General features: G+C 43.1%; 5 protein-coding genes, 4 long non-coding RNA genes and 1 pseudogene across 28 annotated transcripts; 6 read left to right on the forward strand and 4 right to left on the reverse strand.

Annotated features, from left to right (window-relative positions):
• Nucleotides 1-221: 221 nt before the first annotated feature.
• Nucleotides 222-34,245, reverse strand: ttll12 (tubulin tyrosine ligase-like family, member 12). Of its 3 annotated transcripts, none has more exons than XM_049761371.2 (14): nucleotides 34,038-34,245; nucleotides 27,583-27,746; nucleotides 26,585-26,783; nucleotides 23,922-24,081; nucleotides 23,171-23,304; nucleotides 22,998-23,074; nucleotides 22,815-22,931; nucleotides 20,066-20,254; nucleotides 19,630-19,741; nucleotides 14,916-15,067; nucleotides 14,756-14,837; nucleotides 14,594-14,662; nucleotides 11,586-11,724; nucleotides 222-5,106 (listed from the first exon to the last, which is right to left on the reverse strand). In XM_049761371.2, the coding sequence occupies exons 1-14, from the start codon at nucleotides 34,179-34,181 to the stop codon at nucleotides 4,955-4,957; spliced, it is 1,890 nt and encodes a 629-aa protein (XP_049617328.1). In that variant the 5' UTR covers nucleotides 34,182-34,245; the 3' UTR covers nucleotides 222-4,954. The 3 variants fall into 3 exon arrangements, with proteins under 3 accessions (XP_049617328.1, XP_049617329.1, XP_068505756.1); XM_049761372.2 differs by having other exon boundaries at nucleotides 33,910-34,055; XM_068649655.1 differs by lacking the exon at nucleotides 34,038-34,245 and having other exon boundaries at nucleotides 27,561-27,709.
• A 3,749-nt stretch (nucleotides 34,246-37,994) lies between these two features.
• Nucleotides 37,995-56,653, forward strand: sult4a1 (sulfotransferase family 4A, member 1). 3 transcript variants are annotated; one of them, XR_011086231.1, is made up of 9 exons: nucleotides 37,996-38,427; nucleotides 40,339-40,469; nucleotides 41,816-41,896; nucleotides 42,664-42,790; nucleotides 42,900-42,994; nucleotides 43,667-43,805; nucleotides 45,553-45,670; nucleotides 55,886-56,088; nucleotides 56,274-56,653. XR_011086231.1 is itself a non-coding variant. In XM_049761427.2 (8 exons), exons 1-8 carry the CDS (start codon nucleotides 38,259-38,261, stop codon nucleotides 55,956-55,958), a joined length of 933 nt encoding a protein of 310 aa, XP_049617384.1. In that variant the 5' UTR covers nucleotides 37,995-38,258; the 3' UTR covers nucleotides 55,959-56,653. The 3 variants fall into 3 exon arrangements, 2 of the variants coding, with proteins under 2 accessions (XP_049617384.1, XP_049617395.1); XM_049761427.2 differs by having other exon boundaries at nucleotides 37,995-38,427; nucleotides 55,886-56,653; XM_049761438.2 differs by lacking the exons at nucleotides 45,553-45,670; nucleotides 55,886-56,088; nucleotides 56,274-56,653 and adding an exon at nucleotides 44,131-44,223 and having other exon boundaries at nucleotides 37,995-38,427.
• A 23,847-nt stretch (nucleotides 56,654-80,500) lies between these two features.
• Nucleotides 80,501-93,692, forward strand: caprin2 (caprin family member 2). 6 transcript variants are annotated; one of them, XM_049761365.1, is made up of 19 exons: nucleotides 80,501-80,662; nucleotides 81,900-82,151; nucleotides 82,248-82,310; nucleotides 82,371-82,457; nucleotides 84,439-84,677; nucleotides 85,294-85,376; nucleotides 85,516-85,593; nucleotides 85,825-85,862; nucleotides 86,909-87,064; nucleotides 87,861-87,902; nucleotides 87,987-88,112; nucleotides 88,226-88,310; nucleotides 88,886-88,926; nucleotides 89,361-89,456; nucleotides 89,789-89,929; nucleotides 90,421-90,520; nucleotides 90,857-90,918; nucleotides 92,357-92,408; nucleotides 92,847-93,692. In XM_049761365.1, the coding sequence occupies exons 2-19, from the start codon at nucleotides 81,915-81,917 to the stop codon at nucleotides 93,416-93,418; spliced, it is 2,298 nt and encodes a 765-aa protein (XP_049617322.1). In that variant the 5' UTR covers nucleotides 80,501-80,662; nucleotides 81,900-81,914; the 3' UTR covers nucleotides 93,419-93,692. The 6 variants fall into 6 exon arrangements, with proteins under 6 accessions (XP_049617322.1, XP_049617323.1, XP_049617324.1 ...); XM_049761366.1 differs by lacking the exon at nucleotides 85,516-85,593; XM_049761367.2 differs by lacking the exon at nucleotides 80,501-80,662 and having other exon boundaries at nucleotides 81,959-82,150; nucleotides 82,246-82,310.
• A 606-nt stretch (nucleotides 93,693-94,298) lies between these two features.
• ipo8 (importin 8) lies at nucleotides 94,299-144,383 on the forward strand. 4 transcript variants are annotated; one of them, XM_049761349.2, is made up of 25 exons: nucleotides 94,299-94,677; nucleotides 95,950-96,031; nucleotides 96,276-96,432; nucleotides 96,847-97,005; nucleotides 97,228-97,384; nucleotides 101,679-101,804; nucleotides 123,727-123,821; nucleotides 123,938-124,022; nucleotides 124,099-124,233; nucleotides 126,275-126,374; nucleotides 126,508-126,584; nucleotides 126,748-126,864; nucleotides 127,464-127,553; nucleotides 128,001-128,166; nucleotides 128,345-128,505; nucleotides 128,601-128,726; nucleotides 129,382-129,457; nucleotides 129,727-129,852; nucleotides 130,820-130,917; nucleotides 132,247-132,342; nucleotides 132,412-132,632; nucleotides 134,555-134,760; nucleotides 141,915-142,133; nucleotides 142,235-142,364; nucleotides 142,916-144,383. In XM_049761349.2, coding segments are annotated over exons 1-25 (3,090 nt in total). In that variant the 5' UTR covers nucleotides 94,299-94,593; the 3' UTR covers nucleotides 142,917-144,383. The 4 variants fall into 4 exon arrangements, with proteins under 4 accessions (XP_049617306.1, XP_049617307.1, XP_049617308.1 ...); XM_049761350.2 differs by having other exon boundaries at nucleotides 129,382-129,448; XM_049761351.2 differs by having other exon boundaries at nucleotides 101,679-101,768.
• Nucleotides 144,384-147,684: 3,301 nt separating this feature from the next.
• Nucleotides 147,685-184,082, reverse strand: LOC125992406 (uncharacterized). 7 transcript variants are annotated; one of them, XR_011086234.1, is made up of 6 exons: nucleotides 182,918-183,066; nucleotides 164,914-170,095; nucleotides 163,907-163,948; nucleotides 163,697-163,841; nucleotides 155,473-155,644; nucleotides 147,685-148,094 (listed from the first exon to the last, which is right to left on the reverse strand). It is a non-coding gene; the product is annotated as an uncharacterized lncRNA (long non-coding RNA). The 7 variants fall into 7 exon arrangements; XR_011086233.1 differs by having other exon boundaries at nucleotides 148,255-155,644; XR_007489611.1 differs by having other exon boundaries at nucleotides 147,685-155,644.
• On the forward strand, nucleotides 181,506-190,630 carry LOC137839849 (uncharacterized). Its single transcript, XR_011086237.1, has 3 exons — nucleotides 181,506-182,089; nucleotides 187,068-190,421; nucleotides 190,482-190,630. It is a non-coding gene; the product is annotated as an uncharacterized lncRNA (long non-coding RNA).
• LOC137839530 (uncharacterized) lies at nucleotides 184,233-186,702 on the forward strand. Its single transcript, XR_007489601.2, has 3 exons — nucleotides 184,233-185,973; nucleotides 186,039-186,113; nucleotides 186,629-186,702. It is a non-coding gene; the product is annotated as an uncharacterized lncRNA (long non-coding RNA).
• An 11,087-nt stretch (nucleotides 190,631-201,717) lies between the features above and the next one.
• Nucleotides 201,718-204,241, reverse strand: LOC125992403 (uncharacterized; annotated as a pseudogene).
• A 117-nt stretch (nucleotides 204,242-204,358) lies between these two features.
• On the forward strand, nucleotides 204,359-207,969 carry LOC125992398 (uncharacterized). 2 transcript variants are annotated; one of them, XM_068649657.1, is made up of 6 exons: nucleotides 204,359-204,665; nucleotides 204,804-204,905; nucleotides 205,492-205,572; nucleotides 207,319-207,519; nucleotides 207,597-207,638; nucleotides 207,704-207,969. In XM_068649657.1, exons 3-6 carry the CDS (start codon nucleotides 205,521-205,523, stop codon nucleotides 207,817-207,819), a joined length of 411 nt encoding a protein of 136 aa, XP_068505758.1. In that variant the 5' UTR covers nucleotides 204,359-204,665; nucleotides 204,804-204,905; nucleotides 205,492-205,520; the 3' UTR covers nucleotides 207,820-207,969. The 2 variants fall into 2 exon arrangements, with proteins under 2 accessions (XP_068505758.1, XP_049617357.2); XM_049761400.2 differs by lacking the exons at nucleotides 204,359-204,665; nucleotides 204,804-204,905 and adding an exon at nucleotides 204,912-205,206.
• Nucleotides 207,970-208,899: 930 nt separating this feature from the next.
• LOC125992412 (uncharacterized) lies at nucleotides 208,900-209,616 on the reverse strand. The gene is made up of 2 exons (XR_007489617.1): nucleotides 209,412-209,616; nucleotides 208,900-209,334 (listed from the first exon to the last, which is right to left on the reverse strand). It is a non-coding gene; the product is annotated as an uncharacterized lncRNA (long non-coding RNA).
• Between the last annotated feature and the right edge of the window lie 78,742 nt (nucleotides 209,617-288,358).

Consider the following 288,358-nt stretch of genomic DNA (forward strand, 5'->3'; position numbering starts at 1 on the left):
CAGGAAACTTCACACTGAAGGAAAACATTTTTCCTGCTCAGACTGTTGCAAAAGATTCCACGAAAAGTCAAATTTAATACATCACATCCGAACACACAGTAGAAAAAAAAAACTTTTTCTGCAGTTTGTGGTAAAAGCTTCTCTGCCAAGTTACAATTAATAGAAACACAAGAATGCACAGTAGAGAGAAACCTTTTTCCTGCAGTGTTTATGGGAGAAACTTCACTCAAAAGACACATTTATTGAATCGACCACATCACAATATACAGAGGAGTAAAACCCTTTTCCCGCACACGCTGTGGCAAAAGATTCTGTTGAAAGTCAAATACAAGACAACACATCAGAACACGCAAAAGTCCAGATTAATAGAACACATCAGAAGACACAGTGCCGAGTTTGTGGTAAAAGGTGCTCTGTCAAGTCACATTTAACAAGGCACACAAGAACACAGAGTGGAGACAAGCCATTCAGTTGTAGTGTTTGCGCTAAAAGATTCTCCACTCGCATTCCGAGACAAAAGTGTGCTGGTGAGTATCGCAGCAATCTCGCAGACTTCGTCCGAGATGATGCAAAGAAATTTGATTTCATATACTTTTTCCAATTGTGTGTTATCCATTATCAGGTCTTCTATGTCATCCAAAGATCATAATCTTTGTTTTACATAGTTTTAAAGATACTTTTTTTTCTGTCAAACCATTTTAATATTTTTATTTCTGTTGTAATCATCTTTAAAATATGTTGACCCACCCCCGTGAACAGAAAATATTTTTCAGCAATTCAATATATCATTGATACATAATAGAAATAATTTTGGGCTTATTATTGAGCCCCGTGGTACGCCAATGTCCCTGTACTAAGATTTCTGGTCACCTATTTGCACAAGCTGTTGCCCGTTTTTTATTTAGCTGTGCAGTCAGCTCATCCCAACTCACCTAAACCATACCATTCCAATTTAGTGAATAATATTTTGTAGTCAATGGTGTCAATGGCTTTTTTTCAGATCCACAAATACTCCATTCGCTTACCAGTAATTGTTGTTTTTGTTATCTATACAATTTGTTATTTCTTCTATTAGTTCTATAAGTGTGTTGATCTATCTGTTCTAATCCATATTGATCGTTTGAAAGCAGTTTTCAACAAATTTTTGCTGTATAAAAAAGATTCTCATATCCCTTTTTATTTATAATCTTCCAAACTTGTATCAGTAAATCAAGCTTTAGTCATCGAGCCAAATGTATAGCATACATAAAATTGGAGCTTTTGTTTACAATAAATTGATAACCCAATTATTTTAATTCAAATACACCTTGTAAAATTGCTTTAATATTGAAATAAAAACCCCTTTTTAAAATTGTGTTAGCTGTATTTACTAAGAAGATAAAAAACAATGTTTGCTCATAAAAAAAAATTATTTGTAAAACAATTTTACGTTTGTGTTTATTTGATAATTGTCGGTGCTCTACACATTTAATAGTTCTCCAGAAAAAAGAAGCAGCTCCTATGGACGAAGCCAAACGCGTAGGCAACCTCAAGTTCAACGTGGGTAACGAATGAAGCAGATGGTCTCAAAGTCAGAGATGATGTTGGAGAAATTTTGCTCCCACGTTTGCAATCGGATCAGCTGTTTTGCATGAATTATTTTTTCCTTTCAAAGGGATATTTGACATAAATTGGTTTGTTCTGTTACAACAACTATTTTGAATAAAGATTGTTGAATGAAAATGTGTAAAAAAAATCTAAGTGAATGAAATTATGGAGGAGATTGAAAGTGCTAAAATTGGATAAGTGCATCATGAAATGTTTATTTAGAAATGCCATTAAACATTTCATGTATTAAATATAAAAAATAGAAGTATTATGAAATGGGTCAATTAAATTTGCAATGACTATAGGGAAATATACCGTAATTTTCGGACTACAAGTCGCGGGTTTTTTCATAGTTTGGGTGGGGGGGGCGACTTATACTCAGGAGCAACTCATATGTGAATTTTTTTCACAAATTTTCAAAATTCAAAAATCCGCAATGTAATGAAACCACAATAAACGAACCGCGATGTAGCAAGGGATTACTGTCATTTGAACTGCAAGTGACGTCAGCAGCACGGCGGTTGTTTACATAAAGGACAAAAGATTCGATCACGAGATGACGAAGATGACGAAGGTTGAACTCTTGTTTTGTTAAATAAAGAGCCGTTTACCAAACCCACGTCTTTCCGGGTACTTTGTTAACGCTACAATATAGTTATATACTAGATCTGTGCGGCGCGCACGCGGCGTTGTTGACATAGAGGACGATGACATAGAGGACGAGGAATTTGATCGATGGATTTAATGATTAGGAGTGACACAGATGGTTTGATAATATTGTTGTTATATGATAGTTATTTGATATATACTTGCGAAATGTAACTTACGACGTGTCCGACGTCAGCGGCGCAGCGCATATGCGGCATTGTTTACATAATGAGCTACTACTAAAGCTCAGTGGCCTAGTAGTAGAGTGTCCGCCCTGAGACTGGAAGGTTGTGGGTTCAAACCCCAGCCGGGTCATACCAAAGACTATAAAAATGGGACCCATTGCCTCCCTGCTTGGCACTCAGCATTAAGGGTTGGAATTGGGGGGTTAGATCACCAAATGATTCCCGAGGGCGGCACTGCTGCTGCTCACTGCTCCCCTCTCCCCCAGGGGATGGATCAAAATCACATGGGGATGGGTTAAATGCAGAGGACAAATTTCACCACCCCCAGATGTGTGTGTGACGATGATCATTGGGACTTTAAAGGACGATTGATGGATTTAATGAATTGGAGTTCTTCTTCTTATCGTGGCTACAAGGCAGTTAGTTACGGCTTAGCCTGATGTGGTTCAGCCACAGCTGAACACATTTCTGTCCCTTCTCAATAAACTCTGCTAAGTCCGGTGCTGTGCAGGGCGGCTAAGATTGTTCGTTTTGCAGAGGAGAACACTTCGATGTTCACAGATAGAATTGTCAATGCTGGTCGTAAGAAGGTTCCTCATTTCCAAGATCAACCTTTGTGTCTCTCTCCAGGCATGATGTTGTTTTTTGTTCTGTAGCTTTGTGGCTTGTAACTTGCAGCTTTCGGCGTAGCTTGTAGCGTAGCTTGCAGCGTAGCTTTGTAGTGTAGCTTATAGCTGTGTTGTAGCTTATAGCTGTGTTGTAGCTTGTAACTTTGGTTAGCTTCATGAATTGGAGTGACACCGATGGTTTGATAAACGTGTTACTTATGTAATAGTTATTTGAATAACAATGTTACGTCAGGCCCGTTCTCAGCTCCTCGTTTGTGTATATGTCACGTTAGCATACCGTATCCTTTAGCCTGTTGCTGGTTCATGTCTGTTTTTGGTGTTGGATTTTGACAAATAGATTTGCCCATCAAATGTGCGACTTATACTCCGGTGTGACTTATATATGTTTTTTTTTCCCTTTATTGTGCATTTTATGGCTGGTGCGACTTATACTCCGGAGCGACTTATAGTCCGAAAAATACGGTAAATACAATATCTGTATTTGATTTAAATTTTCATGGTCTGAGTTCCATTTCATTTTAAATTCTCTACTGTGCTCATTCATAGGTTTTCACTAGATGGGAGCCTTGTATAATTTACTTCTTGCCGCTATAATGGTATCAGAGGTGGTGAATAGATCTCAAATGATGATTGCTTTGATTCTATTCCCTGATCATAAAGTCTTTTTGAAGCAATTTGAAAAATATTTTGAGGGTGCATATGGAACAGCAAGCCAAAGTATTCCAGACAGGATTTGGCAATTTCCTATTTGAAAGACATTCAGAGCATTCCAGACCGATACTTTAGATTCTAAAGCAAACCCGGGGAAAATACGGCCCGCGGGCCATATCCGGCCCTTTGTGCGTCTCTGTCTGGCCCGCAATCATAAATTACATTTGATTACAATTTAATAAATTAAAAAAAATCTGTGTCGTACATGCAATACAACTGTGCTGCTTTTACTTTGAAAGGCGTCGCACTTCCGTGTAGCGTGCGTGCATGTGAGCTGTGCGAAGTAATGCTCCCCTCAAAATGTGTGCTGACGCGAAGAAAAGAAAAGTTGACAAGGAGTGCCGTGTTTTCAACAAGACATGGACTGCCAAGTATTTCTTTACAGAGCTGAAAGGTAAAGCCGTGTGCCTGGTTTGTGGCACACAGGTCGCTGTGTTTAAAGAATATAATTTGAGTCGCCACTACACGACCAAGCATGAGGAAAAATACAGAAATCTGTCTAATAAAGAGCGCGCAACAGAGGGTGATGCATTGCTAGCAAAACTGCAAGCCCAACAAGGACTTTTTATCAAACTTCACACCCACAGAGATGCAGCGGTCAGGACAAGTTTTGTCATTTCCCGCAAAATTGCCAGAAAAAGTAAGCCGTTTACTGACGGAGAGTTTATTAAGGAGTGCTTATTGGACTCTGTTGCACTGATATGCCCGGAGAAAAAGAGTGCATTTGAGAATGTGTCACTCTCCCGACGTACCGTAACAAGGCGGGTTGAGGACACATTGATATGTTTCTATAAATGTGTTGTAATTCACAGTTTGAGGAAAAGTTAAAGTTAAGAATAAATTGTACTGATTAATGATTTTTTTTATTTGACCTATACACCACAATTTCACATAGCCTAATATAAATATAAACAGAATAATTGTAGTCTTCTAATTACCAGTACCAGCTATTTAAAATAAATAATTTAGTGCATATTACAATGGAATAAAGTTGAGCAGGTTTAAATTATCGTTGGTGTGGCCCTCTGACATAACTCAGGTTTTTCATGTGGCCCCTTGTAAAAATTAATTGCCCACCCCTGTTCTAAAGTATTCTAAAGTTTACAAGCATCAACAACATACTTGTTCCTTGACAACCTTGTTGATATGTTTATTTCCGTAAACCATAAACAAACTTTTACCAGCTCCACATGATTACAAAATCTGTGTAACAGGGCAGGCCTCAGGATGGTCCAAGAACAGCGTCTGGAACATGTGGTTGTAGAAGTCTGGGTGGTAGAGGCAGGCCCGGGTGCAGTCTGGGCTGAAGTTGAACTCAAGAATCTGAGGAACCATGGTACGCTCACCTGCCGTGAATTAAACATAAGACAGCTATTTATTTTGCTAAATGACAGATTTTTTTCTCTCATTGGATTGAATACATAAATGCAACAATTAGTAAGAATTCAAAAATTAAGTCATCTGATGACACTTTAGTTACAACTCTGAAAATGAAATCATTAACATTGTAAAACAATGCAAAAATAAAACATCTACCGACTGCAATGGGATTGATATGATGTTAGTTAAGCAAATTATTGAGGGAATTTCAAAGCCACTTGTGTACATCTGTAACTTGTCATTTTTAACTGGTACATTCCCAAAGAAGATGAAAATTGCTAAGGTCATTCCTCTTTATAAAACTGGGAGCAAACACAACTTTACAAACTACAGACCTATCTCAATATTGCCACAACTCTCAAAAATATTGGAAAAGCTTTTTAACAGTAGATTGGATGGATTTTTGGAAAAACATAAATTATTTGCAGAGAACCAATATGGTTTTAGAGTAAACAGATCAACAGCACAGGCATTAATGGAATCAATCGAGGAAATCACAGATGAAATAGATAACAAACGACATGCAGTGGGAGTTTTCATTGACCTCAAAAAAGCTTTTGACACAATTAATCATAATATACTATTCAATAAATTAGAAAAATATGGGATAAGGGGAATTGTATTAGACTGGGTAAAGGATTATCTGCGAGAACGGCAACAGTATGTAAAGTTGGGTAATCACTGCTCTGGATATTTGGACATAGCTTGTGGTGTTTCACAAGGGTCAGTTTTAGGCCCTAAATTATTTATTTTGTATATAAATGACATGTGCAAAGTCTCTAAAGAACTAAAACTCATCAATTTTGCAGATGACACATATCTTTTGTTCAGGTGATAACATCCAACAAGTGGAATCAGTGTTGAATGAGGAAATGAAAAAAATAAAAATGTGGTTCGACTGGAACAAATTATCATTAAATGTAAGTAAGACCAAGTTTATGGTATTTGGCAAAGCGAACATAAAGATACGAATAGAAATAGATGGGGCTGAAATTGAAAGAGTGCAGGAAAACAAATTTCTTGGGGTTATAATAGATGACAGGCTGAGTTGGAAGCCACACATCAAAAACGTAAAGTCTAAAATTTCAAGAAGCATGGCAGTCATATACAAAGCAAAAGAATTACTGGATTATCATTCACTTCGTACACTTTATTGTTCTCTTGTCTTGCCCTATTTGCATTACTGTGCTGAGGTTTGGGGGAATACTTATAAAACTTCACTACAGCCACTTATCATTCTGCAGAAAAGAGCAATAAGGACTATTCATAAAGTCAACTACTTGGAACACACAAATCCACTTTTCATACAATCCAAACTATTGAAATTCACTGACATAGTATCTTATCAAACAGCAATCATCATGTATAGGGCAAAAGCAAAACAACTACCAGAAAATATCCAAAACTTATTTAGGAATCGGGAGGGAGGTTATAAGTAATGGGGGAATCACAACTTCAAAATCTTAAACATAAGAACAACCTTAAAAAGTTTCTGTATCACTATAACTGGGGTTAAACTATGGAACAATCTAAGTGAGGAACTCAAGCAAAGTCCAAATATCCACCAGTTTAAAAGAATGTACAAAAATATGTTGTTTAGCGGGTACAAAGGCTAAAAGTGCCAAAGGGCTACACACAAGTTAAAATGAAACAGAAAAATAAGTGTGAAAGTGTATCTCCTTGTGTTCTGTTGTAGAATTACAGTATATGTTGAATCATTGGTTTAATGGATAAAGTGAGAAAGGGGTAGGAATCTAAAAAGCTATGCTTCTTCCTACTCCTTTTCGAGCATTCTTTATTGATTTATTTACTTATGTATTATTATTATTATTTATTTATGTATTTTTTCTGTTTGTTGGTTTATATTTTGTTTGTTTGTTGTATGGACTTATATGTGGCACTTTAGAGTGTGATTTGTTTTGTTTTTTCTTTTTTCTTTTGAATGTTCGAAATAAAGATATCAATCAATCAATCAAAAATTAAGTCATCTGATGACACTTTAGTTACAACTCTGTTTGATCAAAATAATTGATTTAACTTTCCGATAATAAAATACCGTATTTGCCGGTGTATTGGTCGACCTTTTTCGATCCAAAATCGACCGAAAAAAATCGACCTCGACTTATACACCGAGTCATAAAATTTAACTTCGTATTCATCGCTTCAAATGTGATGGTAACCAAGGCCGTTTCTCATGCATCTCATTGTGCGTTGCACTTAGAAAATTTGAACCGTGCGGCGTGCGCGAGTGCGCGGCACGCTGGAAGTCCAATGAGGCGCCGCGATCTCCTGCGCGGTGCTTATAAAGTGCCGATCCGCTCGGCTTGGAGCTATTTCCGACCTCCCGTTGGTGCCGGGCGGCGTGCGCGAGCTCGCCGGCCGCGATCTCCTGCGCGGTGCTTATAAAGTGCCGATCCGCTCGGCTTGGAGCTATTTCCGACCTCCCGTTGGTGCCGGGCGGCGTGCGCGAGCTCGCCGGCCGCGATCTCCTGCGCGGTGCTTATAAAGTGCCGATCCGCTCGGCTTGGAGCTATTTCCGACCTCCCGTTGGTGCCGGGCGGCGTGCGCGAGCTCGCCGGCCGCGATCTCCTGCGCGGTGCTTATAAAGTGCCGATCCGCTCGGCTTGGAGCTATTTCCGACCTCCCATTGGTGCCGGGCGGCGTGCGCGAGCTCGCCGGCTGCGATCTCCTGCGCGGTGCTTATAAAGTGCCGATCCGCTCGGCTTGGAGCTATTTCCGACCTCCCGTTGGTGCCGGGCGGCGTGCGCGAGCTCGCCGGCCGCGATCTCCTGCGCGGTGCTTATAAAGTGCCGATCCGCTCGGCTTGGAGCTATTTCCGACCTCCCGCTGGTGCCGGGCGGCGTGCGCGAGCTCGCCGGCCGCGATCTCCTGCGCGGTGCTTATAAAGTGCCGATCCGCTCGGCTTGGAGCTATTTCCGACCTCCCGTTGGTGCCGGGCGGCGTGCGCGAGCTCGCCGGCCGCGATCTCCTGCGCGGTGCTTATAAACAGCCGCATGCGCACGGCCTCCCGGAATTTGAACACATTTCGTCAATAAATTTCGCATATTGAATTTTGAAGTTTAATATAATGCAACAATTGAGCTCGACTTATACAAAGGATATATCATAAAATCGTAAATTTCCGTCGAATTTTAGGGGGTCGACTTATACACCGAGTCGACCTGTACACCGGCAAATACGGTAAAAGCAATTTGTGCTTCAATATGATCAAGCATAGATTTGAGTGTAGTCTGACTGGCCAAAGAGTCTCACAGGATTTTACTGCAACCTGGCATGAAAAAAGAGGGACTAGCTAATGATGTCAATTATTGGGGATAATTGAAACCTTCTACAAAGGTTCAATGCACAAATTGTGGAGTGAACTCATTCGATGATGAAGCCAAATGACCAACTCATGGATTCATCCAAAGAGCAACAATGAAATCAGACACTAGAACAGGTATGGGCAAACTACGGCCCGCGGGCCACATCCGGCCCACGGGACCGTTTAATCCGGCCCGCCAACCCTAAATAAATTGTATTATTAAACGTTTTTTTTTTTTTTTTTTTTTTCGGTCATTTTGCCTGCAACGACTGTGTTTCCCCAGTAGATGGGGAACCACTCGCCTGCGCATTTACTACCGGAAGCCGTGTCAAAAAGCTCGGTGCACACTCACAAGTGCGTGTACGTACTCAGTAGTACGGAAATGGCGCACTCGCGCTCTATTTGTATCAGTGCCGAAATTAAAGCGTGGGCTGTGACGACAGCATTCTTGTAATTTGCGCGCCGAGCTTTCGGATACAGTTTTACGCTAAAGCCACCCACAAACCTTCCCCTGGAATCCTTCCATTAAAATGAGTCGCCCATGGAAAAGCAAGGTGGACACTGAGTGCCGAGTGTTTAAAAAGAGTGGCCAATTTGGCTCGACGTACGCGACGTGACGTTCAGTCACATGAACATCAACATCAACCCGTCACAGATCTAGGTAAACGGACCAACACCTCGGATCTCTCCTAAGAATTGCCACAACAAATTTTACTCCAGACTATGACACACTATCAAAAAATGGGAGATCAACAACACTGTTCCCATTGAAAATGAAGGGGAGGCTTTCAAGTTTGTTGTAAAAAAATGCATTTTGAATATGATCTGTACAAATAGCAGGGATTGAAACTAGCGACCATTCTCATTTTCAAACAATGCAGGATGCTCAAGGACATTGATGCGCCACCTGTTTGTGACTAATCTTAACCTGTAAAGTTCTTAAGGCTTACTTTAAGGAAGTGTTTCCCGTTTCCTCACCTCTGTTACCAGGTGTTTGTGAGTTAAAACTCTGCTCTCATTTTCAGATACCCCTCACCGTGTTGCCATTTTGATTACTTTATTTGGATGTATGCTTTCACCGATTCTTCAAGATGATATATTTGGTCAGAATGTTTGCCGTTTGATGTGATCTCATAAGATAAACATCTTTCATTAATCTGACCTGCAGGCACTGAAGTGATGGAGACTGTTATTCATAACAACAGTGTCGTATTTTATGACAATCACTGATAGCAGTTTTTTAGGGATTTTTTTTTTTTTTAATGCTGTTAATAAATGCATTTGTTTTCAAAAAACCTTTTTGGAATATCCATGCTTTACTACCTACTAAAAGCCAAAACCTTTTATGCAATGACCTTTACAGGTCGTTTATATTACTTCACACTAACACTACATCCATCTGCTCCTGGTTCGGCCCCCCGGTCAAAATTTAGAACCCAATTCGGCCCGCAAGTCAAAAAGTTTGCCCACCCCTGCACTAGAAGCATATACCGTATTTTCCGGACTATTAGTCGCAGTTTTTTTTTTCATAGTTTGGTGCGACATATACTCAGGAGCGACTTGTATGTGAAAGTATTAACAAATTATTACTTGATCATTAACACATTACTTACTAGTATATCACGTCACATGTTATTTTCACATTAAACAGCATGAGGGCGCTCTAGGCCTGTGGAATAATTGATACTGCAACTGAGTATGAGCAACTAAAGGCAGTGCCGCATCTACTTCCGGAGTCAGCAGCGGCGTTATTTATAAGTGACACAGATGGTGAACATTTCGGTGGATTTAATGATTTGGCGTGACACAGATGGTTCGATAAACTTGTTATTTATGTTGTAGTTATTTTATATACAGTTTATATAGTCTGACATCAGTGCCACATGTACTTCTAGAGTCAGCAGTGGCGTTGTTTATAAGTGACACAGAGGACGAAGATTTCGATGGATTTAATTATTTGGAGTGACACGGATGTTCGATAAAGTTATTCGTGTCATAGTTAGGTAACTGTTGATATGTTACATTAGAGGCGGCTCAGTGACGCACTGGTTAGCACGTTCGCCTCACGGTTAGGAGGGTGCGGGTTCGATTCCACCTCCGGCCCTCCCTGTGTGGAGTCTGCATGTTCTCCCCATGCCTGCGTGGGTTTTCTCTAGGCACTCCCGTTTCCTCCCACATCCCAAAAACATGCTTGATAGGCCGATTGAGCACCCCAAATTGTCCCTAAGTGTGATTGCGAATGGTTGTTCGTCTCTATGTGCCCTGCGATTGGCTGACAACCAGTTCAGGGTGTCCCCCGCCCTCTAAACAATCGCGTTTCTCAAACTTTCTCCTATAAAATGATCGGAACTGTTCGATCTAACACATTGGTACTGCTTACCTATGTTTCCCTTCCATATCGATCCGTAAATTCACTCGAAACATGAACAGAGTAGCCTATTTTGACATGAAATAGCCTCGTGTGTAAAGCAGCTATCACTATAGCATTAGCCACCTGCAAGCCCCAGCTCGCAGACTCCCATGAGCCTCAGCAAAGTGTAAACAATTGCGTTTCTCAAACGATCTCCTATAAAATGATCAGAACTGACTAAAGTTTGATCTAACACATTGGTACTGCTTACCACTGTTTCCCTTCCATATCGATCAGTAAATTTACTCGAAACATTAATGGAGCAGCCTATTTTGAAATGCAATAGCCTCACGGGTACAACAGCTATTCAGTGACGCCCCCTGACCACGGTTGCTGAACTGCTGGGAAGCGATGCGACCTTGTAATTTACTAGTCGTACTAAAACGTACTGAAACATTTTGGCAGAGCACTGTGTACAACCAGTGTGGATCAACAAATTCATCAATTGATCCATATATAAGGCGCACCAGACTATAAGGCGCACTGTCAGCTTTTGAGAAAATTTTTAGGTTTTTAGGTGCGCCTTATAGTCCGGAAAATACGGTACTCTGGTGCAACTTATATATGTTTTTTTCTTCTTTATTATGTATTTTATGGCTGGTGCGACTTGTACTCCGGAGCGACTTGTAGTCCGGACAATATGGTACTCTTTGCTTTTAACCGATGTTTCTATGACTGTCTATTTAACAAAGAATGGGTCAAATACTTGCCATTGTCATCTGTTCTCCACTTCAGCATGAGGTCTACAGCATAGATGGCACGAGAAGATGGGTATGGACAAATACCATATGGGGCAGGTCGAGATGAAGCGGCCTGGAAGAGCCTCTTCAATGCTTCAAACAATTGTGCCTGAGAGAGGAAAAGACATATAATGCTTTAAAAAATGGACTTGGCAACTACCATTGTTGGCCATTGCTGTATCAAAAATAATCAACAGGTCTTGATTGACAGGATATGTACCACAGTCATTTGAAGTGTTGGTAAAAGATTCATTCTAAGTCTTGGTAAACAGTTGGTAACCAAGTAAATAATGACTATAGTAAATAATAATAATGATCATGATAATAATAATAATGTATATAATATTTAGCAATGACATGCCACAGGGGTCTGACTGTAGACCACTATTATCTTTGAAGGTTTAATGTTGATGAATTTGAATTTTTTTGCATAAATCTTATTATTGGGTGTATGAGGATTAAAGTACTCATTGACCATTTATCCAATCTTTATAAACCTTGGAGGGTGTCTTCAAAATACCGTAATTTCCGGACTATAAGCCGCAACTTTTTTTCCATAATTTTGGACCCTGCGGCTTATAGTCAGGTGCGGCTTATATAAGATTTTTTTTCATGATTTTTGTGATGACTTGATCACTTTTACTCTTAACACTATTATATACAGTAAAAGCTACAAAACAAACTGACAAATAACTCGTTTTCAAATGAGACGAGTAAAAACTGGTCAAATATTTAAAAAACAGATATTAAAAGTGAAGACAATTTGCAATTCTAGTAATGACACACGAATTTGATGCACAATTTGTCTTCGCGGGCCACATCGAATGATGTGGCGGGCCGTATCTGGCCCCCCGGGCCTTGAGTTTGACACCTGTGCTCTAAACCCTTTCTCTTACTCTGCCATATCACTCAGAGATTACACAAAGCAGTGGCGCTGTTTGGACCATCTGCATTGTATTAAAACCCAATCATCACTCAGACATTACACAAAGCAGTGGCGCTGTTGGGACCATCTGCATTGTATTAAAACCCAATCAATCAGCATTTAAATTCAATTCTTCTGACATTTTGCTCACCAAAAACAAGTTGTAATGAATGTGAACATTTAATGCATTTTATTCAGAAGGTTACTTTGAACCTTAAACGGCGGCGCGGCGTACTTATGGATTTTTACGGCCTTCCGCCTACAGGGGGCGCTCTCGCAGGAAGCAAGAGCGAGACAGGCGAAGAAGAGATAATGCGCCGAAGAAGACGTGCTAGTTTGTGTTTACATTTCGCGCATCACGCGGAACGCGATCAAGTCGGACATTACTGAAAGGAAAGGAAGCCTTTATACACAAACTGTCATCATGGGGGACAAAAGAAATGTATATGATGCCGCTTTTAAGCCAAAGGCAGTCGATGTTGATGACATTATCTTGTGTCTACTCTGGAGCGTACTTATGGATTTTTACGGCCTCCGGTCTTCAGGGGGCGCTCTAGCAGGAAGCAAGAGCGAGACAGACGAAGAAGAGATAATGCGCCGAAGAAGACGTGATCGTCTCGCGCATCACGCACACCCCCGCATTCACACAAAGACAGGAAGCTTTTATGCACAAACCGTCATTATGGGGGACAAAAGAAATGCATACGATGCCGCTGTTAAGCTATACGTGTCGCTCGCTAGTTTAATGTAATTTAGCGCTTCGTGCATGAATAAGATTAGCATGAACAGAACCTCTTCACACTCGAAGAAATGCATAAAACCGACGACGAAAGAGAGACTGAGAAAGTGTGAGGCGAAGGATATCTAAAGCGATTCCAATCGGACACTAGGGAGGAAGACTTCGATAGTTTCAGTGCACAGGAGGAAGATGAAGACGGCTCTTTTTTTACTTTTACTGGTATGTTTTTTTTAACCAGCCCTGTTAGTGCTGTGCTTCCGTGTTGCTGCTGTGTTACCGCCGCGTCTCAGTGACTTTGCTGTGTTACTTCCGTGTTGCCGCGGTCTTACTGCCACGTCACAGGCAGTGTTTGGAAAGAAATGTTAAGGTATGTTATTAAAGCTTTAAAAAAACTTTCTGTGTCCAGTCTTTCTTTGCTAATAACTCGCGTGCACACTTCCGCGTTGCTGCGGTACTACTGCTGCGTCACAGGCAATGTTTAGAAAGACATGTTCAAGTATGTTATTAAAACGTTAAAAAGACTTTCTATGTACTGTCTTTCTTTGTAAAAAACTCGTGTGCACGTGCGGCTTATAGTCCGGTGCGGCTTATGTAAGAAAAAAACTGAAATATCCCTGAATTTTTGCTGGTGCGGCTTATAATCCGGTGCGGTTTATAGTCCGGCAATTACGGTATGTGTTTTAACATGTTCTCCAAATCCGACATGAATGCCAAAATTTCAGCTTTGAAAAGAGTTGCTTTAAGTTGGTATATGACCCAGAAATGCCAATGTAAATGACAGGAGAAAACCACTGGCAGAGGTAGGATTTTGTCCTTGGGGTGTGAGGGGTTACTGATATTTCAGTAGGTTCACAAAACAAAACAAAAATTTACAAACTCCCAAAAATCTTAAAAATATGCTTATATATGTTTCCTATGAGGGACAAGTAGAAGTGTGGTTAAAAAGAAAAATATCCCAGAAAAATCTGAAAATAGCCAATAGTCAATTATCTGGATAGTCATAGTACAGAGATCAGCTGAGCCAAAGATCACATCTAGTGTCTATTGTCCGATGTGAAGATCTGATCACAAATGATCTGGGGTCCAAGCACATTTTGGGAGGGGGGTGGGCCCTGTGCTACTAAAAACTGTGTTTTTAGTAGAGGCTTATTGTGATACAAACACTGTTTTAGTACAAACTAAAACTGATTCTCAAACAGTCAATTGACTCTTGTCTCCCGCTTGCCAAACTCTAAGAGTCAAATGGAAAATTACAATGATTTCTATGTACATCCCATCATGACATCATCGGTCCAATATATTTGAATCACTTACTTCCACTTCCTTCCATGTGCATTGTGGGTACTGTTTTTCAAACATCAAGATGAACTCATCATAGTGAATCTGGTGACAGAGATCATCGGTTTCAGATATCAATTAATCGTATATCAGACCATGACGAAAATTCAACTCATAAGGAAATGCATTTAATTGTACCTGTTTCAGCTTCACGCCCTCTGTATAGTTCATGACTGTAAAATGTTTCTGGTAGTCATCAAAATGGTCCAGGGAGAAAGGTCTGAAGAAATTCAGAAAAAATTGTCCACATTAAATTTACGTATTCCAAATTGATAATCATGGTGTAATGATGCAATACCTATTAGCAAAGCGCAACCAGAAAACATTGTAGGCATAGAGACGTAAAGGCTTCACAGAGCGTAGCATCATCATGTAGCGGATGTCAAACTTGACCAGTCCGACATCCTCCCTCTCAAAGAGTACTGGGTCCTCGATGTACTTACACACAACCTGAGGCAAAAAAATATCTTTATTACCTTTATGTGGTTATAAAAACAGACATTAGGTACGCACAATAATTACCCGCCAGTTGAAGAATGATTGAATGAATGAATTATTTAAAGAACAGCATGTAATACCATAAAACCATCCAGGTTTTTTTTCCTAAAATAAAACTTTTAAGAGCCCAAAGAAAATTATGGGGAGTATAGTTTTTTTCAAGGATAAAACTTTTAGAAGTCTAATTAAAATCATGTTGCACGTCTGATCGTGCATTGTTGTTAGGTTGAAAGCCTGATTGAAGTAGCGAAGCACTTCCGATTGCTGGTGCTTTTTGTTACGTTAAAAACCTAAATATAGACACTGCGTAATTATCGGTGGGTGCGTGTCTGTTTTAATAGTAGGTATACTGTAGTTTATTGTTTGAACTCTTTGATGTTTGTGCAAGACTATGTGTTGAGGGAATTCATTCCATCCTTTATTGCTATGTATGAGAAGGGGTTTTGTGCAAATGCACTTTTTCGTTTTGGGATGATGCAGTTTCACTGGGTGGCTGTTCTGGTTGGTCTTTTTGTATCTCCCGAGGCAGGCTGGATAAACTGAGTGGAGGTGGTCGGCTCCATGTAGTATTTTGAATATGAGGGTCAGGTTTGATAGCTTTATTCGATGGTTGATGTCTAGCAGCTCATACTCATTTAGGAGGGGACAGATGTGATATGATTTGGGCTTTTTTGCTAGTATTTTTATTTCTCGTTTGTATACTGATTTTAGGGGTTTGGTTGTTACATTTGCCTGTGACCAGCTCGTTATACAGTATATGAAGCGGGATAGGATCATAGCATGGTAGAACGTTATTGCTGCCTCCCAGGAGATGGAGTTCCTAATATTTTTGAAGGTGTACAGGCTGCATTGATACTGTTTGCCATTTTCTTAATGTGTTTATGGAAATTTAGGTTGCCATCTAGGTTAATACTGAGGTATTTAGTTTCTCCTGTTGCTCCCCTCTTACTGTGAATGCTGGCCAGTGGTGTAGTCTTGTTTCTGAGAAGAAAACAGCATCGCTTGGGGCTAGCCGAGAAGAGTCTAACCAATTGCCGATTTTGTCCATCCTTTTGGTTAGGGTCTCTGCCACAGTGAGAGCATCTTTGCCGCGTGGGTATACGACAGTGTCGTTGGCATACATCTGTATACTAGTATTGTTCTGAGCTGAGGTTAAGTCATTAATGCAGACTGAAAAGGTCTGAGTATCGACCCCTGCAGGACGCCAATACGGATTTCTGTTAGTGCGGACTTTGTTTCATTTTCATCAATTTGTACACATTGCTTGATCTGAACCAGTCTATGACACTGGGAGCCAGATTGAATTGTGTTAGTTTGGCTAAGAGAACGTCATGGTTGACCATGTCAAATGCCTTTATTAGGTTCAGAAAGACCGCGCCTACGACGCCTTCCTGGTCAAGTCTCATTTTGAGGTATTCTATCAAATGGCAGCAGGCTGTTTTGGTCGAGTGCGCAGGGCGGAAACCAAATTGTGCGGTGTGCAGAAGATTTTGTGATTCTAAGTGATGGATAAGTTGCTGTGCTATCGCTTTTTGAATTTTTTGGAACGTGCCGGGAGGATCGTAATGGGTCGGTAGGAGGATGGTGTCTTGTCCATAAATGTCTTTTGCTTCTGATTTTGACAGTGATGAAAGGATTTTCAGAGTAGTGGCATGATTGATCAGGGTTAAGAATGAGAGGGGGTGATTCATGCAGCTTAGTGGCTTGTCTTAGCTCAGGTGGGTTGTTGGTTATTGGCATTATTGTCATATTAATGAAGTAGTGATTAAAAGCTTCCACAACTTTTACATTGTCCGTGGCCACCATTGCATCAATATTGACATGGATTGGTGTTGTAAATCAGTGGTCTCCAACCCCCAGATGCATTTGATTTTGAGTTTCTACAATTGTTTTTAGAAGTTTTCTTTACAAAATCGTGACATCATCAAACACAAAATATTGGCTGACAGTAATTGGCTGAAAAGACAAATTGTGCATTAAATCCATGTCATTACTAAAATTTCACATTGTCTTCACTTTTAATAATCATCTTTTTAAAAATATTTGAACAGTTTTTAGTCTGATCTGAAAAAGAGTTATTTGTCAGTTTGTTTTGTAGCTTATACTATATGTATATGATATGGGGCTTTCATACATTTATTTGGGTTGACAGTCAAAGGCGCAGACTCAATTCTTGGGGCTTTTCTGTATTTAATCCACACACAGCGCACCGCATTATAGGGCGCATGCATGCCATGATTAACGGTAAACGAAAAACATCACGGGAGCAAGATAGTGAGTTCGGTTGTACGTTGCTGTACTATTTAACCATGTACTCTACTGTGCTCAAATTATTGTTAATTGATATTCATATGCAAATCCATCCAAGTCCTCATCTTCTGTATCCAAATAAAAAGTTGGGCAAGTTCACCATTAAACATGCCAAGTTCCTTCTTGTCGTTGTCTAGTTGTTGTCACGTTGCTCTTCTGCAATAATCCGAGCTTTCCAGGAAGCTCTAATTGTGCTTCGTAAGCATGTGTCTTTGTCTGACATTTTAGAGGGTCCCAATGCTGTTTTCTTTGCACAAACGATAGTATTTATTTATCAATGGCGGCGGAGGTACGTCCCCCTCCTGTATGTCCCCACATTTTTTACCTGTAAGCGTCTTTGGGTCCTTGAAAAGCGCTACATATATAAATCGAATGAATTATTATTATTATTACTCTGCGCGTTACATTTAGTCCTCTGATTGTTTTATTGCCCCAATCTACGTAAAACGTAATGTCCTCTGACTGGTTAATCGGGTCTACATATTACGTCTGTATATTACGGAAGCCACACAAAACAACTTTACATATTTTGGAATTCGAACCGCACAAAAGGCGCATCTCGTTAAAAGGCACACCTTCATTTTTTGGAGAAAACTAAAGGCTTTTAGGTGCGCCTTATGGTACAGAAAATATGGTGAATAAAAATGACAATTACCACTCTGAAACACGTCTTTGCCTTAGCCAACCATATTTGCTTTTCTTGTTGTTAACCCACCCAGTCTCCACTTTGTGTGTGGAGCAGCCAAGGTTGCGTCAGGATTACGCAGTTTATTCAATCAATTCATAGTTGTTGGAATAATTTTAAGTGAAGCTTTGGCCTGCCAGACCTGGCCTTTACGAGTTTATCTTTCCTTTTATCTAGGTTCTTCCTTTTTAGTGATAGGGATGTCTTTTGATCCCTGTCAGCCATTTGTATGTATCCTTCCTGTCCTTATGTTGTCTGTGTGTTTTCGTTCCCGTAAGAGGCCTTCACTAACAATGAGCAGGGCTTATTTGCATAGGTGACATGTTCTTTGTTTGATTCACAGGAACTTCATTCCTTTTCATTTGGATGTAGGTTTGGTTCATAGATTGTAGTTTATCAGACCTGTTTTTCTTTGTTAAAGGTTACATACAGTTAGAAGTAGTTGCATAAAAGTTATCCCATATTTACTCAATGTTTGTTTAAGGAACTGCATACCGGTTACCTCAAGTTCGTTTAATGTGTGTTGAAATGTTTAGGACAAGTTACTTATTATTATTATGTGTTAATTACCAAGTAGATAAAGTTAGCAAAGGTCTAGTTGCATTTGTTCCACAGCAAAGCGGCAATCAACATGCTTCAGTCGAGAACGAGTCAGCCAACTGTGAGGGAAGACGGCTGGGGACGGCATCTGCGGGGGGTCAAGAGCCAACAACGAAGTGCTAATTCACACCGCACTACATTCTTTTGCTAATCAGCGTTGCTACAGACACAATCCCCCCTCCCTTAGTGTAGCAACGCCTCTGTAACCAGGGCAACCATAACATTAAAAAGAGGGGCACGTGGAGTAAGGACTCAGAACTGATGGAGGTTGTAACTGAGATTGCTTTCTCTATCGTTCTCCTCGCGAGTAAACCTGTTCTGGTTGTCTTCTCCTCTTCATTCCAGCGAGTGATTTAATGTCTAATCGTATTTAGACCTAACAATAGTAACGCACCACATTTAACGTTCAGTAACGATAACGGCGTTGTAACGGCAGAAACAGTAATTAGTTAGATTACCACGTTACTGGAATAATAATGGCATTACCTGATGCCATTATTCTAAACGCCTTTATTCCAAACACTGGTTAAAAGAGATTCAATCTGGTCCTTGCTGTAGACCAGACTTCTGATGTTGAGGTGTCCACCAAATAGACCTTTGCGTTTATTCCTTTTGTTCTAGATAATTTGGGCATGATTAACTGTTTGAAATATTTTGCCTTTGTTTTAGTGTCGCTAACGAAGCGCCCGTGTGACATTTCAATTTGTGAGACTGGGAGGGCTGGTTTCTCACTCCAATGGATGAAGAGTGGAGAGTCTCCAAGTGTGTTGTAGCATTCAATTTTGGAGCAACACTTTTTCGTTCTAGCAATTACCAACTTGGAAGGTTGCCCAAACCTTACTGTGCTAGTAGCGCCAGGGCAACATTGCTTTGTTTCTAGTCATTATTCTAAATATCAAAGCATCAACATATACATCACCTTTGGTGTACTCTCTCGCTGTCGGATAACGTAGTTCAGATTGTTGGTGATGTGTATGTCCATTCCACGGGCCAAATTCCATGGCTTGCATATCCAGTGGTTATCTTGGCCCCTAAAAAACAAAAATCTCAGGTGAGATTTGAAAAATAACAATGAATAATAAAATCAAATAAGCAAACAAACAAAAAAAAAAAAACAGCTTAAAATATTGGCGGGAAAATTAAGCTTCCAATTTGATTCATGAACCAGTTGTATTGTTTGCCTCCTCGATATGGCACTCTGTTCAACATTGAGCTGAAAGCCAACTGATTTGCCATTTCTTAGAACACTTTATTGAACCCAACAGTGCCATCTAGAGGAATTAAAAATGTAAAAAATGCATCAACTGGTTCATGAAGCAAATATGAAGTTTAATTACTACAAAAAAGATTATAACCTTTGTTGTCTGTCTTGATAGTGCTTTATGAATTGTGGAAGCTCTGTTTGGAGATTGAAAGTCTTCGGTATCACATCTGAAGCGTCCTTCACTCTGCGGGCAACGGCAGCAAGGCAATCCTTCACAGTGATGAGGTTCTCGCAGGGAAACTGGTTGAGCATGACATTCGGTCGCTCTGTGCTGAACTTTCTGTCGGAAAGTTCACACAATTACATTCACACAGAGCTAAGTATGTACTTCCAAAAGCAATTGCTGATTTACTGTTAGAATCATTAAAATAAATGGCAGACTAAAGCTATTTTCCAAGCGCCAAAAGTAGGCAGAAGTAGTAGTCATGGCAAAGGGTATGTTAGCATGTGGTTTCCTTCTCACACAACCTGGATTAACAGCAATAAAAAGCGCAACATCCGACAGGATTTGACCTTTGGCCACAACGTGACAGGATTGAAGCTAAAGTTTGATTCAATAACTGAGTTTGTGGATGGGAGGAGTGAAGCGGCGCGCACCCGGAGTACATTTCCAAACGCACAAACGATTAGGGATTGTTCGAGGTCTCGTTTTTTGGTAAAATCAATTACCCCTAAAAATTTAACTAACACTCCAGTGAAATGTGTTTTTTTTGGATGATCAATGTGTTTTTTCAGGATGATCGAAGGCTTTCAACTGTGGCTACATTTTCATTTTATTTATTTACATGTTTATTTAAACAAACCGGTGTGTAAAATCGTGGTACATAAGTCAGTTCCACTGTACAAAGTGCAATGCTCACCCAAGAGTGCTTCAAAAATACTGAATGAAGGCACCATCATTTCTTTTCCAGGTCTGTTTAATGATTTGTTTTAAATTATATTCTTAAAATCCATCCATCCATCCATCCATCCATCCATCCATCCATCCATCCATCCATCCATCCATCCATCCATCCATCCATCCATCCATCCATCCATCTTCTCTACCGCTTGTCCCCACAGAGGTCACAGGCGTGCTGGAGCCTATCGCAGCAGTCATCGGGTAGTAGGCAGGAGACACCCTGAACTGATTGCCAGCCGATCGCAGGGCACACAGAGACGAACAACCATCCACACTCGCACTCACACCTAGGGGCAATTTGGAGTGCTCAAATGGCCTACCAAGCATATTTTTGGGATGTGGGAGGAAACCAGAGTGCCCGGAGAAAACCCACGCGGGGACGGGGAGAACATGCAAACTTCACACAGGGAGGGCCAGAGGTGGAATCAAACCCACACCCTCCTAACTGTGAGGCGACGTTGCTAACCAGTGCGACACCGAGCCGTCCATAATTCAAATAATAATTTATTATTTTTGTTATTTGTTCATCATTGTATATATATATATATGTATATATATATTTTATATACCGTATTTGCCGGTGTATTGGTCGACCTTTTTCGATCCAAAATCGACCGAAAAAAATCGACCTCGACTTATACACCGAGTCATAAAATTTAACTTCGTATTCATCGCTTCAAATGTGATGGTAACCAAGGCCGTTTCTCATGCATCTCATTGTGCGTTGCACTTAGAAAATTTGAACCGGGCGGCGTGCGCGAGTGCGCGGCCCGCTGGAAGTCCAATGAGGCGCCGCGATCTCCTCCGCGGTGCTTATAAACAGCCGATCCGCTCGGCGGGGGCTATTTTCGGCCACTTGGCGCGTGCGCACGGCCTCCCGGATGTGCCGGGCGGGTGCGCGAGCTCGCCGGCCGCTGGAAGTCCAATGAGGCGCCGCGATCTCCTCCGCGGTGCTTATAAACAGCCGATCCGCTCGGCGGGGGCTATTTTCGGCCAGTTGGCGCGTGCGCACGGCCTCCCGGATGTGCCGGGCGGGTGCGTGAGCTCGCCGGCCGCTGGAAGTCCAATGAGGCGCCGCGATCTCCTCCGCGGTGCTTATAAAGTGCCGATCCGCTCGGCTTGGAGCTATTTCCGGCCTCCCGTTGGTGCCGGGCGGCGTGCGCGAGCTCGCCGGCCGCGATCTCCTCCGCGGTGCTTATAAAGTGCCGATCCGCTCGGCTTGGAGCTATTTCCGGCCTCCCGTTGGTGCCGGGCGGCGTGCGCGAGCTCGCCGGCCGCGATCTCCTCCGCGGTGCTTATAAAGTGCCGATCCGCTCGGCTTGGAGCTATTTCCGGCCTCCTGTTGGTGCCGGGCGGCGTGCGCGAGCTCACCGGCCGCGATCTCCTCCGCGGTGCTTATAAAGTGCCGATCCGCTCGGCTTGGAGCTATTTCCGGCCTCCCGTTGGTGCCGGGCGGCGTGCGCGAACTCGCCGGCCGCGATCTCCTCCGCGGTGCTTATAAACAGCCGCATGCGCACGGCCTCCCGGAATTTGAACACATTTCGTCAATAAATTTCGCATATTGAATTTTGAAGTTTAATATAATGCAACAATTGAGCTCGACTTATACAAAGGATATATCATAAAATCGTAAATTTCCGTCGAATTTTAGGGGGTCGACTCATACACCGAGTCGACCTGTACACCGGCAAATACGGTATATATATATATATATTTGTTATTATTATTATTTATTATCATAAATAATTTAGTTGATTTTTTAAAAATTCTGAAATCATTACTTTTGTCAAATTTACATTATTTTTGTGACTACTGTGAGCATTCAATAATTGCATTTCTAGCTTGTCAAAGACCAAAGCTTTCGCTGTAAAGTGCAAAAAAAACATCAATATCTGTCAATTTTATTATGAGAAATTATGAAATTAACAATTCTCCTCGCCTGTAGTCTTTGATGTGGTTGTAGCTCCAAATGATATCCGCCTCCTGCTTGTTCTCTGTCACCTCAAAACGTCCATGCGTCAAGTTGTTGATCACTTGCGACATTTCAGAGTATACCCTGGAAACAAAGTTGAAAAGAAGTTGGGCGAGATGTATCAACAAGTCTTAATGTAAAAATACATACTTGAGTGTTCTGTCCCTGGGTAGTATGGCGGGATGAACGTCCACAGGAAGTTGCTCCTTGTTCTCGTGTAATACCGCCTCGACAGACGCCATGCGAATGAGATGCATTGATCAATTCAACAGAAAGGAAATTTGAGGAGAAAAGATTTCTATGAACACATTAATGGTCCTCACCTCATAGTATGAATCTGCAGGCTCTGTGTTTTGGGGAGAAATGCCTTCAAGATCGGCAGGTAACCATGGTAACAAACGGCACCGTCTAACCAGAGGGTCTGTCTCACCGTATGCAAAGTCACGCGTTATTTCATCTGTAAAATTAAATGATTAAAAATGAGTGAAGTATTTTTTGAAAATACTATTTGACATTTTTTAGCTGTCTTCGTCATTTTTGGACAGGCATAGCTTAAAATGTGCAGTGGGGTCTTTAAAAAAATGCTAAATGCATTATGTGATTTGAAAATAAATAAAATGGTTTGAATTGATGGAGAGGTAAGATACATTCAAAATTATTATATATATATTTTTTTACTTTCACAGGGTCGCTATCTGAATTGTAAATAATTTCTTTTTTTAATCAAATCCTTTGTAATCATTTTATTAGTCAGGATAATGCCATAGACGGTTTTAAAATAAACTTTTTAAGATCACAGTGTGTGCTATATCTACAGATTGAATTATGAATTTAAGCAGTTGTAAAGATTTCATCATCGTTGTTTTCACTATTTGCAACAGGGCTCAGACATCTTAAAAGCCAGGTGTGTTGTGAGGAAAACAAGGAAACTCTCCCAATTGTGCCAAAAATAGAAGTCAAATACACATCTGGAAATATGATAAATGCTTGTTGATGGTCTGGGGCCAGCCTCGGGGTTTATTCATATTTTCCATCTCTGATCTGTGATGTACATGAATGCGTGTTTTCCATCACCTCCCTCTTGCAGGTCTCCGAGAGGCCAGAGTACAGTGAAGGCCGCTTGCGCCTTGGCAAAGAAGAAAGGAGCCATGGCACAGCTGGGTTGGTCAGAGTGATGCACTTGAGAACCAAACTCATCCATTATGTACCACACTGGAATCTTCTCTTCTGCACACTGAACATAATAGTAAAATCAGTGAAAAAAACCAAACACTTGCCTATTTGTATTTTTATGCTCTTTCTCGTATATGAGAACATTTCACAACAGCTTTATAAATGTGAGTTGGTATTAAGTTGACATGATACAGCTTGACAGAGACAAGTTTCAGAAGCTAAATTTAGCATTTAATTCAAGTTAGGGAGTTTTGCCATATGTGCATACATATGTTTGCCTGCACTTCCAGTGAATATTTTTTAGATAAAACGATTTGATATTTTCTTAATAATAATAATAATAATAATAATAATAATAATAACAGGGCGGCTCGTTGGCGCACTGGTTAGCACGTCCGCCTCACAGTTAGTAGCTTCCATTCCACCTCCAGCCCTCCCTGTGTGGAGTGTGCATGTTCTCCCCGTGCCCGCGTGGGTTTTCTCCGGGCACTCCGGTTTCCTCCCACATCCGAAAAACATGTTTGGTAGGCCGAGTGAGCACTTCAAATTGCCCCTAGGTGTGAGTGTGAGTGCGGATGGTTGTTCGCCTCTGTGTGCCTTGCGATCGGCTGGGAACCGGTTCAGGGTTTTCCCCCGCCTACTGCCCGGTGACTGCTGGGATAGGCTCCAGCACGCCCTCGACCCCCATGGGGACAAGCGGTATAGAAGATGGATGGATGGATGAATAAATAATATGATATAATAATAATAAATTATATTAAACAGTTTGAGGATCATACATTGAGTAATAAGTAAGTAATAATATAGGCCATATGGGGCGGCATCAGTTTGTTTATTTATTTATTTGCTTGTTTGTTACTATTTGAGGACGTGTGTGATAATGTACTTCAATGTTGAAAGGATTCCCACAAAACCTATAAAACATCAAATAGCGACAGTAGTTTTTTTGAAAAGACAAACATTTACATGGATTATGTTTTGCTTTAAAAATTTCACTAAAGAGGGGGTCCTCAGTTTACAACGGAGTTGCGTTGTCTGGTGTTCACAACCCATGTCTCTCGTATTTGTATATTATTTATGTTATTTTTTCATATTTCATCTGATATATTTAAATACTTTTTTCAACCTAAGTGGTTTTGCGTTGTAAGCGTCGTAAAGGCGTCTTGAAATTCGTAATGTGCGGTAAGTACTTGGTGTGCGTGGCAGAAGAATATACCGGGGAACCGAGGAAGACGGTGTTACCCGTTCACACCCTAACCCTCTCTTGCAATGCCCCTTCCAGTGTGCAAGCCAACCACAGGAATAAAGGTAAGGAATTGTTTTCTCTTGTTTTATTACTGTACTGTTTCATTTTATTACTGTTCCGACCTACACCGAAATTCAGTTTACGTTGCTGCATAGGCTTCCAGTGGAACCCCAGAAGTCGAACGCCTCAGTACTTGACTTTGACGGAAACGGTCAGGAACTCCAACATTAGTTGGCCTTGTTGTTTAGCGGATTTTAAACCATTGTGACACCTGACTGCAGATGAACACGGCACACTTCCAGAAAGCTGCACCTGGGAGACCACAAGATCACAGGGGTTCAGGTGAAGAGTTGAGTTCATGCAATAACAAACGAGAGGTAAGAAAGTGACTGTATTTGCCAACAACTGCCATCAAATTGTTCACATTGGTTCACTTTTGGGACATTATTTTTAGGACGTTGACACTTGTAGCATGGGTAAGTACGTTTTGTGTTCGAATAGTGCTATTTTGTCATGTCTGATCTATTTTTAGCTCATTATTTATCTTTTAAATGTCCAACATGTCAAGCATTACATACGGATTACGTAAGGCAGTGCTTCAAGCTTTTCCTATAATGCAGTGGTTCTTAACCTGGGTTCGATCGAACCTCAGGGGTTCGGTGAGTCGGCTTCAGGGGCTCGGCAGAGCTGGTATGTCATTGCCCCGCCCCCGCCCCACCCCGCCGTCCGCGGATGACCGAACACACCGGTAGGTCTTGTTCACGAGTGAGGGCAGGATGGAGCGCGAGATTGACAGGCGGATCGGTGCAGCGTCAACAGTAATGCGGACTCTGTACCGGTCTATCGTGGTGAAGAGAGAGCTGAGCCAAAAGGCAAAGCTCTCAATTTACCGGTCGATCTATGCTCCTACTCTTACCTATGGTCACGAGCTATGGGTCGTGACCGAAAGAACGAGATCCAGGATACAAGCGGCCGAAATGAGTTTCCTCCGCAGCGCTTTACAAATAAAATTTATTATTATTATTATTATGTACTGTTTTAAACAAAATTTGAGTAATTCCTTCGGAACACAACTGCTTCGCTTCTCAACGCTCCTTCTAGAACAAATTAGCGTTGAGATCCAGGATTTGACTGTATTTTAAATTTGGGAGCTTTCTGACCTCAAACAAATTTTAAAATACTTTAATATTTTATCCACAGTCTTCAGCTAGAGTAACTTTTATCTTTAGCGTAGCCTGAAAATGAAGTAATGGAAAAGAAAGAATAACCATCACAAATGAGATCAGGTACACTGCAGTGCGTGTCATTTTCAATGTACCCCTTGCGAAAGTTGGTAAGTCTGGCTGTAAAGCCACATGTGCTCCATCACCAACTCTACTCCATCAGCGTCGCTATTCTGCTCACTCAAGTCCAACCCCATGAGGGAGGCCATTCTGGGCAATAGGCCAGGAACCTGCTCCAGCTGCTCACGAGCATGATCGACACGATATGTCCAAGCATGGTCCACCAGAAAAATGCTGCAGACACCAATTAAAATAAATTAAAAGCCAATCAAAAACTCCAGAGTTGCCTGAATACTTCCTGTACATGCAATCCAGATAAATCAATTTAAACATACATTAATATAAAGGGTCAAATTCTGGATTTCAGCAAATAGCAGCCAGCGCAAAATTAAAAAGTCGCAAAGGTGACTGAATTTACTTCAAAATGTCATAGGCGTTAATAAAATTATGATAATAATCCATCCATCCATCCATCCATTTTCTGAACCGCTTAGTCCCCACGGGGGTCGCGGGCGTGCTGGAGCCTATCCCAGCCGTCATCGGGCAGTAGGCGGGGGACACCCTGAACCGGTTGCCAGCCAATCACAGGGCACACAGAGACAAACAACCATTCGCACTCGCACTCACACCTAGGGACAATTTGGAGTGATCAATTGGCCTACCAAGCATGTTTTTGGCATGTGGGAGGAAACCGGAGTGCCCGGAGAAAACCCACGCGGGCTCGGGGAGAACATGCAAACTCCACACAGGGAGGGCCGGAGGTGGAATCGAACCCGCACCCTCCTAACTGTGAGGCGGACGTGCTACCCAGTGCGCCACCGAGCCGCTTTAATGATAATAATCATTAAAAAAAATCTGACACGGCTTTTGAATCGGGAGATAATGATCATTGAAAACCAAATGAAATAGGCCTGGACAAAAATGCTGATATGCTCTAAAAAAGACATTGTTTAATTTTCTAACCTTGAAACATAAATTATAATATGAAAAAAAATACAGAATAATACAGACCTTATCGACATGCCAGCCCTACCTTGTTGGCTCTGAAGCTTGCAGTCCACTTTTGCAAGAAACAACCACTTTGCTGCACATTACTGTTCCACGCTTGTCCTCCTCTATGTGCCCACCATTCTTGCTAACATCATCAGTATTGTCTTCAATTTGGATGATTCCAAACACCTCCCCAGCATCATAAATCTGTCAGGAACGCAATGGATGGTTTGACTGCAATCAATCACAGGATAATCACAATATAGTATGTAACGGGAGTGCAGGTCACATTTGGCCACGTTTAGTGACAAAAAAAAATAATTCATGCACAATTATTTTGACCCCTCCGCGAGTCGTCACCTTATCGTGGTGGAGGGGTTTGCGTGCCCCTATGATCCTAGGAGCCATGTTGTCGGGGGCTTCATGCCCCTGGTAGGGTCACCCATGGCAAACGGGTCCTAGGTGAGGGGCCAGACAAAGCACGGCTCACAAGCCCCTTATGATGAGTAATATAAATGGACTTAGTTTTCCCTCGCCCGGACGCGGGTCACCGGGGCCTCCCTCTGGAGCCAGGCCTGGAGGCGGGGCTCGAAGGCGAGCGTCTGGTGGCCGGGCCTTCGCCCATGGGGCCCGGCCGGGCATAGCCCGAAATGGAAACGTGGGTCCCCCTTCCCATGGGCTCACCACCTGTGGGAGGGGCCGAAGGGGTCGGGTGCAATGTGAGCTGGGTGGCAGCCAAAGGCGGGGACCTTGGCGGTCTGATCCCCGGCTGCAGAAGCTGGCTCTTGGGACATGGAATGTCACCTCTCTGGCTGGAAAGGAGCCCGAGCTGGTGTGCGAGGCAGAAAGATTCCGACTAGATATAGTCGGACTAGCCTCCACACACAGTTTGGGTTCCGGTACAAGCCCTCTCGAGAGGGGCTGGACTCTCTTCCACTCTGGAGTTGCCCACGGTGAGAGGCGTCGAGCAGGTGTGGGTATACTTATTGCCCCCCGGCTGGGCGCCTGCACATTGGGGTTCACCCCGGTGAACGAGAGGGTAGCCTCCCTCCGCCTTCGGGTGGGGGGACGGGTCCTGACTGTTGTTTGTGTCTATGCACCAAACAGCAGCTCAGAGTACCCACCCTTCTTGGGGTCCCTGGAGGAAGTGCTGGAGAGCGCTCCTTCTGGGGACTCTATCGTTCTACTGGGTGACTTCAATGCTCACGTGGGCAATGACAGTGAGACCTGGAAGGGCGTGATTGGGAGGAACGGCCCCCCTGATCTGAACCCGAGCGGTGTTCTATTGTTGGACTTCTGTGCTCGACACGGATTTTCAATAATGAACACCATGTTCAAACATAAGGGTGTCCATGTGTGCACTTGGCACCAGGACACCCTAGGCCGCAGTTCGATGATCGACTTTGTAGTCGTGTCATCGGATTTGCGGCCGCATGTTTTGGACACTCGGGTGAAGAGAGGGGCGGAGCTGTCAACTGATCACCACCTGGTGGTGGGTTGGCTCCGATGGTGGGGGAAGATGCCGGTCCGACCTGGCAGACCCAAACGCTCTGTGAGGGTCTGCTGGGAATGTCTGGCAGAATCTCCTGTCAGGAAGAGCTTCAACTCCCACCTCCGGCAGAGCTTTTCCCACGTCCCGGGGGAGGCGGGGGACATTGAGTCCGAGTGGACCATGTTCCGCGCCTCCATTGTTGAGGCGGCCGACCGGAGCTGTGGCCGTAAGGTCGTTGGTGCCTGTCGTGGCGGCAACCCCCGAACCCGCTGGTGGACACCGGCGGTAAGGGATGCCGTCAAGCTGAAGAAGGAGTCCTATCGGGCCGTTTTGGCCTGCGGGACTCCGGAGGCAGCTGACAGGTACCGGATGGCCAAGCGGAACGCGGCTTCGGCGGTTGCTGAGGCAAAAACCCGGGCGTGGGAGGAGTTCGGTGAGGCCATGGAGAATGACTTTCGGACGGCTTCGAGGAAATTCTGGTCCACCATCCGGCGTCTCAGGAGGGGGAAGCAGTGCAACGTCAACACTGTTTACAGTGGGGATGGCGTGCTGCTGACCTCGACTCGGGACGTCGTGAGTCGGTGGGGAGAATACTTCGAAGACCTCCTCAATTCCACCTACACGCCTTCCATTGAGGAAGCAGGGCCTAGAGACTCTGAGGCGGATTCTCCAATCTCTGGGGTCGAAGTCACTGAGGTAGTTAAAAAACTCCTCGGTGGCAAGGCCCCGGGGGTGGATGAGATCCGCCCAGAGTTCTTAAAGGCTCTGGATGTTGTGGGGCTGTCATGGCTGACACGCCTCTACAACGTTGGGTGGACATCGGGGACAGTGCCTCTGGATTGGCAGACTGGGGTGGTGGTTCCCCTCTTTAAGAAGGGGGACCGGAGGGTGTGTTCCAATTACAGGGGAATCACACTCCTCAGCCTCCCTGGTAAGGTCTATTCAGGGGTGCTGGAGAGGAGGGTCCGTCGGGAGGTCGAACCTCGGATTCAGGAGGAGCAGTGTGGCTTTCGTCCTGGATCCGATCGGCAGGATCCTCGAGGGTGCATGGGAGTTTGCCCAACCAGTCCACATGTGTTTTGTGGACTTGGAGAAGGCGTTCGACCGTGTCCCTCGGGAGGTTCTGTGGAGGGTGCTTCGGGAGTACGGGGTGCCGAGCCAACTGATAAGGGCGGTTCGGTCCCTGTATCACCGATGCCAGAGTCTGGTCCGCATTTCCGGCAGTAAGTCGGATTCGTTCCCAGTGAGGGTTGGACTCCGCCAAGGCTGCCCTTTGTCACCGATTCTGTTCATAATTTTTATGGACAGAATTTCTAGGCGCAGCCGAGGCGTTGAGGGGGTCCGGTTTGGGGACCTCAGCATCGCGTCTCTGCTTTTTGCAGATGACGTGGTGCTGTTGGCTTCTTCAGGCCGTGATCTCCAGCTCTCGCTGGAACGGTTCGCAGCCGAGTGTGAAGCGGTCGGGATGAGGGTCAGCACCTCCAAATCCGAGTCCATGGTCCTCGATCGGAAAAGGGTGGAATGCCCTCTCCGGATCGGGGATGAGATCCTGCCCCAAGTGGAGGAGTTCAAGTATCTTGGAGTCTTGTTCACGAGTGAGGGGAGGATGGAGCGTGAGATCGACAGGCGGATCGGTGCAGCGTCGGCAGTAATGCGGACCCTGTACCGGTCCGTTGTGGTGAAGAGAGAGCTGAGCCAAAAGGCAAAGCTCTCAATTTACCGGTCGATTTACGCTCCTACCCTCACCTATGGTCACGAGCTATGGGTCGTGACCGAAAGAACAGATCTCGGATACAAGCGGCCGAAATGAGTTTTCTCCGCAGGATGTCCGGGCTCTCCCTTAGAGATAGGGTGAGAAGCTCGGTCATCCGGGAGAGACTCGGAGTAGAGTCGCTACTCCTCCACGTTGAGAGGAGCCAGATGAGGTGGCTCGGGCATCTTATCAGGATGCCTCCTGGACGCCTCCCTGGGGAGGTGTTCCGGGCATGTCCCACCGGTAGGAGACCCCAGGGACGACCCAGGACGCGCTGGAGAGACTATGTCTCTCAGCTGGCCTGGGAACGCCTTGGGATCCCCCGGGATGAGCTGGATGAAGTGGCTGGGGAGAGGGAAGTCTGGGAGTCCCTCCTGAAGCTGTTGCCCCCGCGACCCGACCCCGGATAAGCGGAAGAAGATGGATGGATGGATGGACAATTATTTTGAAGTATTTTGGATGACAGACAAGAGACTGAACCAGAGTGAGGTGTTGCTCAGCACAGGGTGTCCACCGCCTACTGCCTGATGACGGCTGGGATAGGCTCCAGCACGCCCGCGACCCCCGTGGGGACTAAGCGGTTCAGAAAATGGATGGATATATATGGAATTTATATATATATATATACGTATATATACACATATATACACTACCGTTCAAAAGTTTGGGGTCACCCATACAATTTTGTGTTTTCCATGAAAAGTCACACTTATTCACCACCAAACGTTGTGAAATGAATAAAAAATAGAGTCAAGACATTGACAAGGTTAGGAATAATGATTTGTATTTGAAATACGATTTTTTTTACATCAAACTTTGCTTTCGTCAAAGAATCCTCCATTTGCAGCAATTACGGCATTGCAGACCTTTGGCATTCTAGCTGTTAATTTGTTGAGGTAATCTGGAGAAATTGCACCCCACACTTCCAGAAGCAGCTCCCACAAGTTGGATTGGTTGGATGGGCACTTCTTGCGTACCATACGGTCAAGCTGCTCCCACAACAGCTCAATGGGGTTCAGATCTGGTGACTGCGCTGGCCACTCCATTACCGATAGAATACCAGCTGCCTGCTTCTGCTCTAAATAGTTCTCGCACAATTTGGAGGTGTGTTTGGGGTCATTGTCCTGTTGTAGGATGAAATTGGCTCCAATCAAGCGCTGTCCACTGGGTATGGCATGGCGTTGCAAAATGGAGAGATAGCCTTCCTTATTCAGAATCCCTTTTACCCTGTACAAATCTCCCACCTTACCAGCACCAAAGCAATCCCAGACCATCACATTACCTCCTCCATGCTTAACAGATGGCGTCAGAGGCATTCTTCCAGCATCTTTTCATTTGTTCTGCGTCTCACAAAAGTTCTTCTTTGTGATCCAAACACCTCAAACTTGGATTCATCCGTCCACAACACTTTTTTCCAGTCTTCCTCTGTCCAATGTCTGTGTTCTTTTGCCCATCTTAATCTTTTTCTTTTGTTGGACAGTCACAGATATGGCTTTTTCTTTGCCACTCTGCCCTGAAGCCCAGAATCCCGCAGCCGCCTCTTCACTGTAGATGTTGACACTGGTGTTTTGCGGGTACTATTTAATGAAGATGCCAGTTGGGGACCTGTGAGGCATCTGTTTCTCAAACTAGAGACTCGAATGTACTTATCTTCTTGCTCAGTTGTGAAACGCGGCCACCCACTTCTTTTTCGACTCTGGTTAGAGCCTGTTTGTGCTGTCCTCTGAAGAGAGCAGTACACACCGTTGTAGGAAATCTTCAATTTCTTAGCAATTTCTCGAATGGAATAGCCTTCATTTCTAAGAACAAGAATAGACTGTCGAGTTTCAGATGAAAGTTCTCTTTTCCTGGCCATTTTGAGGGTTTAATTGACCCCACAAATGTGATGCTCCAGAAACTCAATCTGCTCACAGGAAGGTCAGTTTTGTAGCTTCTGTAATGAGCTAAACTGTTTTCAGATGTGTGAACATGATTGCACAAGGGTTTTCTAATCATCAATTACCCTTCTGAGCCAATGAGCAAACACATTGTACCATTAGAACACTGGAGTGATAGTTGCTGGAAATGGGCCTCTATACACCTATGTAGATATTGCACCAAAAACCAGACATTTGCAGCTAGAATAGTCATTTACCACATTAGCAATGTATAGAGTGTATTTCTTTAAAGTTAAGACTAGTTTAAAATTATCTTCATTGAAAAGTACAGTGCTTTTCCTTCAAAAATAAGGAAATTTCAATGTGACCCCAAACTTTTGAACGTTAGTGTGTGTGTGTGTGTGTGTGTGCGTGCGTGTGTGCGTGTGTGTGTGTGTGTGTATATATATATATATATATATGATTCCTGCAGGGTATCTGATTACTGCAGGGTGTAAGGTGCTGGCAGGTAAAGCATACATGGAGCGCCATAACCAAGTAGCTGGAATGGTGTACAGGAACAGAGTATGGACTGGAAGTCCCAAGATCCAAGTGGGAAACACCTCCAAAGGTGGTAGAGAATGACCAAGCCAAGATCCTCTGGGACTTCCAGACCCAGACAGACAGAATGGTAATGGCGAACCAACCGGACATTGTGGTGGTGGACAAAGAGCAGAGGAAAGCCGTTGTGGTTGACATAGCCATCCCAAATGATGGTAACATTAGGAAAAAGGAACATGAGAAACTTGAGAAATATCAAGGGCTCAGAGAAGAGCTGGAGAAGGCCTGGAGAGTGAAGACTTCAGTGGTACCAGTGGTCATTGGAGCACTAGGGGCAGTAACCCCCAAACTGGAGTGGCTGAAACAGATCCCAGGAAAAACATCTGACATCTCAGTCCAGAAAAGTGCAGTACTAGGAACAGCAAAGATACTGCGTAGAACCCTCAAGCTCCCAGGCCTCTGGTAGAGGACCCGAGCTTGAAGGAAAAAAGAGACCACCCACGGGGGGGTGAGGAAAAGTTTTTTTTTGTTTTTATATATATATATATATATATATATATATATATATATATATATATATATATATATATATATATATATATACACACACACACACACACACACACACACATATACACACAAACACACACACAACATACACAACAACTAACACAAATATTTCACAATTTGTTGATAGTGATGACCTACCTGTTCCTTTTATAAACTTTAAGCTGAAAGAGCCCCGAGTTTTGGTGCCGTGCGTGATTGATTGGTGACGTTTCTACATGCGGTGCGATCACGGTGCTTCACGATGGCGACAAAAACTTAACACTCACCTCGTTGGTGAGTTTATGGTGGAGGCTCTTCCAGTAGATTTCAGGTATTCCTGACCCTTGCAATGCTTGGTGGTACAAAATTACAAATGCCTTAAAAGCCTCATCTTCGTCCCTTTTTAAAGGTTCTTGGGTAAACGTTGACATTTTTACTTCTGTGTATTTTTTGCTCGCTTTACGAGAATCCGGAAGTAGATACTTTCACACATACATGTAGGTACACCACACCCCTTTTGAAAGGCGTGCATACGGCGACACTTAGCAAGAAGGGGCAATCTCAGTGAACAAATAATATGCGCATAATCCGTTACAGCCACTGGGATCGAAATAACGCCTCACTAGGGGAAAAACTATGTTTTATTTCCTCTTTGACATTGACACATCATTAAACCTCATGAAAATCGTTTGACAAATGAGCAAGTTAGAATCTATGTTTTATGTCTATGTTTGTGTGGGAAAGCCGCCCCTTCGAACATGGATGCCACGGAGGCAGGATGGTTATCCTGGTAGCTACATCGTACTGGCATATCTAGGATGCGTTAGGAAATACGAGGAAGCTGTTTTGCGTCAACCCATGTCGACATGCCTCGCTATTGTGCGGTCGGGTGAACGAAACGTAGTGGAAATGAGTTAACATTTTCTCAATTCTAAGACGAAACAGGTCGTTTCAAAAATACCAAAGGACCTTGTGGCTGCAAGCTATTCAACGAACGGAATGAACCGACGACATACTCACGAATGCTTGTGTTTGCGGTGCTCATTTAATATCAAGTCGTCAACAATTGTGGAATACAGTAATTCATTGTCTGCGATGATGGGATGGTTGGTAATGTTTGATTTTAGGCTAAATGTAAAAAACAAATATTTATTTTTTTGAATGCGCAAGTAGATACCCCATAGCATAATGGGAAACATGCTATGTTTGTAGCATTTGCGGGTACTTTAAAACCTATTTGCGAGTAGATTCGCTGTGCACGAATGTCTTCATTGCCTGAAATGACGAATCTACTCGGAAGTCATTAGCTGACGTTGCTACGGGTGACAAATGGGGATTGTAGGAGCGAGTCCAGGCCAGGCTAGTGTTTATAGACGTTCTCACAAGTATACGAAATTGCAAGCACAAAAATATTTGACTCACATTGGCAGTTCCACACTTCCGTAACTCCATGCTTCTATAGTATACATTTTATTTAGTCGCTGACGTAAGTTACAGTTGTTTCTTGTTTCGTTTTTTCCGTGACATTACTAAAATCAATAACAAAAAACCAAAACCAAATGCCAATGTGCTTTTTCTTTATATTAGGTCTGAATTTTCAGTCGTCCAGATAATTTTAATCTACGAAATCAAAATTGACTCTCACTGTCTTCTATTATTTTTTCTTTTTTTCCCCTAATAATATTATTTTTGCTTTTTTTTTGGGGGGGGGGATATGTACTGTAATTATGCCTTGAGTTTAATGTTTTGGATTGGAGTCCCTGTGGCTGAAAATGTATCAGTGTAAAAGAAAGCGATCCAGACTCACCTTTGCATTTTCAGCCGCTTAGTTATCGTCTTTGTTATTTTAAGTGGCAATTGTTTAATGAAGATGTAAAAAAATAAACGGATTGCGCTCTCTGTGGAGCTTTATGTAGATAACTGCTCCCGCTTAGCGGCGGAACTGGCAAATGGAAATTTTAACATTTTATTTTATATTTCAAATAATGTTTCCACTTGACTATTGGGAGGCGGGGATCATGTTCCTATGATGACATGCAAATTCGTTAAGCCTTCCTCAATTTATACTAATTTTCATAACCATAACCCACCCACAAATGACCCAAAACCTACAAAAAATCGCTCTGAGAACAAACAAACGTTTTTCCACGGGGTACGTGTTGAGGATTATTTACTCCCATTCGCGGTGTATTTTATTTTATTTTAAAGACTCAAAACCAGAAAAAAATCACAAAATCCCTCAAAATCTCAACATATTCTGAGACTAAGCAATTATACTATCCTCTAGTGGATAAAATAGGTATTTCGACTAATATTTTAAATTATAGGCGCGCCCACGGTCGTAACAATGTTTATTTATTTGATCTGTTAATTATTAATGTATTTATTGTATCTATTTAATTATTTATTAATAGTAAGCTACCCTTCATCTATTTTGTCTATATAAATGTATATTACTATATTGTCTATCTGTTTATTTATCTGTATATCTGTATTTATTGGCTAGCTCCTAAATTTCTATCTATCTGTCTGTCCGTCCATCCGCCCGCACGCCCGTCCTGCCGTCTGTCCCGCCGTCCCTCCAGCCGTCCGTCCCGCCCGTCCGTCCTGCCCGTCCGTCCGGTTTGATTTAAGTAATTTCTGGTTTATTTGGGGCCCTTCCAGTTAAATTGTGAAATGTGAACGGTTGGTGCGGGTCTTCGCTGTTTGTATTCACACCTGAAGCGAACCGAGACCACTTGGAAAAAGTGTTTCTCGGTCCGTTTCTTTAGTCCGCACCAAGATTCGTTTGCGTGTATTCACACCTATACATAAGGTCTGGACCAGCGTTCCAATCGAACCCTGGTCCGTTTAAAGCGGACCAAGCAGTCAGGTCTGAATATACCTTTATACTACTCTTGGCCACTCTCCTGCAAGGGGGCAACTCTGCCTAGCTTATGTTATAATGTGTGATTTTGCAGTCTTAAATGAGATCAACAATGTGTGTGTCATTGAGAAGGGAAAGCCCGCAAGATAACGGCATAGCTCAAGCTACCTAGCTAATCACATGTGCCAATGAGGCCTATTCTAACAAGTGCATATGGCTCTTTTAATTTCACTTGTGGTAACTCCTTATGTTTAATAAAGGTATTTTCCAAATGGATCAAGTCTGCTCTGGGAGTCTGTCATCTGCCATTGCCGTGTCCACACCTAAGCCACCAAAACCACTTGATGCCCTAAATGGGCAAACACAAATGGGCCTTCATGGGTTGCATATAATTTTTCCAGTGGGAACCCACACAAGGACCATTCAGATCCTCAGTTCAATCCCATATAGTCAAATACACATTGGGGCATTGTGTGGGTCATACATAAAATTGCCTGTTTGGAACCCACCTAAGATGCAGAAACCTATGCAAGACCATGTGGGTGAACACAGGTGTGCCCCTGGTGAAACCCAGGAGCAAAACCAGATAAAACCCTTGCCCATATACCCATGTTAAAACCCACATAGGACCCAGATGGAAATGTTGGAGTGGAATGATGGAAAGTGATTATGAATGGATGAGTGGAGGTTGGTTCTTGCTCAAAGACAGCTGGGAAGGTTCTATTTCATAAGTGACCCAGCACAGGATAAAGAGGGGAAAAAAACCCTATTGGATGGATTGTATGGCTCCTTTGTCTTTATCAGCAGTGACAAACAAAAAATGTATTAAATGTATTTCGTGTTTCTTTTAGTTTTTTAATTTAAATGCAAATAGAAAGAGCTCAGGTGTGGCAAGTTGTTTCTTGTTTTCAAAATATATTTTTCAGTGTGGACAGGTTATTATTATTATTTTTTTAAAGTTATTTTTTTTAAAAAAAGGACGTACTGCTTTCGTGCTCTCAGATGTGGTGATTAAAAACTATTTTGGTCCAGGCCACAGCAGGACCTATCCTTTGTTATTTGCTTGAATGTTAATGATTTTGTGGAATATTTTTTTTTATTATACTGAACATTAATGATCCTCAGATAAAGGGAAATATAGTTTGATGACAGCGTTTTATTTATTTATTTATTTATTTATTTATTTATTTATTTATTTACGTATTTATTCATTTTAATCGGTCCAAACGGAAATAAACCAGCTCTTACGTGAGGCACAGATTATTCTTAAAACACGGTAATGTGACTGTAGCGCTCATTAATGGTGGACTGATAATGGTTTCTGAGTAGGATATGCGCAGGTCTACGCATCTTTGAGCCTTTACTTTTTAAATCTCACACACGCACGCACACACACACCGTCACATGCGAGTATCGCATTTACGGTGTAGCCTACAAACAGGCAAGTGTGCCACCCACCATCAGCCATCCCCACGCATCTTTGAGCCTGGCAAAAAGGACTGACGAAAACATTACGTCACTTTTCTTGAATATGATTCGCCCTGGAAGCAGTGAAGAAGCTGCGCATTCTGATCGAACGGAGCATCCTATGCGTCACTCGTTTTCATTTGAAACGGGGATCTCGAGCTAATTTTACCTTACGATGGCGGAGAGTGAAGTAAACACTCCAAGTACACCGATTGAGTACGACAGCAAATATTTCGAGTTTGATGGCATCCGGTTGCCACCCTTCTGCAGAGGAAAGATGGAGGAAATCGCTAACTTCTCCCTCAGAGGAAGCGACATATGGATTATCACCTATCCCAAATCAGGTAAACACGTTTTATTCACCACTGTGGATGCCACATTGATTATAATAATTGTAAGCTTTAAAGCACAGGTGTCAAAGTCAAGGCACAGGGGCCAGATCCGCCCCACCAGATCATTTCATGTGACCCAAGAAACCAAATCAACTTCAATGACTCTGTCCATGTTTAATTATTTTTTCATACATATGCTTAGGAAGTGTGTGGTCCTTATGCAGCTCCCCAGTAGCACTTATGAAAAATTGTAGCCCTCTCCATCATTTAAATTGCCCATCCCTGTAATACGGGGGAAAGAATTACCGTATTTGCCGGTGTATAAGTCGACTCGGTGTATAAGTCGACCCCCTAAAATTCGACGGAAATTTACGATTTTATGATATATCCTTTGTATAAGTCGAGCTCAATTGTTGCATTATATTAAACTTCAAAATTCAATATGCGAAATTTATTGACGAAATGTGTTCAAATTCCGGGAGGCCGTGCGCATGCGGCTGTTTATAAGCACCGCGGAGGAGATCGCGGAGCCTCATTCGACTTCCAGCGGCCGGCGAGCTCGCGCACGCCGCCCGGCACCACCGGAAGGCCGGAAATAGCGCCAAGCCGAGCGGATCGGCACTTTATAAGCACCGCGGAGGAGATCGCGGAGCCTCATTCGACTTCCAGCGGCCAGCGCACTCGCGCACGCCGCCCGGCACCACCGGGAGGCCGTGCACACGCGCCAAGTGGCCGGAAATAGCTCCCGCCGAGCGGACCGGCTCTTTATAAGCACCGCGGAGGAGATCGCAGAGCCTCATTCGACTTCCAGCAGCCGGCAAGCTCGTGCACGCCGCCCGGCACATCCGGGAGGCCATGCGCACGCGCCAAGTTGCCGGGAATACCTCCCGCGGAGCGGATCGGCTGTTTATAAGCACCGCGGAGGAGATCGCGGAGCCTCATTCGACTTCCAGCAGCCGGCGAGCTCGCGCACGCCGCCCGGCACAGCCGGGAGGCCGTGCACACGCGCCGGGTGGCCGAAAATAGCTCCGGCCGAGCGGATCGGCACTTTATAAGCACCGCGGATGAAATCGCGGAGCCTCATTCGACTTCCAGCGGGCCGCGCACTCGCGCACGCCGCCCGGTTCTAAAGTGTTCGCCTCGGCTGGTTCCCCATGTCGGCCACCACAAGTGAAAATTCGGCCTCTTCCCCTGGAAGTCCGGCCAAGTTTGGCGAATATTTTCTAAGTGCCAACGACTCAACCGCCGTAAAGTGTCCGCCTCGGCTGGTTCCTCCGGTCGTCCAGAACAAGTGAAAATTCGGCCTCTTCCCCTGGAAGTCTGGCCAAGTTTGGCGAATATTTTCTAAGTGCCAACGACATTCATTTAGACATGGCGATTGAATGTTTACGTACCGGTAGTTATTGTCGTTGCTTGACGCGCGATGACTCGCACATTCGCTCAATACCCAGTACTTCCCCCTAGCAGTCATCGTTGCTGCCTGGCTTTCGATGTCCGTTATTGAGGTGAGAATATTTGAAATTGTTGCTGAGGATGCGTGTTAATGCGACGAACGCTTTATAATGATTCAGTTTCTCGCTGTTTGATGAGCCTGACGGACGCACACCCACGCACAATGAGATGCATGAGAAACAGCCTTGGTTACCATCACATTTGAAGCGATGAATACGAAGTTAAATTTTATGACTCGGCAAATACGGTATGCATACAGCTCAATTGCACGACATATTTGTTACTATATTATCATATTTGTTAATAAAATATGGCTTTGTTGACGCTTGGACTGATATTAATAATAATTATTATTATTTTATTCAACCATACTACTACCACAACTAATAATAATGATAATAATAATTCCTAATTTTGATATGGTTTTGTTTGGTTTATTGTTTAGTTTATTGTTATTGTTTTTAATTGTAGGCACCAGTCTACTTCAAGAGGTTGTGTACCTTGTGAGTCAAGGAGCAGACCCAGATGAAATTGGCCTTATGAACATTGATGAACAGTTACCTGTCTTAGAGTACCCTCAACCAGGCTTGGATATCATTAAGGTATTGTATTTCAAATTATGTCAGCATTTATACAACACTGAAAAACTGGTCAACAAGGGATCAATGGTCACGGGCATTCAATGTTGGTTTTCAGGCTGTAGAAACATGCGGAAATTTCGCTTGTATTTCTCCTAAGTTGAGAATGTACTTGTGTGCAGGATGGTGCAGGGTTGCCACAAGCTGTTTGATAGGTGTATTCAAAAGTCAAAGAATTTTATTGCGCAATTGCACTTCACACAAGAGCAAAAATTTCCATTTAAAAATTTCCAGAGCCTAAATGAAAACAAAACACATTAAGTTGCAAATTCATTTCAACCTACAATTGAGTACACAACAAAGAGAAGATTTTTAAATTCAAACTCATTTTTTTTTTGTGTGTGTGTGCAATTCTTTAATGAGAATCACACTGGGTTAACCAACTAAACCAAGTTAAATGACAATAAATGCTTGACGCAGTGGCGGCACGGTGGGGCACTAGTTAGCTCGTCCGCCTCATAGTTTGGAGGGTGCGGATTCGATTCCATCTCCGGCCCTCCCTGTGTGGAGTTTGGATGTTCTCCTCGTGCCTGCGTGGGTTTTCTCCGGGCACTCCAATTTCCTCCCACATCCCCAAAACATGCTTGGTAGGCCGATTGAGCGCTCCAAATTCCCCATAGGTGTGAGTGCAAGTGTGGATGGTTGTTTGTCTCTGTGTGTCCTGCGATTGGCTGGCAACTGGTTCAGGGTGTCTCCCGCCGACTGCCCGATAACAGCTGGGATAGGCTCCAGTACGCCCGCGACCCCCGTGGGGACAAGCGGTACAGATAAAGGATGGATGGTTGATGCAGTTATCTTTGCTGAGGGACTGCTGTCACAGGTGTGCAGATAACAGCAAATAACACTTCCAAGAAACACCCCCTCTCCAACAAGATTGAAGACCTCTGACCTTTTCAAAGTCTATTATCGCCCTCTTTTGATCGAAAATTGACACTGTAGTCAGTCAGATTTTCCTTGTTCGGGATACGTTTCGGCCTCGCGGTCGACTTAGGAGCGGTTTGTATTCTACCAGTCGATTCTTATCACATTTTTAGCGAGGCGCAGCCATCAGTATACATTGACGATAACAATAGCTAAGTAGTGCTAATGCTAACCATCGTTCAGCTAACACCTATCGTCTACTGTGCTCTTTTTGCACAATTTCATTGCTTATTCATACACTTTGGGTTCTGAAAACATGACCTACCAAACCATCTCTTCTCATTTCATACCTTACCAGTGTGAACTAGTGTAAAATATTTTGCTTAGCAGATTTACCCGTGCTTGGTTACTGTAAAAAGTTTGAAAAAGAGTGTTTTCCATTCCTGCAGGAGCTCACATCCCCACGCCTCATCAAAAGTCATCTTCCCTACCGATTCCTTCCCACAGGAATGCACAATGGAGAGGCTAAGGTAATGCAACACTCACTCAAAAAAGCAACAAAGCTAATTAGCAAAAATTTAATTGAAATAAAGGAATAATGATAATCATTAATTTTAAATTAATTAATACATTAATTAATTAATTAATATTTAAATTAATTACAATTATAAAATGATACAATAAAATATAATGAAATCATGCTAAACATGAAACAATCAACAAATTTAAATGTGGGACCTTCAGTATTGTTTCCAGGAATCTTTTGGTTTCATTAAATTGTCCTCTGATGCGATACAAAGATAGATTTGTGTTTGCAGCTGGACATTAAAACATTTCATTGTCAAAACATTATCATGTAGAAGGAAATTTAATTCTTACAGAGAAATCCCAAAATTTTGGATTCAATCTGTGTCACTAAAGCCTCACACGTCACAATTCTACCACTCCTGGCCCCAACTTTTGCCTCTACTCATACTGTACCTCTGATCAGAGGTACTCACAAGGGCAATGCCTAAAAAAAAATATATGAGATGTAATAACTATAGACTCTGAAGATGTTTGAAATAATTATATCATATTATTATATATATTGCTATTAAATATTACATGTACATAATTCTGTTCTCTCTTTTGGCTACAATTTTACAGATTTTTAGAAAGAATTTAAAAAACTGAACAAAAACCAAAACAAATACATGTATCTGGGTCTCGAATTTAGCAAATTCACAGGAGTTAACTATGTATTTATATTATCTGAGACCAATTAACATGTTCCTCTTCTGTGGTTTTCCACCAGATAATATACATGGCTCGTAACCCCAAAGACCTGGTAGTATCCTACTTTGAGTTCCATCGATCTCTCAGGACCATGAGCTACCGAGGATCCTTCCAGGAGTTCTGCCAGCGCTTCATGACTGACAAGCGTAAATGAATATTGATGCTCTTCATTTACCACTCTGGTTATTGTTCAGTCCTCCGACTCATCAAAGTCACATATGATTTCTTTTTTTTTTTTATTCTCTCTCTTTGCAGTTGGATATGGCTCCTGGTTTGAACATGTTTTAGAATTCTGGGAACATCGTATGGATTCGAATATTCTCTTCTTGAAATATGAGGACATGTATAAGGTAAATATATTAGGGAAGGAGGAGGAAACATTGAAGCTTGAGGTCAATTTTTTTTTACAAGCGGCAGTCATCTGCAAATTTAACTGCAGGGAATGCTAACTTTTCCATGTTTCCCCGCTTCCTCATCGCAGTGTTGCTGACCCTGCGTTCTTGCAAATCCTGAGCCAAGTTTGAAGCAAAACGGTACTTAAATGTCGCTATAGCTGTAGTGATAAATAGTCCGTTAATAGTTGACCTCCATCACTAATCGGGGTGTCACTATTGAATATTTTTAAAATTGATTATTTGATCCAATACACCATCGATTAATCAAATAATCAGATTAAATACAATTTTGCATGAAAGTGTCTTACATTTTTCTGCAATTATTGTTGTTTATTTGGTCTTACTTCGTGATAAAACCAAGCAAATAAGTGAACAATATCACACAATTGACAATCAGTTATTTGTCGATTAATCGATTCATTTTGAAAGCTCTAATCATTATGTTGCATTTTGTCATCCTGTCTTTCTCACAAACCTCCACCATTCTTCTCATTTCTCTTAACCGAATAAAAACAGATGGTCCACCCTGCAGAAGAGAGTTTTTCCCTTAATTGCAAAATTGCATTATGAAGTCAAGCTTCATTAGTTCCATACATTTTCCATAGCCATTTTTCTTACTTTTTGTAGGACCTTGGGGCACTGGTGGAGCAGCTAGCCTGGTTCCTGGGTGTATCTTGTGACAAGAATCAGCATGAGGCTATGGTGGAAAGTTGCAACCAACTCATTGAACAGTGCTGTAGCTCAGAGGCGCTGTCCATTTGCAGGGGTGAGTAAAGCCAACAATTGTAGCGATGACCTCACATACTTTTAACCCCCGAGTAAGAATGAGATTGATAAAATTCTAAGTAAATATCTTGAAAGTAGAAAGGTGCTTTTCAAACTTCTTGCCATTAAACAACCTACATTTTCTTATTCTAAACTGTTGTCAAATATCATAAATGTATAGTTTATACTTCAGACGAGAGGTGTCAAAATTAATCAATTAATCAACAGCAAATTGATTGTCAAATAAATCGCCTTGTGTTTTGCTGATCGAGTAATCATTTGGCACCATTGTTTAACTGAAGATTGTCCAATTCTTCTGATTTCAGGCTCTCAAAAGTAATAATTCTCTGATTTTTGTTATCCTTCATGGAAGCAGATTGATTTTGCTTTTTTACATTAATAAATAAGACTTTTGCAAAGATCTTATTCTACTTTACTTTTACTCAATGACCATTAATTCTTCTTGTGTGATATTGCTTAGCTGTTAAGTTGTGTTTTAACCCGTCCATCCCGTTTGTCCCCACGGGCGTGCTGGTGCGTATCTCAGCTGTCAGCGGGCAGTAGGCGGGGGACACCCTGAACTCGTTGCCAGCCAATCGCAGGGCATACAGAGACACACACGCAGTCACACTGACGGGCAATTTGGAGTCCTCAATCAGCCGACCAAGCATGTTTTTGGGATGTGGGAGGAAACCGGAGGACCCGGCGAGGACCTGGAGAAAACCCACGCAAGCGTGGGGAGAGCATGCAAACTCCACACAGGGCAGGCCGGAGGTGGAATCGAACCCACACCCTCCAAACCGTGAGACGAGCGTGCTAACCCGTGCGTCACCATGCCGCCTGTTTTAATCACTAAATAATACTAAATAAACAAAAATAATTGGTTAATAAACAGTAAGCAGGGTAACTAATGTTTGTAATACATTTTTACACAAACAAATTGCGTCGAATTAATCGATAGCGACAACCCTACTTCAGACTTAGGTTAAAATAAAGCAGACTTCTGCAAACTATGGTTCAGTGACCATATGCAGACCATCTGCAGTCTTTTGACCAACCCTCGCTATCTTAAAGAAGTCACACGTAAAATGTGTTTAAAAACTGCGCTTTCATTTTATGCTTGTCAGTAGGCAGTACAAGCAAATACACAGTATTGTATGTAATATACTAAAACTATTTCTGTTCACTGTTCAATTGCACGTTACTCCATAACATAGGTGTCAAACCCAAGGCCCGGGGGCCATATACGGTCTGCCACATCATTTTATGTGGCCCGCAAAGACAAATGGTGCGTTGAATTCATGTGTCAATACTAAAATTGCAAATTGTCTTCACTTTTTAAAAATAGATATATTGCTAGCAATTTTACCAACTTTTTAAAATAGTTTAAATGTTTTCACGAGTCTGATTTGTTATTCATCAGTTTGTTGTGTAGCCTATACTGTATATAATAAGAGGCATTCCTGTTACATTTATTTGGGTTGTATATTTGGGTCATATTGGCCCTCCGAAGGAAACTATGACTATGATGACTACAACCCACGACAAAAATAAGTTTGACACCCCTGCTCCAATGTAATTGTTAATAAATTTTGTAATGAGCCATACGTTTTCAGATCACTCCTCTTTGCTGACCTATGCGGTATTAAATGACAATTATTGTCCAAATGTTTGGCAAGCCACCGTGTAGATTTAAATTTTCATTTAAAATGCTAACTTTATTCCCTCTCATTTTGTGTTCCATGCAGGTCGTGTTGGTCTGTGGAAGGACGTCTTTACGGTGTCATTGAATGAAAAGTTTGATGCTGTGTATAGACAGAAGATGGGAAATTCCAACCTGACATTTGATTTCTGCCTTGCGGAAAGGCCTGTTCCTACCCTTTAGTCCACTTGAGTACAGTCAACAACTAGTCACTTCATGCTACCAACGCTGTGGTCTTGTACAGCTGTGCATTCACTGAATACTTTGGTCTGCTTAACATGTAATGACGTATAGATGTCATAGAATGACTTGAACTACAGTTCTTGATTATCAGGTCAGAAAAATGACAAACATTACCGTATTTTTTTGCACTATAGAGCGCACTTAAAACCTTATAATTTACTCAAAACCCACAGTACGCCTTATAATGCAGAGCACCTTATATATAAAATTTATTACAGGCTCTCGGGCCATAGGGTAGAAAACAAACATCACATATATTAAAATAGATTTTAAAAAAAAAGTACATTTCAAATGTTATGAGAGGCACTCATGCCAGCGTCCTCTAATGGTGGATGTGTACCTTATAGAACTACATCCAGGGTCTGTCATCTGTCGAATCAGACCATTCGGTGAGCAGTCCAGCCTGCTCATAAATTTGAATGTCAAGTTCCTCAGCAGAGCCATAAATGTAGTGCGACCCAGATCACAAAAGAGCCCACTGGCTCTTATGCTCCTCGGCTTGCCCAACAGTATCCTAAGGCAACTTTCAACTTACGCAAACTTTCCTTCTTGAACCTCACCAATAGTGGGGCTGTGTAGAGAGCGGTGCAGTAAGCTCTAAACAGGTTTACTTTAACATCAGTAGTACAGTGGTGAAATTTACGAACCAGCATATTTGCTTGAACATGGAGCATTCTCCTCTGTCTAGACATATCATCATCATCATCTAAGGTATCTGTAATAATGTGCCCAAGATATTTTGTACTTTTAGACACACACAGTAGTTTGACCAGACAGGTAAAAAGCAGGAAACTTGAGTTCCAGATCATACTTGGTTCTACATATCAAGACCATACTCTTCTTGGGATTATACTTGATGTCAAAGTCAATACCGTAATTTGAGCAGATATTGAGCTGCTGTTGGAACCCACTACTACAAGGTGAAAGTATGGTAAGGTCATCAGCATACATGTAATGGTTTATTAACATGTCTCCAATCGTGCAGCCTGTTTTGCAACCTCCTAGCTGCTTAGACAAGCCATCCATGTATAAGTTAAAGAGGGCAGGGGATAGAATCCCCCCCGTCTGACGCCATTAGCCACCCGAAAATGGGTAGATAATGTGCTCCCCCATTTAACTTGCATTTTCTGGTTTGTATACCAGTAGACTATGATGCGTATTAAGCATTTAGGCACACCCCTAAGCTTTAGCTTATTAAAAAGCTTATAATGATGGATACAATCAAACGCTCACGACGCATCAATGAACCCAACAAGCATGGAAGAGCCCTGCCTTTTATATGTTTCAACTGCTTCTTTCAGAGCATAGATACATTGGTCTGTACTGTGCTTAGGCTTAAAGCCAAACTGATTGTCGGTGGTAGTTATATATATATATATATATATATATATATATATATATATATATATATATATATATATATATATATATATATATATATATATATATATATATATAAAAACTTTTCCTCACCCCCCGTGGGTGGTCTCTTTTTCCCTTCAAGCTCGGGTCCTCTACCAGAGGCCTGGGAGCTTGAGGGTTCTACGCAGTATCTTTGCTGTTCCTAGTACTGCACTTTTCTGGACTGAGATGTCAGATGTTTTTCCTGGGATCTGTTTCAGCCACTCCTCCAGTTTGGGGGTTACTGCCCCTAGTGCTCCAATGACCACAGGTACCACTGAAGTCTTAACTCTCCAGGTCTTCTCCAGCTCTTCTCTGAGCCCTTGATATTTCTCAAGTTTCTCATGTTCCTTTTTCCTAATGTTACCATCATTTGGGATGGCTATGTCAACCACAACGGCTTTCCTCTGCTCTTTGTCCACCACCACAATGTCCGGTTGGTTCGCCATTACCATTCTGTCTGTCTGGATCTGGAAGTCCCAGAGGATCTTGGCTTGGTCATTCTCTACCACCTTTGGAGGTGTTTCCCACTTGGATCTTGGGACTTCCAGTCCATACTCTGCACAGATGTTCCTGTACACTATTCCAGCTACTTGGTTATGGCGCTCCATGTATGCTTTACCTGCCAGAATCTTACACCCTGCAGTTATGTGCTGGATTGTCTCAGGACCTTCTTTGCACAATCTACACCTGGGGTCTTGTCTGGTGTGGTAGATTTGGGCCTCTATTGCTCTGGTGCTCAAGGCCTGTTCTTGTGCAGCCAGGATCAGTGCCTCTGTGCTGTCCTTCAGACCAGCTCTTTCTAGCCATTGGTAGGATTTCTGGATATCAGCTACTTCAGCTATGTTTCGGTGGTACATCCCATGTAGGGGCTTGTCCTCCCATGATGGTCCCTCCAGCACCTCATCTTCCTTTGATGCCCATTGTCTGAGACATTCACTGAGCACGTCATCCGTTGGGGCCTTATCCCTGATGTACTTATGGATCTTGGATGTTTCATCTTGGATCGTGGCTCTCACGCTCGCTAGTCCTCGGCCTCCTTCTTTACGGCTAGTGTACAGTCTCAGGGTGCTGGACTTGGGATGGAACCCTCCATGCATGGTTAGGAGCTTCCGTGTCTTGATATCTGTGGTCTGTATATCTTCCTTTGGCCACCGTATGATTCCTGCAGGGTACCTGATTACTGGTAGGGCGTAGCTGTTAATGGCTAGGGACTTGTTCTTGCCATTGAGCTGACTTCTTAGGACTTGCCTTACTCGATGGAGGTATTTGGCTGTGGCTGCTTTCCTTGTTTCCTCGTCAAGGTTGCCATTTGCCTGTGGAATTCCAAGGTATTTGTAGCTGTCCTCAATGTTCCTTCTGGGAGTGAGACCCCCTCTGTGTGGATTACCTTTCCTCTTTTAGTCACCATGCGGCCACATTTCTCAAGTCCGAATGACATTCCGATGTCAGAGCTGTAGATCCTGGTAGTGTGGATCAGGGAGTCAATGTCCCGCTCGTTCTTAGCGTACAGCTTTATGTCATCCATGTAGAGGAGGTGGCTGATGGTGGCCCCATTCCTGAGTTGGTATCCATAGCCCGTCTTGTTGATTATTTGGCTGAGGGGGTTCAGTCCTATACAGAACAGCATTGGGGACAGAGCGTCTCCTTGGTATATACCACATTTGATGGTCACGTGTGCAAGTGGCTTGCCATTGACTTCAAGTGTGGTTTTCCACTGTTTCATCGAGTTGGCGATGAAGGTTCTCAGAGTCCCATTGATGTTGTACAGCCTCAAGCATTCAGTGATCCAAGTATGTGGCATTGAGTCATATGCTTTCTTGTAATCAATCCAGGCAGTGCTCAGGTTGGTACGTCTAGTTCTGCAGTCTTGGGTGACTGTTCTATCCACCAGGAGTTGATGTTTTGCTCCTCTGGTATTTTTACCAATCCCTTTCTGAGCAGTGCTCATGTATTGATCCATGTGCCTGCTGATCTTATCTGATAGTATGCCCGACATCAGCTTCCATGTTGTGGAGAGGCAGGTGATTGGCCGGTAGTTGGATGGGACTGTACCCTTTGATGGATCCTTCTGGATCAGGATCGTACGCCCTTGGGTTAACCATTCAGGGTGAGTCCCATCCCTTAGCAGCTGGTTCATTTGTGCTGCCAGGCGCTCATGGAGAGTTGTAAGTTTCTTGAGCCAGTAGCTGTGGATCATGTCAGGGCCTGGTGCTGTCCAGTTTTTCATTCCTGAGACTCTTCTCTGGATGTCTGCCACTGTGATGGTTACTGGGTTCTGTTCAGGGAGCTTGCTGTGGTCCTTTCTCAGAGCCACCAGCCACTGTGCATCCTTCTTATGTGATGCCTCCCGCTCCCATATATCCTTCCAGTACTGTTCAGTTTCCAGCCTTGGTGGGTCTGCTCTGCTATTATTCCCCTGCCACTGAGCGTACACTTTCGCTGGTTGTGTTGTGAACAACCTGTTTATTCGTCTGGCTTCATTCTCTCTTGTGTACCTCTTTAGGCGGCTGGCCAAGGCTTGGAGTCTTTGTTTGGCAGTTTCGAGTGCTTCAGGTATGGGCATATGGCTGTATTTCTTGGGAACTTGCTTTTTCATTGCACCTTTCTGGGCCTCTGTCATTTGGCTCACTTCTCTCCGTGCTATCTTGATTTTGGCCTCCAGCCTTCTCTTCCATGGTGGGCACTGTTGTGGTCGCATATGGTCATTCTTCTTGTAGCCAAGCATTTCTAGGATCACTGCTGCTGAGGTGTATATCAGCTCATTGGTTTCAGTGATGGTAGCCGTAGGAATTGTTGTCAATGCTGCATTCACATCTTCTAGGAGACTTTCTGAGGGTACTTCACTTAGCCTCTGCAGTGTGTATCTAGGTTCCCGAGCATTCATTCTCACCGTGATCTTGTTCTTCAGGTCAGTTGCTGCCTCGTTCAGCTTGATTGTGCTTATTGGGGTTTCGTACCCAACCTCTGGGCTTTTACATGGATTTAACTCGTCTCTGACCTGGTGCTCTGATTGGCCTTCGCTATGGCATTTGTGTTGTATCTCATCAATCTCGAGGTGTGATAGCAGGTGCCGTTTATGGATATTGGAACATTGAGCTACTAGTTGCTTGGCCGATAGTGGTGACTGTGGGTATTGAAGTTGCCATTGTTCCCGCATTCTCCGCATGTAACCCCTCTCGCTCGGGTTGCTGAAGTAGTAGCATTCCAACAGATCCTTATTCTCGCATCTCGCCCATTTGTGTCTTGTTCCAGTAGCCCATTTTTCATCAGGGTGCTCTGGTTCCCCAGCACCTGACGCAGACCTTGTTTGTCCGGGCGACGTCTGAGCCGGCATGTCTTTCGTTTCTTGTACTCTCATTATCTCTGAGGTAGGCGGTATCGTTAAGGGTCTTGCCTAAGGACCCACACTGACTGCTGGTAAGGTAATCGCTCATTGCTCATATTGTGCCCCTGCCGGGAATCGAATCCGGGTCTTCCGTTTGTAAGTCATGTCACTTACTGATTGAGCTAGTCAGCTCAATCTATATATATATATATATATATATATATATATATATATATATATATATATATATATATATATATATATATATATATATATATATATATATATATATATGTATATATATATATATGTATATATATATATATATATATATGTATATATATATATATACACTTAATCTGTCAAGAAGTAAAGAGTATACTAGCTAGAGCTATTGGTCTATAGTTAGCAACACTTCCTATTTTACCAGCCTTGTCTTTTATAACAGGGACCAGAACTACAGACATCATTGGAGTCAGGTAGCTGTGAGTGAGCAAGCCTGAGAAACAGAGAGACAGCAGCACTGTCAATCAGGGCCAACTAACTTTAAATGCTCTGCTGTGATGTTATCCAGACCACTGGCTTTTCTGTCAGAAAGTTGTCCTATGGCAATAGACACCTCATGACAATTAAAAATAAATACTTTCCTCTTCAATTATGCCTCCTTGATAGAGCTCACTTTTCACACTATTAAATAGTGCTGAATAATGCTGCCTCCAGAGGTCAGCGATGCTCACAGGATCTGTTACCCCCTCTATGTTACATGGGAGAGCTGCTTAAACCCTGTTCAGGGATTTTACCTCTTTCCAGAAATTAATTATGTCATTATTAAGCAGATTATCAGCCATAGAGTGAGCACTTAAGGTCTGCTCTTGTATGTACCGTAATATATGGACCAATTGATGAATTTGTTGATCCATACTGGTTGTTCACAGCGCTCTGCCAAAATGTTTCAGTACATTTCAGTACGACTAGTAAATTACAAGGTCGCATCACTTTCAGCATTACGGCAACTGTGGTCAGGGGCGTCACTGAAGTAAGCTACTACTGGTCAATCGCATGACATTTTAAAAAATATTTAATTTTTCTATAGGCTAGAATCAATCCCATCACTTGATTGACATACAGGTAAGCCTGTCGGTAGGCAATCACAGTGAAACGCACGTGCGCAATAGACAGTGACCACACCCCCTCACAGCAGCAGGTTTAGCTGCGCATACACAAACCCGGCACAAAAGCTAACAATCTAATCAACGCATTACGCATCAACGCACACACTTGGTTTTTTCTTATAAACTAAAGAAAGTTTATGACCACCAAGAATGAGTGGGGTTGCTGGACCAAGTAAGAAGCCAAACCGTATCATTTTCATACAGAATGGGAGTTGGAGTTTTTTTTTTACCTCATTGACTGGGTTGACAGTCAATGAGGTAGCAATTAGCACAGCTTCATCTAGCGGATGCATAACACAACCCTAGTCAACCCCAGTTTGATGCAGTAGCTTTAATCCGGTGCGCCCTATATGAAAAACACTTCTAAAATAAAAAATATCAATGAAGGTGCGCCTATAATCCAGTACGCCTTATAGTGCAGAAAATACTGTAACTTTCTTTTTTTTTTTTTTTTACATTGCACATGAATGTATGTATGATTTGCTGTTTATGCACAGTCCATCAATCTACAATATTCCACAGTGTAGTATTATGATAAATTCACAACAAATCGACTGTCAAGTTAATCACCTCGTATTTTGATAATCAAGTAATCGTTTATGGCCTGTTTTCAGTATTAACTGATTGCTTTGAGTACAACCTCCTGATTTTCCTGAACTCTTTATTTTTTTTAAAGGTCTGAATGTTACCGTTATATTTACAGTGGAATTTCCACATTGATTTTATTCACTTAACATGGAAATTCATAACATTCATAACACAATATGATTTGATAATCCATACAGATAATTTCCTTCGTAACAAACGTTCCATTCCATTTAATGTAACATAATTTCACGTATATATTTTTTTATTATAGACACTCAAAAAATCAACCGTCAAAAACTGGTTATTCTTCATATTCATTATTACAAGCGCCCGTGAGTTGCCGCTATTCTTGATCAATAATCACGTATTACCTGCGTCATAATTTGGTAGACTGGAATTCCAATTCCACAGAAGTTTTAGACAGATTTGTTGTGATTTAAAGTCAACTGAAATTGGCATATTTGACTGTCGTTACCTCTGCTTTTGGAAAAATACAAATATTTCTTTTTGAACTATTTTTCTTTTTGAACTTGTACAAGTTTAGATTCTGTTATTTGCAGAAACACCACGACCACTCATTACCATTACCGTAATTGGGATAATAAGCATGGAGATGGTACAGCACAATTAAAGAGGTAAAGTGTCCGGAAAGATTGGAGCCAGGGCGACCTAATGCAGCTTGAACCGGGGTTTATTGAAAGGAAAAGGGAGTTGGAAGGGAGTCAGGTGTGGAAACGAAGACATAGACGGGACAGAGACTAACGGCCAGCAAAGAGACAGACATAAATCCATTCGAACACGGAACAGGATCTGACCGTGAGCCTCCAGACAAGACTGGGGGAGAAACTGGACGACCAGAACCAGAACACAAGGCGCGGACACAGTCGGAAGACAACAGTAGACACCGACAGGGAAAAACACACGGGCAGGGCTTAAATACACACGGTAACAAGAGAAAGCAGGTGACAGACATTACGGTAACGAAGGGGTGTGGCTGAGGGAAGTCGCCGGCCGAGCGTCTCTGGCACGGCACGTGACAAAGTAATGTAAAGGTACAGCAAAATGTTTTCCCCAAATGCTTCATTTTTGTTTTAGTTTACATTTTACGTCGGACATATTAATGATATGAGTCTTTGATATTTCTCATGTAAAGACAGTGCTAATTAATTTAAGGAAATGGCAGAAATCACACTGTACAGTATATACTATTTAAAATTTAAACTTAATTATTGTTATCTCTCCAGGTGCTGCAGAGATACTTATATGATCGTTTTGGGTGGCTATTTTTTACTCCGTTCAGATTTCTCTGTTTTCTATCACGTTTATTTTTTATTTTTAATCTATTACATCACATCCGTTGGGGCGGGACAAACCAAACAAGGTAATGGGTATTGGCAAACGGAAATCCGAGTCATATTCAGTGAAGCCTCGGTTTTCGAACGTCCCGGTTCTCGAACAAATCGGTATTCGAACAAAAAATTCGAGATTTGTTTGCTTCGGATGTCGGACGAAATTCGGTTGTTGAACTTCGCGAGATGAGCCGAGAGGACCCGCATGCCAACTGACTCCGTTTGTTACTACATTCTCGTTACTCTGAGGATTGCATCAGCTCTAATCATGCCTCCAAATTAAGCAAGTGGGAGCAGTAAAGCCATCCTAAAACACAAAGACGCTCCTAAAGCAATGTGACAGTGAGCTCCCGGCGCGCTGCGGTTGGGCGATCGGACCAAATTAAGCTCCCTGCGCACTGAGGTCCACTTAAATTTTGGAAAGTACATCAGGACTTTAAAAATATTTTCGAAATTTTAGCGACCGCTCTGTCACAATAATGCGACCAGTGCGGTGCAGTTGTGCGGTCGGCGGCGCGCTACGGTTGAGCGTTCGGCGGTGCCCTGCAGTTGCGCAATCCGACAAAATTAAGCTCCCTGCGCACTGAGGTCCACTTAAATTTTGGAAAGTAAATCAGGACTCTAAAAATATTTTCTAAATTTCAGCGACCGCTCTGTCACTATAATGCGACCAGCGCGGTGCAGTTGCGCGGTCGGCGACGCGCTACGGTTGCGCGTTCGGCGGTGCGCTGCAGTTGTGCGATCTGACAAAAATGCGCAAATGCAAAAATGCTTAAAAAAGGCGTTTTTTTTTTTTTCTTGGAACGGATTACATTTCTTTCCATTATTTGTAATGGGAAAACATGATTTGGAATTCGAACGATTCACTTCTCGAACAGCCTTCTGGAACAGATTGTGGTCGAAAACCGAGGCTCCACTGTACATGGGAGATTCACAAATCCGCTATGTTTATTACAAATCCGCCATGTTTATTACTCGGAGAAACTTTTGTAGCCCAACCAACTCAAGGATGCCGAAGTGGAAAGATAAAAATGTTCCGTTGTTGGATGCACTACATCAGAAAATCAAAGAAGTGCCTGGTAAAATTTAATTTTTCAAGCAGTGTTCCGACGTCTGTGGGCAAAGTCCTGCTTGTTAAGGATTGTTTCAGAAATGTTTTGTCAGTATGGAGAAGGATTTGCTGAAAGACTTCATTTCATTGATGGTTCAGTTTGTTGCGCGTTGTTAATGATGTCCGTTGTTGAGCGAGGAAAACAAAGATGTGGAGTAACAGTTGGTTCTTTACTGGCAAGATCTTGGGTTGTTTAATGGCGGCCAGTACACGAGGCACGGCAGCAGATGAAACACCAACCCCCATCTCCAGTTCAGAAGAGTCACCTGACCATTTGGTATCTACGTATGTGTATTGGAAAGTCATTGCCCTGTGTGTGTATGTGTGTGTTTAATTAATGAGGACATTGTACGACTGAGTACTCAGTGAAGAAATTATTGAATGCATTGTGCAGTACTAACTTAATAATAACGGAGAAGAATAAAAATTATTTGTGCAGTGATAACTTTACAATATTTGATAGTAAATAATTGATTTAATAGATAAATAAATAATTTCATTGTCCTTATTTTGGTCAAACAAGTTTGTCTTAAATTCAAACTTGTCACCGAAGCACCCATTTTACCCCACCATGTAAATTAATGTCATTTCGCAATTTCATTCCTGATAACGATACGCTGCCACACAATGGACCCAACTATTTACGAAAAAATCATTGTCTACAAAACTAAATGGGAATACCCAAATGGTCTTACGAAGAAGGAGAAGTACGTTTTGAGAAGAAAAGTTTCACTTTATGACGTTGAGGGTAAGATACGCAACGTAAATTAGGCTAATTTGATCCAGAGGCGCACAAAAAATCCACATTGCAGAACCTTTTAATTGCTACACTAACGTCAGAAACGTACTCTATAAGACAAATAATTGACTCATAAAATGTTGAATGTAATATATCTAACACACATATGAAGGAAATTGTTGAATTTGTTGAGTGCAACTCAAGCTAATGTTTCTTTCCAAGTAACTATTTGTAGATCTATTGAGTAGATATTTGATAAATTATGAAACAAATATTTTTCCAAGTAACATATTTGGTTGTAGACCTATTGAGTGAAAATTTGATACATTATGAAACTAATGTTTTTTTTTCCAAGTAGCAAATTTGCTTTTAGATGTATTGAGTGAGCACTTAATAAATTGTCACAAGTATGGTGCAAATTCAACGTTTTATTTTTACTTCTGCTCAGGAGGGGAGCTGTATTATTGCCACCAAAACGGCACAGACAAGGCAGTGCAAGTGAAGGCTGTCTGTGGTGCTGAAGAGGCAAATGCCATTTTCAGGAGTTTTCATGCCAGCCTGGCAGGGGCACACGCCGGGCAAACTAAAACAAGACATAGCATCTCTCTGAGATATTACTGGCCAGGGATGTCTGCTGACATTAATGAGTGGGTATGTAAACAATTAAAAAAAAGAGTATACAGTTTGTTCATTTTTTAAGCCTGGTAACATAATGAATGAAACTATTCCTTTGTATCTTCTGCAAACAATTCAAAATGATTACCTAAGATCTTGCCCTTCTTTTTGCATGCATTTATTAACCATTACTAATTTCCCACAAAAATTGTCATTGTCAGGTGTCCCAGTGCACCGAATGTCAGGCAGCCGGCATATCAATAAAAAGGCCATCATAGGTCACACCTATACAGGTCGGTTAATCCAAATAATGTTCTCTATTTTGACCTAAGGTGTTAGGGTTTTCCAGGTTATCTTTATCATAGGATTATGTTGGAATGTAGACTATAATGATTAACCAATCTTGTCTTGCTCTCACAACGCAGTAAAATAAAGTGGTTGCTTCCTCTGCTTGAGTGACCAGCTGCAGAGGAAGCAATCAAAGTTGTTCTGTTTCCCACAACATCGTAAAACACCCCCTGCTCTGATCTTACCAGAGGCCGGGGGTTGACCAAACCTGTCCACTCTCACCCCCACTCTGTTCCTCCTAATAAATATGCCCTTGCAGGAAGGAGACTTTCAGACTTCATTCTGGAGCGAGTGAACTCTCCACCTGCAGGTGTCTAAAAGAACTTGCCTGTCTCCCGTGTGGTTCTTGCAAAATAAGTTGGAGTGAGCAAATCTCTAACATAAGGTCTATATCGTTATTTGTATGTGGCATACTGCATATGACTATTTTTCGCAGCAACATCAGTTTAGCACAATTCTTTATAAATATTTATTCATTAGGTGTTTCAGCCATTCAAACTATTGGGCATGGACCTCATTGGCAAACTGGCACAAACAAAAGATGGATACCAATATATTTGCGCGATGGTTGATTATTTTACGGAATAGCCTCAAGTCAATTGAGGTCGAAGTCTGCTGCTAAAGTTACCGTCTGTATCTTGAAATTCGTTCACCAATTTGAGTCACCAAAAAGGATTTTGACGGATCAGGGCAAAGAATTTGTCAATGCAGTAAGTACTACGGTGAAATTATCTTCATCATAGCTGTCAAATACAAGTCCCTGAGGGCATATCTGGCCTGCTACTTTATTTTGTGTAGCCAATGAAAGCTACGAAAGTATGTCGAACTTCATAAAAATTCTGGAGTAAAATAAAAAAACATTTCTTACTGTTCATTGTATTTTGTCCGTGTTTTGTGACTGTTGCAGTTGCGGGTGCTGTATTTTTCTTCTGTGTATTTGTGATGCAAAACCAGTGTAGTGATGATGTTAAGCTCACATTGTCAAACACTATTTCACTGCAAAGTTGTCCTACTCAATTACTTATTCTTTCCCCTGGTAATTGCAGATCAACAAGAGATTATGTGAAATGCTTGACATAAAAAGAAGCCTTTGCTTGCCATACCACCCCCAAACTAATGGGTTGGTGGAAAAATTAAATGGGACAATTCAAAGGTGAGTACTTTGTTTACCCAGATTAATCTTTGACAATTTCTTGTTATGATTTTGCTTATGAGTTTTTTGTTTGTTTACCCAGATTAATCTTTGACAATTTCTTGTTATGATGTTGCTTATGAGTTTTTTGTTTGTTTTCGAGGCACTTTCAAAGTAAATAACATGCACTATAAAAACTGTTAGGTCAGAAAAAACACATTTTAGATTGAAAATTGCTATTGGGGTCATTTTTATACAATTGTCAAAAATTAATTACAAAAAAAAAAAAACACTGTCACAAGTGCGATTTTAAAACTGATTTTGTTTTTTAGAGCTCTGAGCAAAGTGGTTTGTCAGCATCCAGAAAGATGGGATGAATATTTGGATGCAGTTATGTTTGGTCTTCGGACCAAAAAACAAATGACGACAAAGTAACCGCCTTACTTTCTAATGTTTGGCAGAGAGGCACGCTACCCTATTCAAGTGCCAGAACACTACGACGTAAGATTTTGGCACATCACGATCCACGATCCATTACAAGGATTTAAAGTATCATGGAGAAGTTTCTAAAAATGACCAAATACAATTTGCTTGTTAAATATTGGAAGTTGTTTTGTTACATCTTAATTGTAAAACACAAATATAAAACTAAAACTTGTCGACACTTTAATCATTATAGCAAATATTTGCTTTTTCTGAAGGTTGATGGCCGTTGCGGCGACCTGTGAGGTGCGCACCTGTCTGTGGGTGCATGTGGCCACAAGGAGTCACTGCAGGTGTACGACGTGAATGCGCAGCACGCAGTGGAGCTCCTCAGAGCGCCTCAACAGCTGAGCGCAATCTATCCTGATTGGGAGCACGCACACACCGGGGTTCATAAGCAGCAAACGGCAAAATCCTCTTGTCCAGTGAGCAGCAGCAGCAGCAGCAAACAACACAATCCTTTCGATCAGCGAGCAACACAGCAGTAGCAGCGAAATGCACTGAGCTCCACGGAGAAAGCAAAAAAACTCATGGGAAGAGGAGACCAAAGGGACTACCGGTGAGCACACAGTTCTCAACTGGACTCATTTAATTAATCATTTAGAGCACTAACTGCATTACAGTTGGTCTGGAGAATGTGTTGTCTTTATGACAAGGATTAAGTTGTATATTGACTTTTGTTTGAAAGGATAACTTTATGTTCAAGAACTTTTCTTTCTTTCAGTAAAAAGAACTGAACTTTATCTACATTGTTTATTGGTTTATGTGTTAAAGAACATTGCATTGCTTTATTTGGAAGAAAATTGTACCTTTTGTTTAAACTCATCCATTTTTTGTATGTGTTTTAAAGGTTTTTCACCTTGATTGTTTCGCTCAACAAAAACCTGAACAAAGAGTGAAATCCCAGTCTGGTCAAGTCCTTCCTTTTCAAGTGTGGAAACCCATGACGTTAAAATACACTTGCCAATGGCACTGTGGAGGATGTGGCGAGAATGGAAGTTATGGCACAAGACCATAACAAACAAGAACAAGTATTTGAGCAAGTTAGAGAGCACATTCGAAAGGCGCAGGAAAAAACAAGGCAACCAAAAACAATCTCAGGGACCACAGAGTCTGTACACATCGGAGATCTTGTTCCAAGACGAAGTATCAGGTCTCAACAAAAAAAGGGAGGGAAATTGGACCCCAACATTTTGGGACCATACAAAATTGTGGCGATTGAGGGCAAGACAGCTGACCTCCAGAATGAGAATGGAACCTTGGTTCCCAAAATTAACATTGACCACATAAAACCATACAAAGAAAATAAACAGAGTGCCTCACAGGTATAAAAACAAAAAAGGAGCATCCTCCTGGGTGACAGTCACCATCCCCACCAGCCACTGCTCCTTCAGCCACTGCTCCTTCAGCCACTGCTCCTTCAGCCACTGCTCCTTCAGCCACTGCTCCTTCAGCCACTGCTCCTTCAGCCACTGCTCCTTCAGCCACTGCTCCTCCAGCCACTGCTCCTCCAGCCACCGGTCCCTCTGCCAATGCCCCTCCAGCCTCAGCTCCTCCAGCCACCGCTCCCTCTGCCACTGCTCCAGCCTCAGCTCCAGCCTCAGCTCCTCCAGCCATTGCTCCCTCTGCCACAGCTCCAGCCTCAGTTCCCCCAGCCACTGCTCCCTCTGCCACTGCTCCTCCAGCTATTGCTCCCTCTGCCACAGCTTCAGCCTCAGCTCCTCCAGCCACCGCTCCCTCTGCCACTGCTCCTCCAGCCTTTGCTCCTCCAGGCACCACTCCCTCTTCCCCTGCTCTTAATACATCAACAACACCACGACTGTCTTTGACTTTTAGACAAACGAGGGAAAATGTGGACAAATGTAAGATGTATTCATGATGTAACTGTAAACATGTTAAAACATACATACATTATGGATATGTGGCACATAGGTCTTGTATTCATAAAGTGTTTTATAAATGCCACTTGCTGCTATGGAATGAACCACATTTCCAACTGCATTTTGAGTTATTGTACTGACTGATTTTTGGCAGACATTCAAGATACTTGGAAGGTAAAGCATGTCCATGTTCTTTCAAAAATCGGGGCGTACAAATTGTTCTTTTTGGACATAATAAAACTTGGACCCAATTCTGAGTTGGAATCTGAGATAAAATAATGTTTTCATATCTGAAATTTAGGTTTCTCAGTTTGACTATTTTGTTTGAAGTCTTAATTGGTAGCACTGTATTATTTGGGGAGCAAACATATTTTCTGTTTCAATTTGTTTGCCGTTTCAATTACAGGTTAAACGCGTACCTCCTGTTGATGGTGAACAAACGCAACCAAATCAGTGTGGAAAAGGTTTCCTATATTGACTCATTTGCAATGACCAATTTATGGAATGGAAGAGCCAGAGACTCAAGGTCTGTCTGTATTACTACTGTTTATTGAATTATCTTACAAAATTATCAATGTCAATTCATAGCAAAATAAAAAAGAATAGTTTTAATAATGTTGGGCCAATTGGTGGCCCAACAACATTAAGACATAACAATTTTATTAAAAAACTCAATTGGCATTAATTTTCTTCTTTACACATTTTATTGTAATTATTGACAGACTTATTTTTTTCTTCTGTTAATTTTTAGATCAACCCGGTGGAATACAGGCTTATTGTTGACATCGTCAATGAGCATAAACATTGGAAGCTGGCGGTAAAGAAATTTTTTAAATGCCACAAGAGGGAGTAACATTACATCAACAAATATATGCCGTAATTTTCGGACTATAAGTCGCGTTTTTTTCCATAGTTTGGGTGGGGGGGCCACTTATACTGAGGAGCGTCTTATATGTGAATTTTTTCACAAATTTTCATAATTCAAAAAGAAAAAAAAAAAAAGTTAAACTGCAATAAACGAACCGCGATGTAGCAAGGGATTACTGTAATTTGAATTTCAAGTGACGTCAGTGGCGCGGCGTGGCGGTTGTTTACATAAAGGACAAAGATTCGATCACAGGATGACGAAGAGCCCCACGTACTACCGGCATCATTAGCGGCTTTGTAAGTGACACGGAGGAGGAAGAGTTTGAAGGATTTAATGATTTGGAAAGACACAGAAGGTTTGAAAAACTATTATGGCTTTTACGCATGCCCGGTCCTACTCTACGGAGCTTTCTTTCACCTCCATGGATTGAAGTCGAGGGCTGGCGCTCGGCCGGGTGGCTGTCCAGGGACGGTGGATTGGGCTCGGACATGGCTTTTACACACGCCCGGTCCTGCTCTACGGAGCTCTCTTTCACCTCTGTGGATGGAAGTCGTGGGCCAGCGCTCGGCCGGGTGGCTGTCCGGGGACGGTGGATAGGGCTCGGACATGGCTTTTACGCACGCCCGGCCCTATTGTATGGAGCTCTCTTCCACCTCCGTGGCTGGAAGTGCCACCTCCGGGGATGGAAGTACACGCCGCCACATACCTGGAAGTCGACGCCGGTGCTTGGGGCCGTGTGGTGGTAAACTATTTATGTTATAGTTATTTGATATATTTTATTTCGTACAGCAACTTGTATATGTTTTTATCGTTACAGTTCAGTACTTGTTGGCTCGTTGAACTCTCGTTTACCAAACCCACGTCTGTCCTCTTACTTTGTTAACGCTATAATATAGTTATATACTAGATCTGTGGAATAACGACGAGGCTGACGTCAGGGCGCACGCGCGGCGTTGTTGACAAAGGACGAGGAATTTGATCGATGGATTTAATGATTTGGAGTGACACAGATGGTTTGATGTTGTTTATGTGATAGTTATTTGATATATACTTTATATATCGTTATATGGGTCTGTGCAATATTTTGAATATTTAGACGTCAGCGGCGCGGCGCATACGCGGCATCGTTTCCATAAAGGACGATCGATGGATTTAATGAATTGGAGTGACACAGATAGTTTTGTAAATGTGTTATTTATGTAATAGTTATTTGAATAACTCTGAATGTTACGTTAGGCCCGTTCTCAGCTCTTCGTTTGTGTTTGTCACATGAGCATACCTATCGTTTAGCCTGTTGTTGCTCGTTCATGTCTGTTCTTGGTGTTGGATTTTGTTGAATAAATTTCCCCCAAAATGCAACTTGTACTCCAGAGCGACTTATATATGTTTTTTTTTACGTTATTGTGCATTTTATGGCTAATGCAACCTATATATTCGGGGTGACTTTTAGTCCGAAAATTACGGTAATTATGTGCAAAATGTTTAATAATTCATGCATGAGTAATAAAACCTCATTTTGTGTATAAAATATAGGCAATCATGCCAGGAGAAAAAAGGTCCTTAGTCCTCTTGGTGAGTCTCAAATGGACATTAAAAAATGCCTGGAATCAACAACAGCTTGTAAAAGTCAGAGTACTAATGCGATATCAACATTTAACTGAAGATGTGCGCTTTCTTTTGAAAGTTGACTAGGTTTTTGTTGTCAATAAAAATTATGAAATTGACGGATACAACTTGAAATTTACGTTGATATTAAAAGGAAAGTCAAGGTCAAAGTCAGCTTTATTGTCAATTTCTCCACATGCCAAAGACACACAAAGAAACCGAAATTTTGTTCCCCCCTATCCCACGGTGACAAGACATGGCTCACAACAGACAAACAAGTAAACAAGTATAACAAAAGCGTGCTAAATAAATATTGAATAAATAACACAACAATAAATAAATAAATAAGAGGAGTAGAAAAAAAAAGGAGCAAGTGCGCGTACAGCAGACATTCCCGAAAATAGCGCAACAATGCCGCACGCTACGCAGAAGGGGGTAGCGAGTTCAGGGCCCTAACAGCCTGGAGAAAGAAGCTGTTGGCGAGTCTGGTGGTGCGGGAGCGCAGGCTCCTGTACCTCTTCCCAGAGGGCAGAAGGTCAAACAAAGAGTGAGCCGGGTGACTCACATCTCTGGCAATCGAGGTTGCCTTGCGGGCGAGATGGGAGGTGTAAATGTCCTTGAGGGAGGGGAGCGAAGCACCAATAATCTTACCAGCCGTATTCACTATGCGCTGCAGGGCCTTCAAGTTCTGTTCAGTGCAGTTACCACCCCAGACAGCGATGCAACTGGTGAGGACGCTCTCAATGGTGCCACGGTAGAATGTAGACAGGACTGCCTGAGGAGCACATGCACGCCTGAGCTTCCGCAGGAAGTACAGGCGGCGCTGAACTTTCTTTGCCAGTGATGAGGTGTTTGCGGACCAGGAGAGGTCCTCACTGATGTGCACCCCCAGGAACTTGGTGCAGCTCACCCTCTCCACCACAGCACCGTCGATGATCAGCGGCAGGTGTGTTGTGTGACCCTTCCGGAAGTCAACAATGATTTCCTTGGTCTTATTGACGTTCAGCAGGAGGTTGTTGTCCCTGCACCACGTGGTCAGAAGGTCAACTTCCGACCTGTACCGAGTCTCGTCGCCCTTCGTGATGAGACCCACCAGAGTCGTGTCGTCAGCAAACTTCACGATGCGGTTGTCGCTGTAGGTCGCAGTGCAGTCATGCGTCAGCAGGGTGAAGAGCAGTGGACTGAGCACGCAGCCCTGGGGGGCCCCCGTACTCAGCGTGATGCTGGCGGAGATTTTGTCGCCAACACGCACCACCTGAGGCCTCTGACAGAGGAAGTCCAGCATCCAGTTGCAGAGGGAGGTACTGAGGCCCAGCTCGTCGAGTTTGCAGATGAGTCGCTGCGGCACAATGGTGTTGAAGGCAGAGCTGAAGTCCACAAACAGCAACCTCACATATGAGTCCTTTCTCTCCAGGTGGGTGAGGGCTGAGTGGAGGGCAGAGCAGATGGCACCCTCAGAGGACCGCTTGGCACGGTACGCAAACTGGAAAGGGTCAATGGTGGGGGGGAGAGCGGACTTGATGTGCTCCATGACCAGCCGCTCAAAGCACTTCATGATGATGGGCGTCAGTGCCACAGGGCGGTAGTCATTGAAGCAGGATGGTGCAGGTTTCTTCGGCACAGGAACGATGGTGGCAGCCTTGAAATACGAGGGGACGATGGCCTGCTGCAGGGAAACGTTAAAGATGTCCGTGAAGACACCCGACAGCTCCCCAGCGCAGTCCTTCAGCGCTCGACCCGGGATGTTGTCAGGGCCCGCCGCCTTACGGGCGTCAATAGCGGCAAGCGCCCTCCTCACACCGTCGGCAGAGAGGCGCAGGGGCTGCTCGTGTGGGGGGGGGGGAGTGGTCTTCAGCGGGCAAGTGCTGTTCTGGGCGTCGAAGCGAGCAAAGAAGCGGTTCAGATCGTTTAGCAGACGGACGTCGCCCTCACAGCTCCTCGGCGCGGGCTTGTAGTCCGTGATGGTCTGAATGCCCCGCCAAAGGCTACGTGGGTCCTTGCTGTCCTTGAAGTGGGTGGAGACCTTGCACGAGAACGAGAAGGAAATGTGCTTTCGGGAGTTTGCAAACATATTTTAAGGTTGTGTTAAACTTATAATCATATTAATATCTAGTATTGGAGTGCTCGTGTGGATTGGTGGGTGGCGAAGAATGTGCAGGCAAACTGCATGAACTTGTTTTCGTTGAAGTGTTGTGTATAGGCCCAGACAGGGAGTACCGGACGAGAACACCTCAAGGTCGTTGAGGAACGAGAACAACAGCACGTCTATGTGGCCCGGGTTTCGCGGGAAAATCCAACCACCTGACCTCAGCGATAGCACCGACACGGGGAGGAGATGGCCATCGACCAATCATCTCACAATATTTTGCATGCTTTAATATTCATATTGTGTTTTTTTAAAACTGGGCAACCCGGAAGAATGTGTCGTCTTTTGGTGGTCACAAAAACGCACGAGTTTTAGTGTGAGGGACCCGGGACCCAGGCCTGTATTAGTGCGCTTTGTCAGGAATAAACAATTGGTAAATTTGGTCTGATTGATCTACTGGTCTTCTCTTTGACAGAACGAACTCCCAAAATTGTTAGGTGCGCCAGTGTGTGGATTAGGACATAGCAATTTATGTGTTAAGTGTTGATCGCAATTTGGAGTCAGATCAATAACTAAAAGCCGTATCCTAACAACTTGTACCTGTCCAGGACCAGGAAACGTGCAAGTAACATCTCAACAGACCCTTCGCACCCAGGTTGCAGCCTGTTTGAACTTAAAGGGAAATGTGCTTTCGGGAGTTTGCAAACATATTTTAAGGTTGTGTTAAACTTATAATCTTATTAATATTTAGTATTGGAGTGCTCGTGTGGATTGGTGGGTGGCGAAGAATGTGCAGGCAAACTGCATGAACTTGTTTTCGTTGAAGTGTTGTGGATAGGCCCAGACAGGGAGTACCGGACGAGAACACATCAAGGTCGTTGAGAAACGAGAACAACAGCACGTCTATGTGGCCGGGCTTCGCGCGGAAAATCCAACCACCTGACCTCAGCGATAACACAGACACGGGGAGGAGATGGCCATCGACCGATCATCTCACAATATTTTGCATGCTTTAATATTCATATTGTGTTTCTTTAAAACTGGGCAACCCGGAAGAATGTGTCGTCTTTTGGTGGTCACAAAAACGCAGGAGTTTTAGTGTGAGGGACCCGGGACCCAGGCCTGTATTAGTGCGCTTTGTCATGAATAAACAATTGGTAAATTTGGTCTGATTGATCTACTGGTCTTCTCTTTGACAGAACGAACTCGCAAAATTGTTAGGTGCGCCAGTGTGTGGATTAGGACATAGCAATTTATGTGTTAAGTGTTGATCGCAATTTGGAGTCAGATCAATAACTAAAATCCGTAACCTAACAATATATACTGGCTCTTATATTTTAGGGCATCCATGCACAAGACAGGGTGCAATGTTTCCAGGTGGACTTGTGGCACTGTCCCCCATCCCAGGCAGCAAGATTCAACCTCTTGTGGTGTCTTTGCTTTGAAAGTATGTGTTAGATAAATTGTATATATATGTTATCATGCGTTCCCTAATGAGTACATATTAATAAAGTTATTGCGCAGAATGCTTGCTGTTTCTTCTTGCAGACATCACCCAGTCCACAACAAGTCAAACGATGCTGTCTGGAGCTTCCTGACCCTCTACAATCCAAGAAAGTTGTTGATGTCTGCACATGTCATTTTGTCTATGCACTCTTTTCACATGACTACTTTGTTTCCCATAACATTTTATCCTTGCACACTTTTCGTTTCTCATGGGATCCTGTCTGCGACTTCTAGTTTCACATAGAATCTCGTTTCTTCTCTCATGAGACAAAGCCCACGCTTTCCCCCCCACCTATCAGGGGCTTGTCTCACATTGTAGGTAGGGCATTCCTGAATAAAAAGAGAGGAGTGTAAACAAGACCTTTAGTGTATTTTGGATTGCTGTAAGTCTGGATGCACTCCTCGCGAGAAAAGATCAACATTCTGTCTCACTGGTTTTGTCTGCTGATCCTTTTGCTGAATCTGAACCTAACAGATTTTTGGGGGCTCGTTCCGGGATCTCAATAGGACTATTTCTGGTTCCGGCCGACTTTTCGACGCAGGACAAGTCCTTGGCCAAGGCATATAGATAGAGAAACCCTTTTCACGGGGCTGTCTCGATCAGTCGGTTGGACGCCGGAGTGGTTGACGAGATCATCCGAGGAGAAGGCCCAGCAGACTGTGAGTACGAATCTTGATTCTGTTGAAGTAATGAAAGTGCAGTGACAAGAGGTCACTTAAAACCTTGACAATTCTAGACCCTATCAAGTGCAATTAGAAACAGTAAATTCTGCTGGGATGTTGGAGTCCCCTGACTGATGAGTCAGTTAAATTCCATGGGAAAGCGGACCCATCTGTTTTCTAGAGAAGTACAGGTAATTTGGAGCAGTTAAATTCCGCTGAGGTGTCGTGGGCCTCCTAATTAACCTTCCTAATGTGTTAGTGTTAGCTTTCTGCTGCCATCTGTGGTGTTTTCTTAACTCTGGTTTAGCTGGTTTGGCTTCTTTATCCGTGAAAAGATAGGTTTTATATCGGCTTTGGGGAAAAAGCAAAAATAGGGTTTTTCTTACACAATAGGAAGGTTAAAGAGTTTAGATTTTGTTAAGTTCCACGGGAGGGCGGACTCCCCTGCTTGCCTGTGAGACGATAAGGATGCGCATTGTGTGTGTGTGTGTGTGTGTGTGTATGGTTTGACTGAGAGTGATCTCATTTGAGCTCTCCTTTATGTAAACAGTGGTTTTGTGTAAAAGCAGAGGAAAGGAGACTTACCACTCATTGAATATTTTACCACTGTCCGGTGAATAAAGTTGGCTTTAGGACACTGTAGGTGCCATTTGAATTGCCAACTCCGAAATTTAGAGAAATAAACCATGGGAAAATCAAATAGCAAACAAAAGCTGGGAAGATTGTCATGTCTATGTTGTGGGCCCGTGTGTTTGTTTCTGTGTATGTTTGTCTTTGTGTATCAGTTCGTTATAAAGGTTGGAATTGCGTTAAATTGGTGCACGAAAGCGGTGTGCTAGACAATGGTTTATCAGATTTGCATTGTTAAATGTAAAAATTAGAAATGATAGAATAATCTGAGGGTTGTGGTCAGAAACTCGTCCAACGAGGAGAGTGCCCAGCCCTCATAAAAATGTGAGAGTAGGAGAGAACATACATTGTAGTATTGGATAAAATTAAATTATTGATTCGTTATGACATAAGACTATACAAGGACACATGTAAGGACAAGTCAAAGATTTGAATCACTTAGAGTTAAAAACAACATTGCAAGGGGGGCACTTTTTATCAAAAGGACACCAAGTAAAGTATTAAGTAGTGGGCATTCGTGATTGGGATTGAATTAAGGATAAACTTCGGTCAATGATTAGAAATCAATGGTGCTCTACACAATAAGGCTTACATTTTAATGGGGAAATATTTGGAGTACTGTGTTGGTCTACATAGGTCATGGGCCTAGTTTATTTGGTTTTGAGTGTGGTTTGGGTTTATTTTGTTTATTGTTATTCTCTTATCCCCTGCATTGCAAATGTCTTCTTGATGCAGATAGGTTAACAGGCTGGGACTTTAGTGAGGAGATAATTTGTCGATTGATGGGGGTTAGTAATTGTCCAAATTCTAGTCACATGTTTTGAGGGACCACAGCAACAACATTATATTTAATTTCCAGGCCATTATTTAGTATGATATGACGGTGTCTAGCTAAGTAGACTGTTCTATCGAAAAATGTGAGAGTGAAGGAGGGGGTTTGATTTGTAATCTGACATTTGGGTCCCATTTTGAAGAGCATAGATTGTTTTTGTTTGTTTATTTTTTAAGATATGTTTAACGGTGCAGTAAGGATATAGAAATTTTGCAAGACTTAAAATTAAAAAATTAAAAAGCAAAATTGCATTCTCATTTTCCCAGATGTGAGGGAAATTGAAAGATAAGGACGACGAAGAAAAGATAAAAAAGAACTTGCTGTTGCACAGACAGGAAGATGATGACACAGTGTCAGCGCGAGCTCGCTTAAGACCCGCAGCTGAGAATGTGATGAGTGAAGATGAGAAAAATGATCAAATTACAAAGACAGATGTTGTGGCACGGCAAAGCGAACCATCCTTTCCGTCTTTGTACCCCAAATTAAACAACTCATTGCTTCCTATAATTTGAGAGGTGATGAAGTACAACAGGTTTTCATGGCATCCTTAACCAAACATTGGGCAAGCGTTAAAGGCACCTGGAGTTCTTTTGATCACCAGGACCGTCCATTGGAATATAACGGGGTGCCATTACAAATACAAATTGACCAACTATTACAGGATAAAAATAAAATTTCAACGTAGAGCAAGTTACACAGACATTGGCCGGACTAAACAAAAACAAGATAAGTTGTTTGAAGACTTTAGACACAGACCAGAAAGAGTGTTCAACTGATGTCTATGATCAACAACTCAAAAATGCTCTACATGCAAATTTGCGACCAGTATTGTGTCGACAACGAATAAATTCGACAATTTTTTCCCTATAAAATGGTGCCGTTTGGGTTTGAAGTACATAGTCGCTTCAAAGGAGGAAAAGCATGATTTAAGATACGCGATTGATCAATGAGAAAGGCCCTTGTGCCCGGGGTGTCAAACTCATTTGTTCGCGGGCCGAGGTTTAGTCATGGCTTCTTTTGGAGGGCCGGTATGACTGTCATACCCGAGTAGATGTGTGAGCGCCTCATATTGTGGGAGCTGCGGAATGAGCTGACGAGTACCTCGCTTTCAAATCAGACAAGTAAAAACTGGTCTAATATTTGAAATTTAACATATTACTAAAAGTGAAGATAATTTGCAATTCAAGTGATGGCACATGTATATGAAGCACAATTTGACACCTGTGCCTTATACAAAGGTAAAGTTGGATTGGAATTTGATGAAACGGATATGGACATCCACATATTCCATTAGAGTTTAAATTGCTTGCAATGTAATTGCGATTTAATTAACACCTGTGAGATTGATTGATTGGTTGAGTGGTTGAGTGGTTGAGTGGTTGAGTGAGTGAGTGAGTGAGTGAGTGAGTGAGTGAGTGAGTGAGTGAGTGAGTGAGTGAGTGAGTGAGTGAGTGAGTGAGTGAGTGAGTGACTTTTCTGTCGCCTGCGCGTCATCTTTCTTGCATGGCTACGTTGCTGTCTCAGCCACATCTGACCGTTGAAAGATGCACGACACTCAATCCTGCCACTCTCATTCCCCTTCCTGGCGATGGCGAATTCCATGATTGTGTCGATGCTGCCCAACAAATTGCAAAGGCTCGGCCTGATTTGGAAGATACGCCTCTGCCAGATGGTCATGTATTTTTTGTTGATGGGTCTTCTAAGAAAAATGAATCTGGTGTGACCCTTACTGGGTATGCCATTGTTACTGCCGACATGGTTTTGGAGGCTGCTAAACTGCCATCCAATATGTCTGCACAGGCCGCTGAGCTCATTGCTTTGACTGGGGCCTGCAAATTCGTAAACAAATCCGTCACTATCTGGACTGATAGTCAGTATACTTTTGCTACAGTACACGTGTTTGCTCAGCAGTGGAGCAACCGTGGCATGATAACTTCTGCAGGGAAGCCCGTCGCCCATTCCACATTACTGGCTCAATTTTTGGACGCTGTCCAGCTACCTTTAAAGGTAGCGGTTTGCAAGTGTGCTGCTCACACTGCATGCTCTGATCCTGTTTCTCTCGGTAATGCTTTTGCTGACAAATCCGCGAAGGCCGCTGCAGAAGGCCTGCTCCATGTCCTCTCGTCTCTCACGGCTCATGATTCGATGTCACACATCCCCCCTGATGTGTTGCTTGACATGCAGTTTCAGAGCCCCTCCCAGGAACGGCTCTCTTGGGAAAAACGGGGTGCAACTAAAAACGCTGTTGGTCATTTTGTGTGACCTTTGGGCAAGCCTGTCTTGCCTCGTAACTTGTTCAAATGGGCTGCTATTTCGAGTCATGGGGTCACCCATGTCTCGACGGGGGGTATGGTGAAACAAGTTGAGGCTTTTTATACAACATACGGCTTTGCAGCTTTTTCAAAACAATTTTGCAGAGCGTGTTTGATCTGTGCTAAACATAACCCACAAGGCAATTTAAGACCTCAGAGAGGGAAATTCCCGACTCCATTGTATCCATTTCAGACAATACATATGGATTATATCTAATTACATAAATGTGAAGGGAAAGAATATTGTTTAGTCATAATAGACGCATTTTCTAAATGGGTAGAAACATTTCCTACCAAACATGCTGATGCACTCACAGTGGCAAAAGCCTTATGCAAAGACATCATTCCAAGATACGGTATTCCAGAAATATTTACAGCGACAATGGTCCACATTTTGTAAATCAGATCACATTGGGAGAATGTTCCACATAAATCTAAAGAACCATTGTTCCTATCGTCCACAATCAGTTGTTGAGAGATCTAATGCGACTATAAAAAACAGATTAAAGAAGAAACCAAACGACCATGGACTCAGTGCTTAGACCTGGTCAAAATGTACATAAATATTACAAGTACAACAGGGCTAACTCCCTATGAAACTATGTTTGGAAGACCTTACAGGCTTCCTCAGTTCAAGACCACATGGGAGATCCCCGTGGAAGCCACGTTAGCTGATTACATGAGAAAAATGTTGGAAGGTCAAAAGAATCTAACCAATAACACTGATGATGAACCCATTTCTCCGCAGGAAGACCCCAAAGTGGTACCGGGAGACTGGGTTTTGATCAAGAGTATCAAGAGGAAGAATTGGCATTCACCCAAGTGGGAAGGTCCTTTTTTGGTACTACTCACGACACCTAATGCTTTGAAAATAGCCGAACGCAACACGTGGATTCATTTATCTCATTGTAAAAAGGTGATCTCTGCAGACCCAACCTAAAGTACGGAAGGTGAGCAAAGTCTGGTAATAGTGCCTGATCCTGGTGCCAAGATCCAGGGTTGACACGAAAGCTAGCAGAAGCCAAATTCCAAGACACCAACCCGAAGCTCAGGGTGTTGACTCTGAGGAGATCCAAAAACATGAGCATTAGAGAGTCATTTGGTGAGTGCTTTAATCAGGCTGTGGCCTGCGCTAAGTCTGCCATGTGTTTTTGGTTGCTTTTGCTGGTTTGTGTTACCATTGTGTTTTTTTCGGGGGTTATTTTATTTGGAGGGATAGAGTACCATGAGCCTCGAACATTCTTCTCTCAGGCGACTGCTAACGCTAATTCTAATCGATATGGCTCATGGGGAGAAATTGCTAGACATAAGCGCGACACTAAATCCCCTTTTGATCAGGTTGTTTGTATTCCAGGAACCGTCTGCGTTCCAACTTGCGTACCATGGCTTTTGTCTTGGACTTACAATAAGTCGTTAATGTTTACTGTGGCTCCTAATACATCTTCTTCTATTATTTTACCTATGAAAAGTTTGAAAGGTTTCTAAATGGTCACCCCGCTCTCTGGTTCCAGTGAAGTGGCTGTGTTCTTTGCTAAACGAGTGACTTTGAAAAATCAGGGCACAAGCCTCCTTTTGACTCTTACACTCCCTGATGGTCAAATTCGTCCTCCAAATGCCACCTTGTTTAACACTTCTTGTTGGGGTTTTCAACTGTGGGCTTGGTCCTCTGGAATCGATCCTCGCTTTCCTATTGCTATTGGCCTTAATAGAACAATGTCGGTCGCAGACCGTCCCGTTACAAATAAATACACCCTGTCAGCAGGAGCAAAAATCACAAGTACGCTCCTCACTGATGTAGACAGCTATTTTGTGGCCTCCACAGGGATAAGCGGTCATACCAACAACTGGCTTCTTATGGCTGAGCAGGCCGCAAAGATGGCTGGCGCCAGTTGCATTGCATGCATGGGTCCAAGACCTCTTTTGAAAATCATACCTGTGAATATAGGTCCTAAGTGTGCTGTTACTTTAATGTTAAGCCTATCCATTTCACCCACTCATGATTGTTTTAAATGGGATAAGGTTTACCCTGTTGCCTCTATGACAAAATATAAACCCCTTTTTTTCGTCCGATGTAGCTAAGGGTAATTTTACATGTATTAGATTACCTGGTACCGGTGAGAAGCTCGGCGCCCTACCTCCTCTATGGTGTGGGTCCATGACCAATGTCACTGCCCCTTTTTTGCCCATTGCTCGTAGTGATGTTTGGTTTTGGTGTAATAGTAACAAACTTTATGATAGGTTGCCTTTCGACAGCTCCGGAATTTGCGCTTTGGTAACCCTATTGCTACCTGTTCATTTGATACCGATGTCGTTTTATGATCTAACATCTTTTGCTAAGTCCGTGGTTCCCGTATTCTGGCCGAGAACGAAACGCCGAATGGCGGGGCGCGGCTAATCCAACTTACATTGACGCCATTGGTGTTCCTAGAGGAGTACCGGATGAGTATAAGCTGGTGAATCAGATAGCAGCTGGTTTTGAATCCGCCCTGTGTTGGTGGTGTACTATTAACAAAAATGTTGACAGGATTAACTACGTCCATTACAACGTGCAGAGGCTTGGAAACTGGTCCGAGGCGGGTTTCAAGGCGGTCCACTCCCAACTGGCCGCTACTTCCCTCATGGCTTTCCAGAATCGAATGGCCCTTGACATGCTACTCTCAAAAGAGGGCGGTGTCTGCGCCATGTTCGGTGAGCAATGTTGCACGTTTATTCCGAATAATACTGCAGCCGGCGGAAGCCTGTCCCAGGCCCTTGAGGGCCTGCGGACCTTGAACGGGAAGATGAAGGAGCACAGTGGGGTGAACACAGAGGTTTGGACCGACTGGTTGAACGTGTTCGGAAAGTACCGCACCCTGGTTTCCTCTGCCCTGGTCTCCATAGCCGTTTTCTCTGCCATTTTGACCTTGTGTGGATGTTGTTGCATCCCTTGTCTCCGATCCCTAATTAACAGACTAATTACAACTGCTATCTCTCCACCAGCTGAGACTTTCCCGTTGCTCCAAAGGGATGACCTTTCGATCGACGCGGGTTCCTTCTCTAGTGACGACCCGGTCGGCGACTCTATTGTGGTAAACCTGTCCGGTTTGTTTCTTGACCCTAGCTTTGCCGATTATGACTCAGTTTCCTCCTGAGTGTAAGTTAGTTCTTGCGAAATGTGATCCCTTGGCTGAAAATCTTTTTGAAGTGGCCATATGGGTGATGGGTTGTTCTCCGGGAACTTATGATAAGACAGGGGGGAATTGTTAGATAAATTGTATATATATGTTATCATGCGTTCCCTAATGAGTACATATTAATAAAGTTATTGCGCAGAATGCTTGCTGTTTCTTCTTGCAGACATCACCCAGTCCACAACAAGTCAAACGATGCTGTCTGGAGCTTCCTGACCCTCTACAATCCAAGAAAGTTGTTGATGTCTGCACATGTCATTTTGTCTATGCACTCTTTTCACATGACTACTTTGTTTCCCATAACATTTTATCCTTGCACACTTTTCGTTTCTCATGGGATCCTGTCTGCGACTTCTAGTTTCACATAGAATCTCGTTTCTTCTCTCATGAGACAAAGCCCACGCTTTCCCCCCCACCTATCAGGGGCTTGTCTCACATTGTAGGTAGGGCATTCCTGAATAAAAAGAGAGGAGTGTAAACAAGACCTTTAGTGTATTTTGGATTGCTGTAAGTCTGGATGCACTCCTCGCGAGAAAAGATCAACATTCTGTCTCACTGGTTTTGTCTGCTGATCCTTTTGCTGAATCTGAACCTAACAGTATGCATTTGATTTACAGACTAGATTCACCAAACTCATACCACTCAATTATGCAAAAACTGAATCAAACATAGCTGATGAATCAAAGCTAAAAAAAACAAATTTAGAGTTCATACAACAAAGGGCTAAAACAAATTATTGTCTGACAGCGGAATTTTCTGTCTGAAATATAGGCTAAAAACGGCAAACATTTAAAGCATCTTTATGCACTGTAAACATCTGACATTGTCTTTTTAAGTTTGCAGAACATTTTTTTTCAAATAAATCGATTTCCCACCAAAGACACGTGATATAAACAAGTACAGGCTGCAAATTGCCACAACGCTTTTATTAGACACTGGTAAGTAATATGCAACCAAGATATGTTAATGCCACCCAAAGAATGGTCCTGACTGTGCTATCAATGCTGCAAGGTTCAGTAAAGTTTTACACAGGGAAGTACTATAGCACTGCTTCTATCTTTGTTTTCACAGATGATTTATCTAACTTGTGCTTTTTTTGTGGGGAAGCTACACATGACACAGACAACAGATGGGTAATTATATCAGTTCTGGCTAACTAATGCATGTGATGATTAAGAAATGTATTGAGTTACACATTCATTGTAAATTATTGTCTGTTGTTCTATGTTATCAACAGTACACGTTTGGATGTTTTTAACTTCCTAACGTGTAATATTTTAAAATGTATGAAACAGTGCTGCATTGTAAAATCTTGCTTTTTTCTTTGTTTACCAGATTCAGTGTGACGAGTGTTGCTGGTGGTTCCATCTTGTGTGTGTAGGGGAGCCTCCAACCAAAGGCTTTTTTTTGTGTACAGCATGTACAGAGATTAAATACTGAATTTTTTAAGCTTGCTTGAAGAACATTTTGCTTTACTTTTATTTATTTCTTAACAAAGTTTAAAGTTATTATTTTTATGTATGTTATATGATAAAGAAATGTTAGAATTCAAGTTTGAATTCAAGACAAACTTGTTTGACCAAAATAAGGACAACGAAATTAGCTATTTATTTAGTCAATTATTTACTATCCAATATTGTAAAGTTATCACCGCACAAATCATTTATTTATTTTTTCTTCTCCGTTATTATTAAGATAGTACTGCACTATGCATTCAATAATTTCTTCACTATGAGTACTCAGTCATACAACAGTTAAAAGGAACATTTGTTCCTTGTCCTCATTAATTAAACACACACACATATACACCATTCTCAAAGTGGGAGGGGGGCACAAATTCTCACAGGGCCGCAGTGAGGATTTGTTCCCCCCTGTAACTTGGGGTGGGAAGGAGGCAAACCTGTTTAAATTTGCTACACTACCTGAACAGACAGAAGACAGAAGAGAAGTCAGTCAATGTCCAGGACTCACCGTTCTCAAAGTGGGAGGGGGGCACAAATTCTCACGGGTTGATATTTTTATAGAGTTCCTGTAACAATTTTTATCCCCTCTCCCCACCACCTGTCACTTTTGCTCAGGACAAAAGGAGAACTGAAATTCTGTCTCAATCATTCATTCAAATCAATTCACTCGAATCATTCTCATTATGAATGATTTCATCACAAAACGTGCGTGGCTTTTTCTTAAATTAACACTTTTTACATTGCTGTAGTGTCAGCATTAAATTATAATGCAGTCATTTTAATGCAAATTAATAAATGCAACAGTATTAAGCTGCTTTGACAATACCTGAATAATAAAAACGGATGAATGATGATCACAATTAAGTATAAGGTCTCCTTTGTAATACTCCTTGTAGCATGTAATGCTCCCCAAAAAGTGGAGTTCCTTTGCATCGAGGTTTATGGAAAGAGCTCACGTAATTACAGCTTTGCTTTTTGGTGAAGTGACTGAGTGTTCCGTCTGTACGATTGGTCTTTGAACGCACCTCGTGTCAACGGCAGAACGCGAATGAACTTAAAGAAATAAAATGAAATACTAAACCCTTTCTAAAAATAAAAATTGACTGACGCAAACGTGTGTTCTTCATGTTGTTATTGAAAACAACCTAGTACTGTCGCCGTACGGCATCGGTTTTTCGCTTTCCAAACAAGGCGTGCGCGGTCCCGCGGAGGGGGAAACAAATCTTCACGGGGAACCTACTTTTGCACAACACCTGTTTTGAGGAAGTGATCGCACGGGCTTCTACAACCCTTCAGCAGCTCATTACTCCATCCATCCATCCATCCATCCATCCATCCATCCATCCATCCATCCATCCATCCATCCATCCATCCATCCATCCATCCATCCATCCATCCATCCATCCATCCATCCATCCATCCATCCATCCATCCATCCATCCATTTTCTGAACCGCTTAGTCCCCACGGGGGTCGCGGGCGTGCTGGAGCCTATCCCAGCCGTCATCGGGCAGTAGGCGGGGGACACCCTGAACTGGTTGCCAGCCAATCGCAGGGTACACAGAGACAGACAACCAATCGCACTCACACCTAGGGACAATTTGGAGTCTTCAATCGGCCTACCAAGCATGTTTTTGGAATGTGGGAGGAAACCGGAGTGCCCGGAGAAAACCCACGCGGGCCCGGGGAGAGCATGCAAACTCCACACAGGGAGGGCCGGAGGTGGAATCGAACCCGCACCCTCCTAACTGTGAGGCGGACGTGCTCACGTCCCAGTGCCCAGTGTGCCACCGAGCCGCTAGCTCATTACTCAATCCGCAGTATTCTACCGTCTTGATTTACTTACTGACGAAAGTAATTTGAATGTAAACGTCCATTTGCGCTCTTATAATTTGTGCCGTGACGTTCACAAAAGAGTCCTTCTTTCGAACGGCTCCCCCATCTGGGGCTTTCTGACCATCTCACCGTTTTGCTTTTGCCCGCATACAGACAATTGGTAAAGGCATCCAGGCCGGTTTGGAGGCAGGTTCGAGTGTGGCCTGAGGGTGCCTCCGATGCACTTCGTGACTGCTTCGACACCACTGACTGGGACTTGTTTAAGCAGGCAGCCACCTACAACGATTGGACATAGAGGAGTATACTGACTCTGTTACCTCTTACATCACGGAGTGCATCGATGATGTGACTTGCTCGAAATCCGTCGTCACTCGCGCGAACTGGAAGCCGTGGCTGACGGGGGCTGTCCTCAGACTGTTGAGGGCCAGAGACAAGGCTTTCAGAGCGGGGGATGAGGCTGGCTTGAGGACAGCGAGGGCCGACCTGTCCCGAGGCATCAAAGAAGCGAAGAAGGCGTTCTCATGCAAGGTCTCCACCCACTTCAAGGACAGCAAGGACGCACGTAGCCTTTGGCGGGGCATTCAGACCATCACGGACTACAAGCCCGCGCCGAGGAGCTGTGAGGGCGACGTCCGTCTGCTGAACGATCTGAACCGCTTCTTTGCTCGCTTCGACGCCCAGAACAGCACTTGCCCGCTGAAGACCACTCCCCCCCCACACGAGCAGCCCCTGCGCCTCTCTGCCGACGGTGTGAGGAGGGCGCTTGCCGCTATTGACACCCGTAAGGCGGCGGGCCCTGACAACATCCCGGGTCGAGCGCTGAAGGACTGCGCTGGGGAGCTGTCGGGTGTCTTCACGGACATCTTTAACGTTTCCCTGCAGCAGGCCATCGTCCCCTCGTGTTTCAAGGCTGCCACCATCGTTCCTGTGCCGAAGAAACCTGCACCGTCCTGCTTCAATGACTACCGCCCTGTGGCACTGACGCCCATCATCATGAAGTGCTTTGAGCGGCTGGTCATGGAGCACATCAAGTCCGTTCTCCCCCCCACCATTGACCCTTTCCAGTTTGCGTACCGTGCCAAGCGGTCCTCTGAGGATGCCATCTGCTCTGCCCTCCACTCGGCCCTCACCCATCTGGAGAGAAAGGACTCATATGTGAGGTTGCTGTTTGTGGACTTCAGCTCTGCCTTCAACACCATTGTGCCGCAGCGACTCATCTGCAAATTCGACGAGCTGGGCCTCAGTACCTCCCTCTGCAACTGGATACTGGACTTCCTCTGTCAGAGGCCTCAGGTGGTGCGTGTTGGCGACAAAATCTCCGCCAGCGTCACGCTGAGCACGGGGGCCCCCCAGGGCTGCGTGCTCAGTCCATTACTCTTCACCCTGCTGACGCATGACTGCACTGCGACCTACAGCGACAACCGCATAGTGAAGTTTGCTGACGACACGACTCTGGTGGGTCTCATCACAAAGGGCGACGAGACTCGGTACAGGTCGGAGGTTGACCTTCTGACCACGTGGTGCAGGGACAACAACCTCCTGCTGAACGTTAATAAGACCAAGGAAATCATTGTTGACTTCCGGAAGGGTCACACAACACACCTGCCGCTGATCATCGATAGTGCTGTGGTGGAGAGGGTGAGCTGCACCAAGTTCCTGGGGGTGCACATCAGTGAGGACCTCTCCTGGTCCGCAAACACCTCGTCACTGGCAAAGAAAGCTCAGCGCCGCCTGTACTTCCTGCGGAAGCTCAGGCGTGCATGTGCTCCTCAGGCAGTCCTGTCTACATTCTACCGTGGCACTATTGAGAGCGTCATCACCAGTTGCATCGCTGTCTGGGGTGGTAACTGCACTGAACAGAACTTGAAGGCCCTGTAGCGCATAGTGAATACGGCTGGTAAGATTATTGGTGCTTCGCTCCCCTCCCTGAAGGACATTTACACCTCCCATCTCGCCCGCAAGGCAACCTCGATTGCCAGAGATGTGAGTCACCCGGCTCACTCTTTGTTTGACCTTCTGCCCTCTGGGAAGAGGTACAGGAGCCTGCGCTCCCGCACCACCAGACTTGCCAACAGCTTCTTTCCCCAGGCTGTTAGGGCCCTGAACTCGCTACCCCCTTCTGCGTAGCGTGTGGCGCTGTTGCGCTATTTTCGGGAATGTCTGCTGTACGCGCACTTGCTCCTTTTTTTTCTGCTCCTCTTATTTATTTATTTATTGTTGTGTTATTTATTCATTATTTATTCAGCACGCTTTTGTTATACTTGTTACTTGTTTGTCTGTTGTGAGCCATGTCTTGTCACCGTGGGATAGGGGGGAACGAAATTTCGGTTTCTTTGTGTGTCTTTGGCATGTGGAGAAATTGACAATAAAGCTGACTTTGACTTTGGGATTTTACAAAATATAAGGAACAATAGAAAATAACACTTTTCCAAAGTATTAGTGTATGTTGTGATAAATTGACGCTACTGCATGTGGTATCGTAGCAGCTGTCCAAAATATTTTCAAGTAAAGCGTAAGAACACTTGTTAGGTTCAAAATCAGCAAAAGGATCAGCAGACAAAACCAGTGAGGCAGAATGTTGAGTCTTTTCTCGCGAGGAGTGCATTCAGACTTACAGCAATCCGACTACACTAAAGGTCTGTTTACACTCCTCTCTTTTTATTTAGGAATGCCCTACCTACAATGTGAGACTAGCCCCTGATAGGTTGGGGGGGGGGGGGGAAGCGTGGGCTTTGTCTCATGAGAGAAGAAGGGAGATTCTATGTGAAACTAGAAGTCGCAGACAGGACGCCATGAGAAATGGAAAGAGTGCTGTGAAACAAAAAGGAGTCATGTGAAAAGAGTGCAAAGACAAAATGACATGTGCAGACATCAACAAAATAGACTGAGCTATCAACAACTTTCTTGGATTCCCAGAGGTGTAGAAGGTCAGGAAGCTCCAGACAGCATCGTTTGACTTGTTGTGGACTGGGTGATGTCTGCAAGGCGAAACAGCAAGCATTCTGTGCAATAACTTAATTAATAAGTACTCATTAGGGAACGCATGATAACATATATATACAATTTATCTAACAACACTGATTAAATAAAATTTACTACCTTGTGTGTATTATGCAGAGCGCTATACTCACCTGTTGCACATTTTTTTGTACTTGGCTGTACCTATATTTTGTACTATAAATGTTTGTTTTTTCCTTCTGTAATTTACCTGTAATCCATTTTATATTTTTATCATATTTTGATTTGGTCAAAAAATTGTCTAACGTGAAATACTTAGATTGTGGCAATTTGTGTGTGTGTGTGTGTGTGTGTGTGCGCGCGCGCGCGTGTGTGTGTGCGTGCGTGTGTGTGTACGTGTGACCAATAGATTTGCTGGGGGGGGGTTGTACATACGAATATGTCCCTAAAAGTGTGGAACCCCGGCACAGTTCATTTTTGAACATGCCACCAACAATTTAAAACAATAGTCATACCTGCACTGGGAACACTATTTGCAAGTATTTCCGTTTCTTCAAACATCAAGTAATCGGTCGTTTTTCTATTTTCAAATATCTGCTTCCAAACGTGATGAACAAAAAAGACAAGGGCCACTTATCCATACTCTTAAAAAAGGTAAAAAAAAATAAATAAAAAAATGTAGTACCGGAAGTATTCCAAAGGGAGTGCACTATAAATCAAAAGCAAACCAAACGGCGCCCTCTGCAAACTGACCACCTTGCAAACTCTCAACTATTCGGAGTACTGGTGACTTCATTTGGTCTCAATTTTGAAATCAACGCCCAAACTAGAGCCATAAGGTTGGTGTTTTTTTGTTTTGTTAGTTTTTTTTTGTTTGTTTTGCGACATGCTCGTCGTCATTCCTCTAGTGAGAATTTTTGTGTCTTTCAAATAATTACAAGTATGGTTTGGGTTAGGAACGATGGCAAAGTTTGATTGAAGTTTGCTCTTCAGTATTTAAATCGCATCAAGTTGAAGACACTTGCAGTCTTGCACATTAATTTAGTTTGTTTCATCGTCGTAGCTTGTGAGCAATTAACTGTCAAACGGTTTTCGTTTTCATTTAATAAGTAGGAATTGTTTCAGCATTGTCATAGAACGTCATTAAAGGTTAAAAAAAGTATAGTTGAGTGTTAGACTTCAAGTAGTCATGCGGATATTTTGGGAATAGACTTATCAGCCGTGTTAGTGGGTTTAAAAATTTGGTAGTATGACTTCTCAGCAAACTCTATATAAAGTGTGTGTGTGTGTGTGTGTGTGTGTGTGTGTGTGTGTGTGTGTGTGTGTGTGCGCGCGTGCGTGCGTGTGTGCGCGCCCGCGCGTGCGTGTGTGCGCGCCCGCGCGTGCGCCTGTGCAAGTGATTGCAAACCTCAGCTAATTATTTAGCGAATTCAAATTCTCTGTTAATTTTCTAAGTGATACGTTGTGAATTTTAAAAGAAATAATTTGAAAACAAATGTTTATTGTATTGTCTAAGAGAAAAGGATGTAAATCTTTAAGACGTTGAAAATCTGTTTAATCATCATGCTTAACTCATTCAGTGCAATCTAGAACTGGGTATCTTTATGAACCTGACATATGATACCTCGATACACAAGTCACGATACGCTATGATTCAATACAGTTTTACACAATGCGATATGATACAATAATATACCTTACTGCTTTTTGGTTTATGTTGAACACACCCATAAACCCAAAGGAAAAATGTGCACACATTTTGAATTTATTGGGGCGGAATTATGAGCTGTACGGACAGATGATTGAATGAATAACTTTACTCATTCAGGCACCCCTGTGTCCCCTACTGTATTGATACGAAGACCTGAAATATCGATACGATATTGGTTTAACATCTGTATATATCTAGCTATCAATATTTTAAGGAAACCCACACAAGTGCCACTCACTTTCAGATCCTCTTTTACCCAACCATGTGAAAAAAAACGCATGAAAATATAAATGGGTACATATATAAATATTTACCTGGGTTTGAATGTCTGTATACTGATGTACAAATATTTTTCCCTATTGTAGTTGTGGAGCCTAGCAATGGTGCAGCTCCCTCCTTCCCCAACGGTGGGTGTCACACTTGTTGATGAACAATCAGAAGAGAAGGAAAAATTAGAAGGCAATGTGATTGTTGTGAGTCCAAAAGGAGATTCACCTGAAAGCCTCGGTGCCCTGCCGAGCTTTGATTTCCCCAATGCCTATTATGGGTATGAAAACTATATAGAAGATGGACTTATCTGCCTCAAACACAAGGTCCGCAACTTGGAGAAAAAAAAGGTAGGAACATGAAAATGTGGCTAAAGAGTTTAAAAAGCATGCTGGGATGTGTGTTAGGCGAAATGCATAGGATTTTTTTTGTCTTGCTTGCCGTAGTTGAAACTGGAACACTATAAAAGATGCCTGGCCTGTGGTGAGACTTTAAATAAAGATCAAATGGTGAGTCCGTCTTTTCTAAATGACACCAAGTTATTGTGACTAAGTTGTTTTTGTTTTTAGGCTGCTACTGAGAAATATGAGCAGGTGGTGCATAACCTGGAGTTTGCCAAGGAGCTCCATAAAACACTCGGCAGCTTGACTCAAAACGTAAGAGTTTAATAGCCAGTTGCTACTACACTGACTTGAATATTGTCTCTATCCAATAAAAATCAATTCACTTGAATTTTTAACTGGAACTTTACCTGAAAAAAATTACTTGTATCCAAGGTGAGCTAATTTGTTGCACTTGTGCTACTTTGGTCTAGTTCAATAACTGAGCATCCTCAAATGCAATTTTATTCAAGTTAAAGTTTTGAATGACAATTTAAATGTAAAAGAAGAAATTTGTATACTGCGATTTGATATTTGAGTTACTTGATAGTAGTGTCCCGTCATTTACTCAACTGCTTCTTAAGCTAGTTTTGCCATATTAGCTAAGCAATGAGTGGTACTGTATACATTTGCCTTTGGAATTCTGAGCAGAAAAGTACAATTGCTGTTCCCCATACTGCTTTTCCAAGTTATCTCAATTATCCAACAGCTCAAGTTGGCCTATTAACAGTAACTAAATACTAGAAAATGCAATTTCATAGAAATTGCGTGTGAAGGCGAAGAAGTTGAACAAATACTTTCGGAATGCTACAGAATAATGTCAAATGACAAAAAAGTTGAAACGGGTTTAATCGGACAAAAAATGTAGAAAATAGAGCAGTTGGTGAATACCCCGAAGAGAATAAATGAGGGGAAAAGTCCAAATTTGGAAAACATTTGGAACGAAACAGACTACAGGTTAGTAACTTGGGGATTCTAAAGTTGAAACCGGTTGACTTGGACGAAAGGTTTAAAGTAAAATCTAGTGCCAAAACTATTGGAATTATGAACGAAATGAAAACTACATGTTAGTAACCCATACTTTGGAATCCTAAAGTTGAAACCGGCTCAATGCAGGCCACTTCTGGTTTGTTTGTGGCATTTCTGGTTCAATTTAGAGCACTTTTGGTTTGTATGAAGCATTTCCGGTTTGATTTGTGGAACATCCGGTTCAGTTAAGGGCACTTCCGGTTCACTATAGGTCAATTCCGGTTTATCTGGGGAACTTTTGGTTTGTTCGGGGTTACGTCCGGATAAATTTAGTTCACTTCCGGTTTGTTGGCACTTCCGATTCAATTTGGGGCACTTCTGGTTCACTTCCTGTTAAATTTGGGACACTTTCGGTTCACTTCCTGTTTATCTTGGGGCACTTCCTGTTCATTTCATCTTCCCCAATGTGATTTGAATGTGCTGAATGATGTGAATTTTAAACTGGAACAATGTAAATATGAAATGTTGAATGTGCCATTAAGAATGAATGGGGAAAATTTTGACGGAAATTTGTGAATTTTGCAAAAACGGAAATTTATTGGAATGAAAAAAATGGAAGCGCCCATCACATGATTACCGTGTTTATTCTAATTATCGCCCAGGGTGATAATGTTTTCCTTGTTTAGTATGCAATATCTGCATCTCACTGATGTTCTTAACATTAGAACAGCGGCTGTTTTGATCTACCTCTAACAACGGGGTGCGTCAATTGATGCGACACGTTACCGTCGCACATCACATGTTGCGCACGTCATGTTATCGCGATGGTCTTGTTTGAGCGCACGCTCCGAAAACGTAACTGTGTGAGGAAATTGTAGCGGAGTGACGAGTGTAATTGTATCATAGTTTTTGGAGAAAAACAATTTAAAAGGGACATTCGACATGCTGTCAAATCAGTCATATTTACACTTGCGCAATGACGTCGGCATGCGGTCGCGGAGGAAAACGTAAGTTTTGGGGGGAATTTTTAGCAGCATGGGCGATAATTAGAGGTATCACTGTTTTTTATTTGTCATCGCAAACGCACACTGGGCGATTATTAGAATATGGGCGATAATTAGAATAAATACGGTATTTAGAATATGTTGAAATTGGAATGCGGTGAATCGGATGACGGAGGTAGTAGCAGTACAAAAAAAAAAGTGCGAGAAATGAAAAAGTAGAATAACGTGTGCAGGCCTTCACACAAATGAGCATTTATCCAAATGTTACTGTCTTGGGTTTGCAGCTACTGAGGTCACAGAAGAAGGCAGTAAAGAGGGAGAAACTGGCAAGAATGGAGGAGGAGAAGAAACGGCTCAGCATGGTGCTCCAAGTCCAACACCTTCTTAACAGCGTACAACAGGCCCATGTCAAGAAAGACCTGCTAACCGGACACAACCAGGCGCCGTGCCTACCAGCAAAGCATCTCAACAGCTTGAGCCAGCTGGCCACCTTGCTCGGAGTAAGGCAGGATGACAGACTGAGGTGATTATTTTCTTGCCTATTAATTTTTTTTCTTCGTTTTTTTGGTTTTCAGTCTATCTTCCTTGGTTTGAGGAGCAGTTTAAATTTTATACTTTCCTGTTACAAAGCACTGACCTCACAGTAAAAAGGAAAAAAAAAACGTTTTACTGAATTATTTAGGCTTTCCTGTCCCTTATGAAATGAAATTAGTTTTACGGCCACAAGGGATCGTCGTAGTCCTATTCTTAAAATCGTTTGGAAGCCATTTATTTTGAACGGTGTTTTGGAATCACAGTATGTGGTGTACTTGCTGTTGAAATTAGGGATAGACTGATTATCGTCGCAGATATTTGACGAATATTTGCATCAGCCCTTAAAAAGTAAGTATATGAGGCCGATAAGAGATTAATTTGAAAAGTTTAAGGTTTAATTGTATGATCGCCGAAACTCACAGAACTTTTTGTTCGGATTTTAAAACAAGGATTTATATTGTTAGACATTTCATCAAAGTAACATGGAGTTAGTATGTTTTTAAAGTTTTAACACCAATATTTTGCCTTCACCAAAATAAATTTCGTAATCAAAACAGGAACACGTAATAAACTCATTTGTTTGAATTTTCTTTACTGCGTTTAAGTTTAGAGGAGTGGATGGAGGAAGCGTCTGTAATGTATATTGACCTTCTGGAAGGAGAAGAAAAAACAGTGGCTGGATCAACATGTACGTATCGGAGAATTTATTAATGTATTTGTACGTGTGTGTGCGTGTACAGTAGATTATATTGATTAGCTTGGGTAAAATTCTGGTACAATAAACATGCATAAAACTGTCTTGGTTTTTTTTTGTTTTGTTTTTTCAGTTAAATTGCTTAAAGAGGAGGTTACCAGGTTATTAAAGTGCAAGTATTTCGCTTGTCTTCCTTCCAAAGCTACTCTAGGTATGTTAATGTAGTTATTGTGATGATACCTATGCTGTGCCGGTGGTAGCACTATTAAAGCTAATTGGTACCTTGAATCAAAGATGTATTGGTGGCCCTTATGAAGACAAAAATGACAAAAATTAATTAAAAAATAAATTTGTGGTGTTTAATAAATAACAAATACATTTAAGATGTTTAAAAGTTAACTTGACATCTGTACATGTCTAATCATTTTGTGTCTTTTGATAGCAAAACCAAAATTGACACAGCCTGAAGTTTCGAAAGAGGTGAGGCTGCATTTCATTTTTCTTTTTTTTCTTTTATATCAAGCATTTTTTTAAGTGTGACTGAAGTTCTACAGTTTTTGGTTGCGCAGTTGTAGTTAGCAGTGGGTTACATTTCTATTTAACTTATCTTTTTTTCTTTTTTAGCCTTACTCCACCCAAAGATTACGTTTCAACCCAAACTAACACTTAGCAGCTGTAGCTTGTCCTGGGTTACTTCTCTATTTAACTTTTTCTTTTCTTTTACTTTTTTTCCTAAGCCTTACTACATCCAAAAGTTCAGTTTCGACCCAAACTAACACCTTTATACGTCCTCAATCATCATAGACATAATATTGATTAACATAAACAGTTGATTAACATATGTAATACCAAACCTACTAAACTGTGATTATTTTAACACATGAATCATAAACACTTTATGAACATGGGCACCCCTACGTTAACATATATTGTCTTAACACATAAAAATAACACTTTATGATCATGGGCACCCCTACGTTAACATATGTGACTATTCTGCGAAGCTGTTATAGGTTATATATTTTAGCGGAAAACAAAAATAACTAAAAGTACCTTGGCTCCATGATTGTGTGCAAATATGGATAGGTCTCGTGTAAAGATTGGGCACCCTTTGCTGTCTAAATTTAGAATTACACTCTTTGGATCACACTCTAGTGCTGAAATATGGCATCCTCAGCTGTCTGAATTTGGAATTACAACAAGGCCAATTTGATCACACTCTAGTGCCGAAATTTGGGATTACAACAATGCCAATCTGCCTGGAACAACCCAGCACACATACACTTTATGGTTTGTGCCATCGCTTCAACACACATGGCTAAATGGATCTCATTGCATTACCTCATGTTACATCATCAATGATGGCATACATTCATCACAACACTTGACAAATTGAACCTCTGAGGTCAAATTTGATCTGTTTGGGTACTATGAATTTTTTTTTTTTTCATACCCTGTTTTTCCTATTTCACTTTAATGTAGAATGTAACTTGAGGCTTTTCAGACATGTGAATTTTCTTGCTCAGAATTATAAGGAAGAGAATGACTCTCCTGACAACTGGGATTTTGAGCTCCCCAATGAAGGCGTTTCACCTCAGGCTGCAGCCAAGACATCATGGAAAGCAGCAGCCAATCTAATCCCTAAAATTACCGGCAAATGCAAATCAGCTGGTAGTAGACAGGTAACATTTCCAAAAATTGAAAAAAAACAATTACTATTTTATTTTATTTGTTAAACTTGAAAACACAAAAATCAACATTAGACAACAACAAAAATTGAAAAATATTATTGACACGAAACAAAAAAATACATGTAGAACAACACTATTAAGGATTATAGCACATTGAAAACAACATGACATGTTTTCAGTGTGCTAAAATATTCTTTAATTTTGTTAGATTTTTTTCATTTCCTGTAATTAATAATAATTTTCTAATTTAAATATAAAGAGTTCTCTGTAGGGAAGGCTCTTGATTTTCATGTTCCATTATACAAGCCAGGGATGTGCAGTGCAACTTAAATTATTGGGGGGGGGGTCATTAGCACTACTTCACACAGGACCACACAACTTCGTAACCCGATGTCTGAGAAAAATACAATTTTATATATGGGAAAAATGGTCCGCAAATGGCAACCACACCCCCAACCTCCAAATTCTTCAAATAAGGCTGATAAAATATGTATTTTTCACAAAAAAAACAAGGGATTGACTCCACACACACTCAAAAAAAGAAATACATACACAAATTTTGAATTTGCGGGTACCAAAACACAAATTCGTTTGGTTGGTTCATTGTAGTAGAGGAAAATATTGTATTCATAAATACGCACCCGCTCCCCCTCAGAATTTTTGTAGAAAATATAAAAGGCTAGAAAAGTACAAATAAAGGATATTAGCCGAGCAAAATTATGAAAAATGCATTCCTTTTAAAAAAAACAAAACAGGATGATGATGTGAATGACTTTATTTTCTTCAGGAAAAAGAGAAGAAAGTTAAAACAGAGCGAAATTCCTTGATTGTGAGTACAAAAATATTTATTTAAAGAAAAAAGTCAGAAGTCAAAGTCAAAGACCCATTACGTACGCCTTGTATTTCTTGGCAGGACCTTCACAAGCCTTTACCTGCAATGATATTCAGCTCTCCGGCCTTTCCTAAAGACCCTATCTTGAGGAACAAATACTTGGAGGACCTGATGACCAAGATCCACGGCTCTTTCAGTTTCATGCAGGTGGAATGTAGCAAATGAAGACCTAGAGCAGTGTACTAAGAAATCAATACAAACCATAGCATTCTTATGATGGATATTAACAGTTTTGTTAAAGATTTTACCTTGCTGTCTAGGATTCTCTTATAGATTGCGAGTCCACTTCAGAAAATGGAATCTCCAGATTTAAAAAGGAGCAACCAGAATTGTCATCTCCTCTGGGTAATGTTGAACCATTACAAATTGCAATTCTGGCAGATTTAGAATGAAAGCTAAATTAGGCTATAGTGTACTTTTACTAATTAGTCATACATCAAAATGCCACTAGGAGGCAATATTACGCTTCACCTTAGTATATCGTGTAAATAGCGGATTGCACATGTGAAAAAAAATTGTGGCTACCGCTCTTAATAAATAACCCACAGTGGTCACAGAAATAACTTCTGTCATAATGTTTTAAAAAAGCCTAATAAAAACAAACAAAATATTGGTACCCATTAGAATAAAAACGGACTGCCTAAAAAATATTTGTCCAGGCCTATTTCATGAAATTGTTTGTCAAAGTGATTCAAAAGAAATGTCTGATTTTCATTTTTATTTTTTTTGAATGACTACAGTTATTTCTAATCATTTCTGGGTTTTTTTTGTTTGTTTTTTCCCATTAACTCATCCGTTGTCAACATACTGTGTGGATGTCAGTTTTGCTCTGATGAAATGCTCAACAGTGTTACAAACAGGATAAAATATATGAATGTAAATTACTTAATACTCAATGTTTTTGTTGTCCCAACCAACAGCTTTGAAAAACTCAAGTGATCCCCTGCCCAAAGAAATGCATGTAAGCAGTCCTTTAGTTGTTGCTATTACAAAAAGTGTGACTGGTACACACCCCTTGATAAAATAAAAAAAAAAAGCACACTAACAAATGTTTTTGAAACATTTTCCATGTGACCTAAACCCTGTACTTCTCAACTAGAAAGCAGCAGAAAAGGCTATATTTTAGGAATGCTCAGAAAATGTATTTGGAAAATTCCTCAAGTGAACAGGTTAATTAAAACAGGTGACTTTTATGGTCTGGTACAAAATGAGCAACCCTGAAAGGCTGGTTTTCAGTGAAGCAGTAAAACTGGTATAGGTTTCTCTCTAGCTCTTTATCTTGACATCTAAACAGGGGTGTGTAGATCTTTTTTTTTTTTTAACTAATTATCCACTCTGTCATGGTCAAGTGTTAGCTAAAAAATGTTATTTAACTCCTTCATTTTCCATTCACAGTCCACCCCACTGCCTATCAGGCTTCTGGACCACAACACCAGACTGACAAATGGGGATCAGAGCCTAAAAAGCTATGAGCTGGAGATTTCCTCAAATGTAAGGTTGCCCTCCAAAATATGTTTTTATGGTATCCGTTTAAACTGCAATACCCCCCACCCCCCCGACAGGAACCACGTCATGTGTCTGAAGAGAATAAATTTTCTTCACCCTTGTTTTGCATGCCAGAGTCTACAATCTGTCAGTTTGAAGTTCATAAGTATATGAGGGTGTGAAATCTGACGTAACTTAAAATATGTTGCACTTGCAAAATGCTTTAGGTGTCAATGCAATAGCACATTGCTATTTTGCCCTGCCTCTAATATTTTGTTTCAGAATTTTCAAATAGCTGAGCCTTTTTTTTTGACATATTCAAACTCTGTATTCCTCAGACACTGGTGGCTGAATCAGGAAAGATTTCTCCCTGTAACAGGATGGCACCAAGCATCTCTATTCCGGCTCCCAAGCATGCATTTTCCACACCGCCTGCAAAGCAAACTGTCACTACCGTACAATTTCATGATATCCCATCAGTGAGTCTTTCAATTTTTTTTCTTGCCTTTTATGACTATCAAGAATGCGTGTGCTCATGTGGTATACATGTAGCTTAGTGTTCTACTTTTCCAATGTGCCATTCTGTTCTTAACAAGAACTTGGCTATCGATTTACGTATCGTCAGTAAAATGAAGATGGAATCATGTTAAAATTTAAATCATGAAAAATGTTGATCATAGTTTTCCAAATTAGAAGCTATTGGTTAATTTTGATTCAACACTAAGCTAATCCGTCTCATTTCATGAGGAATTACAGAAATCTGAGTTACATGTAGAGAAGCTCAAATTCTGAATATATTGACAACTTTAAATGAAAAAAGAAAAGCAATTTATCAAATTGATAATTTGATAATTTTTAGTTGTCGATTAATCGATTTGTTGCATTACTGTATGTACATTAGCAAACTTTTTGCAACACTTAGTCTCTGTAGTATTACTTAATTTCTAACACAATTTTCTTTTTATTGTAGGTCTTCAATGGGGATGCAAATGTAGAACCAATGTACATCAATTCCTACACCCAAACACCACCTGAGTTTGCACCCACAGAAGATGACTCGCACACACTGGGTATGCCTCTGGTGGCTTTTAAAGGATAATTGAACCTAAAATCTTAAAGCTTATATAATATAAGTATTGTTTTTTTTTTTCTTTTTAAACTCCATATATTGTTCTTTTTACTTTTGTGTGAGAAGATGTTAGCATGCAACTATCTGTCAATTGTGTGTTTACTGAGCAAATATTCAGCTATGACAAGCTACATATTCAATTGTATTCCATGTCCAAAAGAAACTAAATAAAACATGAACATAAATGTCATCATAAATTACAATGCTGGTTTAATCAGATTCTGTCAAATATTTTAAGCGTAACACACATTTTGATACTGAACTTTCTGTTTGTCAGGGGGGACATGCATTTTCCAATCTCATCTTAAGAACTACGGCCCTCTCTTTGGTGCCCCAAGAGTAAGTAAATAAATCTCTTAAGGTAAAGTGCTGCTATGTCGTGGTTTTCATCAGAGGGCTGTTGTAATTGTGAACATCATTTAAATGTACTATAATAGCCGTATCATATTATATTTACACAACCGGCCCTGAATTTCATTGTTTTTAGGTCGAATTGTTTATATGTTGTCTTTGTTTGAAAAATAAATCTTAATAAATTTAAAAAATACTGTATTATATAGCGTGATCTGAAATAAATTACAGCATTCATAAATGAAAGCATGCATAAATGAAAGTATCCGTACCCCCTCCTTTACAATCTCCATGAATTCTACAGAAAATGCTGATTTTAAAAATTTGGTAAATGGCAGATGGAAACATTTTGAAAAAATAAATTCAGGACAAATTGGTAATACCCAACAATCAATGATCTGGCATTTTTCAGGGGCAGTGCCCCGGTGGGCCCAACTCTAGCTCCGTTAGTGCTTTACTGTATTTATTCTAATTATCGCCCATAATCTAATAATCGCCCAGTGTGTGTTAGCGACGACATAAATAAAAAACATTGTTACCTCTAATTGCTGCTAAAAATTCCCCCCAATACTTATGTTTTCCTCCGCGACCGCGTGCCGACGTCATTGCGCAAGTTTGAATATGACTGATTTGACAGCACGTCGAATGTCCCTTTTAAATTTGTTTTTCTCCATAAACTATGATACAATTACACTCGTCACTCCGCTACAATATCCTCACACAATTACATTATCGGGGCGTGCGCTCGAACAAGACGATCGCGATAACATGACGTGCGCAACATGTGATGTGCGACGGTAACGTGTCGCATCGATGGAGCGTCAATTGACGCACCCCGCTGTTAGAGGTAGCTCAAAACAGCCACTGTTCTAGTGTTAAGAACACCAGTGAGATGCAGGTATTGCATACTACACAAGGAAAATATACAAAATATCGGCCATTTCAGTGCCCCTTGGCGATTGGACAAAAAGTGTTCTCTGTTAATCGCCCACCCCCCTGTTGGACGTAAACCTTCTCTTATTATCGCCCTGGGCGATAATTAGAATGAATACGGTAATCATGTGATGGTATACGGTATTAGTAGCTACGGACATTTGTTTGTATAGTTGCTGTAAAATCTGTGCACACCCACCCTTATTCAAATGCTGTTTTTTTTTTTTGCGAAAATAGAAATAACCAAGATGTAATTGTACAAGTGCGCACACCCTCTGATAACTTGGTGTGCTGCTAAAACACACGGGAAGGGACTTTCAATTAAATGCTGATGGGCTCCAGTTGTAAGAGAATTCTTAAATATCCTTATCTTCCTTTGTTCAGCATAAACTTTTGAGTTTACATGTAGCCTCTTTGCAATTACATAACATGCCAAGTTACACAAAACACAGGTATTCAAGAAACATTTTAATAACCTTTGACATCCTTACAGGATTCTGGATCCCAACATGTCTGTGGATGTGGAGTACAGCATCATTCCAGTGGTAAGACACTACTATATTGTCAGACATTTTTACCATGAATAAAGGACCACACACCAATATCAGTTAGAGTCGTGGACAAGGGAAAATTAAATAAATAATAGAAAAAATTAAGCAAAGTTGATCAATAACTAGCATCACAGATGTTAAAGATGTTAAAGGGTCAATGTGCTGTTTGCTAACATTGTGTACTACACTAGACATGAACCTAAGACATTGAACCACTAGATGACATTGAACCACTAGATGACATTGAACCACTGGAGACATTGATCCACTGGAGACATTGAACCACTAGACATGAACCTGAGACATGAACATGAGTTGTCTCGCGTATTAAATAACAAAATACATATAGGCAGGCATGTTAAAGAATTTTGAGAACTGAAACTATTTGGCGAAGCATGTCGGTTCTATGTTCACAAAACAATTTCATCGCAGCAGCCTGGTGTGAGTCGTCAAAGATGAACAGCCCAGACCGTGCAGAATTGACAACGGTGGATTCAGGACATAGCGATTCCCTTCCGGTCTCCATCATTGAGGTCTCGCATAGTCCTCAAGGCCACCATCGCACTTCCCTTCTTCCTATGCAATTTTACCCTCTCTCCCAGCCACTGAGAGTTGCATTCACAGCCTCTCGCACTGTCAACTTTGCACCGGGCAACCTAGACCAGCCCATTGTTTTTGATCAGCTGCACAGCAACATGGGAGAGATGTTTGACACCCACATTGGACGCTTTACCTGTCCTGTTAATGGAATGTATGTTTTCATGTTCCACATCCTTAAACTAGCAATTAATGTGCCACTTTATGTCAACCTCATGTGTAATGAAGAAGTAATGGTGTCAGCCTATGCTAATGATGGCGCACCGGATCATGAGACAGCTAGCAACCATGCCATTTTACCTCTCTTCCAAGGAGATCAGGTTTGGCTTAGATTACATCGTGGTGCTATTTATGGAAGCACTTGGAAGTATAGTACATTTTCTGGCTTTTTGCTTTACCAGGACTGAGTTCTGTGTGAACTCTTGGCTTAGTAGCAAACATTGTCATCCAGCGTGCAGTAACTTTTTCACCCAAACTCCTACTGTTTTGTTGCGACAGTTCTTTAAAATGTGAAATAGGGATACTGATCAATAATCAAACTTGCCATGAACTCAAACAACTGAAAACTGTTTTGGTGGTGGGGATGGTGTTGAACACAAATGGCCAATATGTTGACATAAAATCCAAACTGAAGTGGTCAATTTGGTGTCTTGGTGTGGCTAAATAAAATGTGAGCAGTTATATTGTGTGCTTGCATTTTCATTAAAAACAAACAGGAAATATGTGCGTAACGACCACGAAGGTATGATGTAAATTTTGAGTGTTCCTCCTTCCTAATTTCCAGATACTGGAGTTTTCATTGGAAAATATCTCTCACTTAAATTGTGAAATTAACTTGCGTAGGAACTTTGAAAGTTGTGATAATCACCAGTGCACTTCTGCATTTGGAGCAAGGCTATAATATTTGGGAAATTTTCATTTCACCGATTCAAAAGTCTAAATTCGGCCATTGGCGTAAGGTAGTTTTAGTTTTTGAGGTAAATTAATTTCCAATGTGCAAGACTTTTTCTTTTAACACTGCAGTTCTGTGGTGCAAAAGGCCAATCTTTCAGGCTTTCTCTTTCACTCTCGTTGTTGTTCTCTGTTGTTGACTACTTATGAATTATCTAAAATTCAATAAATATGAATAAAAACACACAAAAACATTTTGTCACGAGGTGAAAACAAGGGGAGGGCAATTCCATTCCTAACCAAACAATGAGTTCTGGCAGTAACCACTTTAAGACTCAAGGTGGTAGCAATCATCCAGAACTACTCATGAAAGATGCCGTAAAGTGTCGTAAAGTGTTCTCATTTAGTTTACGTTTACGCCCTCCAGCCGCTGCTCACCGGCAGAGTCTTTACGTTTTCAAAGATTGATGGAATTTGAAAACTAACCGATAATTCTTCCGCTTGAGAGCCACTTTCACTGTCTGATATTCAGCAGTGGTCCTCACCAAAATATTTAATTTTTGATTTAGTGTCAAATTCAGTCACCGCCCGAGCGTCATTCATGTACGTCCACAACGGCCTTAAAAAATAAGTGAGCAGTGTTAATGGTATTTGCATGTAGTGCATATAGAGGGACACGTGAATTGGAGTAATGGATCCCAACAGGATAATTCAAGCTCTGAGAGGGACTATCGATCCTAATCTGAGAAGAGCGGCTGAAGATGAACTCAATCAGGTGGGTGCCAAAGACGTCGGTTCTCTACTTGTAATTGTGAGAGGGTGCTTTTTGACCATCATGGTTAGGGGCAGGGGCGTGCAGCGATCTTTCACGAAGAAGCTACTCAAAGGTCATAAATTTCAAAGAGTTTCACAACCCCACAGGTGACAGATTATCGACACCCGCTGATCCAAACCCCCACAAGTAAGCAGAGAAAAGGGACCACAGATGGAGGAAGCACCCCCTTCCTACGATGGTGGATTTATTCTCTGGAATCATTATTGTTTTCAATTAAGCAGACAATTTGGGCAAGCTTGACGTTAAAAGACTACATATTATTTTCTGATGAGAGGCCGAAATCCCGTTAGCATTGCCGTTTTGTATTTGACAAGGCCTCAAAGAAAGTAATCGATAAACTTTGAAAATCTAATAGTTTTCAATTAACCATTGCAAAGCCAAATCTTCAGTCAAATTTCAGATTATTTTTTTATTTCCTTGGTACTCTGTGAAAGCAAACAAATTGCCTTTCTGTTTTAAGGACATTGATTTATAGAAAAAGTTCCTATTTTCTGATGTGTTTTTAATCAAACATTTCCAACAAGTGCTAGAGCCCTTTTGAAAATCCCACTATAACATTTAATTAAAACTCTGTGCAACATGAGACTAGAATCACATATTTTTCATAAAAGAAATTACATAACTATGTGCAAAGCACTGAGTGGCTTTGTTTATTTCATTCAAGTAGCTAGCAATAAAGTTAATATACTGTAGTTGGCAATTTTGATTTAGAAGGGCTGAACTGGGGGCAGCTCAGTGGTGCACTGGTTAGCGCGTCCGCCTCACAGTTAGGAAGGTGCCAGTTCAATTCCACCTCTTCTCCGAGCACTCTGGTTTCTTCCCACATCCCAAAAACATGCTTGGTAGGCCAATTGAGCACAAATTGCCCCTAGGTGTGAGTGCGGGTGGTTGTTCGTCTCTTTATGCCCTGCGATCGGCTGGCAACCGGTTCAGGGTGTACCCTGCCTACTGCCTGATGACTGCTGGGATAGGCTCCAGCACGCCCGCGACCACTGTGGGGACAAGCGGTATAGAAAATGGATGGATGGGGGGGCTGAACTGTAGTTATTAAACATTGGACTTTTGTCAATAAATAATGACACACAATTATATAATTTTACATTTCTTAGGTTGAAGTTATTTTGGTGGCCGTTATGTTTTTCTTTCATAAATGAACGTGTGTTCATTTCATTTTTGGTTGTTTAACTCTAACCCTGCTCTGGTGTGTTTCAGTCCTACAAGATCATCAACTTTGCACCAACTCTGCTTCAGATCATTGCATCAGAGGAGGTGGAGTTTCCAGTTCGGCAGGCAGGTATGGTGTTGAGATCATTGGGTATCTTGCAGATTTTGTTATTGTTTTTTTACCTTGGCTAATTAAAATGTTGATTCACAGTAAAAGGCCATTCAAAAAGGTATTGTTTTCCTCTACTGTATTGAAATAAAATTAAGAGAATTTGACTGCCAATGTCCTTGTTTCTTGTCTGATTCAAACTATTCCAACTTTAAAATGTTGAGCTCATACAGGATATTTTGTTGTTGTTTATTTTTGTGTTCAGCGGCTATCTATCTGAAGAACATGATTGGCCGGTATTGGCAGGACAGGGAGCCATCTCTGGGAAAAGTTGCCTTCCCTTTCAATATTCATGAAAACGACCGCCAACAGATACGAAACCACATTGTGGAGGGCGTCATCCGATGTCCTGACACCATACGGTACATCTATTCGCATCCCCCTACTTAAAAGCAATTAGCAAAGTTTCCTGTCAACTCAGTTTTAAATTTGACATGTTCGTGTATGGAATTTTCCCTATCAACTTTTTGTGCTTTGCAAATTACTTTTTATAATTACAACATTTAAAAGCATTTAAGAATTTTTTAATAATTTGAGAAGAAGGCAAATATGTTTTATTTCCATCACGGGGTTAATAATGTATCTACGTATTTATTGTGTATATGTTTTTTGAGTAGATGAAACACCGGCCACTTATTGGGGAACGATGTCTATTATAGATATAACCACTGTTTGTTTGTGATATAAAAATCAGCATTTTATTAATCAGAATCTGTATTACATCTATCTGACCTTATGCCAGTAATAACTTCACTCACTCATTTCATTGTATGCAGCGCCCAGCTGACGATGTGTCTTAGAATGATCATCAAACACGACTTCCCAGGACGTTGGACTGCAATAGTGGACAAGATAAATTTGTACTTACAGTCTAACAACAGTGGCAGCTGGTACGGCAGCCTGCTGGCTCTCTACCAACTCGTCAAAACCTACGAGTGAGTAAGCGTACCAGGTGTCCTGCCCATTCCAACCAACTAGTTTGGAATTAATGTGGTTGTTTCTTTAAATGTCAAGAAACAAAACTGAGAGCTGCTGTCACATCTGTAATTGGGAAAATAGACATGTCTTTGCTGCCAACATTTTCTTTAGTGGTGTGAAGACCAAAGATGATTCTGTTTTTTCCTAATAATATTTATCATAATGCATTTGCACTCCAGGTACAGGAAGGCAGATGAGAGGGAGCCATTGCTTGCAGCCATGCAAATATTTCTGCCGAGGATTCAGCAGCTCATCATCCAGTTACTGAATAATGCCACAGTTTTCTCAGTCCTCATTCAAAAACAGATCCTTAAAATCTTCCATTCCCTCATACAGGTATGTTTTGCTCCTTTCATGCTACAGCATATGTTTCTGTTCTTTTTTTTTTTTTTAACTTTGGTGTAGTTTAGCGATAAAAACTTTAACCCACAAATCCACTTTATATATTGGAGACTTTAAAGATGAGTACCGTATTTTTCGGACTAAAAGTCGCTCCGGAATATAGGTCGCATTAGCCATAAAATGCACAATAGCGTGAAAAAAAACATATAAGTCGCTCCGGAGTATAAGTCGCATTTTGGGGGAAATTTAATCGACAAAATCCAACACCAAGAACAAACATGAACGAGCAACAACAGGCTAAACGATAGGTATGCTAACGTGACATAAACACAAACGAAGAGCTGAGAACGGGCCTGACGTAACATTCAGAGTTATTCAAATAACTATTACATAAATAACACGTTTATAAAACCATCTGTGTCACTCCTATTCATTAAATCCATCGATCGTCCTCTCTGTCAACAATGCGCGCTGCTGACGGCGGTTGCACTTCAAAATATTCCACAGGCCCATATAACGATATATAAATTATATATCAAATAACTATTATGCAAACAATAATATTACCAAACCATCTGTGTCACTCCAAATCATAAAATCCATCGATCATCCTTTATGTCAACAATGACGACCGGGTGCGCGCTGCTGACGGCGCTTGCACTTCTAAATATTCCACCGGCCCATATAATAAGATATAAATTATATATCAAATAACTATAATATAAGCAATAATATTATCAAAGCATCTGTGTCACTCCAAATCAATAAATCCATCGATCAAATTCCTCGTCCCCTGTCAACAATGCCGCGCGTGCGCCCTGACATCAGCCTCGTCGTCATTCCACAAATCTAGTATATAACTATATTGTAGCGTTAACAAAGTACAAGGAAAGACATGGGTTTGGTAAACGGCTCTTTATTTAACAAAACAAGAGTTCAACGAGCCAACAACTACTGAACTGTAATGATAAAAACATATACAAGTTGCTATCCATCCATCCATCCATTTTCTGAACCGCTTAGTCCCCACGGGGGTCGCGGGCGTGCTGGAGCCTATCCCAGCCGTCATCGGGCAGTAGGCGGGGGACACCCTGAACTGGTTGCCAACCAATCTCACTCACACTCACACCTAGGGACAATTTGGAGTCTTCAATCGGCCTACCAAGCATGTTTTTGGAATGTGGGAGGAAACCGGAGTGCCCGGAGAAAACCCACGCGGGCCCGGGGAGAACATGCAAACTCCACACAGGGAGGGCCGGAGGTGGAATCGAACCCGCACCCTCCTAACTGTGAGGCGGACGTGCTACCCAGTGCGCCACCGAGCCGCCTACAAGTTGCTACACAAAATAAAATATATCAAATAACTATAACATAAATAGTTCACCGCCACACGGCCCCAAGCACCGGCGTGGACTTCCAGGCGTGTGGCGGCGTGGACTTCCATCCCCGGAGGTGGGACTTCCAGCCACGGAGGTGGAAGAGAGCTCCATAGAATAGGACCGGGTGCGCATAAAAGCCATGTCCGAGCCCCATCCACCGTCCCCGGACAGCCACCCGGCCGAGCGCCGGCCCCCGACTTCCATCCATGGAGGTGAAAGAGAGCTCCGTAGAGTAGGACCGGGCGTGCGTAAAAGCCATAATAGTTTTTCAAACCTTCTGTGTCACTCCACATCAGTGGTTCTTAACCTTTTTGGAGGTACTGAACCCCATCAGGTTCATATGTGCATTCACCGAACCCCTCTTTCGGGGTGGGGTGGTACCGATGTGTTCGGCCATCCGCTGACGGGGAGGGGGTGCTACCGGTGTGTTCAGCCATCCGCGGACGGGGGTGGGGTGCTACCGGTGTGTTCGGATATCCGCGGGCGGGGGAGGGGCAATGACATACCAGCTCTGACGAACCCCTGAAGCCGACTCACCGAACCCCTAGGGTTCGATCGAACCCAGGTTAAGAACTACTGCTCAAAATCATTAAATCCTTCAAACTCTTCGTCCTCCGTGTCACTTACAAACAAAGCCGCTAATGATGTCGGTAGTACGTGGGGCCCTTCGTCATCTTCGTCATCCCTTGTTCAAATCTTTGTCCTTTATGCAAACAACCGCCGCGCCGCGCCACTGACGTCACTTGAAATTCAAATTACAGTAATCCCTAGCTACATTGCGGTTCGTTTATCCCAGTTTCACTTTTTTATTTATTTATTTATTTATTTAATTTTGAAAATTTGTGAAAAAATTCACATAAGTCGCTCCTCAGTATAAATCGCCCCCCCCACCCAAACTATGACTAAAACGCGACTTATAGTCGGAAAAATACGGTAAATTATTCTATGAACGAGTGAATGCTGATGATACTCTGATAGATAACATATTCACCAATATAATAGAAAACAGGACAACAAGCGGGTTATTAATTACTGATATTACTGACCACCTTCCAGTGTTCACAGTGTATGACAATAACTTCAAATCTGAAATTGGGGTGTATAAACAACAAAGAAGAAGTAGGACAGATGAGACAATTGCTACTCTAAAACATGAATTAATGGAACAGAACTGGGATGCAATATATAAAGAAAAAGATGTAAATAATGCATACCATAAATTGATGACTATATTCACTTCATTATATAATAAGCATTGTCCAATCAAGGAATATAATAAAAAAACTAAATATAAGAACAGTCCATGGTTGACGAAAGGCTTAAGAAATGCCTGTAAAAAGAAAAATTTACTCTATAGGAATTTCATAAAACAAAGAACAGAAGGCGCTGAAGACAAATATAAGAGATATAAGAATAAATTAACCAATATTATAAGATTAAGTAAGAAAGAATATTATAAGCATAAATTAGAGGATAACAAAAATAATATTAAGGGGATATGGACTCTCCTAAACCACATTATTAGAGAAGGTACCGAACAACACAAATTACCAAAATATTTTGTTATAAATGATACTGAAAATTATAATATGGAAGAAGTAGCAACCAGTTTTAATCAGTTCTTTGTAAATGTTGGGCCTCAAATAGCAAAAAACATACCGATTCCAGCGCCAGATGTAGGCAACAGAGATAAATTAATAGAAAGGAATCCTCACTCAATGTTTTTAAAGGCAGTTGATGAAAATGAAATCATTAACATTGTAAAGCAATGCAAAAATAAAACATCTACCGACTGCAATGGGATTGATATGATGTTAGTTAAACAAATCATTAAGGGGATTTCAAAGCCACTTGTGTACATCTGTAACTTGTTATTTTTAACTGGTACATTCCCAAAGAAGATGAAAATTGCTAAGGTCATTCCTCTTTATAAAACTGGGAGCAAACACATTTTTACAAACTACAGACCTATCTCAATATTGCCACAACTCTCAAAAATATTGGAAAAGCTTTTTAACAGTAGAATGGATGGATTTTTGGAAAAACATAAATTATTTGCAGAGAACCAATATGGTTTTAGAGTAAACAGATCAACAGCACAGGCATTAATGGAATCAATCGAGGAAATCACAGATGCAATAGATAACAAATGACATGCAGTGGGAGTTTTCATTGACCTCAAAAAAGCTTTTGACACAATTAATCATAATATACTATTCAATAAATTAGAAAAATATGGGATAAGGGGAATTGTATTAGACTGGATAAAGGATTATCTGCGAGAACGGCAACAGTATGTAAAGTTGGGTAATCACTGCTCTGGATATTTGGACATAGATTGTGGTGTTCCACAAGGGTCAGTTTTAGGCCCTAAATTATTTATTTTGTATATAAATGACATGTGCAAAGTCTCTAAAGAACTAAAACTCATCAATTTTGTAGATGATACAAATATCTTTTGTTCAGGTGATAACATCCAACAAGTGGAATCAGTGTTGAATGAGGAAATGAAAAAAATAAAAATGTGGTTCGACTGGAACAAATTATCATTAAATGTAATGTGTGAAAGTGTATCTACTTGTGTTTTGTTGTAGAATTACAATATATGTTGAATCATTGGTTTAATGGATAAAGTGAGAAAGGGGTAGGAATCTAAAAAGCTATGCTTCTTCCTACTCCTTTTTGAGCATTCTTTATTGATTTATTTACTTATGTATTATTATTATTATTTATTTATGTTTTTTTTTTTTTTTGTTGGTTTATATTTTGTTTGTTTGTTGTATGGACTTATATGTGGCACTTTAGAGTGTGATTTGTTTTGTTTTTTCTTTTTTGTTTTGGATGTTCGAAATAAAGATATCAATCAATCAATCAATCAATCGATATTGATGCTGATCTTTTATCTGCAGAACTCGCTTCCTCTTCAGCTGATCAACAATACGGTGATGACTCAATGGATGGAAGTCCTTCGAGCCATAATGGACCGTGATGTTCCCGCTGTAAGACACATTACCCGCTCATTGCACACTGTTGAGGTAGCCTGATCATAATGTAAAGGCATTATTGCGATGTGAATCTCACATTAGGATTATTATCATGATATTGTGGGCTGGTTGGGGATATTAAAAAAATCTTGTACCGTAATTTTCGGACTATAAGTCGCGTTTTTTTTCATAGTTTGGGTGGGGGGCGACTTATACAGAGGAGCGACATATATGTGAATTTTTTCACAAATTTAAAAAAAAAAAAAAAAAGTGAAACCGCGATAAATGAACTGCAATGTAGCAAGAGATTACTGTAATTTGAATTTCAAGTGACGTCAGCAGCACGGCGTGGCGGTTGTTTACATAAAGGACAAAGATTTGATCACGGGATGACGAAGATGACGAAGGGCACCACGTACTACCGGCATCATTAGCGGCTTTGTTTGTAAGTGACACGGAGGATGAATAGTTTGAAGGATTTAATGATTTGGAGTGATACAGAAGGTTTGAAAAACTATTATGGCTACTCTACGGAGCTCTCGTTCGCTTCCGTGGATGGAAGTCGGGGGCCGGCGCTCGGCCGGGTGGCTGTCCGGGGACGGTGAATGGGGCTCGGACATGGCTTTTACGCGCGCCCGGTCCTACTCTACGGAGCGCTCTTTCACCTCCGTGGGTGAAGTCGGCGGCCGGCGCTCGGCCAGGTAGCTGTCCGGGGACAGTGGATGGGGCACGGACATGGCTTTTATGCACACCCGGTCCTATTCTATGGAGCTCTCTTCCACCTCCGTGACTGGAAGTGCCACCTCCGCGGATGGAAGTCCACGCCGCCACACGCCTGGAAGTCAACGCCGGTGCTTGGGGCCGTGTGACGGTGACCTGTTTATGTTATAGTTATTTGATATATTTTATTTCGTGTAGCAACTTGTATATGTTTTTATTGTTATAGTTCAGTAGTTGTTGGCTCGTTGAACTCTTATTTTGTTAAATAAAGAGCCGTTTACCAAACCCACGTCTTTCCTTGTACTTTGTTAACGCTACAATATAGTTATATACTAGATCTGTGGAATAACGACGAGGCTGACGTCAGGGCGCACGCGCGGCGTTGTTGACAAAGAACGAGGAATTTGATCGATGGATTTAATGATTTGGAGTGACACAGATGGTTTGATAATATTATTGCTTATATAATAGTTATTTGATATATAATTTCGTTATATAGGTCTGTGGAATATTTTGAAGTGCAAGCGGCGCGCGGCCGGCCGGCATTGTTAACATAAAGGACGATCGATGGATTCAATGAATTGGAGTGACACAGATGGTTTTATAAATGTGTTATTTATGTAATAGTTATTTGAATAACTCTGATACGTTAGGCCCGTTCTCAACTCTTCGTTTGTGTTTGACACGTTAGCATACAAACAGACAAAGCACGGCTCACAGAAGCCCCTTATGATGAGTGATATAAATGGACTTAGTTTTCGCTCGCCCCGACGCGGGTCACCGGGGCCTCCCTCTGGAGCCAGGCCTGGAGGCGGGGCTCGAAGGCGAGCGTCTGGTGGCCGGGCCTTCGCCCATGGGGCCCGGCCGGGCATAGCCCGAAAAGGAAACGTGGGTCCCCCTTCCCATGGGCTCACCACCTGTGGGAGGGGCCGAAGGGGTCGGGTGCAATGTGAGCTGGGCGGCAGCCAAAGGCAGGGACCTTGGCGGTCTGATCCCCGGCTGCAGAAGATGGCTCTTGGGACATGGAATGTCACCTCTCTGGCTGGAAAGGAGCCCGAGCTGGTGTGCGAGGCAGAAAAATTCCGACTAGATATAGTCGGACTAGCCTCCACGCACAGTTTGGGCTCCGGTACAAGCCCTCTCGAGAGGGGCTGGACTCTCTTCCACTCTGGAGTTGTCCACGGTGAGAGGCGTCGAGCAAGTGTGGGTATACTTATTGCCCCCCGGCACATTGGGGTTCACCCCGGTGAACGAGAGGGTAGCCTCCCTCCGCCTTCGGGTGGGGGGACGGGTCCTGACTGTTGTTTGTGTCTATGCCCCAAACGGCAGCTCAGAGTACCCACCCTTCTTGGGGTCCCTGGAGGAAGTGCTGGAGAGCGCTCCTTCTGGGGACTCCATCGTTCTACTGGGCGACTTCAATGCTCACGTGGGCAATGACAGTGAGACCTGGAAGGGCGTGATTGGGAGGAACGGCCCCCCCGATCTGAACCCGAGCGGTGTTCTATTGTTGGACTTCTGTGCTCGACACGGATTTTCAATAATGAACACCATGTTCAAGCATAAGTGTGTCCATGTGTGCACTTGGCACCAGGACACCCTAGGCCGCAGTTCGATGATCGACTTTGTAGTCGTGTCGTCGGATTTGCGGCCGCATGTTTTGGACACTCGGGTGAAGAGAGGGGCAGAGCTGTCAACTGATCACCACCTGGTGGTGGGTTGGCTCCGATGGTGGGGGAAGATGCCGGTCCGACCCGGCAGACCCAAACGCTCTGTGAGGGTCTGCTGGGAACGTCTGGCAGAATCTCCTGTCAGGAAGAGCTTCAACTCCGACCTCCGGCAGAGCTTTTCCCACGTCCCGGGGAGGCGGCGGACATTGAGTCTGAGTGGACCATGTTCCGCGCCTCCATTGTTGAGGCGGCCGACCGGAGCTGTGGCCGTAAGGTCGTTGGTGCCTGTCGTGGCGGCAATCCCCGAACCCGCTGGTGGACACCGGCGGTAAGGGATGCCGTCAAGCTGAAGACGGAGTCCTATCGGGCCGTTTTGGCCTGCGGGACTCCGGAGGCAGCTGACAGGTACCGGATGGCCAAGCGGAACGCGGCTTCGGCGGTTGCTGAGGCAAAAACCCGGGCGTGGGAGGAGTTTGGTGAGGCCATGGAGAATGACTTTCGGACGGCTTCGAGGAAATTCTGGTCCACCATCCGGCGTCTCAGGAGGGGGAAGCAGTGCAACGTCAACACTGTTTACAGTGGGGATGGCGTGCTGCTGACCTCGACTCGGGACGTCGTGAGTCGGTGGGGAGAATACTTCGAAGACTTCCTCAATTCCACCTACACGCCTTCCATTGAGGAAGCAGGGCCTGGAGACTCTGAGGCGGATTCTCCAATCTCTGGGGTCGAAGTCACTGAGGTAGTTAAAAAACTCCTCGGTGGCAAGGCCCCGGGGGTGGATGAGATCCGCCCCGAGTTCTTAAAGCCTCTGGATGTTGTGGGGCTGTCATGGCTGACACGCCTCTATAATGTTGCGTGGACATCGGGGACAGTGCCTCTGGATTGGCAGACTGGGGTGGTGGTTCCCCTCTTTAAGAAGGGGGACCGGAGGGGGAATCACACTCCTCCGCCTCCCTGGTAAGGTCTATTCAGGGGTGCTGGAGAGGAGGGTCCGTCGGGAGGTCGAACCTCGGATTCAGGAGGAGCAGTGTGGCTTTCGTCCTGGCCGTGGAACAGTGGACCAGCTCTACACCCTCGCCAGGATCCTCGATGGTGCATGGGAGTTCGCCCAACTAGTCCACATGTGTTTTGTCTATTTGGAGAGCAACTGAAGTGCGGAGAGCCTCGCCACCGCCACGTCGCATAATGCAACCCCCTCTGTCCAAAATATGCATTTGTCAAGATATTTTATATTTTCGGTGCCGACCCCTTGCATTTCAATTCATGTCGGGGTAGCGGCTTTTGTTTGCTATTTGATTTTCCCATGGTTTATTTCTCTAAATTTCGGAGTTAGCAATTCGAATGGCACCTACAGTGTCCGAAGGCCAATTTAATTCACAGGACAGTGGTAAAATATTCAGTGGTAAGTCTCCTGTCCTCTGCTTCCACACAAAGCCTCTGTTTACATAAAGGAGAGCTCAAATGAGATCACTCTCAGTCAAACCATACACACACATACACACACACACACACACACACAATGCGCATTCTTATCGTCTCACAGGCAAGCAGGGGAGCCCGCCCTCCCGTGGATTTTAACAAACTCTAAACTCTTTAACCTTCCTATTGTGTAAGAAAAACTTATTTTTGCCTTTTTCTTAAAGTAGATATAAAACCTATCTTTTCATGGATAAAGAAGCCAAACCAGCTAAACAAGAGTTAAGAAAAAACACCACAGATGGCAGCAGAAAGCTAACACATTAGGAAGGTTAACTAGGAGGCTCCACGACACCTCAGCGGAATTTAACTGCTCCAAATTACCTGTACTTCTTTCGAAAACAGAGGAGTCCGCCCTCCCATGGAATTTAACTGACTAAGTCAGGGGACTCCATCATCCCAGCGGAATTTAACTGTTTCTAATTGCACTTGATAGGGTCTAGAATTGTCATGGTTTTAAGTGACCTCTTGTCACTGCACTTTCATTACTTTTAACAGAATCAAGATTCGTACTCACAGTCTGCTGGGCCTTCTCCTCGGATGATCTCGTCAACCACTCCGGTGTCCAACTCACTGATCGAGACAGCCCCGTGAAAAGGGTTTCTCTATCTATATGCCTTGGCCAAGGACTTGTCCTGCGTCGAAAAGTCGGCCGGAACCCCGAAATAGGTCTATTGAGATCCTGGACGAGCCCCCAAAAATCTGTTAGGTTCAAAATCAGCAAAAGGATCAGCAGACAAAACCAGTGAGGCAGAATGTTGAGTCTTTTCCCGCGAGGAGTGCATTCAGACTTACAGCAGTCCCGAAATACATTAAAGGTCTGTTTACACTCCTCTCTTTTTATTCAGGAATGCCCTACCTACAATGTGAGACTAGCCCCTGATAGGTGGGGGGGAAAGCGTGGGCTTTGTCTCATGAGAGAAGAAACGAGATTCTATGTGAAACTAGAAGTCGCAGACAGGATGCCATGAGAAACATGAAGAGTGCATAGACGAAATGCCATGTGCAGACATCAACAAAATAGTTTGAGCTATCAACAGCTTTCTTGGATTCCCAGAGATGTAGAAGGTCAGGAAGCTCCAGACAGCATCGTATGACTTGTTGTGGACTGGTGGACGTCTGCAAGGCGAAACAGCAAGCATTCTGTGCAATAACTTTATTAATAAGTACTCATTAGGGAACGCATGATAACATATATGTACAATTTATCTAACAGCGTTCGACCGTGTCCCTCGGGAGGTTCTGTGGAGGGTGCTTCGGGAGTACGGGGTGCCGAGCCAACTGATTAGGGCGGTTCGGTCCCTGTATTACCGATGCCAGAGTCTGGTCCGCATTTCCGGCAGTAAGTCGGATTCGTTCCCAGTGAGGGTTGGACTCCGCCAAGGCTGCCCTTTGTCACCGATTCTGTTCATAATTTTTATGGACAGAATTTCTAGGCGCAGCCAAGGCGTTGAGGGGGTCCGGTTTGGGGACCTCAGCATCGCGTCTCTGCTTTTTGCAGATGACGTGGTGCTGTTGGCTTCTTCAGGCCGTGATCTCCAGCTCTCTCTGGAACGGTTCGCAGCCGAGTGTGAAGCGGTCGGGATGAGGGTCAGCACCTCCAAATCCGAGTCCATGGTCCTCGATCGGAATAGGGTGGAATGCCCACTCCGGATCGGGGATGAGATCCTTCCCCAAGTGGAGGAGTTCAAGTATCTTGGAGTCTTGTTCACGAGTGAGGGGAGGATGGAGCGCAAGATCGACAGGCGGATCGGTGCAGCGTCGGCAGTAACGCGGACCCTGTACCGGTCCGTTGTGGTGAAGAGAGAGCTGAGCCAAAAGGCAAAGCTCTCAATTTACCGGTCGATTTACGCTCCTACCCTCACCTATGGTCACGAGCTATGGGTCGTGACCGAAAGAACGAGATCCCGGATACAAGCGGCCGAAATGAGTTTTCTCCGCAGGATGTCCGGGCTCTCCCTTAGAGATAGGGTGAGAAGCTCGGTCATCCGGGAGAGACTTGGAGTAGAGTCGCTACTCCTCCACGTTGAGAGGAGCCAGATGAGGTGGCTCGGGCATCTTATCAGGATGCCTCCTGGACGCCTCCCTGGGGAGGTGTTCCGGGCATGTCCCACCGGTAGGAGACCCCGGGGACGACCCAGGATGCGCTGGAGAGACTATGTCTCTCAGCTGGCCTGGGAACGCCTTGGGATCCCCCGGGATGAGCTGGATGAAGTGGCTGGGGAGAGGGAAGTCTGGGAGTCCCTCCTAAAGCTGCTGCCCCCGCGACCCTACCCCGGATAAGCGGAAGAAGATGGATGGATGGATGGATGGATGGATGGATGGATGGATGGATGGACGGATGGATGGATGGATGGATGGACGTTAGCATACCTATCGCTTAGCCTGTTGTTGCTCGTTCATGTCTGTTCTTGGTGTTGGATTTTGTCGAATAAATTTTCCCCAAAATGCGACTTACACTTCGGAGTGACTTATATATGTTTTTTTTCACGTTATTGTGCATTTTATGGCTAATGCGACCTATATTCCGGAGCGACTTATAGTCCGAAAAATACGGTATATTGGCGAGGGGGAAGCACAATATCATTGTCGGGCCTAAATACCATCAGACATTAATTCACACACTGAAAAATAGGGGAGAAGACAACCAGTATTCGTTTTACTCGCGATGAGAATTACGGCGAAGGCTCAGTTACAGTCCTCCACTAATTCTGAGTTATTACTCTGCGTTCTCCTCTTTTTTATGTTTTAGGTTGCCCTAAGTTTCACACAATACTAATTCAAATACTAGTAAATATGGGATAACTTATATGCAACTACTTCAACCGATATGTCTTTTCTGTAACACTTCAAGACAGTCTCGATCAACAACAATCCATAGATAAAAGCTACAGAGTTGATTAAAAGAGAAAGAAGTTCCTTTGAACTAAACAGAACTTTTTCAGGTGTGAGGGAGCTCTGCTCATAGCTAGTGAGATAAGAAAGGAAGGGAGTTAAAGGAATTCTCTGGAGCTAGCTTCGTTGAACCAAGGGACTCCAACTCGTAAATTACGAGGCCCTTGGTCAGGCCGACCATCCAATTATTCCAACAATTGTATTTTGTACATAACAGATATGACAAAGAAAAAGGATTGGCTAGTCATTTTTATTGTCATGTGCTCCTATTGGCTCAGCGGCACAACATATCCTGGTCTATGTTGTTCACAATGCTGTGTTGTGGTTTGTTTGTTTTTTGAGACGGAGATGTTGAAAAATATTTGCTAGTATGACAGATTTTTGGGAGTGATCACCAATGCATTATGTCTGGTTAAAACATGGCTTGTTTGTTCTATGTGAGCAATATTTAGACCAGGTTTTCTTTTTGGCCAGTTACAGTTTTGGACATATTTGTGTCTTTTTGGACTCCACACATTCAATCCCAGGTACTTTTATTTTTCAAGCGTTAGGTAAAAAGGGTCTGAATTTGCTGGCACTGTAAGGTTTCTGTGGAACACAAAATACAATTAAATTCTCAATCTCGTCTATACAATTCGAATTAGCTGAGGTCATAAATGTATTCATCGTTCAAATAACAGGTAACCTTAACCTCAATGTAGATAAAGATAGATAGGCTTAATATTGAGGTATTTGCTTGCTAAAGCATGCTGTCAATCGTGCACTTATCTGATGTAAGTGACCGGCTCTCCGTTTAAAGGGTAAAATTCTGTACTTTAGCCCCTCTGCAGTAACGTGGTATGTAGGGGAAACGAGAATTGATTTAAGTCGATACGGAAAGAAGATTCGTTCAGAGTCTAACTGCTGTTCAGTTAACTAATCTATTGTTAGATTAATTCCGTCATTTCCGCACGCCAGTCGCTTTTAAAGTAGAGATCCCGGTATTGAGTAATTTCTTTTCAAGACCCGGGATCAAATTTTCGTTTCAGCGGCTCTTCTTTCCTGTAACGATTGGGGCTTTTGTTAACCACTCGGAATAGATTTAAGTGTCAAACCAGATTCTGACACTCCCTGATGTCAAGGATTAAAGCTGTCTTCATTTAAAAAAAGAACTGAACGGTTTACAGTATAACTATGATAGAGAAACAAAAGAGATTTAAAGCATAAAAGATCAAAATAATCATTAATCGAAATCAAATGAAAGTAGAAATTTAATGAATAAGCAAGAAAAAGAATTACAAGTTTAAATTGTTCGAACAACTAACAATAATTTCCACTCACCACTCAATAGAGCAAAGATTATTCAGTCTCGAAGTCTTCTCGATTGAAAACTCAAAACTATCGTAAAAAAAGGGTAAGAGGCTCGAGGTCTAAAATCCTGTTTGGTGGAAAAGTCGAGTGATCAGTTTTCCTTGTTCCAAAAATCCAAATTCTGTTTAAAAGAACAGGCGGGCCTAAAGAAGGGAGATGCCGACGCCCTAAAAATGGCTCCTCTCTCCTGTACCGAGGTCTGCATCTCCCAGCCTGTCTTTAAGCTTAAAATTTGACTAAGTCGAATTTGAAGATAGTATAAATTCATCCTAAGAGACCTTGGGTTAATCTCAGAAAGGATGAAAACTGTCTTTTTTTAATCGGTGTTCTCGACCCACGGGCAGTAGCCCGCAAGAGAGAGATAGCCGCTCTTTGTCCAAACGAACCTTTTATACCAGTTCAGTTCGTGGGAACTATGCCAGCTTGGTCACGTACCAGTTTTTTTCCATGACGTCATACATTGGCCTCAGATGACCCAAATGCTTCCAGAATAGACTGCACCTGCATCTTGGCCGGTCTCAACTGGATACAACCAGATGAGGTGACCATGTTCTCAGGGATGTAAAAATGTTCTCAGGGATGCTTCATCCTGTTTCCCACTTCCAAATTTTGTCAACTGTCCGTCAACGTGACATTTGCAAATATTCTTTCTCTGACTTGTGTTCCGTCAAACAGCATTTTGTTTAGATCTTAACTGGATGAATGTGACCTCAGGTCACGCTCATGTGTGGGATCTCAGTCTTCCACCACTTAGTATCACTATTAACCCTTTTCGCCTCCTTGTCTTTGCTCAGATTTACAATTCACGTGTACAATGGAATTTCAATATTACATGCCATAATTTCCGGACTATAAGCCGCACCGGACTATAAATCGCACCAGCTAAAATTCGGGGATATTTTAGTTTTTTCCTTACATAAGACGCACCGGACTATAAGCCGCACGCGCACACGTGTTTTTTACAAAGAAAGACAGTACACAGAAAGCCTTTTTAAAGTTTTAATAACATACTTTAACATGTCTTTCTAAACATTGCCTGTGACGCAGCAGTAGTACCGCAGCAACACGGAAGTGTGCACGCAAGTTATTAACAAAGAAAGACTGGACACAGAAACTTTTTTAAAGTTTTAATAACATACCTTAACATTTCTTTCCAAACACTGCCTGTGACGCGGAAGTAATAACTTAGCAACACGGAAGTAACAGCACTAATAGGGTTTGATTAAATAAAACATACCGGTAAAAGTCACTGAGACGTGGCGGTAACACAGCAGCAACACGGTAGCACAGCACTAACAGGGCTGATTAAAAAAACATACTAGTAAAAGTAAAATAAAGAGCTTCATCGTCTTCATCTTCCTCCTGTGCACTGAAACCATCGAAGTAATTTTTAATTACCGTAAATACATGCATTTTTCCAAAAAGTGCACGGCAGTAACACAGCAGCAACAAGGCAGTACAACGACAGTACAACGGCAGTAACACCGCTGGTTAAAAAAATAACCAGCCTACCAGAAAAGTCATTGATCGCGATCTTCGTCTTCCTCCTGAGCACTAAAACCACTGAAGTCGTCTTCTTCAGTGTCGGACTTGAACAGGCTCAGGATGACTTCGTCAGACACTTTTACACCGTCTCTCTCTTTTTCGTTGTTACTCTCACTGTCACTTTCGTCTCGAGGTGAAGTTGTGCTCGTGCCGTTCTCTTCATCACGCAGCAGTCCAGCCTTTCGAAACCTGCTGGTGGTCGTGGATTTTTTCACACTGCTCCACGCGGTCAGGATCCACTGGCAGACTTGAGCAAAAGTTGCTCTTCGCATGCGGCCAGTTTTGGTGAATGATTTCTCGCTGCTGGTCATCCACGCCTCCCACTCAACTCGAAGTGCCACTTTAAATGCACGATTCACACTGATGTCGAGTGGCTGCAAATACTTTGTTGCGCCCCCAGGAATCACAGCTGGAATTGAGTTTGTCCTCTTGATGGCAGCTTTCACAGAATCTGTGATATGGGCCCTCATGCTGTCCAAAACGAGCAGTGCTTTTTTTCTATGAAAAAATCCTCCCGGTCGCTTGCCGTAGCACTCCGCCAGCCATTCCTTGATTAGGCTTGCCATCATCCACCCTTTCATGTTTATTTTCACGACGATGCCTTTCGGGAGGTTTTCTTTTGGCATAGTCATCCGCTTAAAAGTCACCATTGATGAAGCTTTTGTCCGGATGCTGTGCAGCTCAGAACACAAGTGAAATGCGTTCTCTCATGGCCAGTTGTTTTCAGCGTGACAGAGGATTCACCTTTCCTGTTTACAGTCCTAGTGAGAGGCAAGTCAAACGTGAAAGGCACTTCATCCATATTTATGATCTCGTCTGGTCCGATGGAATTCTCAGCTATCTTTGTTTCTGTGAATTTGTGGAAGTTTGTAACTTTTTCCTCGTAGTCGGGAGGGAGTTGCTGACACACAGTCGTCCGTGCCCTGATTGACAGGCCCTTTCGTCTCATAAATCTGAGACACCACGATGATTCATCTGTAAAATCTTCAATCTTCTTTTAGGTGGCGATTGTTTTGTCTTTCAGTCGGATCTGCACGGTGGAAACACCTCGGCCGTCTGCTCTCTGTGTGTTCACCCAGTCTTCAAGACTGTTTTCAACTTCGGGCCATCTGCTTTTATTACCTCTGAAAGCTTTTGTCGTCTTTTTGCATTGTGTCAGTTCTTCACGCTGCCGTCTCCAACGTCTCACCATCGATTCATTGATGACAAGCTTACGTGCCGCAGCTCTATTTCCCTCTTTAACAGCCAAATCGATTGCTTTTAACTTAAAAGCTGCATCAAATGCATTTCTTCGTGTGTTTTCCATGATGAGGGTGTGTGCGTGATGCGCGAAATGTTCAAAACACGAACTAGCACGTCTTCTTCGGCGCATTATCGCTTCTTCGTCTGTCTCGCTCCTGGAGGCCGTAAAAATCCATAAATACGCCACGCCGCCATTTAAGCCTCAGGGTTCAAAGTAACCTTCTGAATAAAATGCATTAAAAGTTCACATTCATTACAACTTGTTTTTGGTGAGCAAAATGTCAGAAGAATTGAATTTAAATGCTGATTGATTGGGTTTTAATACAATGCAGATGGTCCAAATAGCGCCACTGCTTTGTGTAATCTCTGATGTTGAAAGGTTCAAGGGGGACAAATACTTTCGCAAGGCACTGTAATAGTCACAAGCAACACAGCCAGAATAAGCAGCAGCCATAGTAGTGTTTCAAAATAGTATTTTTGTTGTTTTTTTCTTCAAGATACCGCACAACAGTGGTCCACAGCCTTTTTACGAGTATATAAAAGTGATCAAGTCATCACAAAAATAACGAAAAAAATCTTGTATAAGCCGCACCTGCCTATAAGCCCCAGGGTTCAAAATTTTGGAAAAAAGTCGCGGCTTATAGTCCGGAAATTACGGTACATGATTGATATTGATTAAACATCGTGACAATAATAACACATACTTTGACAATAGTCAATTTAACACAATCATAACTATGATCGTGGATTCGCCTAGTTAAGTCAAGTTAAGTCAAGTTTATTTGTATAGCCCTAAATCACAAGCAGTCTCAAACGGCTTCACATAGACAAAAATTGACAATTATTCTCAAAGCATCCCCTGATCTTAAGCTCCCAAAAGGGCAAGGAAAAACTAAAAAAAAACCCTACCAGGGGAAAATGAGAAACCTTGAGAAAGGACCACAGATGGAAGGATCCTTTCAGGATCACCAGGTTGCAATGGATGCAGAGAGGGCACAAATAATACATAATATGAAAATCAATGAAAAAGTTCCCTCATCCTGAATTGGTCCACGAGAATCCAAATAGCCACTGTCAGCTTGGGTGCCACCTAACCACCTCCCCAGCTGGGGAGGGGAGGGGGGTGGGGAGAGGGACCAAAAACAAACTCAAACTGAATCGACCACTACAGGTTAATTAAAGGCCATATCATAGAAATGTGTCTTTAAACGTGTCTTGAATGTTTCTACTGAGGTAGCAGTTCTAATTTCCATTGGTAGGGCATTCCAAAGCTCTGTAGCCCGGATAGAAAATGCTCTAGATCAGGGGTGCCCAATACGTCGATCGCGATCGACCGGTCGATCGCCTAGCCCAGGTATGGGCAAACTACGGCCCGCGGGCCATATCCGGCCCGCGGGACCGTTTAATCCGGCCCGCCAACCCTAAATAAATTGTATTATTAAACTTTTTTTTTTTGGTCATTTTGCCTGTAATGACTGCGTTTCCCCAGTAGATGGGGAACCACTCGCCTGCGCATTTACTACCGGAAGCCGTGTCAGAAAGCTCGGTGCACACTCACAAGTGCGTGTACGTACTCAGTAGTACGGAAATGGCGCACTCGCGCTCTATTTGTAGCAGTGCCGAATTTAGAGCGTGGGCTGTGACGACAGCATTCTTGTAATTTGCGCGCCCGAGTTTTCGGATACAGTTTTACGCTAAAGCCACCCACAAACCTTCCCCTGGAATCCTTCCATTAAAAAGAGTCGCCCAAGGAAAAGCAAGGTGGACACTGAGTGCCGAGTGTTTAAAAAGAGTGGCCAATTTGGCTCGACGTACGCGACGTGACGTTCAGCCACATGAACATCAACATCAAATGAACACTGAAAATGAAGGGGAGGCTTTCAAGTTTGTTGTAAAAAAATGCATTTTGAATATGATCTGTACAAATAGCAGGGATTGAAACTAGCGACCATTCTCATTTTCAAACAATGCAGGATGCTCAAGGACATTGATGCACCACCTGTTTGTGACTAATCTTAACCTTTAAAGTTCTTAAGGCTTACTTTAAGGAAGTGTTTTCCGTTTCCTCACTTCTGTTACCAGGTGCTTGTGAGTTAAAACTCTGCTCTGATTTTCAGATACCCCTCACCGTGTTGCCGTTTTGATTACCGTATTTGCCGGTGTATTGGTCGACCTTTTTCGATCCAAAATCGACCGAAAAAAATCGACCTCGACTTATACACCGAGTCATAAAATTTAACTTCGTATTCATCGCTTTAAATGTGATAGTAACCAAGGCCGTTTCTCATGCATCTCATTGTGCGTTGCACTTAGAAAATTTGAACCGGGCGGCGTGCGCGAGTGCGCGGCCCGCTGGAAGTCGAATGAGGCTCAGCGATCTCCTCCGCGGTGCTTATAAACAGCCGATCCGCTCGGCGGGGGCTATTTTCGGCCACTTGGCGCGTGCGCACGGCCTCCCGGATGTGCCGGGCGGGTGCGCGAGCTCGCCGGCCGCTGGAAGTTGAATGAGGCTCCGCGATCTCCTCCGCGGTGCTTATAAACAGCCGATCCGCTCGGCGGGGGCTATTTTCGGCCACTCGGCGCGTGCGCACGGGCTCCCGGATGTGCCGGGCGGCGTGCGCGAGTGCGCGGCCCGCTGGAAGTCGAATGAGGCTCAGCGATCTCCTCCGCGGTGCTTATAAACAGCCGATCCGCTCGGCGGGGGCTATTTTCGGCCACTTGGCGCGTGCGCACGGCCTCCCGGATGTGCCGGGCGGGTGCGCGAGCTCGCCGGCCGCTGGAAGTTGAATGAGGCTCCGCGATCTCCTCCGCGGTGCTTATAAACAGCCGATCCGCTCGGCGGGGGCTATTTTCGGCCACTTGGCGCGTGCGCACGGCCTCCCGGATGTGCCGGGCGGGTGCGCGAGCTCGCCGGCCGCTGGAAGTCGAATGAGGCGCCGCAATCTCCTCCGCGGTGCTTATAAAGTGCCGATCCGCTCGGCTTGGAGCTATTTCCGGCCTCCCGTTGGTGCCGGGCGGCGTGCGCGAGCTCGCCGGCCGCGATCTCCTCCGCGGTGCTTATAAACAGCCGCATGCGCACGGCCTCCCGGAATTTGAACACATTTCCTCAATAAATTTCGCATATTGAATTTTGAAGTTTAATATAATGCAACAATTGAGCTCGACTTATACAAAGGATATATCATAAAATCGTAAATTTCCGTCGAATTTTAGGGGGTCGACTTATACACCGAGTCGACCTGTACACCGGCAAATACGGTACTTTATTTGGATGTATGCTTTCACCGATTCTTCAAGATGATATATTTGGTCAAAATGTTTGCCGTTTGATGTGATCTCATAAGATAAACATACATCTTTCATTAATCTGACCTGCAGGCACTGAAGTGATGGAGACTGTTATTCATAATAACAGTGTCATATTTTATGAGAATCACTGATAGCAGTTTTTTAGGGATGTTTTTTTTTTTTAATGCTGTTAATAAAAGCATTTGTTTTCAAAAAACCTTTTTTGAATATCCATGCTTTACTACCTACTAAAGGCCAAAACATTTTATGCAATGACCTTTACAGGTCGTTTATATTCACACAAACACTACATCCATCTGCTCCTGGTTCGGCCCCCCGGTCAAAATTTAGAACCCAATTCGGCCCGCAAGTCAAAAAGTTTGCCCACCCCTGGCCTAGCCGCTACTGGTCGATCGCGTGGCATTAAAATGTTTTTGGGTTTTTTTCGCACTTGACGCGTGCGCAAACAACGGCGTTAACAACACAACACTAACGCTCGCGAGTTCCCTCCAATTGTCAGATCCCTGTTTTTTCTCTTAAACTTAAGAAAGGGTATAAAAAGGGCAGCTGGACATAGTAAAGACTTTTAAAAAAAGTATCACTTTCATAGGGAATGGGAGGACTTTTTTTTAAGTTGAGATATATATATATATATATATATATATATATATATATATATATATATATATATATATATATATAGTTCCATGTGTGATCATTTGGACATCTGATTACGTCAGCCATATATATATACACTACCGTTCAAAAGTTTGGGGGTCACCCAAACAATTTTGTGTTTTCCATGAAAAGTCACACTTATTCACCACCAAACGTTGTGAAATGAATAGAAAATAGAGTCAAGACATTGACAAGGTTAGAAATAATGATTTGTATTTGAAATAAGATTTTTTTTACATCAAACTTTGCTTTCGTCAAAGAATCCTCCATTTGCAGCAATTACGGCATTGCAGACCTTTGGCATTCTAGCTGTTAATTTGTTGAGGTAATCTGGAGAAATTACACCCCACGCTTCCAGAAGCAGCTCCCACAAGTTGGATTGGTTGGATGGGCACTTCTTGCGTACCATACGGTCAAGCTGCTCCCACAACAGCTCAATGGGGTTCAGATCTGGAGCGTCACGTTTGTGGGGTCAATTAAACGCTCAAAATGGCCAGAAAAAGAGAACTTTCATCTGAAACTCGACAGTCTATTCTTGTTCTTACAAATGAAGGCCATTCCATGCGAGAAATTGCTAAGAAATTGAAGATTTCCTACAACAGTGTGTACTACTCCCTTCAGAGGACAGCACAAACAGGCTCTAACCAAAGTCGAAAAAGAAGTGGGAGGCCGCGTTGCACAACTGAGCAAGAAGATAAGTACATTAGAGTCTCTAGTTTGAGAAACAGACGCCTCATAGGTCCCCAACTGGCATCTTCATTAACTAGTACCCGCAAAACACCAGTGTCAACATCTACAGTGAAGAGGCGGCTGCGGGATTCTGGGCTTCAGGGCAGAGTGGCAAAGAAAAAGCCATATCTGAGACTGGCCAACAAAAGAAAAAGATTAAGATGGGCAAAAGAACACAGACATTGGACAGAGGAAGACTGGAAAAAAGTGTTGTGGACGGATGAATCCAAGTTTGAGGTGTTTGGATCACAAAGAAGAACGTTTGTGAAACGCAGAACAAATGAAAAGATGCTGGAAAAATGCCTGACGCCATCTGTTAAGCATGGAGGAGGTAATGTGATGGTCTGGGGTTGCTTTGGTGCTGGTAAGGTGGGAGATTTGTACAGGGTAAAAGGGATTCTGAATCAGGAAGGCTATCACTCCATTTTGCAACGCCATGCCATAGCCAGTGGACAGCGTTTGATTGGAGCCAATTTCATCCTACAACAGGACAATGACCCCAAACACACTTCCAAATTGTGCGAGAACTATTTAGAGCAGAAGCAGGCAGCTGGTATTCTATCGGTAATGGAGTGGCCAGCGCAGTCACCAGATGTGAACCCCATTGAGCTGTTGTGGGAGCAGCTTGACCGTATGGTACGCAAGAAGTGCCCATCCAACCAATCCAACTTGTGGGAGCTGCTTCTGGAAGCGTGGGATGCAATTTCTCCAGATTACCTCAACAAATTAACAGCTAGAATGCCAAAGGTCTGCAATGCCGTAATTGCTGCAAATGGAGGATTCTTTGACGAAAGCAAAATTTGATGTAAAAAAATATCTTATTTCAAATACAAATCATTATTTCTAACCTTGTCAATGTCTTGACTCTATTTTCTATTCATTTCACGTTTGGTGGTGAATAAGTGTGACTTTTCATGGAAAACACAAAATTGTTTGGGTGACCCCAAACTTTTGAACGGTAGTGTGTATATATATATATATATATATATATATATATATATATATATATATATATATATATATATATATATAAAATAGTTTTTTTTTTGTGGGAGATCTTTGTGACTTGGTCATTTCAAAAGTAGCTCGCGAGCTGAAAATGTTTGGGCACCCCTGCTCTAGACCCTGCAGACATTTTCTTGGCCCTCGGTGTCACTAAAAGGCTAGCGTTTTGCAAACGAAGGTTACGAGACGGAACATAAGGAACAACTAGGTCGACGAGGTATGAAGGCGCTAAGCTATGCAGTGATTTATAGGTTAATAGAAGAACCTTGAAGTCACATCTTAAATGGACCGGGAGCCAATGTAAATTGGCTAATATTGGCGTAATGTGATCAAATTTTCTTGTCCGTGAGAACAGCCTCGCAGCAGCATTTTGTACTAACTGTAGACTTTTGATGCGGGACTTAGGAAGACCAGAGAATAATACATTACAGTAGTCCAGGCGCGACATGACGAACGCATGTATAATAGTTTCCGGATCACCGGTCGAGAGGATCGGACGAATCTTGGCAATATTACGAAGGTGAAAAAACGCAATTCTAGTTACATTCTTAATGTGCTTTTGAAAGGAGAGCATTTGGTCAAATATTATCCCAAGATTAGTTACAGTGTCGCTCTGAGTGATAGTACGGTTATCTATAGTTATAGTGGTTTCCTTAAATAAGTGTTGATAATGGGTTGGACCAATTATCAACATCTCAGTTTTATCTGGGTTAAGACGAAGGAAGTTGAGAGACATCCATTGCTTGATCTCCGCAAGGCACGCCTCAAGATTACAACAATCCCACGGATCTGTCATCGATAACGGCATATATAATTGGGTATCATCCGCGTAGCATTGAAAACTAATATTATATTTACGTATTATGTCCCCAAGCGGAATCATATAAATATTAAATAAAATTGGTCCGATCCCTGTGGGACACCACACGTAATATTATAGAGCTCAGAGGACGTATTGCCATGGACCACTCGGTGCGTCCTGTCTGATAGATAGGAATAGAACCAGCCTGACCCTGAAATACCAACACAACTTTTAAGACGCCCTAATAAAATGTTGAAGTCTACAGTGTCGAAGGCAGCACTAAGATCGAGTAGTAACAATACAGATGAAGTGTTTGAATCCATAGCTACGAGGAGATCATTAGTCACTTTAGCTCGTGCTGTCTCTGTGGAATGATTAGCTCTAAAACCAGACTGAAAAGAGCCATATCAATTATTGGCGACCAAGTAATCAATAAGCTGCTTTTTCAAGAAATTTTGCTATGAATGGGAGGTTTGAAACTGGCCTATAATTACTGAGACAGGCCGGGTCAAGATTTGGTCGCTTAAGTAACGGTTTAATGATAGCGGTTTTAAAGGCCATTGGCACTATCCCAGAGGAAACAGACAGATTGATTATATTTAAGATGGACGGTCCTAAAATTGGAAATAATTCTTTAAGTAGTTTGGCTGGAAGTGGGTCGAGTAAACATGTTGTTTGTTTAGCCGTACTAACCAATTTTGTAAGCATTTCAAGGGACACGCTTTTAAAATTTGAGAGGGTTATTGCATGATCCCCAGCGCTAGTAACCGGCGGAGCGATTGGCATGGTATTCTTGATCTCGTCCCTAATGGACTCAATCTTTTGAGCAAAAAATTTCATAAACTCGTCAGCTGAGTGGAAGGAGCTATCGGGGGTCGGCTGGCGCAGAGTTAGCTTTGCCACTGTATCAAATAAGTATTTAGGATTATTTTTATTAAGATTAATGACTTGCGAAAAATAACGAGTTTTTGCTAAAATAAGCGCATCTTTATATTTCAGGAGGCTGTCCTTCCATGCCTGATGGAAAACCTCAAGTTTGGTTAAACGCCATCTGCGCTCATGCTTTCTACATAATTGTTTAAACGTACGTGTTTCATCTGTGAACCACGGGGTAGGCAATCTACGGCGAGTTTTCAGACGTAGCGGCGCCACAGAGTCGATAGCATTTAACAATGTCGCATTGAATTCATTTGTAAGATTATCGATAGAGCCACTGTACGCGGGAAACATGGCGGTTGCCGGCGACAGTAACTCAGATAGCGCAGTTGCAGTCATGGAGTTAAAATTATGGCTGCTATAATTCTGATTGCTCTCTTGTCTTTGACAAGGAACTAAAATTTCAAATTTTATTAAAAAATGATCAGACAGAACAGTAGAGTATGGCAGTACTGTTATATTTGAGGTTGCTAGTCCTCGGGATAATACCAGATCTAAGGTATTTCCATTCTTATGCGTTGCTGCCTGTACAGCTTGCGTAAAACCAAACGTATCGATTAAAGTTTGAAATGCCGAAGTCAGTGGCTCCGACGGTGAATTCATGTGGATGTTGAAATCACCCATGATAACTATATTATCTGCATTTGTCACTAGATCAGCCACAACTTCTGAAAATTCATCCAGGAAGCCAGAGTAAGCCCCGGGTGGGCGGTAAATAACAACAAGATAGAATGACGGTAACGCAGTGGATCGCACAATGAGAGCTTCAAATGTTTTAAATACGTGAATTGAGCGAGGCCTAAATCTAAGCTCAGAATTTGAGATGAGGGCGACACCCCCACCCTTTTTTCGAGGACGAGCCACATGCGAGCTCACAAAATTTGGAGGCGAGGCCTCGTTAAGTGGCAGCAGTTCATTAGGTTTTAACCAGGTCTCGGAAAGACCAAAAACATTTAGATTATGTTCCGTGATAAGGTCATTAACGAGAACTGCTTTCGTATGAAGTGATCTAATATTCATAAAACCGAATTTAAGTGTAATTGGTTGATCAGGGTGCGTATCTATCGAAGGATTTTTAAACGGGATGCGAGTAAAATTGTGTTCTCTAGGCCTAATATCACCTCTCAAAAGTTTATTAGGGCGGTGGGATGAAACGACCGTGGGAATTTGATGATGAGTATTTGTTACACATGTGAAGTTATCTAAAACAGGCACCGTTTCAACAGCAAGACCGGTCGGGACGGAGTGATTGGATTTGTCTACTACCCCAGTGTGTTTATGTGTACTGCAGCACTATTTAAACTGTCGCGCTCTAGTCTACACGAGGAGCTATGTGTATGCTGAAAGTCTAGCCCAGCGCTAGTTAACTTTAACTTAACAGACTCCAAACCCATCCTCACAGGTGGTCTAATCACCTGTGCCCTGGCCTGCTCTAAAGTGACCTGTCATGAGTGGCTCAAACAGTAATCTATATTCCTAGAAAGAGTGAAGGCGCCTTCACGGTTAGGGTGAAGGCCGTCCTTCCTCAGCAGGTCGGGGCGGCCCCAGAAGGAGGACCAGTTATCTATAAAATACAGTCCCTGCTTTTTACAGAACCCAGCCATCCATCGATTAAGGGAGACTAATCTACTAAACCTCTCATCAGTGCCTCTCCCAGGCAGGGGGCCAGAGACAAATACTCGATGCCGACTCATCTTTCTGGCAAGATCACAAGTCCTCGCTATGTTTTTCTTTGTGATCTCTGACTGTCTCATCCTAACATCATTGGAGCCGACGTGTATCACTATGTCCGAGTAGCTAGTGTTGTTGGAACGACGCTGTTGACTAGGCCTATTGCGAGTCAGCTCCCTAAGATTAGCTTTTATGTCGGGTGCTCTGGCCCCAAGAATACACATTACCGTGGCTGGATTTTTAAGTGTAATATTTTGGGTAATGGAGTCACCTATGACCAAAGTGCGAGGGCCAGTAGACCGAGGTGACTTTGGACGGCTATGCGTCTTACCTGGCTCATCGCGATTAGCAAGCCGCTTGTGACTAATGCTAACTGGGCTAGCGGACTGACTACAGTCCGCGTCTGTGTCCGCCACATCTACTTTTTTTAACCAGCTCAGTGGCCTAGTAGTAGAGTGTCCGCCCTGAGACTGGAAGGTTGTGGGTTCAAACCCCAGCCGGGTCATACCAAAGACTATAAAAATGGGACCCATTGCCTCCCTGCTTGGCACTCAGCATTAAGGGTTGGAATTGGGGGGTTAGATCACCAAATGATTCCCGAGCGCGGCCCCGCTGCTGCTCACTGCTCCCCTCTCCCCCAGGGGGTGGATCAAAATCACATGGGGATGGGTTAAATGCAGAGGACAAATTTCACCACACCCAGATGTGTGTGTGACGATGATCATTGGGACTTTACTGTTATCGCACTATTCTGCTCTAACTGGCGGACACGTCCCTCTAGCAGGGACAACCTCTCTAAGAGAAGGGTGCAGTTGGTGCACGAAGCCGTACAAACCTCTTGATCCGCAGCTATACTTTGTGTGCGATGATCGACGGTAGACAAATGGCCACGAAGCCTCCGCTCTCTCGGGCACTTCCGGAAGCCCACTCAGTTAGTTAGTTAGCAGACTAAAACACTCAAGCATCTTCAAAACGTATTTTGACAAGCTGGTGACCTCTAGGTCAAGCTCAAGCGTGGGATTGCAGTCTTCCTCCCACCGTATCACTGTCAACCCCTTGTCCTTACTCAACTCTTAATACATTCATGTTTAAATGAAACATCAGTGCTATGGTGCTGCTCAAGTTGCTACTAACTATACAATATTGAATAAAATAAAGTATAATGCAGCTTACTCTGTGATTAACATGTCTCATTCTCATCGCCTCAGATGAGCTTGGGCTTCCTAGTTAGCAAATGAAAATATTAAACCAGTTTCAAAGTATATTATATCAAAACAAAATAATATAACATAATCCAAAATTGTGTGTTGCTGTGCTTCAGAACAAGTCTTCATCTAATCGATGACTTTTTAAACTATTAATTTACTATGTTAGGTCAATCTGACTTTGGCACCATCTTCTGGTGAAATTTGGAACGGGAATGGAGGTTGACTGGTTCAACCAACAAATTCCCCTTTACCAATTTAACAATAGTTAATTTTGAAGAACTAACTTTTAAGTAACCCTTACTCAGGCCCCCTTCTTCAGGTCTTCCATGTCAAGCTTTGAAATTTTATCTTAGCCAATTCGTCTGGGCCAAATCCAATACACATTCACGCACCATCTTTTACCTTCCTATCCGCCATGTAACTCGACAATGCATATATTGTGAATTGAATGAATTAGTTGCCTTTGCATGGGTCATAACGAAGGTGGCCAAAACATACCCAATTCAAATTAAACTGCATAATGAAGTAACCACCAGAGGCTGCTAGAACCACACAAATGAAAAAAAAAAGGCCTTTTTAACAGTTACTTTTAATATCGTCACAGAGGACGACACAATATCACGGCAGTTTCAATATCGCAATTTCACTATATTGCCTTTATCGTTATCTCCCATTATAAAAAATTGTGTATATATCACTGCTATCGTGTGTGAGTTAACTGCTTTAAAATTAAAAGAGTCACATTTCACTCAATTTGTTAGGAAACTTTGGAGCTGGATGAAGATGACCGTCCTGAGTTATCATGGTGGAAGTGCAAGAAATGGGCACTGCGTGCCATTACAAAGCTGTTCAAGCGGTGAGCAAGGACCTCTTTTCGAAACACGTAGTCACATGTATTATATTTATATTTAAATATGCGTGTATTGAATATATTTATACTCTGTGTGTATGGTTGTGTTTTTTTTTTTCCAGATATGGAAGCCCAGGCAACGTGGCAAAAGAGTACTTTGAATTTGCTGATTTTTTCTTGAAGACTTATGCAGTGGGTTTACAGCAAGTAAGTGTTTGTGAATTGAGTACAAAATTAATAGTAGTTTTGACTTACCTGTCTGTATTGTCACTGTCTGCTCCAGGTCTTGTTGAAGGTTGTGGATCAATACAGACAGAAGCAGTATGTTACTCCTTGTGTTCTCCAGCAGTGTCTCAACTACCTCAACCAGGGACTTTCCCATTCTCTGACGTGGAAACAGATGAAGCCTCACATGCAGGTGACAATTTTTTATTTTATGCTCTATGTTTCAAGGGAATAGATAATTTAAAGGGCTAGAGACATCCCTTTTTTTTTTCAATTAGAACGGAATTTGATAGAATGTATAAAGTGAACACATTTGCCACATTGGAAATTAAAAATGGACACCGATTACTAAGAATAAAGCTGAAATGAAATGCCAGTTTATCGATCGCGTCCCGCACGAAGCCAAACTGGCGGCGCCATTACTGTGACGTCACAAGTTGTACATCTGGATGTCAACAAACCCAAACAACATGGCAGATGATAGCGACAGCTCCGTTTCTAGCGGCAATATTAGCACCGTTTTATCCGATTCAGAAACCTCTTTTGACGCAGAATATGATGAATCTAGCAGTTCACTTGGGCTGAGCTGAGCACATTTTCTGAATTGTGCCCCTCCCGTCACTTTGGTTAGGTTGGCATAGTAAAAAGTGCTCTTGGGGGCTTTAGAGTGCCGAGTTGATCTCGGCACATGAAGACATGACCACCTGCAACGTTTGGTTTAGGTTTTATAAGCATTTTTGATTTTATTTCTTAAATCGCATTTTTTCGACGAGCTGAGCATGTTTTCTGAATTGTGCCCCTCCCGTCACGCTTCGACATACTTTTCAAAGTCAAAGTCTCAAAGTCTCCTTTATTGTCGATTCCTCCGCATGTCAAGACACACAAAGAGATCGAAATTACGTTTCTCACTATCCCAGGGTGACAAGACAGAGTTCACAACGCACATACAAGTAAACAACACGGGAAAATTAAAACAAGAAGATGAACAATAAGAGCGATAGCACGCTAGCCGCTCCCGATGCACAGCAGAGTCCGGAAAGATAAGACAGAGTTCACAACGCACATACAAGTAAACAACACAGGAAAAATAAAACAAGAAGATGAACAATAAGAGTGATAGCACGCTAGCCGCTCCCGATGCACAGCAGAGTCCGGAAAGATGACAGTCAACCAGGCCACTGTGAACACGAGCACACAGCAGGCACGCACTGTCCGGTTCGTGGATCCTATCAGGCGAACTCAACCCATCTTGTCGTCCCGCGAACGAACGTACGCCAGGATAATGGAAGGCACGGCTAGGCGAGCTGGGTTGGCCGCAAACCTGGCCCGACGTCTCCGCGCTGGCCCCTCTTCTCTTTTTGTTTACATTCATTGAAGCTAAACGCGTACAACTTGAGACGTCATGAGACGTCACTTCCGGCTGGCGGCTCGGTGCGGTCAAACTCGTCTGTGCGGCAAATTTAAATTAAATTTTTCAGAGCAACAGCTTCCTTTTCGTTGTTTCGAGCGTCAATTTATATTTATAAGCCCGTAAGCTAACTAAAACCGATTTATACATATACCGGTGTCTCTAGCCCTTTAAGATTTAATCAACATTCAGATGCAAAGATTTATTGCAGGAAATTATAAGCATTACTAAAACAAAGAAATGCATTTTAAATTTTCGTTTTGAGTGATGTATGACTCTGATATACCGTATTAGCGCGAATATAAGACGGTGTTTTTTGCATTGAAATAAGACTAAAAAAGTGGGGGTCGTCTCACATTCAAGGTCTAGACATTATACCCATTCACAACGCTAGGTGGCGCCAGATATCTTTAAACCGAATGCTGAACTTGACTCCCCAGGCAAAAGCGAACCCCTGTCACGAAGAATTTATTAAAAATAGTGGTAGCTATGTGATTGCCCTTTAGTTTACATATTTAAATGTTCAGATATTAAGATGTGATAGACAGTTTTTGCATAAATTGAATGAGGCAGAATAACATGCTTTCTCTCTAAAAATATATTGTTATAATCATTTTCAGTTTCAGATGTACTGTAATTATTTTCTGTATAAAAATTAAATTTGGTGTTCTAAACTTGAGTCTTGAAAAAGAGGGGGTCGTCTAATAATCAGGGTCGTCTTATATTCGGGCCAATACAGTATATTTGATATTATAAGCATTACTAAAACAAAGAAATGCATTTGAAATTTCTGTTTTGAGTGGTGTATGACTTTGATCTCTTCCAGACTATTTGTCAGGAGGTGATCTTTCCTCTCATGTGTTACAAAGATGAGGACGAGCGGCTGTGGCAAGAAGACCCGTTTGAATACATCCGCATGAAGTTTTGTACGTACTTTGGACCTAGATGTTTAAATTTATTCTTGAGATTCATAATGTTATGCTTGAACTGCGTAGTTTTATAAATGATATGAATTACACTTTTTCTGACTGATTTCTTTTTTTTAATTCTTTTTTACAGACCTTTATGACGATAGTGCCCTTCCCACCACTGCTGCTCAGAGCCTTTTGTGCAATGCTGCACGGAAGAGAAAGGAGGTGAGGAATACTACAATTTGCTGCAGTAATGAACAACACATTTGTTACCTGTGTTTGCAACTGTTCCGCTTTGCAAACTAAGTCAAAGAACTGATTAATTGTGTTAACTCTCTACTTTGTTAACTCTACTATTTTACTTAACGCTCTACTTTTGTCTTAAAAGGTCCTGCCTCAAATGATGGCATTCTGCCACCAGATTTTGATGGATCCCACATCTGACCCCCGAAGGACAGATGGAGCACTACACTGTATTGGAGCACTAGCTGAGCTACTATTTAAGGTATATATGCTATTTTGTTTTTTTATGCCAACGCTAGTGAGACTACAAGAAAGGTGTAAGAAAATGCCTTCTGGTACACTTTGGTTTATTGTGTTTATATTTAATGTTACGAAAGAGATCATGTACACAGACTAATAACAGTACAGTTGTTTTAAGTTCCACGACAATTTATAATTGTGTAATGATTAAATAAGTCATTAAGGGTAAGTGCAAATGTGTTATAAACAGAACGACTGGTTTAACATTGACACTTGGTACGAAAAGCATAACTGACTCAGATAGAACCTATTTGGCAAGAGGCTGTGGGGTGACTGGTAAATTTTCAAGGGTAGCCATGGCCACCCCCTAGCGGCACCCCTGGTTGTTTTTATACTTTGCTGCTGTTTTTATATTATCGATTTATTGTTATGCGTCTTACAAGCTGGAATATTGAATGAAATTTTGTTGTGCAATGTACAATGGAAATAAAGTCTTCTAATCTAAGTGGTCCTGGAATTCAGTGAGAGGAAATTATTTTAAAAATTCAGCTTTATTTAACACAAGCTAACAGCTCTTCCAACGTTCTTCTCTTTCTTTGGGCTTTGCTGCGTGTTCTGCAGAAGCAGCTTTACGTGGATCAGATGGAGTTGATGCTGCAAAACTACGTTTTCCCTTTGCTAGACTCTCGATTGTGTTACTTGCGAGCTAGGGTAAGTGAAGCATACATAAAACAAGTTACACACTCTGGGACACTCTGAACTGGTTGCCAGCCAATCACAAGGCACATAGAGACAAACAACCAATCACCCTCACACCTATGATCAATTCAGAATGCTCAATCGGTCTACCAGGCATGTTTTTGGTATGCGGCAAGAAATCCACGCAGCCACAGGGAGAACATGCAAACTCCACACAGGAACCCACACCTTCTGAACTGTGAGATGGACATGCTAACCAGTGCGGCACCGTGCCGCTAAGACAAGTTATATAATAAAAAAAATAGCATATATTTAAACAAATATGCCTGGTTATTTTAAACAAGTGGTACTCGTGTAGAATGGGGAATAAACAAATGATAATAAATTAAGCTCAAGTCTGCAACCTATGTCATAAAAGATTCTACTTTTATTCATTTGTGGTTTTGCCGTTTTTGTCAGTCATGCTGGGTTCTCCACTGCTTCAGTCAGCTGCATTTCCACAATGTGATGGCTTTGAGGAATGCCGTGGAGTTGGTCAAGAAGGACCTGGTTGATGACAATGAGATGCCAGTCAAGGTGGAGGCTGCCATTGCTTTACAAATGTTGGTCAGCAATCAGGAAGAGGGTACGTTGAGGAATGTGAGCTATGGAACTGGATATGTGATGATATGAGGGAGCAAATCAAGTGAAGTCTTGTAGCATTATGATTTACATTCTGTATGTGTGTGTTTGTGTGTGTAGCAAAACTGATCTTGTAGCATTATGATTTACTTTCTGTATGTGTGTTTTTGTTGTGTGTGTAGCAAAACTGTACATCCGGCCACACATTCGACCTGTTATGCAACAGCTGCTCCATGTGGTGAAAGAGACGGAGAATGATGATTTGACCAATGTCATTCAGAAGATGATCTGCGAGTACAATGAAGAAGTTGCAGTAATTGCTGTTGACATGACACGGAATCTGGTAAGACATGTTACTGTGTTGTCTGTCATATGTTCTGTAAAGCGCTTTGTGACTGGTTCCGACACTTGAGTGTACTCTATATGCGTATTTCCCAGGCAGAGATCTTTACCAGGGTTCTTCAGAGCGAGGAATACGAGGAGAATGAGGACAAGACCGTCATCGCCCTTGGAATTCTCAGCACCATCGACACCATTTTGACAGTCATGGAGGACCACAAGGAGGTTACTCTTGTGCCGTACTCACGGATATGCGCACACTCTGTGTATATAGTGCAATATATACGTGTGTGTGTGTGTGTGTGTGTGTGTGTGTGTGTGTGTGTGTGTGTGTGTGTGTGTGTGTGTGTGTGTGTGTGTGTGTGTGTGTGTGTGTGTGTGTGTGTGTGTGTGTGTGTGTGTGTGTGTGTGTGTGTGTTTGTGCGTGCGTGCGTGCGTGCGTGCGTGCGTGCGTGCGTGCGTGCGTGCGTGCGTGCGTGCGTGCGTGCGTGCGTGCGCATGGCCCACACACGAGGCCCTGGGATGGTGCCATGGGGAACATTCGTGCTAAGTGTGAAAGGATTTATTTGAGCTGGACAAACTGTGAGAGGTCAGAGTGATAAAGACAAAGAGCTCATGGAGAATGTAGATTGAGGTGTTATGTAGTTGAGCAGAAAATCCTTTTTCATCTTTAATATGGGCTGAAAGTCACTATTGGGATCTGAAACCTTGCTGAGTGGAAATGGCTCTGATGTAGAGAGGGGCAGTAAATATGAACATAATTTCCATGCCAAGTGTAACACACTTTGGAAATCCTAAAATGAAGTAATTAAGAATATTGTACTGTAAGTATACAAATGATTGTTTTTTTGTTTGTTTGTTTTTTTATGCTGTACCTCAGATCACTCAACAGCTGGAGGACATCTGTTTGCAAGTGATTGGCCTGGTCTTGCAGAAACCTATCATAGGTATGGCAGGTGTGTCTGTGCAGGGGCTGAATAGTGTTTTGTTTTTGTAAACTCACACATTTTATTTATTATGACCCATAGAATATGTTGACAATTAAAGAAGTCAGACTGATTACTGAATAGGAAAGTATAAATTGAATAATAAACCTAATTATCAGTTACAATGTCAATTGTCAACAATTGTTAATGTCTCTATTTGTGGAAAAAAAGTCCTGGATTATCATGTACGTATGTGGTTTTGGAAGTATTAATGTGCATGAGCTTTATATCATTCACAGAGTTCTATGAGGAGATTCTGTCTCTGGCATTCGGACTCACATGCCAGACCATCTCCCCACAGATGTGGCAGCTGCTAAGCGTCTTGTATGAGGTCTTTCAGCATGACTGGTTTGACTACTTCACTGGTTGGTCTCACCTGACTCGACTGTTGTGGTCAGAAGTTTACATAGACTTAACATGGGGCACGAATGTCGTATCGGTAATATTATTTGAACCGGGTGAAATGATTATCCAACAAAATCTTCAGTGGTTTTAAAACAAACCAAATTGTGTTTGAAATCAATTGGCCCCCTTGCTGCCACTTGCTGTCAATTGAAAATGTCACTAAAGTGCCTAAGCACTCCAGTAATATCATGTGACGTTCTCAAATTGGTCGTTACCTGAGCAACTGTGATGTCATTTACAGTTTACATCAAGTGGCAAAATGGCTTCACACTAAGATGGGTAAAACAAGTGAATTTTGCTGCCTAATTACATTTGACAAATGGCAATTTTAGTCAGAAAACTGCATTTAGACTAGTGGGGGTGAGTTGAACATGTTATTATTAAGACATTCATGCTAATAGGTTTATCGTTTCTTAACTTCTATCCTCAAATTTATATTCTACTTAATGGTATATTGTTTTCATTCCACTTTAAACACTCAGAAATCACTGGTCATGTGATGCTCACAAGCTGAGCTATGATTGAGCCTTCAACATAGGTGATGTCATTCAACAACAACTAGCAAAAATGTGTTTTTAAAAGTATTGAATGTACATGAAAAATCACAAAGTTATGTAATTTGGTATAGACAAAATCTTTACTTTTTTTGCTGCTGAAATTGGCTAAATAAGTTGACCATCTCTTTAAAAGGACCAATAAATCTGGGTCACACTTCCTTTTTGGCAAAAGAGAAATAAAATCCAGACGTGACTCCACAATGACCTTATGTAAAGACATCTTTACATGAGTCAAAAGAATAATTTTGAAAGAAAAACATGATAACTCACTATTGACATAACTGAAGAATCAAAACAACTTAACAAGATTCAATTAGTGTATACACATTTTTCTTAAACCACACTACAACTTGATATATTTATGGTACAGATATGATGCCACTTTTGCATAACTACGTCACCGTGGATACAGACGTCTTCCTATCCAACCCCAAGAACTTGGAAATCATCTACAGCATGTGCAAGAAGGTATATTTCTTACACTATGCAAAATGAACTGAACTGAGTTTCAGAGGTTTGTAGTAGGGCCCGACCCAGATGAATTATTTCAGGCCAATGCCCATATTTGAAAGAAAATAAACATTACCGAATAATCAGACGATTAATTCTAAGAGTATATACAGAATATATTAGATTTTCTTTCGTCACTTCAACAATTATATACCGTAATTTCTGGACTATAAGCCGCACCCGACTATAAGCCGCACCAGCTAAAATTCAGGGATATTTTAGTTTTTTTCTTACATAAGCCGCACCGGACTATAAGCCGCACGTGCACATGAGTTTTTTTACAAAGAAAGACAGTACACAGAAAGCCGTAAAAATCCATAAATATACCGCGCCGCCATTTAAGCCTCAGGGTTCAAAGTAACCTTCTGAATAAAATGCATTAAAAGTTCACATTCATTACAACTTGTTTTTGGTGAGGACAATGTCAGAAGAATGAAAAAGGGTTTAGAGCCTTTTGACGCAGGTCACCTAGCGTGTATTCCTACTAAAGCTCATAATAGTCACAAGCAACACAGCCAGAATAAGCAGCGGCCATAGTAGTGTTTCAAAATAGTATTTTTGTTGTTGTTTTGTTCTTCAAGATACCGCACAACAGTGGTCCACAGCCTTTTTGCGAGTGTATAAAAGTGATCAAGTCATCACAAAAATCATGAAAAAAATCGTATATAAGCCGCACCTGACTATAAGCCGCAGGGTTCAAAATTTTGGAAAAAAGTCGCGGCTTATAGTCCGGAAATTACGTTAAATTAAAGTTATAACGTTTGACTCTTTTATAATACTTTGCCCTTCAGTATTAGTTTAATTTTTAAACCAAGAGACATTTAGGGACAAAACCATGCATAGAAGGTAAAGAAAGCATTTGGAAATAAATATAAAGCAATTTACAGCAATTAGAAATTTACAGCAAAACATGAGTTTAGAAAAACCTCCGCTGCTAAATGGTTATTGTACAGGTGGAATAACTTTAAAACCTTAGCAATCAAACGTAAACAAAAGCTGGACAAACAAAGCAGGCGTTGTCAGGCTCACATGATGCATGGCTAAAGTTGTCTCTGGTAGTTGACTGAGGAGACTTGAGGGTTTAATGAAGTCACAACCTCGCTCAGTGGACAACAATGTAAGAACACCATTCTGCACCACTCATATGCCATTTAGCATCAGAGACTAAGTCTTGATTATTTTGAAAAGCGCAATAGTCGATCAATTTCATCAGCTGAACAATTAATCCGTTAGGGCCCTCGTTTGCAGTTTAATTTGACTGGTTGGTGAGTTTTGAATCTCTCGTAGGTGCTGACCACAGATTCAGGTGAAGAAGCAGAGTGTCACGCTGCCAAACTGCTGGAGGTGATCATATTACAATGTAAAGGCAGAGGGATTGACCAGGTCAGAAACAAATCTTTGCATCATGTGATTACCCAACATAAAAAAATGCTCACTTTAATATATGTGCAGTGTATCCCTCTGTTCGTGGAGGCTGCGCTGGAGCGTTTGACGCGTGGCGTTAAGTCCAACAAGCTTCGGATCATGTGCCTGGAAGTGGCCATAGCTGGTCTTTACTATAGCCCGGCCATTCTTATGCACACTTTGGAAAACGCACACTTCTCCCAGAACCCACAGACGATTACTGCCCACTTCATCAACCAGTGGATGAACGACACTGAATACTTCCTTGGGTGAGAAACACCGCATACCAAACTGAGACTAGAACGATTCGATACAGGTACACATTACATGTACGAATGATTGTACATTTAATTAAGTTATTTATTTAAAGCTGATAGCTAGCTATTTTGCCTTGAAGACACAATTTTCTTAAACTAATCTCTCTTCTTCTCCACTATTCTGGGATTGGGGTGCATCGAGGAATGTCTGCCATCTTGTGGTGAACACTGTTATTCCAACTAATGATATCGGTAGCTTGGTCAGGGTTAGGATCGTATTGATGAACACATCTCGTAAACAAGCACTGCAGTCAAGTTAAGCAGTAAGCTAATGCTAGTGTTAGCGAGAAGCTAACAAATGCATTGAACACATTATGTTCCCCAAGAATAATACAGCACCTTCGATGCTAGCCATCTGACACAACTACTCAAAATACACCTACAAGAAGTCAAAACAGAACGCACAGTGCTAAAATCCGCAGAAAGACTGACGCTAATGCTCTGAAAATAAGGCCATCATAGACATGCAATAATATGAAAGTTAAATACAGTTACCGTAATTTCCGGACTATAAGTCGCGCTTTTTTTCATAGTTTGGGTGGGGGGGCGACTTATACTCAGGAGCGACTTATATATGTTTTTTTTCACAAATTTTTACTTGATCATTAAGACATCACTTACTTACAAGTCTAGTTGACCACTTCCCATGTTATTTTTAGTATAGTTGATCACTTCACATGCTTTTATATCTTTATCTTGAACATATTCAAAACATAAAAAAGAGAAAACATCAAATAAAGCAATTAACACTTTAAAGCACCATATCCAAGTCCACTGTCTGCTGCATGTACACTTGCTCTATTTTTGCTCCTCTTATATTTATTATTATTATTTATTATTATTTGGCCCGTTCTCAGCTCTTTGTTTGTGTTTGTCACGTTAGCATACCTATTGTTTAGCCTGTTGTTGCTATTTAATGAATTGGAGTGACACCGATGGTTTTATAAACATGTTATTCATATAATAGTTGTGCTTAATCACTCTATATGTTACGTCAGGCCCGTTCTCAGCTCTTTGTTTGTATTTGTCACATTAGCATACCTATCGTTTAGCCTGTTGTTGCTATTGTTTAGCCTGTTGTTGCTATTTCATGACTGTTTTTGGTGTGGGATTTTGTCCTATAAATTGCCCCCCAAAATGCGACTTATACTCCGGAGCGACTTATATATGGCTTTTTCACTTTTTGGGGCATTTTATGGCTGGTGCGACTTATACTCCGGAGCGACTTATAGTCCGGAAAATACGGTACTTATTTTTGTGTCATTGTCTCCATCGTTTCCATAGATTGAAGGAACTGAACCCTCAATGAAATGAGGTCTTTCGGAGAATCCTTCTCTATATTGACAAGAGATTTCTGAAACTCTTATCCTTGAAGCGCTTTGCAAATACAAGCAGGACTTTACCCACAGATGTTGGAAATTCATCCTGAAATTTTAAATTTAACCAGGCATTTCTTTGAGGTTCTGAGGCTGGGGGACAGTGTAATTAGTTGTGTGAGCGATCTCTCCATTTTGGCATCCTTGAGTTGTTTGGATTACAAAAGTCTCTCCGAGTAATAGGGATGGCGGATTTGCAAAACCATTTGGCCACACCCATCACCTTGTTTGGTATTGCTGCCCTAAAGACATTGACGTAATAGATAAAGATGCGTGATAGGAAATGGATAAAACTGAAAGGAGTAAAACAATATCCCCCAAACACCTTATAAAAGTATCTCTGCAATATCCGGAGGGATACATTACACTTTTCTACAATTCTGAAGACTCCAAGTGCACAATAAAATGTATTTAATAAAAGGTGAATTACCATGATATGATATTTTTCGATATATAGAGATAGTAGGTTCACCGTTAGCGTTTCTGCTTCACTCGTAGGATCCATGACCGTAAGATGTGCATCATTGGCCTGACAGTGCTGATGGAGCTTCCGAGCCGTCCAGCGGCTCTGGAGGCCGTTGCCACTCAAATCCTTCCTTCTGTACTGCTCCTCTTCTTGGGCCTCAAGCACCTTTCTGCTTCCCATCACGTCAACAAACCTGACCTGCTGGCAAACACGAGGACTTTGGATGAAGATAAAAATGGTGAGTGGTCCACCGGCATTTATTGACCAACAACTGCATCCAATGCAATTTTCAACACCACTTATCCTGTTTTTTTTTTTGTTGCTATGTCTACGTCAAAATGTGACGAAATGTGAACCTGGTCCATGACGCAATGTAGGTTGGAGATCATAACTATGAAGCAAACGTGGGCAAAATACACCCAACAGGCCACAACTGGCTTATCCACTGCCTCTATTCAAAATAGAATATGGGGGGGGGAAATTGCAAATATGCAGAGATGGTGACAAAGTCTCTCGTCAAATTTTGAGCAGGTCCCAAGTTATTTTTGGGGGAAAAAAAATCAAGCAAGTCAGGTCAAGTCACTACCAAATTGTAAGCAAGTTGAATTAATTCTTTGCACGTCTTAAGTCAAGTCATATAATCTTGCTGAGTCGTAACATAGTGGAGCAATTATAAAATCTGTTTGCATGAGTGTTTACAGCTATCAACATCACGAGCATTGGGCAGGCCACACGTGTGAACTGACAAATAGGCGATTTGTGAAAATATTAAATTTACCAAATTGTGACAGGAGGTTTCAGCCCAACGGAAGCAATATGTAACACACTTACTACTAATAATAACAATACATTTAATTTGTAAGCACCTTTTGAGACCCAAACCCTAATCGACAAAATAATTGACAGATTAATCGATAATTAAAATAATCTTGATTTGCAGCCAGAACGATTTGAAACAGTTTCTCACTTTGAACAAGGTTTGCTCAAGAGCAATAAATTGGACTTTGACTCTGCTATTCGGCTCTTGAACTTGGATTTGCCTGGCACACTTTATCACAATGCTTGATGATTCCATCTGGTCCTTAACCTGTCAGGTTGGTTAGTAGTACGTTTTTAGTTGAAAATTATTATCATTAAGACTGTTTAGATTTTTAATTTTGAGCCACAGCAAATTAACAAAGTCCACAAACAGTTATTTTAATTCAATTATTTTAATTATTGTTATTATTATATTGATTATTTGATTTTAATAATTGTTCATTTTAATTTCACCTTCTTGAGGATACAATATACAATGTAACCTGGAATGTTTCACTTTATACATAAATTAGCTCAAGATAGAGCTATCAAACTTAATTGATTAATCGACAAGCAATCGATAATCGAATTAATTACTATTTCAATGATAGGGTAACTATTTAGAATATTTTTCAACTTATAATATCAGCCTCTAACCTTTGTCTTCATTCATAAAAAACAAACTGATTATCTTTTGTGTTTAATCAAAGCAAGAACATTTGCAACTGTCTGCTTTTACTACAGAAAACAATAACCGCACCAATAACTGAATTTCAAAAAGCTTGGCGAATACAACGTTAATCCCTCGTGCGTGATAATTGTTTGCTTGTATTCATCACTAAACAATACCAAATAAACAACAATAAATGGAGGTACCGTATTTTCCGCACAATTAGGCGCATTTAAAAACTTAAAATTTACTCAAAAAACCACAGTGCGCCTATGCAGAGCGCCTTATATATGGATCAATTGATGAATTTGTTGATCCATACTGGTTGTACACAGTGCTCTGCGAAAATGTTTCACTACGTTTTACAAACTGGATTGGGTTGAAGTTGGGAAATTGTGTAAAATGTAAATAAAAACAAAATACAATGATTTGAAAATCCTTTTCAACCTATATTCAATTGAATACACTACAAAGACTACATATTTAATGCTCAAACTCATCAACTTTATTTTATTTTTCAAAAAATAATTAACTTAGAATTTCATGGCTGTAACATGTACAGTAGAAGTTGGGAAAGGGCACGTTTACCACTTCGTTACATCACCTTTCCTTTTAATAACATTCAATAAACGTTTTGGAAGAGAGGAGACTAATTCTCTTAGCTTCTCATGTGGAATTCTTTCCCATTCTTGCTTGATGAACCGCTTCAGTTGTTCAACAGACCGGGGTCTTCCTTGTCGTATTTTACGCTTCACAATGCGCCACACATTTTCAACGGGAAACAGGTCTGGACTGCAAGTGGGCCAGGGGAGAACCTGGACTCTTTTATTTCGAAGCCATGCTGTTGTAACACGTGCAGAATGTGGCTTGGCATTATGTTGCTGAAATAAGCAGCGGCGTCCATGAAAAAGACGTCGCTTGGATGGCAGCATATGTTGCTCAAAAGTCTGTATGTACTTTTCAGCATTTATGTTGCCTTCACAGAAATGTAAGTCACCCATGCCATGAGAACAAATGCCCCCCCATACCATCACAGATGCTGGCTTTTGAAGTTTGCGTTGATAACAGTCTGGATGGTCCACTTACTCTTTGGTCCGGAGGACACAATGTCTAGTGTTTCCAAAAACAATTAGAAAAGTGGACTCATCAGACCACAAAACACTTTTCCATTGTGCATCGGTCCATTTTACATGAGCTCGGGCCCAGAGAACCAGGCGGCGTTTCTGGATGTTCATAAACGGCTTTTGCTTTTCATGGTAGAGTTTTAACCCGCACTTACTGATGTAGTGATGAACTGTATTTACTGACAGTGGTTTTCTGAAGTTTTCCTGAGCCCATTTGGTGATACCCTTTACAGACTCATGTCGGTTTTTAAGGCAGTGCCGTCTGAGGGATCGAAGGTCACGGTCATTCAGTCTTGATTTCCGGCCGTGACGCTTACGTGTAATGATTTCACCAGATTCTCTGAACCTTTTGATGATATTATGGACCGTAGATGTTGAAAACCCTAAATTCCTTGCAATTTTGCTTTGAGAAATGTTGTTCTTAAACTGTTCAACTATTTTGTCACGCAGTTTTGGACTAAGTGGTGAACCCCGCCCCATCTTTGCTTGTGAATGACTGAGCATGTTTGGGGAGGCTCCTTTTATACGCAATCATGGTACCCAATTAGCCTGGTCACATGTGGGATTTAGTAGCGACTCTACTCCAAGTCTCTCCCGGATGACCGAGCTTCTCACCCTATCTCTAAGGGAGAGCCCGGACATCCTGCGGAGAAAACTCATTTCGGCCGCTTGTATCCGGGATCTCGTTCTTTCGGTCACGACCCATAGCTCGTGACCATAGGTGAGGGTAGGAGCGTAAATCGACCGATAAATTGAGAGCTTTGCCTTTTGGCTCAGCTCCCTCTTCACCACAACGGACCAGTACAGGGTCCGCATTACTGCCGACACTGCACCGATCCGCCTGTCGATCTCGCGCTCTATCCTCCCCTCACTCGTGAACAAGACTCCAAGATACTTGAACTCCTCCACTTGGGGCAGGATCTCATCCCTGATCCGGAGAGGGCATTCCACCCTTTTCCGATCGAGGACCATGGACTCGGATTTGGAGGTGCTGACCCTCATCCTGACCACTTCACACTCGGCTGCGAACCGTTCCAGCGAGAGCTGGAGATCATGGCCTGAAGAAGCCAACAGCACCACGTCATCTGCAAAAAGCAGAGACGCGATGCTGAGGTCCCCAAACCGGACCGCCTCAACACCTCGGCTGCGCCTAGAAATTCCATTTAAATTATGAACAGAATCGGTGACAAAGGGCAGCCTTGGCGGAGTCCAACCCTCACTGGGAATGAATCCGACTTACTGACGGAAATGTGGACCAGACTCTGGCATCGGTGATACAGGGACCGAACCGCCCTTATCAGTTGGCTCGGGACCCTGTACTCCCGAAGCACCCTCCACAGAACCTCCCGAGGGACACGGTCGAACGCCTTCTCCAAGTCCACAAAACACATGTGGACTGGTTGGGCGAACTCCCATGCACCCTCGAGGATCCTGCCGAGGGTGTAGAGCTGGTCCACTGTTCCACGGCCAGGACGAAAGCCACACTGCTCCTCCTGAATCCAAGGCTCAACCTCCCGACGGACCCTCCTGCACCCCTGAATAGCCCTTACCGGGGAGGCTGAGGACTGTGATTCCCCTGTAATTGGAACACACCCTCTTCTTAAAGAGGGGAACCACCACCCCAGTCTGCCAATCCAGAGGCACTGTCCCTGATGTCCACGCAATGTTGTAGAGGCGTGTCAGCCATCACAGCCCCACAACATCCAGAGCCTTTAAGAACTCCGGGCGGATCTCATCCACCCCCGGGGCCTTGCCACCGAGGAATTTTTTAACTACCTCAGTGACTTCGACCCCGGAGATTGGAGAATCCGCCTCAGAGTCTCCAGGCCCTGCTTCCTCAATGGAAGGCATGTAGGTGGAATTTAGGAGGTCTTCGAAGTATTCTCCCCACCGACTCACGACGTCCCGAGTCGAGGTCAGCAGCACGCCATCCCCACTGTAAACAGTGTTGACGTTGCACTGCTTCCCCGTCCTGAGACGCCGGATGGTGGACCAGAATTTCCTCGAAGCCGTCCAGAACTCATTCTCCATGGCCTCACCAAACTCCTCCCACACCTGGGTTTTTGCCTCAGCAACCGCCGAAGCCGCGTTCCGCTTGGCCATCCGGTACCTGTCAGCTGCCTCCGGAGTCCCGCAGGCCAAAACGGCCCGATAGGACTCCTCCTTCAGCATGACGGCATCCCTTACCGCCGGTGTCCACCAGCGGGTTCGGGGATTGCCGCCACGACAGGCACCAACGACCTTACGGCCACAGCTGCGGTTGGCTGCCTCAACAATGGAGGCGCGGAACATGGTCCACTCAGACTCAGTGTCCCCCGCCTCACCCGGGACGTGGGAAAACCTCTGCTGGAGGTGGGAGCATGACACGATGACACGACTACAAAGTCGATCATTGAACTGCGGCCTAGGGTGTCCTGGTGCCAAGTACACACATGGACACCCTTATGTTTGAACATGGTGTTCATTTTTGAAAATCACGCCTTTCCAGGTCTCACTGTCATTTCCCACATGAGCATTGAAGTCACCCAGTAGAACGATGGAGTCCCCAGAAGGAGCGCTCTCCAGCACTTCCTCCAGGGACTCCAAGAAGCGTGGGTACTCTGAGCTGCCGTTTAGTCCATAGACACAAACAACAGTCAGGACCCGTCCCCCCACCCGAAGGCGGAGGGAGGCTACCCTCTCGTTCACCGGGGTGAACCCCAATGTGCAGGCGCCCAGCCGGGGGGCAATAAGTATACCCACACCTGCTCGACGCCTTTCACCGTGGGCAACTCCAGAGTGGAAGAGAGTCCAGCCCCTCTCGAGAGGGCTTGTACCGGAGCCCAAACTGTGCGTGGAGGCTAGTCCGACTATATCTAGTCGGAATTTTTCTGCCTCGCACAGCACCTCGGGCTTCTTTCCAGCCAGAGAGGTGACATTCCATGTCCCAAGAGCCAGCTTCTGCAGCCGGGGATCAGACCGCCAAGGTCCCTGCCTTTGGCCACCGCCCAGCTCACACTCCACCCGGCCCCTTTGGCCCCTCCCACAGGGGGTGAGCCCATGGGAAGGGGGACCCACGTTTCCTTTTCGGGCTGTGCCCGGCCGGGCCCCATGGGCAAAGGCCCGGCCACCAGACGCTCGCCTTCGAGCCCCACCTCCAGGTGAATTACAGTTTCTGGCGGATCAAGAGCGCATCTCTGCAGCAGCCATTAAGAAGACCACGCTGGACAAAGTATGAGTTAAGAAGGATTTTCAAATCGTTGTATTTTGGTTTTATTTACATTTTACACAAATTCCCAACTTCAACCGAATCCGGTTTGTAGTACGACTAGTAAATTTCAAGGTCGGATCGCTTTCCAGCATTACGGCAACCGTGGTCAGGGGACGTCACTGAATAGCTGTTGTACCCGCGAGGCTATTTCATTTCAAACTAGGCTGTTCCGTTAATGTTTTCGAGGACGTTTACGGATCACTATCCAACGGAATCATTAATAAGCAGCACCAATGTGTTAAATCAGCTTTTAGTCAGTTCCAATCACTTTTATGAGAGAGAGTTTGAGAAACGTGATTGTTTACAGGGGGCTGCCGCGACACTTTGCTGAGGCTCATGGGAATCTGCGAGCTGAGGCTCATGGGAATCTGCGAGCTGAGGCTCATGGGAGTTTGTGGGTGGCTAATGCTATAATGATAGCTGCTACACGCACGAGGCTATTTCATTTCAAAATAGGCTGCTCCGTTAATGTTTCGAGTAAATTGACGGATCGATATGGAAGGGAAACATAAGTAAGCAGTACCAATGTGTTAGATCGAACTTTAATCAGTTCCGATCATTTCATTGGAGATAGTTTGAGAAACGCGATTGTTTACAGGGTGCTGCCACGACACTTTGTTGAGGCTCATGGGAGTTTGCAGGTGGCTAATGCTATAACGATAGCTGCTATATGCACAAGGCTATTTCATTTCAAAATAGGCTGCTCCGTTAATGTTTCGAGTAAATTTACGGATCGATATGGAAGGGAAACATAGGTAAGCAGTACCAATGTGTTAGATCGAACTTTAGTCAGTTCCGATCATTTTATAGGAGATAGTTTGAGAAACGCGATTGTTTACAGGTGGCTGCCGACACTTTGCTGAGGCTTATGGAAGTCTGGAAGCTGAGGCTCATGGGAGTTTGCGTGTGGCTCATGCTATAATGATAGCTGCTATATGCACGAGGCTATTTCATTTCAAAATAGACTGCTCCATTAATGTTTCGAGTGAATCTACGGCTCGATATGGAAGGGAAACATATGTAAGCAGTAACAATGTGTTAGATCGAACTTTAGTCAGTTCCGATCCTTTTATAGGAGATAGTTTGAGAAACGCGATTGTTTACAGAGGGCTCATTGGTTATTGACGAGTGGATGCATACGGCAACCCTAGTCAACCTCAGTTTGTTGCAGTATAGCTTCTATTTTATCCGCCTTATAATCCAGTGCGCCTTATGGTGCGAAAAATACGGTAAATAGTTTTGTAATACATTTCCATGCAAAATACAATTGTTTCTGACTATTCGATTAATCAATTGAATAATTGATAGAATAATCGACTCTAAAAACAGCCCTATCCCAAGAGTGCGGCGATTGGATGAACCAGAAGGTCACACTGGAACTCAGGACACCATCAAAAGAACCGCAAGTTCTTAACTTAACAATAAGGACTCAATTGGACAAAAACGGCATCAATGTCAACGTTCCAATAAAGATGAACCGCTCGCTGACCAAAAAGAACATAAAGGATCTTCAGTTTCATATCACATGTCTTTATGTTCTTTATGTGCAGAGGAGATTCCCAGTGATGAGGATGAGGTGAATGAAAAATGCAGTATGATGCCGCAGGAGTCTAGTGTGCCAATGGGCCTAGGAAACGAGAGTAATGATGAAGATGACTACTGGGATGATGATGATTGCTTTGAAGGAACGCCTCTCGAAGAATACAGCACACCGCTTGATTATGACAATGGAGAAGATGAATATCTGTTCTTTGCATCTGCCCTGCTAAGTAAGTCAACTGTTGAGAAAGCTGCTTTTTAGCTGAATATTGTTTTTAACTTGCAGTTAATATTTCAAAATGTGACCTATACTGTGTCTGCATTCTGATAGGAATCCAGAATACAGATATGGCTTGGTACCAGTGTTTGACTGCACCCCTCAGTGATGACCAGAAAACACAGCTCCAGGAGATTTACAGCATCTCACAGCAAAGGAGGAGTACCGCATCCAAAGGCCAGTGGTAAGGAACAACATGTTGAGCCAAGCTTCGCTAAATTATTTCACCTTTAATGCACGCAGGAGCGAATACATTCAACGAGGGCTGCAACCACTATTTTAATAATTGATCAATGAATCCGATTTTTATTTCAATGTTTTCATTTACAAATTATCCAAAACAAAACCTTTTTTTAAATCGACGGTGCAAAAAAAATGCACCAACATGATTTTTTTTCATAAGATTCACAATTCATTTACTGATTTGGTCAGTAACACAACGCAAAAGTAGCTAAATCATGGATCCTTGCTTTCCAAAGTTTAACGAGACGTTTGTAAATGTCTAGTTTTAATCCAACACGATATTGATTGCTGAATATTGGAGGATTTGGACAGTAGTAGTTTTCAAAACGATTGATTAATTATCACAAATAATTATCAATTCATTTCGATTATGTATTAGTTCTCAATTAATCGGTGCGCCACAACACTCAAGTATAGAATGGCACTTGAGAAGTAACTGATGTCATTTTTGTTTGTTCTCTGCAGCTAAATGTCTTTTTTTTTCCTTTTTAGAGTGTCAATGAGGATTCTAAAGAAGATATATGAACTGACTAAATGAATTGGAACTTTGACTCAAGATCCTGTCAGGCTGTCTTTTTTTTTTCCCATTTGAGACATTGTGCAATTCTTATAGTCCCTACTAGGACTGACTGTTTTTAAATTTCTTGACATAAAAAGTAATAGTAAAAATTCTTACTGTTAGTAAACTACAACGTGTGCCTGTTAGTGGTTCTTTAAGAAAAAACAGATACCGTATTGGCCCGAATATAAGACGACCCCGATTATAAGACGACCCCCTCTTTTTCAAGACTCAAGTTTGAAAAAAGACATTTTGAACACCAAATTTAATTTTTATACAGAAAATAATTACATCTGAAACAAATGATTATAACAATATATTCGCGAGAAAAAGCATGTTATTTTGCCTCATTCAAATCATGCAGAAACTGTATCACATCTTAATATCCGAACATTTAAATATGTAAACTAAAGTGCAATCACATTTGTAAATGTATGGCTTCTGGTTTTTGAAATGTAAATAAACCAATCTACTGTGATAAAACAATAAAATTGCAATAACTGCATTAACCATCAAAGTGAAGTCTTGAAACAAATTTGAATAAGGAAAAACCTTGCAATAAAATAATGCAAACCGCTACCGCTATTGTTGGGGAGCCTGACGACTCGGATGGTTATGCTCTTTTCGCCCCCAGGTGTCGGTCAGAACATAGGAGGGAAGAAGTGGTTCAGTTTTGATTGCTTTACTGAATTATTGGCAAAAAAATAATAATGAATAACCATAAATTAAATACTCTCGGCAACACACCAAACATAAGTCATCGATCAAGACAACAAATTACATTTGCTAGCGACAGTTAGTCGCCGTCCCGCTGTGGAACAGCTACTTGTACGATGCGAGGCAAACTTAAAGGAGCGCGCCGGAGCTGTCAATCAAACGGTGCACACGAAGCAAACCGCGATCGGACAAACGGCACAACAGTGGATAGTAGTAACAATAAAATGTATATACTCATTTTGTGACAAAGACGCACACAATCACAGCAACATACTCCGTCGATATCAGCAACCTTTAACTTACCGCTGCACACAAGTGAAAATAGGTATAATGTCTTGACCCCGAATATAAGACGACCCCCACTTTTTCAGCCTTATTTCAATGCAAAAAACATCATCTTATATTCGGGCCAAAACGGTATGTGTTTTGTGTAATATGTGTAATATAATCTCTAATTCACTGTCGTAGCAAAGAATTTCATCAGATAGAATTTGAGCTATACATTTTTTTGTCCAGGTGCTGGGTTTAGAAAAAGCTCAATTGTCATTTACTTTTGATATACTGTCTACAATCCAACAATTGTGTCACGAAAAAGAAAAAAAAGCTTGGCTTGGATTTCCTTGTTTTATGTACTGAAAAGTTTTACTGAAACAATTTTAGAATCATAAAACTCATAACATCTCACAGCTTGGTTTTGGTTTTGTTTCCATTTTGAATTGTTTAAATGGTTGGCAGTCTATAATGTCAACGTGAATAAAAACGAGGGGGTTTGATTTTCCCCTAAAGACCCACTCGACATCCCTCTAGGACAGATGTGTCGAACTTTTTTTTCTCGGGTTGCATTGTAGGCATAGTTTCCTTCAGAAGGCCATTATGATTGTCAACCCAAATAAATGTATGAACGCCACATTTTATATACAGTACAAGCTACTAAACAAACTGACAAATCACTCGTTTTCAAATCAAACTAGTAAAAAATATTCAAATATTTTAAAAAGATGATAAAAGATAAAAGGAAGACAATTTACAATTCTAGTAATGATATATGAAATTGATGCACGATTTGTCTTCACGGGCCACAGAAAATGATGTGGCCGTATCTGGCCCCCAGGCCTTGAGTTTGATACCTGTGCACTTGGAGGATTGTCTTGGGGTGTTGCCTTCTCTGGAGAGGGATCATGTGCGCAGGAGAGAACATGATGGCTGAACATGACAGGAGCCCGGGCGAAATGACGGCGAGAGAAAGTAAAGCGCCCTAGAGACAAGACTCTACCAGCCTGACAGGGATTTAGGTGCTTGACAGATTCTGTGATTATTTTGTTCTGTTACTACTAGAAAGAGGATCTCAGCTCCCTCAAGTAGTGATGAAAAATGAAGCTTCAAATTTGCATCATGAACCAGTAGTTGCTATTACCTGTAGATAGCAGTCTCTGTTCTACATTGGGCTGAAATTACACTGACTTGCCATTTCTTAAACCCCTTTATTTAAACCGACAGTTTTATCTAGAGTAGTATAAAAATACAAGTGTTTCACGAAGCAAATTTGATGTTTTATTTTTCCACACTTCCCTTCAACCAATGTTTCCACTCTTCTTCTTCGTATGGAGGAGATGGTTCTTTGAAGGTGCAGATGTTATATTTGGTGGCAAGTGTCAGTCAGCCAGCTGACCAGAGCATCATCTATGGAGGTCAGACCATTTGCCCCGCCAGGATGGCGGTAGATGGGGCAAGATGGTCTGTAGTCTGTTCCTCTGTGCCACACTCGCATGTCGCAGTAGGCGCAAAACCCCATTTGTGCATGGTTGAGCGGAAATGTATTCCTGTTGGTGTTGTGCTTATTGGCCTGGCTATTAAACAGGTGTGAGAACTACAACACCAAGCAGGTATGCAGTACTCGGCGGCAGAATGGACCAAGGCTAGAGTGGAGTGTCTTACCGTCAGCTCCCCAGCTTTAACCAGCCAATCTTCGCAGGAGCCTGACGCATGTGGTGAGCTTTTTGCACAGTGATTCTAGGTGACGGCGGTACTCGAGTGCTCTGTCGAGTTTAATGCCGAGGCATGTAGGCTCGTCAGGTAGAGAACATCCATTAACGTGTACATTAAGCTCATGTTTTGCCTCCTTGTTGTAAAGATTGAAGGCAGCCGTCACTGTTTTGGTGGTACTGAGCTTCAGCTTCCACTCCTGAAGGGCGGCCATCACAGCCAATTGTTCATGGTTGCCTGCTTCAGAATGATTTACAAACCTTAAAGGGCTAGAGACACCGGTATATGTATAAATCGGTTTTAGTTAGCTTATGGGCTTATGAATATAAATTGACGCTCGAAACAACGAAAAGGAAGCTGTTGCTCTGAAAAATATCATTTAAATTTGCCGCACAGACGAGTTTGACTGCACCGAGCCGCCAGCCGGAAGTGACGTCTCATGACGTCTCAAGTTGTACGCGTTTAGCTTCAGTGAATGTAAACAAAAAGAGAAGAGGGGCCAGCGCGGAGACGTCGGGCCAGGTTTGCGGCCAACCCAGCTCGCCTAGCCGTGCCTTCCATTATCCTGGCGTACATTCGTTCGCGGGACGACAAGATGGGTTGAGTTCGCCTGATAGGATCCACGAACCGGACAGTGCGTGCCTGCTGTGTGCTCGTGTTCACAGTGGCCTGGTTGACTGTCATCTTTCCGGACTCTGCTGTGCATCGGGAGCGGCGAGCGTGCTATCACTCTTATTGTTCATTTTCTTGTTTTATTTTTCCTGTGTTGTTGACTTGTATGTGCGTTGTGAACTTTGTCTTATCTTTCCCGACTCTGCTGTGCATCGGGAGCGGCTAGCGTGCTATCACTCTTATTGTTCATCTTCTTGTTTTATTTTTCCTGTGTTGTTTACTTGTATGTACGTTGTGAACGCTGTCTTGTCACCCTGGGATAGTGAGAAACGTAATTTCGATCTCTTCGTGTGTCTTGACATGCAGAGGAATCGACAATAAAGGAGACTTTGAGACTTTGACTTTGAAAAGTATGTCGAAGCGTGACGGGAGGGGCACAATTCAGAAAACGTGCTCAGCTCGTCGAAAAAATGCGATTTAAGAAAAAAAATTAAAAATGCTCCTAAAACCTAAACCAAACGCTGCAGATGTTCATTTCTTCATTCGCAGTGGTCAACTCGGCACTCTACTCTTTTTACTATGCCAACCTAACCACAGTGACGGGAGAGGCACAATTCAGAAAACGTGCTCAGCTCGTCGAGAAAATGCGATTTAAGCAATAAAATTAAAAATGCTTATGAAACCTAAACCAAACGTTGCAGGTGGTCATGTCTTCATGTGCCGAGATCAACTCGGCACTCTAAAGCCCCCAAGAGCACTTGTTACTATGCCAACCTAACCAGAGTGACGGGAGGGGCACAATTCAGAAAATGTGCTCAGCTCAGCCCAAGTGAACTGCTAGATTCATCATATTCTGCGTCAAAAGAGGTTTCTGAATCGGATAAAATGATGCTAATATTGCCGCTAGAAACGGAGCTGTCGCTATCATCTGCCATGTTGTTTGGGTTTGTTGACATCCAGATGTACAACTTGTGACGTCACAGTAATGGCGCCGCCAGTTTGGCTTTGTGCGGGACCCGATCGATAAACTGGCATTTCATTTCAGCTTTATTCTTAGTAATCGGTGTCCATTTTTAATTTGCAATGCGGCAAATGTGTTCACTTTATACATTCTATCAAATTCCGTTCTAATTGGAAAAAAAAAGGGATGTCTCTAGCCCTTTAATAACGTGGCTACGATTCAGAATGAAATCGCAGATTTAAAAAAAAAGCGGCATAGATGTTTTGTTGGATTTGGTCCACAATTTGGGAAGCGCGCAATCCACGCCTCACGGCAAAAGCCATAGCCAATCACATGTTATCCAATTTACTCACTGCGTGCTCATTTTATTTCTTCAGTTTTAGGAAAAGGCTAAGACACCGAAACAAAATTTAGACTTACACAGGTTGGTTGAGTTCAATCACAATTCTTGTTAAGAAAGCTGTTTTCAGGAAAGTACAATACAGCGCTGGGCCTTTCGTGTGACCATGTTCAAGAGCAGAAAGTCTCCATTCAGAAAAGGCAACGTTCAAGGTTCTTTGCTCAGCTTATATTCAATTGCACATGCCGGTGTGGGCCGAGTTTGATGGGTGTTGAGTCTTTGGGGTGGGGCAAGTTCGCAGGAGAGTTTGATTCCATGGGAGTGGGTGCTTGTTCGGTGAGAGCTGGTTCCGTGGGGTTGGGTGCTGATTATGGGGGATTCGATGTGTGTGGGGGCTGTTGTTTTCCTTTCCGTCTTTCAGCCTTGACGATCATCTTTGGCCAGGTTCTTGGCTGTCACCTTCTGGTATCTCTACCGGTTTTATCTCCAAGTGTCCTTCCTGTAAACCATTTTTGCACATACATCCACTTCGCCCACTGTCGCACGCCGCCCATTCATCATTCTTTCAATTTTGTCCTTTTTTACGGAATTATGTGAGCTTTTGGCTGTGACATCATCAATTTATTAATGTTCCCTGACTATGCAAAGTTTGTACTTACCATGTTTTTGTCTGTTTGTTCTTTTGATACTCCATGTACTTTCTTACGTCATCATATTCTTAGTTTAATCATGCTTCCAACCATATCTTTTCTTTGTTAGGCAAAATATTTCCCTCTGTTCAGAACGTTCAGTAGTAATCGAAAACTGGCGTCTAGCATCAGTCAAAACATAAGATACAATCAAGTACTGACGACTTTGGCAGTGTCCGTTATTTAGAAAATCATCAGGCATGCATTAAACAGTTCCTTAAGGGTCATTAAGCTATTCAGGCAATACATCAAAAACATTTATTTCAAAGTGCTCAGAAATACACATCAGATCATAAAGTTATAAAATCCTTTGTCATTACCCCCTAGCAAAAATGTCTAGTTATGTCTTCTTTATTGATTTGGTGTGTAGGTATAATTATATGCTTAAAATGTTTCTTTTATTGGTTTAATATGTGAATATACTTGTCTGCTTATGTACTTTATTCAATGCGGTTTGAGCATATCTGTTTTTGTAGTTAGGCAGGACTTTTTGTATTTCAACCCCATTCCTTCACTTGTCATTTACAATATCTTTCAGAGAGTAATAGTTTGTGTCACGTCTACAGGTTCATAACATCAACAGTATTAACATGGCCACATCGTAGCTTGCTTTTGTAATATTTACTTTTGACTCACAGCCCCGCATGAAGAATCGCTGTTGTGATGCCAGTTCAGCTTGGAGCTGCTTCACTTTGTCAGCGCAGTCACTCCCTATTAGCTTGTCGTATGTATTAGCATGTTTAGTGTCTCTTTAGTTTGAAATCCTTAAACAAGACAACCGTCTCTTTACTAATTAGACAAACACAATTGCCTTGATCTTCAGTGAAGAAGTATCGTAATTCACATTTCTCTTGAAAGCGACGGCCCTCAACATCAACTTGCCTCGTTTTCTTTGCAGTCGCCATGGCAGAAATGAACAGAGAGGGGTGGTGCTATCACCTTTTGGTGATAGGAGGAATTACAGTATCAAGTTTCGTGAATTTTTTTATTCAGTTTGACAGTGCAGGCCAGCCATAAATAATATGGCCTGCCTGCATAGTATAAGACCAAAGCTGCGGGCCGTATGGAATCTGACCGGGGGCCGGATTTGGCCCGCGGGCTGGACTTCGGACATGGCTGTCATATACCGAGGACCCCCTGTACTTCATGAGTCTGGATTTACAGGCTAACCCAGGGGTGGGCAAACTTTTTAACTTACGGGAATTGGGTTCTAAATTTTGACTGGGGGGCCGAACCAGGAGCAGATGGATGTAGTATTTGTGTGAAGTAATAGAAATGACATGTAAAGGTTGTTACTTTTAGTAGGTAGTAAAGCATGGATATTCAAAAAAGGTTTTTTTGAAAACAAATGCATTTATTAACAGCATTAAAAGAATATTTCACCAAAAAACTACTATCAGTGATTCTCATTAAATACAACACACTGTTATTATGAATAATAGTTTCCATCACTTCAGCACCTGCAGGTCAGATTTATCTAACCACTACTACTACTCCCCTCCGGACGGCGTTATAGAGCTCTGTACGCCAAAACCAGCAGACACAGAGACAGCTTCTTCCCCCGGGCTGTCGCTCTGATGAACTCACACCACTCTTAGAGTCTCAGAGTCATTGCTGTGCAATAACATCCTGCTCTCCACACCTTTTTTGAATTGTCTACACTGTTTGTACTATGTATCCTCTCTGCATCCATTGCAGCCTGGTCATCCTGGAAGAGGGACCCTCCCATCTGTGGTCTCTTCTCAAGGTTTCTCATTTCCCCTAGCTGGAGTTTTGAGTTTTTCCTTGCCCTCCTGGGAGTTTAAGATCAGGGGATGTTTGAGAACATGTGTAATTTTTCACATGTCCTGAGTGTTGTTAGTCACCTAAATGTTGAACAGAAGCTGTGATGTACCGAAGTCAAATTTATTGTTTGGCACGCTCAAACATGGCGAATAAAAACTCTTGAATCTTGAATCTAATGAGGCGAAATCACATCAAACGGCAAACATTCTGACCAAATACAACATCTTGAAGGATCAGTGAAATAATACATCTAAATAAAGTAAAAAAGAAATCAATAGTATTGTTGGTCTCCCTTTTTTGCTAGTGCATCATGGTCTGGAGTAAAATTTGTTGTGGTAATTATTAGGATAGAGCTGAGGTGTCTGTCAGTTAACCTAGATCTGTGACGGGCTTTGTTGACGTTCATGTGGCTGAGCGTCTGCTCACACACATAGGTCAAGCCAAATGGTCCACTCTTTTTTTAAACACTCGGCACTCAGTCGTCCTTTACCGCCCCTGGTGGCAAGGTGAGGCACTGCCTCACCTGCCTCCTATGAGTGCACGTCCCTGGTGTGCACCGAGCTTTCTGAGACGGCTTCCGGGAGTAAATTCGCGGGCGGGCGCTTCCCCATCTATTGGGGAAACATAGTAATTGCAGCGAAAATTACCCAAAAATGTTTGTAATAATAGAATTTATTCAGGTTTGGCGGGTCGGATGAAATGGCCCTGTGGGCCGGATGTGGCCCGCGGGTCGTAGTTTACGCACGCTGGGCTAAACACAGGTAGCAACTTACCTGCGCTTCATAAATTGCTTTTGTTTCATCACTATATGTCACTCTTGTACTATTTTTTTAATTTCCTGACCTTTAACCTTGCATATATGTCCTAAAATTAGGTCTGAGACAGTTAATAGATGCAGATTTGTGCTTACCCAATTCTTTTGACTCTTGGGACTGTTTCTTAACAAGTGGCAATATTGGAATAGCATACCAGCTCTGCCGAACCCCTGAAGCCGACTCACCGAACCCCTGGGGTTCAATCGAACCCAGCTTAAGAACCACTGCCCTAGAACATTTGTTCTCAAATGGGGGTACGCGTCGAGGTACTCCAGGGTGTACGTGAGATTAAAATATATATATATATATATATATATATATATATATATATATATATATATATATATATATATATATCAGTATTAGGAAAAAAAAAAACAGCAAGCCTGATTGTCTTGAGAATTAGTTATAAAAAGTTTGATGAAATACAAATGTATGTTTTATATTCAGTATTCAATTTTAATCCTTAAAAAAACGGACTCTCCACAAACCAATAGCAGTCACCTGCGGTTGACTTGACGACGCACTGTAACAAGGAAATGTGGCTAAAGCGTAGCAGCGATGCTGCTGTTGAAAACACAGAGAAACAAGTAAAAAATAAGGCAAAACCAGAGCCGACAAAGTACCGACAGTACATGGAAGACTATTGTTTGATGGGATTTACGTCCACAAGTTGTAACCCACCCAAAGCGCTGTGCTTTTTTTGCGGGGAGAAATTAGCCAACGCTAGCATGAAGCTGGCACATCTCCAGCGGCATCTCACCACAAAACAAGGACGCCATGTTGGTAAGCCACTGGAGTTCTTCAGGTGCAAACTTTCTGACTTCAAGTCATCCCAAGACACAATGCCAAAAGCCTCCACTACATCAGCCAAAGCCCTGGAGGCTTCTTATGCGGTTCCTTTGCTCGTAGCTAAAGCCCAAAAACTGTTTACCATAGCTGAAGAGCTGCTGCTCCCCGCCACTGTTGTATTGACCGAAACTATGCTGGACAAAAAAATTTGCGGACACATTAAAAACTGTGCCTTTGTCTAATGACACCGTTTGCCGCAGAATAGACAAAATGGGTGCAGACATTGTCGAACAAGTTGTGGGAAAACTTGGAGACTCTTTTTCACTCCAGCTGGATGAATCCTCAGATGTCAGTGGGAATGCACAGATTGTTGCTTTTGTGAGATACATTAAGACTGACGACATTTGTGAACACATACTTTTCTGCAAAAGTCTGGAGGGGAGAACAACCGGAGAGGACATTTTTAATGTCGTTAACGCATTTTTCTCTGGAAATGGTATCAGCTGGAAATCCTGCAGCAGCGTGTGTACAGATGCGGCTGCATCAATGACGGACAGTGTGAAAGGGCTCATTGTGCGGATCAAAAAGGAAAATCACGACATTAAGTGGACTCACTATGTGATTCACAGGGAAGCGTTAGCGTCCAAGAAAATGAGCCCCGTGTTGCATGATGTTTTGAACGACAGCATCAAAGTGATCAACTTCATCAAGTCAAGGCCACTTAATGCACGTTTGTTCCGCCGCCTCTGTGAAAACATGGGAGCTGAACACACGCAACTCCTCCTCCATACAGAAGTGCGCTGGCTCTCTCGAGGGTAGATACTCAACTGGCTGTTGGAGTTACGAGCTGAAGTACACACCTTTGTGACAGAGCACGGATCTCCCCATGCCCCTTTGTTCGAGAGCACGGACTGGCTTGGAAAGCTTTGCTATCTGGCATATATTCAGCAAACTGAACGAACTGAATGTGTCTCTGCAGGGCAAAGACACCAGCATCCTGAACCTGTATGACAAGGTGGGTGGTTTCCTGAAGAAAGCAGAGCTCTGGAAAAGGGCATGTGGTCAGGAGAATTTCACCTGCTTTCCTCAGGTGGATGCTTTTCTCTCCAATGAAGCTGTGGAGACAGCTCCAGTGAAGTTAGTCATAGTGGGACATTTGGCTAACTTGATAAAGGGATTTTATTGCATTCATTAATTTCATTACTGCGATTCTGCTAGTCGAAGGCGACAGGATCGCGGCTCTCAGTGAACTGTACCAGGCTGTCAGTGAACAACAGACGGTGCACTCTGACGGTTTCACCATCTTCGCTTGGGACTTTAATCATGCTAACCTGAAGTCTGTTTTTCCGAGGCTTCACCAGCATGTTAATTTTCCAACTCGTGGTGACAGCTTGCTGGACCTGGTCTACTCTACACATAAAGGAGCTTTCAAGGCCGCCCCCCTCCCCCATCTTGGACTTTCTGACCATCTCACTGTTATGCTTTTGCCTGCATACAGACAAAGGGTGAAGGCATCCAGGCCGGTTCGCAAGCGGGTACGGGTGTGGCGTGAGGGTGCCTCTGATGCGCTTCAAGACTGCTTTGGCACTACTGACTGGGACATGTTTAAGCGGGTGGCCACTTGCAACAATCGGACAGACATAGAGGAGTATACTGACTCTGTTTCCTCTTACGTCACAAAGTGCATTGATGATGTGACTCATTCAAAGTCCATCGTCACTCGGGCTAACTGGAAGCCATGGCTGACGGAGGCTGTCCTCGGGCTGCTGAGGGCCTGGGACGAAGCCTTCAGAGCGGGGGATGAGGCTGGCTTGAGGGCAGCGAGGGCCGACCTGTCGCGGGGTATCAAGGAAGCAAAAAGGGCGTTCTCTGCAAGATTACCGCCCACTTCAAGGACAGCAGGGACGCACGGAGCCTTTGCAGGGCATTCAGACCATCACGGACTACAAACCCACGCCGCAGAGCTGTGAGGGCGACGTCCGTCTGCTCAACGATCTTAACCGCTTCTATGCTCACTTCGACGCTCAGAACAGCACTTGCCCGCTGAAGACCACACCCCCTCCACACGAGCAGCCCCTGTGCCTCTCTGCCGACAGCTTGAGGAAGGCGCTTGCCGCTATCAACACCCGTAAGGCGGCGGGCCCTGACAACATCACAGGTCGAGCGCTGAAGGACTGCGCTGGGGAGCTGACGGGTGTCTTCACGGACATCTTTAACATTTCCCTGCAGCAGCCCATCATCCCTTCGTGCTTCAAGGCTGCCACCATCGTACCTGTGCCGAAGAAGCCTGCTCTGTCCTGCTTCAATGACTTCCGCCCCGTGGCACTGACGCCCATCATCATGAAGTGCTTTGAGTGGCTTGTCTTGGAGCACATCAGATCCATTCTCCCCCCCACCTTAGACCCCTTCCAGTTTGCGTACCGGGCCCAACGGTCCTCTGAGGATGCCATCTGCTCTGCCCTCCAATCGGCCCTCTCCCACCTGGAGAGTAGGAACTCGTATGTGAGATTGTTGTTTGTGGACTTTAGTTCTGCCTTCAACACCATTGTGCCACAGCGACTCATCTGCAAACTCGACAAGTACCTACCTCTGTAACTGGCTACTGGACTTCCTCTGTCAGAGGCCTCAGGTAGTACATGTTGGCGACAATATCTCCGCCAGCATCACACTGAGCACAGGGGCCCCCCCAAGGCTGTGTGCTCAGTCCGCTGCTCTTCACCCTGCTGACGAATGACTGCACTGCGTCCTACAGCGACAACCGCATAGTGAAGTTTGCTGACGACACGACTCTGGTGGGTCTCATCACCAAGGGCGACGAGACTCAGTACAGGTTGGAGGTTGACCTTCTGACTGTGTGGTGCAGGGACAACAACCTCCTGCTGATCGTCAACAAGACCAAGGAAATTGTTGTTGACTTCCGGAAGGGTCACACCCAACACCTGCCGCTGACCATCGACGGTGCTGTGGTGGAGAGGGTGAGCAGCACCAAATTCCTGGGGGTGCACATCATTGAGGACCTCTCCTGGTCCGCCAACACCGCTTCACTGGCGAAGAAAGCTCAGCGCCGCCTGTACTTCCTGCGGAAACTCAGGCGAGCAAGTGCTCCTCCGGCCGTCATGACTACATTCTACCGTGGCGCCATTGAGAGCGTCCTCTCCAGTTGTATCGCTGTCTGGGGTGGTAGTTGCACTGAATACAACATGAAGGCCCTGCAGCGCATAGTGAACGCGGCTAGTAAGATTGTTGGTGCTTCACTCCCCTCCCCGAAGGGCATTTACGTCTCCCATCTCGCCCGCAAGGCGGCCACGATTGTGAGTGATTTGAGTCACCCCGCTCACTTTTTGTTTGATCTTCTGCCCTCTGGGAAGAGGTACAGGAGCCTGCGCTCCTGCACCGCCAGACTCACCAACAGCTTCATTCTCCAGGCTGTTAGGATCCTGAACTCTCTTCCCCCTTCTGCGTAGCGTCCTGTACTTCTTTATTGTATTTGTTTATTTATTATTTTTTCATCACTCTTATTTATTCATTGATTGTGCCTTCTTGTTTTATTTTTCTTGTGTTGTTTACTTGTATGTACATTGTGAACTATGTCTTTTCACCGTGGGATAGTGGGAACGTAATTTTAATCTCTGTGTGTCTTGGCATGTGAAGAAATTGACAATAAAGCAGACTTTGACTTTTGACTTTGACTCATGGCTACTTTGCTGACATGGAGGAGAAATCTGCACAGCTGAATTGGGTGAGAAACCCATTTCTCTTGTCTGAAGCAAAGAGATACAAGCTTTCTGTCACTCACCAGGAAAAACTGATGGAAGTGGCATCTGACCAGATGAAGTTTGGCGCATCCACTCTCACACAGTTTTGGGGGTGTGTGCGGCAGGAGCACCCTGAGATGGGACAGAAAGCTTTGGAGCAGTTGCTGCCCTTTGCCTCCACATATTTATGTGAGACCTCCTTCTCTGCAATGACTGTGATAAAAACAAAGCAAAGAAACAGACTGAGCCTGGAGAAGAACTTGATCACAGCAGTTGCCTCCCTGCCACCAAGGATGACAAAGATCCTCAGTGAGGTACAAGCCCATTTTTCTCACTAAAATGTAGTATGAGTGCAAAAGACTCATTCAAGCTTCAAGACTGTTCAATGCTTGTTCAATGCTTGTCAAATCAAAATCAAATGTTCAATGCAACAATTCAATTTTAAGAGAAAAAAATTCTATTTTTTTGTATCCCAAAAGAGGTAAAATTGATCATTTTTTATGAGCAAATCTTTATTGTGTGAAGGCGATGGCCTTCACACATGTTATTCTACTCCATTCACTTTATTATTGTGTGAAGGCGATGGCCATTACACGTTATTCTACTCCATTCACTTTATTATTGTGTGAAGGCGATGGCCTTCACACATATGTTATTCTACTCCATTCACTTTATTATTATTGTGTGAAGGCGATGGCGTTCACACGTTATTCTACTCCATTCAATTTATTAGTGTGAAGGTGAAGACCTTCACACTATTGTTATTCCTGTCCTTTATTATTGTGTGAAGGCGAAGGCCTTCACACATTGTTATTCTACTATATTGTTATTATTATTATTATTAGTGTGAAGGTGAAGACCTTCACACTATTGTTATTCCTGTCCTTTATTAGTGTGAAGGTGAAGACCTTCACACTATTGTTATTCCTGTCCTTTATTATTATTATTATTAGTGTGAAGGTGAAGACCTTCACACTATTGTTATTGCTGTCCTTTATTAGTGTGAAGGTGAAGACCTTCACACTATTGTTATTGCTGTCCTTTATTATTATTATTATTATTATTATTATTAGTGTGAAGCTGAAGACCTTCACACTATTGTTATTGCTGTCCTTTATTAGTGTGAAGGTGAAGACGTTTGTCAGGTTCAAAGTACTAACTGAATATCTGTATAAAAGAAAAGGATCAGCAGACAAACATAAGTGAGGCAGAATATTGAGTGGAGGAGTGCGTTCAGATTGCTTTCTACAATCTCACTACACTAAATGTCTGTTTACAGTCTCGCTCTTTTTATTTGGAACGCCCTACCCACAGTGTGAGACGATTAGCCCCTAAGGGTGGGGAGAAGCGCGTGGGCTTCGTCTCGTAAGAAAAGAAACAAAAGTAATGCACAAAGTGTTGGGTGCAGATATGGCTATATCAGCAAAACAGTTTAAGCAATGAATAACTTTCTTGGATTCCGAGAGATAAAAAGAGAAAGAGTTCTTTAAGGAAGATCAGAAGGTTCATGACGCATCGTTTGACGTGTTGTTTTCACGATCTGTTCTGGTGGACGTCATTTTTCTGCTGAGATGTCAGCAGTATCTTGTTTGACACAACCGTCATCTCGCCCCTGACCCAGCCGTAATCCTTCTGTTCTGTTGCACAAGATAAGAATAAGCAAGGCAAAGCAGCAAGCATACTGAGCAGTAACATTATGAATAAGTACTCATTAGAGAACGCATGATAACATATATATATATATATATATATATATAATTTTTCTAACAACCTTCACACTATTGTTATTGCTGTCCATTATTATTATTATTATTATTATTAGTGTGAAGGTGAAGACCTTCACACTATTGTTATTGCTGTCCTTTATTATTATTATTATTTATTATTATTATTATTATTATTATTAGTGTGAAGGTGAAGACCTTCACACTATTGTTATTGCTGTCCTTTATTATTATTATTATTATTATTATTATTATTATTATTATTATTATTGTGTGAAGGCATATGTTATTCTACACCATTCTCTATTATTGTGTGAAGGCGATGGCCTTCACATTGTTATTCTACTTTATTGTGTGAAGGCGATGGCCTTCACACATATGTTATTCTACACCATTCTCTATTATTGTGTGAAGGCGATGGCCTTCACACATGTTATTCTACACCATTCTCTATTATTGTGTGAAGGCGATGGCCTTCACATATGTTATTCTACACCATTCTCTATTATTGTGTGAAGGCGATGGCCTTCACACATATGTTTTTCTACACCATCCTCTATTATTATTATTATTGTGTGAAGGCGATGGCCTTCACACATATGTTGTTCTACAACCTGCGTGAAGTTGTGAACCATAGCAGCACAAACGATGATTTTTGCTGCACAAACCGGCACAAACGAAGCACAAACGAATCAGACTATTTTCCTTAAATTTTGCGAGGTTGGGGGGGCCAACTTCACGCAGGTTATTCTACACCATTCTCTATTATTAGTGTGAAGGTCACCTTCACACTATTGTTATTGCTGTCCTTTATTATTAGTGTGAAGGTGAAGACCTTCACACTATTGTTATTGCTGTCCTTTATTATTATTATTAGTGTGAATATTCATGACACGGCTGCTTACATTTTTTTCGTTCAAAAATTTTTCCGTTTTCGCAAAATTCACAAAATTCCGGCAAATTCTTCCCCATTCATTCTTAATGGCAGATTCAACATTTCACATTTACGTTGTTCCAGTTTGAGATTCACTTATTTCAACACATTCAAATCACATTGGGGACATTCCCAAACTTGCCAAATTCAAAAATTTCACGTTTTCAATTTTAAAATTTGCACAAAATTTTGCAGAATTTCACTAAATTTAGTTTTTCACTTCTAATTTCTACATTTTTCCACTGATTCAACTCGTTCCAACTTTCAACTGTTCATCTTTTGCTTACCTATTCCACACCTTCCCACTTAACAAAATTTCCAAATTTTCAATTTTTAAATTTTCCAAAAAATTTAGTTTTTCCCTTCTAATTTCTACATTTTTCAACCGATTCGACCCATTCCAACTTTATTCACTTTGATCACCTCATCCTTACTGTATTCACCCCCTTCACCCCCACTTCCATTAAGCTTTCACAATTCAACCCTTGACCCCCACTTCCAGTGGCGGCCATCTTGGATTGACCCTGAAGTGCCCCAATGAACCCGGAATGAACTGGAAGTGCCCCAAATCAAACCGGAATTGACCCCGAATGAACCGGAAGTGACCTGAGGTAAACCGGAAGTGACCCCAAATCAAACCGGAAGTGACCCCAAATCAAACAGGAAGTGAGCTTTTTAAACCGGAAGTGACCTTTTTAAACCGGAAGTGACACCAAATAAAACGGAAGTGACCTCATCTAGACCGGAAGTTCCTCTAATCAAACCGGAAGTGACCCAAATAGACCGGAAGTGACCCAAATCAAACCGGAAGTGACCATATTTAGACATTAAGTGCCCTAAATACCTACATTTGCGCTAATTTTTGCAAATTTTGCCCGATTAAACCCATTTCAACATTTTAACCCCAAAAGTGAACCTCCTGAAGCCGTTTTTTTCCTTTTGTTCCAAATTTCAAAAAATTTTGGTGCAATTTTTTTTCTTTTAATTCCCATTCATTCTCTATTAGGATTCAAGATTTGCTCTAACTTCTACATTTTTTAACCGATTCAACTCGTTCCAACTTTCAACTGTTCCTCTTTTGCCTTCCTATTCCACAACTTCCCACTTACCAAAAATTCTCTACAATTTTGTTTTTCTACTCTAATTTCTACATTTTTCAACTTATTCAACCCATTCCACCTTTCAACTGTTCATCATTTTCCTACCTATTCCACAACTTCCCACTTACCCAAAATTCCAAATTTTCAATTTTGAAATTCACACCCAATTTTCCCAAATTTCCTTTTTCCCTTGTAATTTCTACATTTTTCAACCGATTCAACTCTTTTCAACATCATTCTGCAACATTCCCCAAGTATTTATTCAACCTCTTCACCTTCACACGCAATTTCTTCAGAAATTGCAAATTCTAGTTATTCTACTTATTCCGCTCACTTTTTTGACGCTTAACTACTTTCACATACTTAAACCGATTCACTCCGTTCCACTTTTCACTTATTCCAAATATTCATGACACGGCTGCTTACATTTTTTCCATCCATCCATCCATCCATCCATTTTCTGAACCGCTTAGTCCCCACGGGGGTCGCGGGCGTGCTGGAGCCTATCCCAGCCGTCATCGGGCAGTAGGCGGGGGACACCCTGAACCGGTTGCCAGCCAATCGCAGGGCACACAGAAACAAACAACCATTCACACTCGCACTCACACCTAGGGACAATTTGGAGTGATCAATCGGCCTACCAAGCATGTTTTTGGGATGTGGGAGGAAACCGGAGTGCCCGGAGAAAACCCACGCGGGCTCGGGGAGAACATGTAAACTCCGCACAGGGAGGGCCGGAGGTGGAATCGAACCCGCACCCTCCTAACTGTGAGGCGGACGTGCTACCCAGTGTGCCACCGAGCCGCCTTACATTTTTTCCATTCAAAAAATTTTCCGTTTTCACAAAATTCACAATTTTACGGCAAGTTTTTCCCCCATTCATTCTTAACGGCAGATTCAACATTTCACATTTACATTGTTCCAGTTTGAAATTCACTTAATTCAACACATTCAAATCACATTGAGGACATTCCCAAACTTGCCAAATTCAAAAATTTCACGTTTTCACTTTTAAAATTTGCACAACATTTTGCAAAATTTCACTAAATTTAGTTTTTCACTTCTAATTTCTACATACTTCAAACGATTCAACTCGTTCCAACTTTCAACTATTCATCTTTTGACTACCTATTCCACACCTTCCCACTTAGCCAATATTCCGGTGAAATTTGTCCTCTGCATTTAACCCATCCCCATGTGATTTTGATCCATCCCCTGGGGGAGAGGGGAGCAGTGAGTCAACCAAATTCTCCTAAATTTCGTTTTTCTACTCTTATTTCTACATTTTTCAACCGATTCAACCCATTCCAACTTTCAACTCTTCATCTTTTGCCTACCTATTCCACAACTTCCCACTTAACAAAAATTCCAAACTTTCAAATTAGAAATTCAACCAAATTCTCCAAAATGTCATTTTTCAACTCTAATTTCTACGTTTTTCAACCGATTCAACCCGTTAAAACTTTCAACTGTTCATCATTTTCCTACGTATTCCACAACTTCCCACTTACCAAAAATTACACATTTTCACCACTAATTCTCCAAAATTTCATTTTACACTTCTATTTTCCACATTTAAAGTCCCAATGATCATCGTCACACACACATCTGGGTGTGGTGAAATTTGTCCTCTGCATTTAACCCATCCCCATGTGATTTTGATCCATCCCCTGGGGGAGAGGGGAGCAGTGAGCAGCAGCGGTGCCGCGCTCGGGAATCATTTGGTGATCTAACCCCCCAATTCCAACCCTTAATGCTGAGTGCCAAGCAGGGAGGCAATGGGTCCCATTTTTATAGTCTTTGGTATGACCCGGCCGGGGTTTGAACCCACAACCTTCCAGTCTCAGGGCGGACACTCTACTACTAGGCCACTGAGCTTACTTTCTCAAGTAATTCAACCCATTTCAACATCATTCGGCATCATTCCCCAAGAAGTTATTCAAAGTCTTCGCCTTCACACGCAATTTCTTCTAGTTTGTTATTAAGTTGTCAATTTATTTTGTAAACAAGATATTATTTATTTATAATTTAGTAAATTTATTTTTGTGAACATATTTTTAGTTATGTATAGTTTTATTTCCTTGCAAGAAATTATTACAAGAAAGATTAATTAATATAAATTAGCAGTGTTCTGCATACAGTATTTGAGTTTTGAAAGGGTTTATGCCGTCTTGGTGGTCACTGTTAAGAAAACGAAAATTATGGACACAGACAAGTGTGAAGAGAAGGCGGTAATAACGATTGGTGACGAAGAAATAGAAAGGGTCAGTCATTTTGAGTATCTTGGAGCCAGAATAGAAGCAAATGGAAAAACTACCCCAGAAACACGGAGAAGACTGGCAATGGCATTTGCCAAAGTGAAAAAGATGGAGAAGCTCTGGAAAGGACAGTGTATAGACACAAAAATGAGATTTCTAAAAAGTACAATATTTCCAATTGCAACTTACGGTTGTGAGGCATGGACCATCAACAGTACTGACAGCAAAAAGATCACCGCCTTCGAAATGAAATGCTACAGAAGGATTCTGCGGATATCGTGGATTGATAGGATATCAAATGGCGAGGTGTTGACACGAATGGGAGTTGTATCACCAGTACTGCTGCAGGCTGTGAAAAATTGAAACTGCAATATTTTGGGCATATCAAACGCCATGAGTCACTTGAAAAACACATTCTGGAAACAAAGATGGAGAGGAAAACCAACAAGAAGATGGGAGCAAGACATACAGGACTGGTTGGGGACGACAACAACCGAAGCTGGCAGAATAGCAGAAGACAGAGTGCTGTTTCGCAGGAAGGTTCAAGAGGCAACGTCCTACAGCGGGACAAGCTGAAGAAGAGAGAGAGAGGTGGTCACTGTTTACTGTTTATCTTTTTTGTTTCTATATGCAATGTTTGAAACATAAATGTGTCTGTCAGGTACATTGCTACAAGTTGTTTAACTTTAATAAATCAAACACTGATGGCACAATCCTGTACCTCTTTCTTTTTGACCAGAAATGTGTTGCGCTGGTACATGGCTGAAAAAATATTTCAAAAGGGGTACATCACTGAAAAAAGTTTGCGAACCACTGCCCTAAAATAAACCAAAAAGACCTTTCACAGAGAGACAATTTTGGACAACTAGCAACTTAGCAATGGTCTCTACGATGGTCTATTACCCACAAATAATGGGGGGCACCTGTATACAAATACATATTGGAGTTATTTATTTATTCATTCATTTATTTGTCCTTTTGAGCATATTTAGCGTTGACTACCCAAAGGTAACAAAGTAATTTAAGGAAGTTACATTACTTTAATATCACAGAACTCAGATTATGTGACAAATCACAATTTTTAGCAGGAAACTTGAAACTGATGTGGTATAGAAATGGCAATGTAATTAGGATACTCCAAATAGTCCAGTGTGAATGGTTGTTTGTCTATATATAGACTGATGGTTGTTGACTAAGATGGAATTTAATGTGAATAAAAGTGGTCTCAGGATCATTCATACTTCCATTCAGAGCATCACTGTGTGGAAATGAACCTATGTTGGCTGCTTACAAGTCAGGCGTGAGACAAGTGGCTAATGAATAATCATGTTGTTTGCCTATATATGGATGGATGGATGGATGGATGGATGGATGGATGGATGGATGGATGGATGGATGGATGGATGGATGGATGGATGGATGGATGGATGGATGTTGACTCAGATAGAATTTAATGTGAATAAAAGTGGTCTCAGAATCATTCACACTTCCATTCAGAGCATCACTGTGTGGAAACTGAACCTATGTTGGTCATGTTGTCTGACAAGTGGCTTATGAATAATCATGTTTTAAAAAATAAAAAAAATCTATAAGAACATAACAATAATTATGCTTTGTTGAATAACAAAAAAAACAACAACATAAGTTTGCTTTGGGGAAGAATTGTGTGTGACCTCCATGCAGTTCTGAGGCTGCCACTCAAACAAAAATACTTCCTGCCTGAGTTGCACAAAATGCACAAAGCAAGCAAGGCTATGCTTGACTCTGCCCCCCTCAAGGCCAGCTGATTAAAAGTGGTGATGAATGTAACAAACAAATACATGCTTAAGGCATTGGTATAGCCCCTTGTGAGAGCTTGATGTCATTGAAATACTCTAGTTGGTAAAGTATTTCCACTCAAACAACACAGATCAACAACAACATTCTTAAACAACAATAAAACCAAAAGAACCAGACCTCCATATCCTCCCCACAACAAACATCCTGTCCCAGTACGCTTTTGAGACAGAAACCATAACTGCTGTCATCTGTGATGCAGGTGCCATGGCGACTGCTTCCTGTGGAACAATATGCACCCCCCCCCTCCCCCCCACACCATCACCACACACACTCACATTGAAAGTTTGTTAGTTTGAAAGCCCAATAATCATCAATACAACAATATAGCTGCAGTCTTTTCTACACATTCATTTGATTGATTTATTGTTGATTTTATGACATATTTTATAGTTTACGTAGAAAAGCAACACCTTCAAACAGGAGGAAGCTTGTGGCATGGCTACTACAGCGCGCCAAAGCACAGGCGCAGTGTCATGACACCATTGATGGCGAGCGTCTTGACGAAGACAAGGCGTAGGGCGAGGACAGCGAGGGAGAGGAGATTCACCGTCTTGTCTGCCAACACATTGCACATTTTACTTGGCTCGACAGTCTACGCCTCTCGCATGTTCAATACCAACCTGGACCCAACGCATGCGGGCACCGCCCTGGTCGGCTGTCACCTGTGGGGGCAAAACGGAAAGTGACAAGACGTGGTGACTTCTTTACATTGTAGAAGGACGGCTTAAATTCCTTCCCTAAAACAAAACCGAGCACATTCTTTCATTCAGCAGAGTCATCAACTAAACACAACCATCGCTGCATACAAAGTGCAGTACATTGAGCAAACAAGCTAACACAATGCTCAAACAAGCTAACAGTTAGCAAACGTTCTTCTGTTTCTTCTACAAATACCCATTCTATCCGTTTTTGTAATTTCTAGGAGTCTAGGTGTCTCGTCTCCTTGAACATGTCTCCTTTTCCCACCTTGTCGGTTGAAGCCGGCGGCGAGACGTGCCGTCAGATTGCCCGCCTCCATTTTATAGAAGGGTAGCTCAAACACTTCCGTTAAAGCAACATTTTGTCATTAAACCACTAGTCACCGTGACTGGTGAGCAAAAAAGTTAATGTCAACCACCTTTGCAATAATGTTATTAATGATCATTTGAGTTAATGTGTTATTTAAAAAATGTGCACTCAATCCAGTACCACAGACCAAAAATCAACAAATCAACAAGTTCGTACTCAACGTGAGGATAAAACATTATGCTCCGGCTAACCTTCTGTTTCCGCTTTTAATTAAACGAAACAACAAAATGTCTTATTTTTAAAAAAAATTCTTCACTTACGGGTTTCCACAGTTACTCTGGACCCACTTCCGAAAAGTAACTTATTGTAACTTCCTATCGCACGTTAGTTGTTTCCTTAACAAAAAACTCATGAGATGTTTGAACAAGAATCTTATAAGAACCTCTCACATAAATGATATCATTTTGTTCGCATAACTTTAGTCCAGTTTGTAATACATGCTGCGCAGTATAAAAAATGGACAAAGAAAATCTATTTTCTCTTTTTCATCCCATGTTTTTGACTTCATGCCACGGTTTGTTCTGCGGTGTTTATATTGCAGCAGAAAAACAGAACTTACGAGCCTCCACAGTCACTCTGGTTCCTCTTCCGAAAACTAATTTCCAGTTTCCTGCTACACATCAGTTGCCTCTTCAACAAAAACCTCAAGAGGAGCTTCAACCTGAAAAAAAAACAAGAACTCTTATAGGACGAGACAACTCAGGTGGTAGAGCGATAGATTTTGAGGCCGAAGGTTGTGGGCTTGATCCTGAGCCCCCGTGACCGTGGCTGAAGCGTCCTTGAGCAAGACATTGACTCAGCAGAGCCTCCAGATGCTGATGACAAGTCAAGTGTTAATTCTCTTTGAGCGCCTTGAAGGTGGAAAAGCGCTATTCGAAAAAAATCCCTTTAATCTTCACGCACCCACACAAAAATAATAAAATATCATCTGATCATCATTGTAGCAATCAGTTCCAGCTGCATTTTCCCAATTACCAGTTGCAAAACTCAATCTGGTTTCACATTAGCTGTAGGCCTCTTCACTGTGGCATCTATCAGGGCACCGTTACCCGTCCTGTTGACTTTATGTTGACTGGATGTCCTTCTCCTTGTCTATGTGATGACCTATAAAAGCTACAAGCTCCATGATATAAGAAGATGCTATTGTTTTCCACCGTCACGCTTGTCCCACCCCCTGAGAAGATCTGGTCGGCCACAGCAGCACCCTTAGCAACGCACACTGTGACACAAACCTACAACCTCATTGGCCACGCCCACCTTCTGTGGTCCCATTGTTTGCTTCAACTGACGTTGGCTCAGTAAGGAACTTCAGTCACAAGTGAGTTAACATCTTGAATGCAGAAGAAGAGCAGAGTTGAGAGAAATTCATTCAGTATGTTGCTGTCAGCTTGGACGCTGCTCGTCATCACTGTGGCAGGTGAGTGCTGCTTGGCGAACTCAAGAGTCGCCTATCTTGTAAGTGAATGCTGAAATTTATTTTGTCTCATCCTTCAGGCACCAGCGGTGATGATCTGGTGGCGGTCACGAGTGAAGTGTTTGCAACAAAAGGCAGCCAAGTCACACTGTCATACATCTACACCAGACAGTCATCTAGTGATTATTTATTCTGGTACAAACAACTTCCTGGACAAGCGCCACACTTCCTGCTTTCCCTCTTGGGAAACGGCAGGCCATTAAGTGCCATGCCGGGAATGTCGGTGAGCGTGGAAAGCGACAAAGAGCGAGTTCATCTGCACATCGAAGATGCGTTACTTGAACACTCTGCAGTGTACTACTGTGCCGTGAGGCCCACAGTGACACATGGGCCACATTCTCGTTACAAGAACATTTCCTGCTCCTGAACCCATCACACTTCCCTCTAGTCAAGGCACAACTTACTTCAAAAGACAAAACCCCAACTCCAATACCGAATGTGTTTTCACTTATGAAGTACTTGTTTGGAAGTGGAGCGGACACTGATGAATGAATTGTTGCTTGACTCACTCCACCATAGAATTCTAATTGACAAAAAATATATATATTAAAGAGTGTACAGTAGAACCTTTGACTTTGACCATAATTTGTTCCAGAAAACTGATCGGACACCGATTTGGTGGGAGTCCGATTAAATTTTTCCCATAAGAAATCATGGACAATTGATTAATTCGTTCTGACGTAGCAACAATGGACCCTTTGTGGAATAATTAGTGATATTTGTGATGTCTAATATACACTGGGGAGAAGAGTGGTGTGTTGAGCGCATGTCCATCTGCCAGGCAAATGGTGGCACACAATTGCCACGAACAAGAGACAGAATGCCATCAAGACGTACATTGCTGGAGAAAGGAAGCTTTTATACACAACCCCTCATTGTGGGGGACAAAAGAAACGTATATGATAACCCTTTTTGAGTTAAAGGCAGTTGATTTGGCTCTTAACGATGAAAATAGAGCTGTTGCATCTAGCATGGGTGTCAAACTGTGTTTTTTTCAGATGGCCATTATGACTGTCAACCCAAATAAATGTATGAGCACCTCATATTATGTACAGTATAACCTACAAAACAAACTGACAACTCATTTTCAAATCAGACTAGTAAAAACTGGTCAAATATTTAAAGAAAATATATTTTTAAAAGTGAAGACAAATTGCAATTCTAGTAATGACACACGAATTTGATGCACAATTTGTCTTTGCGGGCCACATAAAATGATGTGGTGGGCCGTATCTGGCCCCCGGGCCTTGAGTTTGACACCTGTGTTATAGAGGTTTGTTACGGCCACTAGAGGTCACTGGGCTACTGGAGTACTCTGTCTTCGTTGGAACTTTATGCTCTCGAGATGCGCTTTAGCTTGACGAGCTGAACCGAATGTTTCTTTGGAAACGCTCTTGATCGCAGCAATGCAATCGGCGAGTCTTAAACCGGCTTGGAAAGTTGTTTGAAGTCCGGTGTTTTATTCGGTTACAGGGGTTCAAAAGCTTCAAATTTTCAGTTCGAACTCCAATTTGTTCGAACCTGGGACGGTTAAATTCAGAAGTTCTACTCATCACAACTACGGTATCTGTCATAAGCCATCAATTCCAAGTCTGAAGGCCCTGGGCTTAACGGACATTGTTAAAGTGTGCCATAGAATTACTAGAGGCTCACTTAATGACCTTAACGAGGTGTTCAAAGTCAGCTCAGGCTATTGCAACTGACCCCTTCCATCCTCTGTGGCAGGAGTTTTCTTTGCACCTATTGGGCCGCTGAAAGATTCAAGATCCAAAATATTCAAGAACTCCATGGTTGCTAATGCCATTTATTTTATAAATGCAAATATATGATGTATGTTTCTTTTAACTTCTATTGCAAACAAATTGCCTCAAGGGAAAAATAAACTATTGTATGATTATGTTGGAATGTACACTATAATGATTAACCAAACTTGTCCTGTTCTCACAACGTAGTAAAACAAAGTGCTAAGTTCCTCTGCACTGGTTGACCAGCTGCAGAGGAAGCAATCAAAGTTGTTCTGTTTCCCCCAACATCGTAAAACACCCCCTGCTCTGATTTGACCAGAGGCCGGGGGTTCACCAAACCTGTCCATGCTTACCCCCACCCTGTTTTCTCTCAATGAATACTCTCTTGCAAAAGACCAAAGGCAGACTGCGTTTGAACACCTCTGTATGCAACAGTGACGAACGTTTTCTCCACTTGCAAGTGCTAAAAGGGCAAACTGTCTCCAGTGTGGTTCTTGCAAATAAGTTACAGTGAGCACCATTCTAACATCAATCACTGCCATCAGTATATATAAGCATTCCTGAGTAGGCTTGAACCACCAACCTTTCAGTTCACAGCCTAATGCACTAACCAATTGCACCACAGAGACATGCTTCACTACCACATCATTTTATGTGGCCCGCAAAGACAAATTGTGCATCAAATTTGTGTCATTACGAGAATTGCAAATTGTCTTTACTTTCAATATCTTTCTTTTTTTTTAAATATTTGACCAGTTTTTACTCGTCTGATTTGAAAACGAGCCATTTGTCCGTTTGTTTTGTAGCTTTAAGCGTATATGAGTTGCTCATACATTTATTTGGGGTGACAGTCATAATGGCCCTCCAAAAGAAGCCCGCGAAAAAAATGAGTTTGACATCCCTGCACAAGAGCCAACGACCAAGTCCTAGCGACAAAACACAGAGATATAACTGGGTGGGCTCCAAAAACTAGACTCAACTTATGGAGCGTTTCCCAGTAGATCCAACGACCAAGCCCTGGCGACAAAATACAGAGACATAAGTGAGTGGGCGCTGTTGCGTTTTGTTCAAGGTGTCCGTCGTTGAGCAAGAAAACAAAAATATGGAGTGACAGTTGGTTCCTCATTTGCAAGATCTTGGGTTGCTTCACGGCAGTCAGTACAAGTGCACTTCAGCAGATGAGAACGTCAGACTCCAGATCAGAAGGTTTTATACTCTCCGCAAACAGGAATACGGAAGGGAAGAAAAGAGAGGGGAAAAGAAGGAAAAACATATCCTCATAAGAATGTCTTATCTACTGAATGTTTTGTATCAATGTGTCATGACGTTAATGAGCTCTGCCTTATGTGTAATGGAAAAGTTGTGTGTGCTCTGTTGGAGCAACTATGTTTGTATAAATTAATATAGAATTAATATAGAATATTTAGATATTGCTGTTGCTCCCTTTTCAGTCCCCCTTTTGACCTCGACAGAGGTCAACCAAAAAACAAGGACAAACTAACAAAGTGTGTCATGAACACGGGAATATTGGAACATCTGATAAGCGGCCGGTCAGTCTAACTCGTGGCTCTCAATTACAGTAGTAATCAGTCCGTGTCACAAAAAGCGGAATCAAGGAACACAACAACATCCATAAACCATGTAAAACGAACACAGATGATACATGTGCTCACGCCAGGGTTGGGGGAATAGTGGCGGCTGTAGGCAAGAGAGTATCGATGTCCGTCCAGGTGTCATTAGAATGTGCGTTGGGAATTTGTACCAATTGGATGGGAGTTCGTAATTTGAGCCATACCAGTGGAGAAACGATAAAGAGAGCAAGAGCATAAATACCTAGCATTAAGAGAGTAAATGAGGGAGGACAGGGTGAGGGTTGCAAAGGTGATACATGATCAAAAACTTCAATGTCAGCAAGAAACCGCCGTGAGGAGGAGGTCTCGCCTCAATTCTCCTGTTCATCTTGAGTGTGTGAGTGAAAAACCTGCGGCATGTTATAATGCAGGAAAAGGCTCACACGGTCCCTTTGCCTTAGGCGACCAAAATGTTATCAATAACATCAGTCCGAGATAACACTTGCTCGCAGTAGTTCAGCCGTTGGGGGCTTGGCACGCCCACTGGTGGAGAGTAAGCACAGTTCTTACCCCATTTGCAGCTCTGCTCCATCCGGAAGGAACCTGAAAACGTCTGCTGTGCAGTCTTTGTCTTCAGTGGGTCACGGTAGACTACCTGGCCACCAAGGGGAAGAGGATTATTCTGCCTCTTTTTCAATTGGGAGTGGGGACGCTGTCGATGGCGGATCTGGCTCTTTGCAGGAATCCTTTGCCGGGGCACACTGGGATAGATGATACCACGTGTCTCGTTTGCCGGCCAGCTGGACGGCATGCGGTGTGCGCTCCACCACTGCAAAGGGTCCAGTCCACCAAGGCTCTGTCCACTTTCTCTTCAGGACTTTCAGCCAGATAGTTGGGGTGATTTGATTCTCGGCGGCCCCATCTGGGTCCGCTGCAGTGTGCTCAGCAAACCTGGAATCATAAAACCAGACAATTGGTCTAAGTAAGATGTGTGTGTGCGCTTATCATCATCCGGATCAGCAACTGGAAGGGCCGAAATTGGTCCAGGAAAACAGCGACCTTTCTGCAACTCAAAAGGGGTGTGCCCAGTTCGGGCATTAACAGACATATGCACACACATCAATGCGAGAGGGAGTGCTTGAACCCAATTCAAATTCAGTGTTTTTTTTAAGTTATCTATGTCTCATGTTCAATTCAATTCATGTTCAAATCATTCATCATTTTCTCAAAATGGTTCATGGTTCAACTGCTAAATTTCTTTTAATATTCATAATATTTAATAATAGGCCTTCACACTTATGTTATTTTACACCATTCACTTCCTCCTTCTTCTTCTTCTATTTTATCACTTTTTTGTCCTTCTACTACTTCCACATAATTCAACCGATTCACTCCATTCCACTTTTGATGTATTCCAAATATTCACGAGATGATTTCTTGTTCTGAAAATCTTCCGTTTTTGCAAAATTCGCAAATTTACGATAAATTTTTCCCCGTTCACTCTTAATGGCACATTCAACCTTTCACATTTGCGTCGTTCCAGTTTGAAATTCATATCATTCAGCACATTCAAATCACATTCGGAAAGATTCTCGACATTCCCAAAATTGCCCAAAAACATTTCACGTTGTCACGTTTAAAATTTCCGCAAAATTTCACAAAATTTCGTTTTTCACTTCTAATTTCTACATTTTTCAAGTAATTCAACTCATTCCAACATCATTCTGCAGCATTCCCCTAGACGTTATTCAGTTTCTTTGCCTTCACACGCAATTTCTCCAGAAATTGCATTTTCTAGTTATTATTCTTATATCAAACATATTCCCTATTCCTTGTAATTGGTCTATTTATATCCTACATTAAATAATCTTCTAAATATTTGTTGCTTATCTTGTAGCTGTTAAACCTTATCATCTCTAAATTGTTACCACGCAATGTATTCATTCCAGGTTGTTGCCTCTCATTCACTCCCTTCCTTTCGAGATCCTTCTTCTGCTCCTTCCATCACTGTATGTTGAATTCTTACATGCCCTGTTGAGGCTTCAAAAACAAGTACATTTGGAAAAACATTGAATCTCACAATTTACAAACTGATTCTACTTACTCATTTACACTCACTCTCCCCCCTTTGACACATTCATACAATGTGTTAAATTGTTTCATCAGGGATCAAAAGGGACCAACAAAGCATGCCGGCACAGTATCATACTGATCGTAGCTGGACTAGCTGATCCAGTCGTATCTGGTCACAGGATTGAAACAGGCCTTCCACATTGAACCATTTTGTCGTCAATGGTGCCCCTGATCAATCATCAAATCCTAGGTATTCCAATCTGTACTATACTTTCAGGTGAGAGGAATTTTATCCTCTATCGTGATCACAACACCCCAACTCCAAACTATCTTGGCCAATCATATTGCGCACGCACACACCCACACACTCACAGACACACGAGTATGTAAGTAAGCAAGCAAACATTGAATCCTAAAAAGAATTCTACCTGTTTGGACAGTCTCGCCAATTAAATCTTTCGTAAATACATCAATCCAAGGTTCAATAAAATTATCAATAAATATTTCTACTCGAGAGGCTAAGTATAGGTCTGTGTTATGGGGGAGCATGCGGCATCAGATGGCACCCAAAAAAATTATCCTAATCAATTATTTTCTTCAAAAAGCTTAAAAAAAATAGTCAGACTAATTCCTCTGACTCTTTACTTAGTCTGATGTTTTACTTTGTTATGTTGTTAACTGTCGCTTTTTATGCATAATTATTTTAAAGGTCAAAAGTTCTTACAGCCCATTTAATTCTCCTTTTAATGGACACAACTCTCTGACAACATAATTTCCACTGAGGTGTAATTAACTAATAACTATTGTATTGATTAGGTACACTGAGCAACCTAGCCCCTTTTGACTGAATTCAGTTTGGTCCAAATATCATTAAAAAATTTTACTTGGCTAAATCTCAAATTCTTTTAAGCTTGACGAGCCAAAATATCTGATCCCACTGCTTGATGCCTACCATTTTAGTATACTATCTGTATTATCCAAATCTATTCCACACATTATTCCCATATTATCAAAACTCCTCAGTTATGTCAAACCCAGTGCCAAGCAAGCTTCCATCCACTTTGACCCAAGCCCCACCAAGTTTGGTAACGCTTCAGCAAGGAGTCCAGTTCGGTTGTTGGACACTTCATGTGTCACGTGTCTTTAGCAGCAGCTCATTGTCTCAAGTTCTGCTTTAGTTGTCTCAGAGCCAACCTGTCCAACACTCTTGATTGAGTTAATTTTCCAAAATGTCCATGTTCATCTTGTGAGCTCCTCCACCTCTCAACAGCTGTACTGATCTCTGAGGATGATGTTTTTCTTCCGGAAAACAGTGCTTGCCTCCCCCCAAGCACAAAAACAGTCTTTCTTTGTTCTTGCAATGCTCAAAGCCAGGAACCGTTATCTTGTTGGTCAAGGCTTCAGGTGGAGTCTTGGGATCGAGTTCCAGGGCACTGGGAGAGACAGACTGGAACACCAAACTCATAAGATTGTCTACAAATTTAGTTGCCATTCATTCCCAAGTAACCTTTGTTTATCAAATTCCCCTAGTGACATTGATCTCTTTGCATACTGTAAGTCCTGCAAACTCATTCTGTTTTCAAGCTACATTTTAGTTGACGGTTTTCTAGTCAGTTCTTGCGTCTGTGTTCCAAATGTAGTCTTAATTTGTTCTTTTCAACTCTTGACTGCCTAAGATTTCCAAATATCAATATGATAGATAGGTCAATTGGATTTGTGCTGCAATTCACGAGCAGACCCCCCTTGCTCCAACTCAGCTCATTGTCTAGCTCCAGAAAATTCCTTGAACTCCCAGCCGGAGCCGTATCTCTTATCTGATTCCTCTCTTCCTCTCATAAATTATTGTTACAAAAGCCTATCTAACCTTCTTTAAGAAATTATTATTATATCGCATTATTTTATATATATATATATATATATATATATATATATATATATATATATATATATATATATATATATATATATATATATATATAATTGTTTTTTAAATTTATTTATTTATTTATTTATTATTTATATATACATATATACACATACACATATATACACATGTACACACATACACATGGTGAAGGAATGGGGTCGAAATACAAAAAGTCCTGCCTAGCTACAAAAACAGATATGCTCAAACCGCATTGAATAAAGTAAATAAGCAGACAAGTATATTCACATATTAAATCAATAAAAGAAACATTTTAAGCATATAATTATACCTACACACCAAATCAATAAAGAAGACATAACTAGACATTTTTGATAAGTGGTAATGAGAAAGGTTTTTATAACTTTATGATCTGATATATATTGCTGAGCACTTTGAAATAACAAATGTTTTTTGATATATTGCCTGAATAGCTTAATGACCCTTAAGGAACTGTTTAATGCATGCCTGATGATTTTCTAAATCACGGACACTGCCAAAGTTGTCTAAAAATGTTCAGTACTTGATTGTATCTTATGTTTTGACTAATGCTAGACGCCAGTTTTCGATTACTGCTGAACGTTCGGGACAGAGGGAAATATTTTGCCTAACAAAGAAAAGATATGGTTGAAAGCATGATTAAACTAAGAATATGATGACGTAAGCAAGTACATGGAGTATCAAAAGATCAAACAAACAAAAACATGGTAAGTGGTGAGTACAAACTTTGCATAGTCAAGGAACATCAATAAATTGATTATGTCACAGCCAAAAACTCACATAATTTCGTACAAAATGACAAAATTGAAAGAATGATGAATGGATGAGGTGCGACAGTGTATGTGCAAGAATGGAGGAGAATGTTTACAGTAAGGCCATTTGGAGATAAACCCAGTAGAGGTGCCAGAGGGAGAACGCCAGGAGGAAAACAGCCATGGTGATCGCCAAGGCCGAAAGATGGGATGGAAAACAACAGCCCCCACACACATCGAATCGCCCATAATCAGCACCCAACCCCACGGAACCAGCTCTCACCGAACCGGCACCCACTCCCATGGAATCAAACTCTGCTGCGAACTTGCCCCACCCCAAAGACTCATCACCCACCAAACTCGGCCCACAATGTGCAACTGAATATAAGCTGACCAAAGAACCTTGAACGTTGCCTTTCTGAATGGAGACTTTCTGCTCTTGAGCATGGTCGCACGAAGGGCCCAGCGCTGTATTGTACTTTCCTGAAAACAGAGCTTTCTTAACAAGAATTGTGATTGAACTCAACCAACCTGTGTAAGTCTAATTTCTGCTTCAGTGTCTTAGCATTTTCCTAAATCTGAAGAAATCAAACGAGCACGCTGTGAGTAAATTGGATAACAGCTGATTGGCAATGGCTTTTGCCGTGAGGCGCAGATAGCGCGCTCCCTAAATTGTGGACAAAATCCAACAATACATACTTATATATATATATATATATATATATATATATATATATATATATATATATATATATATATAACTTTTTCCTCACCCCCCGTGGGTGGTCTCTTTTTTTTTTTTTTTCCCTTCAAGCTCGGGTCCTCTACCAGAGGCCTGGGAGCTTGAGGGTTCTACGCAGTATCTTTGCTGTTCCTAGTACTGCACTTTTCTGGACTGAGATGTCAGATGTTTTTCCTGGGATCTGTTTCAGCCACTCCTCCAGTTTGGGGGTTACTGCCCCTAGTGCTCCAATGACCACAGGTACCACTGAAGTCTTAACTCTCCAGGTCTTCTCCAGCTCTTCTCTGAGCCCTTGATATTTCTCAAGTTTCTCATGTTCCTTTTTCCTAATGTTACCATCATTTGGGATGGCTATGTCAACCACAACGGCTTTCCTCTGCTCTTTGTCCACCACCACAATGTCCGGTTGGTTCGCCATTACCATTCTGTCTGTCTGGATCTGGAAGTCCCAGAGGATCTTGGCTTGGTCATTCTCTACCACCTTTGGAGGTGTTTCCCACTTGGATCTTGGGACTTCCAGTCCATACTCTGCACAGATGTTCCTGTACACTATTCCAGCTACTTGGTTATGGCGCTCCATGTATGCTTTACCTGCCAGCATCTTACACCCTGCAGTTATGTGCTGGATTGTCTCAGGACCTTCTTTGCACAATCTACACCTGGGGTCTTGTCTGGTGTGGTAGATTTGTGCCTCTATTGCTCTGGTGCTCAAGGCCTGTTCTTGTGCAGCCAGGATCAGTGCCTCTGTGCTGTCCTTCAGACCAGCTCTTTCTAGCCATTGGTAGGATTTCTGGATATCAGCTACTTCAGCTATGTTTCGGTGGTACATCCCATGTAGGGGCTTGTCCTCCCATGATGGTCCCTCCAGCACCTCATCTTCCTTTGATGCCCATTGTCTGAGACATTCACTGAGCACGTCATCCGTTGGGGCCTTATCCCTGATGTACTTATGGATCTTGGATGTTTCATCTTGGATCGTGGCTCTCACGCTCGCTAGTCCTCGGCCTCCTTCTTTACGGCTAGTGTACAGTCTCAGGGTGCTGGACTTGGGATGGAACCCTCCATGCATGGTTAGGAGCTTCCGTGTCTTGATATCTGTGGTCTGTATATCTTCCTTTGGCCACCGTATGATTCCTGCAGGGTACCTGATTACTGGTAGGGCGTAGCTGTTAATGGCTAGGGACTTGTTCTTGCCATTGAGCTGACTTCTTAGGACTTGCCTTACTCGATGGAGGTATTTGGCTGTGGCTGCTTTCCTTGTTTCCTCGTCAAGGTTGCCATTTGCCTGTGGAATTCCAAGGTATTTGTAGCTGTCCTCAATGTCTGCTATTGTTCCTTCTGGGAGTGAGACCCCCTCTGTGTGGATTACCTTTCCTCTTTTAGTCACCATGCGGCCACATTTCTCAAGTCCGAATGACATTCCGATGTCAGAGCTGTAGATCCTGGTAGTGTGGATCAGGGAGTCAATGTCCCGCTCGTTCTTAGCGTACAGCTTTATGTCATCCATGTAGAGGAGGTGGCTGATGGTGGCCCCATTCCTGAGTTGGTATCCATAGCCCGTCTTGTTGATTATTTGGCTGAGGGGGTTCAGTCCTATACAGAACAGCATTGGGGACAGAGCGTCTCCTTGGTATATACCACATTTGATGGTCACGTGTGCAAGTGGCTTGCCATTGGCTTCAAGTGTGGTTTTCCATTGTTTCATCAAGTTGGCGATGAAGGTTCTCAGAGTCTCATTGATGTTGTACAGCCTCAAGCATTCAGTGATCCAAGTATGTGGCATTGAGTCATATGCTTTCTTGTAATCAATCCAGGCAGTGCTCAGGTTGGTACGTCTAGTTCTGCAGTCTTGGGTGACTGTTCTATCCACCAGGAGTTGATGTTTTGCTCCTCTGGTATTTTTACCAATCCCTTTCTGAGCAGTGCTCATGTATTGATCCATGTGCCTGCTGATCTTATCTGATATTATGCCCGACATCAGCTTCCATGTTGTGGAGAGGCAGGTGATTGGCCGGTAGTTGGATGGGACTGTACCCTTTGATGGATCCTTCTGGATCAGGATCGTACGCCCTTGGGTTAGCCATTCAGGGTGAGTCCCATCCCTTAGCAGCTGGTTCATTTGTGCTGCCAGGCGCTCATGGAGAGTTGTAAGTTTCTTGAGCCAGTAGCTGTGGATCATGTCAGGGCCTGGTGCTGTCCAGTTTTTCATTCCTGAGACTCTTCTCTGGATGTCTGCCACTGTGATGGTTACTGGGTTCTGTTCAGGGAGCTTGCTGTGGTCCTTTCTCAGAGCCACCAGCCACTGTGCATCCTTCTTATGTGATGCCTCCCGCTCCCATATATCCTTCCAGTACTGTTCAGTTTCCAGCCTTGGTGGGTCTGCTCTGCTATTATTCCCCTGCCACTGAGCGTACACTTTCGCTGGTTGTGTTGTGAACAACCTGTTTATTCGTCTGGCTTCATTCTCTCTTGTGTACCTCTTTAGGCGGGGGGCCAAGGCTTGGAGTCTTTGTTTGGCAGTTTCGAGTGCTTCAGGTATGGGCATATGGCTGTATTTCTTGGGAACTTGCTTTTTCATTGCACCTTTCTGGGCCTCTGTCATTTGGCTCACTTCTCTCCGTGCTATCTTGATTTTGGCCTCCAGCCTTCTCTTCCATGGTGGGCACTGTTGTGGTCGCATATGGTCATTCTTCTAGTAGCCAAGCATTTCTAGGATCACTGCTGCTGAGGTGTATATCAGCTCATTGGTTACAGTGATGGTAGCCGTAGGAATTGTTGTCAATGCTGCATTCACATCTTCTAGGAGACTTTCTGAGGGTACTTCACTTAGCCTCTGCAGTGTGTATCTAGGTTCCCGAGCATTCATTCTCACCGTGATCTTGTTCTTCAGGTCAGTTGCTGCCTCGTTCAGCTTGATTGTGCTTATTGGGGTTTCGTACCCAACCTCTGGGCTTTTACATGGATTTAACTCGTCTCTGACCTGGTGCTCTGGTTGGCCTTCGCTATGGCATTTGTGTTGTATCTCATCAATCTCGAGGTGTGATAGCAGGTGCCGTTTATGGATATTGGAACATTGAGCTACTAGTTGCTTGGCCGATAGTGTTGACTGTGGGTATTGAAGTTGCCATTGTTCCCGCATTCTCCGCATGTAACCCCTCTCATTCTCGCATCTCGCCCATTTGTGTCTTGTTCCAGTAGCCCATTTTTCATCAGGGTGATCTGGTTCCCCAGCACCTGACGCAGACCTTGTTTGTCCGGGCGACGTCTGAGCCGGCATGTCTTTCGTTTCTTGTAGGCGGTATCGTTAAGGGTCTTGCCTAAGGACCCACACTGACTGTTGGTAAGGTAATCGCTCATTGCTCATATTGTGCCCCTGCCGGGAATCGAACCCGGGTCTTCCGTTTGTAAGTCATGTCCGTATATATATATATATATATATATATATATATATATATATATATATATATATATATATATATATATATATATATATACACGAACGAACTACATACACACACATATATATATATATATATATATATATATATATATATATATATATATATATATGTGTGTGTATGTAGTTCGTTCGGTTTGCTGAATATATCTGCCAGATAGCAAAGCTTTGCAAGCCAGTCCATGCTCTCGAACAAGGTGGCATGGGGTGATCCGTGCTGTCAGAAAGGTGTGTACTTCAGCTCGTAACTCCAACAGCCTGTTGAGCATCTTCCCTCGAGAGAGCCAGCGCACTTCTGTATGGAGGAGTTGCGTGTGTTCAGCTCCCATGTTTTCACAGAGGCGGCGGAACAAACGTGCATTAAGTGGCCTTGACCTGATGAAGTTGATCACTTTGATGCTGTCGTTCAAAACATCATGCAACACGGGGCTCATTTTCTTGGACGCTAACGCTTCCCTGTGAATCACACAGTGAGTCCACTTAATGTCGGGATTTTCCTTTTTAATCCGCGCAATGAGCCCTTTCGCACTGCCCATTATTGATGCAGCTGCATCTGTACACACGCTGCTGCAGGATTTCCAGCTAATACGTACCATTTTCAGAGAAAAATGCGTTAACGACATTAAAAATGTCCTCTCCGGTTGTTCTCCCCTCCAGACTTTTGCAGAAAAGTATGTGTTCGCAAATGTCGTCAGCCTCAATGTATCTCACAAAAGCAACAATCTGTGCATTCCCACTGACATCTGTGGATTCATCCAGCTAGAGTGAAAAAGAGTCTCCAAGTTTTCCCACAACTTGTTCGACAATGTCTGCACCCATTTTGTGTATTCTGCGGCAAACGGTGTCATTAGACAAAGACACAGTTTTAAATGTATCCGCAGATTTTTTTTTGTCTAGCATAGTTTCGGCCGATACAACAGCGGCGGGGAGCAGCAGCTCTTCAGCTATAGTAAACGGTTTTTTGGCTTTAGCTACGAGCAAAGAAACCGCATAAGAAGCCCCCAGGGCTTTGGCTGATTTAGTAGAGGCTTTTCGCATTGTGTCTTGGGATGACTTGAAATCAGAAAGTTTCCTCCTGAAGAACTCCGGTGGTTTACCAACATGGCATCCGTGTTTTGTGGTGAGATGCCGCTGGAGATGTGCCGGCTTCATGCTAGCGTTGGCTAATTTCTCCCCGCAAAAAAGCACAGCGCTTTGGGTGGGTTACAACTTGTGGACGTAAATCCCATCAAACAATAGTGGTTGACGTCTGTGCCTCCCAAGTCATGAACCTCACCGCACGTCACTGACTTGTAGCATAATGCTACGAGCATTTGAAAGCAAACTCTGCTAATGGAAAAAAATAATCATCGTTAGTACAGGGCTTAAATTTCTTGCAAAATGGCTAACAATGGCAAAGTCATTTTCTGTGTAAACAAAGTCAACCAGATAGTATACTGTTTTGTCTCAACTTATTCTTATTTTAGTTTTAGTATGTTTATTAGTGAATTTTGTGTTGACACATATTAGCCAATAATGTGCAGCCAACTTTTGATTTCAGGTAGATTTTTGCACATTTGATGTAAAAAAAAAAAAAAAAAAAAGAATACCGTAATTTCCGGTGTATAAGCCGCACCAGCTAAAATTCGGGGATATTTTAGTTTTTTTCTTACATAAGCCGCACGTGCACACAAATTTTTTTACACAGAAAGACAGTACACAGAAAGCCTTTTTGAAGTTTGAATAACATGCTTTCACATGTCTTTCTAAACATTGCCTGTGACGCAGCAGTAGTACCGCAGCAACACGGAAGTGTGCACGCGAGTTATTAACAAAGAAACATTGCCTGTGACACAGCAGTAGTACCGAAGCAACATGGAAGTGTGCACGCGAGTTATTAACAAAGAAATACTGGACACAGAAAGCTTTTTTTAAAGTTTTAATAACATACCTTAACATTTCTTTCCAAACACTGCCTGTGATGCAGCAGTAATACCGCAGCAACACGGAAGTAACACAGCACTAATAGGGTTTGATTAAATAAAACATACCGGTAAAAGTCACTGCGACGCGGCGGTAACACGGTAGCACAGCACTAACAGGGCTGTTAAAGTAAAAGTAAAAAAAAAAAAAGAGCTTCATCGTCTTCATCTTCCGCCTGTGCACTGAAACCATCGAAGTCTTCCTCCTCAATTTCCGATTGGAATAGCGTTAGATATCCTTCGCCACACACTTTCTCAGTATCTCTTTCGTCGTCGTTTTTATCCATTTCTTCTAGCATTTTCCATGATGAGGGTCTGTTCATGCTAATCTTATTCATGCACAAAGCGCTAAATTAAATTAAACTAGCGAGCGACACGTATAGCTCCAGAGTAGACAGGACCACGAAATAAAGAAAAGGGTGCCGCAACACAATGTCAGCAACATCGACTGCCTTTAGCTTAAAAGCGGCATCATATGCATTTCTTTTGTCCCCCATAATGACGGTTTGTGTATAAAAGCTTCCTTTCAGTAATGTCCGTCTTGATCGAGTTCTGCGTGATGCGCGAAATGTTGTAAACACAAACTAGCACGTCTTCTTCGGCGCATTATCTCTTCTTCGCCTGGCTCGCTCTTGCTTCCTGCTAGAGCGCCCCCTGGAGGCCGGAGGCCGTAAAAATTCATAAGTACGCCGTGCCGCCATTTAAGCCTCAGGGTTCAAAGTAACCTTCTGAATAAAATGCATTAAAAGTTCACATTCATTACAACTTGTTTTTGGTGAGCAAAATGTCAGAAGAATTGAATTTAATTGATTGGTTGTTTACATAAAGGACAAACGTACCCACGTAAGGACAACACCGGCGCTCGGCCGAGTGGCACGGGGCTCGGACATGGCCATTACGCACGCCCGGTCCTATGCCATGGAGCTCTCGTGTCTGGAAGTCCACGCCGCCACACGCTTGGAAGTTTGTTTTGTTTAATAAAGAGCCGTTTACCAAACCCACGTCTATCCTTGTACTTTGTTAACGCTACAATATAGTTACCGTATTTGCCGGTGTATTGGTCGACCTTTTTCGATCCAAAATCGACCGAAAAAAATCGACCTCGACTTATACACCGAGTCATAAAATTTAACTTCGTATTCATCGCTTCAAATGTGATGGTAACCAAGGCCGTTTCTCATGCATCTCATTGTGCGTTGCACTTAGAAAATTTGAACCGGGCGGCGTGCGCGGCCCGCTGGAAGTCCAATGAGGCGCCGCGATCTCCTGCGCGGTGCTTATAAAGTGCCGATCCGCTCGGCTTGGAGCTATTTCCGACCTCCCGTTGGTGCCGGGCGGCGTGCGCGAGCTCGCCGGCCGCGATCTCCTGCGCGGTGCTTATAAAGTGCCGATCCGCTCGGCTTGGAGCTATTTCCGACCTCCCGTTGGTGCCGGGCGGCGTGCGTGAGCTCACCGGCCGCGATCTCCTGCGCGGTGCTTATAAAGTGCCGATCCGCTCGGCTTGGAGCTATTTCCGACCTCCCGTTGGTGCCGGGCGGCGTGCGCGAGCTCGCCGGCCGCGATCTCCTGCGCGGTGCTTATAAAGTGCCGATCCGCTCGGCTTGGAGCTATTTCCGACCTCCCGTTGGTGCCGGGCGCCGTGCGCGAGCTCGCCGGCCGCGATCTCCTGCGCGGTGCTTATAAAGTGCCGATCCGCTCGGCTTGGAGCTATTTCCGACCTCCCGTTGGTGCCGGGCGGCGTGCGCGAGCTCGCCGGCCGCGATCTCCTGCGCGGTGCTTATAAAGCGCCGATCCGCTCGGCTTGGAGCTATTTCCGACCTCCCGTTGGTGCCGGGCGGCGTGCGCGAGCTCGCCGGCCGCGATCTCCTCCGCGGTGCTTATAAACAGCCGCATGCGCACGGCCTCCCGGAATTTGAACACATTTCGTCAATAAATTTCGCATATTGAATTTTGAAGTTTAATATAATGCAACAATTGAGCTCGACTTATACAAAGGATATATCATAAAATCGTAAATTTCCGTCGAATTTTAGGGGGTCGACTTATACACCGAGTCGACCTGTACACCGGCAAATACGGTAGTTATATACTAGATCTGTGGAATAAAGACGAGGCTGACGTCAGGGCGCACGCGCGGCGATTTTGACAAAGGACGAGGAATTTGATCGATGGATTTAATGGATTTAAAGTGCACGGATGGTTTGATAATATTATTGCTTATATTATAGTTATTTGAAATATAGTTTATCTATCGTTATATGAGCCTGTGGAATATTTTGAAGTGCAAGCGCCTTCAGCGGCGCGCACCCATTGTTGACAAAGAACGATCGATGGATTTAATGAATTGGAGTGACACCGATAATTTTATAAACGTGTTGTTCATGTAATCGTTTTTCTTTAATAACTCTATATATTACGTCAGGCCCATTCTCAGCTCTTCGTTTGTGTTTGTCACGTTAACATACCTATCGTTTAGCCTGTTGCTATCGTATCAAACGATCGATGAATTTAATGAATTGGAGTGACACCGATGGTTTTATAAACATGTTATTAATGTAATAGTTGTCCTAAATCACTCTACATGTTACGTCAGGCCCGTTCTCAGCTCCTCGTTTGTGTTTGTCACGTTAGCATACCTATCGTTTAGCCTGTTGCTATCGTATGGAACGATCGATGCATTTAATGAATTGGAGTGACACCGATGGTTTTATAAACATGTTATTCATGTAATAGTTGTCCTTAATCACTCTATATGTTACGTCAGGCCCGTTCTCAGCTCTTTGTTTGTGTTTGTCACGTTAGCATACCTATCGTTTAGCCTGTTGTTGCTATCGTTTAGCCCAGGGGTCTCAAACTCAATTTACCTGGGGGCCGCTGGAGGTAGAGTCTGGGTGAGGCTGGGCCGCATCAAATCGTAATCCACAAAAGTAATCCATAAAAAAGGTCCTGATCCAATCTTCTCAATTTGAACAAATTAACAGTCAGAACATGCAGAACATGAAGAACAGGAACAGTTCTTCAGAACATAGGCTTCATTTCTACTTCCTCCTACTCCTTGCTGCCAGAGACTTGGCAACGCTTCTTGAGGGAGGAGGCAACTGAGACCCTCAGTATGGCTTTAAGATGCTCATCTTTAATTCTGGACCTGTACTTTGACTTATTGAAGTTCATTGTGGAGAAGAGCTTTTCACACAGATAGGTGCTGCCAAAAAGGCACATGGTCCGCTTGAACATCCTGGAAAGCTCAGGGAAGCTGGGGGGCAGTTCTCTCAAAAATTGTCCAAGCTCCACTGTTCTTCCACTCACTTCCCTGAACTTGGCTTTGAGTTCAGTATTGCACTGCAGGTCAATTAGCTCCATCTGCAGAACAGGGGGGGCATCCTCAACATCAAAGGAGAAGGGGTCAGCAAAAATGTTAAAAGTGGCTCTGTGTGTCTTGAAGTCTGCAAACCTGTGATCAAATTCTTCTTGTAGCTTCCCAATGGTATCAGCATACTTCTCACCACTGAATGCTGTGCCTGAATCCATTTCCAGCTTTTGCTATCATTTCACTCACAACATAGCTAGCTTTCACAGCCGCTTCGTTCTCTTTGCTTGTTTTTTTGAAAAAAACTTGTTGCCTCAGTAGAGATTATTTAAGTTTGGCGACCCGATCCTCTCGCTCATCTCCCAGGTATTTTGCATACTCCTCAGCATGTTTAGTTGAGTAATGACGTCTGATGTTAAACTCTTTGTTAACAGCAACTTTACCCATGCATATTAGACAGGTTGCGACGTTCCTGTGCTCAACAAAAAAATATTCCGCCTCCCACTTCTCCTGAAATTGCCTGTGCTCATCCGCAAATTTTCTCTTCACGGCAGGTTTTGAAACAGACATGACGGGGGCTGACAAACAATGTACAGCACTAGGTGACAGTGACAAGATATTTCCCTCCACTCGCTCATTCAAACATGTCAAAGTGCTAATTCGCCAATTAGCCAATTGCTAATTCGCCCAGTTGTCACGAGCCTGAGCTACGTGAGCCCATACGTGTCAAAAAAAGTAAAACGGCCAGATGCATGTGCGAAAAGAAATTCGCGGGCCGCACTAACACACAGCTTAGATGTCACGCAGGGGGCCGCAAAATATTGTCCCGAGGGCCGCAATTGGCACGCGGGCCATGAGTTTGAGACCCCTGGTTTAGCCTGTTGTTGCTCGTTCATGACTGTTTTTGGTGTGGGATTTTGTCGAATAAATTGCCCCCAAAAATGCGACTTATACTCCGGAGCAACATATATGGTTTTTTTTTTTTCACTTTTTGGGGCATTTTATGGCTGGTGCGACTTATACTCCGGAGCGATTTATAGTCTGGAAAATACGGTAAATTAAATTCTAAGTTAGTTCACATATTCAAGTTAATTTTTAAAATCATATCTTTACATTTATGTTTGAAAAATTATTTACACATCTACCTCATTTGCATCTGCCTAAACTCTGCTCGCTCCCGATTGGCTAGTTTTGGTCAGATGATGTGTCTATGAGGAAGCGTGCCTTGAGGACACGTTTTGTCACCCAGAGTTGCAGCTTTGCTACAATGTGACCCATTTACTGTAACTTATGACATAAGGCAGGCGCAAGTGTTTTTGTACAAGCACGTTGTAATAGTTGTGTTTTACCTGCAGAAATAAACAAATCAAATCAATTTTCGATTCATACAAACACATGGTGTGGCGCAGGGTCTGATCTGATCTGATCTGATCTGATTGATTGATTGATTGATTGATTGATTGATTGATTGATTGATTGATTGATTGATTGATCATTTATTGATCCCCGGGAGTGAGGAAATTCAGGCCCCAGCAGTATTCATACCACAGAGTGGGTATATAAAAGACGCACAGATGGCATGAGCGCAACTCATTAGGCTCTTATAAGGCTGCCACACAACGGCGCCACAAAGAAAGCCAGTAAGTGCGAAAGTTAAAAGCCATCAAAGCAAAGCAAAGCAACAAGATCAAGGAAAAAAAAGTAACAGCGGCCAACCAGCCCCCCCAAAAGACACAAAATAGCCTCCACGGGGTCCATAAACAGGTGTTAAGGGCAGCCAAGTTCAACGCTGCCCAATGGACCGTGGTCGTGAATCAGTAAAACATCACAAAACAGGCAAACGTGTGAGCAGCGTCCTGGGCTCCCATTCGGGGCACGTGTAGATGGTCAATATGGGGCTGGCACGGCGAAGGTCATTGGTTCCGACGAGCACGAGAGAGCGGACTCTCCACAGGGGTCGCGACTGTGAGGCCAAGGGGAGGGACCCGGTCAGCACGGGCCAGATGAGCAGGAAGCCGTCGTAGAGTCACGCCGGTCCCGACCGATGTGCTCAGCCATCCCGGACCCAGGGAAAAAAAATATCCGATCCGAAGTGATCTGCACATGCCGAGGAGCGGTAGAAGGCACCAGCATCGCCAAATGGACAAATAGAAAGAAAGAAAAAGGAGAAAAGAAGGAAAAAAAGAGGAAAAAAGAGAACACTGCTGGGAGGCTGCCACTCACAGCGGCGCCATACCCCCAAAAAAAAAATGCCCGGTGCTTTTTAACTTGTACATGCTCCTTCTTGATGATGTCATCAGTAATTTTGTCTCCAGTTCAACTTAGACAAAAATGAATTTTAGTACTTTCTCCTGAGGAACAACAGTGTGAGAAACCTTGAGCCAAACTCCAACCAAATGATTAAGTTTGACTGTTTAAATAAGACCACAGTACGCTGATGCGACTCAGGGGGTCACTCTTCTTCTACTCACAGCAGAGCACGATTGACAAAGTGCATGTGTGATGTCACTGCAAGAGGAAATGAAGGCCCTTTCTCCTCAGTGCTCATGCAGACTTGGAGTGCAGACATGAGTCGTGCGCTTGTATGTGTGCTGATGGCCGCTTGGAGCCTCGGTAAGGTCAACATGTGAAGTCATTGCCGCTTTCAACGGAGGTCTGACTTTATTGCCTTCTGACAGGAAGCAGCGGCCAGACGGTGCACCAGCCGACACGGGACGTGCAAACAGTGGAGGGCGAAACCGTGACGTTGGAATGTAGGTACAACAGATTGGCGAGCAATGACTATATCTTCTGGTACAAACATGAAGCAAATGCAGCGCCCGAATTCATCCTGAGCCAATTGAAGCTCGGTCAAGGCAAGACGGAGGAAAAGTACGCAAAGAGGTTTCACTGTAGAGTGAACGCCAGTACCTCGCAAGCTCCTCTGCATATCGACAATGTGAAGCCCAGCGACTCAGGAGTCTTCTACTGCGCCCTGATGCCCACGCTGACACATCCACTGACGTGCCTGTACAAAAATACCTGCACCCGCCTTATTTCACAAGTTACAGTAAATGGGTCGCAGTGTAGCAGAGCTACAATTCAGCGTGATGACATACTAAAAACTCAGCATGAGGATGATATTTTTGTTGTGAACCAACAGGCCTTAAAATTTACTTTGTAACGAAGTGGGAGAAACGTGTATATTCTGTTAGGTTAGACAAACTCATATACTTTTTCATGTTTATCCATCCATTCATCCATCCATCCATCCGGCTTTTCCCCACAGGGGTCGCGGGCATACTGGAGCCTATCCCAGCATCCCAGCAGTCATCGAGGAGTAGGCAGGGGACACCCTGAACCGGTTGCTCACCGATCGCACAGAGAGGAACAACCATCCGCACTCACACCTAGGGGCAAGTCGGAGTGCTCAATTGGCCTACCATGGAATGTGGGAGGAAACCGGAGTGCCCGGAGAAAACCCACGCGGGCACGGACATGCAAACTCCACACAGGGAGGGTCGGAAGTGGAGTCGAACCGGCATCCTCCTAACTGTGAGGCGGACGTGCTAACCAGTGCGACATCGAGCCGCCCATTTTCATGTTCATACATGTGTATATCCTCTTATTATTTTATATAAACATGACTGCTCAATTAAAAGCACGGAGACAACATACACACAGGGTGGTGACTCTCTAATACACATACCGTATTTGCCGGTGTACAGGTCGACTCGGTGTATAAGTCGACCCCCTAAAATTCGACGGAAATTTACGATTTTATGATATATCCTTTGTATAAGTCGAGCTCAATTGTTGCATTATATTAAACTTCAAAATTCAATATGCGAAATTTATTGACGAAATGTGTTCAAATTCCGGGAGGCCGTGCGCATGCGGCTGTTTATAAGCACCGCGGAGGAGATCGCGGCCGGCGAGCTCGCGCACGCCGCCCGGCACCAATGGGAGGTCGGAAATAGCTCCAAGCCGAGCGGATCGGCACTTTATAAGCACCGCGGAGGAGATCGCGGCCGGCGAGCTCGCGCACGCCGCCCGGCACCAACGGGAGGTCGGAAATAGCTCCAAGCCGAGCGGATCGGCACTTTATAAGCACCGCGCAGGAGATCGCGGCCGGCGAGCTCGCGCACGCCGCCCGGCACCAACGGGAGGTCGGAGATAGCTCCAAGCCGAGCGGATCGGCAGTTTATAAGCACCGCGCAGGAGATCGCGGCCGGCGAGCTCGCGCACACCGCCCGGCACCAACGGGAGGTCGGAAATAGCTCCAAGCCGAGCGGATCGGCACTTTATAAGCACCGCGCAGGAGATCGCGGCCGGCGAGCTCGCGCACGCCGCCCGGCACCAACGGGAGGTCGGAAATAGCTCCAAGCCGAGCGGATCGGCACTTTATAAGCACCGCGCAGGAGATCGCGGCCGGCGAGCTCGCGCACGCCGCCCGGCACCAACGGGAGGTCGGAAATAGCTCCAAGCCGAGCGGATCGGCACTTTATAAGCACCGCGCAGGAGATCGCGGCCGGCGAGCTCGCGCACGCCGCCCGGCACCAACGGGAGGTCGGAAATAGCTCCAAGCCGAGCGGATCGGCACTTTATAAGCACCGCGCAGGAGATCGCGGCCGGCGAGCTCGCGCACGCCGCCCGGCACCAACGGGAGGTCGGAAATAGCTCCAAGCCGAGCGGATCGGCACTTTATAAGCACCGCGCAGGAGATCGCGGCGCCTCATTGGACTTCCAGCGGGCCGCGCACTCGCGCACGCCGCACGGTTCAAATTTTCTAAGTGCAACGCACAATGAGATGCATGAGAAACGGCCTTGGTTACCATCACATTTGAAGCGATGAATACGAAGTTAAATTTTATGACTCGATGTATAAGTCGAGGTCGATTTTTTTCGGTCGATTTTGGATCGAAAAAGGTCGACCAATACACCGGCAAATACGGTATATGGAGATACCAAATGGCCAGGTGACACTTTCCCGTCTTTTCCGGATAGTATAGAATCCAGGTATGGGCAAACTACGGCCCGCGGGCCACATCCGGCCCGCGGGACCGTTTAATCCGGCCCGCCAACCCTATATAAATCGTATTATTAAACTTTTTTTTTTCGGTCATTTTGCGTGCAATGACTGCGTTTCCCCAGTAGATGGGGAACCACTCGCCTGCGCATTTACTACCGGAAGCCGTGTCAGAAAGCTCGGTGCACACTCACAAGTGCGTGTACGTACTCAGTAGTACGGAAATGGCGCACTCGCGCTCTATTTGTAGCAGTGCCGAATTTAGAGCGTGGGCTGTGATGACAGCATTCTTGTAATTTGCGCGCCGAGTTTTCGGATACAGTTTTACGCTAAAGCCACCCACAAACCTTCCCCTGGAATCCTTCCATTAAAATGAGTCGCCCACGGAAAAGCAAGGTGGACACTGAGTGCCGAGTGTTTAAAAAGAGTGGCCAATTCGGCTCGACGTACGCGACGTGACGTTCAGCCACATGAACATCAACATCAAATGAACACTGAAAATGAAGGGGAGGCTTTCAAGTTTGTTGTAAAAAAATGCATTTTGAATATGATCTGTACAAATAGCAGGGATTGAAACTAGCGACCATTCTCATTTTCAAACAATGCAGGATGCTCAAGGATATTGATGCACCACCTGTTTGTGACTAATCTTAACCTTTAAAGTTCTTAAGGCTTACTTTAAGGAAGTGTTTTCCGTTTCCTCACTTCTGTTACCAGGTGTTTGTGAGTTAAAACTCTGCTCTGATTTTCAGATACCCCTCACCGTGTTGCCGTTTTGATTACTTTATTTGGATGTATGCTTTCACCGATTCTTCAAGATGATATATTTGGTCAGAATGTTTGCCGTTTGATGTGATCTCATAAGATAAACATACATCTTTCATTAATCTGACCTGCAGGCACTGAAGTGATGGAGACTGTTATTCATAATAACAGTGTCATATTTTATGAGAATCACTGATAGCAGTTTTTTAGGGATGTTATTTTTTTTTAATGCTGTTAATAAATGCATTTGTTTTCAAAAAACTTTTTTTGAATATCCATGCTTTACTACCTACTAAAGGCCAAAACCTTTTATGCAATGACCTTTACAGGTCGTTTATATTACTTCACACAAACACTACATCCATCTGCTCTTGGTTCGGCCCCCCGGTCAAAATTTAGAACCCAATTCGGCCCGCAAGTCAAAAAGTTTGCCCACCCCTGGTATAGAACCTTCTGACCTGGAGAATGGGAGGTTTCATCTGCTGCCGTGCCTCGTGTACTGGCCGCCATTAAATGACCCAAGATCTTGCCAATCAAGAACCAACTGTTACTCCACATCTTTGTTTTCCTTGCTCAACAATGGACATCTCAAACAACACGCAACAGTAACTAGGAAGATTTTGAATTCTTCTTTCCATTCGGCACGGTAATGAGCTTCCTATCCGCGTCTCAGTTTATTATTATCTAATAGTAGTACAGTAATGTAGATTCCTTCACATCTAATACCTCAATTTCCTCCCCTTCTTTCTTACTCATCACTGGAGCAAGAGGATAGAATCAATACCAGAAGATTTGAGACACGTGCTACAAACCTCAGAAGTCAATAAGTGGACCAACGACAGCTGACACTGCCCATCAGTGTTGGGCAAGTTATTTGGCAAATGTAGCTAGCCGATGGTACACAGTCGTACATCTTCATGACCCACAGTCGTACATCTTCATGACCCATGTTGACACAAGGATAGCGAAAATTTTATCTCCGGTTCAACTTGGACAAAAATGAATTTTAGTACTTTCTCCTGAGGCACAGTATGAGAAACCTTGAGCCAAACTCCAAGCAAATGATAAGTTTGACTGTTTAAATAAGACCACAGTACGCTGTTGCGACTCATGGAGTCACTCTTCTTCTACTCATAGCAGAGCATGATTGACAAGGTGCACGTGTGATGTCACTGCAAGAGGAAGTGAAGGCCCCGCCTCGTCAGCGACAAGTCAGTGCTCATGCAGACTTGGAGTGCAGACATGAATCGTGCGCTTGTATGTGTGCTGATGGCCGCTTGGAGCCTCGGTAAGGTTAACAGGTCATTGCCGCTTTCAACGGAGGTCTGACTTTATTGCCTTCTGACAGGAAGCAACGGCCAGACGGTGCACCAGGTGACACCGGACGTGCAAACAGTGGAGGGTGAAACAGTGACGCTGGAATGTAGCTACGACAGATCGGGGGGGAGCAACGACTACATCTTTTGGTACAAACAAGAAGCAAACGCAGCGCCCGAGTTCATGCTGAGCCGATTGAAGCTCGGTCACGGCAAGACGGAGGAAAAGTACGCAAAGAGGTTTCACTGTAGAGTGAACGCCAGTACCTCGCAAGCTCCTCTGCATATTGACAATGTGAAGCCCAGCGACTCCGGCATCTTCTACTGCGCCCTGCAGCCCACGCTGACACATCCACTGACGTGACTGTACAAAAACACCTGCACCTGCCTTTTTTCACAAGTTACAGTAAATGGGTCACAGTGTAGCAGAGCTACAATTCAGCGTGATAACATGCTAACAACTCAGCGTGAGGATGGTATTTTCATTGTGAACCAACAGGCCTTCAAATTTACCTTGTAACTAGGAAGATTTTGCATTTTTCTTTCCATTCTGCACTCTAATGAGCTTCCTTTCTGCTCCTCAGTTTATTATAATCCAATAGTAGTACAGAGAGGAATCACACTCCTCAGCCTCTCTGGTAAGGTCTATTCAGGTGTGCTGGAGAGGAGGTTCCATCGGGATGTCGAATTTCGGATTCAAGAAGAGCGGTATGGTTTTCGGCCTGGCCATGGGACAGTGGACCAGCTCTATACCCTCGGCAGGATCCTCGAGGGTGCATGGGAGTTCACTCAACCAGTTCACATGTATTTTGTGGAAGGCGTTCGACCGTGTCCCTCAGGAAGTTCTGTGGAGGGTGCTTCGAGAGTACGGGGTGCCGAACCAACTGATAAGGGCGTTTTGGTCCCTGTATCATCAATGCCAGAGTTTGGTCCACATTTCCGGCAGCAAGTCAGATTCGTTCCTAGTGAGGGTTGGACTCCGCCAAGGCTGCCCTTTGTCACTGATTCTGTTCATAACTTCTATGGACAGAATTTCTAGGCGCAGTCGAGGCGTTGAGGGTGTCCGGTTTGGGGACCTCAGCATTGCATCTCTGCTTTTTGCAGACAACGTGGTGCTGTTGGCTTCTTCAAGCCGTGATCTCCAGCTCTCACTGGAGTGGTTCGCAGCCGAGTGTGAAACGGCCGGGATGAGGGTCAGCACCTCCAAATCTGAGACCATGGTCCTCAGTCGGAAAAGGGTGGAATGCCCTCTCCGGATCGGGGATGAGATCCTGCCCCAAGCAGAGGAGTTCAAGTATCTTGGGGTCTTGTTCACGAGCGAGGGCAGGATGGAGCGTGAGATCGACAGGCGGATCAGTGCAGCGTCGGCTGTAATAGAGTAGAATAGAATAGAATAGAATAGAATAGAATAGAATAGAATAGAATAGAATAGAATAGAATAGAATAGAATAGAATAGAATAGAATCAATCTTTAGTTGCCAAGTTTGAGCATACCAAACAAGGAATTTGACTTCGGTACATCTCGGCCTCTGTACATTTAGGTAGCTAACAACATTCAGGACAACATGTGCAAAACCTGACAATTATTCTCAAACATCCCCTGATCTTAAACTCCCAGGAGGGCAAAGAAAAACTCAAAACTCCTACTAGGGGAAGTGAGAAACATTGAGAAGAGACCACAGATGGGAGGATCCCTCTTCTAGGATGGCCAGGCTGCAATGGATGCAGAGAGGACACACAGTACACATAATATGGACAATCCAAATGTAAAGCATCGAGAACAGGATGATATTGCACACTCTGAGAGTGGTGTGAGTTCATCAAAGCGACAGCCTGGAGGAAGAAGCTGTGTCTCTGTCTGCTGGTTTTGGCGTACAGTGCTCTGTAACACCGTCCGGAGGGGAGTAGTTCGAACAGACTGCGACCTGGGTGAGAAGGGTCTGTAGAGATGTTACTTGCACGTTTCCTGGTCCTGGACAGGTACAAGTCCTGGATAGATGGGAGGGTTGGTCCCGATTATCTTTTCTGCAGTCCTGATTGTCCGTTGCAGTCTGTGCTTGTCTTGTTTGGTGGCCGATCCAAACTAGACAGTGATGGAGGTGCAGAGGATAGACTGGATGATGGCTGTATGTAAGGTCTTCAGCAGCTCTTGTGGCAGGTTGAACTTCCTGAGCTGTCTCAGAAAGTACAGCCTCTGCTGGGCCTTCTTCCGGACAGAGTCTATGTGGCTGGTCCATTTCAGGTCCAGAGAGATTGTGGATCCCAGGAACTTGAAGGTGTCTGTGGAGAGAATAGTATTACTGTGGATAGTGAGGGGTGGAAGTGGTGAAGGGTGTCTCCTGAAGTCTACTGTCATCTCCACGGTCTTGAGCGAGTTCAGCTCCAGGTGGTTTTGGCTGCACCAGTGGACCGGCCGCTCCACCTCCTGTCTGTACGCAGTCTCGTCACCGTCCCGGATCAAACCGATTAGAGTGGTGTCGTCCACATACTTCAGAAGCTTCACAGAAGAGTCGCCTGAGGAGCAATCATTAGTGTAGAGAGAGAAGAGCAGGGGAGAGAAACTGAAAATTAGTTCGGCAGCTCCACATGGCAGGTCATGCACATACTACATATATATAAAACAGTATAAAATACAGATAAAATGCAATACAAAATAAAATAATTAACAAGAATCAAGTCTGCATTTGAGCGGTCAAAGTATGGATGGATGGATGGATGGATGGATGGATGGATGGATGGATGGATGGATGGATGGATGGATGGATGGATGGATGGATGGATGGATGGATGGAAAATATTACAGTACAATAAATTCCTTCACATCTAATACCTCAATTCCCTCCCTTTATTTCTTACTTGTAGATGGAGCAAGAGGATACAAGGAATACCAGAAGAATTGAGACAAGTGCTACAAACCTCAGAAGTCAATAGGTGGACCGACAGCTTACACTGCCCATCAGTGTTGGGCAAGCTAGTTGGCAAATGTAGTTAGCTAAACTACAATGAAATGAAAAAAAGTGGTTAAAATAGTACATCAACTTTTAAGATCGAGCAAACGTTAGGAATGGTGCTGTGGTGACACAGTGGAACTGAATATTGGCACATTGAGTTGACTCTGAAAAACAGTTTTATGAATGAATAGATGGACAAGTCCTTTTTAGATGTTCAGGAAGCGAGCTCATTGTGTCTCATGTTACTAGACTGTGGCTTTAATAAAAATCAGGAACATGGAGGGCAGAACTAGCACTGAACTGGGTATAGCAGAGCAAAATAACTGAAAAGATAACAGAACCTGTTCAACTCAATTTAAAATATGAAGCTAGCATGTATGTAGCGTTAATGATGTTTGTACTGTACTTTACTTAAGGTACAGTTTCATTTTTGTTTTATTAAGAAGACTACACAACATAACAGACGTGAAACTTAATTAGTCGACAGCCAGTCAACTAATTAAGCTTCACATCCGTTAACCAAGGTATGGGCAAACTACGGCCCGCGGGCCACATCCGGCCCACGGGACCGTTTAATCCGGCCCGCCAACCCTAAATAAATGGTATTATTAAACTTCTTTTTTCTTTTTTTTTTTCTCTCTCTCGGTAATTTTGCCTGCAATGACTGCGTTTCCCCAGTAGATGGGGAACCACTCGCCTGCGCATTTACTACCGGAAGCCGTGTCAGAAACCTCGGTGCACACTCACAAGTGCGTGTACGTACTCAGTAGTACGGAAATGGCGCACTCGCGCTCTATTTGTATCAGTGCCGAATTTATAGCGTGGGCTGTGACGACAGCATTCTTGTAATTTGTGCACCGAGCTTTCGGATACAGTTTTACACTAAAGCCACCCACAAACCTTCCCCTGGAATCCTTCCATTAACATGAGTCGCCCAAGGAAAAGCAAGGTGGACACTGAGTGCCGAGTGTTTAAAAAGAGTGGCCAATTTGGCTCGACGTACGCGACGTGACGTTCAGCCACATGAACATCAACATCAACCCGTCACAGATCTAGGTAAACGGACCAACACCTCGGATCTCTCCTAAGAATTGCCACAACAAATTTTACTCCAGACTATGACACACTAGCAAAAAAGGGAGACAAACAACACTGTTCCCACTGAAAATGAAGGGGAGGCTTTCAAGTTTGTTGTAAAAAAATGCATTTTGAATATGATCTGTACAAATAGCAGGGATTGAAACTAGCGACCATTCTCATTTTCAAACAATGCAGGATGCTCAAGGACATTGATGCACCACCTGTTTGTGACTAATCTTAACCTGTAAAGTTCTTAAGGCTTACTTTAAGGAAGTGTTTCCCGTTTCCTCACCTCTGTTACCGGGTGTTTGTGAGTTAAAACTCTGCTCTGATTTTCAGATAACCCTCACCGTGTTGCCGTTTTGATTACTTTATTTGGATGTATGCTTTCACCGGTTCTTCAAGATGATATATTTGGTCAGAATGTTTGCCGTTTGATGTGATCTTATAAGATAAACATCTTTCATTAATCTGACCTGCAGGCACTGAAGCACTGAAGTGATGGAGACTGTTATTCATAATAACGTATTTTATGAGAATCACTGATAGCAGTTTTTTAGGGATTTTTTTTAATGCTGTTAATAAATGCATTTGTTTTCAAAAAACTTTTTTTGAATATCCACGCTTTACTACCTACTAAAGGCCAAAACCTTTTATGCAATGACCTTTACAGGCCGTTTATATTACTTCACACAAATACTATATCCATCTGCTCCTGGTTCGGCCCCCCGGTCAAAATTATAACCCAATTCGGCCCGCAAGCCCACCCCTGCGTTAACCTGTTAAGATAGCTCACCCGTCTGAGCTCCCAGTATTGTCAGTGTGGTGTTTAAAGTTTTTAATTTATTGATCGAGTTGTCATTATTATTGTATGTCTAATTTGTTACTCCTTGTATACGTCGCACTTGTTGTCAATGGTTGTCAAACAAAATACCGTATTTGCCGGTGTATAAGTCGACTCGGTGTATAAGTCGACCCCCTAAAATTGGACGAAAATTTACGATTTTATGATATATCCTTAGTATAAGTCGAGCTCAATTGTTGCATTATATTAAACTTCAAAATTCAATCAGAAATATGCGAAATTTATTGACGAAATGTGTTCAAATTCGCGAGTTTGTAGCGAACGATCTATACGCCATTTTAAATATTATTTACTTCATGACCCTGTGATATTACGCGCTGAGAGAGACTAACAACAATGAACACTCTTAGAAACTGGTTTATTTTTAGTTAAGAAACTACAAATTATAATTATAAAGTGATTGCCGGTACATAGAGTTCAAAATTCGTCTTCATCGTCGCAATTTCCGAAAAGCTCGTTCCATTCGTTTTCGTTTAGTTTGTCGTCATAAAGGGCATCTTCTTGGTCTTCTCTATCCTGAGAGCATTTGGCGAATATTTTCTAAGTGCCAACGGCTCTTGCGCCATAAAGAGTCCGACCCGGCTGATTCCCCATGTCGGCCAGAACAAGTGAAAATTCGGCCTCTTCCCCTGGAAGTCTGGCCAAGTTTGGCGAATATTTTCAAAGTGCCAACGACTCAACCGCCGTAAAGTGTCCGCCTCGGCTGGTTCCCCGTGTCGGCCACCACAAGTGAAAATTCGGCCTCTTCCCCTGGAAGTCCGGCCAAGTTGGCGAATATTTTCTAAGTGCCAACGACTCAACCGCCGTAAAGTGTCCGCCTCGGCTGGTTCCCCGTGTCAGCCACCACAAGTGAAAATTCGGCCTCTTCCCCTGGAAGTCCGGCCAAGTTTGGCGAATATTTTCTAAGTGCCAACGACTCAACCGCCGTAAAGTGTCCGCCTCGGCTGATTCCTCCGGTCGGCCAGAACAAGTGAAAATTCGGCCTCTTCCCCTGGAAGTCTGGCCAAGTTTGGCGAATATTTTCTAAGTGCCAACGACATTCATTTAGACATGGCGATTGAATGTTTACGTACCGGTAGTTATTGTCGTTGCTTGACGCGCGATGACTCGCACATTCGCTCAATACCCAGTACTTCCCCCTAGCAGTCATCGTCGCTGCCGTTATTGAGGTGAGAATATTTGAAATTGTTGCTGAGGATGCGTGTTAATGCGACGAACGCTTTATAATGATTCAGACGTCATCTGATGGCGCCGCGGATGGCTGCCACGGTGAGTCGCTCTCTGTTTCTTTGTCTTATTTTGTGTGTTTTCTGTGTCTTCTGCTGTCCATCCCGGATCACTTTTACTAGAGAAGCACTGTTAAACATCGGTCAGTCTTCTTCTGGTATTTTCTCTCCTGTTCTCTCTGATTCAGACTGTTTGTCGGAGATTTTAGCCGGAGCGGCGGTGCTATACAAGCTAGCGCGACGGCGGCGACGCGGAAAACGAGCGGGAGCCCTCGTAAAGCTGAGATCAAAGGGAGGTGGTCTCTGTTTCTACATTAATGAACGTTGGTGTACCGATGTCATGGTGTTGAAAGAGTTTTGCAGCCCTCTCCTAGAAACACTTTTCATAAACTGCCGGCCGTTCTATTCACCACGGGAGTTCTCCTCGATCGTCATGGCGGCTGTTTACATCCCACCACACGCACGTGCGAGTGAAGCCACGCAGATGCTGGCTGACCAGGTGACAGACATGGAGAAACTTCTACCAAATTCACTAATCATTGTTCTGGGTGATCTTAACAGGGCGAACCTCGCACACGAACTCCCCAGATACAGACAGCACATAACGTGTCCCACCAGAGGGGCACAGACACTGGACCAATGCTACACCGTAATTAAGGATGCATACCACTCTGTGGCTCGTGCAGCTTTAGGACTCTCGGACCACTGTCTAGTTCATCTGATCCCTGCCTACAGACAGAAACTAAAAACTTCTAAGCCTGTGGTGAGGACTGTCAGGAAGTGGACAGTGGAGTCAAGGCAGAACCTCCAAGCCTGCTTTGACTGCACCGATTGGAGTGTTTTTGAAACTGCAAATTCAGACTTGCATGAACTCACTGACACTGTCACATCATACATCAGTTTTTGTGAGGATCTGTGTGTGCAGACTAAGACCTTCTGCACGTACAACAACGACAAACCTTGGTTTACACCGAACCTTAGGAGGCTGCGCAAAGTCAAGGAGGAGGCCTACAGGAGCGGCGACCGGGACCTGTTCAAGCAGACCAGAAACACACTGAACCGAGAGGTCAGGAAAGCCAGGAGGTGTTACGGGGAGAGCCTGGAGAGACACCTCTCTGCCAATCCTGATCCCTCAACAGTGTGGAAAGGCCTGCAGAGCATCACGGGCTTCAAGAAACGAACCCCCCGTCCTGTGGAGAGCCCAAGGCTTGCTGACCAGCTAAACAGGTTCTACTGCAGGTTTGATCGGTCCTCCCACACAACGGGACCTCCTGCAGCACAATCCACACAATCCACATACTCACCTCCCCCCACAACTGCTCTGTCCACACCTCCTAAACCGTGGTCACCGACTCTCTCTCTTGCAGAGGCTGCGCCCGCACTCCAGATTCGCGAGGAGGAAGTGCGCCAGATGTTCCGGAGACAAAAGATCAGGAAGGCACCGGGCCCAGATGGCGTGTCACCTTCCTGCTTGAAAGTCTGCGCTGAGCCCACCTTTGCACGGATCTTCAACCGTTCCCTGGAGCTGTGTGAGGTGCCCTCGTGCTTCAAGAGCTCCACCATCGTTCCAGTGGCCAAGAAGCCCGCTATCACAGGTATGAATGACTATAGACCTGTTGCACTGACATCTGTGGTCATGAAATCTTTCGAGAGGTTAGTACTGAACCACCTGAAGGATGTCACGGGCCCCCTGCTGGACCCCCTCCAGTTTGCCTACCGGGCAAACAGGTCGGTGGATGATGCGGTCAACATGGGACTGCACTACATCCTGCAACACCTGGACACCCCAGGAAAGTACGCCAGGATCCTGTTTGTGGACTTCAGCTCGGCGTTCAACACCATCGCTCCTGACATCCTCCAACAGAAGCTCATCCAGCTCGCGGTGCCTGCCTCCACCTGCCAGTGGATCACCAGCTTCCTGACCAACAGGAGACAGCGTGTGAGGCTGGGGAGCATCACATCTGACACCCTGACCACCAACACTGGAGCCCCTCAGGGATGCGTCCTCTCCCCACTGCTCTTCTCCCTCTACACCAACGATTTCTCCGCAAGTGACTCTTCCGTGAAGCTCCTGAAGTATGCAGACGACACCACTCTCATCGGACTGATCCAGAACGGTGATGAGACTGCGTACAGACAGGAGGTGGAGCGGCTGGTCCACTGGTGCAGCCAAAACCACCTGGACCTGAACCCGCTCAAGACCGTGGAGATGACAGTGGACTTCAGGCGAGGCCCTTCACCACTTTCACCCCTCACTATCCGCAGTAATACTATTCTCTCATCAGACACCTTCAAGTGGGAACCACAATCTCTCGGGACCTGAAATGGACCGGCCACATAGACTCTGTCCGGAAGAAGGCCCAGCAGAGGCTGTACTTCCTGAGACAGCTCAAGAAGTTCAACCTGCCACGGGAGCTGCTGAAGACCTTCTACACTGCCATCATCCAGTCTGTCCTCTGCACCTCCATCACTGTCTGGTTTGGATTGGCCTCCAAACAAGACAAGCAGAGACTGCAACGGACAATAAGGACTGCAGAAAAGATAATTGGAATCAACCTCCCATCTATCCAAGACTTGTACCTGTCCAGGACCAGGAAACGTGCAAGTAACATCTCAACAGACCCTTCGCACCCAGGTTGCAGCCTGTTTGAACTACTCCCCTCCGGACGCCGTTATAGAGCTCTGTACACTAAAACCAGCAGACACAGAGACAGCTTCTTCCCCCAGGCTGTCGCTCTGATGAACTCACACCACTCTTAGAGTCTCAGAGTCATTACTGTGCAATAACATCCCGCTTGCCACACCTTTTTTGTCTACACTGTTTGTACTATGTGTCCTCTCTGCATCCATTGCAGCCTGGTCATCCTAGAAGAGGGACCCTCCCATCTGTGGTCTCTTCTCAAGGTTTCTCATTTCCCCTAGCTGGAGTTTTGAGTTTTTCCTTGCCCTCTTGGGAGTTTAAGATCAGGGGGTGTTTGAGAATATCTTTCGTTCTTCACATGTCCTGAGTGTTGTTGTTAGTCACCTAAATGTTGAACAGAGGCTGTGATTTACCGAAGTCAAATTCCTTGTTTGGCACGCTCAAACATGGCGAATAAAAAACTCTTGAATCTCTTGAATCTTGAGTTTCTCGCTGTTTGATGAGCCTGACGGACGCACACCCACGCACAATGAGATGCATGAGAAACGGCCTTGGTTACCATCACATTTGAAGCGATGAATACGAAGTTAAATTTTATGACTCGGTGTATAAGTCGAGGTCGATTTTTTTCGGTCGATTTTGGATCGAAAAAGGTCGACTAATACACCGGCAAATACGGTAACTCATTCCCTCTAAGTAAGACCTGAACCGGTTTAGGGCTGTTCCATATCATCCTCCCCAACTTTTCAACCTATCCAACAAGCTATTATGATTTTATATGATCTACTAGTTTAAGACCCCGATGTTGCATGATGACTTCAGCATATAAAATATAATAGTTTTTGGCTGGCTCTAATCCGTCTCATGGTCAATGGGCGGAATGTTAAGACCGTCCCAATTGAAAACATCCATCCTTATTCATTTTCTATCATGTTTATCTTGTTCAGGGTTATATGGGGACCTTGAGCAGAACCAGGCTAACAACAAAAGGAAGTCAAAATCATGGAATAAATGGCAGAAATTGCACAGAAGTCAGGTGCATAAATCAGTGGCTCATGCTTAGTTAAATAAAGATGCTGCATTAGAAAAACATGTGTCAACTCAAATATGCTGCGGTGAACGAGCATGTGTGTATTAGTCTTGGTTTTTGCCTTGTTTTACCACAAAGTGATCATGCGCTTCCTGCCATGAGGATGCGCAAAACAAGCACTATGCCTTCTCCACCCTCTCATCTACTTCTTTTCACACAGTGTTCTATCAGTTGCAAAATTTCCAGTTCTTCGAGCTGACTTTTTGAAGTCATGACAAAATGAGATCCACAAAAACAAAGCAAATAAAGATAGATTTTAAATGCCCAGTAAAGTGTAATGTTTCTTAGTACATTACATATATGTTTGTAGATAATTGCTGAAATGATGTCAAAGATTGAGAACTGTGTTGTAGTTGTTGATGGAATGATCATGTTAAACTGTTATTCACCTTTTCAATTTTTCAGGGCTAGGCTAAAACAGTAACCAGTGTGAGTTGCTTAATTTACATGGCCAATTTCTGCAATGACTACCACAGCATGTCGACAGATTCTGTTCTCGCTTGCCTTCTCTGGAACTTTTATTTTCACTTTACAGAGCTTGAAAGTGAGGTTATATAATTGGATATCCAGGCCTTTATAGACAGTGGTTGGTGTAACCTATTTCACCCACACTTCATTTCTTTAACTGCATGCATGCTGTGCCAGCAGGCTTTGCAGACACAAACCAACCATAACCTCTGTGATCTGTGACGCAGGTGTCATATAATGACCACTTCCTGTGGAAAGAGCCGCGAAAGCAAAGCTAATGTAACACATGCTCATACAGGCACACGCTGATATCTATCCATAGTTTGTCCCAGTTTGCTATAAAAAACAGAACATTTATATGAAGTTGTTGTAGCATGAATGCCTCCACTGGCACTCTGCGAAGACGACACTTTTGCGAGCATAGCTAGCACCCACGCACACTCACACACACGCACTTTTAGGCACACATACTTTAATTTCATAAAATAGGACAACTTTGATGGCCTCTTTTTCATCACCAACAATTAACCATACAAAATTTTGAGTTTTATCGATTTTTCTTTTATTGATTTATGACTTAGATGATAAGGCATTCAAGTTCAACCACAAGCAAATACATACAAACAAAGGCATCGGAGGATAAGAAGATGGTGAGAGTTTTGACACTTGCTACTTGGGTGCCCCAAAGCACAGGCGAAGCGTCATGACACTGTTGATGGCGGGCATCTTGACAAAGACGTAGGGCGAAAACGATGAGGGAGAGGAGGTTCACCATCCTGTCTGCCAACAAAATGCACATTTAACTTAGCTCGAGAGTCTACGCCTCTCGCATGTTCAATACCAACCTGGACTAAACGCATCCTGACACCGCCCTGGTCTGCTGTCGCCTGTGGCGGCAAAACAGAAAGTGACATGACGTGGTGACTCCATTACGTTAACAAGTGGCCTCATCTCAGCTCCTCACCTTCCTCGCACGTGTCGTTTTGGGATAGCAGAGCCACCTGGTTTAAAGCGAATCGTCCGATATTAGCACGGGACGAGACTCCTCGAACATGTATCCTTTTCCCGCCTTCGCCGTGGCCTTGTGTCGGCTGAAGCCGGCGGCAAGACATGCACTCAGATTGCACGCCTCCATTTTGTAGAAGGATGGCTTAATTTCCTTCCCTAAAACAAAACTGAGCACATTATTTCATTAAGCAGAGTCATCAACTAAACACAACCTTCGCTGCATACAAAGTGCAGTACAAGTAGCAAACAAGCTAACACAATGCTCAAACAAGCTAACAGTTAGCAAACGTTCTTCTGTTTCTTCTACTAATATCCGTTCTACCCGTTTTTGTATTTTCTGGCAGTCTAGATGTCTCGTGGCCTCTCACAGACATTATTCAATAATACAATATTATTTTTACAATTGTGAGCCACAAGTTAGTTTATTTTGTAGCGTGAATCCATAACTTACAGGCCTCCACTGTCACAGTAGTTCCAATTCCAAAAACTAATCTCCAATTTCCTGTTGTACAGCAATTGTTTCATTGACAAGAACCTGATAAGAACTATTGTGTCCTCACAACAAATAAAATTCATGTACAATAAATATAACAACACAGATATGTTGACCTGTGATCCTAGCTACAGGTTTCCACAAAATCTGGATACACGGCTATCGTTTAAGTCATTTTAAAATAATGCACTATTGACTTTCGAATACCTTCAAATCAAACAATGACTTTCAAATTTCAACAAATATGCATTTACACAAACATGAAAACAAAAAAAGTTCCTGTTTCTGCTTTTAATTCAAACAAAACAATAAAATGTCTTAAGAATTGTTTTTTCCACTTAGAGGCCTCCACTGTAATTTTGGTCCCACTTCCGGAAAGTAACTTTCTGATTCCTGTCACACATTAGTTATTTCCTCTACAAGAACCTTGTGAGAACTCTTGGACAAGAACCTGATGAGAACCTGATGAGAACCTCACATGGGCAGTTATTTCCTCTAGTAGAACCTCTGACTTTCAACGTCCCAGGTTCGAATAAATCGGAGTTCGAACTAAAAATTTGAAGCTTTTGAACCCCTGAAACCAAACAAAACACCGGACTCTGAAAAACTTTCTAAGCCGGGTTGAGGCTAGCCGACGGCATCTCCGCGACCCCAAGCATTCCCGAAGCAACGTTCGGTTCAGCTCGACAAGCTAAAGCACATCTCGAGAGCGCCATCAACAATATCCCAGTGCCCTCTAGTGGCCGGCACAAACCTATAATAGATGCAACAGCTCTATTTTCGTTGTTTAAGAGACAAATCGACTGCCATTAACTCAAAAACGGTTATCATATACGTTTCGTTTGTCCCCCACAATGAGGGGTTGCGTATAAAAGCTTCCTTTCTCCAGCAATGTGCGTCTTGATGGAATTCTGTCTCTTGTTCATGGCAATTGTGCGCCACACGGACACGGCAGACGGACATGCGCGCAACACACCACTCTTCTTCCCAGAGGATATAAGTATATTAGACATCACAAACATCTCTAATTATTGCACAAAGGGTCCATTGTTGCTACGTCAGATCAAATTAATCAATTTTCCATTATTTCTTATAAGAAAAATTGAATCAAACTCCCACCAAATTGGTGTCCGATCAGTTTTCTGGAACGAATTATGGTCAAAGTCAAAGGTTTTACTGTACACGCTTTAATATCTATTTTTTGTTAGTTGATTAGAATTCTATAGTGTAGTGAGTCAAGCAACAATTCATTCATTAGTGTCCTCTCCACTTCCAAACAAATACTTCATAAGTGAAAACGCATTTGTTATTGGAGTTGGGGTTTTGTCTTTTGAAGTAAGTTGTGCCTCTACTAGAGGGAATCGTGATGGGTTCAGGAGCAGGAAATGTTCTTGTAACGAGAATGTGGCCCATGCGTCACTGTGGGCCTCACGGCACAGTAGTACACTGCAGAGTGTTCAAGTGACGCATCTTCGATGTGCAGGTGAACTCGCTCTTTGTCGCTTTCCACGCTCACCGACATTCCCGGCATGGCACTTAATGGCCTGCCGTTTCCCAAGAGGGAAAGCAGGAAGTGTGGCGCTTGTCCAGGAAGTTGTTTGTACCAGAATAAATAATCACTAGAAGACTTTCTGGTGTAAATGTATGACAGTGTGACTTGGCTGCCTTTTGTTACAAACACTTCACTCGTGACCGCCACCAGATCATCACCGCTGGTGCCTGAAGGATGAGACAAAATAAATTTCAGCATTCACTTACAAGATAGGTGACTCTTGAGTTCGCCAAGCAGCACTCACCTGCCACAGTGATGACAAGCAGCGTCCAAGCTGACAGCAACATACTGAATGAATTTCTCTCAACTCTGCTCTTCTTCTTGTGATTGAAGTTCCTTTCTAAGCCAACATCAGTTGAAGCAAACAGTGGGGTCACAGAACGTGGGGGTAGCCAATGAGGTTGTAGGTTTGTGTCAGTGTGCGTTGCTGCAAGGGTGCAGCTGTGGCCAATCAGATCTTATCAGGGGGTGGGACAAGCGTGACGGTGGAAAACAGTAGCATCTTCTAATATCATGTAGCTTGTAGTTTCCTTTTATAGGTCATCACATGGACAAGGAGAAGGACATCCAGTCAACATAAAGTCAACGGGACGGGTACTGGTGCCCTGATGGATGCCACAGTGAAGAGGCCTACAGCTAATGTGAAACTAGATTGAGTTTCACAACTGGTAATTGGGAAAATGCAGCTGGAACTAATGTCTAAAATGACGATCAGATGATATTTTATTATTTTTGTGTGGGGGCATGAAGATTAAAGGGATTTTTTCGTTTAGCTCTTTTCCACCTTCAAGGCACTCAAAGAGAATTAACACTTGACTCGTCATCAGCATCTGGAGGGTCTGGTGAGTCAATGTCTTGCTCAAGGACACTTCAGCCACGGTCACGGGGGCTCAGGATCAACCCCACAACCTTCGGCCTCAAAATCTAGCGCTTTACCACCTGAGTTGTCTCGTCCCATATGGGTTCTTGTTTTTTTTCAGGTTGAAGCTCCTCTTGAGGTTTTTGTTGAAGAGGCAACTGATGTGTGACAGGAAACACGAAATTCGTTTTCGGAAGAGGAACCAGAGTGACTGTGGAGTCTCGTAAGTTCTGTTTTTCTACTACAATATAAATATCGCAAAACAAACCGTGGTACGAAGTCAAAAACATGGGATGAAAAAGAAAAAATTGATTTTCTCTGTCCATTTTTTTTATACTGCTCAGCATGTATTACAAACTGGACTAAAGTTATGCGAACAAAATTATATCATTCATGTGAGAGGTTCTTATCAGATTCTTGTTCAAACATCTCATGAGGTTTTTGTTAAGGAAACAACTAATGTGCGACAGGAAGTTATAATAAGTTACTTTTCGGAAGTGGGACCAAAGTCACTGTGGAGACCCGTAAGTGAAAAAAAAACATTTTTTTAAAGAAGATACTATGTTGTTTCGTTTAATTAAAAGCGGAAACAGAAGGTTAGCCGGGGCATAATTTTTTTATCCTCACATTGAATACGAACTTGTTGATTTGTTCATTTTTGGTCTGTGGTACTGGATTGAGTGCACATTTTTAAAATAACACATTAGCTCAAATGATCATTAATAACATTATTGCAAAACTGCTTGACATAAACGTTTTTGCTCACCAGCCAGGGTGACTAATGGTTTAATGACAAAATGTTGCTTTAGAGGAAGTGTTTGAGCTGCCCTTCTACAAAATGGAGGCGGGCAGTCTGTCGGCATGTCTCGTCACCGGCTTCAGTCGACAAGGTGGGAAAAGGACACATGTTCATGGAGACGAGACATCTACAGGACTGTCTCAGAAAATTAGAATATTGTGATAAAGTTCTTTATTTTCTGTCATACAATTAAAAAAACAAATATGACATACATTCTGGATTCATTACAACCCGACTGAAATATTGCAAGCCTGTTATTATTTTAATATTGCTGATTATGGCATACAGATTAAGAAAACTCAAATATCCTATCTCAAAATATTAGAATATCATGAAAAAGTATACTAGTAGGGTATTCAACGAATCACTTGAATCATCTAATTAACTCCTGAGCTTGGTTCAATAAACCAAATCACAAGTATGGGGAAGACTGCTGATCTGACTGCTGTACAGAGGACCATCATTGACACCCTCCATCAGGAGGGTAAGACACAAAAATAAATTTCTCAAAGAGCAAGCTGTTCACAGAGTGTAGTTTAAAAGCACATCCACAAAAAGTCTGTTGGAAGGGGGAAATGTGGCAGGAAATGCCGCACAACCAAGAGAGATGGTCGCAGCCTTAACAGCATTGTGAAGAAGAGTCGCTTCCAGAATTTGAGCTTCAAAGACAGTGGACTGAAGCTGGAGTCCAGGTATCAAAAGCCACTGTTAACAGACGTGTCCGGGAAGTGGGCTACAATAGTGGTCAAGCCACTTCTGAAGCGTCTGACTTGGGCTATGGAAAAGAAGCACTAGACAGTTGCAGAGTGGTCTAAAGTCAGACGAAAGCAAGTTTTGTATTTCATTTGGAAGTCACGGCGCCAGAGTCTGGCGAAAGGCTGGAGAGGAGCAAAATCCAAGTTGCTTGAAATCCAGTGTGAAGTTCCCACAATCAGCGATGGTTTGGGGAGCCATGTCAGCTGCTGGTGTTGGTCCACTGTGATTCATCAAGTCCAGAGTCAACGCAGCTGTGTACCAAGAGATTTTAGAGCACGACATGCTTCCGTCTGCTGAAAAGCTCTATAGAGATGATGATTTCATTTTCCAGCATGATCTGGCACCTGCCCACAGTGCCAAAACCACCAGTAAATGGTGTACTGACCTCGATTGGCCTGCCAATTCCCCTGACCTAAACCCCATAGATATTTTGTGGGGTATTGTGAAGAAGAAGCTGAAAGACACCAGACCCAACAATGCAAATGAGCTAAAGGCCGCTATTGAAGCATTCTGGGCATCCATAACACCTCAGCAATGCCACAGGCTGATTGCCTCCATGCCATGCCGGATTGATGCAGTAATCCGTGCAAAAGGATTTCCAACCAAGTACTGAGTGCATTAACGGACATTTTCAAATGTTTGATTTTGTTTTGCTGTTATAAATCTTTTTTTTTTACTTGGTCTGAGGAAATATTCTAATTTTTTGAGATAGGATTTTTGAGTTTTCTAAAGCTGTGAGCCATAATCAGCAATATTAAAATAGTAAAAGGCTTGCAATATTTCAGTTGATTTGTAATGAATCCAGAATGTATGACATTTTTGTTTTTTTAATTGCATTACAGAAAATAAAGAACTTTACCACAATATTCTAATTTTCTGAGACAGTCCTGTAGACTCCCAGAAATTACAAAAACGGGTAGAACAGGTATTTGTAGAAGAAACAGAAGAACGTTTGCTAACTGTTAGCTTGTTTGAGCATTGGGTTAGCTTATTTGCTCAATTTACTGCACTTTGTATGCAGCAATGGTTGTGTTTACTTGATCACTCTGCTGAATGAAAGAATGTGCTCGGTTTTGTTTAGGGGAGGAATTTAAGCCATCCTTCTACAAAATTGAGGCGCGCAATCTGAGTGCATGTCTTGCCACCGGCTTCAGCCAACACAAGGCCACAGCGAAGGCGGGAAAAGGATACATGTTCAAGTGGTCTCGTCCCGTGCGAATATCGGACGATTCGCTTTATAACCAGTTGGCGCTGCTATCCCATAGCGACACGTGCGAGGAAGGTGAGGAGCTGGGATAAGGCCTCTTGTAAACATAATGGAGTCACCATGTCATGTCACTTTCTGTTTTGCCGCCACAGGTGACAGCGGACCAGGGCGGTGCCCGGATGCGTTGGGTCCAGGTTGGTATTGAACATGCGAGAGGCGTGGACTGTCGAGCCAAGTAAAATGTGCATTGTGTTGGCAGAGAAAACCGTGAATCTCCTCTCCCTCGCTGTCCTCGTCCTACGCCTCGTCTTCGCCAAGACGCTCGCCATCAACGGTGTCATGACACTGCGCCTGTGCTTTGGGTCACTGGAGTAGCCATACCACCGGCTTCCTCCTGTTTGAAGGTGTTGCTTTTCTACATAAGCTATAAAATGTGTCACAAAATCAACAATAAATTCTGACCAAATATGTCATCTTGAAGAATCAGTGAAAGAATACATCTAAATAAAGTAATAAAGAAATCAATCATATTGTTGGTCTCCCTTTTTTGCTAGTGCATCATGGTCTGGAGTAAAATTTGTTGTGGTAATTCTTAGGATAGAGCCGAGGTGTCCGTTCGTTAACCTAGATCTGTGACGGGTATTGTTGACGTTCATTTGGCTGAGCGTCTGCTCACACACGTAGGTCGAGCCAAATGGTCCACTCTTTTTTTTAAACACTCGGCACTCAGTGTCCACCTTTCTTTTCCTCGGGCCATTCATTTTAATGGAAGGATTCCAGGGGAAGGTTTGTGGGTGGCATTAGCGTAAAACTTTATCTGAAAGCTCAGCGCGCGAATTACGAGAATACTGACGTCACAGCCCACACTGGAAGTTTGGCACAGATGGAAATAGAGCGCGGAGTGCGCCGGGTCCATACTACTTAGTAGGTACACCCACTTGCGAGTGTGCACCGAGCTTTCCGACATGGCTTCCGGGAGTAAATGCGCGGGCGGCCGCTTCCCCATCTATTGCAGGGAAAATTACCCCAAAATATTTTAATAAGAATTTATTCAGGTTTGGTGGGCCGGATTAAATGGGCCGTACCTTGCCCATTTCTGGGAGATACCAATGCCTTTAGCATGTTTTTGTTTGTTACGTTCATCACCACTTTTCACCTGACCTTGAGGGGGGCAGAGTCAAGCGTGCTTTGTGCATTTTCAACTCAGGCAGGAAGTATTTTTGTTTGAGTGGCAGCCTCAGAACTGCGTGGAGGTCACACACAATTCTTTCCCAAAGCAAACTTAAGTAGGGTTTTTTTTGTTATTCAAAGCATAATTATTGTTATATTCTTATAGATTTTTTTTTATTAAATAAAAAACATGATTATTCATAAGCCACTTGTCTCACGCCTGACTTGTAAGCAGCCAACATAGGTTCAGTTTCCACATAGTGATGCTCTGAATGGAAATGTGAATGATTCTCAGACCACTTTTATTCACATTAAATTGAGTCAACATCCATCCGTCTGTATGTAGACAAACAACCATTCACACTGGACTATTTGGAGTATCCTAATCACATTGGCATTTCTATACCACGTCAGTTTCAAGGTTCCTGCTAAAAATTGTGATTCGTCACATAATCCGAGTACTGTGATATTAAAGATATGTAACTTCCTTAAATTACTTTGTTAACTTTGGATAGTCAATGCTAAATACGCTCACAAGGACATATAAATGAATGAATAAATAAATAACTCCAATATGTATTTGTATACAGGTGCCCCCCATTATTTGTGGGAAATAGACCATCGTAAAGACCATTGCTAGAGTTGCCAGTTGTCCAGACTTGTCTCTAAGTGAAAAGTCTTACTGCCTTTTGTTGCGAACAAGCTCGTCACAGCTGGTGCCTGAGAGATAGGACAAAATTAATTTCAGCATTTACTTACAAGATGGGCGACTGTTGAGCTCACCTTGCAGCACTCACCTGCCACGATGATGACGAGCAGCGACCAAGCTGACAGCAACATGCTGAAGGAATTTCTCTTCACTCGGCTCCTTTTCTGAATTCAAGACGTTAACTCACTTGTGACTGAAGTTCCTTCCTGGGCCGACATCAGATGAAGCAAACAATGAGGCCACAGAAGGTCGGTGTGGCCAATGAGGTTGTAGGTTTGTGTCACAGTGAAGCGCCTCTCTCATACGCAGTGACGTGCGGTGAGGTTCATGACTGGGGAAGCACTGACGCCCTTTGACGCTCTTTTTTTTTTTCTCTCTCTCGGTAATTTTGCCTGCAATGACTGCGTTTCCCCAGTAGATGGGGAACCACTCGCCTGCGCATTTACTATCGGAAGCTGTGTCAGAAAGCTCGGTGCACACTCACAAGTGCGTGTACGTACTCAGTAGTACGGAAATGGCGCACTCGCGCTCTATTTGTATCAGTGCCGAATTTAGAGCATGGGCTGTGATGACAGCATTCTTGTAATTTGCGCGCCGAGCTTTCGGATACAGTTTTACGCTAAAGCCACCCACAAACCTTCCCCTGGAAAGGAGTCGCCCAAGGAAAAGCAAGGTGGACACTGAGTGCCGAGTGTTTAAAAAGAGTGGCCAATTTGGCTCGACGTACGCGACGTGACGTTCAGCCACATGAACATCAACATCAACCCGTCAAGGATCTAGGTAAACGGACCAAAACCTGGGATCTCTCCTAATAATTGCCACAAAGAATTTTACTCCAGACTATGACACACTAGCAAAAAAAGGGAGACAAACAACACTGTTCCCACTGAAAATGAAGGGGAGGCTTTCAAGTTTGTTGTAAAAAAAATGCATTTTGAATATGATCTGTACAAATAGCAGGGATTGAAACTAGCGACCATTCTCATTTTCAAACAATGCAGGATGCTCAAGGACATTGATGCACCACCTGTTTGTGACTAATCTTAACCTGTAAAGTTCTTAAGGCTTACTTTAAGGAAGTGTTTCCCGTTTCCTCACCTCTGTTACCAGGTGTTTGTGAGTTAAAACTTTGCTCTGATTTTCAGATACCCCTCACCGTGTTGCCGTTTTGATTACTTTATTTGGATGTATGCTTTCACCGATTCTTCAAGATGATAATATTTGGTCAGAATGTTTGCCGTTTGATGTGATCTCATAAGATAAACATCTTTCATTAATCTGACCTGCAGGCACTGAAGTGATGGAGACTGTTATTCATAATAACAGTGTCGTATTTTATGAGAATCACTGATAGCAGTTTTTTAGGGATTTTTTTTTTTAATGCTGTTAATAAATGCATTTGTTTTCAAAAAACTTTTTTTGAATATCCACGCTTTACTACCTACTAAAGGCCAAAACCTTTTATGCAATGACCTTTACAGGTCGTTTATATTACTTCACACAAACACTATATCCATCCGCTCCTGGTTCGGCCCCCCGGTCAAAATCTAGAACCCAATTTGGCCCGCAAGTCAAAAAGTTTGCCCACCCCTGGCATAGCCTGTCAACATAGGCAGCCGTGTGATTACGCAATCCTCAGAGGAGTTAAGACAGGAAGTTGGCTCCTCCGAGCGAATCGTCTTCGGTTTTAAAATAACTATAAAACTTCAGCGATTTTGGTTCAAAATGATACAAAACTATTGAAATTAAAAAGAAAACGACTTTATATTAAAAACAATTAAATTTCTTTTTCCCCTTTTCATGATGGCAGGGGAGGGTAGCCTCCCTTGCCTCCTCTGACCGCACGTCCCTACTCAAACGTCACAATTTGCAGCCACTCCTCAATTTGCATTTAGGGCACCGCCATGAGACATGGCCACTTTCCCCGAAACATGAGTGAAAAAAAGCAAGCACTATACTCTCATTTTGCAAATATTGGTCCACCCAATATTGCCATTTGATAAGAAACAGTACAATGAGTCTAAAGAAGAATTAGGTAAGCACAAATCTGCATCCAGTGACAGTCTCAGACTTCATTTTAGGCCATATAAGCAAGTTTAAAGGTCAACAAATGAAAAAGCAGTACAAGACTGACATCTAGTGGTAAAACATAAAAATTATGAAGCGCAAGTAAAGCGTTTCCTGGGGTTAGCCTGGAAATTCAGACTCAGGAAGTATAGGGGGTCTTGGTTTACGACGTCGATCCGTTCCTACGCAGCGATGTAAACTGAATTTCAGTGTAAGTGAAAACAGTTATAAAATGGTAACAGTACAGTAATAAAAAAATAAAAATACGAGAACAATTCCTTACCTTTATTTCTGTGGTAGGCAGCTGGCGTTGGGGTGGGTGGACTCGACGTTTGTTTTTAACACATGTAAAGCACTGTGAGTAACACACCATGTATGAAAAGTACCCTATAAAGGTTGATTGATTGATTGATTGATTGATTGGTTGGTTAATTGATTGATTGCTCGATTGGTTGATTGGTTGGTTGATTGATTGGTTGATTGATCAATCAATTGTACAGTTTGATGCCACCCATCCGGCCCCGCCACATTAGAACCTCCAATTCCCTGTTGACCGAACGAGCCTGTCCTCGCATTCGACCCCAGCCACTCCAGGCGAACAATATGGGTTCTAGGGTAGTTCTTGTTTTGCTACGCTATGGCTATGCTGCTGTTGTTGTGTTTCGATGTTGAATGAAATATTAAATGAAATTTATTGAATTAATTGTCAATGTGGCTATAAATAGGTATGTGTCAATGTTAGCGACCAGGGAGCGACTTACCATCAGTTTTGTGTACTTTTTTTCGATCCTTTTGATGGTTATCATTCTGCATAACAAGCATTTTTTTAAATTCAGCATTTCAGTATTGATGCGCAACTACTCATATCGTTGCACATACAGTGCAATTTCTGTTATTTTACGTTTACTGTGTGAATCCGGAACAGAAACCATTTAGAAATTTCAAGATAAAAGCCAAAAAATTTAAAAAACTTTTATGTTGTTTTTCCCTTTCATGTTTACAAAATCTCAACTCAAACAGTTCCCTTCAAACTGCGCAACATTCCACGTAATTACTCAGTATTCCACAACTTTTCCATTTTGTTCTTTTCTACATAATTTCATGTGATTCCATATTATTGTTCCATATCTTGTTGTTGTGTGTTGTGTTTCGATGTTGAATGAAATATGAACAGATATACAGTGGAGCCTCGGTTTTCGACCACAATCCGTTCCAGAACTCTGTTCGAGAAGTGAATCGTTCGAATTCCGAATCATGTTTTCCCATTACAAATAACGGACAAAACTTAATCCGTTCCAAGCAAAAAAAAAAAAAAAAACGCCTTTTCTAAGCATTTTTTCATTTGCGCATTTTTGTCCGATCGCGCAACTGCAACGCACCACCGAACGCCCAACCGTAGCGCGTCGCCAACCGCGCAACTGCACCGCGTTGGTCGCATTATTATGACAGAGCTGTCGCTGAAATTTAGAAAATATTTTTAATGTCCTGAAGTACATTCCAAATTTTAAGTGGACCTCAGTGCGCAAGGAGCTTAATTAGGTCCGATCGCGCAACCGCAGCGCGACGGGCGCTCACTGTCACATTGCTTTAAGAGCGTCTTTGTGTTTTAAGATGGCTTTACTGCTCCCACTTGCTTCCTTTGGAGGCATGATTAGAGTTGATGCAATCCTCAGAGTAACGAGAATGTAATAACGAACGGAGTCAGTTGGCATGCGGGTCTTCTCGGCTCATCTCGCGAGGTTCGACAACCGAAATTTCGTCCGACATCCGAAGCAAAAATATCTCGAATTTTTATTCGAATACCGATTTGTTCGAGAACCGGGACGTTCGAAAACCGAGGCTCCACTGTATATTTAATGAATTTTTTATTTTGTTACAAGTCCAGGTATGTGTCAATTCCATAATCCCAAAGCATTCCACATGCTTCCATAATATGTCATTCAGCATTTCTCCAGAAATTGCTCCATTTCAATAGCACAATGTACACTTTTTTTTCCTTTAGCTGTTTTATACACTGTACTATAGGCTACTTTTGCTCAGCAAAGAAAGCTGGGGTCAATTGACAGACAGCTGGCCAAGAAAATGCCTGAGTTTTTTACTGCAACCTAGTGAATTTAAGTGGATATTGCTTTTGAGTGGAACCTCCAACAAAGTTGTATAGAGCTGCGTGCTTTTGTGTATCTTAAAGTGCTATGCCACCTAAAAAAAATAAGGTCAGAGGCAGTGGGCGTTGCAAATGAGGTTGGAGGTTTGTGTCACAGCGTGTGTTGCTGTGCGGATGCTGCCGTGGGCTTCAAGATTGTCTTCGGGGGCGGAACCAGAGTGATTGTGGAAAGGAGTAAGATGTTGAGAGCTTGTATTTTTCAGTACTACATTACCAGCATCATTACATGATTACTTTCTTTCTGTGCTTGATTCCTCTTCTTGGGTCATTCTGTTGCTTGTTTTTGTGGCGTTACGCATCTTTCTTGAGTTATGGCAACACGTCAAGTAAATTTTGTTGGTCCAACATTGGTGACGTCACGTCCAGTCGACTTGGGTGCAAGTGGATAATGTTTGCTTATCTTTATTTTCAAATTCATCATTTAATTTAAAGAACAAATGAGAGTCGTTTAAGAGTTTGGAGGTCTTGGGTGAGTGTGAAAATTAGGCCATACAATGTTATGACCTGATGAATCTTATATTTAGTGTGTGAGCCATTCTAGTTTTATTGGCGTTTTCATTTGAGGGTATCATGTATGAGAAAACAGGAAATTATTTTTTCAAAGCAGAATCGGTGACAGTGGAGGCTTGTAATCAATGCTTCGACTGACACCGTTCGTGTGTTTAAAATATATATTTTTAGAAATTCAATCGTTAACTTGAAAGAAAATATCACAAATCGGACAAAGTGTGTATGAACGCAGTGTAATGATGCCCATGTGAGGTTCTCATCAGGTTCTTGTCCAAGCTTCTCACAAGGCTCTTGTAGAGGAAATAACTAATGTGTGACAGGAGTCAGAAAGTTAGTTTTCGGAAGTGGGGCCCAAATTACAGTGGAGGCCTGTAAGTGGCAAAAAAAATGTTTAAGACATTTTATTGTTTTGTTTGAATTAAAAGCAGAAACATGAACTTTTCTTGTTTTCGTGTTTGTGTAAATGCATATTTGTTAAAATTTGAAAGTCATTGTTTGATTTGAAGATATTTGAAAGTCAATAGTGCATTTTTTTTAAGTGACTTAAACGATAGACGTGTATCCAGATTTTATGGAAACCTGTAGCTAGAATCACAGGTCAACATATCTGTGATGTTGTATTCATTGTACATGAATTTTATTTGTTGTGAGGACACAATAGTTCTCAACAGGTTCTTGTCAATGAAACAATTGCTGTGTGACAGGAAATTGGAGATTAGTTTTTGGAATTGGAACTACTGTGACAGTGGAGGCCTGTAAGTTATGGATTCACGCTACAAAATAAACTAAATTGTGGCTCACAATTGTAAAAATAATATTGTATTATTGAATAATGTCTGTGGGAGGCCATGAGACATCTAGACTGCCAGAAAATACAAAAACGGGTAGAACGGATATTAGTAGAAGAAAGAAGAACGTTTGCTAACTGTTAGCTTGTTTGAGCATTGTGTTAGCTTGTTTGCTACTTGTACTGCACTTTGTATGCAGCGAAGTTTGTGTTTAGTTGATGACTCTGATGAAAGAATGTGCTCGGTTTTGTTTTAGGGAAGGAAATTAAGCCGTCCTTCTACAAAATGGAGTCGCGCAATCTGAGTGCATGTCTTGCCACCGGCTTCAGCCGACACGACGCCACGGCAAAGGCGGGAAAAGGATACATGTTCGAGCAGTCTCGTCCCGTGCGAATATCGGACGATACGCTTTATAACCAGGTGGCACTGCTGTCCCATAACGACACGTGCGAGGAAGGTGAGGAGCTGGGATGAGGCCACTTATAAACATAATGGAGTCACCACATCATGTCACTTTCTGTTTTGCCGCCACAGGTGACAGTGGACCAGGGCGGTGCCAGGATGCGTGGGGTCCCGGTTGGTATTGAACATGTGAGCGGCGCAGTCTGTCGAGCTAAGTTAAATGTGCATTTTGTTGGCAGACAAGACGGTGAACCTCCTTTCCCTCATCATCCTCGCCCTGCGCCTCGTCTTTGCCAAGATGGTCGCCATCAACGGTGTCATGACGCTGCGCCTGTGCTTTAGCGCACCCGAGTAGCAAGTGTCAAAACTCTCACCATCTTCTTATCCTCAGATGCCTTTGTTTGTATGTATTTGCTTGTGGTTGAACTTTAATGCCTTATCATCCAAGTCATAAATCAATAAAGGCATTCATGCGACAGCAACTTCGTATAAACATTCTGTTTTCTATAGCAAACTGGGACAAACTATGGATAGATATCAGCGTGTGCCTGTATGAGCATGTGTTACATTAGCTTTGCTTTCGCGGCTCTTTCCACAGGAAGTGGTCATTATATGACACCTGCGTCACAGATCACAGAGGTTATGGTTGGTTTCTGTCTGCAAAGTCTGCTGGCACAGCATGCATGCAGGCAAAGAAATGAAGTGTGGGTAAAATATGTCACAGCAACCACTGTCTATAAAGGCCTGGATATCCAATTATATAACCTCACTTTAAAGCTCTGTAAAGTGAAAACAAAAGTTCCAGAGAAGGCAAGCGAGAACAGAATCTGTCGACATGCTGTGGTAGTCATTGCAGAAATTGGCCATGTAAATTAAGCAACTCACACTGGTTACTGTTTTAGCCTAGCCCTGAAAAATTGAAAAGGTGAATAACAGTTTAACATGATCATTCCATCAACGACTACAACACAGTTCTCAATCTTTGACATCATTTCAGCAATTATCTACAAACATATATGTAATGTACTAAGAAACATTACACTTTACTGGGCATTTAAAATCTATCTTTATTTGCTTTGTTTTTGTGGATCTCATTTTGTCATGACTTCAAAAAGTCAGCTCGAAGAACTGGAAATTTTGCAACTGATAGAACACTGTGTGAAAAGAAGTAGATGAGAGGGTGGAGAAGGCATAGTGCTTGTTTTGCGCATCCTCATGGCAGGAAGCGCATGATCACTTTGTGGTAAAACAAGGCAAAAACCAAGACTAATACACACATGGTCGTTCACCGCAGCATATTTGAGTTGACACATGTTTTTCTAATGCAGCATCTTTATTTAACTAAGCATGAGCCACTGATTTATCCACCTGACGTCTGTGCAATCTCTGCCATTTATTCCATGATTCAGACTTTCTTTTGTTGTTAGCTTGGTTCTGCTCCAGGTCCCTATAACCCTTAACAAAATAAACACGATAGAAAATGAATAATTGGATGGATGTTTTCAATAGGGATGGTCAGCCATCTTAACATTCCGCCCGATGGTCAGCCATCTTAACATTCCGCCCATTGACCATGAGACGGATTAGAGCCAGCCGAAAACTATTATATTCATTATAGTCATCATTCAACATCGGGGTCTTAAACTAGTAGATCATATAAAATCATAATAGCTTGTTGGATAGGTTGAAAAGTTGGGGAGGATGATATGGAACAGCCCTAAATTGGTTCAGATCTTACTTAGAGGAAAGGAGGTTATTTTGTTTGAATACCATTGCTGCAGACAAAGTGCTATACAAGGAATAAAAATTCGACATACAAAAATAAAGACGACCAATAAATTAATATCATTGTTGGATTTTGTCCACAATTTAGGGAGCGCGCTATCTGCGCCTCACGGCAAAAGCCATTGCCAATCACCTGTTATCCAATTTACTCACTGGGTGCTCGTTTGATTTCTTCAGATTTAGGAAAATGCTAAGACACTGAAGCAGAAATTAGACTTACACAGGTTGGTTGAGTTCAATCACAATTCTTGTTAAGAAAGCTCTGTTTTCAGGAAAGTACAATACAGCGCTGGGCCCTTCGTGCGACCATGCTCAAGAGCAGAAAGTCTCCATTCAGAAAGGCAACGTTCAAGGTTCTTTGGTCAGCTTATATTCAGTTGCACATTGTGGGCCGAGTTTGGTAGGTGATGAGTCTTTGGGGTGGGGCAAGTTCGCAGCAGAGTTTGATTCCATGGGAGTGGGTGCCGGTTCGGTGAGAGCTGGTTCCGTGGGGTTGGGTGCTGATTATGGGCGATTCGATGTGTGTGGGGGCTGTTGTTTTCCATCCCATCTTTCGGCCTTGGCGATCACCATGGCTGTTTTCCTCCTGGCGTTCTCCCTCTGGCACCTCTACTGGGTTTATCTCCAAATGGCCTTACTGTAAACATTCTCCTCCATTCTTGCACATACACTGTCGCACCTCATCCATTCATCATTCTTTCAATTTTGTCATTTTGTACGAAATTATGTGAGTTTTTGGCTGTGACATAATCAATTTATTGATGTTCCTTGACTATGCAAAGTTTGTACTCACCACTTACCATGTTTTTGTTTGTTTGATCTTTTGATACTCCATGTACTTGCTTACGTCATCATATTCTTAGTTTAATCATGCTTTCAACCATATCTTTTCTTTGTTAGGCAAAATATTTCCCTCTGTCCCGAACGTTCAGCAGTAATCGAAAACTGGCGTCTAGCATTAGTCAAAACATAAGATACAATCAAGTACTGAACATTTTTAGACAACTTTGGCAGTGTCCGTGATTTAGAAAATCATCAGGCATGCATTAAACAGTTCCTTAAGGGTCATTAAGCTATTCAGGCAATATATCAAAAAACATTTGTTATTTCAAAGTGCTCAGCAATATATATCAGATCATAAAGTTATAAAAACCTTTCTCATTACCACTTATCAAAAATGTCTAGTTATGTCTTCTTTATTGATTTGGTGTGTAGGTATAATTATATGCTTAAAATGTTTCTTTTATTGATTTAATATGTGAATATACTTGTCTGCTTATTTACTTTATTCAATGCGGTTTGAGCATATCTGTTTTTGTAGCTAGGCAGGACTTTTTGTATTTCGACCCCATTCCTTCACCATGTGTATGTGTGTACATGTGTATATATGTGTATGTGTATATATGTATATATAAATAAATAAATAAATAAATAAATAAATAAATTTAAAATAAAAAAAATATATATATATATATATGCTCGTGCGTGCTCGTTTGATTTCTTCCGATTTAGGAAAATGCTAAGACACTGAAGCAGAAATTAGACTTACACAGGTTGGTTGAGTTCAATCACAATTCTTGTTCAAAAAGCTCTGTTTTCAGGAAAGTACAATACAGCGCTGGGGCCTTCAAGAGAGGAACGTCTCCATTCAGAAAAGGCAATGTTCAAGGTTTTTTGATCAGCTTATATTAAGTTGCACATTGTGGGCCGAGATTGATGGGTGATGAGTCTTTGGGGTGGGGCAAGTTCGCCATGGGAGTGGGTGCTGGTTATGGGCGATTCGCATATATTTCTGAGCACATTGAAATAACAAATGACTTTTGATATATTGCCTAAATAGCTTAATGACCCTTAAGGAACTGTGTAATGCATGCCTGATGTTTTTTCTCTAAATCATGGACACGGCCAAAGTCGTCTTGACCGTTCACTACTTGATTGTATCTTATGTTTTGACTAATGCTAGACGCCAGTTTTTGATTACTACTGAACGCTCTGCACAGAGGGAAATATTTTGCCTAACAAAGAAAAGATACAGTTGGAAGCATGATTAAACTAAGAATAAGCAAACTCAATGTCCCAATATTCAGTACCACTGTGTCACCACACCACCATTCCTAACGTTTGCTCGATCTTAAATGTTGATGTACTATTTTAACCACTTTTTTCATTTCATTGTAGTTTGGCGAGGTACATTTGCCAACTAGCTTGCCCAATACGGATGTCAGTACAGTGTCAGATTTCATTGGTCCACTCATTGACTTCTGAGGTTTGTAGCACCTGTCTCAAATCTTCTGGTATTGCTTGTCAAGTCAAAGTCAAAGTCAGCTTTATTGTCAATTTCTCCACATGCCAAAGACACACAAAGAAACCGAAATTTCGTTCCCCCCTATCCCACGGTGACAAGACATGGCTCACAACAGACAAACAAGTAAACAAGTATAACAAAAGTGTGCTGAATAAATAATGAATAAATAACACAACAATAAATAAATAAATAAGAGGAGCAGAAAAAAAAGGAGCAAGTGCGCGTACAGCAGACATTTCCGAAAATAGCGCAACAGTGCCGCACGCTACGCAGAAGGGGGTAGCGAGTTCAGGGCCCTAACAGCCTGGAGAAAGAAGCTGTTGGCGAGTCTGGTGGTGCGGGAGCGCAGGCTCCTGTACCTCTTCCCAGAGGGCAGAAGGTCAAACAAAGAGTGAGCCGGGTGACTCACATCTCTGGCAATCGAGGTTGCCTTGCGGGCGAGATGGGAGGTGTAAATGTCCTTGAGGGAGGGGAGCGAAGCACCAATAATCTTACCAGCCGTATTCACTATGCGCTGCAGGGCCTTCAAGTTCTGTTCAGTGCAGTTACCACCCCAGACAGCGATGCAACTGGTGAGGACGCTCTCAATGGTGCCACGGTAGAATGTAGACAGGACTGCCTGAGGAGCACATGCACGCCTGAGCTTCCGCAGGAAGTACAGGCGGCGCTGAGCTTTCTTTGCCAGTGACGAGGTGTTTGCGGACCAGGAGAGGTCCTCACTGATGTGCACCCCCAGGAACTTGGTGCAGCTCACCCTCTCCACCACAGCACCGTCGATGATCAGCGGCAGGTGTGTCGTGTGACCCTTCCGGAAGTCAACAATGATTTCCTTGGTCTTATTGACGTTCAGCAGGAGGTTGTTGTCCCTGCACCACGTGGTCAGAAGGTCAACTTCCGACCTGTACCGAGTCTCGTCGCCATTCGTGATGAGACCCACCAGAGTCGTGTCGTCAGCAAACTTCACTATGCGGTTGTCGCTGTAGGTCGCAGTGCAGTCATGCGTCAGCAGGGTGAAGAGCAATGGACTGAACACGCAGCCCTGGGGGGCCCCCATGCTCAGCGTGATGCTGGCGGAGATTTTGTCACCAACACGCACCACCTGAGGCCTCTGACAGAGGAAGTCCAGTATCCAGTTGCAGAGGGAGGTACTGAGGCCCAGCTCGTCGAGTTTGCGAATGAGTCGCTGCGGCACAATGCTGTTGAAGGCAGAGCTGAAGTCTACAAACAGCAACCTCACATATGAGTCCTTTCTCTCCAGGTGGGTGAGGGCCGAGTGGAGGGCAGAGCAGATGGCATCCTCAGAGGACCGCTTGGCACGGTACGCAAACTGGAAAGGGTCAATGGTGGGGGGGAGAACGGACTTGATGTGCTCCATGACCAGCCGCTCAAAGCACTTCATGATGATGGCCGTCAGTGCCACAGGGCAGTAGTCATTGAAGCAGGACGGTGCAGGTTTCTTCGGCACAGGAACGATGGTGGCAGCCTTGAAACACGAGGGGACGATGGCCTGCTGCAGGGAAACGTTAAAGATGTCCGTGAAGACACCCGACAGCTCCCCAGCGCAGTCCTTCAGCGCTCGACCCGGGATGTTGTATCCACTTGCTCCAGTGATGAGTAAGAAGAAAGGGGAGGAAATTGAGGTATTAGATGTGAAGGAATTTATATTACTGTACTACTATTAGATTACATGAAACTGAGGTGCAGATAGGAAGCTCATTACAGTGCAGAATGGAAAGAAGAATCCAAAATCTTCTTAGTTACAAAGTAAATTTTAAGGCTTGTTGGTTCACAATCAAAACATCATCCTCACGCTGAGTTGTTAGCATGTTATCACGCTGAATTGTAGCTCTGCTACACTGTGACCCATTTACTGTAACTTGTGAAATAAGGCGGGTGCAGGTGTTTTTGTACAGGCACGTCAGTGGATGTGTCAGCGTGGGCTGCAGGGCGCAGTAGAAGACTCCCGAGTCGCTGGGCTTCACATTGTCGATATGCAGAGGAGCTTGCGAGGTACTGGCGTTCACTCTACAGTGAAACCTCTTTGCGTACTTTTCCTCCGTCTTGCCTTGACCGAGCTTAAATCGGCTCAGGATGAACTCGGGCACTGCGTTTGCTTCTTGTTTGTACCAGAAGATGTAGTCGTTGCTCGCTGATCTGTCATAGCTACATTCCAGTGTCACTGTTTCACCCTCCACTATTTGCACGTCCGGCGTCGGCTGGTGCACCGTCTGGCCGTTGCTTCCTGTTAGAAGGCAATAAAATCAGACCTCTGTTGAAAGCGGCAATGACCTGTTAACCTTACCGAGGCTCCAAGCGGCCATCAGCACACATACAAGCGCACGATTCATGTCTGCACTCCAAGTCTGCATGAGCACTGACTTGTAGCTGAGGAGGCAGGGCCTTCACTTCCTCTTGCAGTGACATCACACATGCACCTTGTCAATCGTGCTCTGCTGTGAGTAGAAGAAGAGTGACCCCCTGAGTCGCAGCAGCGTACTGTGGTTCTATTTAAACCGCCAAAGTTAATCATTTGGTTGGAGTTTGGCTCAAGGTTTCTCACACTGTGCCTCAGGGGAAAGTACTAAAATTCATTTTTGGCCTAGTTGAACTGGAGACAAAATTTTTGCCATCCTTGTGTCACCATGGGTCATGAAGATGTACGTCTGTGTACCATCGGCATAACTGAAAGTTAACTCCATGTCTGTTGATGACATCATCAAGAAAGAGCATGTACAAGTTAAATAGCACTGGGCATAAGATCGAACCCTGCGCCACACCACGTGTTCTTATGGATCTTAGAGAAGCAGCTAGTATCGAAAATTAATTTGATTAGATTTGTTTATTTCGGCAAGTACAACATACCTATTACAACTTCATTTCACATTTTGTTTTACATGACTTGTCGAAAAGGTGAGGGGCCAGACAAAGTACGGCTCAGAAGACCTCTTATGATAAATAAAATATATGGACCTAGTTTTCCCTCGCCCAAACACGGGTCACCGGGGCCCCCCTCTGGAGCCAGGCCTGGAGGTGGGATTCGAAGGCGAGCGTCTGGTGGCCAGGCCTCCGCCCATGGGGCCCAGCCGGTCACAGCCCCCTTCCCACGGGCTCACCACCTGTAGGAGGGGCCGAAGGGGTCGGGTGCAAAGTGAGCTGGAGCTATGGCCGAAAGGTGGTCGGTGCCTATCGTGGCGGCAATCCCCGAACCCGCTGGTGGACACCGGCGGTAAGGGATGCCGTCAAGCTGGAGAAGGAGTCCTATCGGGCCGTTTTGGGCCTGTGGGACTCTGGAGGCAGCCGACAGGTACCGGATGGCCAAGCGGAATGCGGCTTCGGCGGTTGCTGAGGCAAAAACCCGGGCGTGGGAGGAGTTTGGCGAGGCCATGGAGAATGACTTCTGGACAGCTTCGAGGAAATTCTGGTCCACCATCCGGCGTCTCAGGAGGGGGAAGCAGTGCACCATCAACACTGTTTACAGTAGAGATGGCGTGCCGCTGACCTCGACTCGTGACGTCGTGAGTTGGTGGGGAGAATTTCATGGCTGCAACACGCTTGTCTTGCTCAAGGACACTTCAGCCACGGTCACGGGGGCTCAGGATCAACCCCACAACCTTCGGCCTCGAAATCTAGCGAGTTGTCTCGTCCCATGTGGGTTCTTGTTTTTTTTCAGGTTGAAGCTCCTCTTGAGGTTTTTGTTGAACAGGCAACTGATGTGTGACAGGAAACACAAAATTCGTTTTCGGAAGAGGAACCAGAGTGACTGTGGAGTCTCGTAAGTTCTGTTTTTCTACTACAAGAGCAGAGCTCTGTACACTAAAACCAGCAGACACAGAGACAGTTTCTTCCCCCAGGCTGTCGCTCTGATGAACTCACACCACTCTTAGAGTCTCAGAGTCATTACTGTGCAATAACATCCCGCTTTCCACACCTTTTTTGTCTACACTGTTTGTACTATGTGTCCTCTCTGCATCCATTGCAGCCTGGTCATCCTAGAAGAGGGACCCTCCCATCTGTGGTCTCTTCTCAAGGTTTCTCATTTCCCCTAGCTGGAGTTTTGAGTTTTTCCTTGCCCTCTTGGGAGTTTAAGATCAGGGGGTGTTTGAGAATATCTTTCGTTCTTCACATGTCCTGAGTGTTGTTGTTAGTCACCTAAATGTTGAACAGAGGCTGTGATTTACCGAAGTCAAATTCCTTGTTTGGCACGCTCAAACATGGCGAATAAAAAACTCTTGAATTTTGAATCTTGAATATAAATATCGCAAAACAAACCGTGGTACGAAGTCAAAAACATGGGATGAAAAAGAAAAAATGGATTTTCTCTGTCCATTTTTTTTATACAGCTCAGCATGTATTACAAACTGGACTAAAGTTATGCGAACAAAATGATATCATTCATGTGAGAGGTTCTTATCAGATTCTTGTTCAAACATCTCATGAGGTTTTTGTTAAGGAAAAAACTAATGTGCGACAGGAAGTTATAATAAGTTACTTTTCAGAAGTGGGACCAAAGTCACTGTGGAGACCCGTAAGTGAAAAAAACATTTTTTAAAGAAGACATTTTGTTGTTTCGTTTAATTAAAAGCGGAAACAGAAGGTTAGCCGGGGCATAATTTTTTTATCCTCACATTGAATACGAACTTGTTGATTTGTTCATTTTTGGTCTGTGGTACTGGATTGAGTGCACATTTTTAAAATAACACATTAGCTCAAATGATCATTAATAACATTATTGCAAAACTGCTTGACATGAACGTTTTTGCTCACCAGCCAGGGTGACTAATGGTTTAATGACAAAATGTTGCTTTAGAGGAAGTGTTTGAGCTGCCCTTCTACAAAATAGAGGCGGGCAGTCTGTCGGCATGTCTCGTCACCGGCTTCAGTCGACAAGGTGGGAAAAGGACACATGTTCATGGAGACGAGACATCTACAGGACTGTCTCAGAAAATTAGAATATTGTGATAAAGTTCTTTATTTTCTGTCATACAATTAAAAAAACAAAAATGACATACATTCTGGATTCATTACAACCCGACTGAAATATTGCAAGCCTGTTATTATTTTAATATTGCTGATTATGGCATACAGATTAAGAAAACTCAAATATCCTATCTCAAAATATTAGAATATCATGAAAAGGTATACTAGTAGGGTATACAACGAATCACTTGAATCATCTAATTAACTCCTGAGCCTTGAAAAACACTCATCTTGGTTCAATAAACTAAATCACAAGTATGGGGAAGACTGCTGATCTGACTGCTGTACAGAGGACCATCATTGACACCCTCCATCAGGAGGGTAAGACACAAAAATAAATTTCTCAAAGAGCAAGCTGTTCACAGAGTGCAGTTTAAAAGCACATCCACAAAAAGTCTGTTGGAAGGGGGAAATGTGGCAGGAAATGCCGCACAACCAAGAGAGATGGTCGCAGCCTTAACAGCATTGTGAAGAAGAGTCGCTTCCAGAATTTGAGCTTCAAAGACAGTGGACTGAAGCTGGAGTCCAGGTATCAAAAGCCACTGTTAACAGACGTGTCCGGGAAGTGGGCTACAATAGTGGTCAAGCCACTTCTGAAGTGTCTGACTTGGGCTATGGAAAAGAAGCACTAGACAGTTGCAGAGTGGTCTAAAGTCAGACGAAAGCAAGTTTTGTATTTCATTTGGAAGTCACGGCGCCAGAGTCTGGCGAAAGGCTGGAGAGGAGCAAAATCCAAGTTGCTTGAAATCCAGTGTGAAGTTCCCACAATCAGCGATGGTTTGGGGAGCCATGTCAGCTGCTGGTGTTGGTCCACTGTGATTCATCAAGTCCAGAGTCAACGCAGCTGTGTACCAAGAGATTTTAGAGCACGACATGCTTCCGTCTGCTGAAAAGCTCTATAGAGATGATGATTTCATTTTCCAGCATGATCTGGCACTTGCCCACAGTGCCAAAACCACCAGTAAATGGTGTACTGACCTCGATTGGCCTGCCAATTCCCCTGACCTAAACCCCATAGATATTTTGTGGGGTATTGTGAAAAAGAAGCTGAAAGACACCAGACCCAACAATGCAAATGAGCTAAAGGCCGCTATTGAAGCATCCTGGGCATCCATAACACCTCAGCAATGCCACAGGCTGATTGCCTCCATGCCATGCCGCATTGATGCAGTAATCCGTTCAAAAGGATTTCCAACCAAGTACCGAGTGCATTAACGGACATTTTCAAATGTTTGATTTTGGTTTGCTGTTATAAATCTTTTTTTTTTACTTGGTCTGAGGAAATATTCAAATTTTTTGAGATAGGATTTTTGAGTTTTCTAAAGCTGTGAGCCATAATCAGCAATATTAAAATAGTAAAAGGCTTGCAATATTTCAGTTGATTTGTAATGAATCCAGAATGTATGACATTTTTGTTTTTTTAATTGCATTACAGAAAATAAAGAACTTTACCACAATATTCTAATTTTCTGAGACAGTCCTGTAGACTCTCAGAAATTACAAAAACGGGTAGAACAGGTATTTGTAGAAGAAACAGAAGAACGTTTGCTAACTGTTAGCTTGTTTGAGCATTGGGTTAGCTTGTTTGCTCAATTTACTGCACTTTGTATGCAGCAATGGTTGGGTTTACTTGATCACTCTGCTGAATGAAAGAATGTGCTCGGTTTTGTTTTAGGGGAGGAATTTAAGCCATCCTTCTACAAAATTGAGGCGCGCAATCTGAGTGCATGTCTTGCCACCGGCTTCAGCCAACACAAGGCCACAGCGAAGGCGGGAAAAGGATACATGTACAAGGGGTCTCGTCCCGTGCGAATATCGGACGATTCGCTTTATAACCAGTTGGCGCTGCTATCTCATAGCGACACGTGCGAGGAAGGTGAGGAGCTGGGATAAGGCCTCTTGTAAACATAGTGGAGTCACCATATCGTGTCACTTTCTGTTTTGCCGCAACAGGTGACAGCGGACCAGGGTGGTGCCCGGATGCGTTGGGTCCAGGTTGGTATTGAACATGCGAGAGGCGTGGACTGTCGAGCCAAGTAAAATGTGCATTGTGTTGGCAGACAAAACTGTGAATCTCCTCTCCCTCGCTGTCCTCGTCCTACGCCTCGTCTTCGCCAAGACGCTCGCCATCAACGGTGTCATGACACTGCGCCTGTGCTTTGGCTCACTGGAGTAGCCATACCACCGGCTTCCTCCTGTTTGAAGGTGTTGCTTTTCTACATAAGCTATAAAATGTGTCATAAAATCAACAATAAATCAATCAAATGAATGTGTAGAAAAGACTGCAGCTATATTGTTGTATTGATGATAAAAAGAAAGCCATCAAGACTTGGGCTATCAAACTAATAAACTTTCAACGTGAGTGTGTGTGTGTGTGTGTGTGTGGGGGGGGGGGGGGGGGGGGGTTGTCGTTCCACAGGAAGCGGTCGCCATGGCACCAGCATCACAGATGACAGCAGCTATGGTTTCTGTCTCAAAAGCGTACTGGGACAGGATGTTTGTTGTGGGGAGGAAATGGAGGTCTGGTTCTTTTGGTTTTACTGTTGTTTAAGATTGTTGTTGTTGATTTGTGTTGTTTGAGTGGAAATACTTTACCAACTGGAGTATTTCAATGACATCAAGCTCTCACAAGGGGCTTTAGTATAAAAGAGAAAGATCAACTTACAATAAATAATATCTTTATTAATAACATTGTTTTTTAGTCTGTAAGGGGTGGGCAATCTTTTTGACTTGCGGGCCGAATTGGGTTCTACATTTTGACCGGGGGGCCGAACCAGGAGCAGATGGACTTAGCATTTGTGTGAAGTAATAGAAATGACATGTAAAGGTCATTGCATAAAAGGTTGCTACTTTTAGTAGGTATAAAGCATGGATATTCAAAAAAAGCTTTTTGAAAACAAATGCATTCATTAACAGCATTAAAAAAAATTCACCCAAAAACTACTATCAGTGATTCTCATTAAATACGACACTATTATTATGAATAATAGTTTCCATCACTTCAGCGCCTGCAGGTCAGATTTATGAAATATGTTTATCTAATGAGCCGAAATCACATCATACGGCAAACATTCTGACCAAATATGTCATCTTGAAGAATCAGTGAAAGAATACATCTAAATAAAGTAATAAAGAAATCAATCATATTGTTGGTCTCCCTTTTTTGCTAGTGCATCATGGTCTGGAGTAAAATTTGTTGTCGTAATTCTTAGGATAGAGCCGAGGTGTCCGTTCGTTAACCTACATCTGTGACGGGTATTGTTGACGTTCATTTGGCTGAGCGTCTGCTCACACACGTAGGTCGAGCCAAATGGTCCACACTCGGCACTCAGTGTCCACCTTTCTTTTCCTCGGGCCATTCATTTTAATGGAAGGATTCCAGGGGAAGGTTTGTGGGTGGCATTAGCGTAAAACTTTATCTGAAAGCTCAGCGCGCGAATTACGAGAATACTGACGTCACAGCCCACACTAGAAATTTGGCACAGATAGAAATAGAGCGCGGAGTGCGCCGGGTCCATACTACTTAGTAGGTACACCCACTTGCGAGTGTGCACCGAGCTTTACGACATGGCTTCCGGGAGTAAATGCGCGGGCGGCCGCTTCCCCATCTATTGGGGAAACAGTAATTGCAGGGAAAATGACCCCAAAATATTTTAATAAGAATTAATTCAGGTTTGGCGGGCCGGATTAAATGGGCTCGTGGGCCGGATGTGGCCCGCGGGCCGTACCTTGCCCATTTCTGGGAGATACCAATGCCTTCAGCATGTTTTTGTTTGTTACGTTCATCACCACTTTTCACCTGACCTTGAGGGGGGCAGAGTCGAGCGTGCTTTGTGCATTTTCAACTCAGGCAGGAAGTATTTTTGTTTGAGTGGCAGCCTCAGAACTGCGTGGAGGTCACACACAATTCTTTCCCAAAGCAAACATAAGTAGGGTTTATTTTGTTATTCAAAGCATAATTATTGTTATATTCTTAGATTTTTTTTATTAAATAAAGAACATGATTATTGATAAGCCACTTATCTCACGCCTGACTTGTAAGCAGCCAACATAGGTTCAGTTTCCACATAGTGATGCTCTGAATGGAAATGTGAATGATTCCCAGACCACTTTTATTCACATTAAATTGAGTCAACATCCATCCGTCTGTATGTAGACAAACAACCATTCACACTAGACTATTTGGAGTATCCTAATCACATTGGCATTTCTATACCACGTCAGTTTCAAGGTTCCTGCTAAAAATTGTGATTCGTCACATAATCCGAGTACTGTGATATTAAAGTTATGTAACTTCCTTAAATTACTTTGTTAACTTTGGATAGTCAACGCTAAATACGCTCACAAGGACATATAAATGAATGAATAAATAAATAACTCCAATATGTATTTGTATACAGGTGCCCCCCATTATTTGTGGGAAATAGACCATCGTAAAGACCATTGCTAGAGTTGCCAGTTGTCCAGACTTGTCTCTAAGTGAAAAGTCTTACTGCCTTTTGTTGCGAACACGTCACTTGTGACCGCCGCAAGCTCGTCACCGCTGGTGCCTGAGAGATGGGACAAAACACATCCGGCCCACGGGACCGTTTAATCCGGCCCGCCAACCCTAAATAAATTGTATTATTAAACTTTTTTTTTTTTTTTTTCGGTAATTTTGCCTGCAATGACTGCGTTTCCCCAGTAGATGGGGAACCACTCGCCTACGCATTTACTACCGGAAGCTGTGTCAGAAAGCTCGGTGCACACTCACAAGTGCGTGTACGTACTCAGTAGTACGGAAATGGCGCACTCGCGCTCTATTTGTATCAGTGCCGAATTTAGAGCGTGGGCTGTGACGACAGCATTCTTGTAATTTGCGCGCCGAGTTTTCGGATACAGTTTTACGCTAAAGCCACCCAAACCTTCCCCTGGAATCCTTCCATTAAAATGAGTCGCCCTAGGAAAAGCAAGGTGGACACTGAGTGCCGAGTGTTTAAAAAGAGTGGCCAATTTGGCTCGACGTACGCGACGTGACGTTCAGCCACATGAACATCAACATCAACCCGTCAAGGATCTAGGTAAACGGACCAAAACCTGGGATCTCTCCTAATAATTGCCACAAAGAATTTTACTCCAGACTATGACACACTAGCAAAAAAAGGGAGACAAACAACACTGTTCCCACTGAAAATGAAGGGGAGGCTTTCAAGTTTGTTGTAAAAAAAATGCATTTTGAATATGATCTGTACAAATAGCAGGGATTGAAACTAGCGACCATTCTCATTTTCAAACAATGCAGGATGCTCAAGGACATTGATGCACCACCTGTTTGTGACTAATCTTAACCTGTAAAGTTCTTAAGGCTTACTTTAAGGAAGTGTTTCCCGTTTCCTCACCTCTGTTACCAGGTGTTTGTGAGTTAAAACTTTGCTCTGATTTTCAGATACCCCTCACCGTGTTGCCGTTTTGATTACTTTATTTGGATGTATGCTTTCACCGATTCTTCAAGATGATAATATTTGGTCAGAATGTTTGCCGTTTGATGTGATCTCATAAGATAAACATCTTTCATTAATCTGACCTGCAGGCACTGAAGTGATGGAGACTGTTATTCATAATAACAGTGTCGTATTTTATGAGAATCACTGATAGCAGTTTTTTAGGGATTTTTTTTTTAATGCTGTTAATAAATGCATTTGTTTTCAAAAAACTTTTTTTGAATATCCACGCTTTACTACCTACTAAAGGCCAAAACCTTTTATGCAATGACCTTTACAGGTCGTTTATATTACTTCACACAAACACTATATCCATCCGCTCCTGGTTCGGCCCCCCGGTCAAAATCTAGAACCCAATTTGGCCCGCAAGTCAAAAAGTTTGCCCACCCCTGGCATAGCCTGTCAACATAGGCAGCCGTGTGATTACGCAATCCTCAGAGGAGTTAAGACAGGAAGTTGGCTCCTCCGAGCGAATCGTCTTCGGTTTTAAAATAACTATAAAACTTCAGCGATTTTGGTTCAAAATGATACAAAACTATTGAAATTAAAAAGAAAACGACTTTATATTAAAAACAATTAAATTTCTTTTTCCCCTTTTCATGATGGCAGGGGAGGGTAGCCTCCCTTGCCTCCTCTGACCGCACGTCCCTACTCAAACGTCACAATTTGCAGCCACTCCTCAATTTGCATTTAGGGCACCGCCATGAGACATGGCCACTTTCCCCGAAACATGAGTGAAAAAAAGCAAGCACTATACTCTCATTTTGCAAATATTGGTCCACCCAATATTGCCATTTGATAAGAAACAGTACAATGAGTCTAAAGAAGAATTAGGTAAGCACAAATCTGCATCCAGTGACAGTCTCAGACTTCATTTTAGGCCATATAAGCAAGTTTAAAGGTCAACAAATGAAAAAGCAGTACAAGACTGACATCTAGTGGTAAAACATAAAAATTATGAAGCGCAAGTAAAGCGTTTCCTGGGGTTAGCCTGGAAATTCAGACTCAGGAAGTATAGGGGGTCTTGGTTTACGACGTCGATCCGTTCCTACGCAGCGATGTAAACTGAATTTCAGTGTAAGTGAAAACAGTTATAAAATGGTAACAGTACAGTAATAAAAAAATAAAAATACGAGAACAATTCCTTACCTTTATTTCTGTGGTAGGCAGCTGGCGTTGGGGTGGGTGGACTCGACGTTTGTTTTTAACACATGTAAAGCACTGTGAGTAACACACCATGTATGAAAAGTACCCTATAAAGGTTGATTGATTGATTGATTGATTGATTGATTGGTTGGTTAATTGATTGATTGCTCGATTGGTTGATTGGTTGGTTGATTGATTGGTTGATTGATCAATCAATTGTACAGTTTGATGCCACCCATCCGGCCCCGCCACATTAGAACCTCCAATTCCCTGTTGACCGAACGAGCCTGTCCTCGCATTCGACCCCAGCCACTCCAGGCGAACAATATGGGTTCTAGGGTAGTTCTTGTTTTGCTACGCTATGGCTATGCTGCTGTTGTTGTGTTTCGATGTTGAATGAAATATTAAATGAAATTTATTGAATTAATTGTCAATGTGGCTATAAATAGGTATGTGTCAATGTTAGCGACCAGGGAGCGACTTACCATCAGTTTTGTGTACTTTTTTTCGATCCTTTTGATGGTTATCATTCTGCATAACAAGCATTTTTTTAAATTCAGCATTTCAGTATTGATGCGCAACTACTCATATCGTTGCACATACAGTGCAATTTCTGTTATTTTACGTTTACTGTGTGAATCCGGAACAGAAACCATTTAGAAATTTCAAGATAAAAGCCAAAAAATTTAAAAAACTTTTATGTTGTTTTTCCCTTTCATGTTTACAAAATCTCAACTCAAACAGTTCCCTTCAAACTGCGCAACATTCCACGTAATTACTCAGTATTCCACAACTTTTCCATTTTGTTCTTTTCTATATAATTTCATGTGATTCCATATTATTGTTCCATATCTTGTTGTTGTGTGTTGTGTTTCGATGTTGAATGAAATATGAACAGATATACAGTGGAGCCTCGGTTTTCGACCACAATCCGTTCCAGAACTCTGTTCGAGAAGTGAATCGTTCGAATTCCGAATCATGTTTTCCCATTACAAATAACGGACAAAACTTAATCCGTTCCAAGCAAAAAAAAAAAAAAAAACGCCTTTTCTAAGCATTTTTTCATTTGCGCATTTTTGTCCGATCGCGCAACTGCAACGCACCACCGAACGCCCAACCGTAGCGCGTCGCCAACCGCGCAACTGCACCGCGTTGGTCGCATTATTATGACAGAGCTGTCGCTGAAATTTAGAAAATATTTTTAATGTCCTGAAGTACATTCCAAATTTTAAGTGGACCTCAGTGCGCAAGGAGCTTAATTAGGTCCGATCGCGCAACCGCAGCGCGACGGGCGCTCACTGTCACATTGCTTTAAGAGCGTCTTTGTGTTTTAAGATGGCTTTACTGCTCCCACTTGCTTCCTTTGGAGGCATGATTAGAGTTGATGCAATCCTCAGAGTAACGAGAATGTAATAACGAACGGAGTCAGTTGGCATGCGGGTCTTCTCGGCTCATCTCGCGAGGTTCGACAACCGAAATTTCGTCCGACATCCGAAGCAAAAATATCTCGAATTTTTATTCGAATACCGATTTGTTCGAGAACCGGGACGTTCGAAAACCGAGGCTCCACTGTATATTTAATGAATTTTTTATTTTGTTACAAGTCCAGGTATGTGTCAATTCCATAATCCCAAAGCATTCCACATGCTTCCATAATATGTCATTCAGCATTTCTCCAGAAATTGCTCCATTTCAATAGCACAATGTACACTTTTTTTTCCTTTAGCTGTTTTATACACTGTACTATAGGCTACTTTTGCTCAGCAAAGAAAGCTGGGGTCAATTGACAGACAGCTGGCCAAGAAAATGCCTGAGTTTTTTACTGCAACCTAGTGAATTTAAGTGGATATTGCTTTTGAGTGGAACCTCCAACAAAGTTGTATAGAGCTGCGTGCTTTTGTGTATCTTAAAGTGCTATGCCACCTAAAAAAAATAAGGTCAGAGGCAGTGGGCGTTGCAAATGAGGTTGGAGGTTTGTGTCACAGCGTGTGTTGCTGTGCGGATGCTGCCGTGGGCTTCAAGATTGTCTTCGGGGGCGGAACCAGAGTGATTGTGGAAAGGAGTAAGATGTTGAGAGCTTGTATTTTTCAGTACTACATTACCAGCATCATTACATGATTACTTTCTTTCTGTGCTTGATTCCTCTTCTTGGGTCATTCTGTTGCTTGTTTTTGTGGCGTTACGCATCTTTCTTGAGTTATGGCAACACGTCAAGTAAATTTTGTTGGTCCAACATTGGTGACGTCACGTCCAGTCGACTTGGGTGCAAGTGGATAATGTTTGCTTATCTTTATTTTCAAATTCATCATTTAATTTAAAGAACAAATGAGAGTCGTTTAAGAGTTTGGAGGTCTTGGGTGAGTGTGAAAATTAGGCCATACAATGTTATGACCTGATGAATCTTATATTTAGTGTGTGAGCCATTCTAGTTTTATTGGCGTTTTCATTTGAGGGTATCATGTATGAGAAAACAGGAAATTATTTTTTCAAAGCAGAATCGGTGACAGTGGAGGCTTGTAATTAATGCTTCGACTGACACCGTTCGTGTGTTTAAAATATATATTTTTAGAAATTCAATCGTTAACTTGAAAGAAAATATCACAAATCGGACAAAGTGTGTATGAACGCAGTGTAATGATGCCCATGTGAGGTTCTCATCAGGTTCTTGTCCAAGCTTCTCACAAGGCTCTTGTAGAGGAAATAACTAATGTGTGACAGGAGTCAGAAAGTTAGTTTTCGGAAGTGGGGCCCAAATTACAGTGGAGGCCTGTAAGTGGCAAAAAAAATGTTTAAGACATTTTATTGTTTTGTTTGAATTAAAAGCAGAAACATGAACTTTTCTTGTTTTCGTGTTTGTGTAAATGCATATTTGTTAAAATTTGAAAGTCATTGTTTGATTTGAAGATATTTGAAAGTCAATAGTGCATTTTTTTTAAGTGACTTAAACGATAGACGTGTATCCAGATTTTATGGAAACCTGTAGCTAGAATCACAGGTCAACATATCTGTGATGTTGTATTCATTGTACATGAATTTTATTTGTTGTGAGGACACAATAGTTCTCAACAGGTTCTTGTCAATGAAACAATTGCTGTGTGACAGGAAATTGGAGATTAGTTTTTGGAATTGGAACTACTGTGACAGTGGAGGCCTGTAAGTTATGGATTCACGCTACAAAATAAACTAAATTGTGGCTCACAATTGTAAAAATAATATTGTATTATTGAATAATGTCTGTGGGAGGCCATGAGACATCTAGACTGCCAGAAAATACAAAAACGGGTAGAACGGATATTAGTAGAAGAAAGAAGAACGTTTGCTAACTGTTAGCTTGTTTGAGCATTGTGTTAGCTTGTTTGCTACTTGTACTGCACTTTGTATGCAGCGAAGTTTGTGTTTAGTTGATGACTCTGATGAAAGAATGTGCTCGGTTTTGTTTTAGGGAAGGAAATTAAGCCGTCCTTCTACAAAATGGAGTCGCGCAATCTGAGTGCATGTCTTGCCACCGGCTTCAGCCGACACGACGCCACGGCAAAGGCGGGAAAAGGATACATGTTCGAGCAGTCTCGTCCCGTGCGAATATCGGACGATACGCTTTATAACCAGGTGGCACTGCTGTCCCATAACGACACGTGCGAGGAAGGTGAGGAGCTGGGATGAGGCCACTTATAAACATAATGGAGTCACCACATCATGTCACTTTCTGTTTTGCCGCCACAGGTGACAGTGGACCAGGGCGGTGCCAGGATGCGTGGGGTCCCGGTTGGTATTGAACATGTGAGCGGCGCAGTCTGTCGAGCTAAGTTAAATGTGCATTTTGTTGGCAGACAAGACGGTGAACCTCCTTTCCCTCATCATCTTCGCCCTGCGCCTCGTCTTTGCCAAGATGGTCGCCATCAACGGTGTCATGACGCTGCGCCTGTGCTTTAGCGCACCCGAGTAGCAAGTGTCAAAACTCTCACCATCTTCTTATCCTCAGATGCCTTTGTTTGTATGTATTTGCTTGTGGTTGAACTTTAATGCCTTATCATCCAAGTCATAAATCAATAAAGGCATTCATGCGACAGCAACTTCGTATAAACATTCTGTTTTCTATAGCAAACTGGGACAAACTATGGATAGATATCAGCGTGTGCCTGTATGAGCATGTGTTACATTAGCTTTGCTTTCGCGGCTCTTTCCACAGGAAGTGGTCATTATATGACACCTGCGTCACAGATCACAGAGGTTATGGTTGGTTTCTGTCTGCAAAGTCTGCTGGCACAGCATGCATGCAGGCAAAGAAATGAAGTGTGGGTAAAATATGTCACAGCAACCACTGTCTATAAAGGCCTGGATATCCAATTATATAACCTCACTTTAAAGCTCTGTAAAGTGAAAACAAAAGTTCCAGAGAAGGCAAGCGAGAACAGAATCTGTCGACATGCTGTGGTAGTCATTGCAGAAATTGGCCATGTAAATTAAGCAACTCACACTGGTTACTGTTTTAGCCTAGCCCTGAAAAATTGAAAAGGTGAATAACAGTTTAACATGATCATTCCATCAACGACTACAACACAGTTCTCAATCTTTGACATCATTTCAGCAATTATCTACAAACATATATGTAATGTACTAAGAAACATTACACTTTACTGGGCATTTAAAATCTATCTTTATTTGCTTTGTTTTTGTGGATCTCATTTTGTCATGACTTCAAAAAGTCAGCTCGAAGAACTGGAAATTTTGCAACTGATAGAACACTGTGTGAAAAGAAGTAGATGAGAGGGTGGAGAAGGCATAGTGCTTGTTTTGCGCATCCTCATGGCAGGAAGCGCATGATCACTTTGTGGTAAAACAAGGCAAAAACCAAGACTAATACACACATGGTCGTTCACCGCAGCATATTTGAGTTGACACATGTTTTTCTAATGCAGCATCTTTATTTAACTAAGCATGAGCCACTGATTTATCCACCTGACGTCTGTGCAATCTCTGCCATTTATTCCATGATTCAGACTTTCTTTTGTTGTTAGCTTGGTTCTGCTCCAGGTCCCTATAACCCTTAACAAAATAAACACGATAGAAAATGAATAATTGGATGGATGTTTTCAATAGGGATGGTCAGCCATCTTAACATTCCGCCCGATGGTCAGCCATCTTAACATTCCGCCCATTGACCATGAGACGGATTAGAGCCAGCCGAAAACTATTATATTCATTATAGTCATCATTCAACATCGGGGTCTTAAACTAGTAGATCATATAAAATCATAATAGCTTGTTGGATAGGTTGAAAAGTTGGGGAGGATGATATGGAACAGCCCTAAATTGGTTCAGATCTTACTTAGAGGAAAGGAGGTTATTTTGTTTGAATACCATTGCTGCAGACAAAGTGCTATACAAGGAATAAAAATTCGACATACAAAAATAAAGACGACCAATAAATTAATATCATTGTTGGATTTTGTCCACAATTTAGGGAGCGCGCTATCTGCGCCTCACGGCAAAAGCCATTGCCAATCACCTGTTATCCAATTTACTCACTGGGTGCTCGTTTGATTTCTTCAGATTTAGGAAAATGCTAAGACACTGAAGCAGAAATTAGACTTACACAGGTTGGTTGAGTTCAATCACAATTCTTGTTAAGAAAGCTCTGTTTTCAGGAAAGTACAATACAGCGCTGGGCCCTTCGTGCGACCATGCTCAAGAGCAGAAAGTCTCCATTCAGAAAGGCAACGTTCAAGGTTCTTTGGTCAGCTTATATTCAGTTGCACATTGTGGGCCGAGTTTGGTAGGTGATGAGTCTTTGGGGTGGGGCAAGTTCGCAGCAGAGTTTGATTCCATGGGAGTGGGTGCCGGTTCGGTGAGAGCTGGTTCCGTGGGGTTGGGTGCTGATTATGGGCGATTCGATGTGTGTGGGGGCTGTTGTTTTCCATCCCATCTTTCGGCCTTGGCGATCACCATGGCTGTTTTCCTCCTGGCGTTCTCCCTCTGGCACCTCTACTGGGTTTATCTCCAAATGGCCTTACTGTAAACATTCTCCTCCATTCTTGCACATACACTGTCGCACCTCATCCATTCATCACTCTTTCAATTTTGTCATTTTGTACGAAATTATGTGAGTTTTTGGCTGTGACATAATCAATTTATTGATGTTCCTTGACTATGCAAAGTTTGTACTCACCACTTACCATGTTTTTGTTTGTTTGATCTTTTGATACTCCATGTACTTGCTTACGTCATCATATTCTTAGTTTAATCATGCTTTCAACCATATCTTTTCTTTGTTAGGCAAAATATTTCCCTCTGTCCCGAACGTTCAGCAGTAATCGAAAACTGGCGTCTAGCATTAGTCAAAACATAAGATACAATCAAGTACTGAACATTTTTAGACAACTTTGGCAGTGTCCGTGATTTAGAAAATCATCAGGCATGCATTAAACAGTTCCTTAAGGGTCATTAAGCTATTCAGGCAATATATCAAAAAACATTTGTTATTTCAAAGTGCTCAGCAATATATATCAGATCATAAAGTTATAAAAACCTTTCTCATTACCACTTATCAAAAATGTCTAGTTATGTCTTCTTTATTGATTTGGTGTGTAGGTATAATTATATGCTTAAAATGTTTCTTTTATTGATTTAATATGTGAATATACTTGTCTGCTTATTTACTTTATTCAATGCGGTTTGAGCATATCTGTTTTTGTAGCTAGGCAGGACTTTTTGTATTTCGACCCCATTCCTTCACCATGTGTATGTGTGTACATGTGTATATATGTGTATGTGTATATATGTATATATAAATAAATAAATAAATAAATAAATAAATAAATAAATTTAAAATAAAAAAAATATATATATATATATGCTCGTGCGTGCTCGTTTGATTTCTTCCGATTTAGGAAAATGCTAAGACACTGAAGCAGAAATTAGACTTACACAGGTTGGTTGAGTTCAATCACAATTCTTGTTCAAAAAGCTCTGTTTTCAGGAAAGTACAATACAGCGCTGGGGCCTTCAAGAGAGGAACGTCTCCATTCAGAAAAGGCAATGTTCAAGGTTTTTTGATCAGCTTATATTAAGTTGCACATTGTGGGCTGAGATTGATGGGTGATGAGTCTTTGGGGTGGGGCAAGTTCGCCATGGGAGTGGGTGCTGGTTATGGGCGATTCGCATATATTTCTGAGCACATTGAAATAACAAATGACTTTTGATATATTGCCTAAATAGCTTAATGACCCTTAAGGAACTGTGTAATGCATGCCTGATGTTTTTTCTCTAAATCATGGACACGGCCAAAGTCGTCTTGACCGTTCACTACTTGATTGTATCTTATGTTTTGACTAATGCTAGACGCCAGTTTTTGATTACTACTGAACGCTCTGCACAGAGGGAAATATTTTGCCTAACAAAGAAAAGATACAGTTGGAAGCATGATTAAACTAAGAATAAGCAAACTCAATGTCCCAATATTCAGTACCACTGTGTCACCACACCACCATTCCTAACGTTTGCTCGATCTTAAATGTTGATGTACTATTTTAACCACTTTTTTCATTTCATTGTAGTTTGGCGAGGTACATTTGCCAACTAGCTTGCCCAATACGGATGTCAGTACAGTGTCAGATTTCATTGGTCCACTCATTGACTTCTGAGGTTTGTAGCACCTGTCTCAAATCTTCTGGTATTGCTTGTCAAGTCAAAGTCAAAGTCAGCTTTATTGTCAATTTCTCCACATGCCAAAGACACACAAAGAAACCGAAATTTCGTTCCCCCCTATCCCACGGTGACAAGACATGGCTCACAACAGACAAACAAGTAAACAAGTATAACAAAAGTGTGCTGAATAAATAATGAATAAATAACACAACAATAAATAAATAAATAAGAGGAGCAGAAAAAAAAGGAGCAAGTGCGCGTACAGCAGACATTCCCGAAAATAGCGCAACAGTGCCGCACGCTACGCAGAAGGGGGTAGCGAGTTCAGGGCCCTAACAGCCTGGAGAAAGAAGCTGTTGGCGAGTCTGGTGGTGCGGGAGCGCAGGCTCCTGTACCTCTTCCCAGAGGGCAGAAGGTCAAACAAAGAGTGAGCCGGGTGACTCACATCTCTGGCAATCGAGGTTGCCTTGCGGGCGAGATGGGAGGTGTAAATGTCCTTGAGGGAGGGGAGCGAAGCACCAATAATCTTACCAGCCGTATTCACTATGCGCTGCAGGGCCTTCAAGTTCTGTTCAGTGCAGTTACCACCCCAGACAGCGATGCAACTGGTGAGGACGCTCTCAATGGTGCCACGGTAGAATGTAGACAGGACTGCCTGAGGAGCACATGCACGCCTGAGCTTCCGCAGGAAGTACAGGCGGCGCTGAGCTTTCTTTGCCAGTGACGAGGTGTTTGCGGACCAGGAGAGGTCCTCACTGATGTGCACCCCCAGGAACTTGGTGCAGCTCACCCTCTCCACCACAGCACCGTCGATGATCAGCGGCAGGTGTGTCGTGTGACCCTTCCGGAAGTCAACAATGATTTCCTTGGTCTTATTGACGTTCAGCAGGAGGTTGTTGTCCCTGCACCACGTGGTCAGAAGGTCAACTTCCGACCTGTACCGAGTCTCGTCGCCATTCGTGATGAGACCCACCAGAGTCGTGTCGTCAGCAAACTTCACTATGCGGTTGTCGCTGTAGGTCGCAGTGCAGTCATGCGTCAGCAGGGTGAAGAGCAATGGACTGAACACGCAGCCCTGGGGGGCCCCCATGCTCAGCGTGATGCTGGCGGAGATTTTGTCACCAACACGCACCACCTGAGGCCTCTGACAGAGGAAGTCCAGTATCCAGTTGCAGAGGGAGGTACTGAGGCCCAGCTCGTCGAGTTTGCGAATGAGTCGCTGCGGCACAATGCTGTTGAAGGCAGAGCTGAAGTCTACAAACAGCAACCTCACATATGAGTCCTTTCTCTCCAGGTGGGTGAGGGCCGAGTGGAGGGCAGAGCAGATGGCATCCTCAGAGGACCGCTTGGCACGGTACGCAAACTGGAAAGGGTCAATGGTGGGGGGGAGAACGGACTTGATGTGCTCCATGACCAGCCGCTCAAAGCACTTCATGATGATGGCCGTCAGTGCCACAGGGCAGTAGTCATTGAAGCAGGACGGTGCAGGTTTCTTCGGCACAGGAACGATGGTGGCAGCCTTGAAACACGAGGGGACGATGGCCTGCTGCAGGGAAACGTTAAAGATGTCCGTGAAGACACCCGACAGCTCCCCAGCGCAGTCCTTCAGCGCTCGACCCGGGATGTTGTATCCACTTGCTCCAGTGATGAGTAAGAAGAAAGGGGAGGAAATTGAGGTATTAGATGTGAAGGAATTTATATTACTGTACTACTATTAGATTACATGAAACTGAGGTGCAGATAGGAAGCTCATTACAGTGCAGAATGGAAAGAAGAATCCAAAATCTTCTTAGTTACAAAGTAAATTTTAAGGCTTGTTGGTTCACAATCAAAACATCATCCTCACGCTGAGTTGTTAGCATGTTATCACGCTGAATTGTAGCTCTGCTACACTGTGACCCATTTACTGTAACTTGTGAAATAAGGCGGGTGCAGGTGTTTTTGTACAGGCACGTCAGTGGATGTGTCAGCGTGGGCTGCAGGGCGCAGTAGAAGACTCCCGAGTCGCTGGGCTTCACATTGTCGATATGCAGAGGAGCTTGCGAGGTACTGGCGTTCACTCTACAGTGAAACCTCTTTGCGTACTTTTCCTCCGTCTTGCCTTGACCGAGCTTAAATCGGCTCAGGATGAACTCGGGCACTGCGTTTGCTTCTTGTTTGTACCAGAAGATGTAGTCGTTGCTCGCTGATCTGTCATAGCTACATTCCAGTGTCACTGTTTCACCCTCCACTATTTGCACGTCCGGCGTCGGCTGGTGCACCGTCTGGCCGTTGCTTCCTGTTAGAAGGCAATAAAATCAGACCTCTGTTGAAAGCGGCAATGACCTGTTAACCTTACCGAGGCTCCAAGCGGCCATCAGCACACATACAAGCGCACGATTCATGTCTGCACTCCAAGTCTGCATGAGCACTGACTTGTAGCTGAGGAGGCAGGGCCTTCACTTCCTCTTGCAGTGACATCACACATGCACCTTGTCAATCGTGCTCTGCTGTGAGTAGAAGAAGAGTGACCCCCTGAGTCGCAGCAGCGTACTGTGGTTCTATTTAAACCGCCAAAGTTAATCATTTGGTTGGAGTTTGGCTCAAGGTTTCTCACACTGTGCCTCAGGGGAAAGTACTAAAATTCATTTTTGGCCTAGTTGAACTGGAGACAAAATTTTTGCCATCCTTGTGTCACCATGGGTCATGAAGATGTACGTCTGTGTACCATCGGCATAACTGAAAGTTAACTCCATGTCTGTTGATGACATCATCAAGAAAGAGCATGTACAAGTTAAATAGCACTGGGCATAAGATCGAACCCTGCGCCACACCACGTGTTCTTATGGATCTTAGAGAAGCAGCTAGTATCGAAAATTAATTTGATTAGATTTGTTTATTTCGGCAAGTACAACATACCTATTACAACTTCATTTCACATTTTGTTTTACATGACTTGTCGAAAAGGTGAGGGGCCAGACAAAGTACGGCTCAGAAGACCTCTTATGATAAATAAAATATATGGACCTAGTTTTCCCTCGCCCAAACACGGGTCACCGGGGCCCCCCTCTGGAGCCAGGCCTGGAGGTGGGATTCGAAGGCGAGCGTCTGGTGGCCAGGCCTCCGCCCATGGGGCCCAGCCGGTCACAGCCCCCTTCCCACGGGCTCACCACCTGTAGGAGGGGCCGAAGGGGTCGGGTGCAAAGTGAGCTGGAGCTGTGGCCGAAAGGTGGTCGGTGCCTATCGTGGCGGCAATCCCCGAACCCGCTGGTGGACACCGGCGGTAAGGGATGCCGTCAAGCTGGAGAAGGAGTCCTATCGGGCCGTTTTGGGCCTGTGGGACTCTGGAGGCAGCCGACAGGTACCGGATGGCCAAGCGGAATGCGGCTTCGGCGGTTGCTGAGGCAAAAACCCGGGCGTGGGAGGAGTTTGGCGAGGCCATGGAGAATGACTTCTGGACAGCTTCGAGGAAATTCTGGTCCACCATCCGGCGTCTCAGGAGGGGGAAGCAGTGCACCATCAACACTGTTTACAGTAGAGATGGCGTGCCGCTGACCTCGACTCGTGACGTCGTGAGTTGGTGGGGAGAATTTCATGGCTGCAACACGCTTGTCTTGCTCAAGGACACTTCAGCCACGGTCACGGGGGCTCAGGATCAACCCCACAACCTTCGGCCTCGAAATCTAGCGAGTTGTCTCGTCCCATGTGGGTTCTTGTTTTTTTTCAGGTTGAAGCTCCTCTTGAGGTTTTTGTTGAACAGGCAACTGATGTGTGACAGGAAACACAAAATTCGTTTTCGGAAGAGGAACCAGAGTGACTGTGGAGTCTCGTAAGTTCTGTTTTTCTACTACAAGAGCAGAGCTCTGTACACTAAAACCAGCAGACACAGAGACAGTTTCTTCCCCCAGGCTGTCGCTCTGATGAACTCACACCACTCTTAGAGTCTCAGAGTCATTACTGTGCAATAACATCCCGCTTTCCACACCTTTTTTGTCTACACTGTTTGTACTATGTGTCCTCTCTGCATCCATTGCAGCCTGGTCATCCTAGAAGAGGGACCCTCCCATCTGTGGTCTCTTCTCAAGGTTTCTCATTTCCCCTAGCTGGAGTTTTGAGTTTTTCCTTGCCCTCTTGGGAGTTTAAGATCAGGGGGTGTTTGAGAATATCTTTCGTTCTTCACATGTCCTGAGTGTTGTTGTTAGTCACCTAAATGTTGAACAGAGGCTGTGATTTACCGAAGTCAAATTCCTTGTTTGGCACGCTCAAACATGGCGAATAAAAAACTCTTGAATTTTGAATCTTGAATATAAATATCGCAAAACAAACCGTGGTACGAAGTCAAAAACATGGGATGAAAAAGAAAAAATGGATTTTCTCTGTCCATTTTTTTTATACAGCTCAGCATGTATTACAAACTGGACTAAAGTTATGCGAACAAAATGATATCATTCATGTGAGAGGTTCTTATCAGATTCTTGTTCAAACATCTCATGAGGTTTTTGTTAAGGAAAAAACTAATGTGCGACAGGAAGTTATAATAAGTTACTTTTCAGAAGTGGGACCAAAGTCACTGTGGAGACCCGTAAGTGAAAAAAACATTTTTTAAAGAAGACATTTTGTTGTTTCGTTTAATTAAAAGCGGAAACAGAAGGTTAGCCGGGGCATAATTTTTTTATCCTCACATTGAATACGAACTTGTTGATTTGTTCATTTTTGGTCTGTGGTACTGGATTGAGTGCACATTTTTAAAATAACACATTAGCTCAAATGATCATTAATAACATTATTGCAAAACTGCTTGACATGAACGTTTTTGCTCACCAGCCAGGGTGACTAATGGTTTAATGACAAAATGTTGCTTTAGAGGAAGTGTTTGAGCTGCCCTTCTACAAAATGGAGGCGGGCAGTCTGTCGGCATGTCTCGTCACCGGCTTCAGTCGACAAGGTGGGAAAAGGACACATGTTCATGGAGACGAGACATCTACAGGACTGTCTCAGAAAATTAGAATATTGTGATAAAGTTCTTTATTTTCTGTCATACAATTAAAAAAACAAAAATGACATACATTCTGGATTCATTACAACCCGACTGAAATATTGCAAGCCTGTTATTATTTTAATATTGCTGATTATGGCATACAGATTAAGAAAACTCAAATATCCTATCTCAAAATATTAGAATATCATGAAAAGGTATACTAGTAGGGTATACAACGAATCACTTGAATCATCTAATTAACTCCTGAGCCTTGAAAAACACTCATCTTGGTTCAATAAACTAAATCACAAGTATGGGGAAGACTGCTGATCTGACTGCTGTACAGAGGACCATCATTGACACCCTCCATCAGGAGGGTAAGACACAAAAATAAATTTCTCAAAGAGCAAGCTGTTCACAGAGTGCAGTTTAAAAGCACATCCACAAAAAGTCTGTTGGAAGGGGGAAATGTGGCAGGAAATGCCGCACAACCAAGAGAGATGGTCGCAGCCTTAACAGCATTGTGAAGAAGAGTCGCTTCCAGAATTTGAGCTTCAAAGACAGTGGACTGAAGCTGGAGTCCAGGTATCAAAAGCCACTGTTAACAGACGTGTCCGGGAAGTGGGCTACAATAGTGGTCAAGCCACTTCTGAAGTGTCTGACTTGGGCTATGGAAAAGAAGCACTAGACAGTTGCAGAGTGGTCTAAAGTCAGACGAAAGCAAGTTTTGTATTTCATTTGGAAGTCACGGCGCCAGAGTCTGGCGAAAGGCTGGAGAGGAGCAAAATCCAAGTTGCTTGAAATCCAGTGTGAAGTTCCCACAATCAGCGATGGTTTGGGGAGCCATGTCAGCTGCTGGTGTTGGTCCACTGTGATTCATCAAGTCCAGAGTCAACGCAGCTGTGTACCAAGAGATTTTAGAGCACGACATGCTTCCGTCTGCTGAAAAGCTCTATAGAGATGATGATTTCATTTTCCAGCATGATCTGGCACTTGCCCACAGTGCCAAAACCACCAGTAAATGGTGTACTGACCTCGATTGGCCTGCCAATTCCCCTGACCTAAACCCCATAGATATTTTGTGGGGTATTGTGAAAAAGAAGCTGAAAGACACCAGACCCAACAATGCAAATGAGCTAAAGGCCGCTATTGAAGCATCCTGGGCATCCATAACACCTCAGCAATGCCACAGGCTGATTGCCTCCATGCCATGCCGCATTGATGCAGTAATCCGTTCAAAAGGATTTCCAACCAAGTACCGAGTGCATTAACGGACATTTTCAAATGTTTGATTTTGGTTTGCTGTTATAAATCTTTTTTTTTTACTTGGTCTGAGGAAATATTCAAATTTTTTGAGATAGGATTTTTGAGTTTTCTAAAGCTGTGAGCCATAATCAGCAATATTAAAATAGTAAAAGGCTTGCAATATTTCAGTTGATTTGTAATGAATCCAGAATGTATGACATTTTTGTTTTTTTAATTGCATTACAGAAAATAAAGAACTTTACCACAATATTCTAATTTTCTGAGACAGTCCTGTAGACTCTCAGAAATTACAAAAACGGGTAGAACAGGTATTTGTAGAAGAAACAGAAGAACGTTTGCTAACTGTTAGCTTGTTTGAGCATTGGGTTAGCTTGTTTGCTCAATTTACTGCACTTTGTATGCAGCAATGGTTGGGTTTACTTGATCACTCTGCTGAATGAAAGAATGTGCTCGGTTTTGTTTTAGGGGAGGAATTTAAGCCATCCTTCTACAAAATTGAGGCGCGCAATCTGAGTGCATGTCTTGCCACCGGCTTCAGCCAACACAAGGCCACAGCGAAGGCGGGAAAAGGATACATGTACAAGGGGTCTCGTCCCGTGCGAATATCGGACGATTCGCTTTATAACCAGTTGGCGCTGCTATCTCATAGCGACACGTGCGAGGAAGGTGAGGAGCTGGGATAAGGCCTCTTGTAAACATAGTGGAGTCACCATATCGTGTCACTTTCTGTTTTGCCGCAACAGGTGACAGCGGACCAGGGTGGTGCCCGGATGCGTTGGGTCCAGGTTGGTATTGAACATGCGAGAGGCGTGGACTGTCGAGCCAAGTAAAATGTGCATTGTGTTGGCAGACAAAACTGTGAATCTCCTCTCCCTCGCTGTCCTCGTCCTACGCCTCGTCTTCGCCAAGACGCTCGCCATCAACGGTGTCATGACACTGCGCCTGTGCTTTGGCTCACTGGAGTAGCCATACCACCGGCTTCCTCCTGTTTGAAGGTGTTGCTTTTCTACATAAGCTATAAAATGTGTCATAAAATCAACAATAAATCAATCAAATGAATGTGTAGAAAAGACTGCAGCTATATTGTTGTATTGATGATAAAAAGAAAGCCATCAAGACTTGGGCTATCAAACTAATAAACTTTCAACGTGAGTGTGTGTGTGTGTGTGTGTGTGTGGGGGGGGGGGGGGTTGTCGTTCCACAGGAAGCGGTCGCCATGGCACCAGCATCACAGATGACAGCAGCTATGGTTTCTGTCTCAAAAGCGTACTGGGACAGGATGTTTGTTGTGGGGAGGAAATGGAGGTCTGGTTCTTTTGGTTTTACTGTTGTTTAAGATTGTTGTTGTTGATTTGTGTTGTTTGAGTGGAAATACTTTACCAACTGGAGTATTTCAATGACATCAAGCTCTCACAAGGGGCTTTAGTATAAAAGAGAAAGATCAACTTACAATAAATAATATCTTTATTAATAACATTGTTTTTTAGTCTGTAAGGGGTGGGCAATCTTTTTGACTTGCGGGCCGAATTGGGTTCTACATTTTGACCGGGGGGCCGAACCAGGAGCAGATGGACTTAGCATTTGTGTGAAGTAATAGAAATGACATGTAAAGGTCATTGCATAAAAGGTTGCTACTTTTAGTAGGTATAAAGCATGGATATTCAAAAAAAGCTTTTTGAAAACAAATGCATTCATTAACAGCATTAAAAAAAATTCACCCAAAAACTACTATCAGTGATTCTCATTAAATACGACACTATTATTATGAATAATAGTTTCCATCACTTCAGCGCCTGCAGGTCAGATTTATGAAATATGTTTATCTAATGAGCCGAAATCACATCATACGGCAAACATTCTGACCAAATATGTCATCTTGAAGAATCAGTGAAAGAATACATCTAAATAAAGTAATAAAGAAATCAATCATATTGTTGGTCTCCCTTTTTTGCTAGTGCATCATGGTCTGGAGTAAAATTTGTTGTCGTAATTCTTAGGATAGAGCCGAGGTGTCCGTTCGTTAACCTACATCTGTGACGGGTATTGTTGACGTTCATTTGGCTGAGCGTCTGCTCACACACGTAGGTCGAGCCAAATGGTCCACACTCGGCACTCAGTGTCCACCTTTCTTTTCCTCGGGCCATTCATTTTAATGGAAGGATTCCAGGGGAAGGTTTGTGGGTGGCATTAGCGTAAAACTTTATCTGAAAGCTCAGCGCGCGAATTACGAGAATACTGACGTCACAGCCCACACTAGAAATTTGGCACAGATAGAAATAGAGCGCGGAGTGCGCCGGGTCCATACTACTTAGTAGGTACACCCACTTGCGAGTGTGCACCGAGCTTTACGACATGGCTTCCGGGAGTAAATGCGCGGGCGGCCGCTTCCCCATCTATTGGGGAAACAGTAATTGCAGGGAAAATGACCCCAAAATATTTTAATAAGAATTAATTCAGGTTTGGCGGGCCGGATTAAATGGGCTCGTGGGCCGGATGTGGCCCGCGGGCCGTACCTTGCCCATTTCTGGGAGATACCAATGCCTTCAGCATGTTTTTGTTTGTTACGTTCATCACCACTTTTCACCTGACCTTGAGGGGGGCAGAGTCGAGCGTGCTTTGTGCATTTTCAACTCAGGCAGGAAGTATTTTTGTTTGAGTGGCAGCCTCAGAACTGCGTGGAGGTCACACACAATTCTTTCCCAAAGCAAACATAAGTAGGGTTTATTTTGTTATTCAAAGCATAATTATTGTTATATTCTTAGATTTTTTTTATTAAATAAAGAACATGATTATTGATAAGCCACTTATCTCACGCCTGACTTGTAAGCAGCCAACATAGGTTCAGTTTCCACATAGTGATGCTCTGAATGGAAATGTGAATGATTCCCAGACCACTTTTATTCACATTAAATTGAGTCAACATCCATCCGTCTGTATGTAGACAAACAACCATTCACACTAGACTATTTGGAGTATCCTAATCACATTGGCATTTCTATACCACGTCAGTTTCAAGGTTCCTGCTAAAAATTGTGATTCGTCACATAATCCGAGTACTGTGATATTAAAGTTATGTAACTTCCTTAAATTACTTTGTTAACTTTGGATAGTCAACGCTAAATACGCTCACAAGGACATATAAATGAATGAATAAATAAATAACTCCAATATGTATTTGTATACAGGTGCCCCCCATTATTTGTGGGAAATAGACCATCGTAAAGACCATTGCTAGAGTTGCCAGTTGTCCAGACTTGTCTCTAAGTGAAAAGTCTTACTGCCTTTTGTTGCGAACACGTCACTTGTGACCGCCGCAAGCTCGTCACCGCTGGTGCCTGAGAGATGGGACAAAACACATCCGGCCCACGGGACCGTTTAATCCGGCCCGCCAACCCTAAATAAATTGTATTATTAAACTTTTTTTTTTTTTTTTTTTCGGTAATTTTGCCTGCAATGACTGCGTTTCCCCAGTAGATGGGGAACCACTCGCCTACGCATTTACTACCGGAAGCTGTGTCAGAAAGCTCGGTGCACACTCACAAGTGCGTGTACGTACTCAGTAGTACGGAAATGGCGCACTCGCGCTCTATTTGTATCAGTGCCGAATTTAGAGCGTGGGCTGTGACGACAGCATTCTTGTAATTTGCGCGCCGAGTTTTCGGATACAGTTTTACGCTAAAGCCACCCAAACCTTCCCCTGGAATCCTTCCATTAAAATGAGTCGCCCTAGGAAAAGCAAGGTGGACACTGAGTGCCGAGTGTTTAAAAAGAGTGGCCAATTTGGCTCGACGTACGCGACGTGACGTTCAGCCACATGAACATCAACATCAACCCGTCAAGGATCTAGGTAAACGGACCAAAACCTGGGATCTCTCCTAATAATTGCCACAAAGAATTTTACTCCAGACTATGACACACTAGCAAAAAAAGGGAGACAAACAACACTGTTCCCACTGAAAATGAAGGGGAGGCTTTCAAGTTTGTTGTAAAAAAAATGCATTTTGAATATGATCTGTACAAATAGCAGGGATTGAAACTAGCGACCATTCTCATTTTCAAACAATGCAGGATGCTCAAGGACATTGATGCACCACCTGTTTGTGACTAATCTTAACCTGTAAAGTTCTTAAGGCTTACTTTAAGGAAGTGTTTCCCGTTTCCTCACCTCTGTTACCAGGTGTTTGTGAGTTAAAACTTTGCTCTGATTTTCAGATACCCCTCACCGTGTTGCCGTTTTGATTACTTTATTTGGATGTATGCTTTCACCGATTCTTCAAGATGATAATATTTGGTCAGAATGTTTGCCGTTTGATGTGATCTCATAAGATAAACATCTTTCATTAATCTGACCTGCAGGCACTGAAGTGATGGAGACTGTTATTCATAATAACAGTGTCGTATTTTATGAGAATCACTGATAGCAGTTTTTTAGGGATTTTTTTTTTTAATGCTGTTAATAAATGCATTTGTTTTCAAAAAACTTTTTTTGAATATCCACGCTTTACTACCTACTAAAGGCCAAAACCTTTTATGCAATGACCTTTACAGGTCGTTTATATTACTTCACACAAACACTATATCCATCCGCTCCTGGTTCGGCCCCCCGGTCAAAATCTAGAACCCAATTTGGCCCGCAAGTCAAAAAGTTTGCCCACCCCTGGCATAGCCTGTCAACATAGGCAGCCGTGTGATTACGCAATCCTCAGAGGAGTTAAGACAGGAAGTTGGCTCCTCCGAGCGAATCGTCTTCGGTTTTAAAATAACTATAAAACTTCAGCGATTTTGGTTCAAAATGATACAAAACTATTGAAATTAAAAAGAAAACGACTTTATATTAAAAACAATTAAATTTCTTTTTCCCCTTTTCATGATGGCAGGGGAGGGTAGCCTCCCTTGCCTCCTCTGACCGCACGTCCCTACTCAAACGTCACAATTTGCAGCCACTCCTCAATTTGCATTTAGGGCACCGCCATGAGACATGGCCACTTTCCCCGAAACATGAGTGAAAAAAAGCAAGCACTATACTCTCATTTTGCAAATATTGGTCCACCCAATATTGCCATTTGATAAGAAACAGTACAATGAGTCTAAAGAAGAATTAGGTAAGCACAAATCTGCATCCAGTGACAGTCTCAGACTTCATTTTAGGCCATATAAGCAAGTTTAAAGGTCAACAAATGAAAAAGCAGTACAAGACTGACATCTAGTGGTAAAACATAAAAATTATGAAGCGCAAGTAAAGCGTTTCCTGGGGTTAGCCTGGAAATTCAGACTCAGGAAGTATAGGGGGTCTTGGTTTACGACGTCGATCCGTTCCTACGCAGCGATGTAAACTGAATTTCAGTGTAAGTGAAAACAGTTATAAAATGGTAACAGTACAGTAATAAAAAAATAAAAATACGAGAACAATTCCTTACCTTTATTTCTGTGGTAGGCAGCTGGCGTTGGGGTGGGTGGACTCGACGTTTGTTTTTAACACATGTAAAGCACTGTGAGTAACACACCATGTATGAAAAGTACCCTATAAAGGTTGATTGATTGATTGATTGATTGATTGGTTGGTTAATTGATTGATTGCTCGATTGGTTGATTGGTTGGTTGATTGATTGGTTGATTGATCAATCAATTGTACAGTTTGATGCCACCCATCCGGCCCCGCCACATTAGAACCTCCAATTCCCTGTTGACCGAACGAGCCTGTCCTCGCATTCGACCCCAGCCACTCCAGGCGAACAATATGGGTTCTAGGGTAGTTCTTGTTTTGCTACGCTATGGCTATGCTGCTGTTGTTGTGTTTCGATGTTGAATGAAATATTAAATGAAATTTATTGAATTAATTGTCAATGTGGCTATAAATAGGTATGTGTCAATGTTAGCGACCAGGGAGCGACTTACCATCAGTTTTGTGTACTTTTTTTCGATCCTTTTGATGGTTATCATTCTGCATAACAAGCATTTTTTTAAATTCAGCATTTCAGTATTGATGCGCAACTACTCATATCGTTGCACATACAGTGCAATTTCTGTTATTTTACGTTTACTGTGTGAATCCGGAACAGAAACCATTTAGAAATTTCAAGATAAAAGCCAAAAAATTTAAAAAACTTTTATGTTGTTTTTCCCTTTCATGTTTACAAAATCTCAACTCAAACAGTTCCCTTCAAACTGCGCAACATTCCACGTAATTACTCAGTATTCCACAACTTTTCCATTTTGTTCTTTTCTACATAATTTCATGTGATTCCATATTATTGTTCCATATCTTGTTGTTGTGTGTTGTGTTTCGATGTTGAATGAAATATGAACAGATATACAGTGGAGCCTCGGTTTTCGACCACAATCCGTTCCAGAACTCTGTTCGAGAAGTGAATCGTTCGAATTCCGAATCATGTTTTCCCATTACAAATAACGGACAAAACTTAATCCGTTCCAAGCAAAAAAAAAAAAAAAAACGCCTTTTCTAAGCATTTTTTCATTTGCGCATTTTTGTCCGATCGCGCAACTGCAACGCACCACCGAACGCCCAACCGTAGCGCGTCGCCAACCGCGCAACTGCACCGCGTTGGTCGCATTATTATGACAGAGCTGTCGCTGAAATTTAGAAAATATTTTTAATGTCCTGAAGTACATTCCAAATTTTAAGTGGACCTCAGTGCGCAAGGAGCTTAATTAGGTCCGATCGCGCAACCGCAGCGCGACGGGCGCTCACTGTCACATTGCTTTAAGAGCGTCTTTGTGTTTTAAGATGGCTTTACTGCTCCCACTTGCTTCCTTTGGAGGCATGATTAGAGTTGATGCAATCCTCAGAGTAACGAGAATGTAATAACGAACGGAGTCAGTTGGCATGCGGGTCTTCTCGGCTCATCTCGCGAGGTTCGACAACCGAAATTTCGTCCGACATCCGAAGCAAAAATATCTCGAATTTTTATTCGAATACCGATTTGTTCGAGAACCGGGACGTTCGAAAACCGAGGCTCCACTGTATATTTAATGAATTTTTTATTTTGTTACAAGTCCAGGTATGTGTCAATTCCATAATCCCAAAGCATTCCACATGCTTCCATAATATGTCATTCAGCATTTCTCCAGAAATTGCTCCATTTCAATAGCACAATGTACACTTTTTTTTCCTTTAGCTGTTTTATACACTGTACTATAGGCTACTTTTGCTCAGCAAAGAAAGCTGGGGTCAATTGACAGACAGCTGGCCAAGAAAATGCCTGAGTTTTTTACTGCAACCTAGTGAATTTAAGTGGATATTGCTTTTGAGTGGAACCTCCAACAAAGTTGTATAGAGCTGCGTGCTTTTGTGTATCTTAAAGTGCTATGCCACCTAAAAAAAATAAGGTCAGAGGCAGTGGGCGTTGCAAATGAGGTTGGAGGTTTGTGTCACAGCGTGTGTTGCTGTGCGGATGCTGCCGTGGGCTTCAAGATTGTCTTCGGGGGCGGAACCAGAGTGATTGTGGAAAGGAGTAAGATGTTGAGAGCTTGTATTTTTCAGTACTACATTACCAGCATCATTACATGATTACTTTCTTTCTGTGCTTGATTCCTCTTCTTGGGTCATTCTGTTGCTTGTTTTTGTGGCGTTACGCATCTTTCTTGAGTTATGGCAACACGTCAAGTAAATTTTGTTGGTCCAACATTGGTGACGTCACGTCCAGTCGACTTGGGTGCAAGTGGATAATGTTTGCTTATCTTTATTTTCAAATTCATCATTTAATTTAAAGAACAAATGAGAGTCGTTTAAGAGTTTGGAGGTCTTGGGTGAGTGTGAAAATTAGGCCATACAATGTTATGACCTGATGAATCTTATATTTAGTGTGTGAGCCATTCTAGTTTTATTGGCGTTTTCATTTGAGGGTATCATGTATGAGAAAACAGGAAATTATTTTTTCAAAGCAGAATCGGTGACAGTGGAGGCTTGTAATTAATGCTTCGACTGACACCGTTCGTGTGTTTAAAATATATATTTTTAGAAATTCAATCGTTAACTTGAAAGAAAATATCACAAATCGGACAAAGTGTGTATGAACGCAGTGTAATGATGCCCATGTGAGGTTCTCATCAGGTTCTTGTCCAAGCTTCTCACAAGGCTCTTGTAGAGGAAATAACTAATGTGTGACAGGAGTCAGAAAGTTAGTTTTCGGAAGTGGGGCCCAAATTACAGTGGAGGCCTGTAAGTGGCAAAAAAAATGTTTAAGACATTTTATTGTTTTGTTTGAATTAAAAGCAGAAACATGAACTTTTCTTGTTTTCGTGTTTGTGTAAATGCATATTTGTTAAAATTTGAAAGTCATTGTTTGATTTGAAGATATTTGAAAGTCAATAGTGCATTTTTTTTAAGTGACTTAAACGATAGACGTGTATCCAGATTTTATGGAAACCTGTAGCTAGAATCACAGGTCAACATATCTGTGATGTTGTATTCATTGTACATGAATTTTATTTGTTGTGAGGACACAATAGTTCTCAACAGGTTCTTGTCAATGAAACAATTGCTGTGTGACAGGAAATTGGAGATTAGTTTTTGGAATTGGAACTACTGTGACAGTGGAGGCCTGTAAGTTATGGATTCACGCTACAAAATAAACTAAATTGTGGCTCACAATTGTAAAAATAATATTGTATTATTGAATAATGTCTGTGGGAGGCCATGAGACATCTAGACTGCCAGAAAATACAAAAACGGGTAGAACGGATATTAGTAGAAGAAAGAAGAACGTTTGCTAACTGTTAGCTTGTTTGAGCATTGTGTTAGCTTGTTTGCTACTTGTACTGCACTTTGTATGCAGCGAAGTTTGTGTTTAGTTGATGACTCTGATGAAAGAATGTGCTCGGTTTTGTTTTAGGGAAGGAAATTAAGCCGTCCTTCTACAAAATGGAGTCGCGCAATCTGAGTGCATGTCTTGCCACCGGCTTCAGCCGACACGACGCCACGGCAAAGGCGGGAAAAGGATACATGTTCGAGCAGTCTCGTCCCGTGCGAATATCGGACGATACGCTTTATAACCAGGTGGCACTGCTGTCCCATAACGACACGTGCGAGGAAGGTGAGGAGCTGGGATGAGGCCACTTATAAACATAATGGAGTCACCACATCATGTCACTTTCTGTTTTGCCGCCACAGGTGACAGTGGACCAGGGCGGTGCCAGGATGCGTGGGGTCCCGGTTGGTATTGAACATGTGAGCGGCGCAGTCTGTCGAGCTAAGTTAAATGTGCATTTTGTTGGCAGACAAGACGGTGAACCTCCTTTCCCTCATCATCTTCGCCCTGCGCCTCGTCTTTGCCAAGATGGTCGCCATCAACGGTGTCATGACGCTGCGCCTGTGCTTTAGCGCACCCGAGTAGCAAGTGTCAAAACTCTCACCATCTTCTTATCCTCAGATGCCTTTGTTTGTATGTATTTGCTTGTGGTTGAACTTTAATGCCTTATCATCCAAGTCATAAATCAATAAAGGCATTCATGCGACAGCAACTTCGTATAAACATTCTGTTTTCTATAGCAAACTGGGACAAACTATGGATAGATATCAGCGTGTGCCTGTATGAGCATGTGTTACATTAGCTTTGCTTTCGCGGCTCTTTCCACAGGAAGTGGTCATTATATGACACCTGCGTCACAGATCACAGAGGTTATGGTTGGTTTCTGTCTGCAAAGTCTGCTGGCACAGCATGCATGCAGGCAAAGAAATGAAGTGTGGGTAAAATATGTCACAGCAACCACTGTCTATAAAGGCCTGGATATCCAATTATATAACCTCACTTTAAAGCTCTGTAAAGTGAAAACAAAAGTTCCAGAGAAGGCAAGCGAGAACAGAATCTGTCGACATGCTGTGGTAGTCATTGCAGAAATTGGCCATGTAAATTAAGCAACTCACACTGGTTACTGTTTTAGCCTAGCCCTGAAAAATTGAAAAGGTGAATAACAGTTTAACATGATCATTCCATCAACGACTACAACACAGTTCTCAATCTTTGACATCATTTCAGCAATTATCTACAAACATATATGTAATGTACTAAGAAACATTACACTTTACTGGGCATTTAAAATCTATCTTTATTTGCTTTGTTTTTGTGGATCTCATTTTGTCATGACTTCAAAAAGTCAGCTCGAAGAACTGGAAATTTTGCAACTGATAGAACACTGTGTGAAAAGAAGTAGATGAGAGGGTGGAGAAGGCATAGTGCTTGTTTTGCGCATCCTCATGGCAGGAAGCGCATGATCACTTTGTGGTAAAACAAGGCAAAAACCAAGACTAATACACACATGGTCGTTCACCGCAGCATATTTGAGTTGACACATGTTTTTCTAATGCAGCATCTTTATTTAACTAAGCATGAGCCACTGATTTATCCACCTGACGTCTGTGCAATCTCTGCCATTTATTCCATGATTCAGACTTTCTTTTGTTGTTAGCTTGGTTCTGCTCCAGGTCCCTATAACCCTTAACAAAATAAACACGATAGAAAATGAATAATTGGATGGATGTTTTCAATAGGGATGGTCAGCCATCTTAACATTCCGCCCGATGGTCAGCCATCTTAACATTCCGCCCATTGACCATGAGACGGATTAGAGCCAGCCGAAAACTATTATATTCATTATAGTCATCATTCAACATCGGGGTCTTAAACTAGTAGATCATATAAAATCATAATAGCTTGTTGGATAGGTTGAAAAGTTGGGGAGGATGATATGGAACAGCCCTAAATTGGTTCAGATCTTACTTAGAGGAAAGGAGGTTATTTTGTTTGAATACCATTGCTGCAGACAAAGTGCTATACAAGGAATAAAAATTCGACATACAAAAATAAAGACGACCAATAAATTAATATCATTGTTGGATTTTGTCCACAATTTAGGGAGCGCGCTATCTGCGCCTCACGGCAAAAGCCATTGCCAATCACCTGTTATCCAATTTACTCACTGGGTGCTCGTTTGATTTCTTCAGATTTAGGAAAATGCTAAGACACTGAAGCAGAAATTAGACTTACACAGGTTGGTTGAGTTCAATCACAATTCTTGTTAAGAAAGCTCTGTTTTCAGGAAAGTACAATACAGCGCTGGGCCCTTCGTGCGACCATGCTCAAGAGCAGAAAGTCTCCATTCAGAAAGGCAACGTTCAAGGTTCTTTGGTCAGCTTATATTCAGTTGCACATTGTGGGCCGAGTTTGGTAGGTGATGAGTCTTTGGGGTGGGGCAAGTTCGCAGCAGAGTTTGATTCCATGGGAGTGGGTGCCGGTTCGGTGAGAGCTGGTTCCGTGGGGTTGGGTGCTGATTATGGGCGATTCGATGTGTGTGGGGGCTGTTGTTTTCCATCCCATCTTTCGGCCTTGGCGATCACCATGGCTGTTTTCCTCCTGGCGTTCTCCCTCTGGCACCTCTACTGGGTTTATCTCCAAATGGCCTTACTGTAAACATTCTCCTCCATTCTTGCACATACACTGTCGCACCTCATCCATTCATCACTCTTTCAATTTTGTCATTTTGTACGAAATTATGTGAGTTTTTGGCTGTGACATAATCAATTTATTGATGTTCCTTGACTATGCAAAGTTTGTACTCACCACTTACCATGTTTTTGTTTGTTTGATCTTTTGATACTCCATGTACTTGCTTACGTCATCATATTCTTAGTTTAATCATGCTTTCAACCATATCTTTTCTTTGTTAGGCAAAATATTTCCCTCTGTCCCGAACGTTCAGCAGTAATCGAAAACTGGCGTCTAGCATTAGTCAAAACATAAGATACAATCAAGTACTGAACATTTTTAGACAACTTTGGCAGTGTCCGTGATTTAGAAAATCATCAGGCATGCATTAAACAGTTCCTTAAGGGTCATTAAGCTATTCAGGCAATATATCAAAAAACATTTGTTATTTCAAAGTGCTCAGCAATATATATCAGATCATAAAGTTATAAAAACCTTTCTCATTACCACTTATCAAAAATGTCTAGTTATGTCTTCTTTATTGATTTGGTGTGTAGGTATAATTATATGCTTAAAATGTTTCTTTTATTGATTTAATATGTGAATATACTTGTCTGCTTATTTACTTTATTCAATGCGGTTTGAGCATATCTGTTTTTGTAGCTAGGCAGGACTTTTTGTATTTCGACCCCATTCCTTCACCATGTGTATGTGTGTACATGTGTATATATGTGTATGTGTATATATGTATATATAAATAAATAAATAAATAAATAAATAAATAAATAAATTTAAAATAAAAAAAATATATATATATATATGCTCGTGCGTGCTCGTTTGATTTCTTCCGATTTAGGAAAATGCTAAGACACTGAAGCAGAAATTAGACTTACACAGGTTGGTTGAGTTCAATCACAATTCTTGTTCAAAAAGCTCTGTTTTCAGGAAAGTACAATACAGCGCTGGGGCCTTCAAGAGAGGAACGTCTCCATTCAGAAAAGGCAATGTTCAAGGTTTTTTGATCAGCTTATATTAAGTTGCACATTGTGGGCTGAGATTGATGGGTGATGAGTCTTTGGGGTGGGGCAAGTTCGCCATGGGAGTGGGTGCTGGTTATGGGCGATTCGCATATATTTCTGAGCACATTGAAATAACAAATGACTTTTGATATATTGCCTAAATAGCTTAATGACCCTTAAGGAACTGTGTAATGCATGCCTGATGTTTTTTCTCTAAATCATGGACACGGCCAAAGTCGTCTTGACCGTTCACTACTTGATTGTATCTTATGTTTTGACTAATGCTAGACGCCAGTTTTTGATTACTACTGAACGCTCTGCACAGAGGGAAATATTTTGCCTAACAAAGAAAAGATACAGTTGGAAGCATGATTAAACTAAGAATAAGCAAACTCAATGTCCCAATATTCAGTACCACTGTGTCACCACACCACCATTCCTAACGTTTGCTCGATCTTAAATGTTGATGTACTATTTTAACCACTTTTTTCATTTCATTGTAGTTTGGCGAGGTACATTTGCCAACTAGCTTGCCCAATACGGATGTCAGTACAGTGTCAGATTTCATTGGTCCACTCATTGACTTCTGAGGTTTGTAGCACCTGTCTCAAATCTTCTGGTATTGCTTGTCAAGTCAAAGTCAAAGTCAGCTTTATTGTCAATTTCTCCACATGCCAAAGACACACAAAGAAACCGAAATTTCGTTCCCCCCTATCCCACGGTGACAAGACATGGCTCACAACAGACAAACAAGTAAACAAGTATAACAAAAGTGTGCTGAATAAATAATGAATAAATAACACAACAATAAATAAATAAATAAGAGGAGCAGAAAAAAAAGGAGCAAGTGCGCGTACAGCAGACATTCCCGAAAATAGCGCAACAGTGCCGCACGCTACGCAGAAGGGGGTAGCGAGTTCAGGGCCCTAACAGCCTGGAGAAAGAAGCTGTTGGCGAGTCTGGTGGTGCGGGAGCGCAGGCTCCTGTACCTCTTCCCAGAGGGCAGAAGGTCAAACAAAGAGTGAGCCGGGTGACTCACATCTCTGGCAATCGAGGTTGCCTTGCGGGCGAGATGGGAGGTGTAAATGTCCTTGAGGGAGGGGAGCGAAGCACCAATAATCTTACCAGCCGTATTCACTATGCGCTGCAGGGCCTTCAAGTTCTGTTCAGTGCAGTTACCACCCCAGACAGCGATGCAACTGGTGAGGACGCTCTCAATGGTGCCACGGTAGAATGTAGACAGGACTGCCTGAGGAGCACATGCACGCCTGAGCTTCCGCAGGAAGTACAGGCGGCGCTGAGCTTTCTTTGCCAGTGACGAGGTGTTTGCGGACCAGGAGAGGTCCTCACTGATGTGCACCCCCAGGAACTTGGTGCAGCTCACCCTCTCCACCACAGCACCGTCGATGATCAGCGGCAGGTGTGTCGTGTGACCCTTCCGGAAGTCAACAATGATTTCCTTGGTCTTATTGACGTTCAGCAGGAGGTTGTTGTCCCTGCACCACGTGGTCAGAAGGTCAACTTCCGACCTGTACCGAGTCTCGTCGCCATTCGTGATGAGACCCACCAGAGTCGTGTCGTCAGCAAACTTCACTATGCGGTTGTCGCTGTAGGTCGCAGTGCAGTCATGCGTCAGCAGGGTGAAGAGCAATGGACTGAACACGCAGCCCTGGGGGGCCCCCATGCTCAGCGTGATGCTGGCGGAGATTTTGTCACCAACACGCACCACCTGAGGCCTCTGACAGAGGAAGTCCAGTATCCAGTTGCAGAGGGAGGTACTGAGGCCCAGCTCGTCGAGTTTGCGAATGAGTCGCTGCGGCACAATGCTGTTGAAGGCAGAGCTGAAGTCTACAAACAGCAACCTCACATATGAGTCCTTTCTCTCCAGGTGGGTGAGGGCCGAGTGGAGGGCAGAGCAGATGGCATCCTCAGAGGACCGCTTGGCACGGTACGCAAACTGGAAAGGGTCAATGGTGGGGGGGAGAACGGACTTGATGTGCTCCATGACCAGCCGCTCAAAGCACTTCATGATGATGGCCGTCAGTGCCACAGGGCAGTAGTCATTGAAGCAGGACGGTGCAGGTTTCTTCGGCACAGGAACGATGGTGGCAGCCTTGAAACACGAGGGGACGATGGCCTGCTGCAGGGAAACGTTAAAGATGTCCGTGAAGACACCCGACAGCTCCCCAGCGCAGTCCTTCAGCGCTCGACCCGGGATGTTGTATCCACTTGCTCCAGTGATGAGTAAGAAGAAAGGGGAGGAAATTGAGGTATTAGATGTGAAGGAATTTATATTACTGTACTACTATTAGATTACATGAAACTGAGGTGCAGATAGGAAGCTCATTACAGTGCAGAATGGAAAGAAGAATCCAAAATCTTCTTAGTTACAAAGTAAATTTTAAGGCTTGTTGGTTCACAATCAAAACATCATCCTCACGCTGAGTTGTTAGCATGTTATCACGCTGAATTGTAGCTCTGCTACACTGTGACCCATTTACTGTAACTTGTGAAATAAGGCGGGTGCAGGTGTTTTTGTACAGGCACGTCAGTGGATGTGTCAGCGTGGGCTGCAGGGCGCAGTAGAAGACTCCCGAGTCGCTGGGCTTCACATTGTCGATATGCAGAGGAGCTTGCGAGGTACTGGCGTTCACTCTACAGTGAAACCTCTTTGCGTACTTTTCCTCCGTCTTGCCTTGACCGAGCTTAAATCGGCTCAGGATGAACTCGGGCACTGCGTTTGCTTCTTGTTTGTACCAGAAGATGTAGTCGTTGCTCGCTGATCTGTCATAGCTACATTCCAGTGTCACTGTTTCACCCTCCACTATTTGCACGTCCGGCGTCGGCTGGTGCACCGTCTGGCCGTTGCTTCCTGTTAGAAGGCAATAAAATCAGACCTCTGTTGAAAGCGGCAATGACCTGTTAACCTTACCGAGGCTCCAAGCGGCCATCAGCACACATACAAGCGCACGATTCATGTCTGCACTCCAAGTCTGCATGAGCACTGACTTGTAGCTGAGGAGGCAGGGCCTTCACTTCCTCTTGCAGTGACATCACACATGCACCTTGTCAATCGTGCTCTGCTGTGAGTAGAAGAAGAGTGACCCCCTGAGTCGCAGCAGCGTACTGTGGTTCTATTTAAACCGCCAAAGTTAATCATTTGGTTGGAGTTTGGCTCAAGGTTTCTCACACTGTGCCTCAGGGGAAAGTACTAAAATTCATTTTTGGCCTAGTTGAACTGGAGACAAAATTTTTGCCATCCTTGTGTCACCATGGGTCATGAAGATGTACGTCTGTGTACCATCGGCATAACTGAAAGTTAACTCCATGTCTGTTGATGACATCATCAAGAAAGAGCATGTACAAGTTAAATAGCACTGGGCATAAGATCGAACCCTGCGCCACACCACGTGTTCTTATGGATCTTAGAGAAGCAGCTAGTATCGAAAATTAATTTGATTAGATTTGTTTATTTCGGCAAGTACAACATACCTATTACAACTTCATTTCACATTTTGTTTTACATGACTTGTCGAAAAGGTGAGGGGCCAGACAAAGTACGGCTCAGAAGACCTCTTATGATAAATAAAATATATGGACCTAGTTTTCCCTCGCCCAAACACGGGTCACCGGGGCCCCCCTCTGGAGCCAGGCCTGGAGGTGGGATTCGAAGGCGAGCGTCTGGTGGCCAGGCCTCCGCCCATGGGGCCCAGCCGGTCACAGCCCCCTTCCCACGGGCTCACCACCTGTAGGAGGGGCCGAAGGGGTCGGGTGCAAAGTGAGCTGGAGCTGTGGCCGAAAGGTGGTCGGTGCCTATCGTGGCGGCAATCCCCGAACCCGCTGGTGGACACCGGCGGTAAGGGATGCCGTCAAGCTGGAGAAGGAGTCCTATCGGGCCGTTTTGGGCCTGTGGGACTCTGGAGGCAGCCGACAGGTACCGGATGGCCAAGCGGAATGCGGCTTCGGCGGTTGCTGAGGCAAAAACCCGGGCGTGGGAGGAGTTTGGCGAGGCCATGGAGAATGACTTCTGGACAGCTTCGAGGAAATTCTGGTCCACCATCCGGCGTCTCAGGAGGGGGAAGCAGTGCACCATCAACACTGTTTACAGTAGAGATGGCGTGCCGCTGACCTCAACTCGTGACGTCGTGAGTTGGTGGGGAGAATTTCATGGCTGCAACACGCTTGTCTTGCTCAAGGACACTTCAGCCACGGTCACGGGGGCTCAGGATCAACCCCACAACCTTCGGCCTCGAAATCTAGCGAGTTGTCTCGTCCCATGTGGGTTCTTGTTTTTTTTCAGGTTGAAGCTCCTCTTGAGGTTTTTGTTGAACAGGCAACTGATGTGTGACAGGAAACACAAAATTCGTTTTCGGAAGAGGAACCAGAGTGACTGTGGAGTCTCGTAAGTTCTGTTTTTCTACTACAAGAGCAGAGCTCTGTACACTAAAACCAGCAGACACAGAGACAGTTTCTTCCCCCAGGCTGTCGCTCTGATGAACTCACACCACTCTTAGAGTCTCAGAGTCATTACTGTGCAATAACATCCCGCTTTCCACACCTTTTTTGTCTACACTGTTTGTACTATGTGTCCTCTCTGCATCCATTGCAGCCTGGTCATCCTAGAAGAGGGACCCTCCCATCTGTGGTCTCTTCTCAAGGTTTCTCATTTCCCCTAGCTGGAGTTTTGAGTTTTTCCTTGCCCTCTTGGGAGTTTAAGATCAGGGGGTGTTTGAGAATATCTTTCGTTCTTCACATGTCCTGAGTGTTGTTGTTAGTCACCTAAATGTTGAACAGAGGCTGTGATTTACCGAAGTCAAATTCCTTGTTTGGCACGCTCAAACATGGCGAATAAAAAACTCTTGAATTTTGAATCTTGAATATAAATATCGCAAAACAAACCGTGGTACGAAGTCAAAAACATGGGATGAAAAAGAAAAAATGGATTTTCTCTGTCCATTTTTTTTATACAGCTCAGCATGTATTACAAACTGGACTAAAGTTATGCGAACAAAATGATATCATTCATGTGAGAGGTTCTTATCAGATTCTTGTTCAAACATCTCATGAGGTTTTTGTTAAGGAAAAAACTAATGTGCGACAGGAAGTTATAATAAGTTACTTTTCAGAAGTGGGACCAAAGTCACTGTGGAGACCCGTAAGTGAAAAAAACATTTTTTAAAGAAGACATTTTGTTGTTTCGTTTAATTAAAAGCGGAAACAGAAGGTTAGCCGGGGCATAATTTTTTTATCCTCACATTGAATACGAACTTGTTGATTTGTTCATTTTTGGTCTGTGGTACTGGATTGAGTGCACATTTTTAAAATAACACATTAGCTCAAATGATCATTAATAACATTATTGCAAAACTGCTTGACATGAACGTTTTTGCTCACCAGCCAGGGTGACTAATGGTTTAATGACAAAATGTTGCTTTAGAGGAAGTGTTTGAGCTGCCCTTCTACAAAATGGAGGCGGGCAGTCTGTCGGCATGTCTCGTCACCGGCTTCAGTCGACAAGGTGGGAAAAGGACACATGTTCATGGAGACGAGACATCTACAGGACTGTCTCAGAAAATTAGAATATTGTGATAAAGTTCTTTATTTTCTGTCATACAATTAAAAAAACAAAAATGACATACATTCTGGATTCATTACAACCCGACTGAAATATTGCAAGCCTGTTATTATTTTAATATTGCTGATTATGGCATACAGATTAAGAAAACTCAAATATCCTATCTCAAAATATTAGAATATCATGAAAAGGTATACTAGTAGGGTATACAACGAATCACTTGAATCATCTAATTAACTCCTGAGCCTTGAAAAACACTCATCTTGGTTCAATAAACTAAATCACAAGTATGGGGAAGACTGCTGATCTGACTGCTGTACAGAGGACCATCATTGACACCCTCCATCAGGAGGGTAAGACACAAAAATAAATTTCTCAAAGAGCAAGCTGTTCACAGAGTGCAGTTTAAAAGCACATCCACAAAAAGTCTGTTGGAAGGGGGAAATGTGGCAGGAAATGCCGCACAACCAAGAGAGATGGTCGCAGCCTTAACAGCATTGTGAAGAAGAGTCGCTTCCAGAATTTGAGCTTCAAAGACAGTGGACTGAAGCTGGAGTCCAGGTATCAAAAGCCACTGTTAACAGACGTGTCCGGGAAGTGGGCTACAATAGTGGTCAAGCCACTTCTGAAGTGTCTGACTTGGGCTATGGAAAAGAAGCACTAGACAGTTGCAGAGTGGTCTAAAGTCAGACGAAAGCAAGTTTTGTATTTCATTTGGAAGTCACGGCGCCAGAGTCTGGCGAAAGGCTGGAGAGGAGCAAAATCCAAGTTGCTTGAAATCCAGTGTGAAGTTCCCACAATCAGCGATGGTTTGGGGAGCCATGTCAGCTGCTGGTGTTGGTCCACTGTGATTCATCAAGTCCAGAGTCAACGCAGCTGTGTACCAAGAGATTTTAGAGCACGACATGCTTCCGTCTGCTGAAAAGCTCTATAGAGATGATGATTTCATTTTCCAGCATGATCTGGCACTTGCCCACAGTGCCAAAACCACCAGTAAATGGTGTACTGACCTCGATTGGCCTGCCAATTCCCCTGACCTAAACCCCATAGATATTTTGTGGGGTATTGTGAAAAAGAAGCTGAAAGACACCAGACCCAACAATGCAAATGAGCTAAAGGCCGCTATTGAAGCATCCTGGGCATCCATAACACCTCAGCAATGCCACAGGCTGATTGCCTCCATGCCATGCCGCATTGATGCAGTAATCCGTTCAAAAGGATTTCCAACCAAGTACCGAGTGCATTAACGGACATTTTCAAATGTTTGATTTTGGTTTGCTGTTATAAATCTTTTTTTTTTACTTGGTCTGAGGAAATATTCAAATTTTTTGAGATAGGATTTTTGAGTTTTCTAAAGCTGTGAGCCATAATCAGCAATATTAAAATAGTAAAAGGCTTGCAATATTTCAGTTGATTTGTAATGAATCCAGAATGTATGACATTTTTGTTTTTTTAATTGCATTACAGAAAATAAAGAACTTTACCACAATATTCTAATTTTCTGAGACAGTCCTGTAGACTCTCAGAAATTACAAAAACGGGTAGAACAGGTATTTGTAGAAGAAACAGAAGAACGTTTGCTAACTGTTAGCTTGTTTGAGCATTGGGTTAGCTTGTTTGCTCAATTTACTGCACTTTGTATGCAGCAATGGTTGGGTTTACTTGATCACTCTGCTGAATGAAAGAATGTGCTCGGTTTTGTTTTAGGGGAGGAATTTAAGCCATCCTTCTACAAAATTGAGGCGCGCAATCTGAGTGCATGTCTTGCCACCGGCTTCAGCCAACACAAGGCCACAGCGAAGGCGGGAAAAGGATACATGTACAAGGGGTCTCGTCCCGTGCGAATATCGGACGATTCGCTTTATAACCAGTTGGCGCTGCTATCTCATAGCGACACGTGCGAGGAAGGTGAGGAGCTGGGATAAGGCCTCTTGTAAACATAGTGGAGTCACCATATCGTGTCACTTTCTGTTTTGCCGCAACAGGTGACAGCGGACCAGGGTGGTGCCCGGATGCGTTGGGTCCAGGTTGGTATTGAACATGCGAGAGGCGTGGACTGTCGAGCCAAGTAAAATGTGCATTGTGTTGGCAGACAAAACTGTGAATCTCCTCTCCCTCGCTGTCCTCGTCCTACGCCTCGTCTTCGCCAAGACGCTCGCCATCAACGGTGTCATGACACTGCGCCTGTGCTTTGGCTCACTGGAGTAGCCATACCACCGGCTTCCTCCTGTTTGAAGGTGTTGCTTTTCTACATAAGCTATAAAATGTGTCATAAAATCAACAATAAATCAATCAAATGAATGTGTAGAAAAGACTGCAGCTATATTGTTGTATTGATGATAAAAAGAAAGCCATCAAGACTTGGGCTATCAAACTAATAAACTTTCAACGTGAGTGTGTGTGTGTGTGTGTGTGTGTGTGGGGGGGGGGGGGTTGTCGTTCCACAGGAAGCGGTCGCCATGGCACCAGCATCACAGATGACAGCAGCTATGGTTTCTGTCTCAAAAGCGTACTGGGACAGGATGTTTGTTGTGGGGAGGAAATGGAGGTCTGGTTCTTTTGGTTTTACTGTTGTTTAAGATTGTTGTTGTTGATTTGTGTTGTTTGAGTGGAAATACTTTACCAACTGGAGTATTTCAATGACATCAAGCTCTCACAAGGGGCTTTAGTATAAAAGAGAAAGATCAACTTACAATAAATAATATCTTTATTAATAACATTGTTTTTTAGTCTGTAAGGGGTGGGCAATCTTTTTGACTTGCGGGCCGAATTGGGTTCTACATTTTGACCGGGGGGCCGAACCAGGAGCAGATGGACTTAGCATTTGTGTGAAGTAATAGAAATGACATGTAAAGGTCATTGCATAAAAGGTTGCTACTTTTAGTAGGTATAAAGCATGGATATTCAAAAAAAGCTTTTTGAAAACAAATGCATTCATTAACAGCATTAAAAAAAATTCACCCAAAAACTACTATCAGTGATTCTCATTAAATACGACACTATTATTATGAATAATAGTTTCCATCACTTCAGCGCCTGCAGGTCAGATTTATGAAATATGTTTATCTAATGAGCCGAAATCACATCATACGGCAAACATTCTGACCAAATATGTCATCTTGAAGAATCAGTGAAAGAATACATCTAAATAAAGTAATAAAGAAATCAATCATATTGTTGGTCTCCCTTTTTTGCTAGTGCATCATGGTCTGGAGTAAAATTTGTTGTCGTAATTCTTAGGATAGAGCCGAGGTGTCCGTTCGTTAACCTACATCTGTGACGGGTATTGTTGACGTTCATTTGGCTGAGCGTCTGCTCACACACGTAGGTCGAGCCAAATGGTCCACACTCGGCACTCAGTGTCCACCTTTCTTTTCCTCGGGCCATTCATTTTAATGGAAGGATTCCAGGGGAAGGTTTGTGGGTGGCATTAGCGTAAAACTTTATCTGAAAGCTCAGCGCGCGAATTACGAGAATACTGACGTCACAGCCCACACTAGAAATTTGGCACAGATAGAAATAGAGCGCGGAGTGCGCCGGGTCCATACTACTTAGTAGGTACACCCACTTGCGAGTGTGCACCGAGCTTTACGACATGGCTTCCGGGAGTAAATGCGCGGGCGGCCGCTTCCCCATCTATTGGGGAAACAGTAATTGCAGGGAAAATGACCCCAAAATATTTTAATAAGAATTAATTCAGGTTTGGCGGGCCGGATTAAATGGGCTCGTGGGCCGGATGTGGCCCGCGGGCCGTACCTTGCCCATTTCTGGGAGATACCAATGCCTTCAGCATGTTTTTGTTTGTTACGTTCATCACCACTTTTCACCTGACCTTGAGGGGGGCAGAGTCGAGCGTGCTTTGTGCATTTTCAACTCAGGCAGGAAGTATTTTTGTTTGAGTGGCAGCCTCAGAACTGCGTGGAGGTCACACACAATTCTTTCCCAAAGCAAACATAAGTAGGGTTTATTTTGTTATTCAAAGCATAATTATTGTTATATTCTTAGATTTTTTTTATTAAATAAAGAACATGATTATTGATAAGCCACTTATCTCACGCCTGACTTGTAAGCAGCCAACATAGGTTCAGTTTCCACATAGTGATGCTCTGAATGGAAATGTGAATGATTCCCAGACCACTTTTATTCACATTAAATTGAGTCAACATCCATCCGTCTGTATGTAGACAAACAACCATTCACACTAGACTATTTGGAGTATCCTAATCACATTGGCATTTCTATACCACGTCAGTTTCAAGGTTCCTGCTAAAAATTGTGATTCGTCACATAATCCGAGTACTGTGATATTAAAGTTATGTAACTTCCTTAAATTACTTTGTTAACTTTGGATAGTCAACGCTAAATACGCTCACAAGGACATATAAATGAATGAATAAATAAATAACTCCAATATGTATTTGTATACAGGTGCCCCCCATTATTTGTGGGAAATAGACCATCGTAAAGACCATTGCTAGAGTTGCCAGTTGTCCAGACTTGTCTCTAAGTGAAAAGTCTTACTGCCTTTTGTTGCGAACACGTCACTTGTGACCGCCGCAAGCTCGTCACCGCTGGTGCCTGAGAGATGGGACAAAACACATCCGGCCCACGGGACCGTTTAATCCGGCCCGCCAACCCTAAATAAATTGTATTATTAAACTTTTTTTTTTTTTTTTTCGGTAATTTTGCCTGCAATGACTGCGTTTCCCCAGTAGATGGGGAACCACTCGCCTACGCATTTACTACCGGAAGCTGTGTCAGAAAGCTCGGTGCACACTCACAAGTGCGTGTACGTACTCAGTAGTACGGAAATGGCGCACTCGCGCTCTATTTGTATCAGTGCCGAATTTAGAGCGTGGGCTGTGACGACAGCATTCTTGTAATTTGCGCGCCGAGTTTTCGGATACAGTTTTACGCTAAAGCCACCCAAACCTTCCCCTGGAATCCTTCCATTAAAATGAGTCGCCCTAGGAAAAGCAAGGTGGACACTGAGTGCCGAGTGTTTAAAAAGAGTGGCCAATTTGGCTCGACGTACGCGACGTGACGTTCAGCCACATGAACATCAACATCAACCCGTCAAGGATCTAGGTAAACGGACCAACACCTGGGATCTCTCCTAAGAATTGCCACAACAAATTTTACTCCAGACTATGACACACTAGCAAAAAAAGGGAGACAAACAACACTGTTCCCACTGAAAATGAAGGGGAGGCTTTCAAGTTTGTTGTAAAAAAAATGCATTTTGAATATGATCTGTACAAATAGCAAGGAAACTAGCGACCATTCTCATTTTCAAACAATGCAGGATGCTCAAGGACATTGATGCACCACCTGTTTGTGACTAATCTTAACCTGTAAAGTTCTTAAGGCTTACTTTAAGGAAGTGTTTCCCGTTTCCTCACCTCTGTTACCAGGTGTTTGTGAGTTAAAACTTTGCTCTGATTTTCAGATACCCCTCACCGTGTTGCCGTTTTGATTACTTTATTTGGATGTATGCTTTCACCGATTCTTCAAGATGATATATTTGGTCAGAATGTTTGCCGTTTGATGTGATCTCATAAGATAAACATCTTTCATTAATCTGACCTGCAGGCACTGAAGTGATGGAGACTGTTATTCATAATAACAGTGTCGTATCTTATGAGAATCACTGATAGCAGTTTTTTAGGGATTTTTTTTTTAATGCTGTTAATAAATGCATTTGTTTTCAAAAAACTTTTTTTGAATATCCTACTAAAGGCCAAAACCTTTTATGCAATGACCTTTACAGGTCGTTTATATTACTTCACACAAACACTACATCCATCTGCTCCTGGTTCGGCCCCCCGGTCAAAATTTAGAATCCAATTCGGCCCGCAAGTCAAAAAGTTTGCCCACCCCTGGCATAGCCTGTCAACATAGGCAGCCGTGTGATTACGCAATCCTCAGAGGAGTCAAGACAGGAAGTTGGCTCCTCCGAGCGAATCGTCTTCGGTTTTAAAATAACTATAGAACTTCAGCGATTTTGGTTCAAAATGATACAAAACTATTGAAATTAAAAAGGAAACGACTTTATATTAAAAACACTTAAATTTCTTTTTCCCCTTTTCATGATGGCAGGGGAGGGTAGCCTCCCTTGCCTCCTCTGACCGCACGTCCCTGCTCATACGTCACAATTTGCAGCCACTCCTCAATTTGCATTTAGGGCACCGCCATGAGACATGGCCACTTTCCCCGAAACATGAGTGAAAAAAAGCAAGCACTATCCTCTCATTTTGCAAATATTGGTCCACCCAATATTGCCATTTGATAAGAAACAGTACCATGAGTTTAAAGAAGAATTGGGTAAGCACAAATCTGCATCTAGTGACAGTCTCAGACTTCATTTTAGGCCATATAAGCAAGTTTAAAGGTCAACAAATGAAAAAGTAGTACAAGACTGACATCTAGTGGTAAAACATAAAAATTATGAAGCGCAAGTAAAGCGTTTCCTGGGGTTAGCCTGGAAATCCAGACTCAGGAAGTATAGGTCTTGGTTTATGACGTCGATCCGTTCCTACGCAGCGATGTAAACTGAATCTCAGTGTAAGTGAGAACAGTTATAAAATGGTAACAGTACAGTAATAAAATAAAATAAAAAAAACCAAGAACAATTCCTTACCTTTATTTCTGTGGTAGGCAGCTGGCGTTGGGGTGGGTGGACTCGACGTTTGTTTTTAACACATGTAAAGCACTGTGAGTAACACACCATGTATGAAAAGTACCCTATAAAGGTTGATTGATTGATTGATTGATTGATTGATCGATCGATTGGGTGATTGATTGGTTGACTGATCAATCATTATTTCACTTTGTCCTCTTCACCACCAGAAGCACCTGGACCATTTGCCCATCAATTGTACAGTTTGATGCCACCCATCCGGCCCCGCCACATTAGAACCTCCAATTCCCTGTTGACCGAACGAGCCTGTCCTCGCATTCGACCCCAGCCACTCCAGGCGAACAATATGGGTTCTAGGGTAGTTCTTGTTTTCCTACGCTATGGCTATGCTGTTGTTGTTGTGTTTCGATGTTGAATGAAATATTAAATGAAATTTATTGAATTAATTGTCAATGTGGCTATAAATAGGTATGTGTCAATGTTAGCGACCAGGGAGCGACTTACCATCAGTTTTGTGTACTTTTGTTCGATCCTTTTGATGATTATCATTCTGTATAACAAGCATTTTTTTAAATTCAGCATTTCAGTATTGATGCGCAACTACTCATATCGTTGCACATACAGTGCAATTTCTGTTATTTTACGTTTACTGTGTGAATCCGGAACAGAAACCATTTAGAAATTTCAAGATAAAAGCCAAAAAATTTAAAAAACGTTTTTGTTGTTTTTCCCTTTCATGTTTACAAAATCTCAAATCAAACAGTTCCCTTCAAACTGCGTAACATTCCACGTAATTACTCAGTATTCCACAACTTTTCCATTTTGTTCTTTTCTACATAATTTCATGTGATTCCATATTATTGTTCCATATCTTGTTGTTGTATGTTGTGTTTCGATGTTGAATGAAATATGAACAGATATACAGTGGAGCCTCGGTTTTTGACCACAATCCGTTCCAGAACTCTGTTGGAGAAGTGAATCGTTCGAATTCCGAATCATGTTTTCCCATTACAAATAACGGACAAAACTTAATCCGTTCCAAGCAAAAAAAAAAAAAAAAACGCCTTTTCTAAGCATTTTTTCATTTGCGCATTTTTGTCCGATCGCGCAACTGCAGCGCACCACCGAACGCCCAACCGTAGCGCGTCGCCAACCGCGCAACTGCACTGCGTTGGTCGCATTATTATGACAGAGCTGTCGCTGAAATTTAGAAAATATTTTTAATGTCCTGAAGCACATTCCAAATTTTAAGTGGACCTCAGTGCGCAAGGAGCTTAATTAGGTCCGATCGCGCAACCGCAGCACGACGGGCGCTCACTGTCACATTGCTTTAAGAGCGTCTTTGTGTTTTAAGATGGCTTTACTGCTCCCACTTGCTTCCTTTGGAGGCATGATTAGAGTTGATGCAATCCTCAGAGTAACGAGAATGTAATAACGAACGGAGTCAGTTGGCATGCGAGTCTTCTCGGCTCATCTCGCGAGGTTCGACAACCGAAATTTCGTCCGACATCCGAAGCAAAAATATCTCGAATTTTTATTCGAATACCGATTTGTTCGAGAACTGGGACGTTCGAAAACCGAGGCTCCACTGTATATTTAATGATTTTTTTATTTTGTTACAAGTCCAGGTATGTGTCAATGTTAGCCAGCACGGAGCAACATTATCAGTTGTGTTTGCTGTATACAAATTGTTAGATCCTTTTGATGATTATCATTCCACATAACAAGCATTTATTTTAACTTAGCATTTCAGTATTGATGCGCAATTTCCCCAGAAATTACTTGTCAAGTGCAATTTCTCTTATTCTTCCTTTACTGTGTACTATCCGAACGATTTTCCATCCATCCATCCATCCATTTTCTGAACCGCATAGTCCCCACTGGGGTCGCGGGCGTGCTGGAGCCTATCCCAGCCGTCATCGGGCAGTAGGCGGGGGACACCCTGAACTGGTTGCCAGCCAATCGCAGGGCACACAGAGACAGACAACCAATCGCACTCACACTCACACCTAGGGACAATTTGGAGTCTTCAATCGGCCTACCAAGCATGTTTTTGGAATGTGGGAGGAAACCGGAGTGCCCGGAGAAAACCCACGCGGGCCCGGGGAGAACATGCAAACTCCGCACAGGGAGGGCCGGAGGTGGAATCGAACCCGCACCCTCCTAACTGCGAGGCGGACGTGCTACCCAGTGCGCCACCGAGCCGCCCCCGAACGATTTTTTTTTCAAAAAATCAAAATGAAAGACAAAACCTTGATTGTAACTATTATTTTTTCTCATCCTATTTACACATAATTGAATCAAACGATCCCAACTTCAACGTAATTACATTCCATATTGTTCTTTACCATTCAACATAATTCCATATGATTCCATATCATGCAGTGTAATTCCATTTCTCCAGAAATTGCTCCATTTCAATAGCACAATGTACACTTTTTTTTCCTTTAGCTGTTTTATACACTGTACTATAGGCTACTTTTGCTCAGCAAAGAAAGCTGGGGTCAATTGACAGACAGCTGGCCAACAAAATGCCTGACTTTTTTACTGCAACCTAGTGAATTTAAGTGGATATTGCTTTTGAGTGGAACATCCAACAAAGTTGTATAGAGCTGCGTGTTTTTGTGTATCTTAAAGTGCTATGCCACCTAAAAAAAATAAGGTCAGAGGCAGTGGGCGTTGCAAATGAGGTTGGAGGTTTGTGTCACAGCGTGTGTTGCTGTGCGGATGCTGTCGTGGGCTTCAAGATTGTTTTCGGGGGCGGAACCAGAGTGATTGTGGAAAGGAGTAAGATGTTGAGAGCTTGTATTTTTCAGTACTACATTACCAGCATCATTACATGTTTACTTTCTTTCTGTGCTTGATTCCTCTTCTTGGGTTATTCTGTTGCTTGTTTTTGTGGCGTTACGCATCTTTCTTGAGTTATGGCAACACGTCAAGTAAATTTTGTTGGTCCAACATTGGTGACGTCACGTCCAGTCGACTTGGGTGCAAGTGGATAATGTTTGCTTATCTTTATTTTCAAATTCATCATTTAATTTAAAGAACAAATGAGAGTCGTTTAAGAGTTTGGAGGTCTTGGGTGAGTGTGAAAATTAGGCCATACAATGTTATGACCTGATGAATTTTATATTTAGTGTGTGAGCCATTCTAGTTTTATTGGCGTTTTCGTTTGAGGGTATCATGTATGAGAAAACAGGAAATTATTTTTTCAAAGCAGAATCGGTGACAGTGGAGGCTTGTAATCAATGCTTCGACTGACACCGTTCGTGTGTTTAAAATATATATTTTTAGAAATTCAATCGTTAACTTAAAAGAAAATATCACAAATCGGACAAAGTGTGTATGAACGCAGTGTAATGATGCCCATGTGAGGTTCTCATCAGGTTCTTGTCCAAGCTTCTCACAAGGCTCTTGTAGAGGAAATAACTAATGTGTGACAGGAGTCAGAAAGTTAGTTTTCGGAAGTGGGGCCAAAATTACAGTGGAGGCCTGTAAGTGGCAAAAAAAATGTTTAAGACATTTTATTGTTTTGTTTGAATTAAAAGCAGAAACATGAACTTTTCTTGTTTTCGTGTTTGTGTAAATGCATATTTGTTAAAATTTGAAAGTCATTGTTTGATTTGAAGATATTCGAAAGTCAATACTGCATTTTTTTTTAAGTGACTTAAACAATAGACGTGTATCCAGATTTTATGGAAACCTGTAGCTAGAATCACAGGTCAACATATCTGTGATGTTGTATTTATTGTACATGAATTTTATTTGTTGTGAGGACACAATAGTTCTCAACAGGTTCTTGTCAATGAAACAATTGCTGTGTGACAGGAAATTGGAGATTAGTTTTTGGAATTGGAACTACTGTGACAGTGGAGGCCTGTAAGTTATGGATTCACGCTACAAAATAAACTAAGTTGTGGCTCACAATTGTAAAAATAATATTGTATTATTGAATAATGTCTGTGGGAGGCCATGAGACATCTAGACTGCCAGAAAATACAAAAACGGGTAGAACGGATATTAGTAGAAGAAAGAAGAACGTTTGCTAACTGTTAGCTTGTTTGAGCATTGTGTTAGCTTGTTTGCTACTTGTACTGCACTTTGTATGCAGCGAAGTTTGTGTTTAGTTGATGACTCTGATGAAAGAATGTGCTCGGTTTTGTTTTAGGGAAGGAAATTAAGCCGTCCTTCTACAAAATGGAGTCGCGCAATCTGAGTGCATGTCTTGCCACCGGCTTTAGCCGACACGACGCCACGGCAAAGGCGGGAAAAGGATACATGTTCGAGCAGTCTCGTCCCATGCGAATATCGGACGATACGCTTTATAACCAGGTGGCACTGCTGTCCCATAACGACACGTGCGAGGAAGGTGAGGAGCTGGGATGAGGCCACTTATAAACATAATGGAGTCACCACATCATGTCACTTTCTGTTTTGCCGCCACTAGGTGACAGTGGACCAGGGCGGTGCCAGGATGCGTGGGGTCCCGGTTGGTATTGAACATGTGAGCGGCGCAGTCTGTCGAGCTAAGTTAAATGTGCATTTTGTTAGCAGACAAGACGGTGAACCTCCTTTCCCTCATCATCCTCGCCCTGCGCCTCGTCTTTGCCAAGATGGTCGCCATCAACGGTGTCATGACGCTGCGCCTGTGCTTTAGCGCACCCGAGTAGCAAGTGTCAAAACTCTCACCATCTTCTTATCCTCAGATGCCTTTGTTTGTATGTATTTACTTGTGGTTGAACTTGAATGCCTTATCATCCAAGTCATAAATCAATAAAGGCATTCATGCGACAGCAACTTCGTATAAACATTCTGTTTTCTATAGCAAACTGGGACAAACTATGGATAGATATCAGCGTGTGCCTGTATGAGCATGTGTTACATTAGCTTTGCTTTCGCGGCTCTTTCCACAGGAAGTGGTCATTATATGACACCTGCGTCACAGATCACAGAGGTTATGGTTGGTTTCTGTCTGCAAAGTCTGCTGGCACAGCATGCATGCAGGCAAAGAAATGAAGTGTGGGTAAAATATGTCACAGCAACCACTGTCTATAAAGGCCTGGATATCCAATTATATAACCTCACTTTAAAGCTTTGTAAAGTGAAAATAAAAGTTCCAGAGAAGGCAAGCGAGAACAGAATCTGTCGACATGCTGTGGTAGTCATTGCAGAAATTGGCCATGTAAATTAAGCAACTCACACTGGTTACTGTTTTAGCCTAGCCCTGAAAAATTGAAAAGGTGAATAACAGTTTAACATGATCATTCCATCAACGACTACAACACAGTTCTCAATCTTTGACATCATTTCAGCAATTATCTACAAACATATATGTAATGTACTAAGAAACATTACACTTTACTGGGCATTTAAAATCGATCTTTATTTTCTTTGTTTTTGTGGATCTCATTTTGTCATGACTTCAAAAAGTCAGCTCGAAGAACTGGAAATTTTGCAACTGATAGAACACTGTGTGAAAAGAAGTAGATGAGAGGGTGGAGAAGGCATAGTGCTTGTTTTGCGCATCCTCATGGCAGGAAGCGCATGATCGCTTTGTGGTAAAACAAGGCAAAAACCAAGACTAATACACACATGCTCGTTCACCGCAGCATATTTGAGTTGACACATGTTTTTCTAATGCAGCATCTTTATTTAACTAAGCATGAGCCACTGATTTATCCACCTGACGTCTGTGCAATCTCTGCCATTTATTCCATGATTCAGACTTTCTTTTGTTGTTAGCTTGGTTCTGCTCCAGGTCCCTATAACCCTTAACAAAATAAACACGATAGAAAATGAATAATTGGATGGATGTTTTCAATAGGGATGGTCAGCCATCTTAACATTCCGCCCGATGGTCAGCCATCTTAACATTCCGCCCATTGACCATGAGACGGATTAGAGCCAGCCGAAAACTATTATATTCATTATAGTCATCATTCAACATCGGGGTCTTAAACTAGTAGATCATATAAAATCATAATAGCTTGTTGGATAGGTTGAAAAGTTGGGGAGGATGATATGGAACAGCCCTAAATTGGTTCAGATCTTACTTAGAGGAAAGGAGGTTATTTTGTTTGAATACCATTGCTGCATACAAAGTGCTATACAAGGAATAAAAATTCGACATACAAAAATAAAGACGACCAATAAATTAATATCATTGTTGGATTTTGTCCACAATTTAGGGAGCGCGCTATCTGCGCCTCACGGCAAAAGCCATTGCCAATCACCTGTTATCCAATTTACTCACTGCGTGCTCGTTTGATTTCTTCCGATTTAGGAAAATGCTAAGACACTGAAGCAGAAATTAGACTTACACACTTACACAGGAGTTCAATCACAATTCTTGTTCAGAAAGCTCTGTTTTCAGGAACGTACAATACAGCGCTGGGCCTTTCAAGAACAGAAAGTCTCCATTCAGAAAAAGCAATCTTCAAGGTTCTTTGATCAGCTTATATTAAGTTGCACATTGTGGGCCGAGATTGATGGGTGATGAGTCTTTGGGGTGGGGCAAGTTCGCCATGGGAGTGGGTGCTGGTTATGGGCGATTCGGTGTGTGTGTGGGGGCTGTTGTCTTCCATCCCGTCTTCCGGCCTTGGCGATCATCTTTGGCCGAGTCCTTGGCTGGCTCCCTCTGGCTCCTGCTGGTTTTATCTCCACTTGACCTTCCTGTGAACATTCTTCTCCAATATTGGACATACACTGTCGTACCTCATTCTTTCAATTTTGTCATTTTGTACGAAATTATGTTAGCTTTTGGCTGTGACATCATTAATCTATTGCTGTTCCCTGACTATGTAAAGTTTGTTCTTTTGATACGTCATGTCTTTGCTTACGCATATATTTCTGAGCACTTTGAAATAACAAATGACTTTTGATATATTGCCTAAATAGCTTAATGACCCTTAAGGAACTGTGTAATGCATGCCTGATGTTTTTTCTCTAAATCATGGACACGGCCAGAGTCGTCTTGACCGTTCACTACTTGATTGTATCTTATGTTTTGACTAATGCTAGACGCCAGTTTTTGATTACTACTGAACGCTCTGCACAGAGGGAAATGTTTTGCCTAACAAAGAAAAGATACGGTTGGAAGCATGATTAAACTAAGAATAAGCAAAGACATGAAGTATAAAAAGAACAGCAATCGATTAATGATGTCACAGCCAAAAGCTAACATCATTTTGTACAAAATGACAAAATTGAAAAAATGAGATACGACAGTCCAAGAGTGGAGAAGAATGTTCACAGGAAGGTCACATGGAGATAAAACCAGCAGGTGCCAAAGGGAGCCAGCCAAGGACTCGGCCAAAGATGATCGCCAAGGCCTGAAGACGGGATGGAAGACAACAGCCCCCACACACACCGAATCGCCCATAACCAGCACCCACTCCCATGGCGAACTTGCCCCACCCCAAAGACTCATCACCCATCAATCTCGGCCCACAATGTGCAACTTAATATAAGCTGATCAAAAAACCTTGAACATTGCCTTTTCTGAATGGAGACGTTCCTCTCTTGAAGGCCCCAGCGCTGTATTGTACTTTCCTGAAAACAGAGCTTTTTGAACAAGAATTGTGATTGAACTCAACCAACCTGTGTAAGTCTAATTACTGCTTCAGTGTATTAGCATTTTCCTAAATCTGAAGAAATCAAACGAGCACGCAGTGAGTAAATTGGATAACAGGTGATTGGCAATGGCTTTTGCCGTGAGGCGCAGATGACGCGCTCCCTAAATTGTGGACAAAATCCAACAAAGTTATAAAAACCTTTCTCATTACCACTTATCAAAAATGTCTAGTTATGTCTTCTTTATTGATTTGGTGTGTAGGTATAATTATATGCTTAAAGTGTTTCTTTTATTGATTTAATATGTGAATATACTTTTCTGCTTATGTACTTTATTCAATGAGATTTGAGCATATCTGTTTTTGTAGCTAGGCAGGACTTTTTGTATTTCGACCCCATTCCTTCATCATGAAAACTTTAAACATTAGTTAGAGTCCCAACGATCATCGTCACACACACATCTGGGTGTGGTGAAATTTGTCCTCTGCATTTAACCAATCCCCATGTGATTTTGTTCCATCCCCTCAGGGAGAGGGAGCAGTGAGCAGCAGCGGTGCCGCGCTCGGGAATCATTTGGTGACCTAACCGTTCAATTCCAACCCTTAATGCTGAGTGCCAAGCAGGGAGGCAATGGGTCCCATTTTTATAGTCTTTGGTATGACCTGGCCGGGGTTTGAACCCACAACCTTCCAGCCTCAGGGTGGACACTCTACCACAAGTTGACTGAGTGGACTGACAATACTGGGAGCTCAGACGGATGCGCTAGCTTAACAGGTTAACGGATGTGAAGCTTAATTAGTTGACTAGCTGTCGACTAATTAAGTTTCACGTCTGTTATGTTGTGTAGTCTCCTTTATAAAACAAAAATAAAACCGCACATTAAGTAAAGTACAGTACAAAATCATTGACGCTACATGCTAGCTTCATCTTTTAAATTGAGTTGAACAGGTTCTGTGTTGTCTTTTCAGTTATTTTGCTCTGCTGTACCCAGTAAGTGCTAGTTCTGGCCTTCAGATTCCAGCTTTTTATTAAAGCCACAGTCTAGTAACATGAGAAACAATGCGCTAGCTTCCGGAACATGTAAAAAGGACGTGTCCATCTATTCATTCGTAAAACCAGCTCAGTGCCTAGTGGTAGAGTGCCCGCCCTGAGACTGGAAGGTTGTGGGTTCAAACCCCAGCCGGGGTCATATCAAAGTCTATAAAAATGGGAACCATTGCCTCCCTGCTTGGTACTCCGCATTAAGGGTTGGAATTGGACGGTTAGATCACCAAATGATTCCCGAGCGCGACACCGCTGCTGCGAACTTCTCCCCCAGGGGGTGGATCAAAAATCACATGGGGATGGGTTAAATGCAAAGGACAAATTTCACCACACCCAGATGTGTGTGTGACGATGATCATTGGGACTTTAAAACTGGTTGTCAGAGTCAACTCAATGTCCCAATATTCAGTACCAATGTGTCACCACACCACCATTCCTAACGTTTGCTCGATCTTAAATGTTGATGTACTATTTTAGCCACTTTTTTTCATTTCATTGTAGTTTGGCGAGGTACATTTGCCAACTAGCTTGCCCAATACGGATGTCAGTACAGTGTCAGATTTCATTGGTCCACTCATTGACTTCTGAGGTTTGTAGCACCTGTCTCAAATCTTCTGGTATTGCTTGTATCCTCTTGCTCCAGTGATGAGTAAGAAATAAGGGGAGGAAATTGTTGGGTTGACAACATTTATCTGAAATCAATCTCAGAGGCGGTAGGTCTTTTTGGCTTAGCGAGTTCTTCTGCGCAGAAGGGCGCACCCCAGACACACACACAGCAAGTGTGGCTGAGATCCGCACTCTGCTCGAATTTAGCCGTGCCTTTTATTGAGAGAGAAACAAAGGGGCAAGCGTACATGATCGAGTAGGTTTCCAAACAGGAAGGACATAATTGTTATCTCATTACCACAAAGGGGCAAGTGTACATGATCGAGTTGGTTTCCAAACAGGAAGGACATAATTATTATCTCATTACCACAGAGCAAAGGAGATACTCTTATGGTCGGAGCAGTATGGACGTCTCATGACCATTAGCTTAACAAAGACATAGTCTGTAGTGTGTCTGCTTCAGCCATCCCATGACAATCTCATGATCTGATCATGTCTAGCTAACTGTGGGGCTTATTGTATAGCGCGGCTAATGACTCCAGTCATTAGCCGGCCATATGCCCCCAAGTCATTTTCACGAGGCTAGATGGTCACATACTGCGGAGAATCTTGCACACAAAAGTAGTTACATAGAATCCAATGATAAAAAGTACATCATTTCCAACATTACCTCCTGTTTTAACATTGGAATTTGTCATGCTGTCATGTGTCGTCCGGATCACTTCCTGTTTTATTGTGTGATTTTCCTCTCGTTCCATTCGCTGTGTCCTTCCCCTGTGCGTCCGGTCACGTGAACCCCTGATTCCAAGTGTGTGCACCTGCGCCAATGACCAACTGTCTTCACCTGTGTTCCCCTCCTGTGTCCATATAACCCGCGTCTTTCCCCGTATCCAGTGCCAGTGCGTCTTGCCTTGCTGAGAACACTAGCGATCACGAAACCCTTGAGTCCACGTAGAAGCCTTGTTTGAACGTCTTTGCTCACCGATGTTAACTTGGTTACATCGCTATCTTGTTTTTGTATTTCCCTCGGTTCGAGGCGCTTTGATTTCTCCTTTTTCTCCCTCGGTTCGAGGCACCTTAGTTTCCCCTTTTTTCCCTCCTCGCGAGGCGTTTTTTGTTCGACCATCAGTGGAGACAATAAACACTTTGTTGAACTTTGGAATCTCTGCATTCGAGTCCTCTCCCTGCTCTGCGCCTGACATTACGCACTGGCCAGACATGGACTCGGCAGAGACAGCGCAGCTGGTCGCCCAAGTACGCTCCCAGACGTCGCAGCTGGGCCAACAGCAGAAGCAGGTCGACGCTCTGAGTGTTGGAGTTCAGGAACTGGTGAAGAACCAGGAAGGCTTCCGAGAGGCGGTGGCCGCCTAGGTGGATGCGCTGAGTCGTCAAATGCAAGACGTCCTCACTCTGCTGACCACGGGGCGAGCTGCGACACCCTGTTCCACAGCGGCGCCCCCTGTGGACCACCCGGCACCCGCGCCTGTTGCGAGGGGGATCAGACTGGCTTCCCCGGAACGATATGCAGGTGAACCCGGGCTGAGTCGAGCCTTTATAACGGCTTGTGAGATGCAGTTCGAGCGAGCTCCCGGCGACTTCCCAACGGAACGCTCCCGGGTGGCGTACACGATATCCTATTTGACGGGAAGAGCCCGGGCGTGGGCGACCGCAGAATGGGCCAGGAACTCCGCTACCTGTTACTCGTTTATCGGATTCATCGAGGCCGTGCGCATGGTGTTCGATCCAGTTCCCACGGACCGAGAGAAGGCACGAGAGCTGTCCCTTATCACCCAGGGTCGAGAGACGGTCAGCGACTACGCGATCCGCTTCCGCACTCTGGCCGCGGAAAGCGGATGGAACTCGTCGGCCCTGTACGATGTTTTTCTCCGGGGTCTTTCCGGGACCATCCAAGACCAACTCATTCCCCTTGATCTTCCTGTGGAACTCGACGCTCTCATCGCGTTGGCCGTCCGAACAGACAACCGACTACAGGAATGGAGGAAGCAACGCGCAAGCCTGGGCGCGATCGTTACTCCTTCCGCATCATTGGGCGGGCGGTCATCCCACGAGACGCACCACCAAAGATCGACCCCGGCATTACCACTCGCTGGGACGGAACCCATGCAGCTCGGTAGGGCCAAATTGAGCGAAGAGGAAAGACAGCGTCGACGCCAGGAGGGCCGCTGCTACTACTGCGGGGCGCTTGGTCATCTCCGCCTCTCCTGCCCGGAGCGGAATGCGCTGAGGGTAAGCACCTTCTCCGTGGTCCGGCAGAAGAATAGGGTTCTACCCGTCGGGACGCTAACCTGCCAAGGCAAGGAAATTGAGCTTGGGGTGTTGATTGACTCTGGGGCCGACGAGAATCTGATTGACTGGGCTTTCGCTCGCAGCTTAGGTGTAAAGACCGAACCCTTGAACACGACCATAACGGCTAAGGCACTTAACGGACAAGCCCTTTTTGACGTATCCTCTATAACCGAACCCCTCTCACTGTCTTTTGGGACTCATCATGAATTAGTAAGATTGCATGTAGTCACCTCCCCCCTGAATCCGCTTATCCTCGGTTATCCGTGGCTAAAACACCACAACCCTGCAATAAACTGGGAGTCAGGGGAGATAAAGGGGTGGGCATCCCAGTGCCAAGTATCGTGTGTCAAACCGAACCCTTCGATTGAGTCCACATGCACCTCTCCCTCGGACCTTGCGTCTCCTGAACCAGAGTCCAGATCTCCGGATCTAAACCAAGTACCCTAATGCTACCATCAACTTGCGGAGGTATTTAGCAAAGCCAAGGCAAGCTCCTTACCACCCCATCGTCCTTACGACTGCGCCATCGACCTATTGCCCGGGGCTTCGATCCCCAAGGGGAGACTTTATTCCCTTTCGGGCCCCGAAAAGAAGGCCTTAAATGACTATATTGACGCGTCACTGAAAGCGGGTCTGATCAGGCCGTCATCATCGCCTGCAGGGGCCGGGTTTTTCTTTGTGGGGAAGGACGGAACCCTGCGCCCCTGCATAGATTATAGTCCCCTCAACCAGATCACTATAAAGAATGGGTACCCCCTCCCACTCATGTCGGCCGTGTTTGATCAGTTGCAGCAGGCTCGGGTATTCACCAAGCTAGATTTGCGTAACGCGTATCACCTCGTGCGCATTCGGGAAGGTGATGAGTGGAAGACGGGCTTCAACACCCTCAGGGGACACTTTGAATACCGGGTAATGCCGTTCGGCCTCACCAATGCCCCCGCGGTCTTCCAGGCCATGATCAATGACGTTTTGAGTGATTTCTTAGACCACTTTGTTTTCGTTTACTTGGATGACATCTTAATTTATTCACCAGATTTGAGGACCCATGAGAGTCATGTTAAGTCGGTCCTGCAACGGCTCCTGGACCATCGACTTTATGTAAAGGCCGAAAAGAGCGAGTTCCATGCAGAAACAATATCGTTCCTTGGCTTCATCATAGCCCCAGGGAAGGTCCAGATGGACCCAGCCAAAGTGAGCGCGGTGACCCAATGGCCGGTACCGGATAGCCGCAAAAGAGTACAGCAATTTCTGGGATTTGCTAACTTTTATAGACGATTCATACGAGGCTTCAGCGCCACCGCGGCTCCCCTGCACGCTCTCACCTCCCCGACGGTTCCGTTTTGCTGGACGGCGGAGGCTGAAGCCGCCTTCCAGGAGCTGAAGAGGCGGTTCACCACCGCCCCAATCCTTACCTTGCCTGACCCATCTCGTCAGTTCGTGGTGGAGGTTGATGCCTCCAGTCAGGGAATCGGCGCCGTCCTGTCTCAGAGATCCCAGGCCAACAACAAGCTCCATCCATGCGCCTTTTTGTCCCGACGGCTGACCCCCGCGGAGCAGAACTACGACGTCGGAGATCGGGAATTGTTGGCGGTCAAAAAAGCCCTTGAAGAATGGAGACACTGGCTGGAGGGAGCTCAACACCCCTTTCTGGTTTGGACCGATCACAAGAACCTGCAATATATCAAGGATGCCAAGTGATTGAACTCCCGCCAGGCTCGTTGGTCCCTCTTCTTTAACCGTTTCCATTTCACGTTGTCTTACAGACCGGGGGCCAAGAACACCAAACCTGATGCGCTGTCACGCATCTACAGCCCAGACCCGGTGTCCACAGAGCCAGAGCCCATTCTCCCCCCTCACTGCGTGGTGGGAGCCGTAACCTGGCCCATAGAGGACTTGGTGAAGCAGGCAAACCACGATGATCCACCCCCTAGAGGAAGTCCCGAGAATAGACTGTTCGTTCCGCCCCAACTACGATCCCAAGTGATCCACTGGGCGCACACCTCCCGGCTCACGTGTCACCCGGGCGTGCGAAGAACCCTGCACGTCATCCAACAAAGATTCTGGTGGCCCTCCATGGGGGCAGACGTCCGGGAGTATGTTGCAGCCTGTTCCATCTGTGCGCGAAGTAAGAACACGCCGGGCAGCCGTGTGGGGTTGCTGCAACCTCTCTCCATCCCCTCTCGACCATGGGCCAACATCTCTGTGGATTTTGTCACGGGACTGCCGGTGTTTAGCGGTAAGACGACGATACTCACCGTCGTGGATAGGTTCTCCAAGATGGCCCACTTCATTGCCCAGCCCAAATTACCTTCGGCAAAACGTACGGCAGTGGTTCTCATGGACCACGTCTTCAGAATTCATGGATTTCCTCGGGACGTCGTGTCAGATAGGGGCCCCCAGTTCGTGTCCCGCTTTTGGAAAGCCTTCCGCAAGCTTATAGGGGCCACCGTGAGCCTCACTTCGGGCTACCACCCGGAAGCGAACGGCCAAGCAGAACGCATTAACCAGCAGCTGGAAACGGGACTCCGCTGTTTGGTAACCCAGAACCCCTCGTCGTGGAGTCAAAACTTGACCTGGGTAGAGTACTCCCATAACTCCCTTCCCACCACGGCTACCGGGATGTCCCCCTTCATGTGCGTTTTCGGATACTAGCCCCCGCTCTTCCCCGACAGCGAGCCGGAGGTGTCAGTTACCTTGGCGCGCGCCGTGGTGAGACGCTGTCGGCGCATCTGGGCGGCGGCAAGGGCCATACTGGTCCGCCAGGGCGACAGGGTGAAGAGGATGGCTGACCGGAGACGTCGTCCGGCGCCCGTCTACCGGCCCGGCCAGCGGGTCTGGCAGTCCGCCCGGGACCTTCCCCTCCAGGTGGGCTCCAGGAAGCTGGCCCCCCGTTTTGTGGGGCCGTTCCCGATTTCCAAGGTCGTCGGTCCAGCGGATGTGCGACTCCGTCTGCCTCGGTCCCTTGCGGTGCATCCCACCTTCCACGTCGGGAAGGTCAAGCCGGTTAGGGAGAGTGGGATGGTGCCGGCTCCCGCGGCACCTCCGCGGACGGTTGGGGGTGGGCCTGCCTACACAGTTAAGAAGTTGCTGGACGTGCGCCGGAAGGGCCGAGGCTGGCAATTCCTGGTGGACTGGGAGGGTTACGGGCCAGAGGAGCGGCAATGGGTGCCGCGTAGCTATATCCTGGATCCCGGGCTATTAGATGACTTTTATGCGGCTCACCCCGATGCTCCGGGTCCGTCTGGGATCCGGCCCTAGAGGGGGGGGGGGGGGTTATGTCATGCTGTCATGTGTCGTCCGGATCACTTCCTGTTTTATTGTGTGATTTTCCTCTCGTTCCAGTCGGTGTGCCCTTCCCCTGTGCGTCCGGTCACATGAACCCCTGATTCCAAGTGTGTGCATCTGCGCCAATGACCAACTGTCTTCACCTGTGTTCCCCTCCTGTGTCCATATAACCCGCGTCTTTCCCCGTATCCAGTGCCAGTGCGTCTTGCCTTGCTGAGAACACTAGCGATCACGAAACCCTTGAGTCCACGTAGAAGCCTTGTTTGACCGTCTTTGCTCACCGATGTTAACTTGGTTACATCGCTATCTTGTTTTTGTATTTCCCTTGGTTCGAGGCGCTTTGATTTCTCCTTTTTCTCCCTCGGTTCGAGGCGCCTTAGTTTCCCCTTTTTTCCCTCCTCGTGAGGCGTTTTTTGTTCGACCATCAGTGGAGACAATAAACACTTTGTTGAACTTTGGAATCTCTGCATTCGAGTCCTCTCCCTGCTCTGCGCCTGACAGGAATTCATGGGAAAAAAGATCACCTAATAACTACACATGTTTATAAATGAGCATATGCCTACATATTATAGTATAGTACCATCAAAAAGCATGAAAGTTTACATTCCAGAGTTTATCAGAACTACAGCCCTTCATCCGGCTTTGGCTATGTTTGTTATAATGAAATGTATTTTGTTCTGGATCGTCAAGAAAAAATAGACAGGTAGGCAATTTACGCAAAGCAGTCCCACTCATCTTGTTCACGCTGGGCCAACATGATATTCTGGACAGCAGACGCTGATGTCATGTGACAAATTAAAATAATGCCGCATGTGGTCATTTGATAAAGTAATGAAGGACATAATATTGACACAATATCACAGCATACTGCAAAGTTGAAATGCTCTTAGTTTTGCCCCCCTTGCATATGTATGTGTCTGTCGATGCAAAGTCCAGTCCACTGAATGTTCAGTAGTGAATTGCTCTGGGATCACTGCCCAGGGCCTGCTGTCCATCCAAGATCTTTATGTCCACTTCATCGTCTTCAGAGTCTCTTCCCAGGCCCCGGTCAGCGTCCAGGAGTTCCCTAGTAATCGACATCTCCATAACCAGTCGTCAGCAAACAATTCTTCTCCTTTGGGGTTGTTCGGGGCACGGGGATGATTGGTGGTCGTCGTCTCATCGGAGTGTTCAATAGAACCTCCGAGCGTCCCTGTATCTACTCCTATGATCCAGAGGCCCGCGTGAACCTAAAACAAACAAGCAAACAACAACACTCCCCCCAGGAGTTATGAATTATCTCCCTTATTTCTCATCGTGCTGTCAGTCTCGCACGATTTCTCCTGTGACTGCTGCCTGTTGAATTCTGACACGTCCTGTTAAAGCCTCCAGAACAAGTGAATCCGAAAAAGCATTGAATGTCACAATTAAATTTTATATGTATCTACTTACTCATTCAAACGTAACCCCACCCCCCTTTGACACATTCACCCAATGTGTCACTAGGCATCCAAAAAGGAACCGGCAAATGTCCTACCACATCACCATATGTCTTGCAGCCAGTCCTGTCGAACCTTGCACTCATCCAGGATCATCATCCCCAAGTTCCTGAAAATTGACTGTGCACCTCACACTCGGCAATACCAACAACGGACACTTGTACTCACAAAACTACACAGGCATCGAGTATCTACTAAATGAAAATAGACACACAATGAATCATGGCGCACGGGGATTCCGTCCTGAAAATCATCAATCATCATAAAAATCAAAAGGGTTAGGGTTAACATTTTCACGTGAATTCAACATAAACTTTCCAAGACTGCAATCGACAGCCTGCAAAAGTAATACAAGTTATAAAACAACCAGCAATCTGCTCCTCGGCTGGCGGTTGACGCTGTAATAAGTCACGTGACACACAGAAACAAAGCAAAGTTCACACTTGCCACAAGCAAGCTTAAGTTCCATATGTATGGTTGTCATCTACATAGTCTGTCACCTTGTCGGGTGAGTCCAGGTTCGTCATGTCATATGTCCATCGTCCTAGTGTTTGATATCAGTCCTGTCTTGTCCATCCGTGTTGCTGAATTCGGCCTTCTCCATGAACTATTTTTGTTGTTCATGGTGCCTTTGATTAACCATCGGCTGTTAGTCATCACGCTTGGGTGTTCCCGTCTCAGGTGAGAGGAATCTTACCCTCAATTGTGACCCTTTCATACCAACTCCAAAATACTTTGGCCTTTCATACTGCCCTCAACACACACACATATTCCTAACCACACAAGCGCCAATCCATTTGCATCTATCACTCATACGACAACAAACACTTTTAGTATGTGTAAGTGAACAGGCAATCAGCGAATATTAACGGTAAACCCTTCATTTCTGGATGTTCTTCCCAAGTGAATATTTCGTACATTCGTACCGGACATTTACCGTAAGATTGCCAATTAAATGCCTAAAAATTCAGTCATTTGTACTGCTGAGCATGTTCATGGGTGAGCATGGGGAAAGAAGCAGCCTCAGTAGGTCCTTAAATAATCTTGTCCTAATCCATCGTTCTGATCGAGCACCTGGGTAAAGATACTCAAAAGTCTTCCTCCAACAGTCTACTCCACTACATTATTTTCACTTTGCCATGTTAAGGCATTTGTTTTCCGAGTCCTATCACATTTGTCATCACGTTCACTGTCACTTGGTGTGGGTCTCATGCAGTGTTATTCATAACTGTCAAAGGTTTTCATGGCTGTTATTCCTTGATCTTATCAGACTTTTTGTTTTGACACCAGAATTTCCCTGTGAGTATGGCAGCGGACCAAGAGGTATGTACGGCTTCGTGCACCAACTGCACCCTTCTCTTAGAGAGGTTGTCTCTGCTAGAGGGACGTGTCCGCCAGTTAGAGCAGAATAGTGCAATAACAGTAGTTGCGGCGGACACAGACGCGGGCTGTAGTCAGCCCGCTAGCCCGGTTAGCATTAGCCCCAAGCGGCTTGCTAATCGCGATGAGCCAGGTAAGACGCATAGCCGTCCAAAGACATCTCGGTCTGCTGGCCCTCGCACTTTGGTCATAGGCGACTCCATTACCCGCAACATTACGCTTAAAAATCCAGCCACGGTAATGTGTATTCCTGGGGGCAGAGCACCCGACATAGAAGCTAATCTTAGGGAGCTGACTCGCAATAGGCCTAGTCAACAGCGTAGTTCCAACAACACTAGCTACTCGGACATAGTGATACACGTCGGCTCCAATGATGTTAGGATGAGACAGTCAGAGATCACAAAGAAAAACATAGCGAGGACTTGTGATCTTGCCAGAAAGATGAGTCGGCATCGAGTATTTGTCTCTGGCCCCCTGCCTGGGAGAGGCACTGATGAGAGGTTTAGTAGATTAGTCTCCCTTAATCGATGGATGGCTGGGTTCTGTAAAAAGCAGGGACTGTATTTTATAGATAACTGGTCCTCCTTCTGGGGCCGCCCCGACCTGCTGAGGAAGGACGGCCTTCACCCTAACCGTGAAGGCGCCTTCACTCTTTCTAGGAATATAGATTACTGTTTGAGCCACTCATGACAGGTCACTTTAGAGCAGGCCAGGGCACAGGTGATTAGACCACCTGTGAGGATGGGTTTGGAGTCTGTTAAGTTAAAGTTAACTAGCGCTGGGCTAGACTTTCAGCATACACATAGCTCCTCGTGTAGACTAGAGCGCGACAGTTTAAATAGTGCTGCAGTACACATAAACACACTGGGGTAGTAGACAAATCCAATCACTCCGTCCCGACCGGTCTTGCTGTTGAAACGGTGCCTGTTTTAGATAACTTCACATGTGTAACAAATACTCATCATCAAATTCCCACGGTCGTTTCATCCCACCGCCCTAATAAACTTTTGAGAGGTGATATTAGGCCTAGAGAACACAATTTTACTCGCATCCCGTTTAAAAATCCTTCGATAGATACGCACCCTGATCAACCAATTACACTTAAATTCGGTTTTATGAATATTAGATCACTTCATACGAAAGCAGTTCTCGTTAATGACCTTATCACGGAACATAATCTAAATGTTTTTGGTCTTT

Source organism: Syngnathus scovelli, chromosome 22, assembly GCF_024217435.2.
Source record: "Syngnathus scovelli strain Florida chromosome 22, RoL_Ssco_1.2, whole genome shotgun sequence".
Lineage (NCBI taxonomy): Eukaryota > Metazoa > Chordata > Actinopteri > Syngnathiformes > Syngnathidae > Syngnathus > Syngnathus scovelli.

Excerpts from the sequence above, each read along its gene's own strand:
- ttll12 (XM_049761371.2), bottom strand. The coding sequence starts at position 34,181 with ATGTCAACGTTTACCCAAGAACCTTTAAAAAGGGACGAAGATGAGGCT. Across the intron at positions 15,068-19,629 it reads AGCGAGAGAGTACACCAAAG|GTTGTGTGTAAGTACATCGA; the intron begins GTGATGTATATG and ends TTTTTGCCTCAG. Across the intron at positions 11,725-14,593 it reads GCACATGGAAGGAAGTGGAA|GCACAATTGTTTGAAGCATT; the intron begins GTAAGTGATTCA and ends TTCCTCTCTCAG.
- caprin2 (XM_049761365.1), top strand. The coding sequence starts at position 81,915 with ATGGTGCAGCTCCCTCCTTCCCCAACGGTGGGTGTCACACTTGTTGAT. Across the intron at positions 85,377-85,515 it reads AACAGTGGCTGGATCAACAT|TTAAATTGCTTAAAGAGGAG; the intron begins GTACGTATCGGA and ends TTGTTTTTTCAG. Across the intron at positions 87,065-87,860 it reads AATCAGCTGGTAGTAGACAG|GAAAAAGAGAAGAAAGTTAA; the intron begins GTAACATTTCCA and ends TATTTTCTTCAG.
- sult4a1 (XM_049761427.2), top strand. The coding sequence starts at position 38,259 with ATGGCGGAGAGTGAAGTAAACACTCCAAGTACACCGATTGAGTACGAC. Across the intron at positions 43,806-45,552 it reads GGCGCTGTCCATTTGCAGGG|GTCGTGTTGGTCTGTGGAAG; the intron begins GTGAGTAAAGCC and ends TGTTCCATGCAG. Across the intron at positions 45,671-55,885 it reads GATTTCTGCCTTGCGGAAAG|GAGGGGAGCTGTATTATTGC; the intron begins GCCTGTTCCTAC and ends ACTTCTGCTCAG.
- LOC125992398 (XM_068649657.1), top strand. The coding sequence starts at position 205,521 with ATGGAGGCGGGCAGTCTGTCGGCATGTCTCGTCACCGGCTTCAGTCGA. Across the intron at positions 207,520-207,596 it reads TAGCGACACGTGCGAGGAAG|GTGACAGCGGACCAGGGCGG; the intron begins GTGAGGAGCTGG and ends TTGCCGCCACAG. Across the intron at positions 207,639-207,703 it reads CCCGGATGCGTTGGGTCCAG|AGAAAACCGTGAATCTCCTC; the intron begins GTTGGTATTGAA and ends TTGTGTTGGCAG.
- ipo8 (XM_049761349.2), top strand. The coding sequence starts at position 94,594 with ATGGATCCCAACAGGATAATTCAAGCTCTGAGAGGGACTATCGATCCT. Across the intron at positions 128,727-129,381 it reads TCATGGAGGACCACAAGGAG|ATCACTCAACAGCTGGAGGA; the intron begins GTTACTCTTGTG and ends GCTGTACCTCAG. Across the intron at positions 129,853-130,819 it reads CTGGTTTGACTACTTCACTG|ATATGATGCCACTTTTGCAT; the intron begins GTTGGTCTCACC and ends TTTATGGTACAG.